This window comes from Artemia sp. Qi Xiang Cuo, chromosome 19, assembly GCF_049724085.1.
Source record: "Artemia sp. Qi Xiang Cuo chromosome 19, ASM4972408v1, whole genome shotgun sequence".
Classification (NCBI taxonomy): Eukaryota; Metazoa; Arthropoda; class Branchiopoda; order Anostraca; family Artemiidae; genus Artemia; species Artemia sp. Qi Xiang Cuo.
The window spans coordinates 19,073,174-19,361,531 of NC_142812.1; the positions used below are offsets into that span (position 1 = coordinate 19,073,174).

At 35.4% G+C, this 288,358-nt stretch overlaps 2 protein-coding genes and 1 pseudogene across 2 annotated transcripts; all 3 read left to right on the forward strand.

Annotated features, from left to right (window-relative positions):
• The first annotated feature begins 5,008 nt into the window (after positions 1–5,008).
• l(3)76BDm (trafficking protein particle complex subunit 8 homolog l(3)76BDm) lies at positions 5,009–188,903 on the forward strand. The gene is made up of 22 exons (XM_089104758.1): positions 5,009–5,180; positions 19,452–19,616; positions 38,446–38,559; positions 41,418–41,646; positions 44,350–44,497; positions 54,985–55,251; positions 56,726–56,953; positions 59,094–59,194; positions 65,916–66,179; positions 76,012–76,173; positions 78,446–78,590; positions 87,177–87,362; positions 101,640–101,809; positions 123,560–123,687; positions 130,520–130,722; positions 137,602–137,838; positions 150,442–150,764; positions 169,189–169,516; positions 174,324–174,494; positions 174,793–175,088; positions 186,680–186,763; positions 188,571–188,903. The coding sequence occupies exons 1-22, from the start codon at positions 5,033–5,035 to the stop codon at positions 188,830–188,832; spliced, it is 4,359 nt and encodes a 1,452-aa protein (XP_088960884.1). The 5' UTR covers positions 5,009–5,032; the 3' UTR covers positions 188,833–188,903.
• On the forward strand, positions 116,896–117,614 carry LOC148940579 (alpha-1,4-N-acetylglucosaminyltransferase-like; annotated as a pseudogene).
• A 12,353-nt stretch (positions 188,904–201,256) lies between the features above and the next one.
• CCT1 (chaperonin containing TCP1 subunit 1) lies at positions 201,257–257,678 on the forward strand. The gene is made up of 11 exons (XM_089105633.1): positions 201,257–201,396; positions 208,840–208,925; positions 216,136–216,264; positions 221,662–221,759; positions 230,335–230,627; positions 240,593–240,675; positions 246,795–246,935; positions 248,255–248,457; positions 250,215–250,407; positions 255,567–255,730; positions 257,405–257,678. Exons 1-11 carry the CDS (start codon positions 201,324–201,326, stop codon positions 257,589–257,591), a joined length of 1,650 nt encoding a protein of 549 aa, XP_088961759.1. The 5' UTR covers positions 201,257–201,323; the 3' UTR covers positions 257,592–257,678.
• The last annotated feature ends 30,680 nt before the right edge of the window (positions 257,679–288,358 follow it).

Here is a 288,358-nt window from a genome sequence, read left to right on the forward strand (position 1 = left end):
TATGCCCATTTTCAAGGCACTTGTAACACTTGAGAGGCAAAAAAATGAAGTTTTTCACATTTAATCGTTTTATTCCAACCAATGGTGGGTTGTCGACGGCAAGTGTGAGGTCAGCTGTGGTTTCGAAATAGAGTTTAAATGCCTCTACAGTACCGCAATGTTTGACCTCAATTACGCCCGTCAAGAGGGCCTTTAATTCCTCCTCTGTAGCATCCCGAGACACTTGCGTAACGATACCGATGTATGACGGGGCTTTTGCACAGGCATCTAAGTTTGAACCTGACTTTGCTATTTTTTCGGCGATACTTGTGGCGGTCTTTTTGTTCTTAACAAGTAGCTTAGTCTTAGTTTTAAAACGCTTCAGCTCAACAACTTCATCATAGTCATTTTCGCACAATTGGGTAATAAACTCCTTGCGGGATTTGGGAGTTTTTAATTAACGTGGAAATTTTTTATTGCTACTGCAGCGTGGGATAACTGTTGGGGAGGGGGGACGGAGGTTTTTGAAGTCTGGGTAAGTAGTTGACTGAATTTTTGCTGGCTTTGTAATTCTATAAATCCGTCTACCTTTCTGCACATCTCATTGACACGGGTAATTACGACTGCACTGATTTCGTCTGTGGATGTAGAAACTTCTTGTGGGTCTACTATCACAAACTTTGGAAGCTTATATTTCTGATCTTTCGCCGCAGAGACCATTGCACGACATAGTTCTTTAACGTTATCTTCAACTTTGACTTTCATAGAAAACTGCTCGTCAGCGCATGTGATTTCATGCAGCAAGACTCGGGGTTCATTTATCCTTTCCTTGTCATAGAACTTAACTGCAGAGTAAATTATTTGCGATAAGTTACTGCCATTATTCAGCGAACGGAAAAGAAAGTTCAACAGCGGCGAATAAACAAATTTTTCGCTCATAGTTTATCTGTAGTTCATAAGGCAAAACGCTATCAAATATCATTTAACAGATAGCAAATAAACAAAAGCCGGAGACGGTCCTTCTTCTTCTTCGGTCCAATTTCCTTATGAAATAAATATTCTTTTACTTCACTGATAATAGATTGCGAAACTTACTAATTTGATAATGTTCGTAAAACGGTCCAATTTTGTTATGAAATAAATGTTCTTTTACTTCACTGATATTAGATTGCGAAACTTACTAATTTGATTATGTTCGAAAAAATCCGTTTTTAGACAGGTGTGATCACTTTGAACGCTGAATCAATACTGTATTGACACCGCACTGACTCCGGTATTGACACCGGAGTTTTTCTGATCTGACCTTTGAACTATTTGTAACAAAATGTCTATATCAAAAATTTCATCAGCTAGGATTAGAAAAAGAACGCACGGGGAGTGGGGTGGCTGCCCTCGGATCTCTTTTGACTGTTAAAAAGGGAGCTCGAACTTTCAATTTCCAATCAAATGATCCCCCTCTGAAGTTTATATGAGCATCCCTTTCATAAGAACCATATATGCCCCAGGGCAAATCTTACAACGCCTTCCCCGGGCCCTGGGGGGTTGTGACGACACCTGAGATTTTGTTATTTGACTTATGAACAATTTTTAACTTAATGGATATCTCAAAATTTTTATTGGATGCATTTGGAGAAAGAGAGGCGTAGGGGGGGGGGGCTAGTTGCCCTAAAATCTCTTTTGACTCTTAAAAAATGGACTAGAATTTTCAATTTCCAATCAAATGAGTCCTCTTTAAAGTTAATACGAGTATCCCTTCCATAAGGCCCATATATGCCCCCAGGGTAAAACTTACAACGCCTGTCCCGGGCCCTGGGGGGTTGTGTCGACACCGGAGCTTTTGTTATATGATCTTTGAACTATTTTCAACAAAATGGCTATCTCAAAATTTTTATCGGATGCATTTGGAAAAAAAGGGTTAGGGGGGGGGGGGAAGCTGGTTACCCTCCGATATCTTTTGACACTTAAAAAGTGAACTAGAACTTTCAATTTCCAATCAAATGAGCCCTCTCTGAAGTTTATACGAGCATTCTTTCCATAAGAACCATAAATACCCCCAGGGCATAACTTATAACACTTGCCCTGAAGACTGTGGGGGGAGTGTCTTGCTCAAACATATAATTTTCAGAAATTTCAACTACGTTGAACAAAATGGCTATATTAAAATGTTGATTGGATGTGTTTAGGAAAATGCTGGGCGTGGAAGGGGCGTTAGTTGTCTTCCAATCGCTTTCGACTATTGAAAAGGGATCTAGCCATTTAAATTTGCAATCGAAAGAGCCCTTTCTGAAGTTTATACGACAACACTTTCTATGTAAACCTTATATGCCCCCAGAGCATAACTTACAACCGTTGCCCTGAGGGCTGTGTGTGGAGGGGGGGGTATCCTCAAAGACCTAATTTCCTGAATTTTCAACTACGTTGAACAAAATGGCTATCTCAAAATTTTGATTGGATGTTGATTGGGAAAAGGTGGGCGAGAGAGGGGGGTTAGTTGCCCTCCAATCACTTTCGACTATTAAAAAGGGCACTAGACCTCCGAGTTTCCAATCGAATGAGCCCTCTTTTAAGTTCCTACGACAAACCTTTCTATAACAAAAAAAAACCTTATATGCCCCCATGGCATAACTTACAACCCTTGCCCTGAAGGCTGTGGGGAGTGTCCTCCTCAAAAGCATAATTTCTATTTAGAAATCATCTTCGCTTAACAAAATGGCTATCTCAAAATTTTGATTGGATGTGTTTGGGGAACTGGTGGACGTGGAAGGGGTGTTAGTTGCCTTCCATTTACTTTTGACCCTCAAAAAGGGCACTAGAACTCTTGATTTCCAATCAAATGAGCCCCCTTTGAAGTTTTTCCTTCCATATGAAGTGCCTCTGGGGAAAAAATAATAATAAAACGTTGGAGCCGTATGGTCTTTACAATAGGCAACGCTATAACGTTGCCTCTGAAACCTATGATAAACCCAACAAACCTCTCGTGAAACATTATCCTCTCTTAATAGACGTGGTGGATAATTATTCAAAATACAAATTGCTTTCGTTTGACAAGAACTTTGAAGGAAGAAGTTAAAATATAATTTTTTTTGTGGTGTGAGATAACAAAATTTACATGGGAAGATTAAAAACGGTTTTTTTCAAGGTGCCTTTACATGGTGATATTTACAAATTTTAACTTGGCTCGTTGTTTTAACAAATGATGTCAAATTATTTGGAAACACAACTAGCCTCAACTAAACATCGTTATTTTATCTGTTTTCTGTTTGAACAGTACCTGTTTCTGTTATCTTTATACAAAAAAAAGATTATTTGTTTTTGATTTACCTGTTCTCTTCGGTTTCTGTTTTTGTACCTGCCGTTTTGTCCTGTTTCTGTGTTTTTTTCTATCTGTTTTTTTTTCTGTTCCCAGGCCTATTAGACTTAGGTCACTTGTTCACCTGTGTGTATAGGCGACTTCGGTCCCTCGTTTACATGAAAGTCCAGGGGACAATGCCCGCCATGAGTCAACCCGAAAATCTAGGCATCACAATTCTTACTTCATAATATGCTGAAAAATTGTAGTTAACACACTTTGAACGCACTTCCTCTATAATTTTCCCCCGGCACCTTTCCCCCTAATGTACAAGTATATAGTACAAATAATATATTTCCCAGTGTCTTTTCCCCAGCAAATCGGCATTTTCGATCGCCAGTTATTTCATGCGAAAGCAGTGTGCCTGGACAATTTCGAAGACGCTGGAAAAGCGCATATTTCTAAATGATAAGTTTTAAGACTCGAACAAATAACTCTATTATTAAATTTATGATAGTAAAACAAAAATTATCACTTATTCTTTTTTTATTTGAGCTTTAAGTGTTAAAAAACCACAACAGAAACCCAACAGAAATCACAACAGAAATAACAACAGCAACGGGTCTCTATTTTTTTTTTACCTCTTCTGTTTCATTCAAACCTTGTTTATTTTTTGTTTCTTCAATAAAAACAGAACGGAACCAATGCTTTTTGGACTGGATTATTTAAAAGAACTTTGAATTTTATTTTGCCGCTTGGCTGCCAACAATTACCCTTAAACTGTAAATCTTAACAGTTATAATTAAAAAACTACAGACAAAGCAATACGTTTAATAGATTTTTCAGCTAGTTTCCTAAGCCGGAATCATTCTAGTTCCATTGTAAAGAAATTATGCCATTTCTGCTCCTGTAACGACGAAAATATCGAATGTTAATGAGCTTTAAATACGTTAATCCTAAAGAATTTAAAACAGCACCAGAGTCTCAGCAACGGAGAGCCATTACTAGCCAAAATGTTAAAGGGGAAGGGTCAATGGATTTTGCTGACTGGATGGTCATTTTTAACGACTAATTTAAGTGATACCACTATTGATATTCCATCATTTTTGCGTTCTCTACTTAGCCTGATCTTTTTCCATTGGTTTTATGTCATTTATTGTCATTACCCAGTTTACACTAATATTAATTTTGAGAAAAATAGTGGCACTTCATCCAGCTATTTTACTGAGTACCATTTTATTTACTGACTGACAGAAAACATTGGGGGGAGGGATGTTCACCCATATCCTAATGATATCATTTTTGACAATGAATATCACACAAAAAAGATCTAAAATGGAATTGATCCCCACCAATTTTTTGGTTGTGTAAATACACTATACTATGGACACATAGGGATGATTTCAAACAAAAAGACTGAATTAGCTTAGGTTTTCAGCGCAAATATCCTCACGGAACAATTTTACAACGCCGAGGAAATTTGCTTATATGGGTTTTCGCAAGTTGAGGTAGGAAATTTTGCATGTTGATAAATAATTCACTTAGAGATAATGCGCACATTCTAATTTCATTTTATAAAGTGAAGGTGGTCAAATAAAATTGAAACCAGTAGCCAGCTAATGCCTGTGTATGTATGGGATTGGGAAGAATTTTTTCGGCTTGGAGAGGGAATGTATTTTTTATTATGTGTAAACACTGTATAGAGAATCTTACGCCAGCTACAGAACAAATGACGATTTTTTGAAAAGGAATATTTAACTAATAATGGACTCAGACTTGAAATATTTTGTGCATAGGTCTTTTCCGGCACACATTGCAACCTTAGTGTCTCCAGATGCTGACAATCTGGTTAAAAAGAACAATTTAACTTTTAATGAAGCATTACTTCCATTTTCAGAAGTGACAATTGAGGGTAGGAAAACTTTATCTGTTCAGCTTATTTTGGTAGAAGGCCTGGTAAAATTCCACTTTAGCTACTTTTGGCTATCTTAGAAAGGGGTTAGGTTAGGAAAATGAAACTTTCAAGGATGGGTCTACGGCTAAAGTAGGCTATGTCCTGGGAAAGTATTTTGAAGTACCTACCTCTACCCTCTAGAGGGTCCTGAAATATGCCTAGAAGACAGTTCTAGGTAAATATATAGCAAATCATATTATTGAGTTAGGAATAAAGTGAATACACCATTCAATGCCTTTTTTATGCTGATTACGAATATAATAATCATTTCTAGGCTATTGGAAATGAATTTTAGGCCCCCCCCCTATATATGCCAATTCAGGGTATATATTTCTACATTAGGGGGAGGGGTAGGGGTAAATTTTAAACTTACCTCCCATTTACATCAGAAACAAAATTTGCCCCCCCCCCTAATTTATAAATATATACTCTGAATTGGTAGGGTAAGACACCCAGTAGTCGGCCACCTGCCTATTCTCGGACAGAATCGTTTATACTATTTTAATAACCAATTTACAATGAGCCATTTGTATGTCGGAGTTTAGGCAGAATTGTCACTTGTTAGTAAATTCAAAAATAGGAGGCACTGTACAAGTGAAACTATTTGAATTAGTAACCTACTTGTTCAGAAATTCTTCAGAAATTTTTTGATATAAAAATTAAGTTTCTAGGTGGTATAATACAGTAATTAGAGTAGTTTAAATGTCAAAAAGTTTTCAAAGTGATTAAAGTGTCCAACTACTGGGTGTCTTACCCTATAGGCTAGGGTAAAAAACCAGTATCCAATTGAGCAAAATTATGTAAAACTAAAACCCTCACATCTTGTTACCAAAGAGGAATTGAGAAGGATTGGGTATAGTAATGGATAGGCTAGCTAAAAGTCTAAGCAATGCATCAATATGGTTGTTATTTAAATTATTTAATATCAACCACTTGAAACTATTAGTTTATTGACTTACCTGCAGGGACCTCTTTTTGGAAATACCAATTGTCCTATTTTGATGTATATATCCTTTTAGTGTTTCAGTTTTATTCATATATTAACATAAAGCTGATTTTCTTCTGATTCTAGAAATTAACTTTTATTGCTTGATATTCATTCTATAAATCACAAATATTTAAATATAATTTCTCTTTCCAGTTGGTTTTCAAAACAGAGACCATGTTTTCAATTTATGCTGACAAATCTTTGGTGAAAATTTGATCATGAAGACGAGCCTCTTGTTGCTACCCTCACATTGCTTCATATTGTAATAAAAAGGGGTGGTCCAAAAACCCAGTACTATCTTTCCTAAATGCCAAAAAAAAGTGGTCTTTCCCAAAAAGAGGTCTTTTACCCTATATAGGGGGTGCTGAAATCCATTTCCAATAGAAATGATTATTATATTCATAATCAGCATAAAAAAGGCATCAAATGGTGTATTCACTTTATTCCTAACTCAATAATATGATTTGGTATATATTTACCCATGTCTACACCTGTTGAAATCTTGACAAAACAACATTTTACCTAAATTTTCAGTAATCAGTTTTTTCCTCTGGTTTTAGTTCTGAAGATGCAATTCCTGTTATTAGAGTAGAATTTTAAGCCACATTAATGGTTTATTTTTAAAAATGTAGGAAATGTATTTGTAAATCTTTAAAGCCTTATAAATTAGGATTGAGCAAAGTTGTGTAGCTGAAAACAATTGTAGGCCTACTGTACTTCATATAAGCAGAATATCTATTTTGCAAAGTTTCACTTTTATAACACACAGATTTTTAGCTCTGAATTTTACCCCCACCCCTAGCCTATATACTGATTCAGGGTAGGCTATATATTTGCAGACTAGGGGGAAGTAGGGGTTATAGTTTATACTTAGCCTACCTCTCATTTGCATCAGAAATGAACTTTGCCCCCCCCCCACCTCCCTAATGTGCAAAATTATACTTTGAATAGGTATAGCCTGTATAGGCCATATAGGTGTGAGGTAAAATTCATTTGTAACAAAAATGATTATTGTATTTGGAAAGAGCAATAAAAAAAGACTTTAAATTTCTATGTAGCACTATAATTTAGCTAGGATGAAAGTGAAAACATCATTTGATGCCTTTTTCATGCTCTTTCATAATACAATAATTGCTTGTGTCACAAAATGCATCTTGAGCCCTTAAAGGAGCCCCAAAGGTATTTTATTTTTGTAACCACACAAAGAAGTTATAACTTAACCTACAAAATACTTGATTTTCAATTCAAACTGTTTTCCTCCCAATTCAAGTTTTCCTATCAATTCATGCTGTCAACAAAATTAGCACTGAATTTTGCAGTTCAAAACTTAGCTGTTGACAATTCAGGGTATATATTTGTACATTAGGGGGGGGGGTAAAGTTCAAGTTAAATTTGTATTAGGCCATATAATTTAGCTAGGATGAAAGTAAAAACATCATTTGATGCTTTTTTATGCTCTTTCATAATTCATATAAAATATCTTTGGGCCCCTTTTAAGGGCTCAAGATGTAATTTGCAACAGAAGCAATTATTGTATTATGAGAGTGTGTAAAAAAAGGGCACCAAATGAAGTTTTCATTTTCATCCTAGCTATATTATAGTGCCACCTAGAAATTTACCAAAAAGATGTTGAATGGTATGTTTACTTTTTTCATAAGTCAATAATACAAACTGTGAAATATATACCATAGTATGTCCCAGGAAGGTATTTTGAAGTACCTACATCCACTCCTCCCTCTAGAGAGTCCTGAAATTTGTCTACATAATAGCTCCTATACTTATTGAAACTTTGACAAAACAATATTTTACCTTAATTTTCCGCTATAAGTTTCTTTTCCCCTGGCTTTAGTTCTGAAAATGCAATTCCTGTCATTTGAGTACAGTTTTAAGCCATACCAATGTGTTTTTTTTTCTTCAAAATTTAGGAAATGTGTGCATATATTTAAAACCTTATAAATTGGGATTGAGCAAAGTTGTGACTCTGAAAGCAATTTTGTTGTTGGCTAGTTCATTTACCTTAAATCACATTGTCCAGCAAAATAAGGATTAAATCCTGTAAAATTGCTGTTTAGTGATGACAATGATTGGATGTCTCAATGGCACCCCACTCAGTTTGCCACAGCTTCAATGACCATTCTACATCAATGGCTCTTTTAAAGGCAGCAAAGATCTATTTTGCAAGGTTTCACTTTTATAACGCACAGATTTTTAAAGGCCATCAAAGGTCAGGACCCTCTAGAGGGAGAAGGAGTTGAGGTATGTACTTCAAAATACCTTCTTCTGACATACTTTAGCATGTAGACCCATCCCTGACAGTTTCATTTTCCTAGCCTAACCCCTTTCCAATATAGCCAAAAGCAGCTGTAGTAGAATTTTACCCTTTATTTTTAATTGTTATAAAATAATCACTTCCATCAGCCCTAAAAGTAGATTGGTCAAAATTCTAGTTTGTGAGCTTTGTGCTTTCTTGGAAAGTGGGTAGGCTGAGGAAAATGAAACTTTCAGCAATGGATATAGGCCTACAGCCTATATAGTGTCACTGAAAGATCTTTTAATGTCCTGAACTTTACCCCTTCCCCTGTATATATTTATCATTGCAGCTTGTTTTCCTCTCAAATTTGATCTTACATTAATGTTAAAGGTATTGTTCTGTGCTCATCTTTAAAAATTTCTGATTTTTTATGTTCCAAACTTGTTTAAAATACAATGTTTGTCAATTAACTTCTTTAATTGGCATCCACCTCTTGTTGCAGTCTGCTACATAGGCAAGCCTATACTAAAACCCAATTTATGACATTTCAACAACATTTCAAGGAAAGCTAGCAAAATTCTAGATGAGGGGTTTTTGTCTATCTTGAAAATCAGTGGTGTAATTTTGCCAAAATCCTGTGGGGGGGCAATGTTGAAGCGAATTTTTCCAAATCAAATGAAAACAAAAGTAAAAAATGAAAAATGAGCCATATAGCAGCCTACCATAAAGGCAAGATATATTAAAGAAAACTGACCTGTTTCTCTTGATGCTTGAATTATGTATCTTAGTTTTGGCATTTTTTTTGAAGAAACTATATTTCTGATGGGAGTGGGGGGGGCAACTGGGGTTTAGAGGAGGCAGTTGCTCCCCCCTGCCCCTTAGCAAATTATGCCCCTGTTAGAAAGTAGTTGAAGAAGGTTAATGAAACTCTTAAGCATAAGAATTAATCTAGAACTTGATTGATCCTTTGAGAAGGTATTTTGAAGTATTCATCTCAGCTCTCTCCTCCCCCCAAGGGCACTGACCTTTTACAACACTTTTGTTATAAAAGTAATACCTTGTAAAATAGATAGATGCTTATCTGTTATAGCAACCCCACTCAAGAATTTTGCTGTGTAAAACTTGAGAACTAACTGGTTGCATCTGTCTGTATTAAGAAACAATTAGCTTATGCTCAGGGGAAAGCAAGTGGCAGGTGACAGAATACATTAGACTTGTATAATTTGGGCTATATTTTTGCGCATTAGGGAGAGGGGTGGGGGTAAAGTATTTGCACAGCATGAAGTTAGAAAATAATTCTTACTTCATAATATGCAGAATAATATTAGCTAACACATTTTGCATGCAGCCCTGCTATACTTTACCCCCCCCCCCTAATGTGCAAATATATAGCCCAAATTCGTTCTAAAGTATTATATTTTTTATCATGTTCTGGTCTATTTCATTGGGATTAACCCAACTTCACTTCTGGAGTGGGGTTGCTATAACAGATAAGTACCAAATAGACTCTTGAACAATGGAAATTTTTCAATGACCTTTTGGTTGTTGAAACTTTCCTCAAAAAATCTAATGATCATAACCATTGGCATTGCACAAGATTCCTTGGAATTGGACATGAGAGTAAAACCTTCTAAATCCATGATAATGCCAGTCTTTTTCCTTAAATCCCCACTCCAGTTTTGTAATCCTACTCCTCCTGAAATTTCTTCATCTTCCTTTACATCATTTTGCATTGCAGTATTTTCTAATTTAAATTGGGTATCCATGTTAAAAACATCAACCTTATTGCTATGGTAATGCATCTGTCCCTCTCTGTAACCTCTGCATCTGTAACCTCTCAAATACATTTAGCATCCCCCTCCCCATTCCTTTAAAATTCATACTTTCTTTGTCTGTCCTCATCTTGAATTTGCTTGTCCAGTTTGGCAGCATGACATTTCCAAGGAAGAGTAAGATAAAATTGAATCCATCCAAAAATACCCCATGCAAATGATTTTCAAAAGAAATAAAGTCCATATCCCCTCCTAAAAAAGAAGCTAGGCTATAAATGCTTACATGCGAGAGGTGTTTTATGCCTTGTTTTTCAAAATGCAACAATAATTTTTGCACAGAAATTTTTTTTCCAAAAGGACTTCCCCAGCCAGATTCCATCCTCCTTGGGCTGTTTCCCAGCCTTCTCTCCCATTATCTGCTGTATCTCCAGTTCTGAAAAAAAAAAAACTTTTTGTCCCTTGTATTATGGAAAAATACAACAAAACATCCTGCTACTTTCCCTCTTCTTATTACTTGTACAGATGTTACCATTTTCTTGTGTCTGTTCACTGATTTTTTTTTCTTTTCTGTTTTCAATGCCCTGTTGGTTTTCAGCTTTTTGGTTTGTCATGTTTTTAATTATTGACCCCAAAATTGAAATTTGGGGTACATAATTACAATTTACAAAATAAATATGTTATCTACATGGAAAAATTTTGATGAGAGTTTTTTCATATCTCGGGAAAGTAGTTGAGATCATTGGGTCATTTGGACGAAGCCCTAAGCATTCTAGAAAACAACTTTGAAAAATAAATACTTGCTCATTTCTTTTCTAAAGGTGAAACGCTTCATTGACCCCCCCTCCTAATTGGTGAATATGCAGCCCACTTTCAACATTCCAAAGGGAAAATTACTCTTTTCTTTCTTGCTAGATTAGTATTTGGCATTGTAATATGTTAGCATTTGCTCTTTGCTATTATAGTGGCAATATGTATCCCACCCATCCATTGGAGGTGGGGGAGAGGGTAAAGTAGTGCAATATGTCTTATGTGTGAGGTAAGTAAGCATTTAAGATGGTTTTCCTGCAGTTTCCAGATTTTTTAGGGTTTTCTTTAAATGGTCTCATGATCTTCATTATTGCTGTATTACTAACTAACTGTATGCATAACTTTTAACCCTTGCACTGAGGGCTGTAGGGGTTTGTCATCCTCAAAGACATAATTTTTAGAACTTTTAACAACATTGAACAAAATGGCTGTCTCAAAATTTGGATTGGATGTGTTTGGGGTAAAGGTGGGTGTGAGAGGGGGGGTTAGTTTTCTTCCAATAACTTTTGACTTTCAAAAGAGCACTAGCCCTTTGAATTTCCAATGGAATGAGCTCTTTTTGAAGTTTCATAGGCAGCACGCTAGCGCTGCCTAAGCAAAGAACAATGTTGGCACAATGTGTTTTTTTTTTTTTTTTTTTTTTTCTCCATACCCAGGCACTTCATATCAAAGGAGTTGTCATAGAAACTTTGAAAAGGGCTCGTTCGATTGGAAATTGGAGTGGCTAGTGCTCTTCTTAATAGTCGAAAGTGATTGGAGGGCAACTAGCCCCCCCACGCCCATCATTCCCCCAAACATATCCAATTAAAATTTTGCGATAGTCATTTTGTTCAGCATAAGTGATTTCCATATAGAAAATATCTTTTTGAGGAGGACACTACCCCACAACCCTCAGGGCAAGGGTTTTAAGTTATGCCCTGAGGGCATATAAGAACAATGTTGGCACAATTTACCCTTTATTATTTTTTCCTTTAGAGCAGGGCACTTCATATGGAAGGGGCCGTCGTAGGGACTTCAAAAGGGGCTCATTTGATTGGAAATTGAGAGTTCTAGGGCCCTTTTTAATAGTTGACAGTGATTGGAAGGCAACTAGCCCTCCCCCACGTCCATCATTCCCCCAAACATATCCAATCAAAATTTTGAGATAGCCATTTTGTTCAGCATAAGTGATTTCCATATAGAAAATATCTTTTTGAGGAGGACACTACCCCACAACCCTCAGGGCAAGGGTTTTAAGTTATGCCCTGAGGGCATATAAGAACAATGTTGGCACAATTTACCCTTTATTAATTTTTTCCTTTAGTGCAGGGCACTTCATATGGAAGGGGTTGTTGTAGGGACTTCAAAAGGGGCTCATTCAATTGGAAATTGAGAGTTCTAGGGCCCTTTTTAATAGTTGAAAGTGATTGGAGGGCAACTAGCCCTCCCCCACGCCCATCATTCCCCCAAACACATCCAATCAAAATTTTGAGGCAGCCATTTTGTTCAGCGTAGTTGATTTTCAAATAGAAAATGTGTTTTTGAGGACACTCCCTCACAACCCTCAGGGCAAGGGTTTTAAGTTACGCCCTGGGGGCATATAAGGTTTATTATAGAAGGCGTTGTCGTAGAAACTTTAAAACAGGCCCATTTGATTGGAAATTCGAACGGCTAGTACCCTTTTTAATAGTCAAAAGTGATTGGAGGGCAACTAGCCCCCCCATGCCCATCATTCCCCCAAACACATTCAATCAAAATTTTGAGATAGCCATTTTGTTCAGCATAGTTGATTTCCATATTTAAAATATGTTTTTCAGAAGGTGACTCCCCCACAACCCTTGGGGTAAGGGTTTTAAGTTATGCCCTGGATGCATATAAGGTTTTTATAGAAGGCATTGTCATAGAAACTTCAAAAAAGGCTCATTCGATTGGAAATTCAAAGGGCTAGTACCCTTTTTATAGTCGAAAGTGATTGGAGGGCAACTAGCCCCCCCATGCCCATCATTCCCTCGAATACATCCAATCAAAGTTTTGAGATAGCCATTTTGTTCAGCATAGTTGATTTCCAGATAGTAAATATGTTTTCGAGGAAGACACTCCCCCACAACCCTCAGGACAAGGGTTTTAAGTTATGCCCTGGGGGCATATAAGGTTTATTATAGAAGGCGTTGTCGTAGAAACTTTAAAACATGCCCATTCGATTGGAAATTCGAAGGGCTAGTACGCTTTTTAATAGTCAAAAGTGATTGGAGGGCAACTAGCCACCCCCATGCCCATAATTCCCACAAACACATCCAATCAAAATTTTGAGATAGCCATTTTGTTCAGCGTAGTTGATTTCCAGATAGAAAATATGTTTTTGAGGAGGAAACTCCCCCACTATCCTCGGGGCAAGGGTATTAAGTTATGCCCTGGGGGCATATAAGGTTTTTAAAGAAGGTATTGTCGTAGAAACTTCTGAAAAAGCTCATTCGATTGGAAATTCAAAGGGCTAGTGCCCTTTTTAATAGTCGAAAGTGATTTGAGGGCAAATAGCCCCCCCACGTCCATCATTCCCCCAAACACATCCAATCAAAATTTTGAGATAGTCGTTTGTTCAGCGTAGTTGATTTCAAGAAAGAAATTATATTTTTGAGGAAGACACTCCCCCACCACCCTCAGGGCAAGGTTTGTAAGTTATGCCCTGGGGGCATATAAGGTTTTAATTTAAATCTTTGTCGTAGAAACTTGAAAAGGGGCTCATTCGATTTGAAGTTCAAAGGGTTAGTACTGTTTTTAATAGTCGAAAGTGATTTGAGGGAACTAACCCCCCTCTCACGCCCACCTTTTCCCCAAACACATCCAATCCAAATTTTTAGATAGCCATTTTACTCATTGTAGTTGAAAGTTTTGGAAATTAGGTCTTTAAGGATGACAACCCCTCCCCCCATAGCCCTCAGGGCAAGTTATGTAACTTGCCCTGGGGCAATGTTGTAAGTTATGCCCTGACTTTACTAAAAAAATACAAATGAATGTGTATTGTCAGTTTAATATACATATACTGATATTTAGTAATCAAAATGTTTATATTATTTGATTTATTAAAGTTATAAAAGTAAAAACATTTATATTTTTTCAGTAAAGTGCAAATTTTTTTCTGGCCTTGGGAAGGCATAGGGGTTTTGCGCCCAACTTATGTTAATTTCTGCTTGTTCTTAGTTTGACTTGGTTATTTATTGTAATTTCTGTTCCTTTTGGGGTTCATTTACTTATCGATGCTGATTTGCGGTAGTTTCACGCTTGGTAGATTATTTGATTTTAGTTTTGCTAATTTTTGTTTAATGGAGTTCTTTACTTTTCTTTGATAAGCTTTTATTGTGGAAAAAGTTTCTTAATTTAATATATGACAACGCTTTCTATATAATTATTATATGCCCCCACTTCATAACTTACAACCTTTGCCCTGAGGGTTGTGGGGGAGTGTCCTCCTCAAAACATAATTTCTATCTGGAAATCAATTATGCTGAACAAAATGGCTATCTCAAAATTTTGATTGGGTGTGTTTGGGGAAATGGTGGGCGTGAAAGAGGTGTTAGTTGCCTTCCAATCACTTTCGACTATTAAAAAGGGCACAAGCCACTCCAATTTCCAATCAAATGAGCCCTTTTCAAAATTTCTGTGACAACTCCTTCAATACAAAGTGCCCTGGTCTGAAGAAGAAAAAAAAATAATACATTGTGCCAACATTGTCCTTAACGTAGGCAGCGCTATTGCGCTGCCTATAATAAAATATCGCCTGCCACTAAGTTCCCCTGAGGTAAAATGAAAGCTAACCAAACAACTTCTAGTGAATGTTGGCAAAATGTAACCCAAGTAGCCTTTGCTAATGAGACGGGAGGTAATTTTCTACCTGTATTGTTCTGTTTCAGCTGAAAATGATTAATAGTGCTCCTTCAGGTTCTACTTGACTAGCTTGTTGTAATGGGTTGATGGACGTGCTTCTCTAGACTGTATTAACAGGTCCATAAACATGGACATGCTTCTCCAGACCATAAAATATTTTAACATAATAAAATTTTAATTTCAATTCAACAACACTAAGTTTAATAAGTGGCACAATGCAAGTTCTGGACTAAGGATTTCTATTTATGACATAGTCAGCCTAAAGCTTTCTTTTGGCTCTTTGTAGACAAACCTAGCCTTTCTAATATATTAGAAGGTTTCCAGTCCACAGGCAGTTCCTTTTTTAATTTTAATACTCTATGTGTAGTATTTTTTGCATCGTGATTGACTGGCAGGTAGCTGCTCATCAACAGTGCTTTTCCTGTCATACCCATCAGCTCCTCCTGTCAGTTATCACCAACAGTCCTCCAGTAGATGACACAGAAAATTCTTCCCTGAGACTGATTTATGGTTGCCACATAATGTTAAACACCTCCCTTGTATTGGTTTAGTTGGAAATCCAAGATGGGGAAACTGCTCAAGAGGAATCCTGACTAATCCTTGTGAAAAGGCAGAAATCAAGAGGACAGTCGCAGAGAAAAGAACCAAAACAATGAAAGGAAACATCCATAAGAAGTCAGATACATAAAGACCTTAACCTGATCTGGCCAAGAAATAGAAACCACTAAGATAGACCTAAATTGAGATGATTCTGATGTGTTTGTGATTTTCACCATGTACCACCAGGCTGTATGTCAGCTGTATGTCATGGCACTATAGTGAAGGTCATGAATTTCAGGCTTTTGTTTTTGGAATGATCAAAGGGGGTAATTTTTCTCCTGTTAGAGGACAAAGAAAATAATTTCTATGCACCATAAGCAGTGGTAACTATCAAAAGGATGCACAAGTGTCATTTATGAGAAAAAACTAATTTGTATTTTCTGACATTTCTGATGTGTTGGGGCTATTCAAAGTTGCCTAGGGATGAAGCTGTTGGTGCCATCAGCTACAGGTGAAATTTAAAGGGCTAAGCAAGGGTTTACCTTTGAAGGCAATCTTTCCCTTTATGCTCATTACTGATTTATATTTCTTCTTCTATTTGATTTTGTGCAACTTTTTTTTAGCATCCAGTTTTGAAACTGACTTCACAAAAAATACGTTTGTTTATCATGCCCAATAGCTCCAACATGGTCTGTGCTTAGTCTTTCCAGATTATTTTTTCCGGCTGCTTGATAGTATCAATCGGCTTAAAGTCTTTTATATCTCTCTTCTTTAGAGAGCAAATCTGGTCACTCTCAAAGAAGGGAGAACAAAAATTTCCTTGTATTTTGCCAACAATGCCTTCCATAACCTCCAGACAAAATCCCTTTTCCCTAGTCAAATTTTTCCCTTCAACCTCACAACCCTCATTTGTTTAACAAAATTCCCGTTCTTACTCCAATCAAATTTTCCACTGAAAGATATAGAAGAAGTTTTTTTGGTGTACATAATTGATACATTAAATAAGTAATTCCCCCCTTTTTTACCTTACAATTGTATAATGTTTGTTTTGCAAATTTTTAGCTTTGTCTATAGTAAAAAAAAAACAACTTAATTGTTCTTTCTAGTTTCTACTCACAAGACTAAACTATCATTGTGTTTTTATTTTGTTTATTCCATTGTAATGGTGTGAGTTTAATTGTCTTTGACATTTTTTACAACAATTTTTGACATTTGGATTAATTTTTTTCCTGGCCAGCCCTTTTATAATTGCTTGTTTTTTTTTGTTTATTGATCGTAAGGTGTAAATTTGGCCCATTATGGCTAGTGATGGCCATTTTTGAGAAATAAATCTTACCTTATCACAACATTCACCCCCAATCAAACTTTGCAGCTACTCATCATCATATTTCCCACTCCCAAATTGTCCTTATTTTGCCCTTCAATGAACTTTGTTTGTGTGCATAGTCATGACATAGGAAAATAAAGTAGGAGATTATTTCGTGTCAGAAATACCAGTAGTATTTTATGAATCTGAATGTTGATAGTACTCTCTATGCCCCTCAATGTCTTTTTGCCCTTTAATGAACTTCATAATGTGTGCATAGTCATGATTTAAGAAAATAAACTAGGAGATTATGATGAAGAAAATACTGCTAGAGGTCTCAGCGAAAAATACTACAGTAAGATGGGCTTGAAAACCTAAAATACTGCTATTTATGACCAAAGAAATAAGAAGAGCAAGAAATAAAAGAAAACGTTTTGGAGACTATATAAGCACAATATACATAATAAGAATAACTACACAAAATATACCAAGGCATGAAATCAAGTCAGAAACCTATCAGGAAGCAGTTTGAACAGCATCAGGAGGCTATAGCAGCAGCAAGCAAGTCAAATCCAAAACACTTTTGGAATTATGCCTCTGCCCATAAACCTGGCAAACACACGGTTACACAACTAAAAGTAAATGACTGAGTAGTAGACAACCCAGAAGAAATTGCTAAGTTTGTAAATAGGCAGTTTACATCTGTATTTACTCTACCTGATAATGACCCTCTTCCAACCCCCCTACCTACCATCATAACCCTTACGCCCTCAATAGCTGTCAACATTGTTGATCTAGAGACACACCTAAAAAATTGAACCCAAATGAATCAGTGGGACCTGATGGCGTACACCCAGGGCTTCTAAAAGAATTGCATGTTGAACTGTTGGACCCACTAGCTCTACTTTTTTTTTAGAAATCTCTTGGTGAAAAGCGTATCCCACAAGATTGGGACACAGCACATATAAAGCAAAGAAGACGCAAGCAATTATAGGCCAATAATCATCACCTCTGCAGTTGGGAAGCTTCCAGAAGGAATTGTTAACACTGCAATCTTGAAACACTTAAAAACGAATAAACTATCCTCATCATGTCAACATGGCTTTTAGCCTAGTCAATCAGTTGAAACAAACCTGATTGATACTTACAATTATGTCACCAATCTTCTGGACTAGTGGTTCCCTGTTGACATTATATTACTGGATTTGGAAAAGGCATTTGACAAAGTCTGCCATAAAAGACTTCAAATCAAGCTTCTAGCTACTGGGGTGAATGATGATGTGGTAGAGTGGGTGAAGCAGTTCCTAACAGATACGAAAGAGATGGTTAAAATATTTGGAAGGGATGAAAGGATGTTCTTCTCTAAAGTGGCTGCTGTAGGAAGTGGTAACCCCCAGGGCACAGTATTGGGTCCAACTCTATTCAATATATATATATATAAAATTTGTCAAAAATCCTTATTAGCAAGGTAAGCCTCTATCCTGATGACTCAAAAACTTATTAGTTGTGCAGACACAATAGAAAATATTGAGTCAACACAACTGGCCCTTGATGCATTCACTGACTGGATTAATATTTGGAAGCTTTAATTCAGTGGAGGAAAATGCAAGACTCCACCTGGGAAAGAAAAACCCACATACTCAGTACCATATGAATTGTATTGTGGGTCTCGCAAGGCTATTTCCAGCTGTCATGCAGAGAGAGATCTTTGTGTCCTGGTAGATGACGAGTTGAATTTCTATATTCATGCACAAGCAACTATTGCAAAGGCTAATCAGACACTTGGCTTAATCAAAAGAACTTTCACCAAATGCAGACCTCCAAATCTTATTACTAAGCTGTATAAGAGTCTAGTTTGACCAAGGCTAGAATTTGAATTGTATGTTGCATACCCAAGCGACAAGACTGACCAAGCAGCAATGGAATCAGTCCAGAGAAGGGCAACAAAATGTATTAAAGGTCTCTGTGATGTCCCATATCTATCCTGTCTCTGCAAGCTCAGAATGTCATCTCTAATGTATAGACGCAAACGAGGCGATGTGATAACAGCATACAAGCTTCTAAATGCTATGAAGATAACATTCCTAACCTTTTCCAACTGGACAATTCAAAGAGAACTCGTGCTCACCCTCATAAGCTTTTCTGGAAACAAGCAAATACCAGACTAAGGAACAAATTCTTTACATATAGAGTTGTCAGCTTGTAGAATTCCCTCAGTGGAAAAACAGTGACACCTACCAGCATGGAGGCGTTCAAGTCATCAGTGGATAGGTAGTGGCCCAATAAACCATGGACCATTGCTTGGTACCCCACAGGGGACTAACTATCATCACTGAAGCTGGCGGACACAGGATTCGTCCCATCGCTAGCAAGTGCTATTTAAGGTAATTTAAAGTAATTATTTGGTGTCAGAAATACCAGTAGTATTTCATGGATCTGAATATTGATAGTACTGACTATGTCCCTCATTGTCTTTTTGCCCTTTAATGAACTTCTTATGTGTGCATAGTCATGACTTAGGAAAATAAAGTGGGAGATTATTTGGTGTCACAAATATCAATAGTACTTTACGGATCTGAATATTGATAGTACGGTACTGTCTATTCTTCTTTTGATTGTGAATATTTGAAATTTGTAAGTTAAATCTGTTAAAAAAAACATGTTTCTTTTTTTAAACTAATATTTGAGTATTCTTTGATTCCAGGTATCTTAAGGGATCAGTCTGGTCATGAATTGAAAGTCAATAGCCTGAATCTATCTTTTCAAGAATTAAATCCCAAGCTTCAACCACCAGTGATAGTAAAGAAAATATTAAGCAATGTTGTGGCTTCTCAGCAGCAGTCAGCACATGTGGTCAGAATAAGTATAGGTAAGTTATGGAATACTGAGTAGCCTACTCAAATTATCAACCATTAATGGATATGCTTTTGAGACATTAAATATATATTGACAGTCAAAGGGTTTAAAAAAGGTAAGGGTTTATGAGACTCACTTATCTGACATTAAAGGATTTCAGTGATCAATATTTATTGCGATTTATTACTCTTGTATTCTCGATTATATAAATACATTTATGTCTTGAAAGATAAAATCAATTCTCAAAGCTTACCTATAAAAAGAACTAGCATATATATGTCTATTTAAAAAGAACTAAGAACTATATGTCTATTTATTATCTCTGTGAACATTGACAAATCTAAATTTGAGCCTTGGAAGAGGGGGGGGGGAGGGGGTGCGTGGTTAGGACATTTTCCCTGAAAGAGGAGGGTTTTCTCCAGAGCTATTTCATGGGAGAAAATAGAATCTATCCTGAAAGACCACTAATAAGAAAAGTGAGCATTAGTCTATCTCCATGTAGGATCTCTATGGACATTTACAATATAGGCTTGACCCTCGCAGGGTTGGGGCTGGGAAGGGTTTGGTTATTTTTGCAGGGAATGGGGGGAGTCATCCAGAACAATCGCTGAGAGAATGTATGATGTGACACAAAAACCAAAAAATAAAAACCATGGTGTTTGGCTAAAAACAAAAAAGTAAAAGATTTTCATCAACTTTTAATTCCTGGTTGCAAATCAGCAATGATAAAATATCCTCAATGATAAACTGAACAAATCTGAATTGAAGTTAATAAAACTGACGACTGAACTCGAAAACAAAATGACAAAATATCCTCAAGGTTTTGTTCATAATTCACCAATTCTACAAACAGGGCAATCTTGCAAAAAAGAAGACACAACTCTAACAAAGATTAATTTATTTGATTCCACAAAAACAAATATATACCAAATATTTCAGCCATATGATCGTTATATCTCTTCAGTAAAATAGACACAAACTAAACTAAAGAAATGAATAAAGAATCTAACAATTGAAAAAATAAACAAAAATCAAAAATTAAATCTAAATTTTTGAATTGGTGATGCTAAAGCTTGGTTATTATGACTTTTTTTTTCGTATTTTATAAATCCAAAGTTGCCATAACATAAATAAATCCTATGTTGCCAAGACTTTCAGGAATGAATACCAGTAAATATTAAAGTTTAATTTATATTTATTGGTTAGTAGGAGGATTTTCTTTCATTTTTATAAGTCCGAGCCCAGTCTTGATGCAACCTATGCAACCTATTGCGCAAAATACTTGATAACTTCAATTCAAAATCAACGGATTGTTTATTATTTAAGATTTTTGCATGTTTCTGAACAAATATAAAACTATATATTTTCATGTGTATATGTAAATTGTTACCTAATAAATGAATCATCAAAAAATATTTATTTATCTTTCTTTTATATTTATATGGGGTCGCCAGGAAACTTGCAATCATAAATGGGGTCGCGAATGAAAAAAATTTAGGAAGCCCTGCCCTAGAGCAATCTGTTCCTGGCTTGATATATTGGTTGTCTCGTCCGCCAGGGTTTTGAAAAACGAGCCGATTTCACTTAATCATCAATCTTTGCAGTAATGAAGTACTAAAATAAACATGTCAAATGAAAATAAAAAAGTGCATATTGATGAACATGAAACGGGTTTTCTAGTAGACATTCCATCAGGCTAATTTGATTTTTGGGCTCAGCTCATTATTTTTTTTTATTTCACTAGAATTCTTAGCTGCAGTTCTTATATTTAGTTTGTCTTTATTTTAATTGAAGATTTTGTTTGTGGGTTTTGATTTATTGGTTATTTTTAAAACACTTACTTTTTTTTTAATTTTTTTAAATTCTTTTTTTTTATCAACTTTTGACATTGGTGTATGCTTCTGAACCTTGTTGTAGAGGCCAAACCATGGCATACAAAGGGGTTTTCAAGCCTTGCTCATCAGCAAAGGTGAAGAAGGGGCTCGCCCAAAATCGAAGTTTGAGGTTTCTTGCTCAACTGAAACAATAATTTTAGATTTCAGTTGCATCAAAGAAAACATAGTCTATAGAAATAAATGTACAAATATGGGGCAAATCTGAGATCTACAACCCTTGTTTACAGGTTATGATAAATCTAAGGCTTTTCAAAGTTTTTTATTTTTTAATATTTTTTTTTGGTTCTTTGCGTTTTGTTTCTTGGGGATTGCATCCATTCTGTAATAATTGAAATTTTTTGGTTAGCCTCTTAGTGGATTAATTCCACTTTATGTCAGATTAAATAAAAGAAAAACAACTTTTTTTTAACTGAAGGTAAGGAGCGACATTAAAACTTAAAACGAACAGAAATTATTTTGTATATAAAAGGGGCTGTACCCTCCTCAACGCCTCGCTCTTTACGCTAAAATTTTTTTATATTGTTTAAAAAAAATATAGTTGAAAGAAAGAGTCTAACTTTAGCGTAAAGAGCAAGGCGTTGAAAGCTTTTTTTGGCTAAATGCCTTTCTCGAAAGTTGCTTAATTTTATTTACGAACGTTTTTATTATGAATAAATATACGTAACTTAAGAATATACTTAAGTAAAGAACTTCTATATTCGTATATTTTTATTACGTATTTTAGGGGGTTCGTCCCCTAGTCAATACCTCGCTCTTTACGCTAAAGTTCGAATTTTTTTTCCAATTCTTTAAGAATGACCCCTTAATCACAAAGACCGTTAATTAGAATATATAGCTCTTATGAGAGTGCTAAAAAAACTTTAGCGTAAAGAAAGAGGTATTGACTAGGGGGGCGAACCCAACCATATACGTAATAGCTTCTGTTCGTTTTAAGTTTTGATGTTTAAAAGTTTTCCAGTTGAAAACTTGTTTTTTTGTTTAATTTCTGATTGTTTTTTAAATAATGCTAGGAAATCTGGCGCCCCTTCATAGCAATGTACCTTACCCCATGTAAACTTCATCCATGGAAATATCCTCCCACGTAACCCCCCCCCCCCCCACTACCAGAATACATTATACATTGGGGAAAGTTCATAACTTGCAGCCCTTCCCACGGGGACTATGGGGGATAAAGTTATTTTCAAAGACATAGTTATTATGTTTTTCGACCATGCTGAACAAAATGGCTATCTCAAAATTTTGATCGGGTGACTTTGGGAAAAAAATGAGCGTGGGAGGGGCCCCTTTTTTCGAAAAAAGGCAACTTTTCTCAGGCGCGTAACTTTTGATGGGTAAGATTAAATCTAATAAAACTTATATATTTGAAATGAGCATAAAATATGATTCTTTTGATGTATCTATTGGTATCAAAAATTCTGTTTTTTAGAGTTTCGGTTACTATTGCACCAGGTTGCTCCTTATTTATAGTTCGTTACCACGAACTGTTTGATATCTGATCTTTGCACGAACTTAGGCTCCATTTACAACAGATGTTCCACAAATTCTAGCGGAGAACTCAGGGTGCTTAAAAGGTAAGAAATGCATCATACACAGTGCTTGCATTTCAGTATTAAAATGATGACAAACTGTCAAACAGAGATCTTTTTTATTATCCCTCTTAGCCTCTTAGAGCATTTTCGATTTATAGCCTATTAATTATGGCTTTCAAATGTGGAATAGTTTAACCTAATAGCGGAATTATTTTAACCTCGCCGAAGATCTGGGAGATGCAGCTAGACGGCATAATAGTAAAATATTGTACTGGCATGTTAAGAAATTGAGAGGGAGCAGTCAATCCGGACTTGGCCCAGTTAAAGATAAGAATGGGGCCACAATTAGCGATAAGGAAAGAATAGGTTTGCTATGTTAATGTTAAGAAGACTAAGTTACTAAGGCTAGGATGAAGATGAATAACGTTGGGTAATGAAAATATTGATCAGGTGGGCAGCTTCACTTACCTTGATTGTATTATTAGTAAATAAGGTGGGAGCAGTGAAGATGTTAAAAGTAGAATAGCCAAGGATCAGGGTGTTATTTCATAGATGAAAAATGTTTGCAAGAATAGGAAGATAAGTCTGCGAACTAAGATTAGAATATTAGAAGGTACAGTGATGACAGTGGTCAAATATGTCTCTGAAGCAAGGACGCTCCGAAAAGCGGATGAAGATTTGCTAGATGTTTTCCAGAGAGATTGCTTAAGGATTGTTCTGGGTACCTGACTGACTGACCGTATTTCAAACAATAGGCTGTACGAAAAATGTGGTTCAATACCGCTCTCTAGGGCTATAATGAAAGAAAGGTTCAGGGGACTTGGGCACATTGTGTGGATGAAGGATGACAGATTGCCGAAAATTGTTCTTTTCGGCCAACCGTCTAGGGCTAAACGGAAAGCGGTTCGTCCTCGTCTTGGATGGGAGGACGTCATAAAGAAAGGTTTAAAGGAAACGGTAACTTCGTGGGAGTGTGTAAAAAGGGAAGCCTTGAATAAATTGGGATGGAGGAGGAGCGTGCCTAGCTGTGTTGGCCTCAGGTGGCTTGGTGCTGCGGTGAGTTGTTAGTAGTAGTAGTAGTAGTAGTAACTAAATTCACTAAGTTCAACACAGATGTTTATTGCTCCCAAGCCCTCCCATACCCTTTTTAGCTGCAGTCTCTTCAAAGACATCTGATCAAAACTCGTTATCTATATTTACAAATTTCACGGATTTTCAACACAGATGTTTATTCATCTGAAAAAGGAGTAAAATAAAATCTGCTTTAATAGTTTGCTGATGTATTGCTTTGACGGTCTGTCAACTTGGCTATTTACGCGCTGTGAAATGCATGTCATGTTCGGAGAAACATTTCACTACTGTATATTACTTATACTGTGGCCACTACTGGTTGATTCAAATTCGTAAAGAATCCGAGCCGGAGTGTCGGTAGGCAGACGTAAAAGATGTCTGAACCAGCGAAGTGTCCGCTTGGCAACCAAAAAAGCTCCTCATCATAGGCAGCGCGTTAGCGCTGCCTAAGTAAAGAACAAAGTGGGCACAATGTGTTTTTTTTTCTCCCTACCGGGGCACTTCGTACCGAACGAGTCGTCGTAGAAACTTCGAAAAGGGCTCATTCGATTGCAAATTGAAGTGGCTAGTGCCCTTTTTAATAGTCGAAAGTGATTGGAGGGCAACTAGCCCCCCCCCCACGCTCATCATTCCCCCAAACACATCCAATCATAATTTTGAGATAGCCATTTTGTTCAGCGTAGTTGATTTCCTGATAGAAAATATCTTTTTGAGGAGGACACGCCCCCACAACCCTTGGGGCAAGGGTTTTAAGTTATGCCCTAGGGGCATATGAGGTTTTTATAGAAGGCGTTGTCGTAGAAACTTCAAAAAAGGCTCATTCGATTGGAAATTAAAACAGCTAGTGCCCGTTTTAATAGTCGAAAGTTATTGGAGGGCAACTAGCCCCCCCCCCCTCCCGCTCCCATCATTCCCCCAAACACATCCAATCAAAATTTTGATATAGCCATTTTGTTCAGCGTAGTTGATTTCTAGATTGAAAATATGTTTTTGAGGAGGACACTCCCCTACAACCCTCGGGGCAAGGGTTTTAAGTTATGCCCTGGGGGCATATAAGGTTTTCATAGAAGGCCTTGTCGTAGAAACTTCCAGAAAGGCTCATCCGATTGGAAATTCAAAGGGCTAGTGCTCTTTTTAATAGTCGAAAGTGATTGCAGGGCAACTAGCCCCCCCCCCTACACGCCCATCATTTCCCCAAACACATCCAATCAAAATTTTGAGATAGCCATTTTGTTCAGCGTAGTTGTTTTCCAGATACAAAAATATGTTTTTGAGGAGGACACTCCCCTACAACCCTCGGGGCAACGGTTTTAAGTTATGCCCTGGGGGTATATAAAGTTTTTATAGAAAGCGCTATCATAGATACTTCAAAATAGATTCCCTTGATTGGAAATTCATAGGGCTAGTGCCCTTTTTATTAGTTTAAAGTGATTGAACGGTAACTCAACCTCGTTTTCCGCTAACCTTTACATAGTCAGGGTGCTAGCGCTGACTAAGAAAAGGTGCAAGGGTCCTCACGGCAAGGGTTTTAAGTTATGCCCTGGGGGCATATAACGTCTTTATAGAAGGAGTTGTCGTAGAAACTTCAAAAATGGCTCATTCATTTGGTATTTCTAAGGGATTTGACGCTTTTTTTGTTGTGTAATTGATTGGTGGGCACATAGCCCCCCCCCCACGCCCATCATTCCCCCCAACACATCCAATCAAAATTTTGAGATTGCTATTTTCTTCAGCGTAGTTGATTTCTACATAGAAAACATCTTTTTGAGGAGGAAACTCCCCCACAACCCTTAGGGCACCGGTTTTACGTTTCGCCTTGGTGGCATATAAGGTTTTTATAGAAGGTGTTGTCGTAGAAACTTCAAAAAGGGCTCATTCGTTTGGAAATTCAAAGGGATTGTGCCCTTTTTAATAGTCGAAAGTGATTGGAGGGCAACTAGCCCCCCCCCGGCCCATCAGTCCCCCAAACACATCCAATCAACATTTTGAGATAGCCATTTTGTTGAACGTAGTTGATTTCCAGATAGAAAATATGTTTTTGAGGAGGACACACCCCACCCACACAACCCCCAGGGCGAGGGTTTTAAATTATGGCCTGGGGGCATATAATGTTTTTATAGAAGGCGTTGTCGTAGAAACTTCTAAAAGAGCTCATTCGATTGGAAATTGGAGTGGCTCGTACCCTTTTTAACAGTTGAAAGTGATAGGAGGGCAACTAGTCCCCCCACGCCCATCATTCCCCCAAACACATCCAATCAAAGGGCATTTAATTGGAAATCAAAGGGCAAATTCAAAGGGCTAGTGCCCTTTTTAATAGTCAAAAGTGATTGAAAGGCAACTAGCCCTCGTCCCCCACGTCCATCATTCCCCTAAACACATCAAATGAAAATTTTGAGATAGGCATTTTGTCAGCGTAGCTGATTTCCAGATAGAAGATATATTTTTGAGAAGGACACTCCCCCACAACCTTCGGGGGAAGGGTATTAAATTACGCCCTGGGGCCATATAAGGTTTTTATAGAAGGCGTTGTCGTATAAACTTCAAAACAGGCTCATTCGATTGGAAATTCAAAGGGCGTTTGCCCTTTTTAATAGTCGAAAGTGATTGGAGGGCAACTGGTCCCCCCACGTCCATCGTTCCCCCGAACACATCCAATCAAAGGGCATTTAATTGGAAATCAAAGGGCAAATTCAAAGGGCTAGTGCCCTTTTTAATAGTCGAAAGTGATTGGAGGGCAACTAGCCCCCCTCCCCCCCCCCCCCCTTACGCCCATCATTCCCCTAAACACATCCAATCAAAATTTTAAAATAGGCATTTTGTCAGCGTATCTGATTTCGAGATAGAAAATATCTTATTGAGAAGGACACTCCCCACAACCCTCGGGGCAAGGGTTTTAAGTTCTACCCTGGGGGAATATCAGGTTTTTATAGAAGGCGTAGTCGTAGAAACTTCAAAACAGGCTCATTCGATTGGAAATTCAAAGGGCGTTTGCCCTTTTTAATAGTCGAAAGTGATTGGAGGGCAACTAGCCCCCCACGTCCATCATCCCCCCAAACACATCCAATCAGAATTTTGAGATAGCCATTTCGTTCAGCGTACGATAGTTTATTTCCAGATAGAAAAAATGTTTTTAGCAGGACACTTCCCAAGAGGACACTTCCCCAAAGCCCTAAGGGCCAGGGTTTTAAATTATGCCTTGGGGCGTATAAGGATTTACAAGAAGGCGTTATCGTAGAAAATTCAGAACATGCTCATTTGATTGGAAATTCAAAGGGCTAGATTCCTTCTTAATAGTCGAAAGTGATTGGAGGGGAACTACCACTCCCCCACGCCCATCATTCCCCCAAACACATCCAATCAAAATTTTAATAGCTTGGTAGATTATCGAGACCCACGCCCATCATTCCCCCAAACACATCCAATCAAAATTTTCGAGCTTGGTAGATTATTACTTAGTTCGTCTTTTTAATCATTAGATTTTTTATTGGTTTCTTTCGTTTAGTTTTTATCTATTTTATTGAAGACAGATAACAATCATACAGCTGAATCATTTGAAAACTATTTGAAATAAACTCCTTTAATCAAACTCATCATTTTTATTTTGAGTTTTATTTATTGAAAGCTTGTCCTCGGGTTTTCTTTCTCCCAGCTCTGGGTTCTATTTATTCAAAACTCCCCACAAGAACACGGACTCTTTAAACGTCACTACCACATGAAGAGTCAGTTTCACGTTTCCCAGAATTGAAAAAATGCTCGAACTTTTGTTCATTTTTCAAAGAAACATAAATATTGTGCTTCTTTAAATTTTTTTGGAAAGTGTTTCTCCGGTTTTTTATTGCTCACTTTAAAAGGTTGCTTCTTTTTTGTTGGCGGAGGTGCTTGCCGGAACATCTGCTTTTGCCCTATCCTTTCCTTTTTTCCACTGGCTTTAAATCTCCCTCGTTTCCTTGGCTATTTTTTCATTGTTTCCCATGTCATTGTTTCCCATGCGAAAAAACGATTTTCCTTATTTTTCAAGACTGGCAACTGTAATTCTCCTGTACAGCGTCTCCAAGTGTACAGTTTTGATTTTGGTCAGATTTTCGAGAAAACCAGTTTTTCCGGAAATTTCCACGCATTTATTTATACAATAAACCAAACAGTATGGGTAACATATAAGAGTGGAAACTGGCGCTAGTGTCGATAAAAAACTATAAACACCATCTAGCGTTTGGCGAAACTTGCAATTTTTTCAGTAATAACAAGAATAATTAACTTAATTAGTGTAATTGGTAAAATTAGGGTAGTAATAAGTGTCTGATCCCAGTTCCTGAAAGAAAAATGATTACTAAATGAGCTTTATCATCAATGATCAAGCTCATTGAAAAACAATGAGCTTGATAAAATGCAAAGTGTCGCTGAATCAGCTTCAAACGGCGATTCTTTCCCGCTTAACCATTATTTTCAGAACAAACTTTCAAACTCCCAATTGTTTGGACCCTGGTTTGCTCATTACTGGGTTGCAGCCGAAGTTGCAAAAATGATTAGTATCATTATTAGTATTTCCAAGTCGATTTTATTATTTAAACATGTAGAGTTATTCATTAATTTTCAAATTAGTCCTGAAGTTGACAGTTTTTTGAAAAAGAGAATATATAATTTAGAGAAAATATATTTTTTTTGCCTTTTTATGAGTAAGCCAAAATAATTTTCAAGTTAGTTTTGTGCATTAGCATTGCTCTGGCCCAAAAGTTGACGGATATCCTCCGAATACCATTTTCGGGGAAGCTAATATTTTTAGATATTTACACGTATTCGGGTAAGAAAAACTTTATTGGTCAGCTTTTGTCTCCATTCTTTGGCGAAAAATTGTTTTCTATATTTTATATACAACAAAAAACAAACGTGGAAAGTCAATGTGAAATAACGCGGAAGGTTTATGGTTGTTAGGTATTTGGTTTTAATTCTTATATTTTTTGGCTTTCATTGAATTTTATTCATCTTTCAATTTTTTGGGTTTTTCATTGGTTTTTTGGTTCTTTTCACATTGACTTTCCGCGTTTATTATTTTTTTTTTTATTCGGCACTTTCCTTGAATAAATTATTTCGTTTCGCGCTGAAGAAGAGAGGCGGTTGTCCTTTCGAAATATATGCTTCGTTTGTTTATTCATTATCTCGTTTGGCCTTAAACCCCCCATCTTTGATCGTTTCCTTTTCCCAACAACAAATACTATATGTGAACAATGGGGCAAAGTTCACAACTTGGAGCCCTTCCCCTGGGGACTGTGGTGGGTCATTTTACACCTAAAGACATAGCTATTAGTTTTTTCAACTATTCTGAACAAAATGGCTATCTCAAAATTTCGATCCGGTAACTTTGGGAAACAAATGAGCGTGGGAGAGAGCCTAGTTGCCCTCCATTTTTTTGGTCACTTAAAAAGGGTACTAGATCTTTTGATTTTCGTTAATGAGCCCTCTCGCGATATTTTAGGACCACTGGGTCGATACGATCACCCCTGGCTAAAAAAACAGCAACAAATAAACACGCATCCGTGATCTTTCTTCTGGCAGAAAAAAAAAAAAAAATTCCACAGTTTTGCATATAGGAGCTTTAAATCTCTACAACAAGGTTTTCTGACACGCTGAATCTGATGGTGTGATTTTCATTAAGATTCTATGACTTAGTGGGTGTCTCCCCCCTTTTTCGAAAATAAGGCAAATATTTTCAGGCTCGTAACATTTGATGGGTAACACTAAACTTTATGAAATTTATATATTTGAAGTAAGCATAAAAATCCAATTCAAAAATGGTTTATAAAGTCATGCTTAAAGATAAGAGGAGAAGTCCATCAGACGAAGTTTCATCAGAAGTCCAGTTCTTTTGCTGGTTGCCTACTTGAATTTAGTAGCCTAGAAATGTTTCTATGGAACTAAAAATGTTTTGTTTACAGCCATGTATCCTTACTAAATGGCACATAATTTTCCAAAAGATGACTCAAACCAAAATAAGATATCTTATTTGATCACACTATCCTAGTATGCAAAAGGTGACTTAAATCTCATTGTGAAAATTTTTGTTTATAAAGAAAACCAAATTCCACAATCGTAGAAAACGGACCAAGATGACGTCATTGAAATCTAAAGCTAAATAGCAGGACGCCATTTATCCATCCTTTTGGAATGAAGCCAATGAAAATGACGTCATCAAGCACTGCAGAAGTTCTTGAGTGGGCGGGGCCTAACAAAAAGCATTTATTGCAGGAAACAGACCAGCAGACTTTTAGTTCATTTTCAGAAGCGTTTGATTAAGCAATAAGAGTGAAAAGACAAATATGGATATAAGTTGTGTAGATCAGATATTTGAGAGTGGAGATATTAGAGAGTGGATATTAGAAAGTGGAACAACAGTAGCTGCAAGCAAAGAAGATATTTTAGAATTAGATAAGGCATACAGTCAGTCTCATTCATGTCCAAATTCTGAAGAGATATCATCAATAGCTTGGTTACCAGAATACAATTTCCAATTTCCTTTGGAAGCTTGCCAAGACTCGAACATGGTTGATATTTTTTCCAGTTCATCCCAAACGCTGGCTAATACCGAAGATGCTTTGATTGTGGGCTCAGTCCCAATTTATGACATAAACATTTCTTTAAAAGCTTACCAGGATGCACCGAAGGGTAATGAATATGAATGTAAGATAGACACTGCAGACAAAGGATCAAGGGTCTTTGCACAAACATTGAAAGGACAAGATAAGACCTCTGTCAAGAGAAAAAATGCCAAAAGAGAGCCTTCATATTGTCCCCAGGAATGTGTAAAAATTAAAAAAGAAAGTAATAAGGAAGCCGCCCGAGCTTACAGGAAAAGAAGAAGAATCGAGGGTCAAGAACTTGTAGCAAAGTTAGAATTTCTGAAAAAGAAGAAAGCAATGCTTAAAGAAGAGTTGAGAAAAGCTAAAGATCTCTTTGATCTCTTTAATTGATATTGCTTAAAGGTTTCTTTTGAAAATTTTAAAGACTCCTTTTAGAGACCCAGAGAAATTATTTCCTTAAATAGAGTACAAGTCAATGATTTAATGTTTTCAGTTTCGATGTTTTCAATTCAAAATTATGAATTTTATGGAAAATTTTTGTCTGAATCTCAGGACTTTTGGTTATTTAGCCTAAAATAAAGTATTTTCCTTTTTTATGTCTCAGCTTACTTTTTTGAATCTTGCTCAGAATACATTATTGCTAGAAACGACTGGATTTAGATTAGTCCTCTCTTTGTTACCATGGAAGCACGGCGACTATGGAAAGGGTTTCGGCTCCTTTAGGGGACGTATGCAATTTTTTATTCGGCAACCTCCTGGGTGCAGCATTTTTATTCTCGAACAAAATTGAAAAGGAAAAAAAAAATCCCCCTAAGACACTCATGGCGCAAAGGACGTCGATGATTGTCACCATTTCATTTCATGTGTCTTTTTTTACAGGGGAAGATAGTCCAGACCCGGGAGAGGGAGGCTGGATGCGTAGGTCTTCAATACCCAAAGCGCTCAAAATCTTTGGCTTTACGGCAGAAATGGTACAAAGTAGATTTTTTCATAAAGAAGGTAGATTTTTAAGGCTTAGATATAAAATTTTATAGGGGGAGCAGCACTTTGGCATTTTTTTCCTGTGCATCGGTTTCACTTTATTACAAGTGTGGTGAGGATCTAACGTCTGTAGTTTGGAAAATAATGAACCTCGGTCTGGATTAGAGAGCATGACGTTAATACGGAGATAGAAAAATTAATAATAAAGGTGTGATCCTGCAAAAGTCCTGATTCGGCGCAAAAAGGAATCAAAATGACTCAAGCATTTTCAACTATATTTTGGAGGTACTAAATAGGTTACTGGTACCTCCAATAGACCTTCCCCTGGGTCTTCCACTGCCAGCTTTTTAGTAGAAAGAAGGCAGGTTATATATTGTTGGCATCAAAACCAGGCAAGGACTTCCAATGTGTATGATTAAAGACCCAAACGTGAACCCGGAGTTTCTGTCCCACCATTGCCCCCCGGTTATTTTTTTCGGTGGGGGGGGGGGAGAAAGGCGGACATGTTACACATAGTTTGAAGTAGAATTGATGACATTGCTGCAACAACTATTCTTAAATGCGTTTCTTATCATTTTAATATATCAAACAATTTGTGGTAATGCACTGTTAATAAGGAGCAATACAGAAACTCTAAAAAGTGAAATTTTGATGCCAGTATACATATTAAAAGAATCGGCTTTATATGGTGATTCCAAATATATATGTTTCCTTAAGTTTAGTTTTACCTATAAAAGGCTACTACTAGTACTAACAACTCACCGCTGCACCAAGCCGCCTTAGGCCAACACAGCTACGCATACTCCTCCCTTATCCCCTCCCAGGAATTTCCCCATTTTCTTTAAATATTTCTTTATGACATCCTCCCATCCCAATCGCGGGCGACCTGCCTTCCGTTTAGCCCAAGACGGTTGGCCGAATAGTACAATCTTCGGCAATCTGCCATCTTTCATCCGCAGAACGTTCCCAACCCATTTCAGCCTGTCTCTCATTATAGCCTAGAAAGCAGGATGTAACCCCACTTTTCGTACATTCTTCAAGCCTGAGAAATTCTGCCCAATTTTCGAAAAAAGGCGGAAACACCCCTTTAAAGTAGTAAAATCTTAATGAAAATCGAATAATGAAATTCGGCGTATCAGAGAACCATTCTATATAAGTTTCAAGCTCCTATCTGCAAAAATGTGGAATTTTGTATTTTTTTGCCAGAAGAAAGATCACAGATGCATGTTTATTTATTTTTTTTTTCCCAGGGGTGATCGTATTGACCCAGTGGTGTTAGAATATCGAGAGAAGGCTCATTCAAGCGGCAATTAAACATTCTAGTGCCCTTTTTAAGTGACCCAAAAGATTGGAGGGAAACTAGGCCTCCTCACACACCCATTTTTTTCTCAAGATCGTCTGATCAGAATTTTTAAATAGCCATTTTGTTCAGCATAGTGGAGAGGTAAAAAACTATGCCTTTGGAGATAAAATGTCCCACCCCTCTCCCCAGCCCCTGCAGAAAAGTCTTTAAGTCATAAAATTTGCCCGTTGTCAACATATAGTATTTGTTATTCGGAAGTATGCATACATTTTTCGGGCGGGGGGGGGGAGGGGAGAATTTTCTGCTGAAGGGATTTTCCATAAAAGTGTTTGTAAACTTTTTAAGATTAAATTAAACTTAAATAAAATCAACAAATTCAATGAAATTTAAAAATATAAAATACCTGTATTCAATACATTTGGTCTTGTAATGTTCTGGAATGAATTTATTCTTCATAACTTTACCCTCAAGCTCCTTCTTTTGCAGTTTATGAAGATCCAACTCTTTTTCCATTTTATTCATAGATCACTCAAGTAGAATGACTTAATTTTTTCTAAAAACAAAATTATAAATAAATAATACAAGACAAATTCAAAAATTACTCTACTACGATCTTAGACTTAAAGTCCATTTTAGCTGCTTTTTTTTTAAGATTTCAAAAATTCAAAATTACTCTACTGCGATCTTAGACTTAAAGTCCATTTTAGCTGTTTTTTTTAAAGATTTTTCAGCTAAGTAACTTCAATACCAACTTCAGTAGCCTCACTACTAACAGTAACTTTCCTGAAGAAACTTCAGTCAAGTAAGTTTTCAGGCAACTTCATTGAAGTCACCAAATTAACATTTTCAGTGAAGTTCAGTTCCATTTGTGACACACGCAAAACAATCCCTTCCTGATCTATGTTTTAGCCAGAACATAATTTGCACTTTACTGAAATCATATAAATGTTTTTACTTTTATAACTTTAATGAATCAAATAATATTAACATTTTGATTACTAAATATCAGTATAAGTATATTAATCTGACATTGCGAATTCATTTGTGTTTTTTTCAGTAAAGTGCAAATTATATTCTGGGCTTGGGAAGACATAGGGGTTTTGATCCCTGCTCATGTTAATTTCTGCTCGTTTTGAGTTTGACTCGGTTATTTATTGTTATTTCTGTTCGTTTTGGGTTTCATTTATTTATCAATGCTGGTTTGTTGTAGTTTCACGCTTGGTAGATTATTTGATTTTATTTTTGCTGATTTTTGGTTAAATGGAGTTCTTAACTTTTCTTTGAAAAACTTATTTTGTGGAAAAAGTTTTTTTAAATTAATTTCTGTTCGTTTTATATTGGCGTATGACATATGACATTTTATATATGGCATTCTTTAAACACTTTCGTTTTTTTTTTTAACTTTATAGTTTGGCCTGCTATTTGTATGCTGGATAAAAATTGTCAGCAATTTTTAAAAAAATACACCCTTTTGAAAATCTGGACACAAATAATAGTGTTTAATTTAGTTTCATACCTCCTCTAGTTGACCTGAAATAGAAAAATTGATACCATTCGCAAAAAAAGTTTGTTTACGTTCTTTGATAGCTTGGATACACTTACGCTATTTTGATTTGGTTAAATTTTAGGAGCAGAAGTCGCCCCGAAAGTTTGAACAGTCGTTCTTGGGATACTGGTGAGATGCCTTATTGGGAATTAGCATTAACACAGAGCATTTTGATTTAATCTTAAGGCAACATTTAGTTTTTAAACATAATGGGCAAATGGAAGGGGGACTAGTTGCCGTCCAATCACTTTCGACTATTAAAAAGGGCATTAGCCCTTTCTATTTTCAATCAAATGAGCCCTTTTCCAAGTTCCTAAGGTAACTCCTTCGATACGAAGTCTCCTGGTCTAAACAAAAAAGAGAATAAAATAATAATACATTTTACCCACATCGATCTTCACTATAAAAAATGTTCCAATCACTTTCGACTATTAAAAAGGGCACTAGCCCTTACAATTTCCAATCGAATGAGCTCATTTTGAGTTTCTACGACAACGCTTTCTATAAACACCTTATATGCCCCCCCCAGGGCATAAGTTACAACCCTTGCCCTGAGGGCTGTGAGGGGGTTGTCATCCTGAAAGACCTTATTTCCAGAACTTTTAACTACGTTAAACAAAATGGCTCTCTCAAAATTTAATTGGACGTGTTTGGGGAAATGGTGGGCGTAAGAGGGGCGTTAGTTGCTCTTCAATCACTTTCGAATATTAAAAAAGGCCCTAGCCCTTTCAACTTCCAATCGAATGAGACCTTTTGAAGTTTCTACGACAAAGCTTTCAATAAAAACCTTATATGCCCCCAGGGCACAACTTACAACCCTTGCTCTGAGGGCTGGAGGGGGGGGGGGGGGAATTCATCCTCAAAAACCAAATTTCCAGAACTTTCAATTACGATGAAGAAAATTGCTATCTCAAAATTTTGATTGGATGTGTTTGGGGAAATGGTGGGTGTCTGAAGGCGGTTAGTTGCCCTTCAATCACTCCCTACTATTAAAAAAGGGCACTAGCCCTTTCAATTTCCAATCGGCTGAGCTCTTTTTCAAGTTTCTACGACAAAGCTATCTATAACAACCTTATGTGCCCCAAGGCATAACTTACAACCCTTGACCTGACGGCTGTGAGGGGGTTGTCATCCTCAAATACATAATTTCTGGACCTTGCAACTACGTTGAACCAAATGGCTATCTCAAAATTTTGATACCATGCAATCACTTTCGACTATTAAAAAGGGCACTAGCCGTTTCAATTTCCAATAGAGTGATTCCTTTTTGAAGTTTCTGCGACAACGCTTCTATAAAAAAACCTTATAGACCCTCAGGGCATAACTTACAACCCTTGCGCTGAGGGCTGTGGGGGAGTGTCATCCTCAAAAACATAATTACCAGACTTTTTAATTACGTCGAACAAAATGGCTATCTAAAACTTTTTACTGGACGTGTTTGGGGAAATGGTGGGTTTGAGAGGGGTGTTAGTTATCATCCAATCACTTTCGACTATTAAAAAGGGCACAAGCGGTTCTAATTTCCAATCGAATGAGCTCTTTTTGAAGTTTCTAAAGCATCACTTTCTATAAAAAACCTTATTTCCCCCCAGGGCATAACATGGCTCTGAGGGGGTTATCATTCTCAGACTTAATTTCTAAAACTTTTAACTACGTTGAACAAAATGACTATCTAAAATTTTGGGTTGGATGGGTTTGGGGAAATCGTGTACGTGAGAAGGGGATTAGTTGCCCTCAAATCCCTTTTGGCTATTAAAAATGGAACTAGCTCTTTCAATTTCCAATCAAATTAGACCTTTTTAAAGTTTCTACGACAAAGCTTTCAATAAAAACCTTATATGCCCCCAAGGCATAACACAACCCTTACCCTGAGGGCTGTGGGGGGAGTGTCATCCTCTTAAACATAATTTCCGGACCTTTCAACTACTTTGAACAAAATGGCTATCTCAAAATTTTGATGTGTTTGGGAAAAAGGTGGGCGTGAGAGGGGGGTTAGTTGCTCTCCAATCACTTTTGACTGTTAAAAAGGGCACTAGCAAATTATGTTTTTTTTCGGGGGGGGGGGGGGGTCAAAAAACGCACCAAAAATTTGTTTCTATTCATTTTCGAGTTGACAAACATTTCAGTGGGAGGGGTTCAAGCCCCCATACCCCCTGGATATGGTATTTTTGTCGACTTGCATAATAATAAAAAATTCAGCATTATATATGTTTTTTCAAAATGCAATACCAAATTGATAATTTTTGTTAGGATGTAAGACTTGTCATTTTTCGACATTTAGATTGTTTTTTTTGTGTGTGTGTATGGTAGCGCTTTTTGTATAGTTCGAAACTTGCAATCTTTTGGACTACTAATGAAAGTAAAACTTAATGCTATTTGGAAAATAAAATACATAACTTAACTCAAGAAAAATTCCTGCAATACTTAACTTTATCTGTGTATTTAAGTAATTTTTGTTAGACGCTAATATCTAACCTTTTTTAAGGTCGCTTCGGTCATGCAGTGTGTTGCTACAGCTGGATTAGAACCCTGGGTCCCGCATTACCAAGTGGAGATAAAACCCTCTGCAATACTACAGGACTTTCCTGAGTTGTTACGCCCGGCAAGGCCGTACCCAGAGGGAGGGGGGGGGTTTAGGGGGGTTTGAACCTCCCCCGAAATGTCTGTCTGACTCGTTAAATTTTGTATGCGTTTTTTTAGGGTGTACCCCCCCCCCCCCCGAATTTTTTTTGAGTAAACCCCCCTCCAAAAAAAATCCTGGGTGCGGCCTTGACGCCCGGGGAGCAATATTTGAAAATTTAGATCTCATTGTGTTCAAGTCTGCACAGAATGAAGATTTATTCCATTCTTGATCTCAAACAACTAAAAGAATCGCAAGTAACAATGTGATATTATGATATTCAATCTCCAATAAGCTATTTCCATGATTGGGCTATTGCTGGGCTCCCTGGTTTTTCTGTCCATGTTCGCTCTAATCTTCCTATGCTTAATTCAGAAAACACTACATTTTCATTAAGTGCCAGATGTTGTCAATAAATTTAATCTGACTGAAATAATTCCGGTGAAAAATTCGCTTTGAAGATTGTTCTAGATCAAGTCTGGGGACTTCAGTGATAGATTCAGATTAAAATTTGGTTTGATTTATAGTCACGCTTATACTCTTTTTTCTCTGCTCTTCTTTCTTTTTGCCTTTTGCTGCTTGTTTCTTTATTTATCTTATTTTTGTCTGTTTTTTGATGTTTTACTTTATGTGAAACATATTATTTTGTCTTATTGATGTTTTACTTTAAAGTGTTAATGAAGTGTAAACTTTTGAAGTGTTAATGTCTATGTCCAACTATGGCACATATTTGGCACAAGTGTCTGTATTAATAAAGATTTACTTTTCCCTTCGAATAATGAGAGGAACTAACTCTCATAAAGTGGCTCGAAAAATCAACTTTTTACGTCGCTTTAACCACCTCTGCCTTAAAGATCCTCTGATCCCCCTCCGCTTGGTTTTGGATTTGTACGTGTCTTTCAGTTTGACTCACTTATTTACGAATCATTTATGTATTGAATTAACGACTTATAAGTTCCTTGCTTCTTGATTACTAAAGTCTTTGCGTTGGCCCTGCTATGTCTTGCTACATCTGAGTTTGAACCCTGGGTCCAGTATAACCAAGCTGAAAGAAACCAACTGCGCCACCACAGGACGCAGTCAAATCATTTTTGTTCTTTGTGAGAAATACAAATTCCTGGCAGCATTTCCCTTCTGATTAATGATACTTTATCATTGATGCTTTTTGTTAGTAAAGCTTTATTAATATAAAGCTTTTTATAATGTATTCAGTATTGTATATTCATAATTTTTTGGGTTCCTTTGAAAAGCTTACCTTTCCTCTTATCTGTGTGTTAAAACACACTGCACATGTTTGAAATTGAATAAGTTGATTTCTTTTTTAGGTAAAAAACAGATTGAAGTACCAAAAGCTCAACCTTGGTATACCCAATGGAAAGAAATGTTCTTGAATTTACAAGAAGTTTATGACCATGAATTTATTAGACATTTTCTGGCCTGTAAGTTGTCCATATTAAAAATAATGAGTTTGTTCTTTTATATTTATATTTATTTCCAAGAGTTGTATCAAAATTAACCAGCTGAGTTTTATAGACGGAAGGGAGGAAGGAAAAGAGGGATACGAGAGGTTGAGGCAGGGGTGATGTAACGGGATAGAGAGAGAGGGAGGGTGCAAAGTAGAGAGGGAGAAAGAAGCTTTTGCCAGTTTTTTTTTAAATGGCGTAATTTCGTCAAATCCTGAGGGGATGGGGGGTAAATTTGGATCCGATTTCCCCAAGCCAAGTGAAAATGACAGTGAAAAACGAGCCATATAGTACCATAAGGACAAATCTATATTAAAGAAAACTGAACTATTTCTGTAGATGCTTGAATTATATAAGCCTGTCTTAGTCTTGACATGATTTTTGAACACTAAATTTCAGCTGGGGGGGGACTGTGGTGTATGGGGGGGCAGTTGTCCCCCTGCCCTATCGAAAATTACGACCTTATTTTTAGTTTTCAAATGTTCAAAATTAGTTCTTTTTGCGATACTCCTTATTTCAAGATGAACAAAATACTGACCTAGCTTCCTACCTGAATTGCTGCATTGTTATCATACATTGCAATTGCCAATTTAACTTACTGAAAATCCATGTGTGCTATATCATCTTGCATGTGTCTGTGCTGCAAGAAAATACAGGTTATGCTTTTAATCCTATCACTTTCGACTCTTAAAAAGGGCACTAGAACTTCTTATTTTAAATTCAGTGAGCCATTTCCTAAGTTTTTGCGACCACCCTTTCTATATGAAGTTGCCAAGGACGAAAATACACGGAAGATCCATCATTCTTTACCAAGAGTCCCGGTTTCATGGACGCGGTTTAATCACTACAGGACTCGCTTTATTATCATCTGACGAATTCTGAATGAGTACAGAACTCACATCGGCAACCACCTCATACTGTAGAGTTTGGTCAGTATATTGTAGAGCTGTTTTTCAATATTAAGGGGGGGGGGCTCTAAACCTCCTTATTAAGGTCTCGGGCCATCAAAAGTCTATTGGCTGAAAAATCGACCTTAAAAATAAAAAATGAGAGTTCGATTTTTTCCTAGAATTTCCTATAATTTTCCTAGAAGGTCCTAGAATTTCCATTCTCCAGCATATTGATCGTCTTTAAAGTAGGTTACTATCAGATATACAGTTTTTGTAAAAAATTGCATCTTATGAGTACTTTAATCCCATCAGTTTTGAATCTTACAAGGGCTCGAGAACTTTTAATTTCAAATTAACTGAGTGCTCCAAAGTTTCTACGACCACTTCTTCTATACGAAGTGGTCAGAAAAAAAGCAAAACAAACAAAAACAATGCACGGGGTGTCATCCTTCTTTTCTAAAGCGTGCCCAAATGAATGCGCTTTGGTTTCCCATCTTTGTGGTATGAACGCTTCACCATTTTTAAATGACTGTTCTTACTATATGGCAAACCGTTTAACCAATGAGTCCTAACCTACTTCCAATATAGGCTATACTGTGCAATATTTACTGTTACATTTTTTCACTTCAGGGCTAATGTCAAATGGCACACTATGCGATTTTATAAATTCCGAGTAAACAAAAAGTATGAGGTTAGTTTGTTTGTCAGGTCTTTTTTAGGTATAACTTAATTACTGCTAAAGTGAAACTTGCGTTTTCGGTTTCGAAGACTTAATGGCCTTTTTTTTAATGCTGCTTAAATTCAAGAGAAAAAACAGAAAACGGATAAAATATCTTACATTCGTTTATCGAGTGTGAAACAAATTAAATGTGATGTAAATAAATAATTCAATCTCGTCTGACCAAGTGAGCGGCTCGCCAAAGGAGAGTCCAAGCTCGTTAAAAGTGGATGGATATATTTAAAAAAAAAAAAAGGCGAGTTATAAATTGATGCTTACGGTTTGTTGTCAATATACAACGCGTATGACACGACCTAACAAATACGCATGGAACTAATGGCCAAAGCTATGGGACGAGTGAACACGCTCATCAGAAGATAAAGGAAGAGACGCAAGGACTGTGGCTTCTCTTGCCCAGTGGGGTAAATGAGGATCAACATGCAGTCTAAACCTACTGGGGATGCGTCATATGCAATACCGGCAACGCTGGGTGAGAATGCACTCACATTGGGGTTTAAAATTTTTGTTAAGTAATGACGCCATAGTCTTTTGACTATATTATACGCGCATTTTTGTGCAAAATCTCATTCAGTTCATGACACATTTGAGATACACTTGGCAAGAAGCATTTTTCAACTAAAAACTTATGAATGAGAAATGACAGAAAAAACCTGCCTAAATAAGTGGTAAAATAAGCATAGCGTTAGTAAAGAGGAAACACTTACTTTGATTACTTAAAGAGTTACTTTTGAGCATTTTGGGGAGTTGTAAATTTTTTATGAAGTTAGGGAAGTTTTTTTTTTTTTTTTTTTTGGTGGGGGGACAAAATAATACCGAGTTTCAGCTTTCTAAGTTACCTTATTTTCAATTCCACGTTAAAACTGAATTTAGTTGCTTTTAAGTATTATAACGCTAGTTGACTAGTCCAAGAACCGAGGCTAGAAGCTCTGAGGTTTGAGGGAGTTGACGTCTACCTCACTGCTTGTAACTTGCATGGTCCATTACTATTATTATTGAGGGCGCACTTACAACGCTTAGTCAACGAAATTTTAGTAAGCCGTCACTTTAAATCCTGGATCCCTGACTTTAGAATCTGCAATATCCAAGGAATAAAAAGTTTGGGGGATACAAAGAAAGGGATACAAAAGGGGGTAAAATGATAGTCAGTTGTAAATAAACTTAAAAGTTAAAATGAAGGATATCAATAAACAAAAATTTTTCTCCAGGTATATTTGTTGTTTCAACTTCGAATTCGAACCCATTAAGCCAGTTTGAAAGTTTGAACAAAGTGTTAAGTCAGCAAACTGTTGAAGCCTCTCAGCCAGTTGGCCTGGTTTATCAGTCATCCTCACAGAGCATTAAATTAGATGGCCACAAGACCCCGAAGATATTTTCATCCTCGATTCCTCGTTATTATCTGCTACTTCATGACGCTATGGAAGGAGATATTACGAAGTAAGTTAAGTTTCTCTTTGTTAATCTCTCTAAAAATAATATTTTTTCTGAATATTTCTGAAAAATTCAATTCCGAAAAATTTCAAAAAAAGAAAAAAATATTTCTGAGAAATGTTTAAAAAATTTAACCGGTCTTTTTATTTATTTTTTTGTTTGTTCTGATTTTCTGCTTTTCTTTTTCTGCTTCTTTTTAATTTTTTTTTTGAAGTGAATCAGCCCGGCTTCAGACCCGAAGATAGTAGGGCACAGAATCTTGTGTCGATGTTAGGTGGTATCTTAAGGCATTTAAAGACTAAGGGATCTTTACCACAGCTTTTTTTGCCGATATTTCGATAGCCTTTGATAATCTGGACAATAATCCTTGAGGAAGTTAGAAAACTCAGTGCACCGTTACACTCAAACACTTAAGATCCTGACATTTAAAAAGATATTTCACAGATAGATAGATTGATACTTTTTTTTACAAAAAAAAAAAACAAACAAAAAGACGCAACTACATTTTACACAAATTAAACAACCACATAAAAGACACAAGTCCTGTGGGTGGCTGTATCTTCTAACCACCCTTTAACTTAAAATTATACAAAGAATGAAAACAAAAAAACTAAATTATTATTTATTTAAAAACAGAAAAAGGTTATAATATTCAAAAATAAAACATACAAAAGAAAATAAATATCAGAAGAATAGAAAAAAAATATATTCTTTGAAACAAAATTATTTTTTCCTTGAAACAAGATTCGCCCACCTTTCTTCCCCTCTTCACTACCCACCCACCTCCCCCAGGGGGCATCCAGGATTTCAGTTCAGAGGGGAGGGGGCTATATTTGGAGGAGGGTACAATTTATAAAAAAAAACATTAAAAATTGGTTTATATACATTTTTGTTACGTTTTTACGAGTAGAACAATTTCTTGGAGGGGGGGGGGGGTAGTTTCAAGCTTAACCGATTAAGCTCGGTAAGCTTTCAAGTTTAATTCTCATGTATCTACAATGATTAATTCATAGTAATGACGTAAGTTTTCTGCATTTTTTTTTTTTAACTTAAAAGATTAAGTAGGCCAGTGAATATTATTTTAGTAACTAGTAATTTAGTAAATCTAGTAATTTACTAAATTTAGTAAACTTAGTAAATTAGTAATTCAAAACTGACTAAATTACTAATTTAGTAACTAGTAAAATAATTATTGTTATTTTAGTAATTTAGTAATAGTCTAAGCATTATTTGTTGTTCTCATCTTTGACCCTCGCTTGAATGCGCTTGGTCCATTTGGCATTCTTATATCTAGAATCAGATATCTAGAATTGGGACATTGAAAAAAGAGGTTTACAAGTTATCCTTGGTTCTTCCTTTATTTCGTATGGAGATGGTACAAGTCAGGTTCCTTACCTTTTGTGATCTTCTCATCTTACCTCTATTCATCTTATCTTCTCGGAAATAAGACGCCATAAACTAATCAAAAGACTTAACGTAACTAACCAAAAACAGTTATTTGTTTTCATGGAAAACCAGAAGAAATTTAAAATAAAAGATTAATGCAAAGTATAACGTAAAATATTAGATAAATAAATACAAAGGTTTTAATGTTCTTGAATAGCACCTCTCCAGATGGGGACTTGCTAGAACAAAAAGAGAGACATGTCCAGATTGATAACTTTATGATTATTTTTCTTCGTCCCTCCCCTAATGATCTGTATACCCCGAGGCTATGTAAAAAACTAAACAAAAAATGATGGAATTCTAACTTCATAATATTCAGCAAGTATCAATAAATAATAATTTTCAGGTCCCCCCCCCCTATTTTATCTTTTTTTTAATCAGTTTTCAACAATTATTATTTTAGTCTTTTCATATAGTCCATGGCTATATTTGACCAGTACGGGGGTTGGGGGGGGGGGTGGGGGCTGGGTTAAATTTCCAAAACCACCAACAATACCAAAAAACTGAGCATAAAATTAACAATCTTTTTGTTCTATGACCCTTTTTGTCCTATGATGTCTCCTTCAGAAGAGGTGCTATTCTAGGCCTTTACCAAAAAGGTCCTTTCTTACTAAGGCTCTCCTTACTTACAGTTCGTTACCATTAACTGTTTGAAAAATTATTTAGTTCACAATTTCGGGTTTTTGTTGATATTCCGTTTTTCAGAATAGCTTTTCTTTCTTCTTGAAGCAGTTGACAGCCTTTGAAAAACACATTATCTTACCTTATAGTGCCCAGTGCGTCTTATAATCGCATGGCCTATCATTATTGGCCGCCGCTTCACACAATCTTGTTAAAGCAACAGCAAAATCAGGCTTTGGTGAATTTTTGGTTGGGAAGTTGGTGGTTTGTTTTTGTGCTATGTTGACAACCCTGAATAGCCCAAGTGCTTTTATGCCATTCCATGTCTTGTTTTTTTTTTCTTGGTGCCTGAACAAAACTTTTAGAATTAAGATAGCCTAATTGGTCCTTCTAAATGTCCATGGTACTTCATTCTTTAAGATTTTATTCAATCTCTGTCTCGTATGTGAATTCTGGAAATATCTTAAACCCTTCAAACCATTACGCTAAAACATAAATTGGTCAAAACGAAATTATGTAAGCAATAATTGTATCTAAAACAAGAATTGCCACTTCTTGCGGAAATAAATGGAATCGATGATTTCATTTTAATTTTTTTAAATTTCATTTTTTAAAATTTAATTAACACTAAATTTATTTTAGGGCCGAAGATGTATACAAAAAGATGGTCTCTACATATGGAGCTTCCAACTGCCATTTATTGGTGATAAATTCAAAACAAACCTCTTATCAAGATGATGCCTTACACGATTTGTGGATGACGCATTTCCCCAAAAAGTTTAATATTGTTGTAAGTGGCCTAACGTTTTATATATAAAGTTGCATCTTTTTTTTACCCTTTTCCATTTTTCTCATGTTTCACCTTTATCCATATCCTCTTCTCTCTTGGTATTCCTCTCCATATGAAAATCTTTTCAACTATTTTTCCTAGGAAATTTTCTTGCTAGATTTTTATTTTTTGTTTTACAATCTTTTTTCTTTGATTATCACCTCATCTTTCTTCTTTTTTTATTTAAAGTAGTGTAGAGACTTTTTCACATAATCTCATCACCGGAATCCAATTCTGGGCCCTCCAGTGGGGGGCCTGCAGCTAAGTTTAAACTCGGGTCTCGTATTACCTAGCACACTCAGCCACTACAGGATATTAGACTATCACTCGGTCCAAATAACATATTTTCTACACACTCTTGTTGATAAATTATTTTGTTTTGTATTTTCTCATGCTTTATGCTTTACTAAAAACTTTAATTTTGTCTCTTTTTTATTTCACTAATTAATCGTATTATCAGCAGCTGAATATAAAATTCTTTGGTTTGGCAGAGCGGTTTATTTTCTCTTACTCAGATAAGCGACAATGCTAGATTAATTTATAAGGCTTCGATTTGATTGGGCCTTCTTTATCAAGAGGTATCAAGTTATCAAGTAAAAAAGAAGCCAAATGAAAGAAACATTGTTTGCTACTTAAAAACTCACACGTAATTTTATGTTGTGTAATTCATGTTGAGACATTTATCATATCAGTGCACTAGCGTATTTGGGCCCTTTTTTGGCCCTTTGGCCCTTTAGGCCATATTTGGGCCCTTTGCCACATATGACTTCAATCCCTTGCTTTAACTTCAAGATGAGATGAATGGGGTAGCATCATCTTTTTTATTCAAATATTCTGCTACTCAGGACGTTTTAGTTTGTGGTATCCAGTTGATCGTTCTCTTCCTCACTGTATAAAAAAATGATCGTTCTCTTTCTCGAGGCACTTCATATCGAAGGGGTGGTCGTATAAACTTCGGAGGGGGCTCTTTCGACTGGAAATTGGAAGTTCTAGTGCCCTTTTTAAGAGTTATAAGTCATCGCAGAGCAACTCCCCATCCCCCTCAGCCCCTCATAGGAATTTTGAGATAGCTATTTTGTTAAAAATACTTCAAAGATCAGATAACAGAAACTCTCGGGGTCGACACAGGCCCTCATATCCGGAAGACAAGTGTTGTGATTTTTACCCAAGGGCATTTAAGGCTTTTATAACGGAGTGGTCGTATAAACTGTTGGAGAGACATTTGATTGGAAATTGAAAGCTCTAGTTTCCTTTTTAAGAGTCGAAAGTGATCGAAGGACAACTAGCTCTCCCCCACCCCACCCCCTCTTTTCCCCAAATGCATCTGATGGAAATTTTGAGATAACCTTTTTGTTCTAAATAGCCAAAGATCACATAACAATACCTTCAAGCTTGACAAGTACTCCCTCCCACCTTGGACGGGGGGGGGGGTAACGAATGTAAGTTATGCCCCGGTAGCATATAAAGCTCGTTATATGCCCCCATTTGATTTAAAATTGAAAGTTCGTGTGCCCTTTCTAAGAGTCAAAAGTGACCGGAGGGCCACTAGACCCCCCCCCCCCATGCCCTCTTTTCCCCAAATTCATCCAATCAAAATTTTGAGGCAGCTATTTTGTCCAAATGGTCCAAATATCAAATAACTATGGTTCCAGGTTTGATACCCCCCAGCCCTCGGGGCAACGGCTATAATTTATGCTAGTTGCTTATTGTTAACATATCAGGTTTTTATGGTAGGGATGGTCTTATAAAATTTTTTTGGGGGAATTCAATTCAATTGGAAGTCGAAAGCTCTAGTGCCCATTTAAGAGTCGGAAGTGATTAGAGGGTAACCACCCCTCCTCACGCCCTTTTTTGCCCAAACGGATCTGATCAAAATTTTGCAATAACCATTTTGTTCAAAATAGTCCAAAAGTCTGATAACTATATCTCAAGAGGTTGACGAATCGTCCACTGCCCCCGAGGCAAGGACTGTAGGCTAACTTATGGAAGTTGTCCATTGCTACTTACTTTGAAGGGGTTCTTTCGATTAGAAATTGAAAGTTTTAGTTCCTTTTTTAATAGTCAAAAGTGATCAAAGGGCAACCAGCCCTTTGGGCAAGGGCTGTTATTATGTAAGTTGTTTATTGTAACTATGATTCATTGTTTACTTTGAGACTTTGATTAAATAAAAAAACAAAACAAGTTTTTTTAACTGAAAGTAAGGAGCAACATTATAACTTAAAACAAACAGAAATTATTGCGTATGTGAAGGGGGTTGCTCCTCCTCAACACCTTGCTCTTTACGCTAAAGTTTTTTTAGTACTTTCAAAAAAGCTTCTATTGTTCTAATTAAACGAACCTTGTGTTTCAGGAGTCGTTCTAAAGTAATTGGGACAAAATTCAAACTTTAACGTAAAGAGAGAGGTGTTGAGGAGGAGCAATCCCCCTCATTTGCGTAATAATTTCTTTTCGTTTTAATTTTTAATGTTGCTCCTTACTTTCAGTTGAAAAAACTTGTTTTTACTGTTTAATTTCTGATCGTTTTTTAAATAATGCCAGGAAATCTGGCTCCACCTTCACAAAAAATCCCTCCTTACCACGGATATATTCTCTAGACAACTCAATCCTTGTGAAAAATATACCCCGGGCAATTACCCTTTTACATCTCCACGCGTAAAATTGAGTCGGCAGAGAGAAAGCAAGACATAAGAAGAATTTCATATAGGAATTCCGGCAAATTCCCCGAGTATAAAATTTCCCCTGAATAATTCACCCCCTGGAACCTTCCCTCCCCATGGAAAATCATCTCCATCGAAAATACCCCCAGCAGAAAATTCGTCCTCCCCCGCCATAAAAATGTATGCATACCTAAAAAATGGGCATATTTTATTACTTAAAAATCTTTCCCTAGGGGATGTTGGGTTCATGATATTTCGAAATGCATAGTTATTTGGCCTTTCAACTATGCTCAACAAAATGGTTATCTCAGAATTTTGATCAGACGACTTTTGAGAAAAAAGGGGGGGGGGAAGGAGCCTAGTTGCCGTCCAATGTTTTGGTAACTCAAAAAGGGCAATAGAACTTTTAATTCCGTTCGAATGAGCCTTCTCCCGATATTCTAGGATTACAGGGTCGATACGATCATCCCCGAGAAAAAAAAAACAACAAACAAAACAAATAAACACACATCCATAATCTCTCTTCTGGCAAAAATAAAAAAAAAGTCCTTGGTTTTCTAGATAGGAACTTGAAACCTCTGCAGTAGTGTACTCTGATACGCTGAATCCGATGGTATAATTTTCAATAAGATTCCAAGACTTTTGGAGGGTGTCCCACCCTTTTTTCGAAAATAAGGCAAGTTTTCTCAGGCTCGTAGCCCTTTTATGAGTAAGACAAAATTTAATGAAACTTATATATTTGAAATCAGAATAATAAGCCGATTCTTTTGATATATCTATTGGTATCAAATTCTGTTTTTTAGGATTTCGGTTACTATGGAGCCAGGTCACTCCTTACAGTTCGTTACCACGAACTGTTTGATAGATTATTGCTTTACTGGTATACCTACGTAGATTATTGACCGTAGTTATGCAAATTGCTCATTGATACTTGGATACTTTTTTTTTACTTTGATACTTCCTTTACTTTGATACTTTATTACTTTGATTTTAGTTTTGGTCCTCTGATGACACTTTGATGTTGAAAAAAAAAATTATTTTGAAATGAGGAATATTGAAAAACTTGTAACTTAGGCAAAAAAAAGAACAGAAATTATTTAAAAAACGTTTTCCGAAAAAGAAGTTTTTAAAAAAATTGTAATGGCTATATTAATCTTTTGATCGGCAGAAATAAATTCCTATAACGATTCAAACTCAAAACGACCAGAAATTACTATTAAAGAGTAAATGAAACCCAAAACGAACAGAAATTAACAAACATACAACAGGTACTAATATAAATGAACAAATAAATCTCAAAACGAGTATACTTAGATTGAATATGCAAATCAAGCTTAAAATGATAAAGAATTACTGTGCACAAGAGCTTGTCTACTGCCCCCTTTCTAACTGTAAAAGTCTAAAGCCTACTGCGTCATTGGCGCTTTACTGAAAACTACATGTGTCTTGAATGGTCTTCGAAAGAATTAATAAAATTAAACTGAATATTTGATACATAATGATGAATTCCTGAAAGCTCATCAGTTGAAAAATTTATTTCAGTGTAATTTTTTTTTCAATGTTGTAAAAAGTGCAAGAGAAAATATTTGTAAAATGATTCGTTTTCAGTAAAGCGGCAATAGGCTTTAGACTTTTGTAGATAGGGAAGGGGGCAGTAGTCAATGTTATTTTATTTATACAGGGGGGAGTATTCAAGAGGGGGGGGGTTTAATGTTATATTCTTGCACTGTCATCGAAAGTGCATATACTGATCAAATTTGGAAGCATTTGAATATTCGGAAGTGGTCGAAAAATGGCTCACGATTATAACAAGTTTATTTAACAAAAAAAAAAGTGAGTTGAAACATGATTGGTAAGCTGAGGAAAATGAGTTAAGAATCTATAAACTTACGAACCTAAACAGATCCTGGGTCTTTACCTCTGCTTGCGTCATTTTTTCTTCCCTATTAGTATAATTAATATATTAATATGGTTAATATAATATAATTAATATAATTTATTATGTGTTTGGAGATTCATCCTTGCACTCCTAATGAGTATTTGTGAATGTTTTTTTAGCGTCCAAGGAAGCTCAAGGTATGCATCTTTATTTTCTCTTCTATACCTTTTTCTTTATTTTTGTCTCTCAGTTTTTCTTTTCTTTCTTTCTGGCTATCTTGTGTAGAGAATCCATAAAAAGAAAAGAATTACGAAAAGATCAAATATTAGTGACTAAAAGCTTAATAGTGCTCTTTACAGAGGCGCCATTTCAGCCAAACCTTAGGGTGGGCAAGCAATCGACATGGGCCCCGAAGCAGGCTTGTATAAAAAAAAACGCCTCTAGCTTTATCCGAAAAAAAAAAAACTGCCTTCCGTGGGAGTTACCGTAAAAATTAAGGAAATTGTCTCAATTGCTTTGCTTTTCCTTCTTTCGCTCTTAAGCCATAGGTTCAGAATAGGCCAGATATCTGAAGAAACCGGAAACGGTATGTGCGATGTTAAAAAAACAGCTGTTTGGGAATCTTCCACTTTTCCGAACCTGTAACTTGACGAAAGCCGAACCTGTAGAACCTCACGCTTTGACTAAAGTGTATTCTGTAGCCGAATTCTTCAGCTCGCTGCTTACAGTAAATACTTTAGTCCAAGTCGGAGTCACGCTCCGGCTATGACGATGCAAAACTTTGCTTGATCAAGTATATTTACAAAATCAAAAAATACAACAAAATTTTGAAACAGATCAGTGAACACTCAAGGCAACAAGGGGAACCGCCGTGGTTTCATCTTCGCAAAGTCGTCAACAAGCTGGTTATATATAGCCGGTTCATATTATTGACATACGAATAACATAAACATATCACTCGATTCTTTTTTTTTATGCTCTTTCCAAATAATGAATTTTACCCCACCCCTATTCTAATTCAGGGTATATATTTGCTAATTAAGGGGGGGGGGGTGGAAATTACATTTCTGATGTAAAAGGGAAAAAAGATTAGACTTAATCCCCACCCCACCACCGATTGTCCAAATATACGCCCTGAATTAGTATATATAGGGGTGAGGGTAAAATTCATTCCCGACAAAAATGATTATTATATTTGGAAAGAACATAAAAAAAGGCACAGAGCGGTATGTTGTTTAATTTATTCGTAAGTCAATAATATGATTTGCGAAAAATTTACCTATACATAAATATATATAAATATATAGATATATATAAATATATATAACTATATATAAATATATATAAATATATATAAATATATATAAATATATATAAATATATATAAATATATATAAATATAGATAGATAGATCGTGTATTTCAAAAAGCCCAAGAGCCATATACACTCAAAAAATATGAAAATAGAAAAATTACAACAGAGCAAATTACAAACACACATTAACATGAATACATAGCGAAAAATACCTTCTGGTAAAATACCAAAAAAAAAAAACTTTAATTCCATATAATTAATAATACTTAATTGTAAAAACATTTCCTTCTTTTTAATCCCTTCTCTATGTACGCACCAATACGAAATATTGTGGTTGGATTACTACTTTGTAAGATATTTGGAAGCAGCAAAACAATCCCATGTAAGTAATTTTCCCTTAATTCAGAGAGCATCGGGCACTTTCAGAGAAAATGGTCCAAATCTTTGTCCTTATCCCTACAAAGAGGACACACATACCGACCATTAGGATGTGCTATCCCCCTGTCGAACACCATTTGCCTGCTCTGGATTGGAAGGCGATTCGCCCTAAGCTGAATCCATCGACATACAATCATAGCCGGTAAATTGAATTTAAAATAAATTTCCTCTCCAAAACTAGGTTTAACCTGATTATAATGATTCAATGTAGCAGAATTTAAAACCAGCCCTTGCCAATACTGAATTTCTTGACCCTCTAAGATAAATCGTACCTGAGCTTACTAAATTTGTTGGTAGATCAGGGGAACCAAGACCGTCATTCCATAAGTAAGCCATTCCCACACTTTCTATATATAAATATATATATAAATATATATAAAAATATATATAAATATATATAAATATATATAAATATATATAAATATATATAAATATATATAAATATATATAAATGTATATAAATATATATAAATATATATAAATATATATAAATATATATAAATATATATAAATATATATAAATATATATAAATATATATAAATATATATAAATATATATATATATATATATATATATATATATATATATATATATATATATATATATATATATATATATATAAATATATATAAATATATATAAATATATATATATATATATATATTTATATATATATATATATATATATATATATTTATATATATATATATATATATATATATATATATATATATATATTATATATATATATATATATATATATATATATATTATATATATATATATTATATATATATATATATATATATATATATATATATATATATATATATATATATATATATATATATATATATATATATATATATATATATATATATATATATATATATATATATATATATATATATATATATATATATATATATATATATATATATATATATATATATATATATATATATATATATATATATATATATATATATATATATATATATATATATATATATATATATATATATATATATATATAATTGAGCTATATCACCTAACATTAAATTTTTACTTACTTAAGTTTCTCTCAGCTCCTTTCCCGTGATGAAAATTTTCTAACTGAAGGAGTTTACCACGGGTGTTTGACAACTTGGCATTTTTTTTTAGTTTTGATTTCAGACCACCAACAATCGAAAGGTTGCATTTTGTTAACTTTTCATTGAAATATTTGTGTGACGTTCGGAAGCCGGAAGTAAGATTATATGGAAAAGGCGATAGATTGTCCTTTATCTTGACCATGCCAATAAAAAATCAGGGCAAAAATACTATTTACAGGTGAAATAATTCTGAAGGCATTTTCAGAAAGTTCGCTTCAAAGAAGAGCAATCAACCCTGGAAAATAAATACAGAGCTTAAAAAATTAGTTGATATAAGTCTTAGCACTCATTTGGTGATGAATGACAGTTTTTTATGAAAGTAATTTGATTTATGTAATAATTTTGGAAAATGTGCCCACTTTATGTCCCAGATGTCTAAAATGTGTCCATTTTTTGCCCAATTATGTCATTATGTCTAGGCACATAGAGATATGTCCTTTGGACATAAAATATGTCCAGTCGGCAACCCTGTCCATGACTCAGTTGTACTTTTAATCTCAGTATTATCTAAGTTAATCTACATATAAATGTAGCAGTTTCAAAATTTTGACTAATTGCTAATTGTAATTTTGTTCCTGTATATTTTGTAAAAGAAAAAAAAAAGGCCTTTTTGGGAGGAAGCTAGGGCCCCCCAGAAAAATTAGCGTGGGCAATGGCCCACCCCTGCCCCCCCCCCCAAATGGCGCCCCTGGCTCTTTACCCCATCCCCCCAAGATTTCCACCCCCACACAGGTTTTGAAAAATACCTTTTTTTTTTAGTATTTTTCTTGAAAATGGTTGTTTTGTGCAAGGCTGTATCCGGGGGGGGGGGGTCTAGGGGTTTTGCCTCCCTCCCCCGAAATGTTTGTCTGGCTCGTAAAAACATATCAGAATGCATATAAACAAATTTTTGATACGTTATTAAAAGTTTTTTTGCGTCCCCCTAAAAAAATAAACTCTTGGATTCGGCCTTTATTATGTCTTTGTTAAAAAAAAGAAGCAAATTCTCACTTCCCCTCAGATTTTGACAAATGAATCCCCTCCCCCCTAATTTTCGGGAATTTACGCCACTGGTTATTATTTATTATGCTTCTTAATTAGTTTTATGTGATGATTATTCTAACAGCCCATGTGCTGATTGGCTGATTAAAGCATGTGCTAAGAAATAAGATTATTGTTAAAATTGGGTAAAATACTCGAATAAAGGAAAGAAACGAAAAACAGGTCGCCGGAAATATGTCCACCCTTGGCATTTGTTTTTAGAAGTCCAATTTTGACTCACAATTTTTGAACCCAACTTTCACTCCATTTCTTGTAAAAAAAAGAAACAATAGTTAAAACAAAAAATATATTATACGGAGGGTGGAGGGTAAGAGAGAAAGAGAACCCAAACTTGCAGTGGGTTCTCTCATCAAAGAAGTCTTCTTTCATCAAAGAAGTTTGCTAAATTCTGTGGTCTTCAAATATGTCAAGAATGAAAACGCAAAGTTCCGCCCGCCAAAAATTTTATGAGTTTCAGAAATAAAAATTATGGAGCATTACTGACTAAATTATGAAACTGTCTTTACTTACTAAAAATTAGATTGATGTTCAGATAGTTTTTTTTTCATAGCTTACGCTAACTTTTAAAAGTTAATTCACCATTATGTCTTTTGAATAATTAATAATGTCCCAATTTGTGCAAGTGTTGCGCTTTTTTTATATTTTTTTTTTACCGCCATTTCATTGATTTTTACCGATTTTTTTTACCATCAAATTTTTAGCCAGTAAATTGATCTGTTTACTGTTATTGTTACTGTTTACTGTGTCTGTTTACTGTTACTGTTAAATATATAATTTCTGATAATTACATGCCGCAATTGTTAAGTTATTCAGATTAAATTGTAAAATTAAAAAAAAAAACGTATCTTATGTGTTTTATTATATTCTTGGGATCTCTATTGGTTTTTTAAGTCAACTTACGTAATTAATTTATATTATTTTTCAAACCATTCATTACAATAACAGCAACTAAGAAAGTACCTCTAATAGAAACCAACACTCTTGAATCTAGGGCCAAGACGGTGCCAAATAAAAATTCCAAGATAGTTTATTCGTTTAGGGCTATCGAAAAGCTGTGCAGATCGCTTCCCATTTTAAAGGTCCCACTTTTTCATGGTAGCAACAAATCTCTCCCTAAAAATATATGCTGCTCACGCAAAAATAACTGTTATAATGGCTGTTACCTGTAATACTAATTTTAAATCAGTTTTGCACCGCTTCACACAAAATGTCCAAGAAAGGTTTGTGAAATCTCTTTATGGAGATGATTCTTGAAGCCGTAAAAGTCCCATTTTAGACTCAAGAATACCAACTTCCCATGAAGGATCACTCAGATTAGTATCTAGAGTAGGTAGGGGTGGCTATCCCCTAACCTTCCTTCATTGAGAGGAGTATAATTGGACTTTGTGTACAATATGAATGATCAGAGAGTGACAGCTCCTCCATATTGCAGGAACATGGTGAATATAACATAAAAGATTACATCAATTGGCTTACCGGCACAGAGGTGGAAGAGTCGGGGGAGGGCCTCTCATAGGAATAATATTTGTCTGTAGAACTGAAGCCTCTTCTAAAAATTTAAAAATGTTGACTTGTAATATTGTTTTGGCATTGAGACACCCCCCCCCCCAAAAAAAAAACAACTTAGGGATGATTATTAATCTGAAGCATTGTTGTACAATTTTCCTTTTGTTTAAAATAACGCTTTATGATTTTAAACCGGTCAAGTAAAAAACAAGTTTTTTTTTAAAATGAAGGTTGAACTTTAAGAGCGACAATCAAACTTATAACGAACGACATCGTTAACTGATTTGACGAAATTCAGTTAAATTCCAAAGCTATGCACATTGAGAATTTCAAACAGCCATGGGGAGGGGATAGACTAAAAACACTCATTGCTTTGTAGAATCCTGATAAGATTAGGTCGAGTAGGCTTAGACCTGGCTTATAAAGATTCACTACCTTATATATAATTTTGGTTATAGACGGAGCCTGAAGCATCGGAGGGCGTTGTGGATACAAGTATCCCTATCTCTATCGAAGAAGGAGAACAAGTTATTGGAGAATCTCAAGAAGCTGAACTCTTGGATGCTATGAGAGAGCCATCTCCCGGTGGTAAACTAAGACCCTCCCAATCTGAACTCAGTTTGACGTCATTGTCTGGTATGTCTGCTGTCACTAGTCCCCAAGGTACCAATAGTATCTTATATGGGCAGGTATCGAGCCCTAATATGGGAAGATCCATGATTTTTGTAAGTGTTTTAGTATATCTAAAAAAGAAATAAAAAAATAGTATAAATTAGAGTAATAAGAGTACCGTATTTAAGAATATATTCATATTATATATGTTATTATATATTATATACGCAATATATATATATATATATATATATATATATATATATATATATATATATATATATATATATATATATATATATATATATATATATATATATATATATATATATATATATATATATATATATATATATATATATATATATATATATATATATATATATATATGTATATATACATGCAGCTTTGGAACCTTATCGAATTTAAATAAAAAAAAACAATTTTTTTTAACTGAAAGTATGGAGCGACATTAAAGCTTAAAACGAACAGAAATTATTCCGTATATTAAAGGGGCTGTCCTCTCCTCAACGCCTTGCTCTTTACGCTAGATCAGCACTGCCGGTAGGGACTGTAAAGTCCAATGCCGTATTTTTTTTCCTTATCAAAGCTACACAAGCTATGGCGAAACCACCATAGCAACCATAGACAAGCTATGGTGAAACCACCCGATCAATTCTGAATAGTTTTGCCACAAACTAAGAAGGTTTATACTGGACGAGATAGGGTGATCCTTTATGGTATCAAATGGCCTTAAGAAGTAAAGGACGAACGGAAACACAGTTAGGTAAATTTAAGGAGTGAAGGATGAACAAAAATGAATATATTCTGTATTTGTGCTGTTCCATATTATATGTTGTACTATTATCTTGAAGAGGTAAGTGGAAATGAAAATTGTAAATGGAAAAAAAGAAAAAGAAAAAACGAACCCACTGTAGACTTTTAAAAGAAGTAAAAACAAAAAGTAAAACAAATAAAACAGTAAAGTAAAAAAAGCCAAAAACAAAGAATTATAAAAGGAAATGAGATAAATTTAAGGAGTAAAGGATGAACAAAAACTCAGTTAGTTCATTATTCTGTATATTTACTGTTCCATATTCTATACTACTCTATGTTCTTGAAAAGGTAATAGGAAGTGGAAATGAAAAATTGTAAAGGGAAAAGAAAAATATTAAAAAATAGAGAACAAACCTACTTCTGTGGATTTGTAAAAGAATTAAAAACAAACGGAACAACAAAGTAAAAAACTTTTTCTATGTTTTTACTGTTCCATTTTCTATGTTGTTCCATATTCTTTATGTCTATAATGCATGTTAAGAAGTAGCGATCAGGGCCGTATCCAAGTTTTTTTTCGGAAGGGGGAGGGGGTTACAAAAGGATTTTTTCGGGGGAAGGGGTTACAAAAATAAATTTAAAATGCATAAAAAATTAGTTTATGTTCATTTTTGTTACGTTTTTACAAGTCGGACAAAAATTTTTTGGATACGCCCTTGGTTGTGAGGGTAATTGAAGGGCTGTGGGAGGTTCATTAAGATCCCCTGTGTAAGTGGCTAGAATTTAAAATACTGTTATTTCTTTGTTTTTTAGGGTACTAAGAATGATCCTCAGTACGGTAGTTCTGGTTCTCTTACTTCAGTGCAAGGACTAGGACCATTGGCAGCCAGCGAAGATTCGGAGAAAGATCATTCGATTTTAATCCATGGATCTTGTTTAAACGCTGAAGATAAACAGAGGATTCAAACGTTTGTTAATGAGTTTTATCTAAAATGTTTATTGCCCTTTATTGAAGGACAGATGAAAAGTCTTTACCAGACGGTAATTTTTTTATGTTCTTTCTCGATTTTGTAAATTTTTTTTAATCTGTAACTTTTTTTAGTTTATAGTTTATTTTACCTTTATTTTAGACGGAACTAATAGAAATTTATTCCTGAAATTATGATTTATCTTCTAAAATAAATAATTGTGTCTATCATTTCAGATTTTTCTTTCTTTTTTTTGCTTATAGGTTAAGTGACGAGTATTGCGAGTTGTTTTATATCATGGTTTAATTCTGGCCATACTTCAGTCAATCCTTAAAGAGGAAATTAAACCCATGTACACCCTATACATGGGAGAGGCTATTGCTTGGCATTCTTTATAAGAATGCTGATTTTGCGCAACACTTGTAAGAACTTTTTTGCCGAACTTTGCTGAACCCTTGTTGTAAATTAGTTATTTTTTTTGGTAAAAGTGCATGATCATTACTTATTAGTGATAGTTTGTTTATTATCTTTAATTTATTATGCATATAGCTCATATATCTTTTTATTTTTTTATTTATATCTCATGTATATGTATATATATATGTATATATATATATATATATATATATATATATATATATATATATATATATATATATATATATATATATATATATATATATATATATATATATATATATATATATATATATATATATATATATATATATATATATATATATATATATATGTATATATATGTATATATATATATTATATATATAATTGAATTACCGGAAGATATAATTTCCAGTGGCAATTGAATTGAGTAAGTATTTGGAGAATGTTTGTCTAAACAAAGTTTCCATTTCATGAAGGATCGAGCAATTTTAGCTACAATCAACAAAGAAGTTAGTAAAATAAATGCGAAAATCGTCGATCGCCTTTCAGGAGAATACAAGTCGCTACGATTTGTATAAAAGCTATAAAAGTACGATTAATAAATAAGTACGATCGTGTAAAAGCTACGATTCTGTAAGAGATAAATAAAAAGGAGGAATTGAATTTACTCCAGAATTCCTCAATTCAATTGAAACTGCAGATTTACCACCACATGACTTAAAAATAAAGAAAAATACAATACTTATTCTTTTGCGTTATTAGATATTTCAGATGGGATGTGTAATGGAACCCGTCTTATTGTTAATGAAAATGTGACAACATAATTAAGGCGAATGTAATTACTGGGGGAAAATCAGGAAAAGAAGTCCACATATCCCGAGTTACAGTGAACTCTAGTGAAGGTCAACTTGGATGTACTGTTCAACGACATCAATTTACACTTCGACCTGCATTTGCCATGACTATACATAAGTCGGAAGCGCAAAGTTTTGAATTTTTTGGCGCCGACCTCAGTACTCCAGTTTTTAATCATGGAAAGTTTTTTAATCAATGGAACGAAAGAAAAGCCGAGGTAAAACGAACCAAACAAATTGAAAAGGATAGCGATGATTACTGGGTATGGGATTTTGACATGAATAAGGTCATCAATGCCTATCATACCTTTGAAAATCAAAACCGGGACTAGATAAATCGTTGGAAGAAAAAGAAGTTTTTGTCCCTCCACCTGAGCAATTAAAAGAAAAAAGGGTTCGGTTGTATGTGTTTTATAATGACAAAAGACAAGCCGAGGCAAAGGTTAAAGTTTCAATACAAAAAAGACGTAATTTTACAAAGTCACTACTTCTAATTTAAGGTCCATTTGGACGTCATGACATAAGAAAAGGCTCAAATTTTCTGCGTTTAGAAGACAAGCGACAGTGAAAATCCAAATATAGAATTCTGCCGCGTAGTTAAAAAAAAAATATAATTCTATAAAGGCATCACTTCTAACTTAAGGTCCATTTAGACGTCATGACATCAAGAATAGGCTCAAATTGATTGCGTTTAGAAGACAAGCGACAGTGGGAATCTATATATAGAAGCCTGTCGTGTGCCGGGGTATATATATATATATATATATATATATATATATATATATATATATATATATATATATATTGAATGAATCATGTAATAATATAGTTATTTTATAATAATATTTTTTATTGAATTTTATGACGAAGTATTTAAAAACTTTCCCTCGAATTATTCGGGTCAGATTTTTTTTATTTTAGAAATGTTTTATATCAAATTATATTTTTTATTTCTAGGCAATGAATAGAAAAAACGCTCAAACGTCGATTTTCAGTGCTACAAGGCGATTTTTTGGTTCCACAAAAACAAAACAAGGAATCCTTCCAGGAACCGGTGTGTAAGTTAGTCTTTCATCATTTTATATTTGTCGATGTGCCAAAAAGGAGTAAAATTCTAGTTGAGGGGCTTCTTGCTATCTTGGAAACCCGTTGATTTAGGCCCATGAAACTTTCAGAAATGAATTCAGGGCCTGAAATATATCCTGCGAAGGTATTGTCAAGCTACTACCTCAATTCTTTACCTATTTCTAGGGCTTAGAACTTTGCATTGATAAGAGGTCTATATCCATCAGAACTTTGACAAGAAATGTTCATCTTAATTTAGGGTTTTCAGTCACGTTTTTATTGACTATTGTTTTTGAAAATGTTTTTGTTTTCAGTAGGATTTTTACCTTCATTAAAGCTCTGCTATATTTAAAGAAATAAATTATACCTTCGCAATTATATATATTACGCAATTATAAACTCAACTACTCGTTCTTTCCAAGATAGCAAAAAGCCCCTAAACTCAATTTCATCTTTACTTTTTATTATTTTAATTATTATTATTTTTTTATTAATTTTTATTAATTTTTATTGCTTTTACCCATTTGACTCTAAAGCAACCATTAAAAAAAAAAAAAAAAAAAAAAAAAAAAAAAAAAAAAAAAAAAAAAAAAAAATCAAAAGTTCAAGGCAGAGCAGGCTGAATCTTCAGTCTTCCAAGAAAGGAAGATTGGATAGGAAAGAAGGGGGAAGGGAAGATGCTTCATACACCACCTTCTTATTACACTTAATCTAGATTGCACACAAATTATGAGGCTTAAGGCACGTTCATTGTGCTTTATTTCAGTAGTAAATCTATTTATCAAGGTGTCGCATTATAACACAAAGGGTGTCAAACGTCACCAATAGTCACTACCCTTTAGAGGGGGAAAGGGTGGAGGCAGGTACTTCAAAATACCTCTCGAAGGGATTATTGAGGCTCTGGGTCATTCCTGAAAGTTTCATTCCCTTGACTCAGCCACTTTTAGAATGGATTAGAATTATTTAATAGAAAGAGCTTTCATAGTTTTAGCCTAGGCCGCGACTAAAATAATGCTATTTTTTAAAACATTGGTCACTAAAGTGAAAAAAAAAACAAAAAAAAAAGATTAAATGCACTAACAAAAAAAGGGACGAAAGAGTTCACGAAGCGATTTGTACGGCACCTTGGGGGTTCAAGCTTGATTTTGCTTCGGGTATTCACACGTTTTGTACAAGCAGGTCGTAGTAACGAACGGTGCTTATCACATGCGAGTAACGAATGTCCATATTTGATCATTTGTTCGTATGGCACTCAAGGAGAGACAGAACTTTCAGCGACTCGAGAGCGGGCTCATGAGACACGTGATTTGGACAGAGTATGATTTTTGTAGCACTTTTTTGTACAGTTTACATGTCACTACTAAGGTATTCAGTATTGTGCCCTCGTAGGCCCCAGACAGGGCATGCGTACTCGAGTAATGGCTGCACATAACACAAATAAGCCAGTCTGAGTTGTGTTATAGAAAAACCTAGGCGCCGCAAAGTCATGAACGGTCTTAAGGCGTAATTTCCCTTTTTCGCTAGATTTGCAACATGCGGGCTAAAGGAGCAGTGAGCTAAAAGTGACACCGAGTATAATTGCGGTTGACGTGGTTGGGTTCCATGGTTCAGGACAGGATAGATCACGTTTTTGAGGGTTGAACCTCATCACTTTTGTTTTACTCTCGTTGATCTGCAACCCATACATGTCACACTGGCTGACGAAAGTTGAGTTGAGGTCACTACTGAACTGTGGAACGACTTGGAGCTTGTCAACCAGGTACTTCAGCAGGTTAGATTAGTCTTCAACGTATTTAAACCGATCATCAACTCCCGAAAGCACGAAATTTATCACTGCTAGAAATAGAAGGACCGCAAGTTTGGTGCCCTGAGGTGCACCACAGGTAATTTTGCCCCATTCTGAATCGAGATCTCCCGGGAAGGGCTCGTATACACACTGATGACGGCCACGAAGAAAATCGATAAAAAGTAGTAGAATATACTTCTTTGCACCCATCGCCTTCAAGTTCTCGGCAGCGGTAATATGGCGGATTAGGTCAAACGCTTTTCAATAATCAGCTAAGAGCAAGTCCACAATTTTGTTCCTTTGATCTAGCCATTCAGTTATGAGGTGGAAAAGTCTCACCAAATAGTGAGTAGTGCTACTTCCATTTAGACAACCGTACTGAAAGGGGTCTAAGGAATGGCTGATGTGAGAAAGAAGTTCGCGGTAAGTGAAAGATTCAGTCACTTTAGCTAGGTTGGGAGCAATTGAGATCGGCCTTAGTTGGTCACACGATTTGAAACCTTTTACTTTCGGTATAACTCGTACGTATGCCTTCTTCCATGCCCGAGGAAATCTTTGTTCCTTAAAACACTGGTTAGTCACTGAAGTTAGGGGTTTGGCAAGGAAAACTGCTTATTCAATCAGTAACTTTACTGGCATTTCTCCGGGATACGAAGAACAGTTCTTTTTCAGCTTTTCGATCTCCTTGAAAACCGAATATTCGGTCACTTCAACGATCAATTCTTCTGAAGAATCTCTTATCAGTGTCTCAATTTCACTGTCACTGACGGAAGGGTAAGTTGTGCAGATTGTTGAGAAAAACGTGTTTACTACAGTAGATGTCACCGGTGTTCCGTTTTCTTTATGTATTTAATGTCGCCGGTTATTTTCTTTCCGGTCAAGCGTTTGACCTCAGAATGCCATTTCCGAGGATCGGTATTCAACAGTGGGGACACTTTCTCGCGAACGTAGTGTTTCCTAGCATCTCTGTTTACCTTCACTATATGATTCCTCAGTTTGTTCGCTGCAGGTAACTGACCGCTGGAGTGAAGCTGGCAGCGGGTCTTGATTATGGCTTTAATTTCCTGCATCACCCGTGGTTTGTCGCTTTCACTGACAACCACGGTTTTTGTGGGAAAATGTTCGTGATACATGTTTAAAAGCAGAGAATAAAGTAGTTCCACTTTCAGGCCCAGGTCTGTCACTGAACAGATCTCCTCAAAGCTGAAAGTCCCAATCTTGCTTCCAAAGGAGCAGTTAGATTCCTTGGACAGGAGTCGGTCGGTAATTCGTGTCTTTTTTGGCTTTGGAAAATGAGCTATAGCTTCCCACAGAAGAACGAAGTGATTTGAGTTTTGGAGCGGACCAAGAGAGCGCGGGGGTTTGTAGTCATCGGATAGATTCGTGAAAATAAGGTCGATTATACTACCACTCTGATGGGTGGGAACATTAACGGTTTGCTTTAAGTCAAGCATAGACGACACCCATTGCTTATTGCTTTGGTTAAGGTCGCCAGCTATTATGAACGCAGGTGCTGCGTATTGTCGGCGAAAATTGTCAATGCTTGTTTGAAGGTACTGTATAAGCTCCTTCCTGTTCTTTGCACTTTCTGGGTAGTAAACAACTGCTATTATAATGCACGAGATTTGTCTGGAAAGAAAGCTCGGTCTACACTCAGCCCAGATCACTTCATGGCAGGAATCTGTTGGCTCACTTTGTAATTTGCAGGGTAAATCCTGCCGGATGTATGCTCCGACACCCCCGCCACGGCGCTCCAAGCCCCGGTCTCGTCTTGGGTTAAAAAAAGGTCGTGTAACCTTTGATAAACCTAGTTTCGTCTGTAGTGTCCCAACACTCGGTTATTGCTGCGAAAGGGCAGGAATTCTGTTTAATAAGGACATCCAGTTCGTCCATTGTATTGTTTAATGACCGAGCATTACACAGTAAAAAGTTTGGTAGCTTCTTCTTTGTGGAGACACTGACTGGTTCAAGAGAAGGAGGGCTCATGTCAGCTGGTAACACTGGGTCAGAATAGCAGGTTCTCAGTACGGGTGGGATTTCGTAAGGAGGTTCACAATGGATCACATTTATTGTCTTTTGTCTTGCACTTCTCAGGGGTCTCGATTTCCGCTCGGATACGAGAACAGGGATACTACTTTGCTGGCATCGTCGTCCGCCTCTCTTTCCTCGCCATCTACGTTTAGTCTTGCGTACCGTACACACATCCCGCGTGGCTTCCGAAGAAGTCCGAACAACCACAGACTGACGAAGGTAGATGGTGTTGCTACCAAATGGATGAATTGGCTTCGTATAAGGTGGCTTTTTCATACCGAATCGCCATGACAAGTGCACAAAATGAAGCCAGGAGGACTAATTCTTCGGTTGTTTGCACTATCACGCAGGAAACTCATCAAAGGTAGTAGCAAAACTAGTTAGACCAGTTCTTTGAACAGATTGACAAATGTAGATGGCACTGTTGTCAGTTAAAGTGAATTAAATCTTCTTAAAAAGTCTTCTTAATAGGTAAAAGTCATTATGATTGCACTTACAAAGCTAGGTGGCCTCTCTAAACATTTCTTTTTATAGGTAAAGGTAAATTTCACTTAAAAAGCTAGGTAGGCCAATTTATTGAGCAGACTCACGAATGTAGATGGCGCTGAAGTCAGTTGAAGTGAATTAAATCTTCTTAAAAAGTCTTTTTAATAGGTAAAAGTCATTATGTTTACACTTACAAAGCTAGCTAGGCCAATTTATTGAACAGACTGACAAATGTAGATGGCGCTGTAGTCAGTTGAAGTGAATTAAGTCTTCTTAGAAAGACTTTTTGATAGTTAAAAGTCAAAATGATTGCACTTACAAAGCCAAAGAATTGTTACACTTACACTTACAAAGCCAAAGTCAAAGAATTGGTAGGCCAATTCTTTGAAAGAAAGCACCATCACAACGAAAATATGTCGAAAACTCCACACGAACAAGCTAAACTAGAGTGGCGAAAAGCAGCTTTAGTAGCGCTAGCAGTGCCCTCCAATGACTCAAAGGTCCTTATTTAGAATTATACCTCAGAAAGGTTTCAGCATTTGCATTTGCGTCCTGTCAAATCTGGATGAGCTTGAAACATCTTTATTTTCAACATCTTCAGCATCTTGATCTTGAAACGTGATCTTGGAAAAAAAAAACTGTAAAAAAAACATGATGTGCATAGTTTTTATTAAGTATAAAAAGTAGATAGAGTAATTGAAAAGCTAAGAAAACTAATGACCCCCGAATGTGGAGTCAAAATATTCGGAATTTTTTTTATTGATTAATGTCTTATTGTTCCTTTTGTTTTTTGTACGTTTTAGTACTCCCGTCGCTGCTTTATTTAAATTAAATCCGTCTTTTCTCTCTTAAACCCTATATTATAATAATTATTTACTATGTTGGAAAATCAGTATGCCCGCTGTCACACTCCCCCCTCCTTTCTGGAGACGATCCTGCTGAGAAGTGTCGTTTCCCCCCCAGAATTTGTCATTCCTCGTTTTGTGGCTTTCAGTGTTTATTGGTAAATGGAACGTTTTTTCTTTCTTTTTTTTTTACTTTTTTTGGTATTCTAAAGCCTAGAAAAGAACAAAAAAAAACACACACACACACAAAAAAAAACTTAGTTCAAACAGTTGGTTTTTAAAAGCAGTAGAAGAGGTCAAGTCCTTTTCCACCCTCTCCCAATAGATACGCTACTGCTTGAAGGTGTCATTTCTCCCCTAGAAATATATTATTCCTCGTTTGTTGGCTTTTGGCACTTACTGGAAAAGGGATATGTTTATTCCATTTTTTTTCTCTTTTACGGTATTCTGAAGCCTTGAGAAAGGAGAAAAAAAAAATATTCAAATATTTGGTTGTTAATAGCAATGGAATAACCATGGCGATTTTTCACATTTTTCTTCTGTTTTGCTCTCCCTTAAAATTTATATCTTGTAACTTAACCCCTTTTTAAGATGATTTAACTGTAAAAATTTATATCTTGTAACTAAACCCCTTTTTAAAATGATTTAACTGTAAATTTTATATCTTGTAACTTAACCCCTTTTTAAAATGATTTAACTGATTATTATAGAAACATTTTAAGGCAATTGGTGATTAGTTTCAGTTAAATTCTGTAAGTTTAATTTGATTTAGTTTCCATGTTTTCTTACAAAACGTTCTTGAAAATGTTGTAAAACATTTTACCAGGTACTTCGGGGTAAAAACATGATTTTAATCAGAGATAAAAATAGTTTGCCTGCTTAAAGTAGAAATAAGAAACACTAGGATCTAGAAATTGAAACAGATAGAGAAATAAATTGAACGAGAAATAAAGAGCGTATTCAAACTCAAGAGGTATTAACCATGGTAAAATTTCACTTGCTTATAGAAACAAATAGATATATTTCAAATATAGAACTAGAAATAGAAATAAAAATTGGAAACTAATACCTAGAAAAAGAAATTAAAAGAACTAGAAATAAAGAGTCTACTGAACTTAAAAGGTATTAACCCTGGTAAAGTTTAATTCGCTTTGCACATTTTGTGCAAAGCGAGCTTTGCTGTTTTTGAAAATGACATGATGTAATGTGCTAGCTATTTATGGGTTAAAACATGATTTTAACTTTAAATATAGTCTATTAAAAAAACATATAGGGCTAATACTGTGTCTAATATGTCTCTAAAACAGCATTTTCTATCAGTGACAAGTTTTGCTCTCTGATATTCGTCCCCGGTTATTTAAAAAAAAAAAAAATTTCTAATGTGTGAGATAAAAATATGTCAAAAGTATATATGGCTAAAACTGTGTCTAATATTTCAGTAAAATAGCGTCTAAAATACGTATAAAATATTCTAAAATATACTAAAATAGACTAAAATAGACTAAAAAGTAAAAAAAAAAAAAAAAAAAAAAAAATCTGAGTTGAATCAAATGATATTATTTTTAGGTACCAGTTTGACTCACCACCTTTACAAGTCCGAAGGTTAGCAGACTTGGCGTTTATGCTAGGTCATTACGATCTTGCTTATGAATGCTATCATACTGCCAAAAGGGACTTCGAAAGTGACCAAGCCTGGATATACTTTGCTGGTGCTCTCGAGATGGCAGCTCTGTCAGTGGCTCTTCACAATATTGCAAATCCAAGTGCGACTAAGCCAATTCCATTCCGATACTTTGATACTGCGTTTAATACATACAGCAACATTGCAAAGTTAGTAAATACAGCTCATTTTCACATTCCTACTTTTTCAATGTTTTTCTTTCTCCACTACTAGCAACTCACTGGAGCACCAAGCCACCTGAGACCAACATAGCTATGGACGCTCCTCCTCCACCCCAATCTATTCAAAGCTTCACTCTTTACCTCCCCCTGAAGCTATAATTGCCCTTTAAATCCTTCTTTATGACCTTTTCCCACCCATTCGGGGAAACACCTGCTTTTTGTTTGACTTCGGATTGATGGCCAAAAACAACATTTTTTGGCAATCTGTCATCCTTCATACCTAAATTGTGTCCTAGCCTGGGTGGACCTTTACTGAGTTTACCTAACCAGAACCGTAATTGCAAACAGCGCGGCAGGGTGACCTTGAGTAGCAGCCCAAGCCGAGTAAATCACACCTTAGTAAATGAAACAGAATTGCACAGGATTTGATTGATTCACTCTCTATCAAAGGCAACGTATAAACGCGAAAGATAAACTTCTGAGTGGGCTCATTTGATTGAAGATTGAAGGTTTTAGTGCCTTTTTTAAAAGTCAAAAGGGATCAGAAGGTAATCATCCTCCCCTCTACGCCCTCACCCTCCCCCAGATGCATCTGATCACAGTTCTAACACAGTCATTTTCTTCAAAATAGACAAAAAGTCAAATAACAATGCATCCGCGGGTGAAATAACACCCATAGCACCCAGAACAAAAGCTACAAGTCATGCAAGCTGCCCATTGGCAGCTTGGCTGTAGGTTTTTATTGAGATGGCGCATTTTTGCATGCAAAGTTGGCATGCAAGGCTTTTTATTGAGAAAAGGGCGCTTGATCTTTGGTCTCCAAAGAGGCTTAGGGTATTAAGATGATACTTTTAGGAAACGTTGAGAAGGAATGTTGAATAAAATGACAGCACATTCTGCGCATGCTGGTTGTGAAAAGTGCATATCTGCAACATGTAAACAAAGGCTGAGGGTATTAATTTGAAAATTCCAGAATGAGCTGAGGGGGATGTTGAAGAGTGATCGGAGGGAAATCAACCACATTTGGCCTTATTTAAATGCCCCTTCCATTAACACTGATCGAAAATATTGAAAAAACTATGTTGTTCAAAATAGCAAAAATGTCTAAAATAGTGCCTCCAGGGATGCTATGCCCTCGCAGCCCCCAGGGCAAGGATTGCAAAATATGCAATTTGACTATTGTTCACATGCAGGATTTACCATTGGGAAAAGGGGAATGTTTAATTATGGGTGTGTCAAAAATGCTAAAGTTATTAAGGTGATACTTCGGGGAATGCCGAGGGATATGTTGAACTAAATCAGAAGGCGTTATGCGAAGACAGGAACGGCTAAGGGCACTTAGTTAAAACTTAGAGGGAATGTTGAAAAGTGGCCAAAGGGCCTCCCTCATATGCCCTTTTTAGCTACCTTCCCCCCAAAGACATCTGGTAAAAAAAAAATTAATAGCCATGTTGTTCAAAACAGTTTTAAGGTCAAATAACTTTGCCCTCGGGGATGACATACCCCCCCTCCCCTCCATGGTCCCTGGGCTAAGGGCTGTAAGTTATGCATGTTGCCCATTGTTTACATATAAGGTTTTTATTGGAAAAAGGTGAATGTTTGATCCCGGGTCTACAGAAAGACAGGCTATTAAGGTGAAATTTTTTTTAAAATGTTGGGAGGTTACCGAACAAAATAAAAACATACTATATGCAAAATGCGTCCCCTCAAAACTCGCCTCAAAACTCTACTCAAAATTTTGCTCCCCTCAAAACTGCTAGAAATTTTGAAAAACCATTTTTGTTTGAAATAGTCAAAAGTTCTCACAACTAAGCCTTCGGGGATGTCATGCACCCACAATCCCCAGGGTAAAGAATGGAAATTATGCAGTTTGCCCATTTTTTTATTTATCATTCGGAAAGGGGGGAATGTATGATACTGGGTGTCTGAAAAGGCTAAGGGTAATAAGGAGGAAATTTATCACACACCATTTTCTTCAAAATATCCAAAAGGTCTAATGACTATGCTTCCCGGGATGACAAACCCCTCATAGCCCCATGAACAAGGGCTGTAAATTATGCAATTTACCCATTGTTTATGTACAGGCTTTATTATTGGGAAAGGGGGAATGTTTTATCATGAGTGTGTCGTGTAAAGCTAAGCTTATTAAGGCGAAACTTCAGGGAATGTTGATGGGGATGCTGAACTAGATAAAAATACACTGTGTGCATCCAGACTATCAAAAAGGACGTATCTTTAATATCTTAAAGGCGTTAACATAGGGTCACTATTGCTACAATACTGTTATGGCTATAAATACGACTAGTTCTGACAGCGATTGTGACTACCTCTACTTGCGACTACGTTCTGGAAATATTGAGGGGGTGTTGAAAAAAAAAAAAAAATATCAAAACTTACTATGTGCATACTGGTTGTCAAAAAGGTGCATCAGCAATATCTCTGGAACGGTTGAGGTTATTAATTTGAAACTTTCAGGGCATGTTGAAAAGTACTTGGAGGCAAAGGGTTCCCTTTGTCCTGTCTAGGTGCCCTCCTCCTCAACACTGATCAGCCAATTATGAAATAGCCAATTTTTTCAAAATAGTCAAAAGATGTAGTAACCATGTCTCTGGGGGGCGCTGCCCCATGCAGCCCCCGAGAAAAGGGTTGTAAATTACGTAGTTTGTTCATATTTCCCATACAGTATTCATCATTTGGAGGGGCGGTATTTGATCCTGGGTGTGTAAAAAAAGGCTAAGGGCATGAAGGTGAAACTTCACGGAAAGTTGGGATGGATGTAAAACTAAATCAAAAGACATTACACACAGCAGGTTATCAAAAAGGCTGATATGCAAAATTTTAGGAACGGCTAAGGGTGTTAGCTTGAAACTTTCAGGACCACTATTGCTGCTGCTACCACAACTTCAACTGTGACTACTTGTGACTGCAACTATGTGTGGCTGCAACTGTGACTACCTGCGACTTAGACTACAACTGCTTGTGACTGGCGACTTTGATTGCGACTACTTGCGATTGTGGCCGTGACTAACTTCATTGCGACTACTTTGTCTGCGACTGTACCCACGGCTACTTGCGTTCGTGACTTTGACTACTTGCGACAACGAATACTTGCGACTGCGACAGCTTACAACCGTGACTACTTGCGACTATGACTACTTGTGACTGCGACAACTTATGACTGTAACTGCAAATACTTGCAAATATGAATGAAACTCGTCTACTACTGCCACTATTTGCGACTGTGACTACTCGCGACAGCGAGTGCGGCAACTTGCCACTGCGAATGCACCAAGTCGTGGCTGCAACTGCAACTACTTGCAACTGTGACTACTACTATTAGTACTAATACTACTACTGTCATTGCGACTGAAAATACTACTTCAACTTCTACTACTGAAACTCGAGCGATTGAAGTAAATAAAAAGAGTTTAACTGCACCCTGTCTTATAAAATTGTATAGTTTATGTAGTTTGTCAAAGGGGCTTATCTGCAACAAGTCACGAATGGCTAAGGTTATTAATTTGAAAATTTCAGGGAATTTTAAAAAGGACGTTACGCTAAATCAAAAGACACAAGGTGTATCCGAGTTGCCGAAAGAGCATACCTGGACGTATCTATATTGATCCCAGGATTACCTACGGGTATCAAGTTGAAACTTTTAAGGAATGTTAAGTAGGGTGTTATACGAGATCTTAAGACACTATATGTATCTAAGTTTTGAAACGCCATATCTTAAATATTTCAATTTTGAATATTCTTGCAGTAGGATTATTTCGAGTATATTATCTCTTATTTCTTTTGAATCAAAACCTTAATTCAGGAACAGTTCCAAACCTTGATTTCAAATTGAACAGAATTTATACAATAATTATGTTGATCATAGGCAGCGCGCTAGTGCTGCCTAAGTAAAGAATGATGTGGGCACAATGTGTTTTTTTTTTGTTTTTTTTTCTCCATACCCGGGCACTTCGTATCGAAGGAGTTGTCTTAGAAACTTCGAAAAGGGCTAATTTGATTGTAAATTGGAGTGGCTAGTACCCTTTTTAAGATTCGAAATGGACTGGAGGGTAACTAGCCCCCCACGCCCAGCAGTTCCCCAAACACATCCAATCAAAATTGTGAGATAACCATTTTGTTCAGCGTAGTTGATTTCCCGATAGAAAATATGTTTTTGGGGAGGACACGCTCCCACAACCCTCAGGGCAAGGGTTTTAAGTTATGCCCGGGGGGCATCTAAGGTTTTTTATAGAAGGCGTTGTCGTAGAAACTTCAAAGAAGGCTCATTTGACTGGAAATTCAAAGAGCTAGTGCCCTTTTTAATAGTCGAAAGTGATCGGAGGGAAACTCGCCCCCCCCCCCCTCCCACCCGTTCCGCAAACACCTCCCAAACAAATTTTGAGATAGCCATTTTGTTCAGCGTAGTTGATTTCCAGATAGAAAATATATTTTTGAGGAGGACACTCCCCCACAGCCCTCAGTGCAAGGGTTTTAAATTTTGCCCTGGGGTAATATAAGGTTTTTAAAGAAGGCGTTGTCGTAGAAACTTTAAAAAAAGCTCATTCGATTGGATATTCAAAGGGCTAGAGCCCTTTTTAATATTCGAAATTGATTGGAGGGCAAATAGCCCCCCCCCACACACACACACCCATCCTTCCCCCAAACACATCCAATAAAAATTTTGAGATAGCCATTTTGTTCAGCGTAGTTGGTTTCCAGATAGAAAACATATTTTTGAGGAGGACACTCCCCAACAACCCTCAGGGTAAGGATTATAAGTTATGCCCTGGGGGCATATAAGGTTTTATTGAAATAGTTGTCGTAGAAACTTGAAAGAGGGCTCATTCGATTTGAAATTCAAAGGACTAGTACCCTTTTTAATAGTCGAAAGTGATTTGAGGGCAACTAACCCCCCCTAACATATCACAACATAGACCCGAGACGAAAAAAATAAAGAGACAACACACGCACAGAGCCGACAAACACACAGAGAGAAAACAAAAGCATAAACATCAAACACACACAGAGAGACGAAACACGCACAGAGACGAAACACAGATAGACAACACACACACAAAGACGACAAACACATAGAGACTACACACACACACAGATACGACACATACAGAGAGACGACAAACACACAGAGACGACATACAAATAGAGACGACACACATAGAGGCAATACACATAGATACACATAGAGATAAGGTTTTTGCAGAAATCTTTCTCCTAGAAACTTGAAAAAGGGGTCATTAGCTTTCAAACTCAAAGGCCTGGTGCCATTTTGGATTGTGGAAGGTGTCCTTAGTGCAACTACCCCCCCCCCCTCTTCACGCCCACCTTTCCCCAAACATACCCAATCAAAATGTTTTGATAGCCATTTTGTTCAACGTAGTTGAAAGTTTTGGAAATTATTTCTTTAAGGATGACCACCCCTTCCCCCACCGCCCTTAGGGCACGGGTCGTAAGTTATGCCCTGGGGGCATATAAAGTTTTAATTGAAAGTGTTGTCGTAGAAACTTCAAAGCTCATTCAAGTGGAAATTGAAAGGGGTAGTGCCTTTTTTAATAGTTGAAAGTGATTGGATAGCGACTAATGCCCCTCTCACGCTTACCATTTTCCCAAACACAACCAATCAAAATTTTGAGATATCCATGTTGTTCAACGTATTTGAAAGTTCTGAAAATTAGGTCTTTTAGGATGATAACCCCCTCAGAGCCGTCAGTGCAAGGGTTGTAAGTTATGCCCTGGGGGCATTAAAGTTTATATCGAAAGTTGTTATAGAAATTTCAAAAAGGGCTCATTTGATGGTCACAAATGAATGTGACCATCAAATGTGACCATCAAAATGTGACCTGTGATGGTCACAGGGCACAAATGAATGTGCATTGCCAGTTTAATATACATATACTGATATTTAGTAATCAAAATGTTAATATTAGTTGATTTATTAAAGTTATAAAAGCAAAAACATTATATTTTTTCAGTAAAGTGCAAATTATGTTCTGGCCTTGGGAAGGCATGGGGGTTTTGCGCCCAACTTATGTTAATTTCTGCTCGTTTTGAGTTTGACTCGGTTATTTATTGTAATTTCTGTTCGTTTTGGGTTTCATTTATTTATCGATGCTGATCTGTGGTAGTTCCACGCTTGGTAGATTATTTGATTTTATTTTTGCTCTTTTCTTGTTTAATGGAGTTCTTTACTTTTCTTTGAAAAACTTATTTTGTAGAAAAAGTTTTTTTTTAATTAATTCTAATCAAAGCCAACGCTCAGATCACTTTATGCAGCTTAAAAATTTAAATTAGGCTCGGATATTTTAATTTTTAAGCCGAAGACCTGAAAAAAGGGGGAAATAATCATTATATTAAACAATAATAAACTTCGGTAATAAAAATAGAACAGAAATTAATTTAAAAAAAGTGTCTGAAAAAAAAAATTTTGAAGGGAAAGTAAAGAGCCATTTTAAATTTAAGATCAGTAGAAATTAAGTCTTTTAACAATTCAAACTCAAAATGACTATAAATGTTTATCAAAGAATAAATTAAACCCAAAAGGAACAGAAATTAAAATAAACCATCGTAGAAAACATAGATAGCTTGTGCTAATATGGATGAATAAATGAATTTTAAGACAAGTAAAAATTAAATCGTTATATTCAAGTCAAATTAAAAACGAACAAAAATTGCTTCAAACAAAAGTTTGACTACTGCCCCCTTTCACCTCCCCTAGCCGTTAGAGTTCTAAAACCTTTTTTTTAGTATTTATAGCAGTGAAAAATTAAAAAACGAATATAGTTAAATAAAATTACGAATTGTTGAGATTTCCAGGAAGTAGTACCATGTCATTATATATAAAATATTTAGTTTTTTTTTCATTAGTTCTTTCCAGTCATTTTGATTAAATAGTGATTTATTTCTCTGGTTTAAATTTTTCCAGATTTATCCAGATGGTTTTTTCCAGATGGTTTTTCCAGATTATTTTTCCAGATGGTTTTCCAGATTTATCTGGAAAAATTTAAGCAAACTGTTCAAAATACATATAGTTTTCAATAAAAACGGAAATGACGCAATTGAATCTAGAACTTTTATGGTTGGGGAGGGGGGTGGGCAGTAGCCAGGCTTTTGTTTTTAGTATTTTTTTTCGTTTTTAGTTTAACTTGAATATTACAATTTAATTTTCACTCGTTCTAAGATTTATTTACTAATCTATATCAGTATCTATTACCTTTTTTTGGTGTTATTATTCATTTTAGTTTCTGTTTGTTTTGGGTTTCACTTATTCTGTTAGTAATTTATGGTTGTTTTGAGCTTGAATTATTGCAAGACTTTATTTCTGCTGGTCTTAAGTTTATTATGCTTCTTTACTTTTCTTTGAAAAACTTCTTTTTTAGGAAGTTTTGTTTTAGTTAACAAGGTAAAATATCGGATTTGTGCCGGTAAAAGCGTAGTTTTGACGTTGAATAAGATAGTTTCATTTAGAGCCTACTAAAATTAAATAAACCTCTTTACATCATTGCAAAGAATAAGCAGTGGAGATTTGAAAATTCAAATGTTTATATAAACAATGTTGCAATGTAATTTTTATTGCTTAAAGTGGAGGTTATCAGTGTGCTACTCAGCAGGCCTTTTAAAGAAAACATCTAGAAACATCTGCCGAAAACTGCTACAAATCGATAGAAAACATTGAGCATTTCTTGTTGCCCTCCCCTAGGTGTCCCCCTCCTAGATTCGTAAAATAACTTATTGGTATCTTCATTAAAGAAACAAAAAAAAAATAATCACCACCCCCCCCTAATTTTTTGTGGATGGGCACCTTTACTCTTTATAGTTTATTCTTTTCTCGTTGAAGCGATTGGCCTTTCGGTTTTTTTTTTTTTTTTTCCATTTAGTTTCCAACATAGCCGATATCTGGAAACGCTTTTCAAGGCAATTACTGAAACGGTATTTTAGAGATACCGTTTAGAGGGAGGCTACCATTTGTTAGATTCATATATGACAATATAAAACGCTTTAACACACTCCATTGCGTTGAACTTATAGCCTTTTGAAATATGACGATTATAAGGTTTGACTCATATTAAAATCGTTTTTATAATGATTTAATTTTAATGATCTGTAATAAGATTCTAATAATCGTAAATCATTATTATATTAATATACGAAAGCTATTTTAAGTCGTTTTTCTTTAATTTTAAAGAAAAGTAAGTCAAGATAAGTCTATTTAGTCAATTTATCTTTTTGAATTTAAAAAACTTTGATTCTTTTTTTGCAGTAATTTGCTTTTTAGTATAACAAGAATAAACCCAATAGTAAAAATATAAATAATGTTAAAAGTATATATTTACATACTTTTTACATAATATATTATAGGAATATAATAATGATAAAAAAGTGGTCATTCCTAAAATTATTTGGTTTATTTCTTGTTTTATTTGTTTAGTTATGGACACCTTCCCAAGGTCGTATCCAGGGTTAGGGGTTTGAACCCCCCCCCCCACAAATGTTTATCTGACTCGTGAAAACGTAACAAAAATGAATATAAACAAATTTTTTATGTTTTTTTTTAATTTTTTTTTTTGTACCCCCCCCCCCCCCCGAAAAAAAATCCTGGATTCAACCTTGTTCCTGCCTCGCGCTATTGATCCAGTTTATTTGCCCTGCTGCAACTCTAATGTGGCCTATTTGGTATTGGTATTTTACTCATTTAATTACCGTTTTTTATATTCTTGGGCGTGGATTTAATTTTCGTCTGGCGATTAATTTCAATTATTTTAGAGTGCCATTTAAGGGTAATAATAAAAACGATCTATAAGCCACACACGAATTGTCCTTTGACAATTAGTTTTTACAATAAATTTGCGCTGTTTTCATTTAATAAAAGAAATAAAAAAGAAAAGAAAACGCATTTTTCTTGCCACCTAATGATTATTAACACTACTTACTCATGGGAAGAAGAAAGGTAGTAGACACTGCGTTCAATAAGCTTATTGCACTTAGTTTTTTTCTAATTGTCGGCGTTAAACAAGTATTATATGTGGGACCCCCGCTGGTACCACTAGTATTATATGTGGGACCCCCGCTGGTACCACTATTATGTCTAGGGCCACCGCTGGTACCACTGTTCATACTGGTTGCATTGCGCCTACCAGCTACTTGATCTCTCTAACGTCGCTGGCGGTTTCGTCAGGTATGGTAACTTGATCGAACGATCAAAAGGTCCAAACTCTGGGGCAAGGGTGCCACAACCTGGTAACCACTAATATCTCTAGCTGTATCTTTGGAGGGTAAACGGACCGCCCTGTCAATATACTAATGGCGATATTTCTCGCGAAATCTTTTCCTACCCTGCCTGGGTTCGATGAAAATAATCTTAAACGGTTGTCGAAAATAAATCACTTGTATTCTCCCAAAGTTCACTCCAACAAAACATATATCTTTAAACTCTGAAAACAGACTCTGTAAACAGAGTGTCAAAAACAGAATAAAACTAAATCACCACTTCTGTACAAAGAACTTTGTGTAGGGGTGGACCTTAGATTGACCCTGGCCAATCCTATAAATGAGAGCTTCAAAATCAAACACTTTGATTACCATTAACTATCAATGGCTAAGTCCAGGAAGACAGAAATAGATTTTAGGCCGAAAGTTTACATATTGCAACACCACGGACTTAGCAACGGGACTTTGACTTGTACTTGAAAATTATATTTTAGGCAAATCTACACAAATTTCACTAAATAGCTCCAAATGGCTAAAAATTTAGGCAAATTTAGTTTTTGTTACAGCCATATAAGCAACTGATAGTTGGTAAATATTTTAGACATCGAGTCCTCGGAATTCGAAGTGGAATACTCTGGTATGAAACATTGTCACAAGCTAAAGAATTTGAAGAAGCCGCCAAGACTTGTATAAGGCTTACTGGAGAAGACTCGGATTTAATGTGTGCGCTTATACTTGAGCAGGCAGCCTACTGCTTCTTAAGGTATATTTATCTTTATTTTGGTCTATATTAACGCTAAAAGATTGTTCTAAGCGTTTTTTTTTTTTTTTTTTTTTTTTTTTTTTTTTTTTTCAGCTTTAAACATGAATGTATGTATGGTCAGTTTTCCTATAGAAGTTTAACATAAAAAGTCCTATCACGAACTTGAGGGGAGATTGCCATTTTTTGGTCCAGTGCTTAGTTTTTCAGGCATAGACCTTTCGCACCATAGCGGACCCCCGGAAGCTTCATGGCTCCTGAAACGAAATGAACGATCCTTTAAAATTTCAAGACGATCAGATAGCCACGATCAACGACGCCCGCCTTTTTTTCTACTATAAAATCTATTGGAGAACAATGGGTAGTTTTTAAAATTTGGGGTCCTTGTCTCTGTGACTGTGTCATTGATGTCATAGTATTTAGTGTCCCGTCCACCCATTTTGATGGCTATCTTGAAATTTGATCGGATGCCATGGGCTAGGGGATGCCCGGAGTGAAAAATCGTGTGGAAGGGAGCCTGTTGCCCTCTAAATCATTTTTTCCTCTGAAAATGGCACTGGAACTTTTAGCTTCCAATTGAATTAGCCCCCTCCCAAGTTACTATGACAACTACTTCTACACAAAGTAGCCTGGGAAAATTAATGAAAAAAATAATACGTAAAAGACTTCATTCCTTACTAATTCGACGCTTGGGTGCCGTTAAAACTAAGTTAAACATGTTAAAAACTTTCTAATTAACAAACTTTCTAATTAACTAATTAAAAATGTTAAAAACTTTCACAATCAAAAAAGGGAGAGAGACAAAAAAAATCCTGATATCAAGGAACTGAAGAACTTCGGAGCCAAGAAAACGGAAATAACACTAGGGGTCATCAGACTTTTAAGTTTTGTGGCCCTTTGTGAATCATCTTCTCAAAGTGGTATGGTGAAGCCAATGGTGCACTAATAATAGAATAAGCATTAATAAAATGCCCTATTTGTAATATTTGGTAAATAAACTTGCTCAAAAGGTATATTGAACAAGGTATTTTGCTATTTTGTAATTTACCTTTTACAAAAAGTATAAATTTTCTACAAGACAAGTATAGTACAAGTGCGCTAGTACGAGGATTTGCCACGCTTCTGAAGAAACTGGAGACCTGCCAAGAATTAGTCCGTAACCATATACTGGGTAAAACACATTTAAATATTTTTTTTTACAATGTATCTGGCTTACCCGTCGCATGATCCTGTGATTTTAAAAGAAAAGAAATTCAAGGAAAATTATCCCGGAAAACTCCCCCTCCAAGGGAAATTCCCTTGCAAAAAAGATCGCTTTCTTTATTCAGACGTCATGCTTTCCATATTCCATGCCGAATTAAGTTGTCCTTTACCCTAAATTCATATAAATTACCTAATTAACTTATTTTGATTACTTATGGAAAGAGTCGTAAAAATATATGCAAATAAAGTTCATTTTAATATCAGAATCCCCTCCCCTTTCCGACAATTCGCCTTCCCGGAAAATTTTCCTACGTGAAAAAAATTGGTAGTATTTTTAAATTTGAAAAGTTGTTGAATGCCAATTCCCGACATTTTACTGAAAAAGGAATTTTAAACACACCGGAAGTGTGTCGAATGACATATTCCCTGATTGACTAGTCCATGAATTGAATATCAAGAAAATGCGAATAATTTGAGGAGAAGGGACTGTCAAGTATTTGTGCTGAGGGGTATCTAATTTCAGTCAGCGCGAAAAGTATTGAGAGGGCCTTGAAGGAGGGGTGAAAAAATGTAAATATAAAACCCTCGCAAGATTGTACTCAATAACACCGTAAAGCTGCTTGATGATCAGATGAACTGTTTAGCAATGTATATAAGACACACAGACAGACAGGGATACATTCAATTTTATATATATAAATTTCGTATTTTCTAAACTGACTGACCAACCCAATTTCTGGCGCATTATTTTATCATGTAAAATAGAACTAGTTTGCCTTCAGTACTCTATACTACTCGACAGTACTATCTGTTTCAATGACTCAGTATATTTTGAATTGGTCTATGACCTATATTTTTGCTGGGGTTTTGTATCTAACTGAGTGTGTTTGTTGGGTAGCGATAGATGGTTCTTTTTTATTTATGTCTTTATATCTAACTGAATGTGTTTAGTGGGCAACGATAGATGGTGCTGTTTTTTTCCTTTTTCTTCTTTTTGTTTTTTTATATAAACATGACTTTTTCCATATTAATTTCCATAATCTATTACAACTTGAATAACGTGCTTTTTCAGAACTATTTCTCCATCTGCACTTGAAAAAGCTGTTCTACCTAGCTACCCTTGCCGATATGCGTTTCACTTAATACTCTCTGGCCACAGGTTTACCAAGGCTGGACAAAGAAGACATGCTGCCCGGGTTTATCTCGATGCTTTAAGGGTCTGTACCTCCATTACTTTTTAGTCTTTAAATCTTATTTAATTTACTATCTATTTTTGTAATGAGCCAAATTACTTATTTTAAGGATGGCCGTGAACATTTTCAGAAGAGGGATTTTTTAAATTCTCCTATTTAATTTTTTCCATCCCGTTGCGGTTGAGTTCAAGATTTATCTTTTTCCTTTTTATTTTTAGGCCAATGTTTTCGCACAAAAGCAATTTATTGTTTGGCTTATTTCCTCAATTTTGATATCTTGTTTTCTTGTTGTGTTTTTTAAGGATAATTTCCTTATTGACCCTGGACGATACCATTACCAATAGTGGATCACCAGGGGTGGCAATTGGGGGGGGGGGGACAAATGCCCGTCTATGTTCTGAAAATTACCTTTTTTTGGCGTTTTCGCGGGAGGAATTAAAAAATAATCTCCCCTGTAGGTTATGAAAAAAAAAAAAACACTTTTTATGTATCTCAATTAATAAAAACTCCCCCCCCATAAATTTTATGAATTAGTGCCCCTGTTGATCACCTTCGATTTGACCGTCTAACCCTCTATTGAGTATTTAATATTGCTATTTTTTTATAGTAAATTAAAGTTGATTAATAATATACCTAATAAATTAAAATGCATAATAGGTTGAATGAAGTTCCTTTTCATCTTTATACGAATTTTTGTGTCGGTAGGACAATATTCAGAGAATTTTAAATTCGCCTGTGGTACGATTTTTTTTTTTTTCATCTCTGTTGTTTTCATCTCTGTGAACCAGACCCGAAAGTGATATTCAAATTATAAAATCGTCATAGCAAATTAGGGAAATGTGTAAAAGTCTTTAGTTTTGGGGCGGGGTGGGGGATCTGGATGAAAGACCCGGCTAAAGGTCCTTTCAACGGCAGCAACAACACAAGTAAGGAAACTAGACTGGAAACAATAATAAAGGTCTTGCTTTAAATGCCCCAGAAGTTAGGAGTCACACACTCCTGGCAGGGTCCAGGTTTTTTCAGGGGGGGGGGGTACAAAAGGAGTTTTTTTTTGGGGGGGAATACCATAAAACTTTAAAAACGCATCAAACATTTGTTTATATTCATCTTTTTTACGTTTTTACGAGTCGGACAAACATTTCGGTGGGGGGGGGGGGTTGGTTCAAACGCCCTACCCCCCCCTGGATATGGCCTTGGCACATGGGTTTGCTTAATTAACAAACAACATCTGAAGTAAGTGGAGTTGGACCCACAAAACCGGAGGCTCAGGCCTCAAAGCCAATTGCCTCCAAACCCGAAAAACCATATGCCGCACCGAGTTTGTATACACAATAATATATGTGTAGTTTGTACGAGTGATTTAAAAAGTATGAATTTCCTTAACTCTGGTAAAGATAGGACCCCAGTTACTCGTCAATGAGGGGTTTATCAAACACCATGTGACTGTGGCAATTGTTATCTGAGTAGAACCCATCAAAATTTGGAAAAACACATGTAACAGCATAAGGTAATATAAACAAGGTTTTGAAATTTAACTGTTTTTTATATTTTTTTAATTCTGCCCTAAGCAGCCATATTTTTGGAAATCAAAGCCATTGTGATACTTTTCGAAAACACCCCTCATTAGTAATGATTTGGGTATTAAACAAATTTGTTCGAGATGCAATAGAAATTTAATTTAAGTAATAATACTTCATTAAATAGAGCTTTGGGAGAATATTCATTGAACGTATTATACGGAAATTTGATTAAAAATTATTTAATAAATTATATTTTAAAACCAATTGTTAACACCGATGAACTTGTATTAAAAGATCTTTTTTCAGTCCTGGTTGAACTTCCTCTAATTTCTGACGCCAGGATTATTTTAATTTTAGTTTTAAATGCCAGGAATTTCGTTGTAAGTCTTTGTATTTACCTGTACTTTGGTGATGACGCCTTTTAGATATAGAGCCAAAATATTTATTTAGGACAAAAATTTTCACTGTCTTAAAATAATTCGTCTTAAAATGACTGTCTTAAAATAATTTCACTGTCTTAAAAATCGTTGTTTTACCTTTTCTATTTGTTTTATGGAAAGGCAGTGTGGTCTTCGTCGTCATTTTTGTTTTTTTTTATTCATATATAAGTATCATAGGCAGCGCGCTAGCGCTGCCTAAGTAAAGAACGATGTGGGCACAATGTGTTATTGTTTTTTTTTTTCTCCATACCCGGGCACTTCGTATCGAAGGAGTTGTCGTAGAAAGTTCGAAAAATCTCATTCGATTGGAAATTGGAGTGGCTAGTACCCTTTTTCATAGTTAAAAGTGATTGGAGGGGAAATAGCCCCCCCCCCCACGCCCATTATTTCCCCAAACACGTCCAATCAAAATTTTGATATAGCCATCTTGTTCACTGCAGTTGATTTCCAGATATAAAATATGTTTTTGAGGAAGAAACTCCCCCACAACCCTCGGGGCATGGGTTTTAAGTTATGCCTTGGGGGCATGTAAGCTTTTTATAGAAGGCGTTGTCGTAGAAACTTCAAAAAAGGCTCATTCGATTGGAAATTCAAAGGGCTAGTGCCCTTTTTAATAGTCGAAAGTGATTGGAGGGCAACTAGCCCCCCCCCTCGCGCCCATCATCCGCCCAACACATCCAATCAAAATTTTTATATAGCCATTTTGTTCAGCGTAGTTGATTTCTAGATAAAAAATATGTTTTTGAGGAGGACACTCCCCAACAACCCTCGGGACAAGGGTTTTAAATTATGCCCTGGGGGTATGTAAGGTTTTTATAGAAGGCGTTATCGTAAAACTTCACAAAAGTCTCATTCGATTATAAATTCAAAGGGCTTGTGCCCTTTTTAATAGTTGAAAGAGATTGGACGGTAACTAACCCCCCTCTCACGCCCACCTTTTCCCCAAACACATCCAATCAAAATTTTGAGATAGCCATTTTGTTCAAGGTAGTTTAAAGTTCTGGAAATTATGTCTTTCAGGATGACAACCCCCTCACAGCCCTCAGTACAAGGATTGTAAGCTATGTCTTGGGGGCATATAATGTTTTTATAGAAAGCGTTGTCGTAGAAACTTATAAAAGGGCTCATTCGATTGGAAATTGAAATGGCATGTGCCCTTTTTAATAGTCGAAAGTAATTGGAAGGCAACTAACATCTCCTCCACGCCCAATATTTCCCCAAACACATCCAATCAAAATTTTGAAATAGCTATTTTGTTCCACGCAGTTAAAGTTCAGGAAATTATACTTTTGAGCAGGACACTCCCCTCACAGTCTTCAGAGCAAGGGTTATAAGTTATGCCGTGAAGACATTTAATATTTTATTAAAATTTTTGTCGTAGAAACTTGAAAAAAGGCTGATACGATCTGCTATTGAAATGGCCAGTCACCCTTTTTAGAGTCAAAACTGATTTGAGGGCAACTAGCCCCCCTCTCTCGCCCACCTTTTCCTCAAACACAACCAATCAAAATTTTTAGATAGCCATTTTGTTCAGTAATGTGCATTTCCAGACAGAAATTATGTTTTGAAGAGGACATTCTCCCACAGCCCTCGGGGCAAGGGTTGTAAGTTATGCCCTGGGGGCATATAAGGTTTTTACTGAACGCGTCGTCGTAGAAACTTCAAAAAGGGCTCATTCGATTGGAAATTGAAATGGCTAGTGCCCTTTTTAATAGTCGAAAGTGATTGGAAGGCAACTAACATACCTTCTTCGCCCACCATTTCCCCAAACAAATCCAATCAAAATTTTTAGATAGCCATTTTTTTCCACGCAGTTTAAAGTTCAGGAAATTATATTTTTGAGCAGGACACTCGCCCCACAGTCTTCAGGGCAAGGGTTATAAGTTATGCCCTGGGGGCGTATTAGGTTTTTATTGAAATGTTTGTTGTAGAAACTTGAAAAAGGGCTCATTCGATTGGAAATTCAAAGGGCTAGTGCCCTTTTTAATAGTCGAAAGGGATTTAAGGGCAACCAACCCCCCTCTCACGCCCACCTATTCCCAAACACATCCAATCAAAATTTTTAGATAGCCATTTTATTCAACGTAGTTGAAAGTTTTGAAAATTAGGTCTTTCAGGACGACAACCCCCCCCCCCCCCACAACCCTCGGGGCAAGGGTTTTAAGTTATACCCTGGGAGCATGCAAGGTTTTTATTGAAAGCGATGTTATAAAAACATCCAAAAGGGCTCATTCAATTGAAAATTGAAAGGCTTATTGCCCTTTTAATAGTCGAAAGTGATTGAAGGGAAACTAACCACCCTCTCACACCCACCATTTCCCCAAACACATCCAATCAAAATTTTGATATATCCATTTTGTTCAACGTATTCTAAAGTTCTGGAAATTAGGTTTTTTAGGATGCTAACCCCTTCAGAGCTTTCAGTGCAAGGGTTGTAAGTTATGCCCTTGGGGCATATAAGGTTTATATAGAAAGTTTTTGTAGAAATTTTAAAAGGGGCTCATTTGATTGGAAATTGAAATTGCCCTTTTTAATAGTCGAAAGCGAGTGGAGAGTAATTAACCCCCCTCTTATGCCCTCCATTTCTCCAAACACATTCAATCAAAGTTTAGAGATATCCATTTTTTAAACGCAATTGAAAGTTCTGGAAATTATGTATTTAAGGATGATAAACCCCCCAGAATCCCCAGGGCGAAGGTTGTAAGTTATGCCCTGGGGGCATATAAGGTTTTTATGACGTAGATAATTGATTGCTAACGTAGAAAAGATTGCTAAAAAAGTTTTCGAAATTATCAACAAATAATGCTGTAATACCTTCGTCAATTCTTGGACCAGGTGTGGTTAATTTTTCATCAAGAACTTTAACGATACAAGAACAATCAGTGCTTGAAAACTGGTCCGAAATTTTGTTTTAAACCGGATGAAGTCCCCGTGGAAGACATTATCTCTTCAATAGAAACATCTTTGCATAAAAACGCAAATCTAATAAAAGATGTTAGCTTAGTAAGAGCTTCTACCGTGAAAACCCTGTCTAATTTTGTATTGAAACCAGAATTTCCTAGTACGACCATCAAAGACTTAAAAATTATTAAAAACTTGAAAAAGGATGGTTCATTTACAATTACAAATGCAGATAAGAGTAACACTTTAGTTGTCATCAATACTGAGGACTACGAATCAAAATTAAAAAGTTTACTAAATGATGAAAAAACATACAAGAAGCTATCGTATAATCCAACAGACTCTTTTACAAATAAGTTTAAGAACGAATTGAAGTGCTTAAAAGATGAAGGAAAAATTACACCTCAACTTTATTACAAATGCCTGCCACGCAGTTCCTTGTGCCCTAAATTATATGGACTTCCCAAAATTCATGAGCCTAACCTACCATTACGACCAATTGTGTCAAATACAAGGTCACCAACAAGTGTTTTGAGCAAATGGTTAGTGTCAATCTGTAAACCACTTTTGTCTACACAAATTTCGTATATTAAGAATTCTTCCAATTTTGGTTGAAAAACTGAAAAAAGTAGAAATTTCTTCGAATTCTTTGCTTTCAAGCTTCGACATTGTATCAATGTACACAAATATTGATGTACAAGCAGCCGAAACTCTTCTAGAACAAAAGCTGTTAAGAAATTTCTATTTGATTAGTGTCAAAACCTATTTGGAAGTTTCTATAAATATGTATTTAGTAAGTCTTTGTAATAAGTTCTCTTATTTTTTTCTACTCAGATGGGAGTATTTTTAAAAAATAAATTGCTTACCTATGGTGGTCTCTTTACCACCTTTATTAGCTAATATTTTTGCGGAGGATATTGAAACAATTGCGTTAGATTCATATTTTTTAAACAATTTTTCTGGGGCCGGTATATGGATGACATTATTTCAGTATGGAATTATGGGGAGGAGGAATTAAAGGGATTTTTGGAACATCTAAATTGTTTGGGAGGGGATTTAAAGTTTACCGTTGAATTGGAAGAGAATGGGAAACTTCCTTTCCTTGATGTTCTTCTTTTGAAAATCAAAATAGTGTGGATTTTAAAATTTACAGAAAACCGACAAATAACAATAGATTTTTGTCTTATAGTTCCGGTCACGCTCGCCAAGTAAAAATTGGTTTGATAATTTCTTTAACTGACCGGATCTTTAGTATTTGCTCTCCAAAATTTTTTGAGGAGGAATTGTCTTTTCTAAGGAAAATACTAATAAGCCATATGTATCCAGAATCGTTAATTAACCAGACTTTTTCAAAAAGAAGAAAAAGGTTTCTAGAGATTTCTAAGAAAGTCTTGGAGACAACTCGGGAGAAGGATGGTTTTTGTTCCTTACCATATGTACCCGGGCTAAGTGAAAAACTTAAAAGAATTTTACAGAGTAATGGTCTAAGGGGTAGCTTTAAAGAGTAATAATACTTTGGGTAGTTTTCCAAATTCTGGGAAAGATCTAACTTCATTGGGGCAACAAAGTGGGGTTTATCAGATCCCATGTACTTGCGGAAGCTCACATGTGGGACGTACTAACCAGAGTTTGGAAATGAGATTATTACAACACAAAAATTCTATTTTTTTCGGCTTTAAAGCAAGGTTCTAAGTCTGAAGATTTCACTTCTGTCCTTTCAGAACATATTTTTAATTTTCCAGACCATTTTATTTTGTTCGAGAATGTCTCTTTGATTTCTAGGGATCGGGATTTAAAGCAAAATTTTCGTAACACTCTTGAAACAAAGAAAATCTTATTCAAGAATAATGCTTTGAATCGGGATACAGGTGAATATGGGCAGGACTCTATCTATGATAATTTATTAAAATCTGACAGAGTAAAGTTCAATTCACCCAATGTAGTTGACCTTTGTCCAAATGTTATATCATTGAACGCTAACGAACTGAATCCGAGAAGGTCAAAGGGAATAGCTTGCGCCTTTGCTTTGAAAAGAATTATAGATTTAAACAATATGTAGTGTTATTTGATTTAGTATATAAACTTTTGTTTTAAATTGTTTTATTTTAGTTTTACTACTGATGACGGTTACTGTATATGTGACTTAAATATCTGGTATTTTTTGTGAATTTCTATCACTGTTATCATCATCACTGTCTATTAAAAGGATTTTATCCCTATTTGAACTTTTATTTATAAGGTTTTTAATGATAGAGTTGTCGTAAAAACTTCAAAAGGGGCTTTTCAATTGGAAATTGAGAGGGCTAGTGCCCTTTTTAATAGTTGAAAGTGATTGGACGGTAACTAACCCCTCTCTCACGCCCATCATTCCCCCAAACACATCCAATCAAAATTTTCAGATAGCCATTTTGTTTAACGTAGTAGAAATTTCTGGAAATTAGGTCTGTGAGGATGATAACCCCCCCAGCCCTCAGGGCAAGGATTGTAGGTTATCCCCTTGGGGCATATAAGGTTTTATTGAAAGCGTTGTCGTAGAAACTTTAAAAAGGGCTCATTTGATTGGAAATTGAAAGGGCTAGTGCCTTTTTTAATAGTTGAAAGTGATTGGAGAAAGACTAACGCCCCTCTCACGCCCACCATTTTCCCAGACACATCCAGACACATACTATAAAAATGTCAAGCCTTCCAATCACTTTCGACTATTAAAAAGGGCAGTAAGCCTTTCGATTTCCAATCGAATGAGCCTTTTTTGAGTTTCTACGACAACACTTCCTATAAACGCCTTATATGCCCACAAAATGGTTATGTCAAAATTTTGATTGGATATGTTTGGGAAAATAGTGGGCGTGGAAGGAGTGCTAGTTGCCTTCCAGTCACTTTCGGTTATTAAAAGGACACAAGCCCTTCCTATTTCCAACCGAATGAGCCCTTTTCGAAGTTTTTACGACAATAAAAATAAAATAACACATTGTTTCAACATCGTCCTGTCTATGATTAATTAAAAAACTTTTTCCACAAAATAAGTTTTTCAAAGAAAAGTAAAGAACTCCATTACACAAAATGAGCAAAAATAAAATCAAATAATCTACCAAGCGTGAAATTACCACAAATCAGTATCGATAAATAAATGAAACCCAAAACGAACAGAAATTACAATAAATAACCGAGTCAAACTCAAAACGAGCAGAAATTAACATAAGTTGGGGTCAAAACCCCTATGCCTTCCCAAGGCCAGAACATAATTTGCACTTTACTGACAAAAATACAAATGAATGTGCATTGTCAGTTTAATATACATATGCTGATATTTAGTAATCAAAATCTTAATATTATTTGATTTATTAAAGTTATAAAAGTAAAAACATATATATTTTTTTTCAGTAAAGTGCAAATTATGTTCTGGCCTTTGGAAGGCATAGGGGTTTTGAGCCAAACTTATGTTAATTTCTGCTCGTTTTGAGTTTGATTTTAATTAATATATGAAGAGAGAATAAGTGTGTTTGTAGTTTGAATGTACAAACTTTACTTGCTGATCGTATTATTGAAGTAAAAAATGAAATAAAACCAGCTGTATGTCTTATAATTAGTTTGAAACAAAGAAAAAGCAAAGAGAAGCCGAAGTTTTGTCCGAACAAAGATGTTTAGCTGATACTAAAAGGGATTTAAAAGGGATGTTTTTCTCGTTGAGCAAGGTGAGCCTCGTTTTTTTTTTTATTTACAGCGAAATCTAACGTATTTCTCAAAAGTAGGTTTACGAAGAGAATGGATGGATCCATGGTGAAAATCATATTTATGTAGCTTTGGGCAAACATATGCAATACTTGAAGCAACTTGACAAAACCGTTGCTTATTTGAGCAAGGTCTTTGGATTAAATTGTCAGCGGAGTGTTGCGTGTCAAATGTCAGTGTTGCGAGATTTTGTATCTGCTGGGGAGGTAAGTTTTAAGTATTTATTTCTTTTTTCAGAAAAAAAAAGAAAATTCAAATTTGTAAAGAAAGCTTTGATTTTTCGACTGATTATGGACCTCAAATATGGACTAAGAAGATAGAATGAATTGTAGTGGGTCAATATAATGATTTGAGTTGAATTTTTATGACGACGAGCCCACAACAAACTCAAAAAGCTCACCCCTTTTTGAGAATCTATAACTGGGATTATTATTCCGTACAAAGATAAAAAAAGAACACAAAGAAAGGAAAAAGAATAAAAATAAAAAAACAAAATGGTCCAATAAATGATGCTTTTAATCACAAACAAAACAACGCTATATTAAAATATCCCCTAGAGCCATTGATGGCGCACTGGGCGTTGAATCGACGTTTTCAGTTACTTGGTCTGTTACAGGGACAGGAAGCAAGCCTGTCGCCTAACCCTGCGGTAGTAACTTGCCTAACGACTATAAAATTAATTTTGTTGAATTACTTTTATATAAAGTTGATACTCACTATACGATAAGATACATCCACTATACTCACTTTCTATTCATTATTCCGATGAATAAATTTTAAGAATATGCTTAAGGCTTCATAATTATTTTTGATTCATTATTTTCAAAATTATAAAATCATCCGATTTGGTTTGCCTTTTTTGACTCATTTGGACGAATTGGGGAATTTATCAGACTAAATTTTTGGATATTACACCAAATAAAGACTTTTTTGACTTGAAGATACACAAAAATATTATATTTTTAGACAAAAGCAGAAACTTCCTTTATGCTGGAGAGAAAGTTAAGCTAGGTTTAGACTGAAATCAGCAAGGTTTGTCAAGTCGAAACGGTAAACCGACGTTACTGTGAGAATTCTGGCTGGTATCTTTGATTTAAAGCGAGTTTTTCCTTTGAATTTCTGTTTAAAAGAATACCAATAAAATTTTGTCTTTGCATAAAAAAAGGATCTTATACTGCCGTGTTTGTTGTATTTTGAAGACCAAAGAAAATAGTTGTATTTTGAAGACCAAACAGAAATTATTAGCCAATCCGACCCAGCAGTTCTTTATTCATCTACTTATAAAAACAAGTAGAACAATAGGGAAATTTTTCAAAACTAAAAGTTAAAACTTGAGTCCTGGTTGAACTTCCTTGAAGTAATTATGCTAGGGCTGTTTTGAAAATATTTTAGTTTTAACGATTGAATTTTAATGTGAGTTCTTTTATATTCGTTTTTCTTCATTTCTTTCGCTGAAGACGGCCCTTGGATATAGGGTCGAGATATTTATTTAAAGTTGCATTCCACTGTCTGATATAAAAAATTTCCCTATTTCCCTATTAAAATTGGGTAGCAGTGTATACTCTGTTATATATATTTCTAATGAAATATAGTACAAAAAAAAATCCTTCATAAATGAAAGAGGGTGAAGGAAAGCCTCAAAATTGGGTTTCTGTAACCCTAATTTCAGGCCTGAAGAAAAAAAGAAACAAAGTTCCGGAGGCACCTAAAAGACTTTCGAAGAGAAGGTTACAAAAGTTTTAGAGGGATCTAAAAGTTTTAGAGGGAGCTTTTTTGTTTTAAAACTAAAAAAGATGAGCTCAATTTGCGCTACTTATTCAAAACAAGAATAAAAAATGTTGCTGTACTAACTCTTTGTTCGTCTCTTAAAATCCTAAATGGAAGAGTGTATATGTTTGATAATGATATATTCAGCGAATTTCAAGAGATCAGGAAGAGGGAGACATGGATCTAAAGCTCATTATTCTGCGTGCACGCCTGAAGTGATTACATCAACTGCAGTCATTTTGGCACTTGCAACCAAAGCATTTGTGTTTCGAGTTTTGACATCGAGCATAACCAATATCGACAATGGTGATTCCAATGGAGGAATCACCATACACAGAAGTTTTTGTATTGAGCATAACCTATATTGGCTATTCTATTTTCAACAGTGGAATCAACATGCACGGACATTCGTGTTTCAAGTTTTTGACATCGAGCATAACTTATATCGATTATGGTGATTCCAGCGGAGGAATCATCATAAGCAGGTGTTTGTGTTTCGAGCTTTTACATCAAGCATAAACCTTATTGGCTATGGTGATTCCAATGGAAGAATCACCGTAAATGACATTTATGCCCCCAGGGCATAACTTATAACCCTTTCCCAGAAGACTATGGGGGGATTGTCCTGCTCAAAGGTATAATTTCCTGAAATTTAACTGCGTGGAACAAAATGGCTATCTCAAAATTTTTATTGGATGTGTTTGGTGAAATGGTGGGCGTGGAAGGCGTGTTAGTTGCCTTCCTATTCCTTTCGACTATTAAAAAGGGCACTAGCCATTTCAATTTCTAATCGAATGAGCCCTTTTTGAAGTTTTACGACAGAGCGTTCTATAAAAACTGTATATGCCCCCAGGGCATAACTTACAACCCTTGTCCTGAGGGCTGTGAGGGATTTTTAGCCTCAAAGACCTAATTTACAGAACTTAAAACTACGTTGAACAAAACAGCTATCTCAAAATTTTGATTGGATGTGTTTGGTGAAATGGTGGGCGTGGAAGGGGTGTTAGTTGCCTTCCAATTACTTTTGATTATTAAAAAGGCCACTACCCATTTCAATTTTTAATCGAATGAGCCTTTTTGAAGTGTCTACGACGACGCCATCTATGAAAACCTTACATGCCCCCAGGGCATAACTCACAGCCCTTGCCCTGAAGGCTGTGGGGGAGTGTCCTCCTCAAAAAACTAATTTCTATCTGGAAATCAACTACGCTGAACAAAATGACTATCTCAAAATTTTGATTGGATTTGGGGAATGTTTGGGGGAATGGTGGGTTTGGGGGGGGGGGGCAGTTGCCCTCCAATCACTTTAGACTATTAAAAGGGCACTAGCCCTTTGAATTTCCAATCGAATGAACCTTTTTTGAAGTTTCTACGACAACGCCTTCTATAAAAACCTTATATGCCCCCAGGGCATAACTTACAACCCTTGGGCTGAAGGCTGTGGGGGAGTGTTCTCCTCATAAACATGATTTCTATCTGGAAATCAACTACGCTGAACGAAATGGCTATCTCAAAATTTTGATTGGATGTGTTTGGGGAATTGGTGGGCGTCGAAGGCGTGTTATTTGCCTTCCAATCATTTTCGACTATTAAAAAGGGCACAAGCCACTCCAATTTTCAATTGAATGACTCCTTTTCAAATTTCCTACGACAACTTCTATGATACGAAGCGCCCTGCTCTAAAGGAAGCAAGTAATAAATAATACATTGTGCCGACATCGTTCTTATATCCTCACAAGACATAACTTAAGACCCTTGCCCTGATGGTTGTGGGGGAGTGTCCTCCTCAAAAACATATTTTCTATGTGGAATTCAACTACGCTGAACAAAATGGCTATCTCAAAATTTTGATTGGATGTGTCTGGGGAAATGATGGGCGTTGGGGAGGGGGGGGGGAGCTAGTTGCCCTCCAATCACTTCGACTATTAAAAAGGGCACTAGCCCTTTGAATTTCCAATTGAATGAGCCTTTTTTTTAGTTTCTACGACAAGTCCTTCTATAAAAACCTTATATGCCCCCAAGGCATAACTTAAAACCCTTGCCCTGAGGGTTGTGGGGGAGTGTCCTCCTCAAAAACATATTTTCGATGTGGCAATCAAATACGCTGAACAGATTGGCTATCTCAAAATTTTGATTGGATGTGTTTGGGGGAATGATGCGCGTGGGGGGGGGGGCTAGTTGCCCTCCTTTCACTTTCGACTATCAAAAAGGGCACTAGCCCTTTGAATTTCCATTCGAATGAGACTTTTTTGAAGTTTCTACGAAAACGCCTTCTATAAAAACCTTATATGGGGGGGGGGGGGAGCTGGTTACCCTCCAATATATTTTGACGCTTAAAAAGTGAACTAGAACTTTCAATTTCCAATCAAATGAGCCCTCTCTGAAGTTTATACGAGCATTCCTGTTATAAGAATCATATATATCCCAGGGCATAACTTGTAACCCTTGCCCCTGAAGACTGTGGGGAGAGTGTCCTGCTCAAACATATAATTGCCAGAACTTTCAACTACGTTGAAAAAAATGGCTATACCAAAATTTTGATTGGATGTGTTTAGGGAAATGGTGGGCTTGGAAAAGGTGTCAGTTGCCTTAGAATCACTTTCGATAATTAAAAAGGGACTACCCATTTAAGTTTCCAATTGAATGAGCCCTTTCTGAAATTTCTACGACAACGATGTCTATACAAAACCTTATATGCCCCCAGGGTATAACTTACAACCCTTGGCCTGAGGGCTGTGGGGGAGTTGTCATCCTCAAAGACCTAATTTCCAGAACTTAAAACTACTTTTAATGGAATGGCTATCTCAAAATTTTGATTGGATGTGTTTGGGGAAAAGGTGGACGTGAGAGGGGGGAAGATATTTTCTATCTGGAAATCAACTACGTTGAACAAAATGGCTATCTCATTATTTTGTTTGGATGTGTTTGGGGGAATGATGGGCGTGGGGGGGGGGGGGGGCTAGTTGCCCTCTAATCATTTTTGACTATTAAAAAGGGCACTAGCCACTCCAATTTCCAATCGAATGAGCCCTTTTCGAACTTTCTACGACAACTCCTTCGATACGAAATGCCCGGGTACGGAGAAAAAACAAAACAAAAAACAACCCAGTGTACCCACATCGTTCTTTACTTAGGCAGCGCTAGAGCGCTGCCTATGATGATGACACAAACAAAAATGATCTCTTACCTTTAAATATCAAGTCAATGGGAATGGAGGATATTCGAAGTGAAACATTTTTAGCTTATTAGGTGGCAGATAAATCGAATTTTTGTATCTATGGGTGGCACTTGTGCCGAATCCTAACCCATTATGGGGTACCACCTCCATGTTGAAGATGCGGTAATGAGGTGCGTGGCAGGTGGAACCGTTCCCCGTCTAATGATGCATGGCAATGGATTTATGGGCTTTGTTGGGCTAACCACCCGGTAAAGCTTCTTTTACCTGGTTATGATTAACAACAAAAAGCCTCGGACCAAACAGCCATTTCGAAGACGACCTGTAGCACGTCCACCGACCATCCAAACGGACCTGTTTACGGTAGCCCACTGCAATGTACGAGGTCTCAGATCTAAGTTTGACCAGTTCCTACATTTAGTGAACTCGGTCAAGCCATCTATCATGTGCATCACTGAGACCAATCTAAACCAAGAAATTCAGAGCAGTGAGGCTGCCATACAGGGATACACGCTCCTCAGGCGGGATCGAGAGCGTACTGACGGCGCTAAATACGGAGGAGGAGGTGTCGCTGTTTATATACAGAGCCATATACCTTATTCATGCCTGAACATACCAGATTCAGCAGGCGAAGAATCTCTGTGGGTCTGGGTGACCCTCCAAAATAAATCCGTGATTGTCGGTACCGTGTATAACCCTCCAACTTACCAGATTACCAGCTACCTTGAAACCTCCCTTGAATATATTCGGGGCAAGTACGCTAAGTCTGCCATTATCCTTCATGGAGACTTCAACGTCCATCATAGCGTACGGCCTTGCAGCAAAAATAATGATTTGGAATGGTCACACTTTTACGATCTATCTCTCTCTTACGGGCTGAAACAGCTTGTCAATTTCGACACGTATCATGGCCTAAACGGGACATCTCGACTTGACATATTCCGTACAGATCACCCTGACTCCAGTAAAGTGGACGCTCATGATTTCACCAGTGACCTTGTTTCCGTCGTTGCACGTGGAAACCTACGTATTCCGCCTCCAGTAAAGCATGAACGAACAATCTAGCTATACAAAAGAGGTGATTGGGACGGTTTGAGAAACACTCTTTTTTCTCAGCAGTGAAGAGCCTTCGTCCTGGAAGGCGCAGAGAAAGCTAACTTAAAACGAACAGAAATTAAATAAACAATCAATACGAACAAACATACAATATATATTAATGTAAATGAATAAATAAATCTTAAAAAAAGTGAAATTTGAACTGAATATGCAAATCAGATTTGAATCGAATAAAAATAACTAATCACAATAGTTTGGGTATTGCCTCACTGCATAAGCTTAAAACCTGCTGCGTCATTTGCGCCTTACTGAAAACTATATGAGTCTTGAAGAGTTTTGGAAAGTATAAACAAAATGAAATTAAATATTAGATACATAATGATATTAATTGTTGAAAGATCCATTAGTTCAAGATCAGTTCAAGATCAGATCAGTTCGAGAATTAGCCTACCCTCCGCCCCCTAAATTGACCATGCGGATTCAAAAATCCCAATGGCACTTGCTTGCGAGTAGTGGAACACTCCGAAACTAGACATTTTATTATATTTTGGTGTTTCATGCAAGAAAATGCATGTTCCACAAAGTTTGAGGTGCAGTTTTCCGCTCAGATAGAAATGCCTAGAAGCCATAGAATGTTATCATAACAAACCAACACGATTAGTTAGAAAAAATGGAAGAGTTAAAAAAATGGCAAAACTATATGAGTCTTGAACAGTCTTGGAAAGTATAAACAAAATCAAATTGAATATTAGATATATAATGATATTAATTGTTGAAAGAACCATCAGTTCAAGATTTTTTTTTCACAGTAATTTTATTTTCATTTTCAATGCTGTAAGAACTTGAAAATAATAAATTTGTAATATACGAGTAATTCGTTTTCAGTGAAGCACCAATGACGAAGAAGGCTTTAGGTTTTACAGTTAAAGAAGGGGGCAGTATCCAAATTTTGTTTGTAGTGAAGCTATATTCGTCTTGACCGATCTTGGAAAGAACTAATAAATTAAACTGAATGTTTTATGTATAATGATATTAATTGCTGAAAACTAATCAATTCAAAATTTTACTGTAATTTCAATGTTTATTTTCGATATTAAGTACAAAAGAAAACATTTGTAATATAATTCGTTTTCAGTAAAGCGCCAATGACGCATTAGGTTTTAGGCTTCTGCAGTGAGGCGATACCCCAACTCTTGTTTGTAGTTATTTTTATTCGATTCAAACTTGATTTATATTCAATTTAAGTTTCACTCGTTTTAAGATTTATTTATTCATTTACATTAATATATATTGTATGTTTGTTCGCATTGATTGTTTATTTAATTTCTGTTCGTTTTAAGTTTCATTTATGCTTAAATAGAAAACTATTTTTTTCGTTTTAAGCTTTATTTTCATATTCAATTTAAGCATTACTCGCTTTAAAATCTATTTATTCATTTATATTATTACTTGTTGTATGTTTTTTGCTATGATTGTTTATTTAATTTCTGTTCGTTTTGGGTTTCATTTATTCTTTAATAGTGATTTCTGGTCGCTTTGAGTTTTAATTTTAAAATGTATTCAAAATATATTTTATGTTTGTTAGCATTGATTGTTTATTTAATTTATGTTAGTTTTAAGTTTCATTTATGCTTTAATAGCAAACTATTTTTTTCGTTTTAAGCTTGATTTTCATATTCAATCTAAGCATTACTCACTTTAAGATCTATTTATTCATTTATATTATTACTTGTTGTATGTTTTTTGCTATGATTGTTTATTTCATTTATGTTCGTTTTGGGTTTCATTTATTCTTTAATAGTAATTTCTGGTCGCTTTGAGTTTGAATTTTAAAAGGTCTTCATATCTCCTGAGCTTAAGTTTAAAATGGCATTTAGTTTTCTTTGAAAAACGTATTTTTCAGAAAGTTTTTTTTAAATTAAATTTTGTTCGTTTTTGATTTCAAAAAGTTTCAAGTTTTTATTGCATGGGGGGGATTATTCTTGACTTTAAAAAACGGATCTAGAACTTATCAATTTAAATCGAATGAGGCTTTTTTCAAAGTCTATACGATTACCTCTTTGATAAAAACCTTATATATGAACAATAGACAGCTTGCATAACTTGTGGACAGCGATTGGCAACAATGAATGGATTGAAAAAATAGCTCCAATAAGGGTGTTTTGACAATTTTACTTGCTGACACAAAGGGATCACGATTGTTTGGAATTGACCTTAATAGGATTTTGTGTGCCAAAGCAATTTTGTATCTATCACAGAGTATGTATTTTAACCTTATAATTGGATAATTATAATACATTTACTATGTATTCTTCCCATAAAAAACTTTACCTTATTAAAGTCTTTGGGGTGGGGGCGGCGTAGTTGGCAGAAGGAAGAAAACTTTAGCGTAGACAGTAGGAGAGGGGGAGGGTGAGGTTGAAGACTCATCCAATACGGGGCGGAACTTCACTTATCTCATCCGTTCCCAATTTAAGAGATTAGACAGACTCATTGGGCTGTAGAATGTTGGACCGTTTGAGTTGTGGAAGGCGTTAAAATACTCAAAAATACTTTATAATCTCAATTATTGCAGGATTGATTTCATATATGGTGGAATGGTGAGCCCCCTGGCCCATCATTTGGGTGAGCCTCAACTCATAATATGCCATTTTGATTAATTGTACCGTGTTATGTGCATATATTATTCTATATATGTTATTTTGAGTTACACTTTAATCGCATTACGTTCATTTTTAAGCCTTGAGAACAAACTGAAATACTAGTGGAGGAAGTGGTTGGGGGAAGTCACCCCTTACCATTGCATAATTAACGAGCCACGGAGAACGTAAAACAAATGAAACAAACAGGTCTTTTGAAAATGTCTTTTTTCAAGATAAACATACAACACTGTGTACAGGAACCAGGAATGCTGTCTATGACATTTCCGTTGATTCTTTATTCCTGTTACTTTCAGATGTAAAATTTAGAATATCATCGAATAGGGTTTAGTCGTCCCCTTCCTGAATAATTCACATTTGGAAAACACACCCCTGGGAAATTCCTCCCCCCTCAAAAAACATTTTCTTTTCCTGCTGATAATTCCTCCGCGTTAAATTCCACCCAGCAGAAATTTCCCAGCCGTGGAATATCTCCCCAAACACATTCCCCTCAGATAATTTCGGATATTCATAAAAATGGAAGCTGAAATTTCTACTTAACTTTTTAGGTCAGAAGCAATGCTATAGCGTTAACTAAGGAAAGAGCCATAAGGTTTCAATGAATTTATACTTATTTATTTTTCCAGGGGCCCTTTATGTCGAAGAGGTGGTCGCATAAACTTTGGAACGGGGTTCATTGAATTACAAATTAAAATTTATAGTGCTCTTACACCAGGGGCAGATCCAGGATTATTTTTTGGGGGGAGGCGAAATAGGTTGATCCAATAAACTTGCGTTTGGAGCAAGTTTAATTAACGCAATCTTGCATTAATTAAGTAAATTACATTACTTTAGACTACGTTAGGGGGGGGCCCTCACCCCTCCCCCGGATCCGCCACTGCCTTACACTCTCTGTTTCTTTCCTTGTTAGGGAGGAGAGGAGATGCCTAATAGGTGTGTGTCAATACCAAAACATTCTAACTCTCATTGGGCCTTCATGTATAAACAGAATTAGTTCAAAGGGAGGGGTGGGGAAAAAGGGCGTAGGGGCGGTATAGGCGTAGGGGGGGAAAAAGGGCGTAGGCGTAGGGGCGGTAAGGGCGTCGATCGATTTTGACTCGTAAGAGCTGGACTAGAACTTCCAATTTCCTGATAGACAGCCAATCGGTGTCCACAAGTTATGCAAGCTGTCTATTGTTCATATATAAGGTTTTTATCAAAGAGGTAATCGTATAGACTTTGAAAAAAGCCTCATTCGATTTAAATTGATAAGTTCTAGATCCGTTTTTTAAAGTCAAGAATAATCCCCCCCATGCAATAAAAACTTGAAACTTTTTGCAATCCAAAACGAACAAAAATTAATTTAAAAAAAACTTTCCGAAACATAAGTTTTTCAAAGAAAAGTAAAGGCCATCTTAAACTTAAGCTCAGGAGATATGAAGACCTTTTAAAATTCAAACTCAAAGTGACCAGAAATTACTATTAAAGAATAAATGAAACCCAAAACGAACAGAAATGAAATAAAGAATCATAGCAAAAAACATACAACAAGTAATAATATAAATGAATAAATAGATATTAGAGCAAGTAATGCTTAGATTGAATATGAAAATCAAGCTTAAAAAGAAAAAAATAGTTTGATATTAAAGCATAAATGAAACTTAAAACTAAAATAAATTAAATAAACAATCAATGCTAACAAACATACAATATATATTGAATACATTTTAAAATTCAAACTAAAAGCGACCAGAAATCACTATTAAAGAATAAATGAAACCCAAAACGAACAGAAATTAAATAAACAATCATAGCAAAAAACATACAACAAGTAATAATATAAATGAATAAATATATTTTAAAGCGAGTAATGCTTAGATTGAATATGAAAATCAAGCTTAAAATGAAAAAAATAGTTTGCTATTTAAGTATAAATGAAACTTAAAACGAACAGAAATTAAATAAACAATCAATGCGAACAAACATACAATATATATTAATGTAAATGAATAAATAAATCTTAAAACGAGTGAAACTTAAATTGAATATAAATCAAGTTTGAATCGAATAAAAATAACTACAAACAAGAGTTGGGGTATCGCCTCACTGCAGAAGCCTAAAACCTACTGCGTCATTGGCGCTTTACTGAAAACGAATTATATTACAAATGTTTTCTTTTGTACTTAATATCGAAAATAAACATTGAAATTACAGTAAAATTTTGAATTGATTAGTTTTCAGCAATTAATATCATTATACATAAAACATTCAGTTTAATTTATTAGTTCTTTCCAAGATCGGTCAAGACGAATATAGTTCCACTACAAAAAAAATTTGGATACTGTCCCCTTCTTTAACTGTAAAAACCTAAAGCCTTCTGCGTCATTGGTGCTTCATTGAAAACGAATTACTCGTATATTACAAATTCATTCTTTTCCAGTTCTTACAGCATTGAAAATGAAAATAAAATTACAGTGAAAAAAAAATATTGAACTGATGGATCTTTCAACAATTAATATCATTCTTTATATAATATTCAATTTGATTTTGTTTATACTTTCCAAGACTGTTCAAGACTCATATAGTTTTGCCATTTTTTTAACTCTGCCATTTTTTCTAACTAATCGTGTTAGTTTGTTATGAAAACATTCTATGGCTTCTAGGCATTTCTATCTGAGCGGAAAACTGCACCTCAAACTTTGTGGAACATGCATTTTCTTGCATGAAACACCAAAATATAATAAAATGTCTAGTTTCGGAGTGTTCCACTACTCGCAAGCAAGTGCCATTGGGATTTTTGAATCCGCATGGTCAATTTAGGGGGCGGAGGGTAGGCTAATTCTCGAACTGATCTGATCTTGAACTGATCTTGAACTGATGGATCTTTCAACAATTAATATCATTATGTATCTAATATTTAATTTCATTTTGTTTATACTTTCCAAGACTGTTCAAGACTCATATAGTTTTCAGTAAGACGCCAATGACGCAGTAGGTTTTAGGTTTCTGCAGTGAGGCGATACCCAAACTCTTGTTTGTAGTTATTTTTATTCGATTCAAACTTGATTTGTACATTCAATTTAAGTTTCACTCGTTTTAAGATTTATTTATTCATTTACAATAATGTATATTGTATATTTGTTCGCATTGATTGTCTACCTTATTTCTGTTCGTTTTAAGTTTCAACTATACTTCAATAGCAAAATAGTTTTTTTTTTTGTCTTAAGCTTCATCTTCATATTCAATCTAAACATTGCTCGCTTTAAAATCTATTTATTCACTTGTATCATTACTTGTTCTTTGTTTTTTGCTATGGTCGTTTATTTAATTTCTGTTCGTTTTGGGTTTCATTTATTCTTTAATAGTAATTTCTGATAGTTTTGAGTTTGAATTTTAACAGGTATTCATATCTCCTGAGCTTAAGTTTAAAATGGTCTTTACTTTTCTTTGAAAAACCTATTTTTCGGAAAGTTTTTTTTAATTAATAATAATAAAACATTGGAGCCGTATGGCCTTTACTATAGGCAACGCTACAGCGTTGCCTCTGATTTTTTTTCATTTTGGGTTCAATTCATTGATTTATGGCGATTTTTGGTAGTTTTACTCTGGAAAATTATTTGAATTTATTTCTACTCATTTTTGGCTTAACAAGGCTGTTTACTATTCTTTGACAAACTTTTTTTGTGGAAAAAGTTGTTTATATTAATTTCCGTTCATTTTTATTGACCTAGTCTTTTTCATATAAAAAATATTTCATATCTTTTTAACAATTTTTTCTATTATGCTCCATAGTTTTTACTTTGAAGGTTATTTGACTTTATTTCTGCTCATGCTTGGTTTAATGAGGCTCTTTACTTTTCTTAAAAAACTTATGTTTCCCATTAACAAATACTATCTGTAAGTAATTAAATAAAAAAAAACAAGTTTTTCAACTGAAAACAAGGAGCAGCACCAAACATTAATACGAACTGAAATTATAACATATTTTAAAGAGAATGCCTCTTCTTCAAGACCTCACTCTTTACGTTAAAGTTTTCTCTCCATGAAAAAATCTGATACTTGTGTGTTATACGCCACTGACTCAAGATTATGATGTGTAAAACTAGAGAACAAACTGGTTTCTTCGTTACTTTAGAAAAAAATCTGGGCTCTATATTTGCAAATTAGGGGGGGGGTTAAAGTAGGTACAATTATTCTGCACATTATGAAGTAAGAATTGTTTTCTGACTTGAAACTATCCAAATACTTTACCCCGCTCCCCCCTTATGTGCAAATATATAGCCCAACTTATATATTTGCGATATTCTGTCACTTGTCTTTGTCTTGTCTTGCGCTAAGCTGAAAAAAAACTAACGAAGAAACCGGTTTTGTTCTCGAGTTTTACATAGCGTAAACTTGAGTGAGTTGCCCATAAAACACAATTACCAAGATTCCTTCCCCCTAGGGAAATTAAAAAAATAAAATAAAACTTAGGAAAATAAAATAAAAAATTAAAACTCAAATAAAATTCTGAAATTTGGAAAGCTTTCTTTTCCACTGGGGGGGGGGGTATTTTCCGGGGGGATTAACACCGGCCACCCCTTTTTATAAAGGGTTTTAACTAAAGTGTCTCTAAGATCGCTACAAACTTCTCCTTTTTCAAAAGTTATACTCATGATCAGTGTATCTATTTATCTGTATATAGTTGGATGTTTCTGTGCATGTTCAATTTTATTTCCATAATAATTCAGAAAGCCACATAATTGATGGAATAGAAAAGAAAAAAATAGAAAAACACAACAAATACATATCAATAGTTGAATAACATGACTGGCCTACTGAAGGGCATTTAGAAAAGTACTTTCAAGGTTTAGCCGCTTTGGGTACGTTTGTTTCTTCTGCAGAAAACATCTTCTGCGGGGGGCTACTATGCAATACAAGTGATGTGTGTTGTCTTTTCCGACTTTCTCTGTTCTTTGTTCGATTTCAATTGATATAGCTACTGAGCAGCTCAGGTATAACTCTTGTTTACTCTAAACTGATTCAATAGTTAATACGATGAGATTAGTCATTTAATCAAGATCCTTAGACTGATCAGATCATTAAGAATCATCCGAAGTGATTTGATCAAATCGTTTAGAAAATCCTAGAGATTTGACTAAGTCATTGATTTTTTATTAAGCTATTTCAGATTCTATGCTATTTTATATTCTTTGTCATTAAGCTGTCTCATATTCTTGGTCATTACGCTGTCTCATATTCTTTGCGATTTCATATTCTTTGTCATTACGCTGTCTCATATTCTATGCTAACTAATTATGTGATTTTGTCCTAAAAACTTGAATATTCTGAAACAACCAATAGAAAAATCTAAGAAAATCACGGTTTCAGGTAGGAATAATCCTAAAGTGGGTGCAAGGGGCAAGGCCATATACAGATTTTTTTCGGGGGTGGGGGGGAGGTATAAAAACACTTTAATAAACGCAACAACATTTTTTTATATGTATTTTTGTTACCTTTTTATGTATCGGACAAGTTTTTTTTCTTTTTTTCGGTGAGGGGGGGGGGGGTCAATAGGCATAACTCTACCCCCTGGATACGGTCCTGCAAAGAAGCCAAAAAAATTGCATCTCTATGGTACTTTTTTGAACTTGTACAATATTATTATATGAGTTATTAATAATAATTTAGGTATTTTGTACTAACGTCATGGTAATACATGGAATGTTTATTTGATATAAATTTATATTAAATATAATGTACAAATTTATATAAATATATAAATTTATATTAAATATAAATATAATATACTAATAAGTATAATGTTTATTAAATATAAATTTATTCATTTTTTCTTTTACTGGAAGGCAAGTCAAAGAGAGGGATTAGTGTCAAAAGCTGTTGAACTTCCAATTCCTATTGTTAATCAGAAGAAAATTCGCGTGTCTATTGGTTTGAACCAAGAAATTTCTGAAAACGCTGATGTTTTTCTGGCCACTGGAATTGATATTAATAGTGATGACGCCCTTCATCAGAGGTTTGTTTTGTCAATATTTGAAAGAAAAGAAGAATTGAATTCAAGTAATTTTAATATTGTTAAGATTCAAGGGGTATTCCCTTAAATTAGATTCAAGTCTCTTTTGTTCTAAATCGAGAAATTTCTGAAAACACTTATGCTTATTAGCCACTGGAATCGCTATTAATAATTATTGTGCCCTTCATCAGAGGCTTATCTCTTGACAATATCTGAAAGAGGAAAAAATAATTGAATTTAATTATATTTAATAGTATCAAGATTCAAGGGAATTTTAAAATGGAATTCAAGAGTCTATTACTCTAAATTGGTAATTTTCCGAAATCATCTATCTAAAATCGATATTTATCTATATATAATCGATACTGTAGTGCCAATTAGTCTTGTCAATATTTGAAAGAGAAGAAATAACTAAATTCAATTAACTTTAATCAAGCAGGGTGTCGAACTGTAAGTAAGAAGCGCTTCTGCTCAATAGTAACCGAAACTCTAAGAAATAGAGTGTTGATAACAATAGATACATCAAAACAATATAATCTTATGCTTATTCAAAATACGTAAAATTCATCAAATTTAATTATACCCATCAAAGCTTACGAGCCTGAAAAAAATTACCTAATTTTTGAAAAAGGGGGGAAACACCCCCAAAACATCAAGTGATCTTAATGAAAATCACTCTGTTAGATTCAGCATACCGGAGAACCCCACCGTGGAGGTTTCAAGCTCCTATGTACGAAAATGTTAAATTTGGCATTTTTTGCCAGAAGAAAGATCGGAAGACGGATGCGTTTTTTTGTGTTTTTTTTTTTCAGGGGTGATCGTATCGACCCAGACCCAGTGACCGTAAAAGATCGGAAGATGTCTAATTTTATCTGAAATCAAACGTGCTAGTGCCCTTTTTAAGTGGCCAAAAATACGGGAGGGCAGCTGGCCCTCTCCCACGCTAATTTTTTCCCTAAAGTCACCCGATGAAATTTTGAGATAGCCATTTTGTTCAGCGTAGTCGAAAAATCCAATAACCATCTCTTTAAGGATGACTTAACCCCTCACATTCCCCGGGGGAAGGGCTGCAAGTTATTAACTTTGTCCATTGTTTCCGTATAGTATTGTTTATTGGGAAGTATACAGACGTTTTCAAGGGGAATTTTTCTGGTGGGGATTCGGGGAGGTTATGTGAGAAAATCTTTCCATAGAAGAATTTTTCATGGGGGAATGGAATTTTACATGGAGAAGGAGTCGGATTTCCCAGCATTATTTAAAAAACGATCGGAAATTATGCAAACAAAAAAGTTATTTTACTGAAAGTAAGGAGCAACATTAAAAGTAAAAACGAACAGACATTATTACGTGTATGAGGGGGGTCGCTCCCTCGTCAATACCTTGGTCTTTACGCTGAAGCTTTTTTTTAGTACTTTTAAAAGACCTATTTATTCTAATTAAACGGCCTTTGTGATTCAGGAATCATTCTTAAACAATTGGGACAAAATTCGAACTTTAATGTAAAGAGCGAGGTATTGAGAAGGGGATGACATCCCTCTTATGCGCTCTTTACGCTAGAGGCTTTTTATTGTAAATTCTGTTTGTTTTTGGGTTTCATTTATTTATCGATGCTGATTTGTGGTAGTTTTACGCTTGGTAAATTATTTGATTTTTTTTTTGCTAATTTTTGGTGTAATGGAATTCTTTACTTTTCTTTGAAAAACTTATTTTGTGGGAAATTTTTTTTTTATTAATTAAATAAAAAACCAACTCTTTACGCTAAAATTAAATCTTTTGAAACACTTGAAACACCTTTCTTGTTTGTGCTGTTATATTTGTGCTTTCTAGAACAAATAACCTTATTTGTGGTGACGAAACATGGATTTTGCATATGACGCCCAAATCGGGGCAACAGAAGATGGAGTTGAAAAACACACATTCCCCTGAAAATTTGAAGGTCGAATGGACTCTCTCCCAGCACAAAATCATGGCGTCGGTGTTTTGGAATAGGCATGTTGCTTTTTTTGGTCGACTTCAGGCTCCAAGGAACCAATATCAATGCAGAAGCTTATATTATATTTACACACACACACACACATATATATATATATATATATATATATATATATATATATATATATATATATATATATATATATATATATATATATATATATATATATATATATATATATATATATATATATATATATATATATATATATATATATATACATTATATAGACATAGACATAGGTTTATTAAGATCGAACAGCGTAGCCATGGATAATTTATGTCGTCTTTACAACAATATGAAAAAAAAAAAAATAAAAAATACAAATAACACTATAAAAACACTAACACGTGAATTCAAATAACACTAAGTCTTGTTGTATGCTTTTACGAAAAAGGGGACAAACGTGTTTTTGTAGCGGTTGGTCCTGCAGACAGGGGGTTGTAGCTTCTACTGGGATCTGGTTCTTTGGTTAACAGGAGCATCAGGTGGGAGGATCAGTCTGTGATGGGGCGAAGATAGCAGTGACTTGCCGAGGGACATGATCAGTGATAATCGTCTGTCGCTGAGAGATTCAAGGTTCAGTTCTTGCAAGAGTTTGTTGTAGTCGTCACTTCCGTTACCAACGATTATGTTAACAGCTCGTTTCTGCAAAGATTCAAGGTCATCGCAAAGGTAGTGGGTGCTCTGGACAAAAGGTCCCCAGACAGCGACGGCATATTCAAGTAGAGGTCTCACATACGTAATATAGGCATTTTTTAGGCTTTGAGTGTCACAGCCAAACCTGCGCATCAGGACTAGGGTCTGAAGGGATGCATTGCCAGCCTTAATAACCTTCTCCACGTGTTCGGTGAATGTGCAGTCCATCGATAATGTGACTCCGAGGATTTTTTCAGATGGAACAACAGGGAAAGGGACTTGCGGGAATTCCAGATAACGTTTTAAGGGGCAAAACCTGAGGATCATTGATTTATCTGCATTCAGTGTCAACTTGTAACGTTCACAGTCCTCAGAGAAGGATGCCAGAAGGGTCTCGCTGGACTGACGTTCGATTACACCTTCTCTGACGAGGTATTTGAGGACAAATGATAAATCGTCGACGAATTTGAGTCGCTCTTCGAAATTCTGAAGGAGGAAGTTGAGGAGGGAGATAAATATGAAACCAGCAAGTCTTGTACCCTGAGGGGCTCCACAGGTAAGTTTAGACCAGTATGAGATCAAGTCACCTTCAAACAATGGAAATACACACTGCATTCTGTCCTGAAGGAAGCTCATCACTAATGCAAGAGACCGCTTCTGTGCGCCCATTGCTCACATATTTTTTGCTGCCGTAAGATGACAAATCAGGTCAAATGCCTTCCTGAAATCGGCGAGAGCTAGGTCAATGAAGGTACTGCCCTTGTCAAGCCACTTAAAGATAATGTCAACTAGGCGCACGAGGTATATCAAGGTATTGCAACCTTTGAGGCCGCCATACTGGTAACGGTCTATGTTTTCCCGCGTTTGCTTGAGCAATTCACGCAGGATGAATGACTCGGTGACTTTTGCAAAGGTAGATGTGATTGATATCGGTCGTAACTCGTCGCAAGATTTGGGTGTTTCATTCTTCGCTATAATACGCACAAATGCGCGTTTCCAGCACGACGGGAAAGTTGACTGGGTGAAACATTCTCTGATGATGTGTCCAAGTGGCTTGGTCAGGAAAAGAGAGAACTCTCGTATTAACCTTATAGGCAGCTCTTCAGGAAAAGAGCTACTGGATGGACACAACTTGTTCAGCTCTTTGAAAACTTGATGCTCAACTATTTTGATTTCACCTTCGTCAGGGCATATTGACAGTAGATTCTCTATTTCAGTGTTAGTTGGGGCAGGAAAGGATGTACAAATGTCAGTAAAGTAATTGTTGACGTCATTTGCACTCACGAGTGACCCATCATCGTTCAGAATACGGATACTGGATGATACTGTTTTTCCAGCAATCTGCCTCACTAGACGGTGCCATTTACGGGGATCCTTTTTTATTTCAGGGTCCGAAAGGGATTTTCCGAAGGACTTTCTTGCCTCGCGACAAAGGCTAACGATTTTGTTTCTTAATAATCGTAACGACGTTGCGTCACCACTTGACTGCCTTACAGTGGTTTTTTCGCGAATCAGCTGTTTTATTTTTTGAGTGATCCAGGGCTTGTCAGATTCGCTCACGACAAAATGCTTTTCCGGGAAAACTTCTAAGTATTTGTCATAGAGTAGGGACTGAAATATTTCTGCTTTCCTGTTGACATCGCTTTCGTTGTATACTTCGCTGAAGCAGTGAGTACCGACCCACATTCCGTACGTATTAATAGCAGACTTCGTCATAGGTCTCCGGAGTACTTTTATTTTCTTAAGCTTCCTGATTTCACTTTTTGCCTTCATCAGCAGAGTGTGATGGTCCGATTTGCCCAATGGCCCGTTCGAAGACACGTCTTTGTAATATGGAGCAAGGTTTGTAAGAATAATGTCAAGGGTGCTCCCGGTCACATGGGTGGGTATCTTGACCACTTGTGACATACCCAGCGTATTGGCAAGCCATTGTTTCTTTGTTTGGTTGAAGTCACCAGCTATTATGAAGCCCGGGCGGCTATACCGCTGACGTAATGTGTCTAACGTAGACTGAAGGTAAGATACCAACAGCCGTCTGTTCTTGGCGCTTTCAGGATAGTAGATACTTGCGATAATGATGCAAGAGACATCTCGTGGTAAATGTTTTGGCTTGCATAATGCCCAGATCGTTTCATGGTTAGGGTCATTGAAATTATCTAAATATTTGCAGGGGATATCATCGCGTACATACAGGGCAACACCTCCGCCAATCCTGTCTGTTCTAGTGTTCAAGAAAACCTTGTAACCAGCCATCCTTCCACTTGTTTCGTTGAGCTGCCATGTTTCGGTAATTGCGGCGATATGGATGTTATTCTGACATAGAATGACATCTAACTCATCTATTTTATTCGTTAGTGAGCGGACGTTGCTCAGAAGGAAGTTTGGAAGTTGGTGTTTACAAGAGAGAACCTGCGGCGATAATACTGGAGGACAATTAGACCCGAAATCATAGGTAGAAGCATTGTTGTCAGGGATCAGCCGGGGCGGTAGGCTCACGGGCGGGATTGAGACTAAACACCTCTCACGCTTAGGCTTTTGGCTGGCCAATCGTCCGTAGGTGACTAACACGTCAATCTTAAATTTCTTTCTGCCACCTCTGTGTCCTCTTCTTGTTCGCTTGCGAACGAAGGGAACGTCATCTATATTTTTATAAATTCTCAGTGTGACGAGTGTGGCTATGACAGATGGCGCCAAAACAGCAAAAGAAATGAAAGTACCTTTTTTGCATTGATCAATCCAGTTTTCAGCAGCAGCCTCAGTCACAAAGAATAGCACTATTAATACAGTTTTGATTAATATCACTTTCATCGCAAAGGGAGGAGTATTTCAAGGCACTGAACAAGTTAAACTAGGATAGAATGACTTGCAGCCTCAACGGCGCGAGAGCCATCTATCAAAATAGATATATAGATATATATATATATAGATATATATATATAAATAGAGAGATATATATATATATATATATATATATATATATATATATATATATATATATATATATATATATATATATATATATATATATATATATATATATATATATATATATATATATGTGTGTGTGTGTGTGTGTGTGTGTGTGTGTGTGTGTGTGTGTGTGTGTGTGTGTGTGTGTGTGTGTGTGTGTGTGTGTGTGTGTGTGTGTGTATATATATATATATATATGTATATATATATATATATATATATATATATATATATATATATATATATATATATATATATATATATATATATATATATATATATATATATATATATATATATATATATATATATATATATATATATATATATGTGTGTGTGTGTGTGTGTGTTATTTTTTTTGTTTGTATATATATATATATATATATATATATATATATATATATATACATGTATATATATACCTGGAAAGATCCTATCCCATATTATCCTACAGAGGATCCCAACACAACTTGATCATCACCTCCGAGACGAACAGTATGGCTTCGTGCCAAATCGCTCATGCGCGGACCTTATATTCACGCTTAGACTTCTTATTGAAGAAAGCAGGGAGTGGCATTCGAAGATTTGTATGATCTTTATGGACTTCGAGATGGTCTTTGACTCCGTAGATTGTGAAAGCCTATGGAAGACTCATCTATTATGGAATCCCTGAAAAAATAGGGACGATTATCACTGCCGTGTTTGAAGATGGCGAATGTTGCGTCAAGCCACCAGAGGGCCAAACTCGTTTCTTCCAGATTTTGTCAGGAATAAAACATGGGCGCGTTCTATCACCGTTACTTTTTGTAATAATGGTTGATTAGATCCTAAAGCAGACAGAGATAGGAGTCAAGCAAAAGATTCATTGGGTCAGGTTGAGTCAAGATTTATTTTCTATTAGACTACTACGAACATTTAGGTGCTAATGTTTGGTTTTTATTACTATTTAGACATAGAAGGAAACAAAAGAGTCGAAAATTTGATTCCACTCAAGAAATCAAGCTTAAGAGACAAGAGAACCAATAGATTTCCATTTAGGAATCAGACCTAAATAGGTACTAGAGATAGATTTAGATTTTCTTTCTTTTATACACATTTAAATAATGCATTATCTAATAGCCTACTGATATCTTAATATTAAATATTAATTAAATATTATTAATATAAGTAATATTATTTGATAAATTCAATATTAATCTTAAATAACTACAACAATAGCAAAAGAGTAATAGGCTACTATTTGATTCCCAATGTCGTTTAGATGACCAAATGTCCAGGGCCAAAGGAAAAGAAGGTCGTTCCCGAATGGAGTGGGAAGAGGTCGCAAGAAAGGATTTAAAGAAAATTGGTGCTCCTTAGCAGTGTGTGAGGAGGGATGCGTTGAGCATGTTGGGATGGAGGAGGACCGTGCGCAGCTGTGTCGGCCTCAAGTGGCTTGGTGCTGTAGTGTGTTGTTAGCAATAGCAGCAGTAGTTTTTTATTCCCCCTTCAATTATTTTTCCTAATATATTTTTGATGCCGTGACGTTTGCACCCCAGCCCCCTCCCCCTCTCGTCCAAAATTGTCAAAATAGTGAATAAACGAAAATAAACTGACTCATCATATTTTTCTGTATATATAGAGTTAATAAAAAAACAGTAATTGACTGAAAAGTAATTTATAAGCCTCTCAATAGCCTGTCTCCGGCCATCATATCTAAAACCTTTAGTGAACAGTTCAAATTCCATAAAAAAGTCGAGCAATCCCATTTTCCAGCCAAGCATTGTTTTTTTCAAAATACTACAATAATAAGAATATCATGACTCAGTTTATGACCTAGTTCTCTAGATATATGTTGCATCGACTGTGAAGTAACAAAAGTAGTGTACGACATTTGGCAACACCGTAGCTACAGTTTTCCAGAAGGAAACACTGTAAATCAAAAAGAGTAGGCTTCTACAAATACTAAATTTATTCTATTTTCATGTTTGAAGTCGCGTCTGTGAACATTCACCCCAACCCTCTATAATATTCCCTGTCCTTTAGGGCATAATATACCCTAAAGATAGACCCTAAACTATGCAAAAAACAAAAATTAAGATTGATGAAATTCTTTATAATATCTATATTTTATAATATACAGCAGGTCATATTAATCCCACAAACATCCTTTTTATTTATTCATGTTTCTAATTTCTTTTTATTTAATATAATTTATTTTCATCATAGGCAGCGCAATCGCGCTCCCTAAGTAAAGAACGATGTGGGCACAATGTATTATTTTTTTATCCATACCAGGGCACTTTGTATCGAAGTAGTTGTCGTAGAAACTTGGGAAAGGGCTCATTCGATTGGAAATTGGAACGGCTAGCGCCCTTTTTAATAATCGAAAGTAATCGGAAGGCAACTAACACCCCTTCCACGCCAACTATTTCCCCAAACACATCCAATCAAAATTTTGAGATAGCCATTTTGTTTAGCGTAGTTGAATTCCTGATAGAAATTATGTTTATAAGGAGGACCCTCCCCCATAGCTCTCAGGGCAAGGGTTTTAGGTTATGCCCTGAGGGTATATAAGAACGATGTTGACACAATGTATTATTTATCAATTTTTTCCTTTTCACCAGGGCACTTTGTATCGAAAAAGTTGTCGTAGGAACTTCGAAAAGGGCTCAATCAATTGGAAATTGGAGTGGCTTGTGCCCTTTTTAATTGTCAAAAATGATCAGAAAGCAACTAACACCCCTTCCACGCCACCATTTCCAGAAACACATCCAATTAAAATTTTGAGATAGCCATTTTGTTCAGTTTATGACCTAGTTCTCTAGATATATGTTGCATCGACTGTGAAGTAACAAAAGTAGTGTACGACATTTGGCAACACCGTAGCTACAGTTTTCCAGAAGGAAACACTGTAAATCAAAAAGAGTAGGCTTCTACAAATACTAAATTTATTCTATTTTCATGTTTGAAGTCGCGTCTGTGAACATTCACCCCAACCCTCTATAATATTCCCTGTCCTTTAGGGCATAATATACCCTAAAGATAGACCCTAAACTATGCAAAAAACAAAAATTAAGATTGATGAAATTCTTTATAATATCTATATATTATAATATACAGCAGGTCATATTAATCCCACAAACATCCTTTTTATTTATTCATGTTTCTAATTTCTTTTTATTTAATATAATTTATTTTCATCATAGGCAGCGCAATCGCGCTCCCTAAGTAAAGAACGATGTGGGCACAATGTATTATTTTTTTATCCATACCAGGGCACTTTGTATCGAAGTAGTTGTCGTAGAAACTTGGGAAAGGGCTCATTCGATTGGAAATTGGAACGGCTAGCGCCCTTTTTAATAATCGAAAGTAATCGGAAGGCAACTAACACCCCTTCCACGCCAACTATTTCCCCAAACACATCCAATCAAAATTTTGAGATAGCCATTTTGTTTAGCGTAGTTGAATTCCTGATAGAAATTATGTTTATAAGGAGGACCCTCCCCCATAGCTCTCAGGGCAAGGGTTTTAGGTTATGCCCTGAGGGTATATAAGAACGATGTTGACACAATGTATTATTTATCAATTTTTTCCTTTTCACCAGGGCACTTTGTATCGAAAAAGTTGTCGTAGGAACTTCGAAAAGGGCTCATTCAATTGGAAATTGGAGTGGCTTGTGCCCTTTTTAATTGTCAAAAATGATCGGAAAGCAACTAACACCCCTTCCACGCCACCATTTCCAGAAACACATCCAATCAAAATTTTGAGATAGCCATTTTGTTCAGTGTAGTTGATTCCAGATAGAAGTTATGTTTTTGAGGGGAACCCCCCCCCCCTCAGCCCTCAGGGCAAGGGTTGTAAGTTATGCTCTGGGGGCATATAAGGTTTTTGTAGAAAGTGTTGTCTTGGAAAATTCAAAAACGGCTCATTTGATTGGAAGTTCAAATGGCTAGTGCCCTTTTTAATAGTCGAAAGTGATTGGAGGGCAACTAACCCCCCCCCCCCCTCTCACGCCCACCTTTTCCCCAAACACATCCAATCAAAATTTTGAGATAACCATTTTGTTGAACATAGTTCAAAGGTCTGGAAATTAGGTCTTCGAGGATAACCACCACCCCCCCCCATATTCCTCAAGGCAAGGGTTGTAAGTTATGTCCTGGGGGCATATAAGGTTTTTAATGAAAGTGTTGTCGTAGAAACATCAAAAAGGGCTCATTTGATTGGAAATTGAAATGGCTAGTGCCCTTTTTAATAGTCGATAGTGATTGGAAGGCAACTAACACTCCTTCCACGCCCGCCATTACCCCAAACACATCCAATCAAAATTTTGAGATAGCCATTTTGTTCAAAGTAGTTGAAAGTTATAGAAATTATACCTTTGGGCAGGACATTCCCACCACAGTCTTCTGGGCAAGGGTAATAAGTTATGCCCTGGGGGCATATAAGGTTTTCATTGAAAGCTTTGTCGTAGAAACTTGAAAAAGGGCTTATTCGATTGGAAATTCAAAGCGCTAGTGCCATTTTTAATAGTCGAAAGTGATTGGAGGGGAACTAACCCCCTTTCACACCAACCGCTTATTCAAAAGGATCCAATCGAAATTTTGGGTCGGCAAGTGCGTTCAACCTAGTTGTGAGTTTTGGTCATAGGGTGTTCGAGAATGACAACCCCTCCCCCTCAGAGCCCTCAGGGTAAGGGATACAAGTTATGCCCTGGGGGCATGTAAGGTTTTTATTGAAAGCTTTGTCGTAGAAGCTTGAAGAAGGGTGCTTTCGATTGGAAATTCAAAGTGCTAGTGCCCTTTTTAATAGTAAAAAGTGATTGAAGGACAACTAACCCCCCTTTCACGCCCACCTTTTCCCCAAACACATTCAGTTAAAATTTTTAGATAGCCATTTTGTTCAACGTAGTTGAAAGTTTTGGAAATTAGGTCTTTAAGGATCACAACCTCCACAGCCCTCAGGGCAAGGGTTGTAAGTTATGCCCTGGTGGCATATAAGGTTTTAATAGAAAGCGTTGTCGTAGAAACTTCAAAAAGGGCTTATTCGATTAGAAATTGAAATGGATTGTGCCCTTTTTAATAGTCGGAAGTAATTGGAGGGCAACTAATCCCCCTCTCCCGCCCACCATTTCCCCAAACACATACAATCAAAATTTTTAGATATCCATTTTTTGTCTACGTAGTTGAAATTTCTGGAAATTATGTCTATGTGGATGACCACCCCCCCCCCCCCCCACAGCCCTCAGGGCAAGGGTGGTAAGTTATGCTCTGGGGGCTTATGAGTTGTTTAATAGAAAGGGTTTTCGTAGAAACTTCAAAAAGGGCTCATTCGATTTGAAATTGAAACGGGTAAAGCCCTTTTAATAATCGGAAGTGATTGAAGAGCAACTCACGCACCATTTTCCCAAACACATCCAATCAAAATTTTGAGATATTCATTTTGTTCAACGTAGTTGAAAGTTCTGGAAATTAGGTCTTCGAGGATGACAACCCTCTCCCCCCCCCACAACCCTCAGGACAAAGGTTGTAAGTTATGCCCTGGGATCATACAAGGCTTTTATATAAAGTTTTGTCGTAGAAGCTTCAAAAGGGCTCATTTGATTGGAAATCGAAAGGAATAGTGTCCATTTTAATAGTCGAAAGTAATTGAAGGGCAACTAAACCCCCTCTCACACCCACCATTTTCCCAAACACATCCAATCAAAATTTTGAGATCGCCGTTTTGTTTAACGTATTTGAAAGTTCTTGAAATTAGGTCTTTGAGGATGACAACCCCCTCATAGCCCTCAGGGCTAGGGTTGTAAGTTATGCCCTGCGGGCTTATAAGGTCTTTATAGAGAACGTTGTCGTAGAAACTCAAAAACGGCTCATTCGATTGGAAATTGAAAGGCCTAGTGCCCTTTTTAATTGTCGAAAGTGATTGGAAGACTTAACATTTTAATAGTAAAGATCGATCTGGGTACAATTTATTATTATTTTTGTTTTGTTTTGACCAAGGCACTTCGTATCGGAGGAGTTGCCGTAGGAACTTCGAAAAGGGCTAATTCGATTGAAAATGGAAAGGACTAATGCCCTTTTCAATGGTCGAAAGGGATTTGAGGATGACTAGTCCCCCTTCCACGCCCACCCTCCCATTTGCCCATTATTTTTAAAAACTGAATTCTGCCTTAAGATTAAATCAAAATGCACTGTTTTAATGCTAATTCCCAATAAGGCATCTCAGCAGTATCCCAAGAACGACTGAGGTTATTATATTCAAACTTTCAGGGCTACTTCTGCTCTTAAAATTTAACCTAATCAAAATAGCGTAAGTGTATCCAAGCTATCAAAGAAAATAAACAAATTTTTTTTGCGAATTGTATCAAGTTTTCCATTTCAGGTCAACTAGAGGAGGTATGAAACTAAATTAAACACTAATATTTATGTCGGGGTTTTTAAAAGGGTGTATGCGGTTAAAAATTGCTGAAAATTTTTCTCCAACATACAAATAGCAGGCCAAACTATAAAGTCTTAAAAAAAAATAAAAGATTTAAAGTATTATTTTCTTTTTCCCTGAAAAGACTGTGTCAATATAAAACGAACAGAAATTAATTTAAAAAAAAAAAATCCTCAAAATAAGTTTTACAAAGAAAAGTAAAGAACTCCATTAAACCAAAAATGAGCAAAAAATAAAATCAAATTATCTACCGAGGATGAAACTATCACAAATCAGCATCAATAAATAAATGAAACCCAAAAAGAACAGAAATTACAATAAATAACCGAGTCAAACTCAAAACGAGCAGAAATTAACATGATTAGGGCTCACAACCCCTTTGCCTTCTCAAGGCCAGAATATAATTTGCACTTTACCGAAAAAAATACACATGAATGTGAATTGTCAGTTTAATATATGTATATATATATATATATATATATATATATATATATATATATATATATATATATATATATATATATATATATATATATATATATATATATATATATATATATATATATATATATTAGATATTTAGTAATCAAAATGTTAATATTATTTGATTTATTAAAGTTATGAAAGTAAAAACATTTATTTGTCTATGACCTAGTATAGGGCACTATGCTAGGGTAGGAGTCTATTAGCCTTCCTTTGGGGATATTGAGAAGGAAATATGTTACGAAAGTAATTCTTACTTCACAATATGCAGAAAAATTGTAGTTAACGCATTTTGAAGGTGTTTCCACTACAATTTACCCTCCCCCCCCCTAAAGTGGTAATAATATAGCCCAAATTATGTATTTCTCGTGTATTCCGTTTCTTGATTTCGTCAGCGTTGATTCAATTTACGGGTACACGGGTTGAACTAAAAGTGACACATGACAAAATACATGGATAATATGTAATTTGGGCGATATATCGGTACATTAGGGGGGGGGGGAATAAGTTATAGTGGAAGTGCCATCAAAATGTGATAACTACAAATTGTTTGCACATTATGAAGTAGGAATTGTTTTTGTAACATGTTTCTTCACTGCCCCAATTGTAGGCTAATACCTTTTTTCATATGACAGGTTTTTAAATAAGTAATAGCAATAAGAAGAATAATGTGTAAGGGAGGCTAGGCTCATCTGTTGCTACAAGAATGTTATAAATTCTAAAAAGAAATAATAAGTAATTAAGAAAGTAAATAAAAGAAAAGTTAAATAACATACTAGTCAGGATTAACTAACCATAAGAATGCAAATCTATCTATACTAGGGCACGACCGATATGGATTTTTGGGGTCCGATACCAATACCGATATATCTGTAACGTACCGATACGATACCGATATAATTTGCCGATAAATACCCCTCCAGAAAAACCTAACTTAAAGTTTAAACCCCCATTCTCTGCCCATATTCATACGCACATGTTTCTTCCTCATCTATTACACACTAAAGAGCAGCCTCAATAATTCACTGTGGATTCCAAAAATTAGGCCAATTACCAGAATTGTTTAATTTTTATCAGATCTGATCAGCAGCTTCTGAGCACACGAACAAAATGGCGGATATTTACGGAATGGACAAATAAGAAAAAAAATGAAATTAAAGAAGTCTACACATGTACTACACTACACATGAAGCCTAGTTACATGAACACAAATACGTGAAATTCTGATTGAAAGAAGCATAAGATTTTTATTGAAATTGATTATTTAAAACCGAAATTTCAAATAGCGGGACTTTGAATTTTAATCATTCACACATTAATCTAAAAACACCACTTTATGCTCATTCAATATGGTTTCTTAGTAAAGAACCCACGGCAGACACGCCTGACGCAGGGGTGCAGCTAGAGAGTTAAGCCTGGAGGAGGGATTTAAAGAATGTGTCGACAAAATCGTCCAGTATGCCGACAAATACAGCAAACAAGCTAAATTTCCAAAATAAATTTTCCAAGGTGTTGATATGTGGCGGTGACACCTTGGAACTCCCCATCCCCACCCTAAAAATTCTCTCCTCCTTAGCTGCGCCCCTGACAGGATATCATGGTTTTAACCGATTGATTCTTTGATCTTTCACCCACGCAAGTGGACATTCATTAAACAAAAATGTGTGGTTTATTGCAAGGCCGTACCCGGGGGGTGAGGGGGTTTGAACCCCTCCCTCCGAAATGTTTGTCTGACTCTTAAAAACGTAACAAAAATGGATATAAACAAACTTTTTATGCGTTTTTAAGTTTTGTGTGTGTACCCCCCCCCCTCCCACGGAAAAAATCTTTGAGTAACCCCCCCCCTCCGAAAAAAATGCTGGGTATGGCCTGTGTTTATTGTATTCTTTTTAGTTGTTTTGGTACTGCACCAGGTTTGTACTGACAACAAATATACTTTGACTTCATTTGAATCACCTGTGCTGCTCTCTTCACCAGGGTCAGACTTAAGAAGGGGATACCATGGATGAAAACTGATTTTGCAAGTGCGTTTTGATACGTTTTGATAGAGCTTTTGCTGGGTTGGCTATTTTATAATTGCAGAATAATGCTGAATTTCGGATCCATGGGAGTAAAGAAGTAAAATTTTGCAAATTTGAAATACACGGAACGGAATTTACGTTTATCTGTTTGTGAGAAAATCTTCCAAGATGATGCTTTGTATAGAAAATGTGGTAGTGATTTTTAATTATATAGTTTAGCGAGGATTATTTGGTTGAAACGTTATTTTTTATTTATGGACAACTGAAGCGAAAGACGCACCACATTTTCTTTTCAAGGTGGGAAATCAGCAGTAAACGGGTTTGCTTTTGGGGTGGGCCGATTGGTAGACCAAGATATACAAGTTTTTCAACTAGATTTCCTAAAGAACGTCCCAGTTGGACTGACGTTGTGGGACCCGAACTGGAAATGCGACGTAATAGATAAATGGTATTTGCACCATAAATAACATTCCATAAAAGTTTTGTCAATATTACAAACAAAAAATTGAAAACAATTAAGATTGAACTTGTTATTTCTCAAGATTTCTTTCTTCCAGTAGACTAAGATGACAGTCCAAAGGAAGTATTTCGTTCTAATTAGCCTCTTGTTTATTACTACAGTCACTGTAGTAAAATACAAAAACTGCGAAGCAGAGTGGAATAAATTCAACTATATCCAAATGCATCAGATTATGGAACCTCACATCCGAATTCGTGCGCTTAACGAAATCTCGGATCACCACGTTTTCAACATGACCTTGTTTGTTGAGAGCAGCAATGCGGGATATTAAAATCCGAGACAGTCGTTTTGTGTTGAAGCTGCCGCTCGAGCACAATATCCACATCTTGTTGCGATTTACATGACTGGAGTTAAAGTGGAAAAAATAGGACAGAAGAATTACTGTATAAAGAATGTTACTAATGTCAAGCTTGTCCATTTAGACGCAAAGGAATTCTTTACAGATGATAACTTAAGACAAATCTATGAAGAAGTAAAGAATACATCATCCCACGAGGTGTCCACATGTGTTCGATTTGGCAAGAATTGCGCTAGTAAAAAAAATTCAGTGGGTTTTCTATTGACTTGGATGCAGTTTTAATGAAGCCCACGGCAGATCTCAATTCTTTTCTTTTAAAAACTTTGCAAACGGAATACTTAAATTCCAAAAAGGACAATCAATAACAGAGGCTTGGTATCACCGATAGGAATGAAACAAAGTTCAACCCCATGTCGTGGACTGGTTTGGGTGAAGAGCTTATAAGGAAGGTTGTAGTGGATACTTGATTTTCTTGTCTCTCTATGTCAAAATAATCAGCCAAATCGGCCTACATTATTTTATTGCTATGGCTGGATTGAGAAACCCTCGGATCCTTGCCTAATAATAAAGGTTTTTGGCTCCTACTGTTTGTAATTTATAAAAAACAAAGTTTTTTAGTGAGTGAAGTTGGAAACGAGCAAGATGTATTACTTTACGGTCTATTTAATATATATCAGTAAAACTAGTACAAATAAACCAACTGATGATATTTTCCTGTTTGTAGGATTTTAGAAACTTAGCGTTTTGCTGAAAACACAAAGCAATATAGGATTTTGGGCACAGTAAAAGTAAACCATTTAAGGACACTTTTTACAGTATAAAAATAAAATAGTTTAGGGATATTTCATGATTATTTTGTAGACAAGATCAAAGTGGAGCCATCTGGATAGTATTGGGACTATAGACTAGCTTTAGAATTTGTATACTCGATTAAATCAAAACACATTATGTGTATACGGATTGTCAAAAGGGCATAGCTAAGGAATGACTGAGTATATTAATTTAGAACTTACAGGAAATGATAAGGGAGATGATCAAAAAGGTAATATTTTCTTGCTACCACTACTACTGCAACTACCGCTGCTACTGCTACCATTACTACTACTACAACCACGGTGCTACATTTGAAATATTGAGGGAAATTTGAAAATAAAATATATTTTAAATGTTTCCACTTTTTTTACACTAATAAATGAAAAATTATAAGGAATAAATGTCTGTATATGTACGTTAAACGGACAATCTACGGTCATTTGTTTTTTTCTGTTTTTTTTCTGGTGCAATAATTTGATTTTATTTTTTGCTCATTTTTTGTTTAATGAAGTTCTTTACTTTTCTTTGAAAAACTTATTTTGTGGAATTTTTTTTTTTTAAATTAATTTCTGTTCGTTTTATACTGACATAATCTTTTCAGAGAAAAAGAAAAAAATACTTTAAATCTTTTCGTTTTTTTTAAGAATTTATAGTTTTTTAAAGTGCAAATTATGTTCTCGTCTTGAGACGGCATGGGGTTTGTCAGCCATACTCAGGTTAATTTTTTCTCGTTTTGAGTTTGACTCAGTTATTTATTGTAATTTCTGCTCGTTTTGAGTTTTATTTATTTACTAATAAGTAATTGGTGGTAGTTTTACGCTTGGAAGATTATTTGACTTCATTTCTGCTCATTTTGGCTTAATGCAGCTCTTTACTTTTCCTTGAAAAAATATTTTTGTGGAATTTTTTTTTTTAATTAATTAAGTAAAAATGGTAATAATGGCTCTTGCTATTCATCTGCTCAGTTATTTTTTTTTTGTCGGTTTGAGGGGGAAATTTGTAAGTATTTATCTTAATAATTTGTTTTTACTCAGCATTAGAATAAGTAAAAAACGAGGCATTTCATTTTTGATTAGGTTGCCAAATATGTTTTTGTTTCAAATGTGAAAAGAGACAATCCAAAAACATTTCATGAATTAAGCTGAAAATGTTATTTTGTGCATGATATAATTTCTATTTCTTATTTAAATTGTGTGTATATTTGAAAATTACTGACCTATCAAAATAATACAAAGAAGACAGAAAATTTACTGGAAAATTTCAAAAAATATAAATGAATTCGAAATAAACTATAAATTTCAGGGGGAGGTATTTATTCAGACAAATTACTTTTATCTGTTCAAAAATCTAAGAGAGAACGCCATCTTAATAACTTTATTCAAGTAGCAAATTAATTAGCTCAAAATTAAGACGAGCAGGATTTAAAATAAATCTCAGAATTAACCGGCTGAAATTTCAAAGCATGTTCATCTTACGAGATCCAAGTGCAGTTGAAACGCAATTTCCAAAATTAGAACTTACAAAAATGGCATTGTTGAATGCTGGTTCTGGAAAAGTTTCCAGAAAAGTTTTGGAAAAGTTTCTCTGTTGAAAACTCGAACACTGGTGCTTTAAATGACTACCTGCGAATACCCTTGTCCCTTCCTGCGTTGAGCCTGGGGAGGCCTCAATACGGGGCAAGATTCAGATACTGACCAATGTCTTCAATGATCTTTCTAGAGTAATGCAAATCTGTAAGTCCTACATCCCAAAATCTCCAAAATGTAGCCAAAAGTTTGAAAAAAGAATGCCTAAAAAAGGGACAAAACGAATATGTTGACTAATTTTCCATTACAAGATGTTTTCAGATTCTCGTTACTTTTAATAGTTGTTAATAATATTTTTAATTAAAGAGATAGGAGTACAACCGAAAGATTGAGAAGTTTAATAAAATAAACTTTGAAGAACTTACACAAAACAATGGTAGGTAGCAAGGCCGTATCCAGGAGGGGGGGGTTTGAACCCCCCGCCGCGAAATGTTTGTCTGACTCGTAAAAACGTAACAAAAATGGACATAAACAAATTTTGTGTGCGTTTTTTGAGTTTTTTTGTGGAACCCCCCCCCCAAAAAAAAAAATTAAGTAAAACCCCCTCCGAAAAAAAATCCCGGCTACGGCCTTGTTAGGTAGGGACCAAATAACAAGTTTGTTCATAGGCAGATCAAACAGCACTGAAAAACTCAGCACAACCAAGCCCACTATTACAAGGAGCGTTTCTTTATATATGCTGAAATTTCCAACGGAGGTTATTTTAATCACACAGAGTAGCTAATTATGAAACAAGAAATGACATCATGCCTTAAAAATATTTTTGTATTCATCTTACCTAATGACTGAAAGTTATTATCTAAGTCTCAGATTTCAAGAATGCTTAACGGCTTTTTATGTATTTTCTGAGGCATTTCTTTGCAAAAAAAGAATAACTTCAAAACATTAGATAAATCATAGATTTCTGAATATATTTTCATTATATCACTTTGATTAATTAAGAAAATTAATTAATTTTTAATAAACATTTATGAAGAACGACAGTCAATTAGAAAATCGACTGTAACTATGATTATGGGCACGAAAAATGTTGAATGACATAGTCGACAACATTATAAAGGATTTTCATTTCTAACTTCTAATGCGAGTTCATTTATATAAATAAAAACGCAATACATATGAAATGTAAACATTTCAGATTTGATGACTAAATACACAACAGTCAAAAATAAGCTCTTTGGGAGATGAAGTTTGGTTATAGCAATTTTGAAGTTTTTTACTATTTTTTTTAAGAAAAATTTGGTCATACACAAAGGAAAAGCCTGAAACTTAACCTCGTCCTCATTTAACCAGGTTTATCTGTGGCCTAGACAAGTGCTTAAGAATTTATCTTTGGGGGGTGGGGGTCATATTTCAGGTAGCCCAAAGTTTGTCAAAGCAATATCCCCCTCGGAAAAGACAATTCGTTTTGTAAAGAAATATGTGTGTAGAGAGAATTGTAAAAATGTTGTTTTAAGTTATGCCCTGGGGGCATATAAGGTTTTTATAGAAGGTGTTGTCGTAGAAACTTCAAAAAAAGCTCATTCGATTGGAAATTCAAAGGGCTAGTGCTGTTTTTAATAGTCGAAAGGGATTGGAGGGCAACAAGCCCCCCCCCCCCACGCCCATCATTCCCCCAAACACATCCAATCAAAATTTTGAGATAGCCATTTTGTTCAGTGTAGTTGATTTTCAGGTAGAAAATGTGTTTTTGAGGAGGATACTCCCTAACAACCCTCGGGGCAAGGGTTTTAAGTTATGCCCTGGGGGCATATAAGGTTTTTATAGAAGGCGTTGTCGTAGAAACTTCAAAAAAGGCTCATTCGATTGGAAATTCAAAGGGCTCGTGCCCTTTTTAATAGTCGAAAGTTATTGAAGGGCAGCTATCCCCCCCCACGCCCATCATTCCCACAACCATATCCACTCAAAATTTTGAGATAGCCATTTTGTTCAGCGTAGTTGATTTCCAGATAGAAAATATGTTTTTGAGGAGGATACTCCCCCACAGCCCTCACAGCCCTGAAAACAAAATTTGCACTTTACTGAAAAAATACGAATGAATGTGCATTGTCAGTTTAATATACATATACTGATATTTAGTAATCAAAATGTTTGTCAAAGCAATATCCCCCACGGAAAAGACAATTCGTTTTGTAAAGAAATATGTGTGTAGAGAGAATTGTAAAAATGTTGTTTTAAGTTATGCCCTGGGGGCATATAAGGTTTTTATAGAAGGTGTTGTCGTAGAAACTTCAAAAAAGCTCATTTGATTGTAAATTCAAAGGCCTAGTGCCGTTTTTAATAGTCGAAAGTGATTGGAGGGCAACACGCCCCCCCCCCACGCCCATCATTCCCCCAAACACATCCGATCACAATTTTGAGATAGCCATGTTGTTCAGCGTAGTTGATTTTCAGATAGAAAATATGTTTTTGAGCAGGATAATCCCCCACAACCTTCAGGGCAAGGGTTTAAAGTTATGCCCTGGGGGAATATAAGGTTTTTGTAGATGGCGTTGTCGTAGAAACTTCAAAAAAGGCTCATTCGATTGGAAATTCAAAGGGCTAGTGCCCTTTTTAATAGTCAAAAGTTACTGAAGAGCAGCTTCCCCCCCCCCACGCCCATCATTCCCACAAACACATCCAATCAAAATTTTGAGATAGCCATTTTGTTCAGCGTAGTTGATTTCCAGATAGAAAATATATTTTTGAGGAGGATACTCCCCCACAGCCCTCACAGCCCTGCTAACAAAATTTGCACTTTACTGAAAAAATAAGAATGAATGTGCATTGTCAGTTTAATATACATATACTGATATTTAGTAATCAAAATGTTAATATCATTTGATTTATTTAGGTTATAAAAGTAAAAACATTTATATTTTTTTCAGTAAAGTGCAAATTTTGTTCTGGCCTTGGGAAGACATATGGGTTTTGCGCCCAAATTAGGTTAATTTCTGCTCGTTTTGAGTTTGACTCGGTTATTTATTGTAATTTCTGTTCGTGTTGGGTTAAATTTATTTATCGATGCTGATTTGTGGGAGTTTCACGCTTGGTAGATTATTTGATAATATTTTTGCTCATTTTTTGTTTAATGGAGCTCTTTACTTTTCTTTGAAAAACCTATTATTTGGAAAAAGTTTTTTAATTAATTACAATTATAAGACGACGTTCAGTTAGAAGCTCAGAGAGTTACAAGGGGCTTGAAATATTCTGAATGTATTTCATCTAGAATGAATCAGAGTTACAAATTGTGAATCTTCTCTCTCTCTCTCTATTTCTCCCTCCCTCCCTCTCTTTCTCTTTCCCTCTCTCGTCTCCCCTTTTCTCTCCCCCCCTCTATCTCACAGTGGCGTAACTAGGGAGATAATGGGCGTAGCCTCTGAGGGGGTGCCAAACTGAGGCTTTATTTTGTTCATTTATGTTGTGGTAGTAAGGGACAGACATTATTCCCGGCTGCTGAAAATTCTAGCTATGCCTCTGCCCTCTCATTTTTTTTCTGTTCACTCGACTCTCACTTCATCCATCCCTGCCTTTAATATTTGTCTTTATTGACGAATATAATTTTCTTATAATAACCCAGATAATTTCGGAGACCACACTGCCTTTCCATGACGATAAATAAAAGTTCAAATAGGGATAAAATCCTTTTAATAGACAGTTTTTTTTATAACAGTGATAGAAATTACCGAAAAATACTAGATATTTCGGTCACATATGCAGTGACCGTTATCAGTAGAAAAACAGGTTTACTTCTGATGACGGTCGCTGTATATGTGACCGAAATATCTGGTAATTTTGTGAATTTCTATCACTGTTATCATCATCACTGTCTATTAAAAGGATTTTATCCCTATTGGAACTTTTATTTATCGTTATAATAACCCAATATGATTTTTTTCTTCTTCATACTTTATTCTGCAGCTGGTATGACTTTTTTTTTAGACAATTCACTTAAATTTTGCAAGGCTATTTTCTTATAGCAAATTATAGAATTTGCACAAACTAATGACTTATTTCTTTACTTTTTGTTCTAGATGGTTGAAACTAGAAGAAACAGTTATTTGCCAAGCTAGAGGGAAGAATGTATCTCTTTTTAAGCCAAAGGCAAGACTACTTACTGAGAAAACAAATAATTCAAATAAACCTGTTTGTACTTGCCAAGGTAATGACCATTGCACCTCTTTAACACAGTTGGTTCTACTCATCAGAGTACATGTTTGTTCTACATGTTTTATGGTTCAATAGCACTCGTGAGGCAATGGAAAAAACCGAGGACGATGCACCTCTCCATTCTACCCCCTCCTTAACTGGGAAATCTTATCTTATACCTTAGATCCTCCTGTCGTTCTAGCTAAGTGGTTGGCGTTCTGGATTGGGAATCCTTTATCTGAGTGGCACGGGTTTGATTCCTGGCGTGGCCGGCTATTTGGTTTGGGACAGGAGTTAGTGGCGTGACTCTGTAAGGACGGCCAGAGTTGTTCCAGCTCTAAATGGAAACCTGGATAAATATGGGGAAGGTAAGCAGGAAGGATGTGTAAAAGCACAGGGTGGCTGGCCCTCAACCTTTCCCTGCACTTCCTGGTTGAAGGATCTCAAAACGGAGATCAGCATCGCCTGCGCCGAATCGACATCGGAGTCTTCAGTTTTGCGATATCCCGCCGCCGCCAGCACATGGATGGCAGGAACGTATAAAAAGAGCGTTTCCCTGGGAACCAAGAAAACATTTTAAAAAGGTATCAGAAGGGGCAAATGATAAATACTGCCATCAATATCCTGTAAAATAAAATTATTAAAGATACTTGTCCCCCACTGGGGAAATTTTTTCTGGGGGTGGCCATTGCTACTTTCAAGTATATGAGACCTACTAAAAATTTTTGATAGGAATTGGGAGAAACGACAAGCCAACTCCAAATTCTTTTCAAATTTTCTTTTTGCAATTACTAAAAATTAACAGGAGAAAAAAAGTAAAAGGCAGGTTAAGGAACTGAAAACGTTAGTCAGAATATTTCTTTCAGCTACAAAACTGTAAAGACAATTTTCCTTATTGGAGGCAAAGCTTGTGTTTGTGTAAGCACATTTTCCTTAAAAAAAGCAAGTGATGTCGGTAAAGGCTATAATAAAAATACAAAAAAGGGCCGAGTTTTTACAAGAGATAGATTATCTCCAAGCTTTTCCAGATATAGAAACAACAAGAGTTGCGAATTCAGAAGTATATGACTTCGAGAGTGTAATAGCACTTAAAAATTGCAAATGCTACTAAAAGTGCAGGGCTACGTAAAAACTCTAATTCTATTTCTATTTCTCTAGAATTTTCTATTTCTACGTTGCGGAAATAGAAAACAAAAATATTGGAGACAAAAATATCTTTCTTCTTTTATCAGCTTATCATATTCCTGTCTCTAGGAAACTCAACCATCATATTGCTTCCCAGTTAACAACTCTAAGGTAAAGGGAGACACTAAAAATAAAGAAGCTGTTAAATTCACCCCCCTTCCGAAATGTTTGTCCAAGTCCTAAAGGCGTAACAAAAATTGCAAATAAAAAAATTTGATGTGTCTTATGGTTTTTTAGCCCCTCCCCCTCCTCAAACAAAAATCCTGGATGCGCACTTGGGTGCCTTTCACCTTGGTAGCTGGTGCACAACTATATACTTCTGTAACTTTTGATTTTATTGGATAAGAATTTTACTGCTGAAGGAAGACAGGGATTTAGGCTGAGGAGAGCTGGGGGGGGGGGGTATATCTTAGTCATAACATTGAAAGGGTGCTGTGATACATAACGGTGCTACGGGTTGCATTTAGTGTTTCATGAAGTATATGTTGAGGTCATAGTAGAAGCCAGTTATTTTGGATATCTGTCATGACTGTGTGAAAAAACTAAAACAAGCCTAATATACTTTACAAAAAGGGCGTAGGTAACAGAGCACAAGGAAGAATAGATAGATATTGCAACAAAAACCGCTTTGAACCATGGCAAGAAAATGGCACATAATAATAACACACATAACAAAACGTGGTACATAACAATAACAATGAAAAAACATAACAAATTGAAAACAAAAACAAACATAACAAAGCGCATAGTACCGTAAAACTAACTCACATAATTACGCAAAAATGTCGCTCACATGATTGATATATACTAAATACTTTAAGCTCACATGGGCCATGCCTACAAAAAGTAAAAATAAAATACTTGAAGCGCACACCCCCACCCTCACAAAAAGCTAAAAAAAAATTAGAAGATTTCAATTAGGGTTTCAGTTGTAGCTAGGATTTCAGTTCAGTTGTAGAAATTAGGATTTCAGTTGTAAAAAGTAGGATTTCAGTTCAGTTGTAGAAATTAGGATTTCAGTTGTAGAAAGTAGGATTTCAGTTCAGTTGTAGAAATTAGGATTTCAGTTGTAGCCTACATGTTTGTTGTAGGACCTGGTATAAGACCTGCCTGTTTCAATGTATTTGCCATTTTTCTGCTTCTGTCACTGGTCCTGAGGGAATATAGAAAAAAAGATAGCTCAGGCAGGGTTTAAAAAAGTCGAACATTTTCATGTTTATTTCATAGAAAACCATATGGATTTATTTAAGTCATTTTTACAGATGTAAGGATTTTAATATTGATGTATAGTTATTTTTGTGGTTTATATTTTTTTTTTGCCTTTATCTTGATTCCAAAATAAATGAATGAAAATATTAAAACTTTCTCGTGGAAAACTTGGGACGTTATATTGAGATCTGGGGGGTAAACTGAGGTCTGGAGGGGGCAGTCCCCTTCTCTGCCCCATAGTAAAAATTACGCCCCCTTTTTTCGTGTATTTTTGGAGGCTATTTAGGAAAAAGCTAAGCAAAAATATATTTTTAACAAGTATACGGAGTTTTTTGGGGGGGAATTCCAATTTGGGCTTTTAATCAAATGATTACCCATGTATATGTGATAGCTGACCCATGTCTCGTCGCATCAGAACGGTCGGTACTTTTCGTTATTGGCTTGATCTGAATCACAGTTTTTCTATGCAGTTGTGTGAATTATTGTGTATGCCTAGCCTAGTGTGACGGTTTTATTGTTTGTTTTCTTTGCACTCCAAAGTGTAACATTTAGGACAGTTTGGAATGAATGTAAATATTTACTTTCTGACTTTCCCGACACGAATTAGTGTGCCCCTAAGGCTCTTAAGGGTCAATGGTCAAAGGCAACGCTAGCGTTGCCTATAGTAAAGGCCATACGGCTCCAATGTTTTATTATTTATTATTATTTGTTTTTATTTTTTTTTGCCAGAGGCACTTCATATGGAAGGGGTCGTCGTAGACCCCGTCGTACAACTCTCAGGGCAAGGGTTTTAAGTTATGCCCTGGGGGAATATAAGGTTTTTATAGAAGGCGTTGTCTTAGACAATTCAAAAAAGGCTCATTCGATTGGAAATTTAAAGGGATAGTGCCCTTTTTAATAGTCAAAATTGATTGGTGTGCAACTAGCCTCCCCTCTACGTCCATCTTTCCCCTAAAAACATCCAATCAAAATTTTGAGATAGCCATTTTTGTTCCGCATAGTTGATTTCCAGATTGAAAATATGTTTTTGAGGAGAACATTCCCCCACAACCCTCAGGGCAAGGGTTTTAAGTTATGCTCTGGGGGCTTATAAGGTTTTTATAGAAGGCGTTGTCGTAGAAACTTCAAAAAAGGCTCATTCGATTGGAAATTCCGAGGGCTAGTGCTCTTTTTAATAGTTGTAAGTGATTTGAGGGCAACTAATCCCCCTCTCACGCCCACCTTTTCCCCAAACACATCCAATCAAAATTTTAAGACTGCCATTTTATTAAACAGTTTTAAGTTCTGGAAATTAGTTCTTTGAGGATGACAACTCCCCGAAAGCCATTAGGGCAAGGGATGGAATTTAAGGATTCTTCCAACCCTTCATAGTATTTCATATGGAAGGGATGCTCGTATAAACTTTAGAGAGGGCTCATTTGATTGTAAATTGAAAGTTCTTGTTCACTTTTTAAGAGTCAAAAGAGATTGAAGGGCAACTAGCCCCCCCCCCTCCTTTACGCCCTTTATATATTAGATAAAAATTTTGAGGGAGACATTTCGTTAAAAATAGTACACAGATTAGATAACAAAAAACTCCAGTATCAACACAGCCCAGCAGGACCCGGAGGCCGGTTGTGTAATTTCTGCCCTGGGGGCATAACTTATTAAGGGGGGTTTATAACTTATGGGAAGGGGGTTTTGTATGGGAAGAACACATAGGAAATCTATTATAATTATCCAATTATAAGGTTAAAATACATACTTTGTGATAGATGCAAAATTGTTTTGACACACAAATTCCTATTAAGGTCAATTCCAAACAGTCGTGATCCCTTTGTGTCAGCAAGTGAAATCGTCTAAACCCCCTTATTGGAGCTATTTTTTCAATCCATTCATTGTTGTCAATCACTGTCCACAAGTTATGCAAGCTGTCTATTGTTCATATATAAAGTTTTTATCAAAGAGGTAATCGTACATACTTTGAAAAAAGCCTCATTCCATTTAAATTGAAAGTTTTTAGATCCGTTTTTCAAATTCAATCCTAATCGTATAGTAAGAACCCCCCCCCAGGCCATAAAAACTTGATTTGTATCTCCTGAGCTTAAGTTTAAAATGGCCTTTACTCTTCTTTGAAAAACTTATTTTTTGGAAAGTTTTTTTTAACTAATTACTTCAAAGGGCAGTTTGGAATGAACGTAAATATTTACTTTCTGACTTTCCCGACACGAATTAGTGTCCTCCTAAGGGTCTTAAGGGCTTTTAATGGTTACTTTAAAGGGCAGTTTGGAATGAATATAAATATTTAATTCTTTCTAAAGCATCTTAATGACTTCTGTGCTCCCATTAAAAACTCCGCTGGTTTTCTGCTGTTTCCTATTGCCATGTTGCACCAAGAGTACAAGAACTCTTGACCTATCTTTGTCAGGTTTGTAATCGAAGTTGCCAATTACGGGTTAATTGAGCCAATACCGGTGTTATCTGAGAGTTGATTCCATAGATCATGTATTTGCTGGCTGAAAAAAAAGTCATATCTCTCTTTTGGTGAAATTTTTGGCTTCTTCGAATGTCCCCTAGGTATGTGGCACCTACAGGGAGGAAGGGGTAAGACGACCAAAATAATTTTTTTGACATGACCTTAGAGGTTAGAATCCTATCTTCTTGTTTTCTTGGGTAAGCAATTATATTGGCTATAAGCTGTAGACATGTTCTTGATAAGCCATTTCCTGTAGTCCACTGACCCCAGACCTGCAGTCCACTTGTTCTTCTTTGTTGCAACTTTTCTATATTCTTTTTAAGAAATGGGGATGCTGAGAGCTTGGTAGTGGCGCGCACCTCAAGCCTAAAGCGTTCGAGTGCTTTATGAATTTCTAGAGTTTGGATTCATACTATGCCACAAATTGAACTTTTTCTCCTTTTCTATTTTTCTTTTTGTTTTATTTCTCAGGTGAGCAGTGCTAATATTTCTACTATATTAGAAATCTCTAGCTTCCAAAAGAGTTGGGACATGTGAGTCGTCTCAAGCGAAATTGGTCAGATCGTTTTTCAAATCATTTTGTCATTTCTGCGTCAGTTCACTAGATCAACTTCTAGCTTTGCATGTTCTCGAAAAATCTTGATTATCAGTAGTACCGGTCCGAGACCTGTTCATAATTTTTATATACACAGGGCTTAGTTATACACGGGGCATGCGCATTTATATACTTAAAACCTCAAGTTTAATTATTATTTTTAGTTTAGCTATTACATTGCAATGATGTTTTACTTAAGAGTTTAGAATTTCAGCCAAATAATAAGGTATACATTAACTATGTGATAATTAACTATACTATGGCAACTAACTATACCTATAATGGGACAACTTTTACCATTCTTTCTTTTGCTATTTAAAAATGATTAAAGTATGGTCCAAATGAAAATTCATAATCTTATTTTCAATCTTGTGTAAAATTATGAAATTTCTTTCGCCCTTTTTCACTCAACTCCTGCCCGTGTCTTTATTTTTCTTACCCATTAAAGTCATTTTAGTTCATAAATTAATTTCTCAATCTAAATTTTATTTCAAAACCTCGTTTTCACTGTTGTGCAAAATTATGAAAATGTCCCGCAGCCATTTTCACTCAATTCTTGTTCATGTCTTGAGTGTCTGCCCATTCACTTGCCCATTGCGATTCACTATGTTTCAAAATTATGAAAATGTATTTTGCCCTTTTCACTCAACTCTTTCCCGTGTCTTAAGTTCTCTTGCTTATTTACTTGCTCATTTTAGTTCATAATGTAATTTCACAATGTAATTTAAGAATTCACAAGGTAATTTCACAACCTTGCTTTCGCTCTTGTGCAAAACTATGAAAATGTTTAGCGTCTATTTTCCCTCAGTTTTTTCCCGATAATTCCAGTTGTTTTGCCCATCCACTTGCCCTTTTTGATTCATAATATAGTTTCATATTGTAATTTCACAAAGTTGTGTTCACTCTTGTGAAAAATTATGAAAATGTCTTCCGCCTATTTTCATTCAACTTTTTTTTCCGTGTCTTGATTTGTCTTGCCCATCCACTTACCCATTGTGATTCATAGTGTAATTTTAGAATTCACGATGTAATTTCATATCCTTACTTTCACTCTTTTGCAAAATTATGAAAATGTCTTGTGCCCTCTTCGCTCCATTCTTGCCCGTGTCTTAAGTTGTCTTGCCCATTTACTTTCTCACAATAGTTCATAATAAAATTTCACAATATAATTTAAAAATACACAATATAATTTCATAACCTTGTTTTCACTCTTTTGCAAAATTACGAAAATGTCTTTCGCCCGTTTCGTTTAATTCTTGCCCAATGTCTTGCCCATTTTCACTCAGAAAATGTCATTAAAAACGCCCTTCAGTTTTGAGTGAGAAATTAAAACTTATTAAAAATCTTTGTTATTTGCATTTGGAATCTTTAATTAAAATATCTTTAATTAAATCTTTTCAGAACCTGTTACCTTCAGTATACCAGTAGAAAGCCATTGGAAAATACCTCTCTCCCTGCAAAATCTTTATTTACTTTGGAAGTTTAAACCCTTGTCTTGTGAGGTGCTTATGAGTAATGAGGATGAATTTGGTTTTGAAGACAGCCAGTTTGTCACCACTCAATTAATCGAAGTTATGGAAATGGCCCCGGAAGCAGAAATGAAGGTAAAAGAAAATCTGTATTTCTTGAAAAATTGAAGGTGGCAGTTTTTGTCGCACCTTTTGTATTTGCCCACTTGGTCCCCCTATATATATATATATATATATATATATATATATATATATATATATATATATATATATATATATATATATATATATATATATATATATATATATATATATATATATATATATATATATATATATATATATATATATATATATATATACATATAAGGGGGAACTGCCGGGGGAGATTTTCTGTGGAGAGGAAGTTTTTTTACTCCTGGGAGGGGGCTAATTTTTACATGTAATAATATGTAATTATAATATATAATAATATAAAAGTAATAGTATCGGTAATAATAGTAAGGTAATTCAACTGTATTTTTCCTTGATATGCTTGACTGCTGTAGAATTTTTTAAAATTGAGTTTGCTTAAGTACCGTTTCTTGTTATTATCTTGAGTTTATTAGTTTCCTGCGGTTTTTGAGTGTCATAGTAATTTAATAAACACTGGTCTGTCAAAAATAAATTAAAGTGTATGCAGCTGAAAATTGGCGTTTCGCAGGGTGGGCTTTACGATCACTGAAAATATGTCTGGTAACTCCTTTGGGTATGGGCTAATAGGTGAGTAGAGAATTAATGTTTGGGTGGGAACCAAAGAAACTTGGGCTCCTTCATTGGTATTCTTCGCCCCTCCATTCATGTAATTTATGCAGCATTTGATCTCTTGCGGATTCAAGTGCCTCTAAAACAATATCCTGGATCCACCCCAATGTGGGCTGATGAAAATACTTCAAGTCCTATCACTCCTTTTGTTCTGGACTGATAAAAAATATTCCAAGTTCACCAAAGCTGTTTCACAGAAATTGTTAATGTTTCAAATTTTTCCACACAAAACGCAAATTTTTGACAATAGAAAATTCAAAGCTTGTCGCATATTTTTTGGGATACTATATAAAATGTTTTGTTTGTTTCCTCTTTTTACCAATATGCTTGCTATTGTTATACGGCACAGCTATATGGCTATATGGCACACACACAAAAAAACGTTTTATGTTTATTTCCTTTTTTAACAATTTGCTTGCAACTGCTATATAGCATGGGCACCCGCAGGGGATGGGCATGCCCCCCCCCCCTCCCTGGAATTTAGACCAGAATAGGAAGAAAATAGAAGTGTAACAACTAATCAAAGAAAAATAATTTCTTTTTTTTTTGTCTTTACGAACTACTATGAAACTTGTTTAGAATCAATTCAGAATTTAATTCAATTCTTAGATCTTAGATTAACTCAAAATAGGCCATAATTTATCTACCCAAAGGAGAACAAAACTGGTACCCATTATAGGGTGTAGAGTAAATACTCTCAAGAATAGTCTTATGCCCTAGCAGTACTGCGACAAGCTTGTTAAACCTTACTGCATCTTGGAATTAATAAACAAAGAAATTTTTATATAATAGTCAGCACACTAGCGCTGTGTTTGTGTTTTTTTTTTTGTTTTTTTTTTAAGCCGGGCCCATTGTATCGAAGGAGTTGTCGTAGAAACTTCTAAAAGGGCTCATTCGATTGGAAAATGGAGTGGCTAGTGCCCTTTTTAATAGTCGAAAGTGATTGGAGGGCAACTAGCCCCACCCCCCACGCCCAACATTCCCCCAAACACCTCCAATCAAAATTTTGAGAGCGTTCAGCGAAAATTTCAGCGTAGTTGATTTCCAGATAGAAAATATGTTTTTGTGGAGGACACTCTTCCACAACCCTCGGGGCAAGGATTTTAAGTTATGCCCTGAGGGCATATAAGAACGATGTTGACACAATGTACTATGTATTTTTTTTTCTTTGGAGCAGGGCACTTCACGTGGAAGGGATCGTCGTAGGAACTTCAAAAGGGGCTAATTCGATTGGCAATCGTGAGTTCTAGTATCTTTTTTAATAGTCGATAGTAAATGGAGGGCAAATAGCCCTCCCCCCCCCATGCCCAACATTACCCCGAACCCATCCCATCAAAATTTTGAGAGCGTTCAGCGAAAATTTCAGCGTAGTTGATTTCCAGATAGAAAATGTGTTTTTGTGGAGGACACTCTTCCACAACCCTCGGGGCAAGGGTTTTAAGCTATGCCCTGGGGTATAATAAGAATAATGTTGGCACACTGTACCATGTATTATTTTTTTTCCGTTGGAATTAGGGACTTCATATGGTAGAGGTCGTCACAGAAACGTTAAAGTAAGCTTGTTTGTGTTTCAACCATCATCTTTAGTGCCTTTTGTCTTAGTCGACAAGAGATGGACGAAAAATAGCCCCCCCCACGCCCATCATTCTCCCAAACACATTCAATCAAAATTTTGAGACAGCCATTTTGTTAAGCGAAGTTGATTTCAACATAGAATATATGTTTTTGACGAGGACACTCCCCCACAACCCTCAGGGCAAGGGTTTTAAGTTATGACCTGGGGGTATATAAGGTTTTTTATCGAAGGCGTTGTCGTAGAAACTTCAAAAGGGGCTAATTTGATTGGAAATTCAAAGGGATAGTGCCCTTTTTAATAGTTGAGAGTGATTGGAGGGCAACTAGCCCCCCCTTACGCCCATCAATCCCTCAAACACATCCAATCAACATTTTGAGATAGCCATTTTGTTCAGCGTAGTTGATTTTAAGAGAGAAAATATGTTTTTGAGGAGGACACTCCCCCATAACCCTCAGGGCAGGGGTTTTAAGTTATGCCCTTGGGGCATATAAGGTTTTTATTCAAGGCGTTATCGTAGAAACTTCAAAACGGGCTCATTTGATTGGAAATTTCAAAAGACTAGTGCCCTTTTCAATAGTCGAAATTGATTGGAGGGCAACTAGCCCCCCCCCACGCCCATCATTCCCTCAAACACATCCTATCAAAATTCTGAGATAGCCATTTTGTTCAGTGTAGTTGATTCCCAGATAGAAAAAATTTTTTTGAGGAAGACACTCCCCCAAAACCCCCAGGGCAAGGGTTTTAAGTTATGCCCTGCTGGTATATAAGGTTTTTATAGAAGGCGTTGTCGTAGAAACTTCAAAACAGGCTCATTTGATTGGAAATTCGAAGGGCTAGTACCCTTTTTAATAGTCGAAAGTGATTGGAGGACAACTAGCCCCCCCCCTCACGCCCATAATTCCCCCAAACACATCCAATTAAAATTGTGATATAGCCATTTTTTTCAGCGTAACTGACTTCCAGATAGAAAATGTGTTTTTGAGGAGGACCCTCCCCCACAACCCTCAGGGCAAGGGTTTTAAGTTTTGCCCTGGGGCCATATAAGGTTTTTATTGAAGGTGTTGTCGTAGAAACTTCAAAAAAGGCTCATTCAATTGGAAATTTGAAGGGCCAGAGCCCTTTTTAATAGTCAAAAGTGATTGGAGGGCAACTATCCCCCCCGCCCCACGCCCCTCATTTCCCCAAACACATCCAATCAAAATTTTGAGATAGCCAATTTGTTCAGCGTAATTGTTTTCCACATAGAAAATATGTTTTTGAGGAGTACACTCCCCCAGCACCCTCAGGGCAAGGGTTTTAAGTTATGGCCTAGGGGCATATTAGGTTTTTAAAGAAGGCGTTGTCTTATAAACTTCAAAACAAGCTCATTCAATCGGAAATTCAAAGGACTAGTGCCCTTTTTAATAGTCGAAAGTTATTGGAGGGCAACTAGCCTCCCCCCCCCACACGCCCAGCATTCCCCCAAACACCTCCAATCAAAATTTTGAGATAGTCATTTTGTTTAACGTTGTTGATTTCCAGGTATAAAATATGTTTTTGAGGATGATACTCCCCCACAGCCCTCAGGGCAAGGGTTTTAAGTTATGCCCGGGGGCATATAAGGCTTTTTATTGAAATCTTTGTCGTAGAAACTTGAAAAAGGGCTCATTCGATTTGAAATTTAAAGGGCCAGTAGCCTACCCTTTTTAATTGTTGAAAGTGATTTGAGGGCAACCAACCCCCCTCTCACGGCCACCTTTTCCCCAAACACATACAATCAACATTTTTAGATAGCCATTTTATTCAACGTAGTTGAAAGTTTTGTAAATTAGGTCTTTAAGGGTGACAACCCCTCCACCCACAGCCCTCAGGGCAAGGGTTATTATTTATGCCGTGGGGGCATATAAAGTTTTTAATGAAAGGCAACTAGCCCCCCCCCCCACGCCCATCATTCCCCCAAACACATCCAAGCAAAATTTTGAGATAGCCGTTTCGTTCAGCGTAGTTTGATTTCCTGATAGAAAATATGTTTGTGAGGAGGACACTCCCCCACCACCCTCAGGGCATGGGTTTTAGGTTATTCCCGGGGGGACTATAAGGTTTTTGTAGAAGGCGTTGTCGTAGAAACTTCAAAAGAGGCTAATTTGATTGGAAATTCAAAGGGCTAGTGCCCGTTTTAACAGTCGAGAGTGATTGGAGGGCTTCTAGACCCCCCCCCCCGCTCCTATCATTCCCCCCAAACACATCCAATCAAAATTTTGAGATAGCCATTTTGTTCAGCGTAGTTGATTTCAAGATAGAAAATATGTTTTTGAGGAGGACACTCCTCCATAACCGTCAGGGCAGGTGTTTTAAGTTATGCCCTTGGGGCATATAAGGTTTTTTATTCAAGGCGTTGTCATAGAAACTTCAAAACGGGCTCATTTGATTGGAAATTTCAAAGGGCTAGTGCCCTTTTTAACAGTCGAAAGTAATTGGAGGGCAACTTGCCCCCCCCCCACGCCCATCATTCCCCCAAACACATCCAATCAGAATTTGGAGATAGCCATTTCGTTCAGCGTAGGCTAGTTGATTTCCAGATAGAAAATATGTTTTTGAGGAGGACACTCCCACACAACCCTCAGGGCAACGGTTTTAAGTTATGTCCTGGGGGTATATAAGGTTTTTATAGAAGGCGTTGTCGTAGAAACTTCAAAAGGGGCTCATTTGATTGAAAATTCAAACGGCTAGTGCCCTTTTTAATAGTCGAGAGTGATTGGAGGGCAATTAGCCCCCCCCCCCCCGCGCCTATCTTTCCCCCAGACACATCCAATAAAAGTGCATTGTCAGTTTGAAATATATATACTGATATTTAGTAATCAAATGTTAATATTATTTGATTTATTAAAGTTATAAAAGTAAAAACATTTATATTTTTTTCAGTAAAGTGCAAATTTTGTTCTGGCCTTGGGAATGCATAGGGATTTTTTGCCCAACTTATGTTAATTTCTGCTTGTTTTGAGTTTTACTCGGTTATTTATTGTAATTTCTGTTCGTTTTGGGTTACATCTATTTATCGATGCTGATTTGTGGTAGTTTCACGCTTGGTAGATTATTTGATTTTATTTTGCTCATTTTTTGTTTAATGGAGTTCTTTACTTTTCTTTTAAAAACTTATTTTGGGGGAAAAGTTTTTTTGATATATACAGCGTCGTGCCCTACCAGGAGTTAGTTTGGTCTTGGTTTTTGCTCATATTTGGTCAAGCTAAAAACGTAAGTCTAATTTTTTTTTACTATTTTCCTTAATTTGTAAGATATAATGCTAGTTAAGGGATAAGATTTTAATTTTGCTTAAGTCTATAATGATCATCCTGTGTCTATTCCATTGGTTATAACCTGTCAGGTCTTGCAAATTTGCAAAAAAGCAATTTTGCTTACTTTTCTTTCATAATAATGAAACTTAACTTTTAGCTTAAACCTGAACGGGAATTTAGTCAAGATACCAGAATTCGTGAATTAAAAATATTGATCTTTTAATAAATCAACAAATAAATCTAAATAAATTATAAATAAATGGCTTAAATTGAATAGTAAAATTAATAGTAATTAGTAAGAATATTAGTAAAATAGTATCCATTCTTTTTTTTATAGTAAAACTCTTGGTTTTTCTATACCTGTATCGAATCGTATTTTTGTACCACTCACTGTTTGAAATATGATCAGTCTAAAGGTATCATGATGAGCCTGGTGGCCGGTGTTCTCCCCTCCGGCGATTACCCCTTGGAAAATATCCCCGTGGAAAACACCCCCCCCCCCCCGTGGAAAAAAAGGCTTTCCAAATTTGAGAATTATATTTGAGTTTTATTTTTCTAATTTCCGTTGGGGGAAGGACTTGTGTATTATTTTGGTACTTGTGTATTATGCGCCACTCACTCAAGTTTACGCTGTGTAAAATTCGAAAAGACACCGTTTTTTCGTTAGCTTCTTCCTTACTTTAGAAATAAATTTGGGCTATATATTTTCACATTAGGGGGGGGGGGGGTTAACAGTATAGTAGGTCTGCATGCAAAGTTTGTTTGTTACAATTATTCTGCATATTAGATAGATAGAAAGATAAGTGTATTGTCATGAACCCAGTAAAATAACATAAATGAAAGGCACAAATAACATAACTTTGATGAGCGATCATCATAAAACGCTTAAATGAAACACTACATTGACCTAAAAATAGTACTTAATACTTAGAAAAACGGTCGTTGAAAAAAAAACATTTAACTCATGGAAAAAAACGCTTAAATGAAACATTACATTTACTTTATACTGTTTTTTTTTTAATTAACAAAATTTTCAGATATCTCGCTATTCTTCTGTAATTTTGTAGTGGCTATATACCTAGAAAGAATTGTTTTCTGACTTCAAACTATCCAAACACTTTAGCCCCTCCCACCTCTTATATATTTCCCATATAGCCCAAATTATATATTTCCCATATAATCTGTCCCGCTATACTCCCCCCCGCCTAAAGTGAAAATCTATAGCCCAAATTTATTTCTAAAGAAACGAATTTATTTCTCCTCCAATCTCCGCTATTCTGGTATCTGCCTCCCCCCCCCCCGGAAAATTTTCTGCGGGTGCCCTTGCTATATGGCAAATAAAGAATCTAAATTGTCTTCTAGGTCAGCCTTTCGCTAACACCGTTAGAACCTGGTGAACTAATAGTCACCGGTTTGGCCTATACCTTAGTATCTAAATCATTAGATGGTGCCATAGTGAATTCAATGCAAGGAAGAAAAATCTTCACCGAAATGGTTGGACCACGGCTGAATAGTACACCCATTGAGAGAAAATCCGTCATCTATGCTAAAGACTTTCGACTCAATTATATTGTAGAACCAATAATGCCTCAGTTAAGAGTAAGTATTTTTAGCGTTCCCAAAAAAGCCTATCTCGTCTTTGTTTTGAAAATAAATAAATAAAAAAAACAAGTTTTTTTTCAACTGAAAGTAAGGAGCGACATTAAAACCTAAAACGAGCAGAAATTATTCCGTATATGAAAGGGGCTGTCCCCTCCTCAAGGCCTCACTCTTTACGCTAAAGTTCTTTATTATTTTAAAAAATAAAGTTGTGAGACATAGTCAAACTTGAGTGTAAAGAGCGAGACGTTGAGGAGGGGACAGCTTCTTTCATATACGGAATAATTTCTGTTCGTTTTAAGTTTTAATGTCACTCCTTACTTTTAGTTAAAAAAAACTTGTTTTTTTTATTTAATTTCTGAACATTTTTGAATTAATGCAGCTTTGATTTTTGCTCACCGTACACGAATAATTAAAACAAAATTTGCATATTAATTTTACTTTATTTTGGCTAAATGGCTTTCTCGAAATTTCGTTCTGACGTAACTTACGTAACGAACTTCTATATTCGTATATTTTTATTCCGTATATTAGGGGTCCCCCCCCCAGTCAATACCTCGCTCTTTACGCTAAAATTCAAATTTTGTTTCAATTCTTTAAGAATGACCCCTTAATCACAAAGGCCATTAATTAGAATAAATAGTTCTGATGAAAGTACAAAAAAAAACCTTTAGCGTAAAGAGCGAGGAAGTGGATAGGGGGCGAACCCAATGATAAACGTAATAATTTAATAAGTGAGGCGTTGAGGAGGGGACAGCGCCTTTCATATACGTAATAATTTCTGTTCGTTTTAATTTTTGATGTTGCTCCTTATTTTCAGTTGAAAAAAATAGTTTTTTTATTATTTAATTTCTGATTATTGGAGTGTAAGTACCGCTGGCACCACTTATTGGAGGTTTATCGCGCGGGGTCACCACTTTTAAAGGCAAAAATGGCGCAAAGAGTTGCTATGCCACTTACTGGAGGGGGAAGATCCCTCTTTGGCCCCAAATTAGTGGGATTTCCGCGGTTACTCAAACGGTTCCGTATACTAACGTGATCGGATGGTCTATAGCCACATTTAAAGCCAAAGTTTACCGATAAGGTTTTCTAACCAACTCTTTTAGATTCGACCTAAGCTAAAAAATTAAAAGAGTACATAGAAAAATCTTACTGTATTAACAATCACGCGGTAATAAAAGAACTGACTAAAAAATGAACACTTCCTCCCGGCCCGCTAGCCGCATGCTAGCGGGCCGTCTATTAAGTACGTATTAACATTTTTCCCTTGTGGTCTATTAAGCACGTACGCAGTTAAGAGGACCCAAAATGGCGTCAAAAAATAATAGGAAAATTAATATTTATTACTTACGGAAGGAAAATAATTAAGGGGCCAAAAGAAATGAATCTGGGAGGGAAATTTATCAGACAAAACTGGGACCAAGGGTTCCAACACCTTCCTTCTAAGATAAATGGCCCACATCCCCGTTGGATTGGCTGGAAATTCAAACACAATATCAAGTTAAAATAAACACTAAATTTCCTTTTCATGTTCCTCTAGTCTTCCAGGTCTTCCAGGTTCCTTTCTTCCTGAGAGCTCCTGCCGTGCGAGGGTTTCTGCCTTGCCGAGTAGTGTTGGGTACTATGAAGTTTTTCTCATTTTTCAGTAGTTTATCTTCCTCCTCCGTTGGAAATAATTGCAGGATGTCGTCCTTGGGACTCGTAGAAATTCATTGTGCACAGCACAAATTAAAAACAAAATTTTCTTGCTCTCACGAATTTACATTTGAGAGGAGCAGAGAATCAGTTTCTGGCACATATGATGATGCCAGCCATCGTGAAACATTGGCTGCACTAGCCTCTTAATTTCCATCTGTGGAAACAACCCCAAATCTCGATAAAAAAGTAAATTGCCCCTTGGCATAATTTCAAATAGTCTAAGGCCTGTGAAAACGATAAGGGTTCAGGAAAATGAAGTAAAAATCTGAGCGAACCATGAATCGCTTTTTTTCTGGTTTCCTTCCCCTGGGATATTTAACTGAAGAATATACGTTGATACTAATTGAAAATTTAACTTGGATACATCTCCCACTGAATACAATTTGCCGGAAATACTTGTCGACTCCCATGAAGAATAACAGCTATGAATAGGGTTGCTGGACAACGGTTCGGGTGAAGTATGAAGTGACTGGGAGAGAGTATCTCCCAAGGACTTCAGATCAAAAAGGCAAAATCTTGGTAAAGGGATCACAACTTGTCCGCCAGTTGAGCATTTAGGAAAAAGGGCTATCTTTTGCGACTTCCCGCAGGGGATCTTCCCCAAGGGATTCCTCCCCCTCATAAAGGACCGATATATCTTTTGAATTGATAATACTAATCTCAAATTCATTTCCAAATTTTTCCAATCCGACTCGACATTTAATATCTCCCAACTTTCCCCCACCCCGTAGTAGGTCATTCATCTCTATTTTGTAGCCATCTTCTTTTAGTCCCTATGGGTTTTTGACCTCTTTTTCCCCTTATTATTTTTGTTTTCAAGCCAATTCAACATTTTATTTTTTTCAACGAATACTTAGATATATCTTTAGTCCAATCTTGACTTTCCGTCAGCGTTCACATTATATGCCCCTTGTCTTTATTTTATTTCGTCGTCATATTCCTGTAGGCACATGGCCTAACGTGCTAATCGTCGGTTACCTGGCTTCATTATATTTAGCCATTTCAATGGGTTGTGGTCTGTCACTATTGTAAATTTTCGTCCATATACATAATAGTCCAGTTTTTTGACCGCATAAATTATCGCTAGGCATTCTTTTTCAATAGTGCTATAATTCAATTCCGCTTTTTATAATTTTCTGGATATAAATGTGATTGGATGTTCCCCATTTTCAAAATTTTGGGATAAAACTGCCCCTAATCCGTAATCTGAACTGTCAGTTTGTAGCACAAATGGTAAGGAAAAATCTGGATTTCTCAGTATCCTTTCGCCATCTTTCAGTGTATCAAATGCATTTTGTTCAATTTGTGACCATTTGATGGGGTCTACGGCCCCCTTTCTTGTTAACTCCGTCAAAGGTGTAGCAATTGTTGCAAAATTTGGTATGAATTTTTGATAATATCCTGCCAACACCAAAAATGACCGAACTTTTTTCTTTGTGGTCGGAACTGCTGCGTTTCTAATTTGTTCTGTTTTTTCCCTTAATGGGGCTATTATACCGTTTCCAATTTTTTGTCCCAGGTATTCTGTGTGTGTCTGCACTAATTTACATTTTTCTACATTCAAAGTTAGTCCTGCTCTCCTCAGCCTGGTTAATACTTGTTCCATATGGATTAGATGTTCATTGAACGAGTTCGAAAATACTATATCATCCAAGTAGGCTCTTGTATAGGGTAAGGAATTTAAAATATAATCTACTAGCCTTTGGAATGTTGCTGGTGCCCCTTTTAGTCGGAATGGCATGTACCTAAATTGGTACAACCCAAATGGAGTAATAAAGGCAGTTTTGGCTGAATCATCTGGGTCCATTTTTACTTGCCAATATCCCCTTCTCAAGTCTAAAATTGATATAAAATTTGCGGAGCCGACTGACTCTAGAACTTCATCCTTCCTTGGTATTGGGTATGCATCTGATTCGGAAATGTTACTCAGTTTCCTGTAGTCTGTGCAAAATCTAATGGAGCCATCTTTTTTCGGGGCTAATACGACTGGTGCTGCAAATTCTGAATTTGATGGTTCGATTACCCCTCACTCGAGCCGTTGGTCAAATTTTTTTTCATTTCTTTTCTTTTAGCTTCCGGTATTCGGTAAGGGTATTGTTTTATTGGTTTCTTGTCCTTTAATAGTATTTTATGTACTACATTTTCTGTTTTTCCGATTTGGTCTGTTAATACGTCTGCAAATTCCGTGAATAACTTGTTTAATTGGAATTTCTGAGCCTGGCTCAGATATTTTTCTGCTGAAGCCCTTTCAATGGCGTTTATATGTATTTCTGCCGGGTCAATTGTATCTAACGGGGCACTTTCCTCGTCATGTTCTGAGGTCGAAATCATGAGACAGCGCTTTTGCGGATCCTTGAGGTTTTCTTTTTCATTTTCCTGGTTAAATTTCCTCAGTAAATTCACATGGTAAACTTCTTCCTTTTTTCTCGCTCCATCTAATTCTATCATATAATTTACATCATTCATTTTCTTTTTCACCTTAAACGGTCCCTTCCATCTCATTTCCAATTTATTATTTCCGTCCTGTAATAAAATGAGGACTTCCCCCCCTCCCTTGAATTCCCGCATTCGGACAGATTTATCGTACCATGTTTTCGTTTTGTCTGCATATTTCCCCTGTGCTTGTTTTGCATTTTCATGGTATTTATGCACTTTTTCTCGTAGTGATAGCAAGTGGGTTGTCACTGTTTCTTCATTTTTCTCCTCATTCTCCCAGGATTCCTTTAAAATTTCTAACACCCCCCTTGGGTTTGTCCCATATAGTAATTCAAATGGCGAGAACCCTGTAGCTTGGTGTGGAGTTTCTCTGTATGCAAAAAGGACATAAGGAAGCATTTTGTCCCATTGGTTTACATCGTCTCTTACAAAACGTCTCAACATACTAATTAGGGTTCCGTTAAATCTTTCTGTCACTCCATTTGTTTGAGGATGAAATGGAGTAGTTAATACTTGTTTAATACAGATAAGTTTTTATAGTTTTCGGATGTATGTCGATATAAAATTGGTTCCTTTATCTGCTAAAATTTTCTACAGGATTCTATGGATTGAGACATGTTTTGCTAAGTCTTTTGCAATTTTCGGTGATTTTGATGTTCGCATCGGGAGATCTTCTAGGTATCTTGTGGCCAGATCGTTAATGACTAAAATGAATCTGTTTCCTTCGCTATACTTCGGAAATGGACCCACATTGTCCATTGATATTCTCTCAAAAGGTTTGCCAAAAATGGGCATTTTTTCCATTGGAACTTTTTCGTTTGGTTTTTTGTATGCAAATAATTGACAGTCTTTGCATCTTTTACAAAAGTTGATAATATGTTTTTTTAAATCCTTTCCACCAAAAACGCTGCAAGACTCTATCTCTTGTTCTTTGGGGTCCCATGTATCCCCCCGTTGGGCTTGAGTGAGCCAACTTTATTACCGCTTTCCTTAATTCATGTGGTACCAAAAATTGTAGTTTTCTAGCGTTTTCCCCAGTTTCCATTATTTTGTAAAGTAGATTTCCATTATTGGAAAATTGTTTAGATTGTGGATTTTTTTGATTCGTTAGTGCTAGTTTTATTTTTCTGCAGTCTTTATCGTTTGTTTGTAGTTCTGCGAATTTTTCGGAAGTTATTCCGATTGTTTCGTTTAGTTCCTTTTTGGTCTTCTCTGGTTCTTTTTCTACGGTCAATAATTTCTCTTGTTTTTGGTTATATTCCTTTTTATCCGCTCTTCTTTTGCTTTTAGGTTTTCTCAGTTTTGTAGTTTTTATGAATATCTCGTTGTTAAATTGAAATGGGTTTTGTATATTCTGATCATTTTCATTAGTGGGGGGCACATCCCCCCTTTTATTTTTTTTTCTTGACTCCGTGTCACCGCATTTACTCTTTTTGTCATGGAGGTTTCTTCTAGTGCAAGAAAGGTTTCGATATTTTCGAAATCTCCACCTAATAAAACGTCTACTGCAAGAGTAGGTACAACCCCTACTTTTAATTCCTTTTTAACCGTATCTCCCTCTTTATTGGCTAATTCTATTATGACCTGAGCTGTCGGACATTTATGTTCTGCTCCATAGTAGCATAGCGATGCCACTTTATTTTTGTAATTTATGTCGGTTTTCTTTATCAAGTCTTCCCGTACATAGGTTTGGTCGCTGCAGGAATCAATAGCTATTTCTATTGATTTACCCATTAGTTCGTCACATACTTTGTGTGATTCTGCATATGCCCAAGTTTTCATATTCTCTGGGCTTTTAACCCATGCGGTTCTCTTATACGATTGAAATTTTTTACAAGTATCTCGGGATCGATCATTTCTCGGATTGTCCTGTCTTCCCTTTGCCCCATCTTATCTTTTTCTGTAATTATTGTCGTAATTTTTTTTCGCGGATCGGCAATCTGAGGCTTAATGTCCTCGTTTATTACAGCTATAACAGGTAACATCATACTGGTCCTGTTTTTGTCCGTATTTTGCTACCGTCTTTATTTGGGAAATTGGTGCTATAGTGGCCGCTCAAGTGCTAAAGAGGTAGCATGTTACTTCTCCTTGTGTTTGCCATTTTTGGCTAGCATTCTTTTTATTTTCTGTGTACGGGTATTCTTTTCTACCATTTCCTCCTAACCTTGGTTTTTGTGGGAATGCCTTCCTTCGAATTTCAATGTGCCTGCCCGCTAATTCGGACATTTCTTCAATTGTTTGTGGGTTTTTCTCTTTTAAGTACATCCTCATATTTGGATGGGTATTTTCTAAGAATTGTTCCATCGTTGTTTTATTAACTATTCCCGTTATCTTATCTTTTATTTCTTCCGGGTCTTCTAATATTGTATAGTTCTCTATCTCTAGCCATTTTAAACACATATCTTTCAATTTGTACTCGTGTTCTTTAGAAGTTTCGTTGTCTCGTTTTCTTTCGCTTCTAAACCTTCTTTGAAAGTGCTCGGGGAAGAGTTGAAATTTTTCAAAAATGACTTGTTTTAGCCTTTCAAAATCTTTTGAGTATTCTATTGGTAATGCTTTATATGCAAGTTGTGCTTTGTAGTTAAGGAGGGGCTGTATTCTTGTCACCCAATTTTCTCTCGGTAATCCGCTTAATTCTGCCGTATTTTAAAAATTATATATTTATAAATGAACAGCTTCATTTTCTTTCATTGGTTGAAGGTTTATTGTCTGCATTACCTTTATTGTAGATGATTTTTGAGGCTCTTGGGAATTTCTCCCAGCACTCATTTCAATTATGTATTTCATTTCCTCCCTGTCTGCCTGCTCCTTTTTTTCTCTGGCTATCCTATCATCCTCTTCGTTTCGTTCTCTTTCTTGTCTATCTCTCTCATTCTTTCTCCATGAAATTTAATAGTTGTTGTGTCATATCTATTTGGGTACTCTTTCGCGAGCTCCGACTGGAAGTTGAACTTCTGCTACTCCTGGTGCTTGACCTACTTTGAATCTCACGGTTATAATCGTCCCTTAATTCGTTTTCTGAGTCTACGCGTTGTATAATTTTCTCTTCTCCCTGCAACTCCCCTACTTTTTCTGAATTATTTGAAGGGTAAGTTTGTTTTTTTATATACATTCTTTAATGTAATAATTTCTCCTAATGTATTATCGCCACTGTTTCTTTTGTTCGGATTTCTCTGTCTGCGAGTAATTCTTTCTGCACTTGTTTTAGACTTTTCTCTTCTTCTCTGGTTCGTACCGGGGATCTCTCTATTACTGATTTTAGTTTGAAGATATCCTCTTCACATGTCTCAGATTTGTCTATTTCATCTGTTGAGTGATATATGGTTCTATCTGATGGTGTTTTTCTTATGGTATTTCCAGCGGGAGTCGCATATAATTGTGTGTCTGAATCTGATTTTTGTTTTACGGCGGTAGATCTTGTCTGAATTCTTCGTTTGTCCGCCATTATTTCAAGATTTATTTAACGTCTTTTATTCAAATGAAAATCCTTTTATCAATTTTTCTTTTTATCCTTTTGTGAAAAATTATTTCCTTTTAATTTGTCGATTATTTTTGGGTGGCGTAGCCTCCCTTGTCTCAGAAGTTAATTATTCGCGTGATTTGTTGATTATTAAATTTTATTATCTATTATTATCCGACTAGGCACAGCTCCGATAAAAATTTTCGCCTTACGATTTTTATATATAGCCTCTGTAACTACAATAGGCTACATTTGTAGGCTAAATTACCCTGTCTCTTCGAAAGCACGGAATTCTTTTATTATCAGATTTACTGATAGGACCTTAACTCGCTGCCACCACTTATTGGAGTGTAAGTACCGTTGGCACCACTTATTGGAGGTTTATCGCGCGGGGTCACCACTTTTAAAGGCAAAAATGGCGCAAAGAGTTGCTATGCAATTTACTGGAGGGGGAAGATCTCTCTTTGGCCCCAAATTAGTGGGATTTCCGCGGTTACTCCAACGGTTCCGTATACTAACGTGATCGGATGGTCTATAGCCACATTTAAAGCCAAAGTTTACCGATAAGGTTTTCTAACCAACTCTTTTAGATTCGACCTAAGCTGAAAAATTAAAAGAGTACATAGAAAAATCTTACTGTATTAACAATCACGCGGTAATAACATAACTAACTAAAAAATGAACACTTCCTCCCGGCCCGCTAGCCACATGCTGCGGCGGGGGGTACGACGGTGTTAATGAATCTTTCCAGCCGATCCTTGGACTTACTAATCTACTGGCTGACCTCCCTAACTGCACAATTTTCCCCTTGTGGTCTATTAAGCACGTACGCAGTTAAGAGGACCCAAAATGGTGGCAAAAGATAATAGGCAAATTAATATTTATTACTTACGGAAGGAAAATAATTAAGGGGCCAAAAGAAATGAATCTGGGAGGGACATTTTTCTGACAAAACTGGGACCAAGGGTTCCAACACTGATCTTTTTTTAAATAATGCTGGAAAATCTGGCACCCCTTCATAGCAATGTCCCTTCCCCCATGAAAATTTCCTCTAGGAAAGATCCTCCCACGCAACCCCCGACTCCCCCCCAACTACCAGAAAAATCCCCCTTGAAAACCTCTGTATACTTCCCAATTACAAATACTATATGTAAACATTGGGCAAAGTCCATAACTTGCAGACCTTCCCCCAGGGACTCTGGGGGATTAAGTCATCCTCAAAGACATAGTTATTGTATTTTTCGACCATATGGAACAAAATGGCTATCTCAAAATTTTGATCGGATGACTTAGGGAAAAAAAATGAGCGTGGGAGGCGGCCTAGTTGCCCTCCTATTTTTTTGGTCAATTAAAAAGGGCCCTGGAACTTTTCATTTCCGTTCGAATGAGCCCTCCTACGATATTCTAGGACTACTAGTTCGATACGATCACCCCTGAAAAAAAAACACGCATCCGTGATCTTTCTTTTGGCAAAAAATACAAAATTCCACATTTTTGCAGATAGTAGCTTGAAACTTCTATAGTAAGGTTCTCTGTTACGCTGAATTTGATGGTGTGGTTTTCATTAAAGTTCTATGGTGTTTAGGGGGTGTTTCCACCTTTTTTCGAAAATAAAGCAAATTTTCTCAAGTGCGTAACTGATAGGTAAAACTAAACTTGGTGAAACTTATATATTTGAAATCAGCATAAAATCTGATTCTGTTGATGTATCTATTGGTATCAAAATTGTGTTTTTTAGAGTTTTAGTTACTATGGAGCCGGGTTGCTCCTTACTTACAGTTCGTTAACACGAACTGTTAAATGAGTAAGAAAGCTAGAAAGATAGGGCCTATCTCATGCTTGTTTTGAAAATGAGTTAGAAAGCTAGATTAACAGTATTTCTAATTAAAATACTTTTTAACATGATTTTGTTTACTAAATACCAAATTGACGTCAAGTTATTTAGTTTTGCACTATTTTTGGCAGATTTTCTTGTCTAAATTATCGAATTCCCACGAAAAGTTTAAAACTGTTTTTCAAAAATTATAAGAATAGGAGGTTTGTCCATATGTTTTGAATATAACGGTGTCTGAATTTATTTTTGTTTAGTAGCTTGTATATTTAGTTCTTATTTTTCTTTTTTTTTCTTTTCATAACTAAGGAGGTTCTTATTGCAGTTAGTTTTTTTTTTGGAAAATTTTTCTATTTTGACTGACTAGGGATAAGGTTTACATTGAGGCGAGGCACCGAGGGTTCTGTATCTGTGGAATGGTACAAGCATAAAGCATAATGGCATAAAGCATAAATCAAGATAGGGACAATCTTCGGATCATGGGTCAAAAGCGGCGGACATGTACAATTTACGGTTTGATACCGTCATGAAAAATAAAAAAAATGTAGCGCATTCTCTCTGGTGGTGATAAGAGAGAATGTCCCAAAGACTCCCCCTCCCCCTCCGCATCTCCCCCAACACAAAATTCAGAAGCTACTTTGTATTAGTCATTAGCATCTCAAGCCGTCGACTTAATTAATAATTTTTCTTCTGGTTTTATTCTCTGGACAATGACCTATTTTCTGAAAAGTATAAAACTGCTTTTCTGCAAAATTATGAAAATATGAGATACGTCCATGCCCAGAAAATGGGCATGTCATCTCTCTTTAACACTTTCCTTATCACTAATTGTGGCTCCATTCCTATCTTTAACTGGGACAAGTCCAGACTGATCACTTCTTCTCAATTTATTAACAAGTCAATACAGTATTTACTATTATTTCGTCTGGCTACATCTTCCAGATCTTCAGCAATTTTATCCTTAGTTTTTTTTTCACCTCCTTATTTCGTATTTCAGTGTTTTCTCTACTTTCCTTACTTTTCTTACTTTTTCTAATTTGTCAATATTCCTAGCTGCGTTTCTAAATTCATCGCAAAAACACTTTCAGCTACTTCACATATTGTCATAAAATATTAACTGGTTGGGAAGTTTCTCTTAAAATTCTCATCCTCGACACTACCAACGTCATAATTTTCCGGAAGCTAGTTACTCTTGAAAAATTTCAGCTTTAGACTAACCCTAGACCCTACTAGATGGTGATCTTTGCTGTTAACATTAATAGTAACTCTCCTATACACCCTAGTATGTTTTATCGATCCTTTCAGTCTTGGGTTTAAAATAACATAATCAATAAGGTTAGCTGTCTTACTATCGTGTGAATACCATGTTAACTTATGGGTTATTTTATGACCAGATACTGTACTGGTTATAACTAGATTGTTATACCTGCAAAGTTGTAGCTGTCTATTATATTTGTTTTTTTTTGTTTTCTACACCAAAATATCCCACGCTAGGTTATCCCTATTCCTACCAGCCTGGACATTAATATCTACCTCGGATCCATTCTATTTGTTCCAGTAACTGTAAGTCAAATTCATCTGAGTCACTAGTATCTTCTTCAGTGGGTTTTACAGGGGAAAAACTGCTATGACTGATACCTTGCATTATTTTGCCTTAAAACGAGCAACTGGAATTCTACTATTTGATACCTTCTGTAAATACATGAAGCAAAACTTAAGAACTTCCTTAATCATCATAAACCCTACTCCCTGTCTATGCACCCTATCCTTCCTGTATGAATAAATAAATCCTATATCACCTAATTTCACGTTTCCTCCCCCTGGGGGAAGAATTTCTGAAACTCCTAGTAAGTCCAATTTATAACATTTTAGTTTGTCAGTCAAAATGTCAATACAATAGTTGTTTTTAACGTTGTAATGGTTGAAGTCCGAATTTTCACACTGTGTAAATAATTGAAATTCTTATGCTTTTTGGAAAAGTAACGTGTCCCACAAGTGCAGGTCGTGGACTAATACATTTTCCCGAGTCTACACAAAGTGCTTTCTCCGGTTAACTCTATTGATCTAAAGAAGAAATTAAAAAAAAAATTGAAATTGTTCATTTAAATTCTATTTACACATGCAGCACAAAGGAAAGAATTACCATAGAAAGTGGAGTACTTTCCCATTTTTTTGGTTAATACAGTATTACTTGTTAGATTAGAAAGTAGTAGAGTTTGTTGAATCTCGAGTAACTTAAATCTAGTAACTATTCTACGATGGACCTCTAGGCCCCAGTTCTAGAATGACCACTAAAAGTACATGAAGAGAGTGAAAAATTTTTGGGATTCCTGGCTAGTTAGCAAAACCAGAAGATTTATACATGATGGGGTTGAGGAGAAGCGTTTGTCAGTGAGGTGGCCTAGGTAGTCTGATTCTAAAACGAGCTGTTTGCTCAGTATATGAGTATATTTGTTTATACTGTGTACAAGGGAATATGTTTGAAAATTAGATCTTTAATCTAATAATTAAATTCTTCGTTGTTAATTGAAGAAATTATAATGATTAGGTTTTTCAATGGGTTAACCGAAGATTTCTAACATATGTTCCCAGTCCAGTGTTGACAATCCTAACTATTCATCACTAATTTTAGTGTGTTTGTCAAACATCTTTTTTCCCTTGTAAATATTTTCTCTGTGATTTCCTTCTCTGTTTTCCTTGCCTAGTTGGAATCTTTTGTGACTTATAGCACTGGTTTTACTTGGGGGCGGGGGGGGGGGAGGAGGGAGGAACGTGTCTTCCTTTTTTTTCACTCCTTTCTCTCGATTTAATTTTTGTCGGGATATTTTATATTTTTGACATACCAATTCTTATTTTTAAAACTTGACCTACCTATCTTTAACTTTATTCTGCTGTTGCCCAAAAATGTTTCACCAAACCACTTAACAACCCATCTCCTACTACCCACCGGTCTTTTTCTAATATTAGGTATACTAATTTTAGCAGTGCTACTTTTCATTATTACGGTTACTTTTTTATGCCGTGTATAATGATCTTTTAAAATTAGAATGAACGATTTATTTTGCTCAAAATATGGAAAGATTTTGGCTTTATTTTTTTTTCAGATTATAGAAGTTTTCTCGACTTTGAAAATAATATTTTTAAAAACAAATGATTAAACAGAAATATCTTTTTTTAGATATCATTTCACAACGTTCCTGACTTTTTGTTATGCGGTGAAGTGAAGCGGATTAGTATCAACATAGAAAATATTGGCAAGACAAGTGCCAAAAACATTTGTGTAGCTTACAGCGACCCCAAATTTATCTGGTTTGAGGGTACTCTAGTCGGTAACATGTGGGCAACAAAACTTAACATTCCAAGTAACTGTGATAGCCTTGTTCCCGGTGCATCAGCAACGTTGAACGCTTGGATTAGAGCTAGTGATGAGTCTGGATTAATGGGATTCGATCTTCTTTTTTATTTTGAAGAAGAAATTGAGGAAAACTCAAGAACCCCAAGGTGAGTGACATTATGATACGTCTTTAAAAAATTAACTTATGATTCTATTCTAATCAAATAACGTTTCAAGGATAGTTTCTCTTCCTAGTGTGGGGCTTCTAACGTGCTGATGTCTCTGGATTTCTCTTCAAGCAGTTAGTTTGTTTGGATTTGTAGCCATACTCCTATTGGTGAGACCCAGGATTTTTTTGCTTTTACTTTATTTAATTTTTTTTTTAAATAGGCGAAAACGTAAATGGAAAAGGACGAAAAGTGTCCTATCAATCCCCATTGAGTGATCTGATTCACTCTTTACATTATCTGAAGTAGATGAAACTATCATAGAAGTGGGTGTAAATATAAAAAAATATATATATATGTATAGAGAAAAGTGACTCTTTAGCCCCCCCTCTCCCCCCCCCCATACCAACCTTCTAACCTGGCCTCCCATTTGATTCAATATCAGGCATGACGGTTCAATTCTAATAGTAGGTCAAGATACTAAATCTGTAGTTAAAATGTTAAGAACGTAAAACACTGATGAATGGTCCAATTATATGCCACCACTCAATCAGAAGCGTAGCTAGGGTTTTCACCGCCCGGGAACAATATCAATCCCCCCTCCCTTTCCCATCACAACTACAATATAAGTAAACAATATATGAAAAAAACTCAGTTTTGCGCCCCCTATGAGGCAGCAACGCTGTCCAACCTTGCCCACCTAGCTATGCCACTGCTCCCAATCAGACAAAATAGTTGCATATATCAGCCCCCCAAAAGCTATTCCCGAAAATCAGCTTTTTGAACGTCTATCCTACAAAAAAAATTGGGACAATTTAACTGCACCAACAAAATGTGGTATCAAACAGTTTTACATTATATACGTTATATTACTTACGTTATATATTACGTTATATTACCAGTAAGTCTATTATTAAATGGTATCACAATCTCTTAAGCTGATTATCTTATATAGGTCTCATATAGGGCTCAAGAATCAGCTTATAGAAAATTTTTACATTAAGGAGAGTTTTTTATCAACTATTACTGAGAGGACAAGTGTCTGATTGGTAAACGGGATTAAATAGTATAAAAAAGCAGCCTATCTCGTCCATTGCAAACTTTTTTAGTTTATGTAGCCAAACTATATAGAATTGATTTGGCGGCCTTGCCGCAACTTGTAGAGCTTGAATAAGCAATCCGAAAAAACGGCGGAAAACTAAATGCCGACATCTATTTTCCCTGAAATCTTTGAAAAACCTTGTAACTCCTCTTGTTTTGTGCCGGAGATAGATATGTTTAGTCTTAGAGAAACTCATGTCATTAAGAAGTGCAAATTTTGTTTTTTTCGATCAAGTGGAACAGAATTATCTTTTTAAAATTCAGGAAAGGGCTGTCTCTAAAAACGCTCTAGTAAACCTGCTAGGAAAATGCGAAAAGTCACCTCAAAAGGAATGTCATTTGATCAATTTGACAACTCCTCGAATTTTCTTTGGGGCAAACCGCTTTGATTGAAAACTATGCCGACACAATTCTATTGTCTTTTTGACCAAATTTCATAAACAAATCACATATTCTCAATATGTTTCAGTGAAGTAGTCCCCTGGGAGAATTCGCTAATGGACTTTGCCTTTGAGACTGTCAGTCGACGTCGAGACTCACAAAATGATGTTTAAGGTATCGAATCCTCTTAAATAATCTTCAAAATTGAAGCTGATTTTTGACGCACGCTTGACGATTATCTAAGAAACTCATCTAAGTTTCCTCCATCAATTTTCAGATACCTCAATCAAGGGCCCGCTCCTTTCTGGGTCCATTCCTTCCACATACCTCCAATACACAGCGTGAATTCGGAAGCTTGATTTAATAAGAACCCATTTTTTATGGGTTCTTATATTTTTTTTTTACATCGCTCTAATACATGCAGAATAAGGTGAAAAATGGTTGAAAATGGACTTCAAATTTTGAATTGGGGGAGGGGATTAAGAATTTTTGTCTATGATTTCATCTAGGTTTCGCGCTAGGAGCACCTGGAGAACTAAAAATCTAGGCGTAGTAAAGTAACGAGGTAAATTCAAACACAATGCGAGTATCCTGATCATCGAAAACGCGTATCTCCAATATCCAAAAAGCGGCTTGGGAGGCCATTTTACTTCCGGAAGAAACTTCTGAAATTTTATTTCCGTAATTAAATTTGGATTAAATACAAATGCCCCTTGGAAACGAGCGTGGTAAGGTGGTTTTTATGGTATTTAAGTGGATGTTGTTGTAGATGCCTTTATTTCTCCCTTTATAGGGGAGATAAACTTTGGCCCTAAGGTAATTAAGCTTTGGTAGCGTGCCTTAGGCTATGAACGGACTAATAAGGCGTACCAGCTGGGTATATTCGAGAGACTACATGTACATTGCAGAGAGGTTGGCTATAATACAATATTTTTATTCAAGTTAACTTACACTAGTACAAGGTTTAATAATAGTATTCTGCTGGGACTGGTTGTCCCAGGTAGACCACAAGTATCAGAAAACTACAATAATATATAATAAGATACTTAGACACTTACAATAATCCGACATTATTCCAAGGTATTTCTAAATCAATGGACCAGAGGTCAGTCCGGCATAAGGTTAGTATCTCTCTACCCCTTCCCATAAAATATATCTTTTATACATTTTATCAACCACACCTTCCGGGAACCAACCGACGCACATAGCTAGGAAGTGGTGATTTCTCAATTTCCCGTTAAGCATAAACTTGCCAGAATATGTTCCTTATCTTAATAAAAAGTGGTATCACTAAACTTTTGTATTTGCGTCTTAATATTTTTACTAAATTTCAAATTGACGTAGTTAGGAAGCATCATCATAATACTCCCTATTTTAAGAAGAGTTGTCCCAACTCTCAATATTTTACTTTTAAAACCACTTAATTTTGCACTTAGTTATATGCTGCCATCTTTGGGTCATTCTGTGAATATACCCTCAATGGGTTTCCTTAGGATCTTGTTTAAGGTCAAATGTATGCCATGTCCTTTTTTTGTCCAAGGATATTAATTTTAAAATTTATCCTTGTTTCTCTTTTTCTCTGTCTTAAGACTGAAAAATTATCTTTTTACCCTTTTCATATGCATCTTCTGTTTTAGCTTGACCCCCAATGGCTTAAGCATTATATTAGTGGTTCTGTTAAATTATATTTAAAGTTATATTCAAAATGTTTATAAATTATTTGAGTTTAAATTTAATTCCCATTAATAAGTTAACTTATCTGGGTGATGTGGTTGATATATTATTTTGTGGTTGATATACTAAATTGATAATTTATTTAGGACATTTCAGGAGACTTTTAGGGCTAAGCGGGAAATTTAATAATCTGGTGTTAAAGGGTGATCTAGGATTGTTTTCATTGAGAATAAAAAGATTGGTTAGAATGATAGGATACTGGGAAAAGGTGATTGGTTTACAGAATAATAGGTTAGTAAATGCAGCTTATCTGGAGGTGTTGAAGGATAGAAGGAAATGTTCATGGGCTTCCCAGGTGAAATCAATCTTAAATAGTTGTGGGTTATCAGGTGTTTGGAATGAAGGGAAGGGGATGGGGCTGGACGTAGGAAATGCAGCACAACTAGTAAAGGGAGTGCTTGAAGATCAGGAGATTCAGAAATGGCAGTGTGAAGTCGCAGCCTCGGTGTCCCTCGGCATTTACCGGCAATGGAAGGAGGTCTGGGGATTTGATAATTATTTTAAAGCGGGTTTAAATAGTGAAGAAATTAAGTGGTATATATCAGGGAGGGGTAATTTTCTAGCACTTGGAGAAAGGAGGAAATATTTAGGGAGGGTAAGGGTAAAGGAGGGTCCTTACTCATGCCCTATTTGCGGAGAAAATGGGGAGGATCTGCTTCACTTCATGGCCCTTTGTCCCGAATTACAGGATATAAGGAAAGATTTATTTTTTGTTAATGTGGGGACAAGTGAGTGGTTGGTTTCAGTAATGGGATCAAAAAACTATGGGACAATAAGAATGATAGCAAAGTATATAAAATTGGGTATGACACATAGAGATAGATTTTTGTATAAAGGGGTGGGGTGAGTGTGGAAAGTATTGTTGTATGTGTGTAAGTTGTTTTCTTGTTTGTTATTTTTGTAGTCATGGCCCTTGATAGATGTAACATACATCTATATATTTATGTTAGTTTAATGGTATCGTGTGCTTTATTATGTTTTTGTAATGTTTTTTAATTTTGCGTTGTTATTGTTATGTAGGCTACCATACTTTGCTATGAGTGTTATAATCATGTTATTATTTTGTGTGATTTTCCTTTTTTTGCCATGGCCCAAAGTGGCTTTTATTGCAATAAATATCTATCTATCTATCTATCTATCTATACCGCTTATTCTTCGGGTTTAGAAATGCCTTGGATAAATTACACATAACCATTTTTGGTTTTTAAATTTTCACATATTTTTCCAGCACAAAGCATTATCACATTCTTTCAATAATATAAGCCATTTAGGCTACGTAGCACATTCTTTGATATTTTCTAGGCCTAATTTAAGTTCTGATTTTATCACACTTTATGATGAACTGGTAGAAAAGTCTGTAATACTGCATACAGTTTCCAAAATATCAGTTGACTAGTTATGGTTTGGTTTCTGATGGTATGAGCTGTTAGTATCAGGATACAATTGAACTGGCTTCTAATTTTGTTATTTTCCAAAAATGGCTCAAAAAATGATTGAGAAATGGATCCGAAAGGATGTCACAAAAAAATTGATTTCCAAAAAAAACTAAGGCTGTACCTAAAATAAATATTCACATTAGAATACACATAAAGCATAAAGTGTTACATATATAGTAAAAAAGAAACACTCAATTTTGTAAAGTTTAATTACTTTTAATTACTTTTCTCTCATTTTACTCTAAATATAATATGCCGCTTAAATAGGAACATTATGTTTCTTGCTGGATCATCCTTTTCAAACTTAACGGATTTCAAACAAAACTTAACGGATACTTAACGGATTATTTCACAATAAAAATATTTATACGTTGACTCCAAGTCCAACATTTATATATAACATTAAATCACTAGTTGAAACTTAAAGTAAATAAAAACATAGTATATGCACAAGCATTGTGTAATAACTTACACAAGTATTTTTAAGTTGCAAAACTAGATAAAATATTCAACTACTGGTTAAAATTTAGAGCTTTTGAAAAAATCAAACACGGTAAGGACTAGCGTTGGAATTAATTCAAAATAGTGTTTTGTTAATTCCTTATAAAGTATTAATGTAGAATACTTCTTGAATGATACAAAAACCAAAAAAAAAAAAATACTGAACATATTAATTCGCTATATTTACATGATATATATATATATATATATATATATATATATATATATATATATATATATATATATATATATATATATATATATATATATATATATATATATATATATATATATATATATATATATATATATATATATATATATATATATATATATATATATATACAGAAGTTATGAGAATACATAACTTAATTGTTAAAAACAACCAATAGTTATGTACCCTAATAATTTCTTTAATCACTGCAATATTTGTTCTTTGCACAACTTTAAAATAAGTCCGTCAAGACTTTTATATGATAAGTCTTAACTGCAATTAAAATATTTACAAAAAAAAAATCAACTTTAGCTAATAGATTTATACACTATAATTGAGAAATGTGATTAGCCTCCATATAAGGGCTTGGCAATACTTCATATAACATGACTTTGCTATTTACATTTCTATATTTACAATTTTTCTACGATAACAATTCCGTATTTATTAAAGGCTTTCAAAATACCTTTATAACTGTATATATTTTCTCAATAACATTTTTCACCACTATATACATTTTCCATATACGACTCTATACATTAATTTTTTGCTTCTTTTTTTATCTTTGTTTTGTGCTTGCACTCTAAGGTTTGCTTACCAGGGCTTCTTTTGGTAGCTCCTTACAATGTTTCTGTATTCTCTTGTCATCGGCTATAGCTAAGAGGACTTTTATGAACCTGCACACACAATAATTAATTATGTATAACCACACTTTTATTTGGGGCCCCAGTTATTTCTTGGGCTATTCTGTTATCAAACAAAGTGGCCCTTCGGCAGAAAACATACCTTGCATTCATGGCACACGATAAATTATTTTTTTTTTACATACAAGTGATAATGACTATTTTCACTTTAACTTCCCAACTTCTGGTGGTCTTGTCTAAAGTTTCAACTTCAACTTAGGTCCTTTAGGCTATTATTGCGCCTTTTTTTATTGTTTATGCCATGCTAGTCATTTTCCCGAAAACGACTCCCACATAAGAGAGCAAAATTTGTCCTGTCTACTTGGAGCATATCTACTTGGCTCCGTAGTATTAATGCTACTTATTTTGTACATCTTTAGTACAATTATTTCGTACTAGACTCGTTCGGTCAGTTCAATATGCACGTATAACAGAGTTTAACTGACTCCGTTGATTTTCTTTTCCTTCAATTTCGTCTGGCTATATTTTCAACTTGTACCCTTTTTTCCCTTCAAGTTTTTATGCTGATAGCCATTCTATGGTCAAATTAATTATCTCCTTATTTTTTAAGAGGTGGGGGGGGTGTCTTTTGTCGCAACCTTTATTTTTTTGAAATTATTTAAATTTCTCCGTTCGAAAGTGTTTGTGTTAGAAAAGTACTGTAGTTTTGTAGCTGATTTTAGAACACTTTTAATCAAGTTTTGCCCCGCATTTGCTAGTTCTCATTTCTTTATAAAAATGCAATTTTTACGACATACTGGTTTCAGATTTTATTTTAGTTTTAATTACGATTTTATTTTGTTTGCCAAAGAGAGACAACAATACCCTTTGCAAAGCTACATAACTTTGAATGCGATTCTCACTATCTGTGGTTTATTGATAAGCTTAAATGTTGGAAAATTATATGAATAAATTTCTTTTCTTTACTAAAAGTTTTTTTTCGTTGTGTAATGTTATATTTTATTTTCAAAGAAAAAGTGGATACGTTTAGTTTGTGTTAGGATTCAACGGATTGGGATTTGGGTGTTGGGGTTGGCACAGTTGACAACCAGTTGTTTAAACTAGGGATCTTCTGTGCCTGTTGGTTTTCTCAGATCCAATACATCGCTAGAGTTAAAATTATTACCTTGAACTACTGTGGTTTGCTTGTGACGATCAGGTTTATTTTTGGCTTATCTTTAATGGATTTTGTCGTTGGCTTTTACCTCCTGGTAAGTTTTTAGGTGATAATTTATTTCTATATTGCTTTTCGTTTCTTTTACCTATTACGTTTTTTTTTCTTTCTAAGCTTATTCTAAGTTTCGCTTAAATCTTTATAGCGCTTAATTATTGTCTTTAATTTTTTTTTCTTTTTACCATTTGTAACTAATAAAAAATTATTATATTAGACTATAACTGATTATAATGATATTACAGTTAGATTATACATGTCTGGATTCATGTAAACTCTTTCTGCCTTTCCCATTATAATTATTTTTAAATTTCTTCAAAACAATTTTTTTTTAAATTTGACTGGAGGTGCCACCTTTTTTTCTATGTTAATAATTTTTGCTGACGACTTATATTATGAAGGACATTTTGACGTTATTAACATACCGATTAAAGGAAGAAAAAAATATAGATAGTTCTTTAGAGGTTCTTTACTCGTTTTCGTTTTCCCACGTTATCGTTACTTTATTCAAATACTAATCGATTGGGAACAACCCTAGCTCTCCCTTTATCTGTTTCCTGGTCTGAATTTTGGATTCGAAATTTTTGTTTCTCTTCTTTAGAATATTGATAAATTTTTTCCTGGTCTCTATAATGTTGCTTACAAGGTTCTGAATTCGAGCGTGGTTTTGTTGCTTCGTCAAAGGTCTTTAGCCTCCGTTCCTCATGACGTTTGGCCTTTTTCATTAGTGCTTTAGCCACTTGTGCTGCTGAAGAAGGAACTTGTTGCTTAATTTCTGGGTTTCTTTACTGTTCTCCATAATTTTTCTCTTCAGGAGGTTTTTCTTAACGATGCCCCAGGTTTAGTTATATCTGTTTCTGTAGAAGGATTATCGGTTTCACATTCTGTTAGCTCGCGTCTGGTAGATGGTGTTTGTTCCAAAAGCCATTTTTGTGTTAAGACTGTAGGCAAATCTAGTGTATGAAAATCAGATCATTCTGTGGTTTCTTCCAATTTTTCTTCCTCTTTGGATTTAACCTCTGGTTTATTATCATAAAGCCGTAGGTTGTTTTATAAAAACAACCTTTATTTTCATAAAGCCGCTAGTATCCGATGAGCATTGGACTTTTCCCTTTTTCTCTTGTTTGTTTTGGAACGTTTGTAGCCAAGACTGGGCTAAATATTCCTTCTACTTCTCCCAACTGTTGTGGTCGTTAAAAAGGCCATGGAATTCATATGACCTTCTAATTTATACTGTTGAAATTGTTTCATCTATTTTTTCACCTGGAGAAATCAGCTCTAATTTCCATGGTTTTAAGAAAAATCCTTTTTTCATTCTAATTATCGTGTATTATTTCTTCCTTTTCATTATACTGATGTTTTAGAACATAGGTTAAGTTATTTGGTAGAATTTTTACAATTCTATAGGGCCCGTTCCTTTTCGGTTTTAACTTTTTCATCCCTTCTAGATTGGTTTTGTATGCATAGACCACGTTTTCTAAAAAATGATTAGTCTTGTTTTTGACTGTTCTGTCATATTTTTCTTTTTGTTTTCTTTTTACATTTTACAAATTGTCATGAGCCTTTGCCATGGCTTTTTTCATTCGCATAACCTTTTCTTTTTAGTACTGGTCTAGATTGCAAAATATTCTATCATTCTATATTTCATATAAAAAAATTCTCTGATCTCTGAGATATTGTAAAAAAAATAGCGTTTCTTTTAAAGAACGTGAAAAAGTCGTATTTACTGCAAAGACTACGAATGGTATGTGGTCGTCTCAATTCTCATTTTCCTCTCTTGCGTGCATCCCTAGCATATAAGCTAATTTTCTACATTTACGTTTAAATATTCCAATAGCGGATACCATTAGCTGATTTCATGTAAGACGAGGTAAACTGTCGCTTTACCCCCAAATATTCCGTATTTTCGTCTAATAATTTGGCTCTAAAACATGGCCCATTGTTACTAAGTAAAGTTCTAGGAAAAAATCCGTGTTCCAAAAATAGCCAGTTGAGTAAAACTTTCGCAATGTTTTTTTTCACTTCGTCTTTAATTGGAAAAGCGTATAAATATGAGTTGAAATGGTCAACTACGGTTAGTACACACCTATTTCCTTTCCTGGGAACTGGTAAATTTCCTCCTTCCCCTCAAATATCTATTGACATTAGTTCTCCTACCCCTGCAGGGGTGGGGTATTGACCTAATTTGGCCCTAGGGGTCTTTGGTGGTTACTTTTTAGGCACACTCGTGGCAGCTTTTTATGAAAGCTTATACTTTGGAGCACATTTGTGGGAAATTAAATTTCCTTTTATCCTCCCTATAGTTTTCGCTTCTCCCATATGACAGCCACTATTTGCGTTTGCCATCTGTAAAATTTCTCCTTCCAGTGATTTTGGAATTACTTAAATAATTTTTAAGTCATTTATTATATATTCTTGGGGTGCTCTGTAATATCTTACCAAAAGATTTTTACTTTCATCCAGATCAAAATTATCGAAGTCCTTCAAAAAATGTTTAAAGTGTTCTGGCAGTTCCGTTCCTTTTGATAAAAAGGATTTCATTGCTAAACAAAAATCATCTTTATCTTGATGATTCGAAATATTTCCACTAGATTGTATTTCCACCCCTTCCAGTTGGTTTTGAATGGTTGTTATCAAATTTCCTTGCGTATCAGGGTTTCGTGACAAATAGTCTGGTAAAATGTTTTTACGGCCCTTTATATATATTGGGGTATATGAATATGCTTGCAGACGTAGCATCCACTGTGTCAGTCGTGCTGAAGTATTCTGCATCGTATATAGCCAAATTAGTGATTTTTGGTCTACGCGTAAAATGATTTTTTTCCCAAGCGAAAATTGGCGAAAATATTCTGTAAAAACTACAACTGCTAGGCATTCTCTTTCAACCATCGAATATTTTCTTTCTGCCTCTGTCAGCGACTTGCTGGCGTATTGGACTATTTATTCTACTCCTTCCGAATTTGTTTTTAATAATATGGCCCCAATCCCGTACCCCGACGCATCTGTTTGTAAACAAAAGTCTTGTGACAAATCTGGTAGTTTAAGTATTGGTGCCTGTAATTGCCTCTTTATTTCATTCAGTGCCTGTATTGCGTCCGATGGACATTCGAATTTGTCTGATCTTTTCAAAAGGTTTGTCAAAGGTTGTGCTATTGTTGCATAATTTTTAATATATCGTCGGAAATAACTTAACAAACCAAAAATTTACTTGCAGCTTTTTTGATCTTTCGGTGGCTGTAAATTTTCTATGACCGTAAATATTTCTGGATTTGGTGAAATAGTACCTTGGTTTATCAGATGTCCAAGAAAAATTAGTTTTGGTACTACTATTTTTAACTTTTCTGGTTTTAATTTTAAGTCTGTTTTTCAAGTTTTTCCAGTATTTTTCTAAGTCCGACTAAATGGTCTTCCAGGTTTTCAGTAAACAAAATTACATCATCTAAGTAAGCCAAGGTATCTTTTTTCCTTCCTGGTTCGTTATCTTTTAACACCAAATTCGTTAGTCGACTAAGACAGTTTGTACCTAACGATAATCCAAAAGGAAAACGTTCAAATGTAAACGTTCTTCCATCATCTAATATTACTGTTACTTTGTGCTTTGTTTCTGGATCTAAGGCTATTTGCCAATATACTGCTATTAAGTCAAAGGCTCCAGGTAACTCCAGGTATTATCTTTTCTTCTGAATATTACTAGTGGAAAACATCAATCGCTAACACTCGCCTTAATTATACCCTGTTCTTCGATTTCCTTTATTTGGTCGTCCAGCCATGGTTTTAAATGATTAGGTGTTTTTTACGGTGACTTTTTTATTCGAGGTCCCTGTGCTGATATTTTGTGCGTGATTAAGTGAGTTAATCCGTAATCCGCTTTGTGTCTTGCGAATGTCCATCCAAAATCCCAAAGAATATTTCCCAACCGGATTTTTACGTTTTCCGGTAAGTGTTTTAAATCAAATTGTTGCAAAAAGTCAGTTTTTGTCATTTCATACTTTTCTTGTGGTTGCGGTTTCGACGATATTTGTTCGTGGCTAGTAAAACTTACGCTTAATTCTGGGCTGCTTAGAGATTTCATTTCTGAATTCATAATCTTTTCCACTGTCCCAAGCCCTATTTGGTTCAGATTTATTTTTTTATTACTTAGATTTGATAGTTTTAAGTATGTTATACCATTTTCAGTTTTAATAACTTGATCTTCCATGAAAATCCTGTGGTATTCCTCGAGGGTGTATCCTCCTATCATGGCATCCATTGTTTTAACCTTTCCTTCTTTTATATTTAATGTCACTAGCACTTGAGCTGTTGTTCCCCCTTCTATTGTGATTTTTTCGTTTATTTTTAGGTTATAATCAGAATCGTCAATTTCTTTATCTGTTGATCCGCAAATTTGCCTGTTAGTTTCATTTGCCTGGCTTATGGTTATTGTATCAGTTAGGGGTTCCCATACGATCCCATATTTCCTTATACTGTCTACTCCTAGAAAACAAGGAAATGGTAGCTGATTACATATCATCACCGTTATTGTTATTTCTGTATTCTCTGTGCTAAATGTTAATGAACATTCCGCCAAAATTCTCACTTTGTGACCTGTTACGGATGTAAGGGTATTCTGGCATCTGCTAACGAAATTTTTTACACTAGGAGGAAACCCCTTAAATACCCCCCCTCGAATTAATGATTTAGACGCATCCGTGTCCAGTAAACACGGTAAATTTTGGAAACACTCAATTTTAAAAAAACGCAAAATCGGTAGATTATTATTATTTGTATTTGTATCACAACACTCTAAACTATAAAGGGGTCTTTATAAGGATGTAGCTCTGTCGACCCTTAGAGGCTGGCTTCTCCGTTTAAATGCCCACTGTTTGACAAAAGTTACTGGGGTTATTCCAGTTTTCTTCAACGTTGCCATTTTGACACTGGGTGTTGTTAACCGTTTACCCTCTAGGCCTAAATTCAGGAATATTATTAGGTATTTGCCAAATATTATTTGTTCCCTGCGTTTCTAAATTTCTACCCCCTTGCGTTCTGAACTGATGTCTTGTCTTTTACGTCTGGTCTTCTATGTGTATTCTATGCCAGCAATCTGCTGCATAGTGGTTTGGTTTGCTACAATAATAGCAATTAAATTTTCTCTTAAATTGTTTGTTGGTTTCCTGGTTACTTCTAAATATTCTTGATCTATCCTTGTTGGTTCCCCAACTATCCGTCTTAGGTGGGGGAGGGTGCCCATATTTTCTGTAATTATTAGCTGCTAATCTCTCAAGGTCGTGGAATCTGTCAGCTACTTCCGTAGACGGCGACCCTTGGCCTCCGTCGCGCCTTTTTGCTTCACGATTTGGCTCCTCAAAGTTCACCTATATTTTCTATAATTATTAGCTGCTAATCTCTCAAGGTCGTGGAATCTGTCAGCTACTTCCGTAGACGGCTACCCTTGGCCTCCGTCGCGCCTTTTTGGTTCACGATTTGGCTCCTCAAAGTTCACCCATATTTTCTATAATTATTAGCTGCTAATCTCTCAAGGTCGTGGAATCTTTCAGCTACTTCCGTAGACGGCTACCCTTGGCCTCCGTCGCGCCTTTTTGGTTCACGATTTGGCTCCTCAAAGTTCACCCGCTTCTATCCCCTTCTATATTTTATACTTTCTTGGGCTCCTGTGTTATTTATTGACATCTAATCAAAATTTTCATGGCCTCGTCAATTTTTACCTCTGTTTTTACTAGGATTATAGCCAGCTCTAAATTTTCTGGTTTCCGCGATAATATTAGTCTTAATAGCTTTTTTGGTAACCCTTGCGTAAAAGTATGTAATTGTACTTTCTGTACTGTCTCGCCATTTCCGCCTTTCTCTAACTACAAGCCTACAGATTGGCTAATTTTGTCTGCATATTCCCTGATACTAGTTGAGATATTGAATGTCACTACCTCAGTTTTTCGCCTCTCGGAGATGCTTGTCTCTATGAACCTTGTTTTAAAAGATTCAATTAGACTACTGATGTCCTTGGGCTCTTTTTCCTTAATTGCATCAAAATGTTTAAGGTCATTTCCCTTTAATCTAGCTGCAACGTATTGCTCTTTTACCTTGTCGTCAAACGACTCAGTTAGTTCGTTGAAAGTTTCAATTTTTCAATAAACTCATCGACATCTGAAAGTCCCGCGTATTCTGGTGTAGTTTTGGCAATTTCAAGTACTATTGATAGAGAAGCCATTTTTCCTCTGGTAAAGCCATTTGATTCAATCAACTATTTTTATCTAGCCCTCTCGACTCAGTTTTGCAACTGCCACCAGTTGTGGTAAGGTGGTTTTTATGGTATTTGGTGATGTTGTTGTAGATGCCTTTATTTCTCCATTTATAGGGGAGATAAACTATGCCCCCAAGGTAATTAAACTTTGGTAGCGTGCCTTAGGCTATGACCGGACTAATAAGCCGTACCAGCTGGGTATATTCGGCAGACTAAATGTAGATTGTAGAGAGGTTGGCTATAATGCAATATTTTTATTCAAGTTAACTTACACTAGTACAAGGTTTAATAATAGATATATATGTTCTGCTGGGACTGCTTGTCCCAGGTAGACCATAAGTCTCAGAAAACTAGAATAATATATAATAAGATGCTTAGACACTTACAATAATCCGACAGTATTCTAAGGTATTTCTAAATGAACGGACCAGAGGTCAGTCCGGCATATAAGTTAGTATCTCTCTACCCCTTCCCATAAAATGTATCTTTTACACATTTTATCAACCACACCTTCCGGGACCCAACCGACGTGCATAGCTAGGAACTGGTAATTTCTCAATTTCCCGTTAAGCATAAACTTGCCAGGATATGTTCATGGGCGTAGGGAAGGGGGAGGGTGGGGGCAGCTGCCCCCCCTAGAACTTCAAATTTACAATAGATATTAGTGAGAATTTTTTGTATGTTGGAATTTTTTGTTGGATGTTACCTGGTAGATGGTTAAAAAAGCTGGAAATAAACAGAAATTTCCAAATATCGTTTGCGATATCAACATTTATGTTTCGATCTTCAATATTGATTTTCGGTCCAATATATATATAGGAGACTGGCCCACGATTGGCTGATTTTAACTTGTTTAATTCTCCATGAATTGATTCAAACGATAAGAAGTTACTGAGCATGTCAAAGCAAAAGTAACTCATTCAATACAATCCTTGAAAAAGACAATTAGAAATACTCCGCCATTTTTCCACCTGGTTGCCTCTATCCAAGTGGTCAAGAGTACCAAACCTGGGCCATCCCGGCACTGGTTCAGTCGTCTCTGCCTTACGTTTGGCCACCGGACAAAAGAAAAAGAAAAGTGACCAGGAAAACATTAAAGCTTGTTTTTCGGCTATAAAATTAAGAAAGAATATGATCAGCATAGGAAACTAAAAAATGAATTTCATTAAGGTTTAAAAAAAACTGAAGAGCATTAACTTCAAATTATAAATTGACTAATCAACAGCAAAAGAAAGCCGCTCCGCTAATCTTGGTGTTCTACCTTTCAGTGGTGGCAGTTTTATTTCAACTTCTGTCTTTAAGACACTATTCATCTCGTCAGTTAGCCCAAAGTCTACTTTTGCTACTTTTGATAATGATAAGTCAAAGTTGCTACTTTTGATAATGATAAAATTGTGAACAGAATTCCCTTTCTTGCTCTTCAGTTCAATCAGAATGTAATCACCAGCCTTGACTTTCTCAGTGTCAAATTAGAAGTTGCTGGTAGGGGGCTTGTCTTCAATGTCTATACTGGGGTCTGAAGAGTTGTTGTATACAGGATCATGTACATCAGAATCGTCACTCTAACTGTAACTCTTGTTGCCAGAGACACGCCTTTTGCTTTTTAGTCTTTTCATTTATCTGACTTTCATCCGTTCCAGGACTAAGGCTTTTTGGCAGATACTGCTTTTATCCTAGCAGTAATGCATTCTTTCATAGGGGTGTCAGTGAGCACTTCTGAGTTTTTCATACTTTTTTCCTGTTGATTTTTTGGGTTTGAGTTGATTGATAAAATGCTGCAAGTAAAGCAAAGAATGGGAGGCAGTCATCCAGCCAGAAGTATTTTCTGAGTTGATCGTGATGGTTCCTGGTAAAGCTCCCGTGAGTAAAATTTCCAGACACTGTTTTTGTGGGGAAATAAGTAGAGGAGGGAGTGTGTTCCCAACACATTAACACCAGCACAAATCGTGGTCAACTGATCTTTTTCTGCTGACGTGACCTTCCCTACTTACTTCTGGTCTCGCTGCGCAATGGTTTTACCAGGCTTGTGGATTTTTTCAGACCTGAATCGTCAAAATTTCCAATGTATTGTGGTCTGAACATGTGTTTATATAGGCCTCAATCCTGGTTGTTAAAGAAAGCTCCTACAATGTGACAGTTGAAAGCAGTTGTCCGTCATAGGCTTGTACTTATTGGCGTTCTTACTGGTAGAGTTTTAAGTCAATCCATAAAACCACGGAACCAATCTTTACCTGTAATTCCCCCACTGTTTCGACTACCTTTGCAGTTCCGTTATCCGGTACTTTTATGCTCTGAATAATGGCATAAGTGTATGCAAATTTACACGCTTCTAGGGGAATACAGTCGAAAGCATATAAGCTATCGTTTTCAAGTAAGTTTTTAGTCTTTTTGCTTGTTCCTCTGTAAACATTGATCATGGGTTGTAACAGGGTGTAAGGAAATGCAGGTCCAAACTTTTTAGAGGGATATTCAGCTTCTGAACTTTTTTTATGTAGTCTTGCAGCGTTCCTCTAGGGACACCCATGGTACTTCCAGAGAATCCAATTGACTTCTTGTAGAATAAGACAGAAAAAACTGCTATTTTGTTTTCTTCTGGATCACAGCCACCTTTCTTTCTTTTCTCTCCTGTTTTACTTTTAATCATTTTATCTTGAATGAAATTTAACAGAAAAAAAAGAACTTCAGTTCACCTACTGTTCTGACAGGATTAAACAACGCCAGAAATATCACAGTTTTGGGTATTAAGCTTGCCTTCAACCTTGAAATATGCTGTTTACACAGCTTTTACGAGCATAGCCCACTTTTGGACACCTTGGTACGGCATGCCGAATTTACCCTGGGTATTGTGGCCGAACTTGGGAGTTCACTATCCCACAAGATGAAAAAATACTAACAGCTAACTGGTGAAGATGGCACGTCTCGGAAGCTGCCAAAAACAGGCAAATAATAGGAGAATACAATGCGAGTTTACAACGCGAGTTTTCTAGTATTCGTAATTAGGCGTAGGCTTTCAGGCAAAATTGAACAAAATTCCTGAGTTAATCACCATAAAACCTGATCCAATCTGAAATTTTTGGTAAAAGTATTAATTAAGGTCAGACTTAAAAAAAAATACACTGCAATCTGTCAGAGCGTTTATAATCCACCAGAAGCCCCATAGGTTTTTGTATTGAAACTGTTGAAACTTTGTATTGCTTTGGCTAGACGTGGGCCGGTCTCCCCTATACCAATTTTAATATTTAATATTACCCAACTGTAAACTTTTGAGTTGAATTCTTAGAAGAAGCTGTAATCTAACCATAATGTGATTTGTGTCGAATCGATTTTGTGGTGTTTATGTTTTCTGGAAATTGGAAGTAGGATAGTGGGTCTCTTATGTTATACTGTTGCAGGAAAAGTAGAACATGGAAAATGTTAAAGGCCGAGTTTTAGAGAAATATAGAATGACTAGTTTCTAAATACCTATATTCAAAGGACCTCGGGAAGTATTAGTAAGATCCCTCCCCCGCCATCACAGAAGCGGCTGCCCCCCCGCCCCCGACAGGAAATGCAGCCTACGCCCATGCTATTGACATATCAGTCCTTTTCTTCTTCTGATTAAAAAAATATTCCTTTTCTTACTTAATTTTGACATATTTTACTGGCCAATATTTGTTCGATTGCAAAGGGTTGTATTGACTATTGAAATATTTGAGTATATGATGAGGTAGTAAATTGGGCGGTACAATCGTTTGGTTTGGCTTTTTGTGTAAACAGGAAAGTTTCCTTCGTTTCTTTTCATGATTCAGTGTGACAACAAAGAGAATTTAATAGCTGTATAAAAATCAAAAGAAAAATAGTAGAAAATCCCAGTTTTCAGGTATGAATACACCGAAAATGGAGCCAGGGGAGCGAAAATTGTTTTCAGTTCGATGTCAAAAGTACTTTAATTGTAAATTCGAATCTATTTATGCCAGAGCCACGTTATAGTCAGACTTGTTGATAAAATCAAAACTACACAAATTCGAGGCGTAAATTATCTCGTCCACGGAATTGAGCAATACTCAGCTCTAAATCATTATCATTGACTTATCAGACTGATGATTCAAGGCACAACTTTTTGAAATTAGAAAAGGTGGAAGCTTCAAACAGCAGTGTTCCTATCTGTATAATGAATGTGCCAAAATATAAAGAGACGAAGTGTTAACATGCAATAATCGGGAACAAATAAAGGTTGATATATGTTTTCCAAATCAGTTTTCTGCCACTTCAATTTTTACCTTTTTAGCACAAGCGCGACGTTGGATCCAAGAAACAGGACGTATCATTCACATTCCTTGGCCATTTAATCAACATTTGTTATTATGGTTTGGATCGGGCATTAGTCAAATTTGCTCCTGATGGCTATAGTCAATTTTTGATATTGGTCCTTATTCTTCGGGGTAATCATCTACTTTTGTCAGGATAATTTAAATATTTCTCTGGGTTGTAAAATTTTAACTGTTGTGGCTACATAGAAGACTGAAAGCTGGAATAAAATTGCATTTGATGCATTCTCATGGGCGTAGGAAGGGGGGGGGGTGCATCTGCCCCCCATAGACTTTCAAATTTACATTAGATATGGCTGAAAAAGCAGATGGTTGGAAAAGCGGTTGATAAAAGGCCCTCCATAACACTATCGACTGCCACCCCCTAGACAATATGCCGGCTACGCCCATGGATATGTTCCTTATCTTAATAAAAAGTGGTATTACTAAACTTTTGTATTTGCGTCTTAATATTTTTCCTAAATTCTAAATTGACTTAATTAGAAAGCATCACCACACGAGCAGAGCATAAACTGAATAAAGACATTTTCCAAAAGAATTCAAAGGAAGTTAAAGAGCGATATTAAAACTTGAAACGAGGTCTTAGTGTATTAATGAATGTTTCAGAAAGAAATGTAGTTCAAATAACTGGGATTTACATAAAGTTCTTTCATTGCAGATACTCATTAAACAACCATACTTTCCAAATACTGCTTAATGATTCCTTGATGATGTCAGGAAAAGCATGCCGTAGACCAATGGAATGGAAAGACAACAGATATACAGACTCACTTTCCATAGCTCTCCGTTTAACAAGTCGCCTTTTATCAAGCGAGGGCCTAGGAGTCATGTCAATAGATGATGTAAATGTGCTAAATGATGAATGGGACGCGATGCTTATTCGTGATTCTGAATTACTACCGGATCTTAAACCTTTTCAGGAGGCTCTGATAAACATTACATGTGCTGCAACAAGGCCTCTGGAACCTGTTAGTGATATAGAAACGGTAATTTTCTGTATGAGATAGGCTTGAAATGGTGATACATTTTGACCTAATAGAAATTTTCATAACATAGGCTATATAATATAGGCTATTAACATAGGCTAGTTAAGAACAGAAAAGCCAAATAAATCATGGTTTACAACATTTTGGTATAAACACTAAAACACATAAAATAGTGGTGTCAATTTTGCTAAAATGTGCAAGGTTTTTTTTTAGTTTAATGGGGAGGGGGTAGATTTGTGGTTTTTCAGTTTTTTCAGTGAAAATATGGAAAAGGGTATTTTTCAATAAAGATACCCCCCCCCCAGAAAAAGGGTTTTTCAAAATCTAGGATGGGGCAAAAACTTCTAGGGAGGGGTAATTTCCCCCTCCCCCAATTGAAACCACTGATAACACTAAACTGCACTAAAACACAAAAAGCTTTTATTCCAAAGAGTATGAAAACTGATAAGATAGGGAACGTAAGTTTTTCTCTATTAAAAAAAAAAAAACAACACCGCCCTGTGTTGTCCAGCAAAATCATGCTTTTTTACTTTTGCTTTACATGAGTTGAAGACACTTTCGTCAAAAGGGTTAAATTGGTGTATATGTGCATCTATTTTAATTAGTCTATTTTTGTGTACTAAAAAAATCCGAACTATTTTATTATCAACAAATAATAGTTTTCAAAACAAAAGAAAATGTCAAACTACAGATTAAGTCATTTTAAGGTGGCTTTTGTCTTGGTTTGTGTACTATTTGCGGTGGCCGGCGATTACCCCCCCCCCTCCTGGGAAATACCCCCTGCGGAAAATACATGCCGCCGAAAATACCCCCCCCCTGTGGAAGAGCCACATATCCTGGTATTATTTAAACACGATCAGAAATTAAATTTAAAAAAAAAACAAGTTTTTTCGACTGAAAGTAAGAAGCAACATCAAAACTTAAAACGAACAGAAATTATTACGTATATGGAGTTGACCCTTCCACAAAATCTTGCTTTTTACGCTAAAGTTTTGACCTTTTGTACTAATTCTTTAAGAACGATTCCTGAAACACAATGGCCGTTTAATTAGAATAATAAGCTTTGTTTTAAAATTCTATATAAAAAAAAGAATTTGTTGGTTCCCAAAGCCTACTATCCTTTCAAAGGAAAGCTAAATCTTCTTAAACTTTTGGTGCCATATGTTTTTAGCTTAATTTTGATGATTGTTCGCTTCTAAGTTATTGAGATACTTTTGGTGTTTAAATTCCTCTTTTTCCCGTTCCTTAGCACTTTTAAACGAAACTGAAAAAAAAAATCAAATACGATTCTAAAATTTGGAAACCTTATTCTCCACGGTGGGGGGGATTTTCCGGGGGTGGGGGTTGTTTTCCGCGGGGGAATTTTCCGGGGGGGGGGAGTCCGCGGGGCGTATTTTCCGGGGGTTTAAACGCCTAGAACCATTATTTCCACCGCTGAAGTCAGTCACTGTGCATGCGCACTGTCTGTCAAGCTTGTATATATATATTTGTGTTTAAATAAAAATGTTCTGGTCTGTTTTACGATAGTACAACTCGGAAAGCACCCAAACAAACTTGAACTTCTAACTGAAATTCAAATTTTAGCAAATTAAAATTGAGGTAGTTTTGAATTTTTCTAGTTCTGCTAGGTAGTGCTGAACTGTATATGGTGCTAACGCTTTTTAATTGCTAATAAACCCGTGCTGAAATGCCAGAGGTTCCACCCCCATTAATTTCCCATACCCTTTGTTTCACACAAGAAATAATTAGAAAAATCCAAAATAAACTCTAAGACCACATCGGCTAAGCTTGAAGATGAAAAAAACGTCGGTTTGTAGATTAAGCCTAAGTGGCTCTTGATGGCTTTTTTGTTTTTTTGTTTTGTTGTGTTTGTATTTTTTTTTTTGTGTGTGTATTTCATTTTGTCGTACATTTACTCCTTTTACTCCGAGGACGATTGCGCAGAAGTCTCGGCTGATACGTTTGCATTATTTCCTACTTTGTTACCTGAAATTTGTCATAATTTAATTACTTTATTTTCTTACAATAAAAAATACTACTAAAATTAAAATTTGTAGGTTATTCGAAGAAACGACGGTTCCATCTTGCCATTTACCTCTATTAAATGTCCCGCAATTAGTCATTGTAGTTTAAGTAAAGCTGAACTAGAATAGGAAGGGAATTGCTCTTATTTCTATTTGCAGAAATTTTATGGAGAATTCTTTTTATTATTTATCCTTGAAGAAGCTTTGTTAAATAAAATGTTTTCTTTTTCCGTAATTTTCCAACTTTTTATATTAAAGTTTAAGATAATGTTGTTTTATTATATTTCTTTTTGAAATTCTTGTTAAGTTTTTAATTTTGAATTTGAGTTTATGAAATTGGGCTATTCAAAATATTTCAATATCAGCTAGTCAGTGACAGCATGTCCTCTCGCCGTTGAGTATTTTATTATTCTATGGAAAGCTTCTTTGCATTTAAGAACTGTTACAAACTCAGGCGTCTATGAAATATTAGTAGGTCTTCCTTTGAGTTTTTCTCAGCTGTTAGTAGTCTATATCAAAGAGTTAGGTAACTCATAAGAGGGGAAACTGCTGCTAGTCTCGAAAAAAAAAATCGTCAACGCCATCTAATCTTTGGTGTTTCTTAGTATTTTTTGGGGGGGGGGGAAGGGGGCAATAATTAGGCTAAATTAGTATAGTAACAAGCTTCTGATCTCAGTTTGGAAAAGAAAACGTAATTGTCAATTTTAAAAAAATGCCAAACGCTAGATGGCGTCGTTGATTTTTTTTTACTTCAGCAAGTCTTCAATGAAGTGACCTATACTCTTAGGTCTATACATAAACATTTATTTTAAATGGGTATCGTCTTCCAATAGATATAAAAAAAAGAAGAGAAATCGATAAATTTGTTTTCTTGTGAGTATGGTTGCCACTCAGCTAAAAAAAAAATCAATGACGTGTGTCTAAAATTGTCCTCGTATTGATAGGAATCAATTATGATTTTGAGTCTTTGAAAATTTTTACTATCATTGTTTTGCGTCCCTGGACCTCGAAACCGTATTTCATATCTAAAAACTTGGACTTTATAGCCAATATATAGCAAGAATTATTTTATTTTCCAAATATCTCAAAAAACTGATCAAAGTTTGTGTGAAAATTGAAATAAATCCATTACACATCGAAAACTTCGATGTCCTATATATAAAAATATGTTTCCCTGCTGCTTAGCTAGGTGTGAAAAGGCTCCTTGTCTTTGTCTCGGTCGAGACAAAGACATAGGAATTATCTGATCTCAGGGGGCTCGGATATGTGATTGAATATTTCAATTGAAACTCGTTTTACCGAGTCAGTAAAAAATTACGGGGAGGGGGGTTAAATCCTGGTAAGCCCTCTTCTTCCTGGATTCAACCTTGTATATAACCCCGGAAAATTGTAGGTCCTATTAGAACTTACTTAAAGTAGTAGAAATCTTTTTCCTCAGGAGTAAGCTTGGAAATGTCCACATCAGGCATCATGGCGGCTAAGTCCTCTTGTAGGTGACTAAAACAAAGCCCCCTGAGACAAAGGGGGCTCGGACCCCTTTGTCGAGACAAAGGGGTCTTTGTCTCGGTCAAGGACAAAGCTCGGTCAAGGCTCCTCTTTCCCTACCTTGTTAAGACTTTATAACACACTCGAAAAGGGATGTACATTCGGATCTCATTAGATCGAATTATGGTGCTAATATAATGGTACTTGGAGCTGGAGTAATCGCCATGACCATGAAATTATAGGCGCAAACTTGATGGTTCTTTGGGGCTAGATTTAGCTCCTGGACCTAGTACTGCTTTTCAGTGTTTTCTTATTTTTTTTTTCTTTTTTTATAAATATATCCTGACTCAAAGTATCAAAATAGTATTCAAATCCTATCGTTTTTGGTTTTTTCATGAAGGAAAAAAAAATGTTTGGGGCTAGTTGAAAAAAAAAATTGAGGCTAGTCTAACTATTTATTATATTATTTTAGTTTTTTTAATTTTTTTTTTTAGCTCGCGATGGAATGAAGAACTATAAAAAGATTTGTAAATTAAATTCATTTGAAATAAACTGTATTCAATTTTAATTTTTGAAAAAAAAATTAATTTTTTGACATTTATAAGTATTTATTCAAAAAAAAAATTTATATAAAATAAATTTGATGATTTTTTAGCTGAATACTTTTCTTTTTCTTCTTTGTTTAGTTATGAATTAAGAGTGTATTTTGTTTTAAATTTATATTGAAGTGAGTTATTATATTAATTATTCCGTATAAAGGCTTATTGTGTTAAAAAATATCAATGTCATATTAGGTCTTCCCACGCATTTTTTTTTCTGTTCTTTTTTTTATCTTTCCTTCAAACACCACGCTGCCATTCCATCAAATAAAATAGGGGTACAAATAGGGATATTGCATTTTCCCTAGGGATGCATATGCATTTTACACTCTGGGATAAAATTAAAAGATATATTCTAGTATGATCAAGATATTATGTATCTAACGAGATAGGTGTGAAGATATGTTATCAAATGAATCATATTCAATCACATATCAAAAGATATGTAAAAAGATAAAAAAAAATTAATGTTAACAAAGTGGTTAAATGTTGTCAAAGTGTGCATTTAATTTCTTTCTCTTTCTGTTTCTTTTCCTTTTCTTTTCTTCTTTTTCGTTTCCTTCTTTTATTTTTTCTTTTTCTTCTCTTTTTCTTTCTTATCTCTCTTTTTTCCGCACCTAGGTATTAATGTCCTTTGAAAAACTACTAAATCTGGCTACTGAAGAATTTTTTTTATTTATTTATTTATTTTTTTTTTAGAAAGATGATCGTGTTGATTTTCTCAACATTATGGCACAAAGGTGCATGATTAGCTCGCAATTCTCCAGTGATCAAAATCTAGTAAATGACGAAATTACATATGGGAAGAAGTTAAAGAAACTATTAGATGAAGCTCTAGATGCTAGACTCCCCATTTGTGTCAAATGGAAGGTTAGTACCTTAATAAAAGTTTGGTACAGAATTTGCTGTTTTGTTTCAGTATTAATTCCCACTTTGTCTTTTCCTGATGTAGGCTGTATGTGATATGCTACAGACTGCTTTATTTTAAATTTTTACTTTCATATCAATAGGAATTTCTACTTTAATATTTTTCCCATTTTTGATTTGGGCAATATCTGATTCGCTTTATTCTTTCTCTTTTATTTCAATATTTTTTTTTTCTGTTTTGTGCTCTTTTTTAGGCTTTATCTTTTTAATTCTACTCCTCCTAAGCGCTTTCTTCTTATAGGCCTATGTGAACAGCGATGAAGATACTGCTGCAACACAGACAGTCTTTGGTATTCATTTTATTTACATTCAGACTTTGAACAAGATTTATAGAGTCCCTTCATCAGTTGCCATTGTGCCTAGTTCCCAGACAAAAGAGCCAAAAATATTGAATTTTATAACTTTTGATGAAAATGGTGAAGTTGTTAAAGGTGATGATCAGAAGTTGTTGGCAACATTAGAAGCCGAAATTTCGAGGTGTATTTGCTATAGATTGGATTACAAGTCTCCAGTTTGTCATGATTTTAGTAAGTCGAGGTAAGTGTTAGCAATCCTTATTAGTGTGACATGGTAGAAAACAGAAAAATAACTAGATAAAATAGACAGGATAGAAAAAGATGATTCTGAACAGATAGGAGTCATAGGACAAAATGAGAGCCCCAGTCAAAACTGGTTTTTTTTTTTTTTTCTATAATTTAAAGGTAGATTACAAGTAAAGATAGAGTATATCACTGGCGGAAAATTGGTGCAGTTATTTTTGTATACTTTGTTTCTTTTTTAAAATAGCCAACAGAAAGTACAAGTCCCTTGGCCCTAAATTATCTCCAAATAAAAAAATTACCCCAATTTTGAGGGGATGGGCTCCCATTTTTTTTTTTTTTTTTTTTTTTATCAGTTCAGCAGTAGAATGATAAAACTTGAAAGTATTGGAGGTCCTTTGGTAATCTTTACAGCGATATTGGATGCACACATTAAATTAGCGTTGAAAAAATAATATCTTTTTTTCCTGATTTTTTCATTTAGCCTATTATTACTCCGTTCGCAATTTGTTAAAAACGGGAAATAAGTTTCAATAAATCAGTATAGCCTAAATATATATATTTAATATATTTCAGTTGCAATCCTATCCTAGATAGAACTATGAGCTGTTTGAACAGAAAGTGAACAGAAAAACATGTAGATGCCTAGGATCGATTATCAGTGCCTTGATAAATTTTTGTCGCCGAAAATAGAGTTGAAAATCCAAAGACTATATATAAAAGTAATAAAGTAGCAAGAAAATGGTAAGTTTGGGTGAAGAACTGATTAATTAATAGTAAGTTTGGTAAGTTCTAAATTAATTAAACTGCCTACTTAAAAATTAGCATAAAAGAAGATTTTGAACGGAAAGATCTGTAGAGCCTAATTATGTAGTAGTAGGAGTAACTAAAAAAAAATCTTAAGAAAATATGAAAATTTGGGAATTAATTTTCCTATTTATAAAATAAATAAGAAAACAAATTTTCGATCAAAAATAATAAACAATTAAAACTGATTATCAGTGATTCATAAAATTCTATCGCTGAAAGTAGAATTGAGATTCAAAGATTATATATAAAAGTAGTAAAGTAGCAAGAAGATGGTAAGTTTGGGCGAAGAACTGATTAAGTTTGGATAAGTTTGGTAAGTTTAAACCAAAGTGTTTTGGTAGGTTTGGTAAGTATTTGTGACCCTTAAAATATTCGAACTTGTAGAAGCTCATAATTTTGAGGAGGAGACACTGAACAAATTTTTCTTAAGAAAGTAAAAAAATTTGGAAATTTAGTTTTCTGTTTATAAAATAAATAGAGAAAAAAAACTTTGGAGCAAAAACAATAAAGAATTCAAACTGGTGGGTAGGATCGATGATCAGCACCTTCATAAGCTTGGAAAGGCCAAGCCCTATTTCTCCTTAACGGAAAAAGATATTATTTTTAAATTGAAGGGCGGATGGACTAGCTGCAGTAGTTAGTCAAAATTAGATCAGCGCCTTCTTTAAATAAGTCTCTTCTTTCTATCCCTAAAGGAGTTTTTTTTTTTTTTTTTTTTTTTTTTTTTTTTTTTTTTTTTTTTTGTCTGAAAATGATGCTCTAATTTTGTTCTGGAAGTTTATCCTCAAACTTCTTTAAATGATCTTCTTTCTATCTTCTTTCTATCCTCAAACATGGCGAAAGGGCGTGAATGTCTGTCAAGCCGAATTTTGATTGCCAAATTCTTAATCTGACGGCTGTCAAAACCTAGCTTTAAGATCGTTTAATTTTTAATTTTGTTTCCTTTTTTCCTCTGTGAGAAAGGGAAAGGAAAAAGGGAAGAATCCCTTTTTCCTTTTTGCTCATCCGGGACATTACCTATGAATAACGTATTATAATTATTACTTATTAATTATTACTTATAAGTATTTTTCTAGTGTATCTTATAAGTATCAACTTATAAGTATTATATATGTTACCGTGAATGTCCGAAATCTGGTTAATGTCGCTATTCACCGGAGAATGTCCGAAATTCCTTTTTTCTCTGCTTTGATTCAATCAGCTTTGCGAGTAAGCTTTTCCGGTCAAGTGGAAGCTATGATGGTAAAAGTTAGTTTAGGTTAGATTAGGTTAGATTAGGTTTTAAATATCAGAAATGGGTTAAAAACCTAAGCTAACCAAACCAAACCTAATCTAACCTAACCTGTCATCATCAAACCTTGCATTACACTAGAAAAGTTGACTGGCAACGCTGACTCAATCCAAGGAAAAAAAAAAGGTATTTCAGACATTCGCCGGTGAACGTCCACATTCACGAATTTCTGACAGTCACGGTAACACATATATCATTGGCAGCGCTATTGCGCTGCCTATGCGTAAGTAAAGAACGATGTTGGCACAATATATTATTTATTTATTTATTTTATTTTTGTTTTTTTAGACCAGGGGAATTGTCGTAGTAGCTTCGAAAAGGGCTCATTCGATTTGAAACTGAGTGGGCTAGTGCCCTTTTTAATAGTCGAAAGTGATCGGAGGGCAAATGTCCCCCTCCCCGCGCGATTCATAGGGCAGGTTAGGACACGATCGAGTCAGGATAATGCCACTCATTTTACATAAGAAGGGGGATTGAATCAAAAATGCAAATACCCATCTTTATATGTGGGATTTCTATGAATAGAAATCTAGAGAATGAAAGACTTTAGAAAATTGAATTGTCCAGGAAAGGCAGTTGACGATTATCTTCTAGTTGTAAGGTGAACGTGAAAAATAAAATCTTTGTGACACGACAAGATAATCTTTGGTGACATTTCTCCATGGTCCCATACAGAAATAACGTCATCCGCAAACCGACCCCAGAAACGATGCTTCAGAGGAAAAGTGGTCAAAGCAGAGATTTCAATCAAATCCATATAAAAAATTATCAAAAAAGTGTAAAGCTAAAACCCATCGAAGACTAATAGTTTGGGTTAAAAATTATTCTTTTGGACCTTATACGAAAAAATGACCCCAAATGATACGTATAATGGTGTTATATTGGTCACCCACCGTTTTGTTATCAGTTTCATTGATGTTCTCATTTATTCTTCTTTTAAGGTCAAATTCGCATTTTTTTTTCCCTATTAAAGGTCTCACGCAAATTTTTAGGGGGGGCAATTGCAATGTTCCGATGTTAACGAACAGTTGTTCCTTTAACATCTCGTACTGAAAGAGTTATTACTAAGAAAAACTAGTTTCTTGTTGAACTTGTTGTAGCGTCTGTACAAATTAATGGACACTTGTGAACACAAGTGAAATAAGACATTTGGGCTGATTTGGATTTACAATGCGAGGATTCCTGATTGCCACTTCTGCCTTGGGCCTGCCCGCTTAAAGATAAGTTGATTTTATATTGTCGTCGTAGTTTAAAAATGTCAAAATTTAAGCAATTTTAGCTTGCGAGTGCCAATTTCAAGGGCTTTCCGCTATGGCCCGTGCGTATTATTCAAGTAACAAAGGATAAAAAGGCAATTTATAACTGCCTAGTATTGTTATATGGAGACCACACTGAAGCCCGAGTTACAGAGAATGCTATGGCCCGTGCGTATTATTCAAGTAACAAAGGATAAAAAGGCAATTTATAACTGCCTAGTATTGTTATATGGAGACCACACTGAAGCCCGAGTTACAGAGAAAGCTATGGCCCGCTATGGCCCGTGCGTATTATTCAAGTAACAAAGGATAAAAAGGGAATTTATAACTGCCTAGTATTGTTATATGGAGACCACACTGAAGCATGAGTTACATAGAATGCTATGGCCCGCTATGGCCCGTGCGTATTATTCAAGTAACAAAGGATAAAAAGGGAATTTATAACTGCCTAGTATTGTTATATGGAGACCACACTGAAGCATGAGTTACAGAGAATGCTATGGCCCGCTATGGCCCGTGCGTATTATTCAAGTAACAAAGGATAAAAAAGGAATTTATAGCTGCCTAGTATTGTTATATGGAGACCACACTGAAGCATGAGTTACAGAGAATGCTATGGCCCGTGCGTATTATTCAAGTAACAAAGGATAAAAAGGGAATTTATAACTGCCTAGTATTGTTATATGGAGACCACACTGAAGCATGAGTTACAGAGAACAGTCTCATTCCCTATGAGGATAATCACCGTAACGCTTTCAAGAAAAATGAAAAGAATGCTGGAAATGTATGTAAAGAGGTCATGCAAAACCCGGATACTAATAAAATAAAACTTCCGAAAGTGACGTATCGCGAAAAGAAATGTTTTCTGAGCCGTCTACCTTTAATATACTCGCAAGGATCGTCGCAACTGAGGAAGAAGTTATAAAAACAAAAGAGTCAATGATGAGGACAATTTGAAACTAGTTGAGGATAAGTGTGATAAGGACCAACTACTCAAAAATTCTGTTGAGAATATTGTGAGCGAAATATATTCGTTAGTGTTTCTTGAATTTAATCTCAAGCTTGAACAATTATTGGTATCTATAAAGAATCTTTAAGGCTAATTGAAAATTTAGAGAACCGAGTAGCAAAGCATGAGGTGAAAATTGATGATTATGAGCAAGAAAAAGAGCTTGGAACTCTATTTTTTCACGGTGTTTAGCAACAGTCAGGTGCCTGATCTGAAGTCCACCATTATAAATATAGCATCGCTAAATATGTGAATTTTCTGGAAATTTTCTAAAGATGTAAATTTTCTTCTTTTGAGAATTCCCGTAAATTGCTCCATGTGCTGATAGTGTGGTAAATGAGTTTCTTAAATATGGTGGCTCTGAGGTTAGAAATAAGTTACTGAAGCTTACGAATATGATTTTTGAAAAAGGGGAAGTACGTAACGATTTTAGGAAAACCTTACTTAAAACAACGTATAAGAAAGGTGATAAGAGTGAGTGTGATAATTATCGAGGCATTAGTCTGGTCTCTCTAGGTAGCAAATTATTTAGTAATATGATACTTTTTAGACTGAGAGATGCTGTAGACAAAGCTTTAAGGGAAGAACAGTGCGGTTGTAGAAAAGGTAGAGGATGTATCGACCAAATTTTCACTCTTGGGTTAATAATTGAGAAGTGCCTGAGTTGTAAAACATCTTTAGTCCTCAGCTCTATAGATTATAGATTATCTATAGATTATAAGCACGTATTCAATTCTGTTGATAGAAGAGCTTTAGCAAAGGTCTTATCATTCTATGATATACCAGACAAATACATTAAAGTGATTATTGCTATGTACGAGAATAACACTAGGGTAGGAAATGAGGTTAGCTGCTGGTTTTGTATTAAATCAGAAGTTAAGTAGGGTTTTGTTCTATCCCCTTATATATGAATCATTTTGATGGATTTTATCTTAAGGAGCACAGGAAATGCAATAGGAGACCACGGAATCAAATGGGGAGGAAAATCTCTCCTGGGCTTAGATTATTCTGATGATTTATGCATCCTAGATGAAAGTCTGAGCAAAATAAATGAACTTTTAGGGGTTTTGCAAGTTCAGGCTGCTAGACTAGGTTTGAAAATTAATGTTAAGAACATACTTCCTCCACGCTCAAACAAGAAAATATTTATAAACCGAAAAAAAAACCGACAAAATCGAAATAAAGCAAGAAAAAAACTTTTTTAACGAAAACAAACAAATAATAATAAAAAAAGATACAAAAAACAAGAAGTAGAGATGAAAAAATATATAAACGGGACGAGAATACCCTCGTCCACTACTACTACTACTAACAACTCACCGCAGCACCAAGACACCAGAAGCCAACACAGCTACACACGCTCCTCCTCCATCCCAATCTATTCAAAGCCTCCCTTTTTACCCCCTCCCAGGAGGTTCCTATTTCCTTTAAGTCTTTCTTTATGACGTCCTCCCTCCCCAGACGAGGATGACCTGCTTTCCGTTTAGCCCTAGATGGTTGGCCGAAAAGAATAACCTTCGGCAATCTGTCATCCTTCATCCGCAGAACGAGCCCTAGTCATCTCAACTTATCTTTCATTATAGCCCTAGAAAGCGGGATTGAACCTCATTTTTTGTAGATCCTACTGCATGATATACGGTCATTTAGTTGGGTACTCAGAACAATCCGTATACAATTTCTCTGGAAAACATCTAGTAAATCTTCATCCGCTTTTCGGAGCGCCCTAGCTTCAGAGCCATATTTGCCCACTGTCATCACTGTAGCTTCTAATATTCTAATCTGGGTTTGCAGACTTATCTTCCTATTCTTCCAAACTTTTTTTTTAACTGTGAGCCTTGGCTATTTTACTTTTAACATCTTCACTGCTCCGTCTTTACTAATAATACTACCAAGGTAAGCGAAGCTGCCCACCTGATCAATCCTTTCGTTACACAAAGTCATCTTTTCATCTTCAATTATTCCTAACCTTAGTGACTTAGTCTTCGTTTCCTGGTAGAAATTATGTCTTTGAGGAGGATACTCCCCCACATCCCTTGGGGTAAGGGTTGTAAGTTATGCCCCGGGGGCATATAAGGTTTTTATAGAAAGCTTTGTCGTATAAACTTCAGAAAGGGCTCATTCGATTGGGAATTCAAAGGGTTAGTGCCCTTTTTAATAGTCGAAAGTGATTGGTGGGCAACTAACCCCCCCTCTCCCGCCCAGCTTTTCCCAAACACGTCCAATTAAAATTTTGAGATAGCCATTTTGTTCAACGTAGTTGAAAGTTCTAGAAATAACGTATTTGAGGATTACAACCCCCCTACAGTCCTCAGGGCAAGGGTTGTAAGTTATGCTCTGGGGCATATAAGGATTCTATAGAAAGCGTTGTCGTAGAAACTTCAAAAAGGGCTTATTTGATTGTAAATTGAAATGGCTAGTGTCCTTTTTAGTAGTCGAAAGTGATTAGAAGGCAACTAACATCCCTTCCACGCCCGCCATTTATCCCAACCCATCCAATGAAAATTTTGAGATAGCCGTTTTGTTCAAAATAGTTGAAAGGTCCGGATATCTTTGAGGATGACACTCCCCCACAGCCCTCCGGGTAAAGGTTATAAGTTATGTCCTGGGGGCATAAAAGGTTTTTATTGAAAGCTTAGTCGTAGAAACTTGAAAAAGGGCTCATTCGACTGGAAATTCAAAGGGATAGTGCTCTTTTTAATAGTCGAAAGTGGTTGGAGGGCAACTAATCCCCCTCTCACTCCGAGCTTTTTTTCAAACACATTCAATGAAAATTTTGAGATAGCCATTTTGTTTAACATAGTTGAAAGTTTTGGAAATTAGGTCTTTGAGGATGACAACCCCCTTCCCACAGTCCTCAGGGAAAGGGTTATAAATTATGCCCTCGGGGCATATAAGGTGTTTATGGAAAGCGTTGTCGTAGAAACTCAAAAAGGGCTCATTCGATTGGAAATTGAAAGGGCTTGTGCCCTTTTTAATAGTCGAAAGTGATTGGAAGGCTTGACATTTTATAGTAAAGATCGATGTGGGAACAATGTATTATTATTTTTTTTTACCAGAGCGCTTCATATCGAAGGAGTTGTCGTAGGAACTTCGAAAAAGGCTCATTCTATTGAAAATAGAAAGGGTTAATGCCCTTTTTAATAGTCGAAAGTTACTGGAGGGCAACTAATCTCCCTCCCAAGCCCACCCTCCCATTGGCCCATTAAGTTCAAAAGTTAAATGTCGTCTTGAGATTGATTCAAAATGGACAGTTTGAATGTCTATTTTCAATAAGGCATCTCAGCAGTATCTCTAGAACGATTGTGGATATTACATTCAGACTTTTTAGGCTGCTTTTGCGCTTAAAATTTAAACAAGTCGAAATAGCATAAGCGTATCCAAGCTATCAAAGAAAGTAAACAGATTTTTTTGCGAATTGTATCATGTTTTCTATTTCAGGTCAACTAGAGGAGGTATGAAACTAAATTAAACACTACTATTTGTGTCTATATTTTTAAATGGGTGTAGGTTGTTAAAAATTGCAGAAAAATTTTCTCCTGTAAACAAACAATAGGCCAAATCATAACGTTTTAAAAAATAAGGAGATTTAAAGAATCATCTCCTTTTTCCCTGAAAAGACTATGTCAATATATGATAAACAGAAAATAATTTAAAAAACCTTTTCCACAAAATAAGTTTTTCAAAGAAAAGTAAAGAACTCCATTAAACCAAAATGAGCAAAAATAAAATCAAATAATCTACCAAGCTTGAAAGTACACAAATCAGCATCGATAAATAAATGAAACCCAAAAAATTACAGAAATTACAATAAATAACCGAGTCAAACTCAAAACGAGCAGAAATTAACACGAGTAGGGCTCAAAACCCCTATGCCTTCCCAAGGCAAGAATATAATTTGTACTTTACTGAAAATGTATAAATTTTTTTACTTTATAACTTTAATAAATCAAATAATATTATCATTTTGATTACTAAATATCAGTATATGTATACTGATGACAAAAAAAACTCAAGAAACGCATATAAGATTTGTTTATATCCATTTTTGTTACGTTTTTACGAGTCAGACAAACATTGGGGAGGGGGGGGGGTCATACCCCCCTAAGCCTCCCCCTTGGGCACAGTCGTGTTGCCAGTTCTTCAACAGGAAGGCCGTGAGATATTACCCAGAAGACAATTGGGAATAATTTAAGTGCCAAGAACGCTGAAAATGGAATCGGATTTTTTGAGTTGGTTATTATTAACAAATTAAGAAAAATTGAGTACTTGATCGTTTAATGTCTCAGACCTCAGTTTGCAGTTGTAGCAATAGCGAGTGTCAAATAAAAAAAAAAGAAGAAGAAAATTGGGTAAAAAATTGGAAGCAAAAATTTATTTTGTGAAAAAGTTTTTTTTATTTAATGTAGAGAAACAGTGGGTCGCCGAACCAGCATCATTCGGGGAATGATGGAAATATTTCACTAAAACACTCAGGTAATAACATGTGTGTAAATTTAAACATAAAACAGCATTATAAAAACAGAGTAGACTATAAACTGGTAATATTTTCATTTCATCATATCTATGTCGAACAGAGATTTCATGTTCATCTCCAGTTACAACACATATTGCATTTTGTAAACTTCTAAGGGAACAAAGGCTGGTTAAAAACGCACCCACGCATTACAACTATAAAGAAGAATGGGTGAACGAAAGAAAAATAAAGAAATCTCATAAAATCATTTGAGAAAAAGTGCTTCACCTCTCTCATCAAATGATAAGGACGTTACTTATGAGTATTCGAGTACGTTATGATGAGTACGTTATACCCACTATGAGTACGTCGTACCCACTGAGTACTGAGTACTATATTATGAGTATGTTATACTCACTTATAAGTCACCATAAAATAATCTGAATTTTTTAGGCTTTAGTCAATTCTGTAAGATAGATAGATAATTTTATTTGACAAAAAAAATACAGATCATTTTTGCTGCAACTGCTAAGAAAACCCCCAAGGGTTTGTTGGCAGTAGTTGGGAATCTCCTATTCTAGTTCTTATACTAAAGCCTGTATAGTATAACACTATACAGGCCATGCCACTATAGTGTTGGGAGGATATGGACTTAATGTGAGTTAAAAGGAGTATTGTCTTCCCTATAGGTCCTGTAGGTCTTTGAGCTACCTTTGATCATTTCTTTCGTGCAAAAATGCAGCAAATTCTATTCAAAACAGCCTGTCTGATAACTACGCCTTTTGATGATACATTACACTGAATTTTTAATTTTTATTTTCTTAACAAGGATACTTATTCAGCTTCCAGAAAATGTAAATTTTTTAATAATGTTGTCCTGAAATAATTTGTCCTGGTTATTAATAATAGTTATTATTATTAACTAAACTATTATTTTGTTCAATTTTATAAAGTAATCTAAATAATTAATTCAGCTAATGGGTAAAATTAATGAATGAATTAATTAATTGAACTAAATAAATGATAGTTGTTATTGATATATAGACGATCAATAATAACTTTGTCCCGAAATTTAGATCGGAAAACTTCTGAATGTATTTATATTTCAAATTTTTTATGTCTTCTTTGTCTTAAGCTTCTTAATGTGTGTTTTTTTTGTATTTATTTAGTTTTTATTTGTTAGATGAACGCTTTTTCATAGCGTTCAAATTATATTTCAATATTATTCAATATAATATATTTATATTTCAATATTATATAATATAATATAATTAATTATATTATATAATACAATATACAATATACAATAATTAATTATATTATATTATACAATATAATATAATTATATTTCAATATTATTCAATATAGCGTTCATTTATATTTCAAATTTTTTATGTCTTCTTTGTCTAAAGCTTCTTAATGTGTGTTTTTTTTTGTATTTATTTATTTTTTATTTGTTAGATGAACGCTTTTTTTCAATTAATTGAAAAAAAAAATGAAAAAATATTTTTTTTTTATGGATAGCTGCAGCTGCTGAGTTTTAATGTACTTCCCCTTGCGCAGTTCATTGTACGTTTTGCACAGAAAATCAAATTAGCTGAAAATACAACAAGTTTGAAATTCCAGCAAGGTTGACTGAATATTGCTTTACTGAGATTTATGTCTTTTAACTGGCCCACTTTGAGATTAAATGACCTTTATATAACATACTTGTATACTGAATTGCATAGTGACTTTTTCTGACTTGATATATTTGTACTGATTTATCATGAAAATGTTAAAAAATAATGTTTTTGATTATTCAATATTTATTTAATCATGCAGTTACTTGTAATTATTGCTAGAAAATCCTAAAACCCTGCTAATTCTTGAAATCAATTCTGATCCATTAAAGATGAAAAATAATCAAAAAATTGAATCACAAAAAAAAAATTTTTCACATTTTAGGATGTCATTGTAATGTCAGAATGTTTTTTTTTTCATTTTACTTTTAAGAATTTTGATTTTCTTGCAAGAGAAAATTTGTTTTGAAGGTATGGGACGGATCATGGCTTGGCTACCTTTTGCAAAGACTAATTGTTCGATTTTATAATATTGAAATAAGGTTCTTACGGATGATTGTTTTTTTTTGGGGGGGGGGGGGCGTAATAAAGAAGAATTAGTAATAAGAAGTACCCACAGATTAATTGATACTGAATTGATACTTGAATTGAATTCAAGATACTTGAATTGAGCCCATGAAAAGATCCATGATAAGATGACTTCCATTCGATTATCTACCACAGCTGGTGCTCATTTTTCTAATCATATGAAAAAAATATCAAAGACCTTTGACTGATATTTGGTTCTCATAGTATTTCTAATTGAACAGGATCATTGAAACTCGGGGAAGAGGAGGACAATTGGGAAATAGGGGGCTAAAGTACAGATAGCTATCTGTACTTTGGCTCATTAACAATACTTTGAATGAAGTCCAGGCCTCTAGCGGTAAAGGTTTCTGTCTACCGCCAAGTTTAAATTATAGCCCTTGTGGCTTTAATACAACATATGAACTTCACTTAAATTGAAATAAGGTTCTTACGGATGATTGTTTTTTTTTGGGGGGGGGGGCGTAATAAAGAAGAATTAGTAATAAGAAGTACCCACAGATTAGGATTTGGGGTGGGGTCTCAAGGTTTTTCCCTTCGTATGTCCCTGATTGGAACTGCTTTTGTAATTATTGTCCCTCTAATTCTCCACCTTGCTGATTAGTATTCTTAAATTTTTACAGGCTTTGCTTAGTGCCCGTCAAGATAGTAGTTTTCAATTCGTTTAGAAAAGAAGTAGACGTCAGAGTCGCAGCTATGGATCCTCGGTATGTTCCTTTTCCTCTTTCTCTTTATTTTCTCTCCTGCTTTTGGTTCTATTTTTTTGTGTTTCTTTCATTCTTTTTTTTCTGTTGAGCATAGTTGCCAATCATTTCCTATTGCCTCTTTAATCTAATGTTGTGGTAAAGACACAATAAATAAGTATATATTTAATCAAGCAAAGATTGATGATTAATCTGTTCGTTTTATGAAGATAAGTAGTAATTTTTGACTCAATGGAGATATTGACAAAAATTACCCTCCCTCTGTGAGAGAAGGTGGTAGTGTGTACCAGAGGGTGGTCCTACCCCCTAGCTTTGTGGAATTATTCACTTATATTTATGCCAATCTTTCAAGCAAAATAAAGGTAATCAAACTTTTAGGAAGTTTCTCTTTCCACCTCCTTTTGTAATTCAGGATCTGCCACAAAGAGGAGGGCAGGGTTGTTGGGTGATGTTCACTTTTAAGTCTGTGAACTCAGATACCAAATTGGCGTATAGACTTTGCCCTCCCCACCCGACTGGCGAGGGCACATTTATCATTTACATTAATGCCAATATTTTGATTTACTCTTTAGAATCTCCCACACCTCCCCCCCCCGCCAGATAATTGGTCAACAAACGACTGAACTAGATTATCATTTGAGTTTGACAATGGTTATTTAAATTTTATGAAACAAAAATTACGACTTGATATCATGTAGTTTGTATTATTATGCACATGTAGTAGTATGTAGTAGTAGTAGTATGTAGTATGTAGTAGTATGTAGTAATAGTATGTAGTAGTATGTAGTAATAGTATGTAGTAGTAGTATGTAGTAATAGTATGTAGTAATAGTATGTAGTAGTATGTAGTAATAGTATGTAGTAATAGTATGTAGTATTAGTAGTATGTAGTATGTAGTAATAGTATGTAGTAGTATGTAGTAATAGTATGTAGTAGTATGTAGTAATAGTATGTAGTAGTATGTAGTAATAGTATGTAGTAGTATGTAGTAGTAGTAGTATGTAGTATGTAGTAGTATGTAGTAATAGTATGTAGTAGTATGTAGTAGTAGTAGTATGTAGTATGTAGTAGTATGTAGTAGTAGTAGTATGTAATAGTATGTAGTAATAGTATGTAGTAGTAGTAGTATGTAGTAGTAAGTAGTATGTAGTATGTAGTAGTAGTATGCACATGTAGTTTCATTGCACATGATATCATGTAGTTTTATGTTGGTAAGTGAGGCTGCCATGCCTGTTCTAAGAGTTTTTGACTTTTATATTATATGACCAGTAATTTGAAAACTTGATGAGTTTAATAGTTGAGATAGTTAAACGAACAAAGCGAGCCGAATTGAGCCTTAGGTTAAAAGAATGGGTACTTTTTGGGGAGCTTTTTTTTTCAGATTAACTGACAATTGAGATAACTAAGAAATAGATATGTGTTTTGGATCAGAATGTCATCTTGAATCAAAATATAACATTCGTTTACGTCGTAAATTAACTTTACCCCTCCCCCCCTAATGGTCAAATATGTATTTCTGAATTGTATATATGCAATGAATCTTTAACGATTTTGATAGACAGTTGCATCAATCTGAAGGAAATAGTGACGCTTGGAAAATTTAGGGCATATATAGTAATTCAGGGTAATTTGATCATTAGGGTGATGGGGGTAAATATTTTAACAATATTATATATTTTTTTAAATTATTAAAAGTATGATAACTTTTAATAATAATATATAAATAGCTTACCTTTGTGTAAATTTAATCATAGAAACTTAGCTTGTGTAACGTAAATTCTTTTTTCTGTTAAGTTACATTTTTTTTAGGCTGCCTCCTCGGAATCAGCTTTACCATCCGGAAGCAATGACCCCTTTTTCTTGGGTGGGGACCTCTCAAACAAGGAGAACACTCCAACCAAGGTCTATAACCGAATTAAATTGGACGTTGTGTGCTTCGATGCCAGGAACGTATTGTTTAGATAACCGGTTAAAATTAGACTGTCGAATCACTTTTGACGGTGAAGAAAACCCACGTGTATTTGGCCAGGTTTTAAAGTTCGACTTTGAGTTGCTTGTGACTAGTCCATAGATTATTAATTTAGGTTTCTTTTTTATAATTGTTTGTTTCTGGTTGATTTGTAGTAAACGGCAATTATTTTTGTTTTATTATGCTTTTTCTGTCTGAAGTAAATTAAGAGACATTGAATTTTGGGAGAAGATGAGTACCGTGGTCGTTTATGGCGCACCTAGAGTGCAAGGACTTCGGCAAAGTCGACTTGTTGACCTCTTCTTCAAAGTCTACTTATTGACCTCTTCTGCAAAGGAATTCTGCAAAGTCTATTTATTGACCTCTTCTGCAAAGTCTACTTATTGACCTCTTCAGCAAAGTTTACTTATTGACCTCTTCTGCAAAGGACTTCTGCAAAGTCTATTTATTGACCTCTTCTGCAAAGTCTGCTTATTGACCTCTTCTGCAAAGGACTTCTGTAAAGTTTACTTATTGACCTCTTCTGCAAAGGAGTTCTTAAAAGTCTACTGATTGACCTCTTCTGCAAAGTTTACTTATTGACCTCTTCTGCAAAGGAATTCTGCAAAGTCTATTTATTGACCTCTTCTGCAAAGTCTACCTATTGACCTCTTCTGCAAAGTTTACTTATTGACCTCTTCTGCAAAGGAATTCTGCAAAGTCTATTTATTGACCTCTTCTGCAAAGTCTACTTATTGACCTCTTCCGCAAAGTTTACTTATTGACCTCTTCTGCAAAGGACTTCTGCAAAGTCTATTTATTGACCTCTTCTGCAAAGTCTGCTTATTGACCTCTTCTGCAAAGGACTTCTGTAAAGTTTACTTATTGACCTCTTCTGCAAAGGAGTTCTTAAAAGTCTACTGATTGACCTCTTCTGCAAAGTTTACTTATTGACCTCTTCTGCAAAGGAATTCTGCAAAGTCTATTTATTGACCTCTTCTGCAAAGTCTACTTATTGACCTCTTCTGCAAAGTTTACTTATTAACCTCTTCTGCAAAGGAATTCTGCAAAGTCTATTTATTGACCTCTTCTACAAAGTCTACTTATTGACCTCTTCTGCAAAGTTTACTTATTGACCTCTTCTGCAAAGGACTTCTGCAAAGTCTAATTATTGACCTCTTCTGCAAAGTCTACTTATTGACCTCTTCTGCAAAGGAATTCTGCAAAGTTTACTTATTGACCTCTTCTGCAAAGTCTACTGATTGACCTCTTCTGCAAAGTTTACTTATTGACCTCTTCTGCAAAGGAATTCTGCAAAGTCTATTTATTGACCTCTTCTGCAAAGTCTACTTATTGACCTCTTCCGCAAAGTTTACTTATTAACCTCTTCTGCAAAGGAATTCTGCAAAGTCTATTTATTGACCTCTTCTACAAAGTCTACTTATTGACCTCTTCTGCAAAGTTTACTTATTGACCTCTTCTGCAAAGGACTTCTGCAAAGTCTACTTATTGACCTCTTCTGCAAAGTCTACTTATTGACCTCTTCTGCAAAGGAATTCTGCAAAGTTTACTTATTGACCTCTTCTGCAAAGTCTACTGATTGACCTCTTCTGCAAAGTTTACTTATTGACCTCTTCTGCAAAGGAATTCTGCAAAGTCTACTTATTGACCTCTTCTGCAAAGTCTACTTATTGACCTCTTCCGCAAAGGACTTCTGCCAAGTGTACTTGTTGACCTCTTTTGCAAAGTCTACATATTGACCTCTTCTGCAAAGGACTTCTGCAAAGTTTACTTGTTGACCTCTTCTGCAAAGTATACTTATTGACCTCTTCTGCAAAGGACTTCTGCAAAATCTATTTATTGACCCCTTCGAAATTAAGTTTTCGCTGTGCTATTTAGTGCAACCTAATAATGAGCAAACCTCAACCCATAGCAGTGGCATTAATTCATGAAAATTTGGGGAGGGGAGGGGCTGGGGCAAATGTATTTTTCAAAATCTTGACGGGGGCTTTTCTTCGATTTTTTTTTTTTCACTGAGAGCACCAAAAAAGAGAATTTTCCGATGACAAAATCAAAACAAAGTTATTTTGTGAAATATAGGTGGGGAGAAAAATCTAGGGGGTGGGGGGAATATAACACCTTGTCAAATTTAGCATTGAAATTAAAGGATGAGCCCTCATTGACAAGGGTTAGTCCTCTCTTCTATCGGAGAAACAAAAAAAAGCAAAAAACTGTTACAGTAATGAAAATGAAATTAATTATTTCAAATATTCTAATGCAGACAAAAAAACAAAAAAATGGACCAGCGTATATTTAACTCGTTCTTGTAGAACAAAATCATCCGCAGGTTGGATTAGCTAGCATTTGGACCCAGTCATATGCGGATGACGGCCTCAACTGTTTCTTCTACCGAAGGGGATATAGTACTTGCGCCATTATCTTTGCTTTTGTCAGTTAGAGTACCACTGTCAGCTTTAGTTTCTTTTTTTTTTATTTTGAACATACTCCTTTGAGACTAGAGCATTAACATTCTGAGCCTCACTAACTGATTTAATCACTTTTGACCTATAAAAATTGAACTAGAACTTTCAATTTCCAATGAAATGAGCCCTCTTTGAAGTTTATACGAGTATTCCTTCCGTAAGAACCTTATATGCCCAAAGGGCATAACTTACAGCGCCTGCCCCCGGGCCCTGGGGGGTTGTGTCGACATCGGAGTTTTGTTATCTGAACTTTGAATTATTTTTCATAAAATGGTTATCTCAAAATTTTTATCTGATGCTATTGGGGAAAAGGGTGTTAGGGAGGGGGCACTAATTGACCTCCGATTTCTTTTGAATCTTAAGAAGTGAACAAGAACTATCACTTTCCAAACAAATTAGCTGTCTCTGAAGTATATACGAGCATCACTTCCACAAGAACCATATATGCCCTAAGGGCATACCTTACAACGCCTACACCCTTGCCCTGGGGGCTTGTGTCTACCCCGCAGTTTTTGTTATGTGATCTTTGAACTATCTTCAAACAAAATGGCTACTTCAAATTTTTATCGGGTATATTTGGGGAAAAGAGGTGTGGGGGGGCTAGTTGCCCTCAGATCACTTTTGACTCTTAAAAAGGGCAATAGAACTCTCGATTCCGAATTAAATGAGTCCCCTTTGAAGTTTATACGACTACCCCTTCCATATGAAGTGCCTCGGAGAAAAAAAATAATATTAAAACATTGGAGTCGCATGGCCTTTACTATAGACAACGCTATAGCGCTGCCTCTGACACTTTACCCTGTAGATTTTTGATACTGTTATGTTCAGGTGAGTTTGCTATGCTCATATCTTGGTACTATGTTTTCTTTTTATACTTAAACAGGTCAATAATATCTTCAAAAAGATCAATGTCTGTTGTTATCAAAAATAAACTTTGGCAATCAGAATCCGATATTGTGTCGTCATTTTCAAGCTGTTCGCCATTAATAATTAGAAGTAGTTCATCCTTGGGTTTTCCTAACTGAACCTGTTTTTCCGTCTTTATATTTTCAATATTTGCATTAGGTTCCGCTTCTATTTGCATTTTTTTGTTAAAACGACTTATGAACAACTTATGTTTGTTACTTTCACCATTTGCGGATGACGGTTTTGCGGATGACGGCCTCAACTGTTTCTTCTACCGAAGGGGATATAGTACTTGCGCCATTATCTTTGCTTTTGTCAGTTAGAGTACCACTGTCAGCTTTAGTTTCTTTTTTTATTTTGAACATACTCCTTTGAAACTGGAGCAATAACATTCTGAGCCTCACTAACTGATTTAGGTTCAATATTCTTCGACCTTTCATCCTTTTTGGATCCATACTTTTTAATAGCCCACGTGATTATTATTCCAGCATGGGGATTCGCACTGGCTAGAGGACATTCAATCCTTGGTTCTCGCCAATAAAAATCTTCCTGTCCAACAGATACGAAAGGAGCCAAGAGCGAGCGATTCTCCTAGAGCGAGCGATTCGACGTACTCCAATGTGAACGAGTGTTACTAGAAGAATGTCATGTATTAAGGCGTCAAACGCCTTCTTTACGTCCAAAAAAAGAGCAGCTGGGATTAAACCAGAGTCTAAGGCTGGGTGAATAAAACTAAGGAGCGAAGCACAAGCATACTCAGTCGAGTGACTGGTACGAAACCCAAATTGAAAATTATCAAGAAACTGTTTTGCATCAAGGAAGCTTTTGAGTCTAGAAAACACGGCCTTTTCAAAAATCTCGCTGAACACTGACAGGAGAGATATTGGTCTTTAGTTTAAAGGATCACTCCTTGATCCTTCTTTAAATAAGACTATTGCTCTGGCCCTGTTGAGTGAAGATAGGAAAATACCAACATCAAAAGAACCTTGAACAAGCTCAGTTAAGGGCAAGACAATTGCTGGTAAAATGAACTTGGTACTCTTAGTAGGAATATTGTCTGGGCCTGATGACAAAGTACCTTGTATGAAAGAGACAATCCTACAAATTTTGAACTCATTTACGGGCTCAATCTCCATTGACTTTAGACAAGCCGATCCTGAATAGGACTTGTAATCTGGATCAGCAGGTGCTTGAAAAGTAGTTGTTACAGTGGTTATCCCAAGAGTAGAGAAATAAGACGCTGGTTGACTTTCAACGACATTTCTGGAAAAGCTGATTTGAGATGGCCAGGCTTAAGAATTGAATTAATAAGTTTCCATCTTTTCCTAATATCTTTTCCACAATCAAAGAACTTCCTAGAATAAAAATCGGACTTAGAACTGCGAATAATTGATTTAAACACGCTCCTGTAACTCTTATATTCATTCAGGTGACGAACTAAAGAAGAAGCTTTCTACTTTTTCCAAAGATAATTCGTTCTTCTCCTGCTCTTGAATAACCTGGGAGTAATCCAAGGGTTTAAAGGCTCTGGTTTTCTTTGCTGACTGCGCAAAGATACGGGGTTACAGGTTTGAAGTATTGCCGACTTCACTAGATAATAAAACAAATCGAAACGCATATTAAAATCTGGTATACATCCAGAATCATCCCACACTTGTTGAGACAAACATTATTTTAAAATGTGCAGGTTCTTTTTGGAGGTGTGATAAGAAAAACTTGTTTGGGCTGCAGTTCTGGTAGACAGAGGCTCAGGAAGGGCTAACTTAGAAATAATAGGAAATTGATCTGAAATGTCGCTTACCAAGACAGAGCTACTAAGAATTGGTAAAGAAGAAAAAATATTAGTAATTAGAGTGGCTGTTGTTTCAGTTACTCTAGTAGGTACAAGTGTCACTGGCAGCATACCGTGAGAAAGCATTACAACGAGAAAATCTTTACACACAGAAGAATCATCCAAAAGATTTAAGTTAAAATCACCCATGACGACCCTATCATATGGCTGATTTTGGGCCGATTCCACTTTTTATTAAGAATATTCAAGAAAGCAGGAATAGAAGCGCTTGGAGCACGATAAACTTCACAAATAACAAACTTATTTCCTGAGACTGAAGTTTCAACAAACAGATATTCAAAAACTCCTTCTACATTTCGAGAAAGATCTCTACGAATGGAATATGGAAATTTATCAGACACATAAAGAGCAAGACCTCCCTTTCCTACCTGAAGCCGGTTCAGTCGTTAAAAAAAAAACAAAAAAAAACAGGCAAATCAAAAAGCTAATCATTACAACCATCCAAAAAAGTCTCACACAGACCCACAATATCTGGCTGCAAATCATCCATCAGAGTTTCAAGTTGATCGAAGGAAGAGATAAGCCCTTGAGTATTTAGCTGAAGCACCGAGAGCCCCTCAGTCCTCTTAGCACACCCAAAATCTGTTACATAATTACTATTTAAATTTAAAAAAAATGTTAAATCAATCAAGTTATCATTAGTCGTTCAACATCAAGCAGGTTTCTTTCTAGAGGTGACAGTCGGTTTAATGAAACGGTGAAGTAGCATTAACCCTTATAACTAAATATGGACAACGACAATAACCTTTAAACATACTTTCTCCAGACTCATGCAAGACAATATTTATAAACAGAAAAAAAACTTGTTTAAAGAAAACAAATAAATAATAACCACAAAAAAGGATACAAAAAAGAAGAAGTAGAGATGAACAAATATAAACGGGACGAGAACTAATAAACAAACAAACAGACATTTGAACGAACGCAAAAATTCAAAGAAGGAAAAGTACAAAATACTACACGCATTCTTCAAGACATCTAATTTTTATTGCAGACGGTTCACCCGGAAGTTTCACAAGTGTGTTTCCACGATCGGTCCATACGTATTTAACACCCAACCGATTTCTAGCTGCGTTTAGTCTTTTGATGAGGGATTCACGCGAAGTCTTATGATGAGGGATTCACACAGCAAAATACCAGTCCCAGATAGCCTTGCCTTACTCGCAAAAATCTTTCTTGCGGTTTCTTTACTGCTGAACTTTACCATCACTGGGACCACTTTATCACCAGAAACCAGAAGTTCATTCAATCGAATGAACTTCTTGAGAAAGAAACACTCGTTCTTTATCATCAGAAGTTCATTCAATCGAAAACCGATAACACTAGATATATTGTTTTCCAAAATACCACGAAGGCCCATCTTTGACGACATTAAACATTAGGCAATCTAGCATATTTTTTTAAGTAATATCTTCTAGTTTCACTTAGAGCTTTTCCACACGATTGTCAAGGCAATTTATATGTTTTCAACTCACGTTCAATCCGGTCGAGGACTGTATTAAATTCCATAAAAAAGACTTGTAAGTCTCATTGATAACAACTTCAGCCAAGTCTTTTAAACTGTTAACCTCAGCCGTATTTCCAATTTTAGCAGTAACTTGCCGAGTTATTTCCGAGACTATAGATTCCCTAGTCTTTTCAAGTTTATGCTCTGTGGCGGATATCTCGGCAAACAGTGCAGTTCCGTGGTTTACAGCGAATGGAAGCTGATGGAGGCATATTCAAAGCAACGAATGACTTTGAAACAGATTTGTAAATATGCGAAAAATTTTGCAACTCTTCCAAAGCTTCTTTACGTGCGAGAAGGTGAATAGTTAAGCCCATTACGAAGTTTCAGGATGGAGAGAGAGGTTCTACAATGTCAAAAATATAATTTAGGCAAGAGTCTCCTCCCAACTGCAAAAAGAAGGATAGTAACATCTGTGCGTTAACTTGACAAGAGATAAAGTTGGAAGGAGAGCTTTGAAGTTCGCGGTACCGTCATTAGCCTATAAACTCCTCCGTAATACTCGTTTGATTGTTATCCTCTTCCTGACTGGACTGTTTACACGGGAAATATGCAATTGTCTTATGTCGAAACAAGCAAGGACGAGGCAGCAATGATCGAAAATTTGCCAGAAGTGAGGGGAAACAGAAGGTTGGGGGGAGGGGGGGGTTAAATATACCTCCGAATGAAATTTTCCCTGCCTGTCATGAGGATAATATTGTTCCAAGATCTCTGGCTTCAAATTCAAAATTCAGATCACTTTTGGCTCCTAACTGGCTCTCTGGCTTAGATTACTCGAACAGCGAGAGTTTCTGCCATTGGATGAGAAATTGTGTATCTATTAACTCTCAAGTGCTAATTTTTAAAGTGGAATTACTTAGAAGTGTAACAAAACTGTTTTGCTACGTTTGCGGACGTTTTTGAGGACGATTTTCTAAGATTGGCAAAATGTAAGTGATGAATTCTTGTAGAAATTACTCAAATATTTTAATGTTATTCTTATTAGTGTTTTTGTGCTAGTGGATATATTCGTAGAATTTTCTCGTTAGACCTGAATTAATTATGTAAAAAAAATAATATCTGAGAAGTTAAAAAAATATGGCTAATAAGCTCCATTATGTCAATGAGGATTTTTATGAACCCCAATTTTTTATTTTTTTTTTAATATTGCAAAGGATGGTAAGTCCCCCATAAGCAACGAGTGAAAAATAAATCCCCATATGCAACATGCATAAGTAAATATAAGTTAATTGGCATTTAATCCAATTATTTTTTGCAAGAGGCCACAAATTCGAAAAAAGTAGGTTAAAAAAAGGAAGAATGACGGCACTAGACCCTTAAGGTCCAAACCGGTGGTGATGATCTTCGTTTCGTGGCTCTTCAGCCAGGAAGTGCAATGGGGGGCTGGGGGACAGCCATCCTGTGCTTTCGCACACCCTTACTGCTTACCTTGCCCAGATTTCTCCAGGTACCCATTTAGAGCTGGGTCGACTCTTGCTAAGCTTACAGAGTCACACCACTGACCCGTGTCCCAAACCCAAATAACTGACCACGCCAGGGATTTAACCCGTGCCCATGAAAAAAAGTAGGTGGATAGAAATATATAGTGTATGACATAGTTTACGTTAATTTAATAACATAAAGCAACTGTCAAGCGTCTATCGTCAGAAAAAATAAAGTCTAATATAGTGCATGACCTAGTTTACGTCAATTTAGTAACATAAAGCAACTGTCAAGCGTCTATCGTCAGAAGAAATAAAGTCTAATATTGTGTATGACCTAGTTTACGTCAATTTAATAACATAAAGCAACTGCCAAGCGTCTATCGTCAGAAGAAATAAAGTCTAATATAGTGTATGATCTAGTTTACGTCAATTTAGTAACATAAAGCAACTGTCAAGCGCCTATCGTCAGAAGAAATAAAGTCTAATATAGTGTATGACCTAGTTTACGTCAATTTAATAACATAAAGCAACTGTCAAGCGTCTATCGTCAGAAGAAATAAAGTCTAATATAGTGTATGATCTAGTTTACGTCAATTTAGTAACATAAAGCAACTGTCAAGCGCCTATCGTCAGAAGAAATAAAGTCTAATATAGTGTATGACCTAGTTTACGTCAATTTAATAACATAAAGCAACTGTCAAGCGTCTATCGTCAGAAGAAATAAAGTCTAATATAGTGTATGATCTAGTTTACGTCAATTTAGTAACATAAAGCAACTGTCAAGCGCCTATCGTCAGAAGAAATAAAGTCTAATATAGTGTATGACCTAGTTTACGTCAATTTTATAACATAAAGCAACTGTCAAGCGTCTATCGTCAGAAGAAATAAAGTCTAATATAGTGTATGATCTAGTTTTCGTCAATTTAATAACATAAAGCAACTGTCAAGCGACTATCGTCAGAAGAAATAAAGTCTAATATAGTGTATGACCTAGTTTACGTCAATTTAATAACATAAAGCAACTGTCAAGCGCCTATCGTCAGAAGAAATAAAGTCTAATATAGTGTATGACCTAGTTTACGTTAATTTAATAACATAAAGCAACGCTCGTAATAACATAAAGCAACTGTCAAGCGTCTATCGTCAGAAGAAATAAAGTCTAATATAGTGTATGATCTAGTTTACGTCAATTTAATAACATAAAGCAACTGTCAAGCGTCTATCGTCAGAAGAAATAAAGTCTAATATAGTGTATGACCTAGTTTACGTCAATTTAATAACATAAAGCAACTGTCAAGCGTCTATCGTCAGAAGAAATAAAGTCTAATATAGTGTATGATCTAGTTTACGTCAATTTAGTAACATAAAGCAACTGTCAAGCGCCTATCGTCAGAAAAAATAAAGTCTAATATAGTGTATGACCTAGTTTACGTCAATTTAATAACATAAAGCAACTGGCAAGCGTCTATCGTCAGAAGAAATAAAGTCTAATATAGTGTATGACCTAGTTTACGTCAATTTAATAACATCAAGCAACTGTCAAGCGTCTATCGTCAGAAGAAATAAAGTCTAATATAGTGTATGACCTAGTTTACGTCAATTTAATAACATAAAGCAACTGTCAAGCGTCTATCGTCAGAAGAAATAAAGTCTAATATAGTGTATGATCTAGTTTACGTCAATTTAATAACATAAAGCAACTGTCAAGCGCCTATCGTCAGAAGAAATAAAGTCTAATATAGTGTATGACCTAGTTTACGTCAATTTAATAACATAAAGCAACTGTCAAGCGTCTATCGTCAGAAGAAATAAAGTCTAATATAGTGTATGACCTAGTTTACGTCAATTTAATAAAATAAAGCAACTGTCAAGCGTCTATCGTCAGAGGGGCGATAGACGCTTGAAAAAGTGTCTATCGCCTTTGTGTTTAGCCTCCTCAAACTGTAAAAAATGGGCAGTAAATTAACATGATCCACCCAAACCGAAATAAAAGTTTCTGAAAGTTTTTTATATGAAGTCTCCCTGCGTTAAGTAATGGACACTTACTGAACAAGACATGGCGTAAGGTAACTTAACGTATTTTTTCTGTGTTTCTAAATTTAAATAAGTCATCACAATTTAATAAGTTTTAAGTTCTTATTATGACTTTGTCGTTTTGTAAAATACTCTCCTTAAAAAAGACCAATTTGAAAACTGATGAAATGAAACTCAGGTATATTAGACTTATTTCTTCTTTAGCATTCATGAGTTAACATGACGTCATTTTTTGTGTCTTAATTTTAAAAAAAAATTCCACAAAATAAGTTTTTAAAAAAAAAGTAAAGAACTCTATTAAACCAAAAATTAACAAAAATAGAATCAAATAATCCACCAAGCATACAACTACCACAAATCAGTATAAATAAATAAATAAAACCCAAAACAAACAGAAAGTAAAATAAATAACAGAGTCAAACTTAAAAAGAACATAAATTAATCTGAATAGGGTTCTAACCCATGCTTTCTAAAAGCCAGAATATAATTTGTTCTTTACTAAAAAAAATTCAAATGAATTTATTGAAAAATATGTGCATTGTCAGTTTAATACACATATGCTGATATTTATTCCTTAAAATCTTAATTAATTTTTGATTTCTTAAAGATATAAATTGAAAACATTTAAAGCAATTTTTTTTAGTAAAGCATAAATTATATTCTGGCTTTTAGAAAGCATAGGGGTTTAGAAACCTACTCATATTAATTTCTGCTTGTAGTTGTATGCTTGGTAGATTATTTGATTCTATTTTTGTTCATTTTGGGTTTAATGGAGTTCTCTACTTTTTTAAAAAAAACTTATTTTGTGGAAAAAGTTTTTTAATTAATTTCTGCTCGTTTTATATGCACATAGTCTTTTTCAGGGAAAAAGACTGAGACTCTTCTAAAGTTAAACAACCATCCCTTCCATAAAAACCTTAAATACCCCATGGGCATAACTTAAAACCCTTGCCCCTAATCTGTGGGGTTTGTTTCAACCCCAAAAGCCTTGTTATATGATATTTCGACTATTTTGAATAGGATGACTGTCTCTAGCGCGCTGCCTATGAAATGGCAGTAGAATCTTGATAATTTGCTGTTCTATTAAAGAATTCACTATATTAAATATTAAAATTAGACTATTAAAATATATATGTTTGACATTAAAATATTAGTTTATTAGTAATAGACAAAAAACGGAAATTAATATTTAAATCAAGTAATCTGGCTGAAAACCAAGTTTGGATTTTTTTTTTCCTATATTCACGGCACCAGTTACATAAAGGTATCTGATATGCCGCTACTAATCCCTCTACGGAGGGATTGGCAGGAACAATATCCCCAGGAAAGTTGTTCCAGATAGAATTACAAGCTGGGTATTTATGCTGTTTTCCCATTTTGTATAGCTATGAATTACTAGCTTGTCTGTCCTTGGCTATTTTACAGATATTGTATAGGGTTTCAATATAGCCTAACTGAAATAAGCCTAACATATATATATATATATATATATATATATATATATATATATATATATATATATATATATATATATATATATATATATATATATATATATATATATATATATATATATATATATATATATATATATATATATATATATATATATATATACATATATATATAGCAGAGCAGGACTGGAATTAAGGTTGCCTTCAAGATGTATAAAAAATAAAATATGTTTGACTAAAACTATAAAGTTTGCATATTGATATTGATTCATTTGATACAAAAAAAGGTGAAGATGAATGGAAAATCAACAGTTCAGCTACTAAAAATCCAAATACTTCTAAATAGTTTTATTTGATACACATATATATACATATATATATATATGTATATATATATATATATATATATATATATATATATATATATATATATATATATATATATATATATATATATATATATATATATATATATATATATATATATGTATATATATATATATATATATATATATATGTGTGTGTGTATCAAATAAAACTACTTAGAAGTATTTGGATTTTTAGTAGCTGCACTGTTGATTTTCCATTCATCTTCACCTTTTTTTTGTATCAAATGAATCAATATCAATATGCAAACTTTATAGTTTTAGTCAAACATATTTTATTTTTTATACATCTTGAAGGCAACCTTAATTCCAGTCCTGCTCTGCTTCCAAAACTATCCATAGTTTTTATTCATACAATCCATAGTTTATTTTAAAATACTCGCCTTTCCCCTAACCGTACGTATGAAATATTACGATTGTCCCTATTATTGATTGTACCATGCCCTCTGAATCGAGCCTTAGATTAGCATTTTTTTTACTGCCCTTTGTCGAAGAAATCAAATAACTCAAGGCGCGTGGACCCGGCCCAAAGAGCTAAATTGAAAAACCATTTGAACTCTTTCTCAAAATGTCGACCATGGCTAGTATGCTTAGTTTTGCAGGCAGTAGAACAACTGGAGAATCAGTCAGAACCCAAAATGGTAATTGGATCAAGTTCTACAGGCAATCTTAGGCTAAGTCAAGTCTTGGGCATTGCATTGGTTTCCTATTTGGGTAAAATTCTAGACAAAGAATAGGTAAAATTCCACTTTAGCTAATTTTGGCTATCTTAGAAAGCAGTCAGGTTAGGAAAATGAAACTTTCAGGAATTGGTCTACAGGCTAAAGTAGGCCTATGTCCTGGGAAGGTAGGCTATTTTGAAGTACCTACCTCCACTCATTCTCCCTCTAAAGGGTCCTGTAATTTGGCTACATGACTTTTTGAAATTCTAATAAAACAACCTTTTACCTTAATTTTCAGTCATCAGTTTCTTTGGTAAATTTTTAGGTGGCACTATAATTTAGCTATAGGATAAAAGTGAAAACATCATTTGATGCCTTTATTATACTCTTTCATAATTCAATAATTGTTTCTGTCACAAATTATGTCTTAGCCCTTAAATGGGCCCCAAAGGTATTTTATAGGCCTATGAATTATAGCCTAAAAGAGCATGAAAAAACATCAAATTATGGTGGCTGACTACTAGGTGTCTTACCCTATATGTGCCAATTCAGGGTTAGGTTAGGTATAGCCTATATAGGGGGGGGGCTGAAATTCATTTCTGATAGAAATGCTTATTATATTTGTAATCAGCATCAAAAATGCATCGAATGGTGTATTCACTTTAGTCCTAACTCAATAATATGATTTTGTATATATCGACCAAAATTTAGAATTATGGCCCCTGATAGGCTAAGGAGACATGTTAACAAAACAATTCTTACTTTAAAATATGTATAATGATCCTAGTTAACACATTATCCAAGGGGAGAATATTTATCATCAAGCCTTTCCTCTAAAAATCCTTCTTTTTCCAGCTTAAAAGAAAAAGTTTCCTAAAACTTTTTCCTAACTTTAAAAGAAAAAACTTTAAAAGAAAAAGTTTCCTAAAACATGCTGAGATTCAATGCTTAAGTCTTTTGAAATTTGCCACCAAATAAGTTGTTATATAGATAGTGTTCATGGGTAAATATTTACCAAATCATATTATTGAGTAACAACTAAAGTGAATATACCATTTGATGCCTTTTTTTATGCTGATTATGAATATAATAATCATTTTTATCAGAAATGAATTTTAGCCCCCCCTCCCCTATATATGCCAATTCAGGGTATATATTTATACCTTAGGGGGGGGGTAAAGTTTAAACTTACCTCCCATTTACATCAGAAATAAAATTTGCAGTTCATATTATTGACTTATGAATAAAGTAAACATACCACTTTTTTATGCTCTTTCCAAATTTAATAATCATTTTTGTTAGAAATGAATTTTACCCTATATATACCAATTCAGGGTAAGTATTTGCACATTAGGGGTGGGGGTAAAGTATATTTCTAATGTAAATGAGAGGTAAGTTTAAACTTTACTCCCCTCCCTCTCCTAATGTGAAAATATATACCCTGAATTGGTATATATAGGGGTGGGGGTAAAATTCATTTCTGACAAAAATGATTATTATATTTGAAAAGAGCATAAGAAGGCATTGAGTGGTATGTTTACTTTATTTGTAAGTCAATAATATGATTTGGTAAAAGTCAAAGCTCTCTAGAGGGTGAAGGAGTGGAGGTAGCTACTTCAAAATACCTTTCCAGGACATACAGTACTTTAGCCTGTAGACCCATCCCTGAAAGTTTCATTTTCCTAACCTAATGCCTTTCCAAGAGTAGCTAAAGTAGAATTTTACCAAACTATGGTTACTTTGGGTCCTTTAAGGCCTCAAAAGTTCATTTTTCTCAGAAACATTTATTGAATTACAAAAGAGCATAAAAAAAGGCATCAAGTGATGCATTCACTTTCACTCTAGCTATATTATGTTATCAGCTGCATATTTTACCATATTTTTATACAACTGTTTTCATTATTTTGTAGTGACATGATACTCTAGGCCAGGTATTGATAATCATAGGGTGTGATTGTCATGGTAGCAACCATTATATGAAAGAGTGTTGAATAGTAAATCAAATGGTGCCAGTGGTGAGTCCATGGGGTGAGGGGGTGCCCCCCCCCCGATTATAGTCTAAAGTAGTGTAATTTACTTAATTAACTCAAGTTTTGCATTAATCAAATTTGCTCCTAATGCAAGTTATTGGATCAACCTATTTTGTGCCCCCCCTCCCTAAAAAAATCCTGGATCTGCCCCTGAGTGGTACTATTCTTTTATTATTATAGTGTTTCCTTTAGGTGAGGTCATCAAAAAGAAAGCTACCTTTCTAGCAATATTAGTACACATAGAATTCCCCCTAAGAGGTAGGATTAAACATTTTCCTAGGTAAGGAGGGGAGGTACTCAGAACATGAAAAAGTTTTTTTTTAGGCTGCTATTGATCTAGAAGTTGGCACTTTAGGCCATATTTTGGTTTTGGGGATGGTGCCTCTGCCCAGTCCTAGTGAATTGTCTAGTCAACTAAGAATTGAGAGCAAGAGAAAAAAAATAAGATAGGTTAGCTATTAAGTGTAACCTTGCTTAAGTCATATTCTGAACTAAACACAGTAAGTCTTCCTGTATATTCATTCCTCTTCTAAACTAGCTATAACCAGAACAAAAATATGGCTAAGGTTTATTACAGGATAGAATTAAAAAAAAAAAAAATACTATGAGATTCATCATTCACTGCTCTACAAATACTAGTATTATGATTACTGCCATGCTATTACCTGCCAGCCTTCCCTAATAGGCCCATGTTTAACTATAGGCTATTTACAGTAATATGCTGGTTATACAGGTTTGTAATTATATCTTGTGCTTATTTCTTGTCAACTGTTGGTTCATAACACCAAATAAAACAAATTAGAAAAAATAGCATAATTCAGCAAACTTGTATAGAGCTTAGAGCTCTACCTGGGTCCATTAGGGATGGGGGAGGGTCTGAGATACAACTGCAAAGGTAGAAACTATCATATTTAGAAAGAGCATTGAATAGAGAATCTAGTTATGTATATCTAAGTTTTCCCCTTTAATTTCTGCCCTATAGTAAACTTTTACCAAGAATGCTACCATTCAATTTCAACATTCTTTCCAAATATAATAGTAGCAAATTGGTAACAAGTAAAAGGTAGGTAGCAAAGGTCAAAAGTAGCAAATCAAAGAAAAGGTTGTAAATCAAAAGTGACAAATATATTTGCTACCACGATAATTGCACCCCCAGAACTTAGAAATCACTGAATTCTAGAAACATTTTTGGGACATAATCTTTCATGAAATTTCACTAGTATTAGGGTATGGGAATCCCTCCAACTTCAACTGTGTGCGGATATGTTGTAAGTTTCATGAGCCATCTTAGAAAGGATGCTATCTCAAAAAATGGTTGAGTTAGGTGAAAGAAATTCAGAGCTGGTAAACTCAATTCCCATGATTTGGCTGGAATTCTATGCCATGGAACCTTTTAGGATCTTTTTTTTTCACTTTTATTGCAAATTTTTTTTCAAATAGTTTAAAACCTTATGTACTACAATTTAGCCAAGTGATGAAATGCATAAAACTTTCTTTTGGTCACAATTGTGATTTAGATGTAATTCTGGAGGTTTCTATATTATACAATAAATTGTATTCTAATTCATCAAAGGTTTGTCCCTTTGAAAAGGAAGACTGAAGAGGCAGGTATTTTAAAAAGCTTCCCAGTGCATAATTTTGGCTCTAGATTCATTTTTAAGAGTTTCTTTCACCTATTTCAACCACTTTGCAATTTAGCAAAAAGCCTCACATCCAAAAACTCACCCAGTAATAACAAAAAAAGATATATCATTTAACCACTATTTAGTATTATTTTGAAATATAATGATCATAAAAAATAATTTCTTAGTCCATACTTAATAAATTCCAAATATCACTGCAAATAAGCAGCACAAATGATGTGCTTAATTTATCAAGCACATATAAATATGTGCTTAATAATCAGAACTGTTTTTTTTTTTTCATTCATTTTTTCACCATTGGTAAAGGCTCCCAGATATGGAGTCAAAATATTTGGATCTTATTATTTAAAGTTTGTTTGTTTTTTTCCACTGCTTTTTTTTTAATATTATGCCTGTTTTTCTATCTAAATTTTCACTTATTAAAGTTTATTATGATCATTGCTATAACAATTGTGTGCCATTATAGCCTTAGATTGTATACACAGCTTTGCTGATTTTGTTGACATGTAATTTTTGTTGCACTTTTTTTTCAGTAGTTGGTTCATAATACAGAAAGAAATAATCAGCAAACTCTTGTCTATAACTTTGGCTTTAGCTTAACATCAGCTGGGGGACGGGGACTGGGATGCAATTTTGATAGCTGTGGCTATTGTTTCTGGAAAGAGCATTGAATGGTATATTTATATTATTTCTGTCTGATTCTTGTTGTATAACAGACACTTATTGTTGAAATGTATCCCAGCTCCCTCCCCTCTAATGATTGATTGCATTTCTGGCTATATGTAAAAGTTGGCTGGATAATTTGCATTATTTTTATCCTTATTTCTCATCAACAGATGGTTTATAATGCCAGTTTAACACAATTTGCCATGGTAACAAATATTGTATTTGGAGAGTTTTATTCAGTTGCTATCACTGAATGTTTAGCTTCTGATAAGAACTTTTTCATCAGTTCTTTGAACCTAATTTTATTGAAAAAAGGAAAATAAATAATTTGAATAATTTTCTGGTAACAAATATCCTTAGAATAACTTTAGATTTCAGTGATTGTTCCTTTATGCAAATCTAAAAGAAAGTGTGTTCTATGCCTTTTTTTCCTTCTATTTTTTTTTTGTTTTTTTTAATATGTTTTTAATTTAGACTTCCAGTGATTATAGATGAATTCAGTTTTGAAATGCTAGTGGCAAAAACTGTGGTCATACCAGAGCTCAAGGGTAAGGGTTCTCTAAGATTGGTAAAAAAGAGCCCTCACTAGAAAAATCCTCTGTACTTCTATATAGGTCCAATCTGTGTTTGTCTATTTTGATAATCAAAACTCCACATAGGATTTGTGGATCCTTTCTGTTATTGGTCCCAAGAAATCTCAAACTTAACACAATGAATTAGGGTCTCTCAAAAACAAAAATGTCTTTTCTTTGTTTTCAAACCTTTCCCTGGGATAGATTAGGGTCTTCAAGTTCATTTCACTTGTTGATAGCCTAGCATCCATCCTAGGGCAGAACTAAGGTAGATAGGCACAGAGTAAGGGGAATTCAAATAGCCTATCAGGTCTGTGAGCCATTTTAAATCAATCCCCTGGTTCTAAAGCTGATGGTTTTCATTCTTTGTTCAATTTTGATTATTTCAAATACAGCATGAGTTCAGCAGGGATCTACATTATTGTGGTGGTCTTTGTTTTTTCGAAGAAAAATTGGAAACACTGATTAAAATCCTCTTTTTCTCACTCATCCCAAGGTCTGACCTAGATTGTCAATATGATAAATTCTTTATTTGCATCACAGTAGAGAAATGTTTAATATACACCAGAATGGTTCTGTATGCTTTAAGGGAAATTTGTGGCCTCTGTGAAGAACAAATGTTACCTGTAAAGCAATCTGAATTTGTCTGAATAAGAATGATGAGATTTAGTATGAAAAATGGTTAATTGAAATGCATATTCAAGCCAAACTTGCCTAAGTGGTCATATATGAATATACATATTTGTGAGTGTAAAAATGTTGCCATTCAGAAATAGCTAAATTTCTTCTCTTCAATTTTTTTTTATTGCTGTTTGATAAATTTGAAAGTGACAGTATGTCTTGCTTGCTTTCTTGGTTCATGATGCCTTTGTAAGTTTTGGTATGTTTTTTTCTGCTCTTGTATGGTTTTAATATGTCAATGAAAGACAAAAAAAAAAAAATGCTATCATAGCTGTGATGCAGTTCTATCCATCTACTGAATTATATTTTTCAAATTTGGCATGCATGGTTTTTAAGATTGAAAATTTCTGAAAAAAATGACAGTATTCCTATTTTTAAGCATTTCTTTCATATTTAGTAATTTCATAAATCATATTTCTTGGCTGGTGAATGGACAGATCTGAGACCATCAATGAAAAATAAAGGATGCTAGCTGCTAAAACAACATTGTTAATGAAGGAGTACCAGCTCAATAGTGTAATATACCAGCCAAAGCTACCCAAATCAGCCAAAATATAACCAAGAGCCAATGAAACAAAGTAGCCTACTTTTATGTTAAAAAAAAAAGTCCCATTCATTTGGTAATTACAAATGACAATTCATGAAATGAACTTACAATTTCATGTAATTTCTTTTCCTCTTGCATTTTTCATAAACTTGTTTGTTTGAGTTGTTGACTAAACTTTAAAATGGGTCTGAAAGGAGAAATGTTTTATTATTGTAGAATAGATTACAAATAGACTTGTATCATAAATTCATGCTCAGCAAATTTTGCACCCAGGTCCCAGTATCCTAGGGTTTTTGTCCTCCAGCTTTAAATACCCTGTGTATAGGTAGTATCTGACAATCTGTTAGAAATGTCCATTTTTTAGGTAACATTCAGTTCCTTACTAATTCAGAAACAGTACTATACAGAAAAACCATACTGCAACCCAAAAAGATTGTCATAAATAGTTTATTAGCACTTTAGATGGCAACCCTGGCCTGACTTAGGAGCATCATGGCAAAAACCTGTTCCATGAGCATTTTTTTTGCAGAAACTTTGGCTTGCTATTCCTCACTTTGATGGACATGACAAACCCATAACAAAAAAAAACAAACACAAATTTAGACTGATTTTTAGATTCAGAAGACAACAATTAAAACTTCAGGAGTATGACAAGAAAGGATATAATTTGGGCTGACAACTCTGGTTTAATGTGATAAAGTTTTTTTCTTTAAATTGCTTTCATGAGCAAATATTGCTGAACTTTCTTTTGTGATATAATTTCTTTCTTTTTTTTTTTTTTACAAAAATACTATAACCACAATTAGAATGTAAAAAATAATTAAAGACAAAATTGCAAAATAGATAAGGTCAATAAAAACAGTAAAAAAAAGGTTAATATGTCAATTATAAATGTATTAAAAACATTAATAACTATTTCACTGAGGCTTGACAGGCCTAGTTGAAGCATCCTAAGCCTGATTCAGTAACCTATTTTGAACCATGTATAGGTCATCTTGTTTAAATTCCCCAGAGACATTATCAGTAGGCTACTTATATAAAAGAACATTTTACCATAAAATGCCCCATTTATGTACACTCATGTATTCTTTGTATATGAAAGAGACTCATTTTAATTCATTTGCTTACATGGATTGATGTAACAACCTTCTAGGAGGCAAACATTATTGGCAGAGTTTTCCAGGATTTATTGGCACAATTTTTCAGTAAATCCAGTCTTAGATTAAGCTTGTCAGCTTTATTGCATTTGTTTAGAAAAATATTCAAGTCCAATTATCTTTTAGTTCTGGCAGCAGGTGCAATTTCAAATATTGTAAAGTCATCCCTTGGGCCTTTGGGACTTGACAAGATGTTGGTTGATGAAGTTGGAGTAAGTAAATTTTTATGTTTCACAACCTTATTTCTCATCCAAAAGTCGCATTAGATATTTCTTTTTGATATAGCAAAAAGTATTTTTAGTAACTTCTGTGTTTTGCATTAAGTAAAATTATGTGGTTAAATACCTCACATTTATCATAAAAGGTTTCATTTCAATGTATGCTGTATACATTGGGCAAATGGAATTACTAGGGCTATTTTTCTTTAACATGATAGTGTTGTGAATGGTGAGTAATACTTCTCAGGAGCCAAAAGTGCACCAAGGGCTACTAAGGACAGCTAGGAGTCCTCCATTCCTTTTTGTTTCACTTTAAAAGCACTAAAAGTAAGAATTTGTGGTCAGGCAAACTTTTGCCAATATTATCTGATCATCTGTTGTATGTAATGTGGCAAAAAAAAATTATAAGCTTACATGTCACTGTTTACCAAGCCTCTGCAATGTCATAGAGTATGATAATAATTTTGTAATTAATGAAAAAAATAGTAATCATGATCCTCCTTCACCCTTTGAGTTATTAATTCAAAATTGTGCAACATGGCCCCCTGAGTTATGATTTGTGTTGTAAAATTGCTGTAAAATGAAAAGTCAGTTAGTGAAATCACTAAAGAAACAGGGTAAAATGAAGATTTATCTGAAAACACAGGATAAAATTGGTGTTTAGAATTGCTTGATAGGTCTAAGACCAGTTAAACACTTTTCCTTCAGCAAATTATGTGTTTTTAGTTCTTAATCGTATTCTGTATCTTTTTACTTTTTCTCTAGACTAGTAACAACCATACTAAATATTTAGTCATGGCAAGTTAATTGATTCAAACAATTTTCCAGCTATTTATGTAAGTACCAAATAGAAATTAGAAAATGATTTTAAATATTTGATTATTTAGGTACTGACAAGGTGATATTTTATCATTTTTATCAAGTAAGCACGGAATTATAACAGCAAAAAAGTCAATTATTATCATAGGCGTCAGGAACACCAGCAGTTCACCTACTGGCAAAATCAGCTCTTCTCCTTCTGATTCTGCTGACTAAGATTGGGTCAAACTGCTGGTTCCTGGAACCAATTTTGTTTTGATTTTGTTTTCAGAGCCTTGAGGGCGTGGGAAGTTTTTCAGCCCTCCCAGTTTCAAGGCAGTTCAGTTTTTTGTGTGAATATTGCCACAGGAGCTTGAAATCTTCTCAGTTACTGCTATTGTTCTTGGAAGTGAAAGAACTATCATAGCAACTTCACCAAGTTGCAGAATGGTACACAAACCTAATCATCAAATGGTAGTCTGCCTGAGACTCTAAGCAGGCAAGGCTATTAGACCTGGGTCACTTGTTTGCCTGTGAGTCCAAGCAAGTTCATTTCCTCCCCCCCCCCTTTGCATTCAAGTCCAGTCGACCTTGTCCGTCATGAGTCAACCCAAAAATCTCAATCATCCCTAAAGTTCTATGACTATCTAACTTAGTAGTCTGCCCTAAGATGGATAGATGGATGATAGACTATGTATCAACAAGTGATAATGACATAATTTTTATACATTCCTGGAAAACGGCTTGTGCCAGCTGTGCCTCTCACTCAGACTATCTGTCTTGGCTTTTTCTCCAATTAGCCATGGATTGATGGCAACTTTACTTTAATTCAATGATAACTTTCCATGGCTTTCTAAGGAAAATGCTTTATAAAGAAACACTGCTCTGACCAATACGATACTAATTTCACTAGCATACTAAGTATCTCCTAGCACCTCAAACATGCTCCAATAGCTTGTCAATAAGCCTTGTTGTTGGTGAAATTCTTCCATATGTTTTGAATCAAGAATAACTACAGCATGACAAACGAAACATAGTGCTAATTTTTTTGCAATGCTGTTTGTTTCAGAATCGTTTCAAGCACTTGTATGCTTCAAGAACTTGTATTACTTAGAGAGGTGAACTGACAATTGCATGGCTCAAGGATATTTGATACCTGAAAAGAACACCCTATCTTATCCATTAAAAACTTTTTTAGTTTGTGTGGCCAAACTATTTAGAATTGATTTGGTGGGTTGGTCAAAACTCGTAGAACTTGGATAAGAGATCCAAATAAATTACAGAAGACTAAAAGCTGACGTATTCTTTTCCATTAATCTTAGAAAAACCATTTAACTTCTTTCGTTTTGTGCTGGAAATGGAGCTATTCAGATTTAACGAAACTTATATTATTATAGAAAGTGTTGGTTGTTTCTTCTTTTTTTTTATTGAGCAGAGCACTTTTTGTTTTAAAGTTCAATCTCTAAAAATATTCTAGAATACCTGTTAAAAAAAAACAATGAAAATCAGTTCAAAAAAAGTATCATTTGAGTAATTTGACAGCTTTGGGAATCCCCTGCCACATTGATTGAAAACCTTGCTTGCACAGGATGCGGTGTAAAGGATGCATATTCTGCATCCTGTAAAAGCATATTATTTATGCTGTTTGCAAATTGAATAGACAGCACTTTGTTTAACAATCAGTAAGAGATTATAGGTTTCCTCTATTTTAAACTAGCTTGTCATTAGCTTTTTAGACTGTTGACGCATCTAAGATCCCTTATCAATTTTTAGCAAATTTGCTTTGAGAGTTCTCTGTAGTTCTGGAAAAATTCGCTAATTGGCCCTTTGTCTTTCAGAGGGTCAACCAACGTTGAGACTCGCAAAATGATTTTTAAGATATCAAATCCGCTTAAGGAAAATTATAACTTTTTCTTGTTCTTGTTTTAATAAAAATCTTTATTTGACCACACGCGTTGCTCACAGGCGTATGTGATGCTTTGCAATGTTTTAATGAGCAAAAGTACAAGATGTTGCAAAAGACGCAAAATATATAAACCATATAAAATTGATAAAATATCAGTTTTAAGTGACTTGATAATGCAATAGTAAATACGTAAAAGTTTCACCATTTGCAATAGTATCTGTATTTGTAATTTTGCAAATAAAACTCTAGATTCTCATGGGAATCTGGTCAGGAAAACTTGGTTGCCAAATATTTTTCCTGCGTTGTCCCTCCCTCTTTTGATTCTACCCATTCCTCTGTTTCTTAAAAGATTACCTGTGGACTACAGATACCTCACCATTGAAGTTGAGTGAACCATCTGAGCTATGTTGCCTTTGCTAGAACAAAGCTTCTTTTTACACAGGCTGAATCATTGAAGTTATGTTTCTATGTTTGCAAGAACTTAAAGAAATATTTTATGATTTGCCTTGGTGCTGGGCCTTTTTGAACTCTCGGTGGTTTGGCTAGATTGATGGAATTGCCTCAAGTCATCTGGTATAACCTTATATCTGGCAATGGACATATGAAAAGTAATATTGATTACAATCCAATCAAGTTCTTCTTTTTCGATTAGGTGTTAGGCAAGTTTCGAGTCTTCTTTATAGCCATCTTTTTCTTCTTTATACACGTGTGTCAAAATATGTGTATCGTGGTTATTTTTACTATTGTGACTATGTCTTATAACTACACTGCTTGGAACAGTAAAGACCATCTTAAAAGGCATGGAGAAATTAACAGACATTATTGACATTGACATTGTTGTTATTGACATTGACATTGTTGTTTTTGACATTGTTGTTAAACGTTATGATCTGCTCTCACTCAAAACATAATATTCTCTAGTTAATATTGGAATGAATATCCGCCCTACTTTATAACCTCAGCTTTTTTTTCAATGGTGAAATTAAACTGCTTCTGAAAGTTTGCGACTTAAATATGTTTTTATGTATGTGTATGTATATGTCCTTAACTCTGTTCAGCTTTTTTTTTCATTCTGCTATGATATAACAGTTCCATTTCCATAATGTGATGACTTACTAGCAATATGAAATCCTTCTTGAATCAGGCTTATACAAGAATGGACATGATTTCCAGCAAAGTATGCCAATGCCATGCAAATGTCTCCCAAGGGTTAGTCCCTATACAAGGGCATACTTTTTTTTATGTAGGGTACACATGGCATCATTATTCATTACTTTTGATTAATAGGATACTAACTTTAGACCTATTAGGAGTGAAACAATGATAATAAAGAACCATTCAAAACCACTCGAACCTCTCTTTTGGTTTTTGAAAATCCACCTTCTGAGAGGATTTGATTTTTTTTTTTCTAATAGAAACAGTACCAGCTCCTTTTTTTGTGGCAAGAACTTTGTGTTATTTTATGCAAAGTTACATTTGTACTTCTGTGGAGTTAAACTTTTTGACCTGCCTTATTAAAACTCTTAAAAACTGCATGAACATGAGATAAATGATTGGTCCAAGAGGAACTGTAAATAGCAATACCAACCAAGTAGGCTCGTGAAAATTACTAGCATAATCATAATATAGATGAAATACCAACTAGAATATTTCAGCAGCACCTTGCAGGCTAAAAGGTATAATGGAAAATACATACGGCCAAAGTGAATTCTAAAAGGCGGTTTTCTTTAGAATGGCTCTGTCACCCGGATTTAGCAATAGCTTTAATGCTATTAATTTCAACAGTTAGTAGTAGGGGATGACGGGGCTGAACTGGACAAAATTAGGGAATCACAAATATCTATTTTTTTATGAAAGAAAAACAGAAATTCCGTGTTCCCCAGATACCTCTCAGAATAAGGTATATTTGAGATTTTTTTTACATTTTTTCTTCTTCAAATTTCCACAAAGTTTGTATTTATATTTTTGGTCGAAGTGTCCGAACCAGCACCCACCCGGTGGGGTCAGTTCGGACATGGTTGGGCTTGAAACCGACAAGCTGAAATATGCCCAAAATCTACTTGTGATCCTATAGAAACAATAAAGTCTTCTTTAAAATAGTTTTTCTACTTTGAATACAGCTGTACAAAATTGTTAAAACGAGGATTTAAAAGAAAACAGAACATCTTTAGCTTGTTTGATTAAGACACATTGTGTGATGAGAGATCCAATACAAAGCGAAAGCTCTGAAGTACTCTGCTAGATCCTCCACAGGATAAAGTTTTCTTACTAGGGGAAGACTAATTTTTCGCATTTCTTTTGCATGAAATTGATTCAGTTACTACAATATCCTGGACTGATCCAACCTAGCAGCAGGTTGACTTCTTTAGCTGGAACTTGACTAAGACGTAATCTCCCACTGACAAGGAAGAAGGGTTGTACAGGTGGTATGGTTGTCTTCTGCACTTAGGTTTAAGGATGCACCAGATAACTTATTCAGCTTGAGATCCACCACGGGCGTTTCCTTATGGTGTTTTACTCTCCCTTTCCCACCCTATTTTGCCTCAATTTCTTCCTTTTCTTGGTTGTCTGTGAGGATCCTAGTTCTTCAATTTTGCGGTGCTTACGAGACCTTGTTTGGACACTTTCTATACGGGAAAGGTCTAACCATTTATTGGGTTACTCTGGCGAACTGACCTTGCGTGTTGGTGGCCTGGAAGAAGAACTAGAGCCAGTTGATCACCCAGTTGTAGAACTATCATCCCTGGCCCGGATTGGCAGATTTATTCATATTCCAAGGCTGTTACATTTTCCTAATTTAAACTTGCTTGATCTTGAATAAGTCAGTCCTTCACTTTGGACAGGATAAAATCCACTTCACCGAAAATATTTCTTTCGAAAGGCCAGATTCCAGCTTCTCTGAAAGAAGAAATAATATTGGCCAGAGGAACCTTTTTAGGTAGGGCGCAAGACAAAGCTCAGCCACTTGGTGAATCGACACCCTTTTTTCAGAGTTTAACTCGAGCCATTTATTAAACCTTGCCTCGAAACCACTCTGGAAAGGATCAAGAACACCAATATCTAAGGGTTTGAGTCGGTGGGAGCAGTGTGGGGGAAAGGTTAGAAGAACATTTTTTTTCATTTTGAAGTGAGGCGCAGCTGCTTGGATTGACATCCTTCTTTCTAATTGTGCTTGGTCCGCCTATCTCAGATTTTCCTTCTGTGGACCACGGTCCCCAAGCATCTTTCATATTTACTTTCTGGGCATTAAGAAAAGGCGTAAGCAAAGAAATAAAACATTTCAACTACTCTTAACCCTGCAAGAGTCGAGAGAGAGAGAGAGAAAAAAAAAGATTGAACATGGAGCTGAATACACAAGCAAGCATTTTGTCTTATGTTATATGGATAAACACTGTTTTGGTGAAATTTGAATTGACCATGTACGCGTTTGTTTACATAAAAGTCCGTGATTTTTTTTATTTATGAGGATATTTATTGTCTACTTTTAAGATAAAAGTAATCATCTTCTCTTACTCATGTAGGGTTGAACTGGACACCTTCAGGTTCAACCCGAAAAAGAATGTCCGACTCAACCCTCCATTACGACCCAAAAGAGAGAGCCGTCTCGATCAAGAGCATTAAAAATAAGATTGACAGCACTACTTTTTCTCGATTCTAGAACGACAAGAGAAAGAAGCGAAAAACATTCTGGTTTTATGCTTAATTATTCCGATATATTTTAATTAATAATTTTATTATTATTATTAATTTATATTGTTTTTTTAATATTATTGATTTACTTGATGTTGAATATTTAATGTAATATTTCATATGATTAAATAATTTACGTATTATATTATTATTAATAATTATCATTTAATTAATAATTTCTTTAATTGAAAACTTTATTAATTAAATATTGATAATTAATTAGTTATTTCTATTAAAATAATTATTTGTTATTTTCTATATACAACTAGAATCAAATATTTCTTGGCCTTCTTAGCACCCACCTAAGTAAATTGATATGCAAACCGACGGTGAAATAAATTGCTACCTCCTTGTATTTCAAAACATTATTTTATTATAGGTATAAAGCATAATGAACAGGTAGGCGTGTCCAATATTTCACAGCATGCCTAGGAAATCCAGTTATATTTAGAATATTGAAAAACCATGAATTTCTTTCCTATGCTGTGACAGCGGGAGTACCGCAAGGCTCTTGAATGAATACGTGTTTTTGTATAGTCCTTGTATGAAAATGTATTCATTATACAACTACTCTATAATTATTTATTGTTAGTTGTGCCTGCCTCTGAACTTGATCATTTTTATGGTTCTTTTAATAAGTAAGTAAATGAGCATGTATTTTCTTTAGTTCATGATCCTTATTTTATTTTTTTTTCTAGTTTTTATTTTTAAAAAAAATAATTATTAAATTAAATGAAAATAAATAAAATAAAAAATAAAAAATTAGTAAAATGATCCTTATTTTATCCTACTGTTCTCCTTTCTTTTCAGGAAATAACAATAACTAATGATGGAGCTACAATACTCAAGTTACTAGACGTGGAGCATCCTGCCGCAAAAGTATTAGTGGAATTATCGCAGCTTCAGGATCAAGAAGTTGGTGATGGAACTACTTCTGTTGTAAGTCCTGACAGACCAATAATGGTGTATAATATGTGGGGGGGGGGTATCACAAATTCTAAAAGGGCCGTGTTTGCCTTTTTAGTCATATGTGAAATAAGTAACGTAAAAAAATTTTGGTTGAATAAATTAAAAGAACTTGCTTAGATTGTTTAATTATGTAAATAATTAAGTTAAATAAGTAGCAAAAAAATAGAAAAATGATTTGGCCAATTGACTAATTATTAAAAAGAGCAGATAATTAGGCATGAATGGAGAGTACAGTCAACATCTGTCACTCTTGTAATGATTGACATAAGGTAAACATGTAGAACAATTGAGTAGTTATTAGAAAGATCATAGTAAGATAAATATGTGAATTAATAAATGAAATGACAACAAGTAGGAAAGAAAATAAACCAGTTGAACAAGCAAATATTTTATTATAAAGTAATAAAGAGGGAACTGCAGGGGGCCAGTTATGAGGCCAAGAAAAAGAATATTTCCCCTATATAAGGATATGTATTAATGATAGGGCAATGAAGAGAGGACAACAGGGGAATTTCTTTTGAGGTTAGCCAGGGAGCTCAAAGTCCTAAATGAGAAATTATTTTGGAGAGAATTTGAAAAATCGGTAATTTTATTTTGGATAATCTGAATATAATGGGGAAATCCGGTATGATAGTTCAAAAGCTATTAAGCCACCAGCCATAAATTTTTAATTTAGAGTGAAAATTCAAACAAATTGCTTTAGCACTATTTTTTCGTTTGCTTTGGCTTGGTTCTGAAACAAGGTTGGTTCTATAGGTTGTTAAGAAATGAAAGACAATGCTAGTTCCAGGAGCTTTATTTTGCAACCGTTTCCACAAGTAATTAGGGATAAATATTACATTTTGGGGAATAAGTCCCAACATTCTCAGAAGACCTGCAGCATCAGCAACAGCACACATTTATTCCTGGAGCGGCGCTGTTTTAATTAACAAAAACTGTATTGTAAACACTAGTGGCCTAACTGGGGGGAGGGTGATGGTTTAAATATTTCCATAGATCGGCCAAAACTGAGTGAGAAAAAAGACATTGCCCTTGGTTGCTGATCACCAAGCTTAGTCTCTGGTAAATACTGTGGCAAACGTATAGTATCTGAAGCAGCTGGTCTATGGTCACTGGAGAATACTGTATTGCAAATACTGTACAGGTCTGGTGTATCTACTGCAACCCGCCTTCATTTTTATGTAATCTGCAATTCTGTTCTCACAAAAAAACACATTGTTGTTATATGTTATACTAAAAGCTAAATAAGTTCAGAAAAGAGCTTTTTTTTTGTTAAATATATATTTGAGCTTTTCAGAAGACAAATTAATTACTTACAACAAACAATAGACTCAACTTAGTGGAACCCTTAACTGGTAGGGTGTTTTTTATAACACTCATGGTAGGGTGGGGTCAAAATGACCCCAATCTTCTGAAGGGTACCAGTCAATAAAATATTTAGATGGAAACATGAGCTTTTATTTTCAAATATATTGACATAACTACCATTGAAACCAATAAAAAGTTTGTTTCTAGATGCAGCTTGAGCAAACAGTCACTGCATGTTCCTTACAGACATATTTTTACAGATGGCACAGCATAGGGTAGTCTTGCGGTCCTTTTCCCTGGGACAGATACCAAATGGAGCTCGTTTGGCTGCAGAATGTTGTTCCCCTGTGTTCTGGCTTTCTGCAAAGGGAATCCCAGCAATCTGGCATGTAAGTCGACGAAGTTCTCGTTGTAGAACTTTGTTTGAAGATCTGATGGTGCAAAATGGTCGGACCAAAGCCATACCTAACCTTATGAGGACCTCACGGCGGGAAATGCTCTTCTCTTGATTGCTAGCTTGATTTACAAGCACAGAAACGTTCACACCAGCAACGTCTAATAGAGCAAAAAACACTGTCATTGGCCAACGGCGTGTTCTATGGCTTGTGGTATAGTTTACACATTTCTGGTCCAAACTGTCAACTCCACTCTTTGTTGAGTTGTAAAATTCAATAATTTCTGGTTTTCCCGTGTATTCGTCGACTTTAGGAGTGTGATGCAGCGATGATATCAACACGACGGCCTTGCTTTTCTTTGGCACATATGAAACCACTGTTTTATCACTTTTAAAGCCAAAGAGTGAACTTCCTGGCGAGTTTTGTTTGGCAGGAAACTGTCAGGTATTTCACGCTTGTTTTTATTTACAGTCCCTACATAGGTCAGCTTCTGTTTTAGAAGCTCATCCACGAGCTGAACGGAACCGTACCAATTGTCGGCCGTGATATTTCTGCCTGTGCCAGAGATGGTCCTCGTCAAAGTAAGGGCTGTCCTAGTTGGTACCGAAAGATACTCGGATCCAAGCAACTTTGTCTCCTTTACACAGTAAATGAACGCATCGCAGAGATAGAAAGTACGGGCGTCTGCTAGGCACTGCATTTTGATGCCGTATTTGTTGGGTTTTGTAGGAATGTACATAGGAAAATGACATCTGCGTCTAAACCCGATAAATACTTCGTCGATAGTGACGATGTCTGAAGGAGAGTAAAGTTTGCTGCAGTTTCCAACAAACTGCTCGTAAATATCGAATATCGGTGCAAGCGGCGTTCCTCTTGCTAGACGGGTCTATGGATCGTCAAAGTGAAAGCAGGCCTCAATATAGAGGAACCCTTTTAGGCTCATGGTCGCTCGAAAAATATCTCTCCCAGTTCCATCGCTGGCAAACAGGCCATTTGCATCTTCGTTTCCTGACTTGAAAACTCCAGCAAAGTATATGAGACCAAATAATGCCCGAAGTTCTACCTTATCAATTTGCTTCGTAAATCTCTACTTATCCAGTAGATCGGCTTCAAAATTCGCACGATAGAGATCATAAAAAGACTAAAATGACGGCTATAAAAATTAAAAACAAGAAAAATTTAACATACCGGTTTTTATGTTTCACATTTGGAAAAAACCCTTATTGGGATATTTGTGACTGCTTGGTACAACACAGCAATTCAAAGTTAGGCTCAATATCTGACTATTTCAGTCTTAGATCAGTTTCTGCATTTAGCCTGTTTCTGTATTTATCTGTCAGATAAGTATGTGTTCAAAATCCTCTCTCGCATAGATATGTTTTGCAAAATGGTAATAGAACTTCAGTGGCTTTTTTTTCTACAAAACAGGATATTCATTTTGTATACTCAGCCAGAAGTCAATTAAAGATTGAGGTTTTCTTTTTTCAGTATATTTATAAAGGTTTCTGAACTTACATTTCCTTGAAATGGATTACGTATCCAGTTGTTTGAGATGAATGTATTAAATCTGGGGGAAAATAGTCATGGAAAGTTAATCAAAGATATTTCAGATGTTCACATATACTCCTTTTAATGTTTTCGTCAAGTTCAATTGAATTTTTTGATAAAAATAAGTGCTGACAGAATCGAAATATCCACACTTATTCATTTGCAGGCGTTGAATATAAAAATAGATCTTTTTCAACATAGCCTCAAATCTATGAGGTACACTCAAAATGGTGACACCCTCGCCTTGTAAAGACACATTTAATTCGTTCAGTTTACAAAAAATGTCGGCTGAATATGCAAGCTTTTGTAACCAAAGAACACGAGATACGAGAAAGGATATACGAGAAGACAAATGAAACGGATGGTCAATAAACATTTCTTGAACTCAGACTTAAATTCAAATAAACACGAGAAAATTTTACCACGGGAAAGCCATCTAACTTCTGTGTGAAGTAGAAAAAAGCGTGGAAACTTCCAAAATCCTCACAAAGCGTATGGAATAGACGACAATTTGTACCGTGCGATTTTATAAAGTCAATAATTTTCACAGCATCACTTAAAGTAGTCACAGCATCACTCTGCGTGAATACGCTCACATACTAAAGCCTATCTATGATTAGAACAATGTATCCATTTTTCGTTGATCTTCTTCCCCCGTGCCACAAAACCTGAAAATGTTCCTGTAATTGATTTTGCACCATCTGTATACACACCCACACAATAAGACGACCTTATTCCATTCTTTTCAAAATACCTATTGATCATATCAAAAATCGTTGCTCCAGTTGTGTAGGTTTTCAAAGGTTTTGCAAATAGCACATCTTCTGGAACAATAGTCATAAAAATATATCTTACGTAGACAAGCAAGATCGTGGCATTTGTTACATCCATTGATTCGTCAAGTTGAATTGCAAAATAATTAAATTGTATTCTTTTTAAAAGTTCTTACTCCGCATAATTAGCCAAATCCTTAATCCTACGCGACACCGTAATGTTTGATAAGAGAATTAGCTCAAATTTCTTTGCTGCCTTTTCCCCCAAGCTTGCATTTGTCAATATATTTCGCACATGGTCCAATTAAATTTTCTGCTACTATATGTGCTTGTTCAGATCTTGCAATTCTATAACTTACTCGACATGATGCTTCAGGGGCCATTTTACTCTCTTCGTTAGAAGTCAAGAAAGAAGAAAGGCTACAGTTTTTGATATCTGCTAATTTTCTTTTGAAATATTCAAGGGGTTTATCTTTGTGTGTCGGATGTTTTGTTTCAATATGTCTATCAAGAATTCATGATTTTAAACTGTTGTTGGCAAGAATTTCATTATATATAACCCAAAGTAGTTTAGGTTCTGACACATCCCCAGTAAAATGAAAACCAAATTGTAGATAGTCTGTGTCATATTTTCGCTTTTTCCCCTTTTCTATCATCATTTCCTTTGTTTTACTTCTTTCAATAATTCCATATTGATCATATTGTCTCGTTTCTGAACGACCCGTTTTTAACTATTAATCAATAATAAAAATAAGCTATAATAAAATAAAAAATTTATTAAATCATTTACACGAGAACTTGACAGTCACAATATCACTATCACTCAAGCTTTACAAGTTCAAAGCCTATATACGAACGTCGGTTAAAACAACACTACAGATATTGCCACTTCCTGGTTTATGAGGTGCTGATGAAGAACCGGTTTTATCATTCACGCGTAACGTGATAAATATTAAGAACGCCCATATCCGCAGTGGTGAGGGTACGTTTGGGCTTTTTTTTTTTTGCCGTTACAATATTATTTTTGCGAACCCCCTCCGCATACACTGCGAAACCTCCAGGGCTTTCGCGAACCACCGGTTGGGAATCACTGCTCTAGAAGATTCATCACCAGTTGTCTATTGTGTAATCTGACCATCAGTACAGCTGTTGAGGACTATAGTAATTGAGTATTCCGTCCAAGCTTTAACTTTACAAAAAAAAAAAAAATAATTGTTGTGACTTGCAGACTGAAAACTAGTCAAAAATGCATGAAGTTGCTCACAAAATAAACTTTTTAATGCGTCTAAATTATAATTATATAATATATCTATTTGTATATGTATTAAATGAAAATCTTTTAGGTTATTATTGCCGCTGAATTACTGAAAAATGGCGATGAATTAGTAAATCAGAAGATTCACCCAACTTCTGTTTATACTGGGTACCGTTTAGCTTGCAAGTAAGTTTCATTTTCTTTTTAAAATTTTTGTTTTTCATATATATAATATTTAGGAATAATACACTCCGTACCTATATGTGGATGCAAGACTTGAAGTATTTCAAAGAATGCAGAGAAGCAACTACTCTGCTTCGAAAAGAATTGCTGACGAATAATCCATGTGACTCACTGGACCGATAGAGGAATCCCAGATAAGGATAGATACTGAACAGTCACTGGTGACCAATGAGATCAGAATGAGGAGATGAGGTACTGGGGGAGGGGCATGATCTGCATGAATGAAGGACGCCTCCCACACGATGTATGGTGTTAGAACTCATTCGGTCTTAGAAGGAGGGGAAGACAGCGCGACGGACTTGGTTGGTCCCTGAAGAAAGAGGCAACAAGTCTTTAAAATACCCTGAATAAGCTCTGGTCCCTGGCACAATATCGGCTGAATTGGAGGTCTATCGTCGCTGCTTTATGCGCCTCTAGGTTTGGAAAGCCTAAGTCTGAGTAAGTATTATAAATTTTATATATACATTTTAATCGACTAGATTGACACTTAGACGAATATTTGCGTAATCCTTGAATGTCAGACATCTCAAAAATGGTGGATGATAGACAGGGGCGTAATTTGCTATGAGGCAGGGGGAAACTGCCCCTCTCAGACCCCAGTTTGCCCTCCCCCTCCCCAGCTGAAATTTAGTTTTTTTTTCAAAAATTCTGTCAAAACTAAGATAAGCCTGCAAAGTTAAAAACATTAAGTATTTCAAACAAAATAGCAGCAACATCGAATATTATTAAATTGTATAACTACGAAGAAATGCTGCTGCTTAGGAAGCAAGACTGTACTAGGGGCTAGGGGAGGGGGCAGGGTTTGAACCCCCTCCCCTCTAAATCGTTGTCCGGCTCTTAAAAGGTAACAAAGATGCATATATACAATTTTTTATGTGTTTTTAAAGTTTTTTGTACACCCCCCCCCTCGAGCAAAAATACCTCCCTTCACGAACAAAAAATCTGGATACGGCCTTGATCGGAAGTAAAAATAAATAAAAGCGTGTTGTGGATCCTTGATTTTTTATTTCTTTTTCTTGAATATTATAAACAGAACTTGTAATAGTTATTTGGCTTATAGACTGCAAGTTCACTGAAAAACACATGTTTAAAAGTAATAAAAGTCTGATATTGGGTAACATCGGATTGACCTATCACATTGTTGCTTAGAAGTTTCGTAACGGACCATAATTATTTAAAAGGGCTTATGATTGGTCAAAATAATCTATTATTCAGAAACAAGTATATCTTCTGACAAACTTTGTTTGTTATTGAGAATTCCGTCAAAACAGAAAACATTCCATACAGAGAAACCCACAAAGGGATACAAAAATAGATTAATGAATTTACTTTTTGATCAAATGGGACCATTCATTTCGATTACATTTAGTTATTCATACGGATATGTATCCTGCTAGCAGCAACATGTTGGTCAGTGACATTACAACTTGTAATAAATTAGAATTTTCAGCACATAGAATTCGTCAAAACCGCCAAAGTAGAGGATTTTTATGAAAATTACGTGTTTTTTAGCGAAATCATTAATTTTGTAGAACTGGGGTTGGGAGGGGGCTCCCCGTACTTCCTGGACACGCCCCTTATCTAAGTACACATTATGTACCGTGTGAAATCAATTTAATTTGAAAAAAAAAAAAAAAAAACATTGATCGGATGTTATTTTTGTCAGGTTTAGTGAGGAATCTACAGGATAGTGTAGCGTACAGTCATGTTTTGATGAGTGATAGCAATATATAAGCTTATAATGTGAAATCTGGAATTGGTTCTGCTATTATACTCTAGGGATATTATTAGTTGCGAGCCAGGAAGAGCATTAATTTTTTGAAAACAAACAGTCGCAATTTTGAAATCAAGCATGGATGAATGCTTAAAAATTATGTAAGCCTACAAGCGATAAAACAGCCCAGTCCGAGAAAATGGCGCTTCACAGATGCCATACTTTATAGTGTACAGTCTTTGCTTTACAAGTCTACAGATAGCTCTGAAATTATACATACAAATCTGGCTATCAGACCGTGATGGGGCTGAATCTATTTTATAAACACTGAGACAGTGTTTATCAATATCAAAAGATATGACATCGCGGAAAACCTTGAATCCTACAAATTTGTTTCAATTAAAATATTTTACATTTAGGTTTTTTTCTTGCGAAACATGCAATTTTGCAATACGCATACAGCTGTAATTTGGGTCAAAAAGACAAGAAACCTATATCATTGGGCTTGCTACTTTCATATATTTATCTATTTGCCAAGAGCTTATGATGTTGCTTATACTATTTCTTAGATAATTATCAAAACTTGCGTTAAAAATAGAAACAACTTCCCATTTTCTCATATTTATGACGTATATTTTAATCTGAAATAATTGAATAAATAATTACTATGAATAAATGGATTAAGCTAAATTTTAGCTATGGAATGTTAGCAGAATTGTCGTACGCTGAAACATTAAAACCTTAGGGTTGCAGAAAAATAACATACTTCGAAATTTCAGGGGGAGCGGAGATCCTAATGTTTCTGTTACCCTTGCCTCTTTAGTGTAAAGTTACTTTGTTGTTGCTGTCGTTGATTAGTTTTTTAGAGTAGAAAGATGTCATTTCCAGGGCTTCTACATGGTCACTATTTGTCACTATTTTCGAGAAATGGTCATTAAAGTCACTTTTTTATGGAAGTTGCGAAGTTCTTTTTTTTCCAAGAATTCGTTCTTCCTGGCGAATGCAGAATCCTTTATAGTGGAATGATTTGAGAAAAAAAAGTCATTTTTTTCGCAGGTGCTTTTTTTTGTGGACAGATGTAACATTGGCAGCTGACAAGGTAATTTCCAATTTTGATTTTCAACCAAAACGGTAAGGCTACAGTGCAGCTCATCATCTCTACTTGGTATAATTTAACAACGGAAGACTTTGTCACCATCGTAGCATAAATGGATGTGGGCTGTCTTCTTCTTCTTGTATTCCTTGGAATTGCTTTTTTTTTTTTTTACGTAAAGCTGTTGCATGTAAGCGAGAGCAGCAAAAGGGATTGATGACCCTTGCCACTGGAGACCGAGATTAGGCTATTAGCTGATGTCCTTTTAGAAGGAGGTAGATAGAGATCAGTTTGTGTAGAATAATTGAAGTAATTCAAAGGTTGATCCCATTTGCCTTCCCCTTAGTAGTTTTTCATGTTTAACCTGTTCTGTTCCTTATTCAAGAGTTTCGATCTGGTGGCAAATCTGATCCCTCATCAAGTATAAAACTTCCTAAATAATCTTATATCTGTAACCTTGATGCATGTAAAGATGGCAATTTTCATGGAAATAGGGTTTTTCTGGATCAAACCTTAGATAAAGTAAAGATAGTTTTTGTTTTTGATTTTCACATAAAATTGAACTTATATTTTAATTTCCTTTTCTTTTTTCAGTGGCTTCATACTGGAGTGAGACATGCACTATGGGAAAGTGCAAATATTTGAAGGAACGGCTGTCAAAAGACGATCCCACTAGTTGACCCTATAAAGATTGGTGTACTGAAGTGCTCAGGGATTCTGCTGCATTTTCCTGCTTCTTGTGTATCTGTATATTGAGCTGCTCAAAAGGCACACAAGCTCTGGAGCAGCATGTTAGAACAGAAGGTCATTAGTGAAACGTGTGCAATAAATTAAATCCTTTGCAACTACGGATGGGAGTACCTTCTCACGCTAACGCTAGTGGAGACTCTTTGCCTTCTAACTCTCACTTACCATTCGTTTGTTTGAAGGACAACACTTTGAAAGCTGAACTTATCTGGGCGCTGAAAATGGTCTTGTCGAATCTTCCGGCTGTATCTTTTGATGGTTTCGCAACTACCTTCAAAAAATATTTGGGGATGGGATGCCCAAGGACTTCGCTCTTGGAGCTGGTAAGCTTGCATACATCATAACCGACGCTTTGTCACCTCTCTTCAACAGGATGATCTAAATGGAGCCTACTACGTTATCGTTTTTGATGAGACGACAAACGAAGCTAGTAAGAAAGAGCTTCAGGTTCGAGTCAGATTCTTGTTTGAGAAAATCGACAGGGTTGTCAGTCGTCACTTAGCTACCTATTTCATTGGTCACGCAAAAGTGGAAGATTTAAAACGTGAGCTTGTGAAGGCAATTGATGAAGCCAGTTTAAGCCTCTAAAACCTTGATAGGGAGTGACAGACCTATCGTTAATAAAAATGTTTGGCGCTTGATGAACAGTGAAAAAGTTCAAATAACGAGATCACAGCAAAGGATTGTTAGATATTGGGACATGCAGGATCCATGTTGTCCATAATGCTTTCTAAAAGGGAGTAGAAGCTTTTGTGGACGATGTTACACAGTTGATGATTGCAGTGTACTATTAATTTCGGGGCTGGCCGGCTAGATTAGATGACTTTCAGAAGAAACAGCAAGAAATGAATAGAACAACTGTAGGGTTTCTAAAGCACGTGCCGATCAGATGGCTTACACTTGACCCAGCTTTGTGAAGGGTTCTCTAGGAATGGGAACCATTGATTGAGAACTTTCTGAAGTTTATCCCTAAGAAAAGCTAAAGAATTATGAATTAGAACTCGTATCTGTTGATTGCAAACCTGCTTAAGAATCTAAGCTTGAAGACAGAGTTGCAGTTTGTTGTGGACAGTGCTGACTACTTCACAGAGTTCACTAAAAAATTTCAGCGCGACGAACCACTGACCCATCTCTTGTTTGCAGAGCTAAATGATGTCATACTATTGCTGTTTGGACGGATTTTGAACGAAAAAGGTGTTGAAGCAATGGCTAAGAGGCTAGATGCTAAACTAATCGAATATTTGTCAAATATGAAGGGCCTAATGGACATCGTGTTGTCTTATGATTACCTGAAAAATGTTTAAGAACGTCATAAGAAATCTTTCTTGATGAGAGTACGTTAACACTTCAGAACCTTAGCTTCCTACTTGCTAAAAGACATCTCCTCGAACAGCGACTCTGCCAGACTCCTGAAGAGCTTCAGATGCTTTCATCCTACAGAGAGAAAAACAGCGAGAAGTTCGAAAGATATTGGCATCATTGATTCGAAATTGCAACTTGGTGTCTCAAGATTAGATGTTTTGGATCACGAGTGGAAGCTCATTCACCTTGAGAAGGATCTAAACTTGGCTGCTACGATTAGAGTTGACGAATCTTAGGTGAATTTGGTGTGTCGTGAAGATTCGTTTAGGAAATGTAAGTACCAAAATCTTGCACGCGTTGTCAAAGTAGCACTTTGTTTATCTCATGGAAGTGCGAAAATTGAGCGGGGTTTTTCACTATCGGGAAAGATTATATCTGAACAGAGAACAGGATTGGGAGAAAAAATGCTGAATGCGAAGCTGACAGTTGCTAATGGGTTGAAAATGTCCGGAGGCTAACTCGAGAACGTTCTTATCACAAATTACCTGATCAAGCTTGTACAGGGACCTTGAGCTAGTTACTATAACCATCTTGTAGCTCAGCGTTGACATGAGAAAGCTCAAGAGGGGGCTATAAGAAAGAAGCGAGAATCTGAACTGCTATAACAGCTAGAAATATGAAAGGAAAAACTATCGAATCTGCAGGCAGACCTACAAACGCACCGAGAAAGATGTGTGTTAGAATAAAAGGTTGCCGACAGTTTGTTAAAAGAGGGAGTTGATATACTGAAAAAAGGGATCGACCGAAATAATCTGGAAGAAATCAGTATCCCCCAGCCTAACCTGGAAAGTTCTCAGACAGTAAGAGATTAACTGAACTGTCATACCAACGACGTTTCAGCTACAGAAAAAAATTGATAACATTTATAAACAAAAGCAAACGCATCACCTTGCTGCTGAAAAAGAAGTCTAAGAAGAACTGATCTCATGCTCGGTGACGCTGTTTAGTTTGATACTTTTTTTTTTTTTATCGTTCCTATCAAAGGTTTCTTTTTTTCTATAATTCATTGTACCTTTATATGCGAAGTAAATAGAAATAAACGATGAAGATGTACTTCTGAGCCTGTAAACTGATATTATTTTGGTCACTATTTTCGTGCCATAAGTCACTTTCAACTATTTTAGAGTGGAAAAGTGCGCAGAAGCCCTGCATTTCTAATTCATAATTTTGTATGCTAATTAGTTAGGTTATCTCACATGAAGTGTAACATTTCACACTTTTACAAGTGCTTTCACATTAGCCTAACATAAAAAAAACATGAATAGCTAAATTAAGACATTCAGCTAAGGGTACTCCATAGTATCCCCTGGAGATATCAAATATCGACTGCACCTAAAACGGAGGTTCCAAAGTTCCGAAGTGGGGTTTTACAGCCTTTATATGATCCCTTTTTTATGTAAATATTCTTTATTATGGTGGTAAATTGTTGGCAGTCAGATAAGTAAAAGAACATCATGAATGTATGAGGCTAATCTAATAGACTCTACTCAGTCTCAGTTCTATTTGAGGAGAAAGTACATTCGTTTGGATTTTACCTATTCGACCTGTAATGGTAGTATTTGCATCAGCTAGATCAAAATTCGCAATAAATTGAGAATTTCTGTACCATGGTTGTAGATGAAGCAAGCACTTCAAGAACTAAAAATGTTCATCAGATGTTATTCTAGTGAGGAGTTTCAGAAGGAGGCGTTGAGCAGTGGGTGAGGAGGAGAAGCAGCAACACATAGGCTTAAAATGTGAAACTGCTTAGACACTAAGTGCAGGAGCGTTTCATTGTAACTTCCCAAGTACTGTCGATTACTGCTACTACTACTAACAACTCAATGCAGCACCAAGCCGCCTAAGGGCTAACACAGCTGCGCACAATCCTCCTCCATCTCAAGTATTGCCGATTGAGTAATTGTGTATCAGTAGCGCTGAAACTAAAGTCATTATAGGACATTTGTAACTTTAACTAAATTCCTTTATTACTTTAGGAGGGATGCAAGAAAAACGATACTGTGGAAAATTGGAGCTGGAAAATTAAGAGCTAGAGGAGATAGAAAAGTAAAAGAATTGTCAGGATTTATGAGGCTGATCAAATAGAATATGAACAAAATTTGCAATGTAAAATACTAAATTACCCAATTTCTATATTGGTGTATCTATAACTGTATATACTTTTCTAACATCTTCAGTTAAGCCAACACTTACTGTATTGTTTGTGAGGCTTTAAAAAATCCTGGTAGATAAAGTTTGGTGCCAGGTCAGTATCGATGGGAGTAGCTGGTTTGACTCCCCCTCCCCATTTTCCACAAAACAACCTTGCTTGATACTATAAGAATGATTCAAGCAAAATAAATTTCCCAACCTAGGTATAATCGTTTCGAGCACCAGATGTCAAATTGGCATAATTTAATGGATGAATGTTCGATCGCAAAGAAATTTTTTTTGCTAGAAATTTAATGTGTTTCTAGATTCTTTGTAAAGGAGTTTGCTCGACACTGCACCATTAGAACTGTCAATAACCTGCTTGTAATTTACATAAACGGGTGATAGGGCTAAGTAAAAAGTATAAAACCAGCACTACTATATAAGACTAGAACTTGGGTTCGAATCTTAAATAGGACAAAGTTTTTCCTTTCAGATAATTAGAAACTAAAGTTAGAGTCCTAGAAAAATATCTATGGAAATAAGGCTTTAAACCTGTTTTCAAGATTGACTAAAAAGTAAAAAAAATTTCTCGTGAATCTATGAATATAAGTGAAAACGAAGGGCGCAAAAAGGATTGGGCTTTACATAACTTGATCTTTTAATCTCGTATCCCTCCACTCACTCACATGCACTTCTAACTTAGATCAAGTTGATATCTATGCTATGTAAAGCCCAATCTTTTTTGCGCCCCTCATTTTCATTAATATTCAGGGATTCTGGAGGGGAAAAATATTGTTTTCTGCTTTTTAGTCAATTCCAAAAACGATAAAAAAAGAGGATTTATTATTCTTTAGTTTATTTAATCAGTTTGGATTGAAAGGTGTTCCTTTTTTAAGCTTTACGTCGTTGTGAATTTTCTTATTAACCATGGCCCATAAAGGTTTTTATTGTCAATGAATATATCATACACTTGATTTGACACTAAAGCTAAAGGTAATACAAATGTCACGCCAATTAACAAGCTTCAAAAGGCTTCAGGTTCTCATTAAGGTTGAATAGATATGCATATATCTGACCCTTAAAGGGATGGGTATGTAATACATGTTTTCTGGGATAGGGTCAAAAACATGAACTGCATTTTAGACCACACTTATTTGCTGATAGTCTGAATAATCTGTTGTCTGGAAGTTTAATCATTACGAATGGGAATTTGGATGGGAAAAAATATATTAATATGTATAATACGTATTTGTATGACCAACGACGTTGAAAAACCGAAATGCAAAGTTGTTCGCGGAGTATCGTTATTGCTTGACAATACTTTTTTTTTTCAATGGCATTGTGTAACGGTGTGCCTTAAGATTAATCTTAATAAAAGTTACATTTAATATGAGTGAAGTTGAATTTCAGGGTTAAGGTAGTTAAATGCCCTAGACGAAGCTTTGATCTCAGTTATATACACTTTTTAGGGAAGCTGTCAAGTTTATCAATGAACACCTAACCATTCCCATTGAAGAGATAGGAAGAGAAGCCCTTGTCAACGCTGCGAAAACGTCAATGTCCTCAAAGCTGATTGGTCAAGATGCCGACTTCTTTTCCAACATGGTAGTTGATGCAGCTAATTCTATTCGTGTTAGTGACGGAAGGGGTGGATTTAACTATCCAATCAAGGCAGTCAATGTTCTGAAGGCTCATGGAAGAAGTACTAGGGAATCATTATTGGTTAATGGCTACGCCTTGAACTGCACTATTGCTGCACAGGGTAGGTTTAATCTAAGTTGGTTTGTGTCGGATAAAGTGCACAGCATAAAGATCGCTAGTATAAAAGAAAAAGGGAAGGGGGTCTAAAAAACCGTGGAGATTGGTCTTCGAAATATGTCTTCTCACCCCTCCACCAGAGTTAAACGTTTGACCACACATATACTTCTAAAGTATGCACTGTTGACCCTTCCTCCATATATGGAGTTTTTTATTTTTGTGTCAAAATTCTCTGTCATAAAACTACTTAAACGGTAATCGCTATTGATTGACGACTAAAGCTTGGGCCGCACCATTGCTGCAGAAGGTTGGTTTAGTCTAAGATCAAGTTGTGTAGATCAAAGAAGTGCATTGATTACTGTGTATTAATTAAAAAAAAATTCTGAAAAATAAGTTTTTTCAAAGAAAAGTAAAGGCTATTTTAAACTTAAGCTCAGCAGATACAGATACCTGTTAAAATTCAAACTCAAAACGACCGGAAATTACTATTAAAGAATAAATGAAATCCAAAACGAACAGAAATTAAATAAACAATCGTAGCAAGAACATACAACAAGTAACAATATAAATGAATAAATTGATCTTAAAGCGAGTAATGCTCACATTTAATATGAAAATCAAGCTTAAAACGAAAAAAAAATATTTTGCTATTGAAGTATAAATGAAACTTACAACGAACAGAAATTAAATAAACAGTCAATGCAAACAAATATACAATAGATACTAATATAAATGAATCTTAAAAAGAGTGAAACTTAAATTGAAAATGCAAATCAAGCTTGAAACAAACAAAAATCACCACGAACGAGAGTTTGGATATGACCTCCTTCTCTCACTGTAAAAGTCTAAAACCTACTGCGTCATTGGCGCTTTACTGAAAACCAATTGTAGATCAAATATTTTCTTTTTTACTTATTGTTTAAAATGATGATTAAAATTATAATAAAAGTTTAAGCTGATGAGCCTTCAGCAATTAATATCATTATACATCAAATATTCAGTTTAATTTATTAGTTCTTTCTAGAGTTGTTCAAGACGAATATAATTTCACTTCAAACAAGAGTTTGGATACTACCCCCTTCCTTAACTGTAAATAAAACTAAAAGTCTACTGCATCATTGGCGCTTCACTGAAAACTAATTACATTACAAATATTTTCTTTTCCAGCTCTTACAGCATTGAAAATAAAAATAAAATTAGAGTGAAATAAATTCTTGAACTGATGGATCTTTCAACAACAATATCATTATATATTAAATATTCGATTTGATATTGTATATGCTTTCCAATACTGTTCAAGACGCATATAGTTTTCAGTAAAGTGCCAATGACGCAGTAGGTTTTAGACTTTTACAATGAGAGAAGGAGGTGATACCCAAACTCTTGTTCGTAGTGGTTTTGTTTAGTTTCAATCTTGATGTGTATGTTCAATTTAAGTTGCACTCGTTTTAAGATTTATTTATATATTTACATTAATGTCTATCTCAAGTTTGTTCACATTGATTTGTTAATTAATTTATTTTTGCTTCAGGTTTCATTTATTATTCAAGAGCAGAATTTATTTTTTCGTTTTAAGCTTGATTTTCATATTCCATCTAAGCGTTACTCGCTTTAAGATCTATTTATTCATTTATATTATTACTTGTTATATGTTTTTTCCTATGACTGTTAATTTAATTTCTGTTCGTTTTGGGTTTCATTTATTCTTTAATGGTAATTTCTGGTCGTTTTGAGTTTGAATTTTAACAGGTATTTGTATCTGCTGAGTTTAAAATGGCCTTTACTTTTCTTTGGAAAACTTCTTTTCAGAAAGTTTTTGTTTTAAATTAATTCTTGTTCGTTTTTTATTGCAAAAAGTTTCAATTTTTTAAAAATTCCTTATTTTAAAATCAAACTTTTGAAAAAAAAATCAAATGTTCATCAAAGTATCAAAACTGGTATCAAAGTAAGAATATCAAATTTAAAAAAGTTTGCCCCCTTGGAAATGAGCCCCCTTTGATCTTTATACAACGACTCCTTCTATATGAAGTGTATCTGGGAAAAAAAATAAATGGAGTGTGGGGGGAGGATAGCTGCCCTCCGATCACTTTTTTACTCTTAAAAAGTGAATTACAACTTGCAGTTTCCTCTATTAAGTTTAGACGAGCATCCCTTCCATAACAACCATATGTGCCCCCAGGGCATAATTTACAATGCCTACCCTCGAGCCCTTGGGGGTGTGTCGACACCGGAGTTTTTGTCATCTGAACTATGAACTATTTTTAACAAAATATATATCTCAATTTTTTTTCTGATGCATTTAGGACGTGGAAGGGGGGAGGGGCAGTTGCCCTCCAATCTCTTTTGACTCTTAATAAGTAAACTAAAAGTTCAAAATAAGGATAAAATCCTTTTTAATGGACAGTGTATAGAAAACTCACAAAAAATATAAGATATTTCGGTCACATATACAGTGACCGTCATCAGTAGTAAAACAGTTTTACTACTGATGACGGTCACTGTATATGTGACCGAAATATCTAGTATTTTTTGTGAATTTTCTATACACTGTCTATTAAAAAGGATTTTATCCCTATTTTGAACTTTTATTTTATCGTCATGGAAAGGCAGTGTCAGGAAAGTCCTAATCAAATGAACCCTACCGAAATTTATACAAGCTTCCCTTCTATAAAAACGATATATACCCCCAGAGCATTACTTACAACGCCTGCCTGCGGGCCATGGGGGGTGGTGCGTCGACACAGGAGTTTTACTTGTCTGACCTTTGAATTATTTTTAATGAAATATTTATTTTAAAAATTTTATCGGATAGGATTGGGGAAAAAAGGGTGTGGGGGGGGGGCTAGTTGCCCTCGGATATCTTTTGACTCTTAAAAAGTCAACTAGAACTTTCAATTTCCAATCAAAGGAGCCCCTTGAAGTTTATACGAGCATCCCTTTCATGAGAACCGTACACGCCCCCAGGACAAAACTTACAACGCCTACCCTCTGGGCCCTGGGGGGGTTGTGTTGACACCGAAGTTTTTGTTATCTAATTTTTGAACAATTTATAAAAAAGTGGTTATCTCTAAATTTGTAGCGGATGGTTTTGGGGGAAAAAGGGCATGGGAGGGGGGCTAGTGGCCCTTAAATCTCTCGAATCTTAAAAAGTGAACTAGAACTTTCAATTTCCAATCAAATGAGCCTTCTATGAACATTATACGACCATCCTTTTGATAAGAACCATACATGCACTCAGCGCATGACTTACAATGTCTTCTGCCGGGCCCTTGGGGGTTGGATGGACACTGAAGTTTTTTTTTTATCCGACCTTTGAACTATTTTTTTTTAACAAAATGTCTACCTCAAAATTTTCATCAGATTGGTTTGGAAAATGAAGGCGTGGGGGGGGGGCTAATTGCCCACGGATTGCTTTTGACTATTAAACAGTGAACTCGAACTTTCAATTTCAAATCAAATGAGCCCTCTCTGAAGTTTATACGAGTATCCCTTTCGTAAGCACCAAATACGCCCCAGGGCATAACTTACAGTGACTGCCCTCGAGCCCTGGGGGGTTGTGTCGACTCCTGAGTTTTTGTTATTTAACTTTTGAACAATTTTTAACTTAATGGCTATCTCAAACTTTTTATCGGAGGCATTCGGGAAAAAATGGGCGTGGGGGGGGGCTAGTTGCCCTCCAATCTCTTTTGACTCTCAAAAACTGAGCTTTCAATTTCCAATCAAATTAGCCCTCTCTGAAGTTTTTACGAGCATCCTTTCCATATGAACCATATATTCCCCCAGAGCATAACTTACAACGCCTGCCTTCGGGCCCCTGTGGGGGCTGTGTCGAACCCGGAGTTTTCGTTATATGGTCTTTGAACTATTTTTTAAAAAATTGTTATTTCAAAGTTCTTATCAGATGGGTTTGAGAAAAAGAGGGTGTGGAGGGGAAATGGGGGGTTAGGTGCCATCTAATCTCTTTTGACTCTTAAAAAGTGAACTAGAACTTTCAATTTCCAAGTAAAAGAGCTCTCTCTGAAGTTTAAATGAGCATCCTTTCATAACAACCATCTATGCCCCAAAGTATAACTTAAAACTCCGACCCTCAGGCCTTTGGGGGATTTGTAGGCACCGATATTTTTATCATATTATCCTTGAACTATTGTTAACAAAATAGCTATCTCAAAACTTTTATCGGATGCATTTCGGAAAAAAGGGCGTGGGGGGGGCTGGTTACCCTCCGATATCTTTGGACGCTTATAAAGTGAACTAGAACTTTCAATTTCGAATCAAATGAGCCCTTTCTGAAGCTTATACGAGCATTCCTTTTAATGAACCATATATACCCCCAGGGCATAACGTATAACCCTTGCCCTGAAGACCTTGGGGGGAGTGTCATGCTCAAAGATATATTTTCCAGAACTTTCAACAACTTTGAACAAAATGGCTATCTCAAAAATTTGATTGAATGTTTTTGGGGAAATGGTGGGCCTGTAAGGGGTGTTACTTGCCTTCCAATCACTTGCGACTATTAAAAAGGGCACTAGCCATTTAAATATCCATTCGAGTGAGCCCCCTTTAAATTTTCTACGACAATGCTATCTAAGCAAATTTTGATTGCCCCCAGGGCATAACTTAGAACCCTTGCCCTGAGGGCTGGGGGGGAGGTAGTTGTCATACTCAAAGACCTTATTTCCAGAATTTTCAACCACGTTGAACAAAATGGCTATCTCAACATTTTGATTGGATATGTTTGCGGAAAAGGTGGCTGTGAGAGAGGGGTTAATTGCCCCCCAATTATTTCCCACTATTAAAAAAGGCATTAACCCTTTGAATTTCCAATCGAATGAGCTCTTTTTGAAATTTCTATAAGAAGCTTATATGCCCCCAGGGAATAACTTACAACCCTTGCCCTGAGGGCTATGTGGGAGTGTCCTCCTCAAAAACACAATTTCTATCTGGAAATCAACTACGTAAAACAAAATGGCTATCTTAAAATTTTGATTTGATGTGTTTGGGGAAATGGTGGGCGTGGAAGGGGTGTTCGTTGCATTCCAATTACTTTTGACCCTTAAAAACGGCTCTAGAATTCTCGATTTCAAATCGAATGAGCCCCCTTCGAAGTTTTTACGACGACTCCTTCCATATGAAGTGCCTCTGGGAAGAAAAAATAAATAAATAATAAAACATTGGAGCCGTATGACCTTTACTATAGGCAGCGCTATAGCGTTACCTCTGATATGATCAATATTTCGCCCACTTCACATGGTCGGATGGAGCTGAAGTTTCGCTTACCCATTGATTCCTCTTTAAAACACATGCTTGTGGGTCTAATAACCCTTCCCCCTTATAACGCAGCTAACTTTTGGCCCTTATGGTCCCCTTACAACACAGCTAACCACATATTAACAAAGCAAATCATTACTCATTTCGTACGATTACTATGCCCGTTGGGTGTTTTCAGGACAAAGTAAGTGGGGTCCGTTGTTGAAATGCTACAAACTTTATGATTTTGCAAATTGCGCATTCTTGCTTCAGATGCAACAATTACCAAAGAATCAAGTTACCGATTTTACCAAAGCTACCAGTTACCAACTGAAAAGTCTATGTCAGTATTTTACAAATAATGCATTCTTGCTTCAAATGTGCAAAGATCGATATATAAAGGCTACTGAGAAATCATTGCAAGAATTACCAAAGAACCAAGTTACCAATTACCAAGAATTACAAACTGAAAAATCTATATAGGAATTTTGTAAATAGTGCGTTCTTGCTACAAATACTCTAAGATTGCTCTGTAAAAAGCTACTGAGAAACTATTAGAATTACTAAAGAATCAAGTTGCCAATTACCAAGAATTACCAACTGAAAAATCTATATAGGTATTTTGCAAATAGTGCGTTCTTGTTACAAATGCTCTAAGATCGCCCCATAAAAGACTGTTGATAAATTGTTGCCAGAATTACAAAAGACTAAAAAGAGTAAACGAGAAAAAAGGTTCTTTTTTCTCAAAATGTTGTAAAAACAGAAAAGGAAGTTTGTTGTTCCTGCCAATAAAAATTGATTTTTTTTTTTTTTAGACTAGGAATGAAAGTATGAGGTGGCGTAAAAGTTGACATGCAGTAAAAGTGTTTCGTATTTACATTAATGTTTATGTTGTTTTTTTTTTGTTTTTTTTTATACATAAGCTTTTATGTTGACATATATCTTGTTCTTGAATAGTTTTGCAAATAGTGCGTTCTTGTTACAAATGCTCTAAGATCGCCCTATAAAAGACTGTTGATAAATTGTTGCCAGAATTACAAAAGACTAAAAAGAGTAAACGAGAAAAAAGTTTTTTTTTCTCCAAATATTGTAAAAACAGAAAAAGAAGTTTGTTGTTCCTGCCAATAAAATTCATTTTTTTTTTTTTTTTTTAAGACTAGAAATGAAAGTATGAGGTGGCGTAAAAGTTGACATGCAGTAAAAGTGTTTCGTATTTACATTAATGTTTATGTTTTTTTTTGTTGTTTTTTTATTATACGTAAGCTTTTATGTTGACATATATATTGTTCTTGAATATTTTTGAAATGTTCGAGTGCCAAACACTTTAGTATTCAAAAATTTTTAGTATTAAACAATTTCAACTTTTTCAGGCAGCTAAATACCAAGGTTATCTCTTAGTTTGTGCTTCATGTCAAGACTAAAACATTTTTTTTTATTCAATTATTTCTTTTTGTTCACTTCATTTGGCTTTGTAGCTTCTTTAAGATTTAATTTTTCTAAAAGACATCAAAATCTTCTTGCGGTAAAAATTATAGAATTAAAGCTTTTTGAAGGAGTATCAAAATATAGTTACTCCTTATTAGTTACTGCTTCAGTTACTTGATAATAATGTTGAAAATTTAGTTGAAATTGATAATTATCAATGGTCAGTTTTACTGTTATATCTGTGGCATCAAGTTTATAAGCTATTCTACTATTACTATGCCAAGAGAAGGCTCCCTCACTCTTTCACTCGTATTTGCTAGTGAATTGATTATTATGTTTGGAAAGAGCATAAAAAAGGAATCGACTAGAGTTTTTACCTTTTCAACTGGGCACTGAATGGACAGTTAAAATTCATGGGCCCAGGCAATGAATTCTATGTAAGGATGCATGATCCTGACGAGTCATGTAGTAAGGGTAGCGTACTATTTATTGAGAAGTGAAATAGGGGATAGGAATTGGAAACGGATGCGAATCTTGGGCTAAGCAGCTGGAAGAACAAATCTAGGGGCTTAAGAAACCTTGGAGCTTAAGAAGAATTGTCTCAGATTTAATCTTGAAATTCATTGGACTGACAAGAATGCAAATGCTTTCATCTGTCAAAAAACAATTCCCGTTGGTGACCTTTCCAATCAAAAAAACAATCTTAAGAAGAATCAAGAAGCGCTTAAGAAGAATTGTCTCAGATTTATTCTTGAAATTCATTGGACTAACAAGATTGCAAATTCTTTCATCTGTCATAAAACAATTGCCGTTTGTGACCTTTAAAATCGCAAGTAGCTGGGGCCGATAGTAGGGTCACAATGCGCAGGGGCAAAGCTGGCATCCTTCACGATGTGTGGTACTGTTTCCCTCCCAGTATCAGAAGGCGTAGATGGTAAAAAGCTATAGTTGGACGATGTTTGGGGAAGGATGCTACGCTATTCAGCTCATCAGATCTTTGATCTGCAGCACTCGAGAGGTCATCTTGGAGAGGAACCGTTGTCGCCTTATGTGCCAGCCAGCGCGGGAAGACCTATGTCTTAACTAATTAAGTAAAATAGGAGTTGGAGTAACTCAATATTGTCTCTTTTATATCCTGACAAATCATATATTAACGTATATTTGACGTGCGGTTCTTTTTTAATATAATAATAATTTTTTGTAACCCACTGTACAATATGTGCAAATAGTGAAGTAACACATACACAAATGATTTTTGCTCCTACCCTCCTGTCACTGATCCACATTCGCAGAGAAAGGTGAGCCTCCCTGTCCTTGAAATGTTAAGGTTGCATCCTCAACATTCATGAGGTTTTATTTTGCAAAATGACAAAAAATTTTATTCTGATAAAAATTGTTTTAACAATTTATTTGTTTGAAACGATGCTTCTGATTTTCTAACTAGTGCGACAAGTATAAGGAGGAGCTAGAGATAGTTTACAAGAAAAGTAGTATATTATTTCCGACTCTAAGTATTACTATGGGATTCGTGTTACTCTGTATTACATGCTCAGTAGGATGTAAGAAATATTTGAAGTACCAAGGACATCAAAAATACCCCCCTCAGATCAATCTTTGGTCTATTTATCTCTGAAAACCGCGATTTTCTAAGATTTCTCTTTTATTTGCTTCAAAATTATAAAGTGTTTAGGATGGTATCACATTCTGTCAGTTTTGCCACGTTGAACCGTAAACACACAGAAGTGAAACTAATTTGTCGAATTTTGATAACGTTTTCCATCTGTAAAAGCTCAAAACTTGACAGTCCGTTGATTCCCATAGACAACCTTGCCCTCATAGGAAAGCCACACTTTCTTAAGTTGTATGGCGTTTTCTTAAGTCTTCTTAAGCTGTCTTCTTAATTGGATATGTTTTGGTTAAGCTTATATATTTCAGCTAATTTTTGCTGACTTTTAACCTACGATTCTGTTATCTTAATTTAGCGACCGCTTCTACCAAAAATTTTTATTCCTGTGTATGGAGTTATTGTTCAAACTATATATATATATATATATATATATATATATATATATATATATATATATATATATATATATATATATATATATATATATATATATATATATATATATATATATATATATATATATATATATATATATATATATATATATATATATATATTTTTTTTTTTTCTATATATATATATAATTTCCGTTTAACCAATTCAAACAATTAGATTTCATTTTCATTGTCCTTAGTATTTTAAGTACGGTAAATGATTTGGTTGGCTTTTTAATAATGAGTTATGTTGTTTTCCTAGAACCTCTAGTATCTTCTTCGCTCCGGGTATTAGAAATTATATTACATGCCTTAATTGTGTCTTAACTGACGCACGGATTTACCTCTTAGGCCCATCTTAAAAATCTTAGGTCCCATGTGGACCCAATTGAGATTGGTAAATCTCGAAGGACTTACCAAAAATCTAGTCTGTGAGGCAAATAACATTTATGAAATTTAAGAAGAGTTTATATTAAGAGTTCCTTCTTAATAACATTTGATAAGACTTCTCTTCATTAAAACATAAGAATTTCATTTATTAAAAAAGAAAAGAATGAAAGAAGACATGATCTGCCCTAGGTAAAAGTCTTCAACCAATTGAAAAAGAGCTAATAAAGAAAGTAAAGTGGCTCTTTAATCTGTAAATACTTAGAGGGTATAAATGTGCCCTGGTCCCAGGGCTTGACATTCTCTTTAAAAGCCTTCTGTATGACCATGGCAAGTTATTTTGGAGATAGAAAAAAGCAGTAATCAGCAGTTATTTTGGAGAATCAATAAGCAGTTATTATTGTAGATGCTGATCTGTATGATGGGAATGTCTACTTGTCTTCAGCTTCATTTTCAGAGACGAACCATTAAGGAATGTTGGAAATATTTTTGCGTAGAGGGAAGACATTTTAAGTAGTAGGTTAAATATGTGACAAATTAGGAACATAATTGCAAAAACCAAAAAATCTTTAGATTTTTCAAAAGAGCTATGCAGAGGAGGAAGACCCCTCTGGGATGTTTGCTGAGAAGGGGGGGGGGGGGTAACTCTTCGAGATAGGTCTTTTTTCTTACTCTTTTTTTAACGTCTGAGAAAGAGGGAGTTCTTGCCTTGTGCTCTGGCTCATAGAAAGGAATACTTTATTGTTTTTTTTTCTTCTTAGTATGAAGTGGCATTTTGTTGACTGTTTTGTCATTTCCGTTTATTAATCTTTCTTTATGTTATACTTGATATTTCCGTCATACTTTTAGGGATGCCCAGGAGACTTGTCAACCCTAAAATAGCTTGTTTGGATTTTAGCCTGCAAAAGTCAAAAATGAAGCTTGGTGTTGAGGTAAAATAAAACTTTAATCACTGTTTGTTTTGCCCCCATTCTTACATCAAGTCTTAGTGATTTATACTTTTTAACAAACTGTCATTGACAATTATTAAACTGTCAATCCACATTCATTTTTTTAGGTTTTTTTTTTAGCAATCTTGGTTATAATAATGGTTCTTTTCAATACTATCAGAAATAGAAACATTCATCTTAGAATAGAAACAATAACGAATGTTCTCAGTAAAGTGCAAATTAAGATCTGGTCTATAGAGAGCATTCGGGGAGTCAGCCCTCCTTATCTTAGTTTCTGCTTCTTTTGAGTTTGACTCTATTATTTGTTGTAATTTTCTGTTCTTTTTGGTTTTAGTTTTTCATTGCGTTTTGTCAGATCAAGTCCTTTAATGATTTCTATTGTTGTTGCTGCTTTTTTTAAGTAAGTAAATCACAAAATGATGTGCTTAACCTTAACTTGGTATCTTTCAATTTCACTTATGTTGACAATTACTAAACATGGTTTGGTCTTTAGAAGCCAAGTGGGTCGTCGGCCCTACTCTTATTAGGTTCGGCTCGTTTTGAGTTTGAATCGGTTTGAATGTTCGCTTTGGGTTTCTTTTATTTCTTGATGGTTATCTATGGTAGTTTTACGCTTTAAAAATTATTTCACTTTATTTTTGCTCATCTTTGGTTTCGTGTAGCTCTTTACTTTTCTTTGAAAAACTTTTTCTGTGGAAAAAGTTTTTAAAATTAATTTTTATTCTTGCTAAATTGACATAGTCTTTTTTATTGGTTAAGAAAAAATATTTTAAATATTTTCGCTTTCCTCTATAAGAATCCAGATTTTGGCTTATGTGTTGGACAAAATAACGATTTTTAACAACATACACCTTTTTGAAAATCTGGATACACAAAGTATATTTTAATTTAGTTTACATCTCACTTTCCCTGGAAAATATAGCTTAATACCCTATTCTGTTGCTTAGAGATTGTATCTATGCTATTTTGTCAATTTGCATGCACTTACATCCTTTTGGTTTAGTTCAACAGCAATAGCAGAAGTAGTGAGAAATAGCCCTGAAAGTTTCAACTTGATAGCCTCGGTCGTTCTTGAGACATTGTTGAGATGTTTTATTGACAGCGAGCATGCTCTTAGTGCCTTTTGATTTATTTTTAAAAAGCAACATATACTTTCCCAGAAAGTTTCTACTTTATGCCTTATTCGAGTCCTAGGATATCTAGTCTGGATATCTTGACAACCAGGTCTATTTTGACGACCTGGATGTACTTAAACTATTTTTGTTTAGTATAATAGTAACAGTAGTAGTAGTAAAACAGGTAGTGATATTGGTAGCCCAGGAAGTTTTAACTAAATACCCCAAGGTGTTTTGGCTGTACAAAAAGTGTGGTTCAATCCCATTTTCTAGGGCTATAATGGAAGAAAGGTCGAGATGGCTTGCGCACGTTCTGCAGATGAAGGATGACAGATTGCTAAATATTATCCTTTTCCGCCGACTGGCTAAACGAAAAGCATGTCCTCGGTTGGGGTGGGAGGATGTCGTAAGGAAAGATTTAGTAAAATGGGAACTTTCTGGGAGGGTGTAAAGAGGGAGGCTTTGAATGAATTGGGATACAGGAAGAGCATGCGTAGCTATGTTGGTTTATGGCGGCCTGCACTACGGTAAGTTTTTAGTAGTAGTGTAGAAGTAGTAGTAACATTAGTAGCAGTAATAATATGCGCATATTGTCTTTTTTCAGTTGACCAACCCTCTCATCATACCCTGCAAATTTCATCATAATATTTTAAGGTGTTCTTAAGATATTACTGATGCGCCCTTTGGAAAACATGTATGCACTTAGTGTGTTTTAATTTAGTTCAGTTTCCTCCTCAACATTTCCTGAAATTTTCACCTTAATACTCATAGCCTTAGTAGAAGTCAAAATAGAAATAGCAGTTGTAGTAGTTGTGCGCACATGTTTCCCCAAAAGTTCCAACTTAATACCCTAAACCATTCCTGAGATACACCCTTTTGACAACCTACATGCACAGATTGTGATTTGATTTAGTTCAACTTTCTCATCAGTATTCCCTAAATTTTCACGTTCATATCATTAGCCCTAGTAGTAGAAGAAGTCATGATAGTTGTAAAGAAAGTAGTACTAGTGGTAGTTGTATTAGTAGTAGTACTAAAAGTAGTAGCAGTACGAGTAGCAAAGAAGTAGTTTGAACATATTACCTATTCAATCAGTTGAACATCCCCCTCATCATCCCTTTGAAATTACAACTTAGTACGCTAAGCCGTTCCTAAGATTTTGCTGGTGTGCCCTTTTAGTAACCGGTATGCACATAGTCTGTTTTGATTGGTTCAACTTCCCCCTCAACATTTCCTGAAATAGTAGTTGTAATAGCGATAGCAGCATTGATTGTGGTAGTAGTAGTAATAGTAGCGTGCACATATTGCCTTTTAGTATATTGATCATCCCCTTCATCATTCCCTGAAAGTTCCAACTCAATACCCTACTAAGTCATTACCGAGATACACCCTTTTGACAACTCGCAAGCACATAGTGTGTTTTGACTTAATTCAGCACTCTCCTCATCCCGTGAAAGCCTCACCTGAATGGCCTCGGCCTGTTTGGACACAAAGGGTTAAACATGCCCCTTTTTCTTTATAATAAATACTATATGTAAAACAATGGACGAATTGTCTTACAGCCCTTGCCCCGAGGACTGTGGTGAAGTTGTCATCCCCGGAAACACAGTTTTTGGACCTTTCAACTATGTTGAACAAGATGACTGTCTCAAAATTTTGATTGGATGTCGTTGGGGAAAAAAGGTGCGTGGGAGGGGATCTGGTTGCCCTTCTATTACTTTGCCTCTTGAAAAGGCACCAGAACGTTCAAATTTCTATTGAATCAGCCACTTCCAAAGTTTCTACGACAACTCCTTCTATACGAATGGCCTTGTTTGACAGTTTCTTAATTACTATTGACAGTTAGTTTGTTTGCTATTGCGCTGCCTATGATTTTCAGATAATAACAAGACAATAGGAGAATCGCACGTGTTCTCTGAATATTTTGTATTTCCTAAAAAAAATTCATAAAGCTAATAAGATCTAAAAATAAAGCTAAATAGCAAAACTAAAAAACCCTGAAATGTAACGTGATAGCCTTTTTATGATAACAAGTGCATAAGGGACAGAAATTGAGCATCGGCCATGACGTCTTGTTTAAAACTAGATTTTGCGAAATACCTTTGGCAACTGCTATTACTAGTAACTGCATATTTGCATACATTGCTTTATAACTTTAAAACTTCTTCCATCAAAAGCGTGTGAACAGGCTCTTGGAAAAATACGTTGTGACGGTGCAGTAGGCACTTGGCCGTGGCACTTGATCAAAGTTTCTCTGGATCAATCCCGCCCCTGGCAAGGAAATGGATTTGCACCTGTCTGTAACAATTATTTTCCTATATTTTAGGAAACGGTTTGATATTAAATGATAATATTCGCTTATCTCGTAATCCAGCTCTTTGTTCGACTTTTGACTGAAATTTAAGATAATAACAAGAAAAATGTTGAATCGCCTTGTTCTTCAAAATGTACTTCAAATAATTTTTTTTTCATAGTTCATAAAAAAAAATCATTAAACTGTTGATATCCAAAAATAAAGCTAAATTGGAAAACCAAACCATAAAACCTTGAATGTGCCGATACATAGTATACTTATGTTTAAACACTTTAAAAGATTGTGCATAAGCTATGAGAAAAATTACCACTTAAAACCGCTTAAAACAAAGATCCTGGTAGAACTTGACCCTCTCCCCCTTCCTGGAGGAAGGGGAGTAGCTCCAGCATTTTTATTGGGGGGGGGGGCAAGAGAGTTCCATATCTGGATAGTCAAGGGACATGGGCTATATACTAGTTGTTTCTCCAAATTATTGGGGGGGCAATCCCCCCCTCCCGAAACGACACCCTTGCCTGGGTGGAGAAAGAAATATCCTGGTGAGGCTAATGAGCCCTTGTCTTGCATTTTTCATCTCTATACAGGTAGACCTGCGAAACCATGTGCTATTTTATGCTACTTGAAAAAGATTGTAGCATTAGGTGAGCCATATTGCCCCTCCCTCCACCTGTTGGTAATAGTGAAGGTGTAGACCAGACGTAATCAGGGAAATCAATTTTTAACCCTCTCCCTCATCCCTAGCACTTATTGTATATTTGAAGGTTCGGTGAGACCTAGTATGTTTTGGCCATGAAATGAATTCTTTGAGATATCTTTCCCCGCTCCCTGCCTACAAAATGATGCGTCATCCTTCCTTCATAATAGCTAATGCGCACTTACACATCGTTGCATATAATTTTATGAAATTTGAAGCAAATTAGTTTAGTTAAATGAAGCTTTAAATAAATGTTAATGTTAATAAACATTTTTCTGTAATAAGGAGTTAGGTACCGCCCCGCAGCACCCGTATTCGGGCTTAGTCTACATGAAGGGAGATTAGAGATTAATTCCGACCCCTCCCCCCATTTTGCTTCATATGTTTATCAGAAGGCTCGGGGAGATTCAGACGATTTGGGCATTGAAATTCGCTCTTTTAGGCATCTGCCCCGCCCCCCGTTCTCCCCGCCTACAAAATAAACCCCCGTCCCATCCTTCATGATAGCTGCTGTACAATTATACGCTTTTCTTCGTTCTTTTTATGCGTCTCAACTTCTCTTTGGTGGCTCATTTTATATTTGAGGAGAATTTTCAGGGGGTAGTACACCGGATCCAATATAAATCATTCCTTCTTTTTTCAGGATTGATGCCAGGGTCACCCATGAGGGAGGATTGCCTGACCTATGTTTTTACTCCCTTCCTCTTCCTTAAGATTTTGCCTTAAATTTATTGGTATTTTCTTTGACAAATATTTTTGTGTAGTTTCGAAAAAAAACACTAGAAAACAAAAAAATTGCCCCCCCCCCCTTGATTTTAAAGAATATGTTCCCCTCCTCCCTCTACATTTTTGTGAATTTTCGCGCCTGACTTATAGAATCAGCACTCTTAATTTGGTGCTCTATTTCATACTTGGCTTTATTTAATGCCGTTTTTTAGACCTGAATACTTTCTTTGGGTATGAATGCTCTACCTAAGATAGACATTAGCAAGGCTAATTTTGTAAGTGATGCCCTCCGTAATTTAGTTATATTTTTATTCTGTATAAGTATTTTGATATTTTGCCAGGGACAAAAAGGATAAAGACCCTCCTAGGCCATTAATGGTTCATAGGGCGACAAATTGACGTTTCAGTTGTTGGGGATTTTTTCTACAGACAGGTTCGATCCTGCTCGGGGCATAAATACTGACTGAGACACAAATGAGAAAAGCTAGAAGGCTCGCAGATGATACTGATTTTTTTTAGGATTCGATTTAAAGAGGATTTGAGAGGAGTCCCGTACTCGAATAAAAAAAAAGAATGTGCGTTTTATTATCGTAATCGAATAAAAAAAGTGAATTTCTAAGAAGAATAAGATGCTTTAATAGTAGCATAATTTTATATGAAATAAAAGAAACAAATGTAAAAATTTCGTAATTCCGAAGGTGATAAATTTCTGCTTGTTTTTCAAACCAAAATAGCGTAAATTCCCTTGAAGTCGACAAAAATTTAGGCCATCATGGCATAGGCTCTCCAAAACAATGCACAGGCCGCAGATTCAACTTCAAACAGGGGATCTAAAGCGGTTGGATTTCTTCCACAATCCTTTCATTCTCTTCTTCAAGTGCAGCAATTCCATTTCCGTGCATTCCAACGTAGTTCTTTTTTCTCTAGTTCTCTTTTGGCCATCTCTTGCAACAGTTCTGCTCTTCCCTTTTTCAAAGTATGATGCTTATGGGTCAATGTTTTTTCCAGATGGTCAAAAATTCAGATGCATTAGGGGTCAAAATTTGCTTTTTTCCAAATACCGTTTTACTGCTCTTTCAGTCTTTTAGACATGCTACATAAAATTTAGGTTAAGAAATATCTGCTAGAATTTTCAGGTATTTAGCTAAAAATTAATAAGTTTAGAAAAATGCATATAATTTTACTTATAGCAACCCTGCTATTTATGGCTATACTGTTACGTTACAACCTATTATTTTATTGAATCTATTTACAGATTAAAATTCATGATCCAGAGCAGCTAGCTGCAATCCGAGACCGAGAATCAGACATGGTTAAAGAAAAGATCCAAAAAATTATAGCATCTGGAGCTAACGTCATTCTCACCACAGGTGGTATTGATGACCTCTGTTTGAAGGTAAACATCTTTTTGCCGTAAAATTTGCAAGGTCGTTAAAGAATAAATATCACGGGAATCTCTTCTTCTTCTTCTTTTTTCTTTTTTTTTTGAAAGCGATATCGGGGGGAGAGGGTAGGTGTCTTCGGATTTCCTTCTTGGGGGGGGGGGGGCAAAGCTTTTTGGTTTTGCAAGCATTTTAGGAGAGCTGGGAAATCACAGAAAAAAATTGCAAAGAAAAAATGGACAAAGGGGGAAGCTTGCCTACTGAGTTGCTAAGGAAAAAACGAATTAAAGCTGTATCGATAGCTTTTTCTCTTGGTGGAAATGAGTGTAGATAAATAGAGAAAATTATGCGGTGAGTTAAGGGCTAGGCTAATTGTAGACTTTGGGCAGTAATTAAAATTTACTATTAATTATTTAAAAGTTGATTTATAATTAAATTCATTAATTTGATATTAAAAATTCGTTGATTAATTCATCAAAAGTTACTAAAAGTTAATATTACAAATTAAATGTTCCCAATTTTATTCAGTAGTTATCTTTTTATTCTTTTGATATGTAGAATTTGCCCTTTTTAATAATCAGGGATAACCGCCATATTGTTATATAAATAGCCTCAAATTCAGATTTGTCTACTCAATTACATTTGCCTCTCAATTACTTGGACTGTCGGTCTTGGCTTTTCTCTGTCTGCAATTAGCCATGTCTTGATGCAACCTATGCAACCTACTGCAAAATACCTGATAACTTCAATTCAACAGGATTATCTTTTTCTTTCTTTTTTGCGTGTGTGTGTGTTTTCTTTTGTTCTTAGTGAACGGATAGAGGTTCTTAAAAAGTGAAAATTAACCACTAATTAAGTACCCCAAATGCCAAATTGAACAACTTCCAGAAAAGGCATGGAGAAAATTGACGAAGAAAATATACCATGTTTGGTTATAGAGTACTAATCATTTAGTAGGAAAAAGCTGTGGGAATTTTAATATATGTGTAATATATTGTGATATATTTGTGATATATTTGTGATATGTTGTGATATATTTGTGATATATTGTGATATATTTATGATATATTTGTGATATATTTGTGATATATTTGTGATATATTGTGATATATTTGTAATATATTTGTGATAAGAATGACTGTAAAATACAATGCATTGATTTGATGCCTGAATGGCTCAATTAAAATAATCGGTGAGATCAAACTTTGTGTTGTGTTTGGGAAGATTCTTGGTTTAATATGCTTTATAACTATTTGAACGAATACTTTTCTTATATTAAGTAAAACCGAGCATATTTTCTGTGTGATAAAAAATAATATATTTTATTTTTTAGTATTTTGTTGAATCCGGGGCAATGGCAGTTAGAAGATGTAAAAAGGCAGATTTGAAGAGAATAGCAAAAGCCACTGGGGCTACGCTCCTGTCCTCAATGGTTAATCTTGAGGGCGAAGAAGCTTTTGAGGCAGCTCATTTGGGTGAAGCAACTGAAGTCGTGCAGGAGAGAGTTGGCGATGATGAACTTATTTTAGTAAAAGTGTAGGTTGTTCACTTCTTTTTTTGACTTTGCACGACATTCCAATCTTGGTTGTCATATCTAAATATAGCCAAGTTACATCAGGTTTGGTTTAAATTAGATTGACGCGTCAACTTAATCTAAATTAACCTAATTTGAACCAAACCTTAAAGGTAGACTTGAAGAGAATAGCTAAAGCCAGTGGTGCCACCCTCCTCTCCTCAATGGTTAAATTCAAGGATGACGTAGCTTTTGAGGCCGCTCATTCGGGTGAAGCAACTGAAGTCGTATGGAGAGAATTGGTGATGATGAACTTATTTCAGTAAATGCGTAGGATCTGCACTTCTTCCTTTTTTGAAATTTGCATGAAATACCTTAGTCTTAGCTATTATATCACAATATATAAAAGGCAAATAAGATACGAGAAGAGTGGCAAGAAAGTAATGCGGATGATGCTGTAAAATATTGTCTTATTGAGGTAGGGCAAATTTTGTCAAAAAACATATATTAAGTGTATTTTATTCGATATGAAATAAATGTGTAATGAAAGGAAGGCCAAGACGGTTGGTTTAGCTTTATGAATTGAATCTCATAGGCTGTTAAAAAAAGGGGTCTTAGAGGTTCATCAGGGGCAAACATCAGGGTCCATCAGGGGCAAACAACAACCAGAACATCACCGAATGAGGTAGGAAGAGGTCACGAAAATGGATTTAAATAAAATCGAAGATCGTGGGTGGAATTAATGAGTATTCTGAAAGTTTGAAGATATTGGGGGGGGGGGGGGTTATGCTACTGTGTGGACTTGACGCTGGGATGAGTCTTAGAGTAGCAGCAGTAAGTTACTCTTGTGTGTTTTGAAGTAGGGTCTTCGAACAGTTGATGGAGAATAAAAACAAGAAGAAGAAAGGTTGTTGAATGAGCTGAATAGTCTTTTTTTGGTACATATAGGGAACGGCCCCATTTAAAATTTTATTTGTCTGGTCGATAAAATCATGTTTAAAATTTATTCGTTATGCACTTGTAAAAATATACACCTGGAACCTTTTTTAGGTAATATCTAAAAAAAAGGTTCTAGGCGAATACTCCCTCGGAAAATACCCCCTTCCAAATTTGAGAATTTTATTTGAGTTTTAGTTTTTTAATTTCCGTAGGGGGATTGAATTTTGGTACTTGTGTATTATGCGTATCTCACTCAAGTTTACGCTGTGTAAAATTCGAGAACACACCGTTTTTTTTTTGTTAGTTTCTTCGTTACTTTAGAAATAAATTTGCGCTATAGATTTCCACATTAGTGGGGGGAGGGGCGGGTAAGCATAACGGGTCTGTATGCAAAATGTGTTTGGCACAATTATTCTGCATATTAGATAGATAGACAAATAAGTGTATTTTAAAGTCAAATATACGGCCATGAACACAGTAATATAAAATAAATGAATATAGTGAATGGGGGAGGGGGGGTGTTTAACCCCTGAACAATGCCCTCCCCCATGAGTTATTTTATAGTTTTGTTGAAAAGTGCTAAGGAAAGGGATTTACACACCAGAAGTGTCTTAAAAACTTAGAAAAAAAAAACACAAACCGATTTGTGTTGAAAAAGCGTCCTTATGATTTTCTGCAATTTTTGGCTGTAGCGGGTGCCAAATTAAAAACAAAATGAAGAAGAAAACAATTTAATTGTTGAACTTCTGGGTGGATTTTCTCTATATAGAGCCAATCATTTGGATAATTGAATCTCGCTATAATTTAATTGCATTAACAATTGCCTACCCTTATATTTTAGACCAAAAGCCAGAACCGCCAGCTCAATTATCCTCCGTGGCCCCAATGATGCATATTGTGATGAGATGGAGCGTTCAATCCATGACGCCTTGTGCGCTCTGAAGAGGGTACTTGAGTCCAAGGCCGTTGTTGTTGGGGGTGGAGCAGTAGAAGCTGCACTTAGCATTCATCTTGAAAATTTTGCCACATCTCTGGTAAGATCTAGTCGAGACTGATAAAAAAAAACAAAAAACTAAGGAGCAACATGTTGCTCCTTACAAAAGTAAGGAGCGACGTTAAAACTTAAAACGAACAGAAATTATTCCGTATATGAAAGGGGCTGCCCCCTCCTCAACGCCTCGCTTTTTACGCTAAAGTTTTTCATTGTTTTAAAAAATAAAGTTGTGAGACATAGTCAAACTTTAGCGTAAAGAGCGAGGCATTGAGGAGGGGACAGCCCCTTTCATATAGGGAATAATTTCTGTTCGTTTTAAGTTTTAATGTCGCTCCTTACTTTCAGTTAATAAAAACTTCTTTTTTTTATTTATTTAATCCAATTATAGAACTAACTAATGTAATAAAACTAACAAATTATATAGATATAGCATGTAGCAAATATAAATGTAAATAACACATGGAGTTTTAATTTGCCTTTACCAGGATTTTATAGGTGGAATAAGAACAGAATATGTGTATTTGTTGTTAGCCCGTTCCAGTTTTAGGCTATGTTCTTGAGGAAAGTTTTGGGATTCAGCTAGTTTGTTGCAAATTAAAATTCGAAACCTGCATTAGCTATCTATAAGGTAGTAAGAAAAGAAATACTTCTTCATTTGTCAAAATATCAAAATGTCAAGGTAGAACACCAGTATGAATATTACCGTCCTCACCTCTGCAACGAAAAACTAAATACATTTTCTTTTCTCATTTCGTGGTTGTCACATCTTGCCGCTTGTTGGAGAATGTCAACTTTTTTGGAGTTAGAAAAGATTTATCGCAATTTCTCTTGCGGATAGAAATATGATGTCATCGTATTTTGCCATTCAAGTGCATGTCTGTAGTGGCATCATTAAGATAATTTTTTCCCTTTTGTATCCTCTTTCACTGAAAGGAAATTTTTGTCTATAATTGAAAAAAATACCGTTTTTTTATTATATTATTGTGAATAGTTTTTTATTAACTCATTTTCCTTAACTCACTGACTAATATTTTTGTTCCATAAATTTGTTAAATTTATGGAACATTTTTTACCAATTCCGAATGTTTAGTTTTATTGTGAATGGTTTACCTTTAGGCAATCTAAACGAAGTTGCAACATTTTTCCTAAAGCGAGTCAGTAATGGAGATAGTTTAAAATCTATTTTGACTCTTTTTCTTTAATACTAACTCGGGATTATCATGTGGTCACGATCGTATTAGTAACACTAAATAGAAAAGTAGCTAAGAATGTATGTCACCCTCTTTTGCCGTTTGCACATTCATTGTACCTTCAGAAACCCTAACTTTGGGTAATGAATATTTTAGCGAAGTCTCTAGCAAACTTAGTTCCTTTTTTCGTCTTTTTTTGCGTGTCTGTGTTCCAAATTAAATGCTTCCAATTTTTTCAATTTTTTATCCAGTACTCCAAATGTTCCATAAACGGGTGATTGAGCATAACAAAAATATAAAACAGACGCTATTATACTTAAAGGGGTAAGAACCCGTGGCTGTGGTAACTTCGAATCTTAGAAAACACAAATTTTGGTCTTGGAGAAGAGTAAAGACTTGTTATTCTTAGTCTTAGAGAAGACTAAAAAGTCATAAATAATAACTATAGATTTTTTGAAAACTCGCTTTCAAAATGGTTAAGAGTAGAATTTTTTTCTCTCTCGAGATTCTATATAAGCGAAAACGAGAGCACAAAATGGATTGGGTTTGGCAAAACTCGTTTTTCTCAAATTGTATCCTAATAAAATTTTTCCCCAGTATATTCCATTTCTAATTTAGTCCTTTTCGAAAATGGGTTTTATTTTAATTTTTTTTTTTTTCGTTTTTTTTTTTTTTTTTTTTTTTTTAATTATCTCTTGAAAAATATTTTCTAACCATATTAAAGGGGAAATGCTCATGAATATTGCAACATGAATGTTAAAATAGGGAATAAAACAAAACAAACTTGTACAAATTTTCTTAGATTTACAAGAATATGGAATAACCTATTTGTTGTCAGTTAGAGTGAAAATATTTGATGTCTTTTCTGTTGTTCTTTTTTGTCACGGCTAAAGAACCTGTATGCAATATTTATTAATTTTGCTCAGACTGTGATGTAAGATGTATACGCAGTGGGTGAGGTGGGACTATGGCCTTATTAGTTTATATGGTTAGACAAAAACGCTTTCAGATCGATTCAGAGATGATGTGCAAAGCTGTGTTTTTATCCTGGATAGAGAATCTTTTATCCTGGAAACACTCAATCTTCCAGAATTAATATACATCAATATCTCTTGGTTACTAAAGAAACCCTCCTATGAGGGTTTAAGTAAATTTAATACTGTATAAACGATATAAATAACGAACATTCGCCTCTCTTTTATTGTTCTAATAAAAGAGAGGTGAATTTACTATACAGAACGGTATATATAAATAATATACAACAACAAAGGGCTGCCTTTTGAAAGGCATCTCGGACGCGTGAGAGGCCTTTCTCGGCACATGTCCTCTCGGACACGTGCCCACGTTCCGAGAAGAGGGATGGCCTTACTCATGTTGTTATATCAAGCTATTACATACAGCTAGAACATATCAAACGTAATTCTAGTCAAATACACCGGGCATTTATTGGGGTTAGATGGTTATATTCTGAAAGTTGATGTCCTCTTGGGGGGGGGGGGGTAGTTTCCGATTTCAATAATTCCAATAATGCAAGTACTCATCCAAATTCTAATACCCTGCATTTGGGCACCTGCCCTAGATTCAGTGAGCCTTATTCGGAGAGATATAGGCAAAGTTTTGCTTTTCAATTCTGCTTTCAAGGTAAGGATCAATAGGGAAATGTAGATAAGGAGGATCAAAGTGGAATTGAACATGTATTACGGGAGGATACCTTGGAGATCCTACCTTGGAGGATAGCTTAACAACTAGTTTTTGGCAATTATTTCAGAAGTTCGAAAATGTTAGATACGACCTTCAGGCGTAATCAAAGAGTATGGGTAATTTATAAGGGTGGGAACCGGTGCTAGTGTTGACAAAGAAACTATCAACACCATCTTGTGTTTGGCGAAACTTAACATTTTTTCACTGTAACAATAAGAACAATTAATTTAATTAGTGTAATTGGTAAAATTAGGGTAATAATAACGTCTGATCTCAGTTCCTAGCGAGAAAAATTATTACAGAGTTTGAAAAAACGCCAAGCGTCGCCAAATGCTAGATAGCGTTTGTAGTTTTTTTTTAAGACACTACGTCGCCTGAAAGCGGTTTTGCCGAAAATAACCTTTTTTGGCGAAACTGAGTTACAAACTCTATTTTGTGTAAAAAAAAAAAAATATTCTCTCTCGAATGGTCTAATTGACATTGCTGTAAGACGTCTCTAACTGCCTGTATTTTGCAGTTCTCCTTTACCGAATCGCATTTTCTTTAAAGCGGTTTTGCCGAATCGCATACGGGATTATAGCATGGTCCGTTTTGCCGAAAGTTGCTGATTTGCTGAACGCGACCATGGATAAGAAGAAGACGATCTTTCTTATTTTAGTGAACATGATATAATTATCAGGCCTAAGATTCATGTGTGTCTCAAAATCATAATCACAATAATGAGCTACATGATGCAAGACATCCTGATGAAGTATTCTGAGCCTGGTCACTCCACGATTTAGGAGGTTATTTGAAGCACAAGGAAGTCTTTTCGCTACTAGACTTCACAAATAAGCTTTTAATTGTTTGGCCCCGTGGCCCGTTTGTCATTATTCAAATGACCGAGCAGAAGTTTTTTATTACGCTAAAACGTTCAAATACTATAAATATAGATTAGTGCCATTTTCAAAGGCGAAATTATTACAGTTTAGGCAAGGACTGTCCAAATGGGTGTTCTACAAAACTTCGTTTGCAGCTACTACTCGTTCTGTAGCGCTGATTGCACCATAGGCTAGCCCAAGGAAGCCATTGCCCAATGTGTCAGCAGTGAATGTTGTGGAAAGGTTGCTGCCTCCTGTACCTTCAAGTACAGTAGTTGAGTTGCCAACAGAAAAAATAAAAGACGTAGAATCGCTTTACTGTTTCATGCCAACAGTAGAAGTGACATATATGAAAAGTCTTATTAGAAATTGTAACAGAGCTGAGGTACCTAGCACTTCGGCTGAAAACACAAGCGTGTCCCGAAGCAGCCTCTGCCGTTAATGCTCCGAAGGTTTAAACCAGAAATTGTTAATTGTCCAGTTAATTATTAAAATTTGTCTATCAGATGAAATACGTTTTGCCGAAAGTCGCATTTCCAATTCATGTTGAGCCAATTCCCTTTTGCCATATCTTACCTATGTTCCAGAATTTCCGAGCGGTTTTGCCGAAACTGGTATTCATTCCATTTTATCTCAGGAAAGGCTCACCTTAGGCCAATAAAAACAAACACAACAATATAAGTGATTTTTCTTCTTAATTGTGAAAAAAAAATTGACACTCTAGCTGTAGCCGATTCTGAGATTCAAATGTCAAAATTTTCAAACTCGTTTTCCTCCCGCATTTGGAAAAACAGATTCGGCAAAACCGCTTTCAGGTGACGACTAGTGCAAGTTTTCACTCTTATAAGCTACCTTTACTCTTTGGGCGTAATAGCGACAATTTTTAACTACGACAAATTGGATAATTAATATTTGGAGCTTTGGTTCAATAATTTTTGTATTTTTTAATGATATTTTTTTTTTAGTTTACAACGTTGGTTTAATCTATAACGTTGTTGTTATTGGTGGCTTTCGGTCAAGGTGTCTCTTACATTTTTAAAAAGATTTTGTAACGTATCTATATAAAGCTAAGTCTCAATAAAGAAAAAAAAACTGTCATCATTAGAAGGATAGGCGGATTGTAATTGAGCCGAAGCAAGGGTATTCTAAAGTAGAGAGATCCACCTCTGAGACGAAGTTCGAATAGCTTCGAATGCCTCTTCCATTTGTAAGTTTTCTTTTCTTATGGAGGGAGGAGTCAAGCTAAGGGATGAAAAAACAATTCGTTTAATTATTGTCAAGATAAAAAAAAAAAAACAGAAGTCGAACCTGCAAGTCCGGCTTTTTAACAAGTATCTATAGTTCTAGTATACTTGTAGTCAGTACACGTGATATATGTAAATAACAGTGTAGATGAAAATGCAGATGTATATAACGAATATAGAAAACAAAGTGTTATTGTATTTTAGAGTTCTCGTGAGCAGCTTGGTATTGCTGAATTCGCTCGGTCTCTCCTAGTTATTCCGAAAATATTAGCTGTAAATGCTGGTCAAGATGCCACGGATCTGGTGGCGAAACTGAGAGCATTCCACAACTCAGCCCAAACGAAGCCCGAACATGCTGCACTTAAGTGGTAAGTGTGCGATTTTATTCCCTCTACGGTTCTGATAATAATGAATTGCTAATGCAACGGCGAGGAGTATTAGTGCTGAATATTTTGGAGAATCCCTGCGTGCTTAGTATATGTGGTATTCGTGTAATAGAAGCTGTAGATATAAGCTTTTAGTGAAGAACAGTGTTATTGTAGGAAGTGTATTGACCAAGTTTTCATGTTATAAACAAAAAGTGTCATTATTAAGCCATGTAAACCTAACTTTTACAAATATACGAGTAGACATAAAGGCTTCAGTGAAGGTAAGTCGTTATCATAATTAGCATTATGTAAGTGATAAATATTACTTATAAATACTCAGTTAGGTCTTCCCACGCCGGCTGACGAAGAAGGTGACAACAGTGCCTCTCCACGATGGCCGCTTCAATGCTTCAGATTAAAGATCTTCCATTGACTATCTGAACACGGTATCCTCTCTCTACAGACATTGACCTAGCGATGTCTTGTTGTACGCACATTCTGATACCGGGAGGGACACTGTACTAAACATCGTAAGGGAGTCCACCTTCGTCTATTTACACTCTGGGACCCTAGTTGCATGATCAACTACTTGCAAGTTTATTAGTCACAAACGCTTTTTCTTTTTTTTTTTTTTTGATAGTGAAAGTGTTCGTTGTCTTGTCCGTCGTATGCATTCGAAAACTGCGTATAAGACAGTTATTCTCAAAGTGCGTTGTACAGGGTGGCCACACTCCAAACACAAGTACTCCCCTTTTGCACTACTGCTAAAATTGATTCTATACTGGAATTTGTAAATGACGCAACCACATTTTGGACGTTGGCGGAAACGAGTTTCAGACAAAGGATAATGCTTCTGTACCAAATGACGGAAAAGGTTAATTATGGCTTTAGAACATGGGTGATTCGGAAGGTTGAGGTTTTCCTAAGAAATTGTCTTAAGGAAAGCTTCAAGTGCTCCTTTGAATGACAGTATACCAAGCAACAAGCTGATGCCACTTTTTCCTTTATGATGGAAGAAAGACTAAAATGGTTTAGGTCGTATTTTACGGATGAGGGGTAATAGGTTAAAATCATGTCTACTACCAGTCCAGTGGCAGCCAAGTAAAAAAGCAGGGCGTCCTCCAGTAGAGTGAGAAGAGGTCATAAGAAAAAATTTAAAGGCAGCAAGAACTACGTGGTAGAGAATGAAGGTCTAAAAAGAGTGAGCTGGAGGAGGAGCGTGTCCATCTGTGTTGACCTCAATTGCCTTTGTGCTTCGATGAGTTGTCAGAAATAGCAGTAGTATTTGGAAGATTGTAACTTTGAGAAATTAAGATTAAAATGTACCTTAACTGATGTGTGGGATTTTTCTTGCGTTTTAAGGAAACAGATGCAAATTTGCTTGTAGTTTTTTATGTTGCTTTTTCTCTCTTTTACTCTTTTTTTTGTCTTGGGGAAACGCTTAGTGATTTTTTAAACAACCTTTGATGTTAGGTCAGGACCTGAGCATCTCTAGGAAGGCTAAGTTGAAGATTTGGTTTATTCAAGTTACAGTAGTTTCTCTCTCTCTCTCTCTCTCTCTCTCTCTCTCTCTCTCTCTCTCTCTCTCTCTCTCTCTCTCTCTCTCTCTCTCTCTCTCTCTCTCTCTCTCTCTAATGTTGTTCCTTTTATTTCGTCTTTTTTTCTCTATTTCAGGTATGGTCTTGATCTTGTAAATGGTGTGATTCGAGATAATAAAAAAGCTGGAGTTCTTGAGCCGGCAGTTTCTAAGATTAAATCTCTCAAATTTGCCACTGAAGCTGCTAACACTATACTTCGTGTTGATGACTTGATTAAATTAGAACCAGAACCTGAAGGACAGCGTCAAGATATGTGCGGTTAAATTTTTACATTTCTTACCTTTTTCCATGTAATTAATGCTTAATTACATCTGCTTAATTAATGAAAATTAAATGCTCCTTTTCATCTGTTTTCCTCTTTTATATCTTGTTTTCTATAAATCGATAGATCAGTAAATACATAGACAAATGCTAATTTAGGGGGGGGGGGGGGAGAAGCTAAACAGCAATTTATACATAGTTCCCTACACACCAAATTAAATTATTTATTGTAAGCAAGGCACGCACTCATGGGTACAGCCCAAATATGGTACAGTCAGGTCTCAGGTCATAAATATGGTCCATCCGATGGTTATTAAATGACTATAACTAGAGTGATTAAAATACGGTAAGATACGGTCACAAGATAGGTTACGGTCACACAAAGCTTAAAGAATAATGTTGTGACCTGGAGTAAACTGATGTCAATTTGGGAACTTGCTCGTCAGCTTCTGTGGGGAGTGGGGGAAGTGTGGAGCTTCTGTGGGGAGTGGGGGTTTAAGAGGGACAAAAGGAGCCAAGTTTCAGGCTCCTTTTCTGGTTTCAAGTTTCAGGTTTCTTACGATGGACGAAAAATGGGGTCTAGTTCTAATGCTTTTAGTCAACAGAGAATTTCTGTAGGTGATTTCTTGTGATCCCTTCTGAACCTTCATTTTATCACTTACTTTTTTTGTCAGGGCGAAATGCCATACAGGACGTGTATATTCTAATAGTTAGGGGATAATTATGCAGAAAATTCACTTTAGTTTATATGAATTGCAGCATATGTAGCAATCCCAGTACGCCGAGGTTTTTATGTTTCAACATAACGCAACAGTTTAGCTATCATTTGGTAGCTGAAATTCAGCTTTATCCATCTACGGGATTATATTTTGAAATTCTTCATTTTTAATACCTTGAAAAGGTATTTTCAATTTTTTTTTTTTTTTTTTTTTTTTTTTTTTTTTTTTTTTTTTTGACAAGGTAGAAGGGATTCAGATTTGAAACTAGAGTCTTAAAATGAAGACCCGAAAAGTCACATTTGAAATCACATTCGTTCCACGTTTCTTTTGAAAGTCACGTTCCTAAATAGGGAAACCACGTCGGGTTCAGTAGTTGTTTTCTGAACAGAATAATCACTCTACCGCTAATTCCGAACAATAAAGTTTAAATAGTTCTCGCTAGTGCAAAGTCAGGTATTAAGAGCGCCTATCAAGATAAATCAAGCTATCAAGACAAATTTGTAAAAGTCCGTAGACTTAAGCATCAGCATTCGAATGAGACCTTAACAGCGTTTTCTTTGAGACCTTAACAGTTTGGACCTTAAGGGTCTAGTATCGTCTTACTTACTTAACAGCTTTGCGATGTTCCAGTAAAGCGCTCCACACAAACCTCTGGTCAAGGATTATCGACAATGGGTGATTACAATGGTGTACTTTAAGTTATGATCTGCCACCATTTTGAAGGTTTGAATCTTTTTTACGACAATCCACTTATTTGTTTTTGTCTTTACTTTTCACTTTCAAGTTTAGCTAGAATAATGGTTACCTTTCAAATGGCGATTTTTTTGCATTTGATAATTTATGTAAAAGAGTGTTTTAGCTTTCGTTTACTGTCGGCTGTGTTTTGTTTATTACTAGGTTGTAGCTATTGCTATAATTGTGAAAGTGATCGAAAAACACAAGTTTTGCTATAACAGAATCTACAAGAGAAAATGGTAATAATAAGATTTAAAAAAAAACCCATAAATATCCGCAAATCTCTCAGCAAATATAATCCCCTTTTTATCAAATTGTTCATTTTCATAGGGAAACAGTATTTTCATAAAATTGCTTAAAAATAAATGCTTAAAATAGCCTATATAGGGCTACTTAGCGCAACCTTGTTAGTTACTACTATACTAAGAAATCCTGTCCCGTTACAACTAAAATTGTATTAAATTTGTTCGCAGATTAAAATTGACGATCCCGAGCAGCTAGCTGCTATTGTTAACCAAGAATAAGACATGGTCAGCTAGAATTGCTAAAAAAAATGAACGAATTAAATAAAAGATAAAAAAAAATGTAGTTAAAAAATTGTGTGCTAAAAATAACGCATATAGTCTTATCCTGTTATTATAGCGTCTTATGATTACGATTACGTCTTATGATATTTGTGATTACGTTTATCTTCCAGAAATACCCATTCTTATTCTCGGACAAAATAAATGAGCAACTTTTCAATAACAAATATATTCTCAAATCTTGTTAAAAAAAATCAAAAAGTGGCTTTATTTTAAATATTGTGTTTTGTAAGTATATAAGCGAGTATATGTAGCAATTCCCTTTAAAATAAGCGCTTTAATAGCTCTATGGTGTGCCAGTGCCCCACTAGTAGTAGTCGAAAAAAAAACACATTAGCGTTTCCCATGCCAAAAAAAGTGACTTTCCTTGTTGTTCAAGTCAGGGAATATGATTTTCATTTGTTTTTCGGCTATGACCATTCTAATGGTGCACTTTTATTTTGATCCGATTTGGTTTCAAAGTAATTAATTTTGGGCTACAATTTGTTGAGGCTCGTCCTTTACTAGGTTGCAGTTACTGCTGCAAGGACGACTGGATTTTGACAAATAAATTTAGCAAACGGTATTATTAAAGCCACATATTTTCATGCATTTCTACGTAACTCAAATGTAGTGCATATAAGCTATTACATTTGTTTTTTCAAAAGTATGTGAACAGTTTCATATTAAAATCAGTTTAGGTAATACCTTGTGACGTTACTGTCAATGAGTTCATGGCACTTGATCAAAGCTTGGCTGATTAAATCCTGCCTGTGGCAAGGAAAGTAAGCATATTTTCCCAAATTTGTCTTCAATAATTTTTTCCAATATTTTAGGCTAAAAACCTTCAATAGTATATAATTATGGTTGCTTATCTCGTAACCTTTCCCTTTGTTGGAGTTTGGTTGAAGTTTAAGATAATAACAAGAAAAATTTAGAATCACCTTTGTTCTCCAAATATTTTTTGTGTTAAAAAAAAAATTTATAAAGCCACAAACGTCCAAAAATAAGATAACTAACAACAACTCACCGCAGCACCATGCCACGTGAGGCCAACACGGCTACGCACGCTCCTCTTCCATCCCAATCTATTCAAAGCCTCCCTCTTTACACCCTCCCAGGATTTTCCTTAAATCTTCCTTTACGTTATCCTCTCACCCCAAGTGAGAGGATATCGCTCAGCCATAGAAAGTTGGCCCAAAAGGACAATCATTGATAATCCGACATGCTTTATCCATAGAACGTGCCCTAGGAAACGTATAGCCTTAGAAATAGAGATTGAACCAAACTTTTCGTACAGCCTACTATTTGAAATACAATCAGTCATCCGGGTACCCAAAACAGTCCGTAGGCAATTTCTTTCGAAAACATCTAGTAAATCTTCCTCCCTTTTTGGAAGGCTCATGTCTCAGAACCCTATTTGACCACTGTCATCACTGTAGCTTCTAATAATCTGATCTTGGTTCGCAGACATATCTTCCTATTCTTCCAACCTTTTTTCAGCTGTGAAAAAACACCCTGAGCCTTGGCTATTCTACTCTTAACATCTTCACTGCTCCAACCATCTTTACTAATAATACTAATAAGGTAAGTGAAGTTGTCCACTTGATTGATCTTTTCGTTACCCAACGTCGCCTTCTCATCTTCACTTATTATTCCTAGCCATAGTGACTTAGTCTTCCTAACATTAAGCGTAATTCTTTTTCCAGAACACTTCAGACCAAATAATGAGAGAAGATAGCGAAATTCCACCGGAACAAACTTCCGAAAAGCAAAGCCCTGAAAAACTCCGCACATGTGTCGGTGTGGGAGGATCTTACTCCAACTTAACCCCCGAATCTTACTAAGAAGTGGTACTAGAAAGTTTATATTAAATTAAAATCATCTAAAAAGCGAAAAAAAGCATGACAAAAATCAAAGTATGTTTACAGAAAATTTACGCTTGAACAATTATTCGTATCGAGAGAGAGAACATGATGAATTATTTTATGAAACTGATTCAAAAGATGAAACGTATTTGACGTCTGAGACGATGAGACGATGAGACGAATATAATCATAATTCCGTAATCTGATACTTTTTTCAAATTAATTTGAGATTTGGTTCAAGAAAATAAAAATAAGAAATTGTAAGAGAGTAAATTCAGTTAATGTTTGCGTGGGTAGAAATATGAGCCAGGTTTCGTCACTAGTCATATTGTTTTGCTGACTTGTGGGGAAAAGTTTAAGAACCATAGTCTCGTGTGATTCTATTAAAGAGATTATTTCTTAGTAGAGAAAATGAGGATTTTATTGTTTTTCATACTCGGAAATATGTCCCCCAGGCTTTGAATATGGATACCACACGCGTGCCTACCCATGAAAAAATCTAATGTCGCTTATTTACCATATGTACGAGTTGTAAGTGAAGTTGTCCACTTGATTGATCTTTTCGTTACCCAACGTCGCCTTCTCATCTTCACTTATTCCTAGCCGCAGTAAAGATATCTAGACAGTGTGATCATCTTCTTCTTCAACCATTAGACAAAGCCGGCCCGTGATGCAGCTCCTCCGGAGAACCTTTAAATCAAGAGAAAAATAAGCGACATTAGATTTTTTCATGGGTAGGCACGCGTGTGGTATCCATATTCAAAGCCTGGGGAACAGGAAAAGAAATAAGACGAATCGAGCGTCTAGGGGATAAGGAAGAATGCAATACGTTGAAGAGATAAAAAAAGAAAAAGGAAAATAATTAGTATGGCTGTAATAATGCAAAAGGTAAAGATAAAATTGGTTTGAGAATGGAAAGGAAAACAAAGAATGGATTTATAAGGATAATCAAGGTAAAAATCAGTTTTATTTGAACAATGCCATAACGTGATGACATTTGATTAGGAAGTTTGGCGCTTCGCATTGATATTTCAGTTACGTAGTTTTATCAATTTTTTCTCGTAGGGAAATTATGTGGTCGGCAGTAATACAGACTCGCAGCTAAATTAAGTTTAATCAAATCTTTTTTTCACATATGTTTATTGATATTCGTTTGATTTTTATTGTTTGTAGTACTGAGCATTAAGGATATAATCAATTACTAATTTTTTAAAATTTTGCCTCTGCTCATAAAAGGAGATAATAAAATATTTTTGCTAGCAACCAAACTTTATTATTTTTGTGCACCTTGTGAGGATTCCAATACCCAAAACTAAGAAATGATGCAAGTCTTTGATATGCCAAATAACGGTGCTCTACAGGTGGATAAGACAAAGATATTCAAAAGCTGAAAGGGGCATTATAAATTCTATTAACTACCGCTCAAAGCCTGAGCGAGGACAATTTTCTTAGACAACGAAGCTAATTATGCCCAGACAGCTAAAACAAAGAGCTGAATGCAAAGAATCAAAAGAAAAGAAAACTTAACCCCCTCCCCTTCTCCAAAAAAGAAAATCCTAGAAAAGCGCATGACTAAAATCATTTGTTTTGGCATCTGCAAAAGTCTTTTGCTATGTCATATTAAAGCTTAATAATTAAGCTACAACAAATTTTGCAACCAGGGCCGTTGGTGGATCTAGTGGGGGGGCATACTCTTCCCCCTTCATCTGGCTCCAAACATGCCCTGGACAAAAAAAATATCCTAGAAAAGCGTATGACTAAAATCATTTGTTTTGGCATCTGCAAAAGTATTTTGCTATGTCATATTAAAGCTTAATAATTAAGCTACAACAAATTTTGCAACCAGGGCCGTTGTTGGATCTAGTGGGGGGGGGGCATACTCCTCCCCCTCCATCTGGATCCAAACATACGCTGGACAAAAGAAAATCCTAGAAAAGCATATGACTAAAATCATTTGTTTTGGCATCTGAAAAAATCTTTTGCTATGTCATATTAAAGCTTAATAATTAAGCTACAATAAATTTTGCAACGAGGGCCGCTAGTGAATCTAGCGGGGGGCAAACTCCTCCCCCTCCATCTGGCTCCAAACATGCCATGGACAAAAGAAAATGCTAGAAAAGCATATGACTAAAATCATTTGTTTTGGCATCTGAAAAAATCTTTGCTATGTCATATTAAAGCTTAATAATTAAGCTACAACAAATTTTGCAACCAGGGCGGTTGGTGGATCTAGTGGGGGGCATACTCTTCCCCCTTCATCTGGCTCCAAACATGCCCTGGACAAAAAAAAACATCCTAGAAAAGCGCATGACTAAAATCATTTGTTTTGGCATCTGCAAAAGTCTTTTGCTATGTCATATTAAAGCTTAATAATTAAGCTACAACAAATTTTGCAACCAGGGCCGTTGGTGGATCTAGTGGGGGGGCATACTCCTCCCCCTTCAACTGGATCCAAACATACTCTGGACAAAAGAAAATCCTAGAAAAGCATATGACTAAAATCATTTGTTTTGGCATCTGAAAAAATCTTTTGCTATGTCATATTAAAGATTAATAATTAAGCTACAATAAATTTTGCAACGAGGGCCGCTAGTGAATCTAGCGGGGGGCAAACTCCTCCCCCTCCATCTGGTTCCAAACATGCCATGGACAAAAGAAAATCCTAGAAAAGCATATGACTAAAATCATTTGTTTTGGCACCTGAAAAAATCTTTGCTATGTCATATTAAAGCTTAATAATTAAGCTACAACAAATTTTGCAACGAGGGCCGCTAGTGAATCTAGTGGGGGACATACTCCTCCCCCTCCATCTGGCTCCAAACATGCCCTGGACAAAACAAAGTTTGATTAGCAACTGGCTATAAACTTAGTAACTAGAATGATTAAATAATTTTAAATAATCTTAACACAATACTGAAACATTCTAAGTTTTATACAAAACTTGTACGTAACCCAAAACTGGAAAAATAATGAAAAGAATCCTGAGGGTTAACCTAATGAATCATAAAAAAATGCTTTCAAATGAGAAGTTTTACGTAGTTTACAAGTTCGTGACAGAATAATTCCAACAATAGTAACAATAAGCACTACTTTATTTTCTTATTATGATACAAATACAATTCTTTTGACGTCCTTCAATTTTCTAAAAACTCACTAAGAATTTCATGACACAGTTCTTAACATACGTTTGGTATTTTCTTGGATAGGGCTATTCCTCCAGTTAAAAGAAAAACAAAGGTCCAGCATCAAATCTCAAAGGACGTTTCTATGGCCCAAAAAAAAAAAGAGTATAAAGGAGGAAATAATCAAGGGAATATTTTTCCTTACCAAGAAGAAAAAACTTCTTGACGCTCCATGGCGCAATATTACTATCTAAAACCCCCGATTATTGTAAAATTTAATAGATAATCTGTGATAAAACTATTAGGTTGCCCCTTTGTGGTAAAATATTCTGTGGCAAATTTCAAATTCCAATTTTGCAAATTTGGTAAATTTCCTATTCATGAAATTCCGGCTATTTCCCTGCTGTAGCGTTGATAAGAAGTTAGCTCTGGAAATTTCCGTATTTGACAAAATTGAATCCTACCCCCCCCCCCTTTAGTAATCCTGGATCTGCCTATCAGTCAAGTCATAAGCCATACCTGTGAGATGGGACAGTAGCGAACCACTTCGCTGGCTCCCCTCATTTCTTTCTGCTTTCGCAATCATAGACAATACAGATTCGCACCACTTTCAAAGTTGATCGAGCTACTGAGAAATAAAAAATGAATCGCTAAAACAAAGAAAATAGAAGGAGCTTTTATGTGCAACGAGACTCTTGGTGACAGATATTTTTTATCATGATTGTACTGTCTAGATATTTTTACTGTGTTCCTAGCCTTAGTGAGTTAGTCCTCTTAACATTGATTTTCAAACCAATTCTAGGACCCTTAGCTCGCAAAACATCTAAAAGCTCATTCATTTTGTACACACTTTCATCTAGGATGCTCAAATCAGCAGCATAATCTAAATCCAGGAAAACTGTTCTTCCTCACTTGATTCCTTCTTCTCCCATTGCCTTTTCTGTGCTGCTTAAGACGAAATCCATCAAAAAAGTCTATATGAAGGGGGATATAATGATAACAAGTAGCTTTGAGTTTTGTACTGTTTTGAGCATGCTGCATTATTGAACAGCAGCTACGACGTCATACTGTCTACTGTCATGTCTGCTGTCATACTGTCTGCTAGCCTCAATTCTCGACGATAAGATTTCACTGTCCTTGATACTCCAAGTACAATCAATGGCTTTTTAACAGTCAGTTATGTTTTCCTTGGAAGCCTTAGTATCCTCATCCCTCCAGATGTTAATAATTATGCAGATTAGACCCACTTAAAATATAAAACAATTTTATTTATTAGAACATTGGAACTTCACTTATTTAACGAAAAGAAAATAAGAAAACACATTCCCACATATTAGCTGGGAGGGTCCAAACCTTCGTAAAAAGTGTTTTTCTGACCTTTTTTTTGCTGTTGTATAAAAGAGTTCTTGGCTAATGCTGTAGCTGCTAGAAAAAAGTGCACAACTTTAAAAGTATCTTAGCCGGGGGAGGGGCGAATGAACAAAATTATGTCCTTGACGTTAATTTGGTACCTTTTCCTTTTTGTTTTTTTTTATTGTTTTTAATTTAGTTAAAGTAAGGTTACTTTTCAATATTTTAACTGACTCTAGATAGTATTAGAAAGTGATCTTTGCTACAATCAATGACAACACTCTTATATTGATTCTGCCAATCTTTGATTTACAATTAATTAATAAAACTTTTTCCACAAAATAAGTTTTTCAAAGAAGTCAAAACTCAAACTCAAAACGAGCAGAAATTAACATGAGTAGGGCTCAAAACCCCTATGTCTTCCCAAGGCCAGAACATAATTTGCACTTTACTGAAAAAATAAAAATGTTTTTACTTTTATAACTTTAATAAATCAAATAATATTAACATTTTGGTTACTAAACATCAGTATATGCATATTAAACTGACAATGCACATTCATTTGTATTTTTTCAGTAGAGTACAAATTGTGTTCTGGCCTTGGGAAGGCATAGGGGTTTTGAGCCCTAGTTATGTTAATTTCTGCTCGTTTTGAGTTTGACTCGGTTATTTATTGTAATTTCTGTTTTTGTTGGGTTCCATTTATTTATCGATGCTTATTTGTGGTAGTTTCTTGCTTGGTAGATTATTTAATTTTATTTTTGCTTATTTTTGGTTTAATAAAGTTCTTTACTTTTCTTTGAAAAACTTATTTTGTGGAAAAAACTTTTTTTAATTAATTTCTGTTCGTTTTATATTGACATAGTCTTTTCGGAGAAAAAGAAAATAATACTTTAAATCTTTTCGTTTTTTTAAGACTTTATAGTTTGGACTGCTATTTGGCAATCTTAAGGCAACATTTAGTTTTTAAACATAATGGGCAAATTGGAGGGTGGGCGTGGGAGGGGGATTAGTTGCCCTCCGATAACTTTCGACTATTAAAAGGGGCATTAGCCCTTTCTATTTTCAATCGAATGAGCCTTCTTCGAAGTTCCTACGACAACTTTTCGATACGAAGTGCCCTGGTCTAAAAAAAAAAAAAAAAAAAAAAAAAATAAATTGCACCCAAAATAAAATGTAAAGCCTTCCAATCACTTTCGAATATTAAAATGGGCATTAGCCCTTTCAATTTCCAATTGAATGAGCCCTTTTTGAGTCTCTACGACAACGCTTTCTATAAATACCTTATATGCCCCCAGGGTATAAATTACAACCCTTGCCCTGAGGGCTGTGAGGGGGTTATCCTCCTCAAAGACCTAAATTCTAAAACTTTTAACTACTTTGAACGAAATGGCAACCTAAAAATTTTGATTGGATGGGTTTGGGGAAAAGGCCGGCGTAAGAGGGGGGTTAGTTGCCCTCCAATCACTTTCGACTGTTAAAAAGGGCACTAGCCCTTTGAATGTCCAATCGAATGAGTCCTTTTTCAAGTTTCTACGACAAAGCTTTCAATAAAAACCTTATATGCCCCCAGGGCATATCTTATAACCCCTACCCTGAGGGCTGTGGGGGGAGTGTCATCCTCAAAATATAATTTCCGGACCTTTCAACTACTTTGAGCAAAATGGCTGTCTCAAAATGTTGATTGGATGTATTTGGGGAAATGGTGGGCGTGGAAGGGATGTTAGTTGCCTTCCAATCACTTTCGACTATTAAAAAGGACACTAGCCATTCCAATTTCCAATGGAATGAGCCCTTTTCTAAGTTTCTACGACAACTTTTTCGATACGAAGTGCCCTGGTCTAAAGAAAAAAAAAATAATAAATAATACATTGTGCCAACATCGTTCTTTACTTAGGCAGCGTAACATTGCGCTGCCTATGATAAGGTTAGCCATCTTAAAATCACGTGACTACCATGTGACCTTGCTAGTTACGGCCATACTGTTACAGCTAGTTTCATTGAATTTATCTGCTAATTAAAATTGATAATCCAGAACATCTAGCTGCAATCCTTCACCATCACCATGAATCAAACATGGTTATAGAAAACACTAAAAAGACCAGCTAAAGAACGTCGTGTTAAAAAAAATCTCTTGAATTAAGGGTCTCTGGTTCAATCCCACCTGTCACGAGGAAATAAGTTGCAAGTAAAGGTGAGTATAATTTTTTCCTATATTTTAGGAAATGATTTGACATTAAATAATAATAGTTGCTTATCTCGTAACATTTCTCTTTGTTTGACTTTTGACTGAGATTTAAGACAATAACAAAAAATGTAGAATACCCTGTTTTCTTTGAATGCTTTTCTTTTTTTTTCATAAGAAAAAGTCAAAGCTATCAAAATCCAAAAACGAAGCTAAATGACAAAAACACAATAAAAACTCTGAAATATGATACAATGATAACAAGTGTATAAGGGCCAAAAATAGAGTAGCAGCTATGACGTCACACTATCTACTGTCATGACTAACCTTAATTCTTAAGGATAAATTTTTTTGGTCGTCTTCTAGGCATAATTCAAATTTTAAAATTTATTTCAGAGCGTCCTATATACATTTTGTTTGTTATTCAATAGTTCCTCTGTTTCAGCAGTCGCTCTTATCTATGACAAAATTTAAACATTTAGTCAAGATTTTTGACTTTTCTTGAATAAGTTTTAATAGTGTTTTGGCAGCAGAATTTTGGGCAACAGGGGGGTGGGGTGGTGGCATTATTGTTCAAATGAATTGAAGTTCTGCGTGACTTGATCTTCTACGCTGCTGAAGCCTCCCTCCTCCAAGAAATTTCCTTTTAAATTTAATGATGCCCCATCTCGCTCTTTTCCATCTTTGTGCTGGTAGACCTGTGAATGTATTATTTTATGTTAGATAGAAAAAAATTGTAACACGGGAGCTCTATCGCCCCCCCTTCTCCGATCGCCGATTATAAAGGTGTAGACCAGAGGTATTCTCGGAAAATTAAGAGGGATTAGATATAAATTTTACCTCCCCCCTTCCCTAGAACTCATTCTTTATTTATCTGAAGGCTCAATAAGAGTTAGGATGTTTTGACATTAAAATATTCTATTTCAGGCATCTGTCTCCTCTCTCCCTGTCCACAGGCTTGAAAATAAATGTTAAAAATGTTTTCTGGAATAAAAAGTTAGGTATCACGTTGCAACACCCTTATTCAGGCTTCGTCCAAATGAAAGCAGACGATAGATCAAGTACAACCTCTCCCCCTAAGTCTTCTTCTGTATTGGTCTGAAGGCTCAGAAAGATTTAGCCAATTTGGGTATTGAATTGCGCTCTTTTGACACCCTCCTGCCTACACATTAGCCTATCGCTCATGCTTCATAATATCTTATTTACAATCAGCCTCGGAGCAAGGGTTGTAAGCTATACACCGGGGATAATTATTGTTTTTATGGAAGGGAATTAAATTTTATTATTGTTGTATATAATTTAAAGGAGGCTCATTTGCTTGAAAATTGGAAGTTCTAGTTCCCTTTTAAGAGTCAAAAGTGATGGAGGACATTTAGCCTCCCCCCCCTTCCTCCCTGACAACCCTTCTTTTCACCAAACACATCTGATTGAAATTATGAGATATAAACTTTTTATGGGATGGCCGGTCGTATAAACTTACAATGGGGCTCATTTGATTTGAAATTGGAAGTATAGTGTCCTTTTTAAGAGTCAAAGTGATTTGAGTAGCCAGCTCCCCCCCCTTCACGCTCATTATTTCCCTTAACACCTTCAACCAAAATTTGGAGAAACAGTTTTGTTCATCGTAGTTGAAGGGACTGGAAATTATGTATGTAAGGAAGACCACCCCCCCCCCTTAATTTCTCATGGTCAGGGTTGTAAGTTATTCCCTGGGGGTATAAAAGGTTCTTATAGAAAGGGTGGTCGTATATCCTTTGGAGTGACTCTTTGGATTGATACTCAGAATTTCTAGTGCCCTTTTAAGAGCCAAAGTGATCAGACGGCAGCTATTCTGCCCCCCCCCCACACACACACACAAACATAAACACGTCGTGTTTTCCCGAGATGCATCCAATAGATATTTTGAGACACGCTTTTTATTCAAAATAGTCCAAAGATCATATAAAAATACATTTAAGGCTGATACAAACCACCAGAGCTTAAAGGCTAGGGTTGTAAGTTATTCCCCTGGGGCAATTAAGGTTCTTATGGACGGGATGGTTGTATACTTTAGAGGTGGCTCATTTGGTCGAAATTGGAAGTTCTGGTTATCTTTTAAGAGTCAATAATGTTTGAGATCAACTAGCCCCCCCCCCCCCAACTACCCCTCTTTTCACAAAATGTATCAAGATAGATTATATAAGATAGATTTTATAAGGTAAATTGTCTGCGAACGGTATCAAATTTTCTATTTCAGGTCAACTAGAAGTGGTATAAAACTAAAGTAAACAATACTATTTGTGTCCAGACTTTTAAAAGGTTGTATGTTGTTATAAATTGTTGAAAAAATTTCTCCAGCATACAAATAGCAGGGCAAACTATAAATTCTTAAAGAAAAACCGAAAATATTTTAACTATTATTTTCTTTTTCCCTGAAAATACTCTCAACATAAAACGAACAGAAATTAATCAAAAATCTTTTTCCACAAAATAAGTTTTTCAAAGAAAAGTAAAGAATTCCATTAAACCAAAATTGAGCAACAATAAAATCAAATAATCTACCAAGTGTAAAACTACCACAAGTCAACATCGATAAATAAATGAAACCCATAACGAACAGGAATTACAATAAATAACCGAGTCAAACTCAAAACGAGCAGAAATTAACATGAATAGGGCTCAAAACGCCTATGTCTTCCCTAGGCCAGAACATAATTTTCACTTTACTAAAAAAATTTTTTCAATTGTTTTCAGTTTTATAAATTTAATAAATCAAATAGTATTAACACTTAATTAATAAATATTAGTAAATGCATATTAAACTGACAATGCACATTCCTTTGTACTTTTTCATTAAAATACAAATTATGTTCTGGCCTTGGGAAGGCATAGGAGTTTTCAATTTTATAGCTTTAATAAATCAAATATTATTGGAGCCGTTTTTGAGAAAAAATATATAAATAAATATACAATTACTGCTCGTTTATAAAGATAGTATATATATATATATATATATATATATATATATATATATATATATATATATATATATATATATATATATATATATATATATATATATATATATATATATATATATATATATATATATATATATATATATTTAACGGTTCCGGAAAACGGTTCCAAATTTTTTCGGGAAAGTTTGTATCCTGGAATATTCTGGCCTATAAAAACTATATAGATAGGTCAGAAATTAGAGATAGGTCACACATCGGACATGCTTTATATATATATATATATATATATATATATATATATATATATATATATATATATATATATATATATATATATATATATATATATATATATATATATATATATATATATATATATATATATATATATATATATATATATATATATATATATGTATGTATATATATATATATGTATATATGTATGTATATATATATATATATATATATATATATATATATATATATATATATATATATATATATATATATATATATATATATATATATATATATATATATATATATATATATATATATATATATATATATATATATATATATATATATATATATATATATATATATATATATATATATATATATATATATATATATATATTTAACGGTTCTGGAAAACGGTTAACGGTTTTCAATTTTATAGCTTTAATAAATCAAATATTATTGGAGCCGTTTTCGAGAAAAAATATATAAATAAATATATTTATTTATGTATTTTTTCTCGAAAACGGTTCCATATTTTTTCGGGAAAGTTTGTATCCTGGAGTATTCTGGCCTATAAAAACTATATAGATAGGTCAGAAATGTTCGTTTTAAGTTTTAATGTCGCTCCTTACTTTCAGTTAAAAAATCTTTTTTTTTTTATTTAATCAACATCCAAAAACAAAGCTAAATGACAAATCACAGGAAAAACCATGAAATGTGATTTAAGGATGACAAGTGAATATGGGCCAAAAATTGAGCAGCCACCAGGACGTCACTCTGTCTACTATCATAACTAACCTTAATTCTTAAAGATAAGTTTTTTGGTCGCCCTCTATGCATAACTCAAATTTTGGCTATTGATTTCAGAGCGTCCTATTACCTATATACATTTTGTATGTTATTCAAAAGTTTTCCTGTTTCAGCAGTCGCTCTTATTTAGGACAAAATCGAAATTTGATGAATAGTAGTTTTTTGATTAAGTTTTTAATAATATTTTTACTGCAGAATCTTTGGTGCCGGAGGGGGGCATTATTGTTCAAATGAATTGAAGTTCTGTGTGACTTTTGATCTTCTATGCTGTTGAAGCCTCCCTCCTCCAAGAAACTTCCTTTTAAAGCTAATGGTGCCCCATCTCGCTCTTTTCCATTTTTGTGTAGGTAGACCTGTGAATGTATTACTTTATGTTACATTGAAAAAAATTGTCGTAACATGGGAGCAGTATCCCCCCCTCCCCGAACTCCAATTATAAAGGTCTAGACCAGAGGTATTCTCGGAAAATTAAGAGGGATTAGATATCAATTTTACCTCCCCCTTCCCTAGAACTAATTCTATATTTATCTGAAGGCTCAATAAGAGTTAGGATGTTTTGACATTAAAATATTCTATTTCAGGCATCTGTCTCCCCTCTCCCTGCCCACAACCTTAGAAATAAATGTTAAAAACATTTTCTGGAATAAGAAGTTAGGTATCACGTCGCAACGCCCTTATTCAGGCTTCGTCCAAATGAAAGCAGACGATAGATCAAGTACAGCCCTTCCTCCTAAGCCTCTTTCTGTAGACCTGTGAGTGTAATATTTTATGCTACATATAAATAAATCGACGTAACAGCGGAGTACTATTGCCCCCCTTCCACCAATCACCAATAATATTGATGTAAACCAGAGATATTCCACGAAAATTAAGAGGGATTAGATATCAGTTTTACCTCCCTCCCCCTTCCCTAGAACTCGTTTTATATTTATCTGACTGCTCAATAAGAGTTAGGATGTTTTGACATTAAAATATTCTATTTCAGGCATCTGTCTCCCCTCTCACTGCCCACAAGCTTGAAAATAAATGTCAGAAACATTTTTCTGCAATAAGAAGTTATGTATCACGTCGCAACAACCTTATTCAAGTTTCGTCCAAGTGATGGTAGATGATAGATCAGGTACAACCGCTCCCTCTAAGCCTCTTTCTGCATTTATCTGAAGGTTCGGAAAGAATTTAACAATTTGGGCATTGAATTGTGCCCTTTTTAAGCAACCTCCTGCCTACACATTAGCCCACTGCCTATCCTTCATAATAGTTGATATACAATTCTACACTTTCCTTCGTTTTTTTTTTATTTGTCCTAATCTCTATTTGGTTGCCAAATTTTACGTTTGGGAATGATTTTCTATAAGGGAATTTTCCGAGGAAATGCGTTGGTTATTCCCTTCTTTTTTAGTGATGCAAGGGTCACCAATTAGAGGGGGGATTGATCTCCCTAGGTCTTTACCCCCCCCTCCTCCCCCTTTGGTTTTGAGATATCTCTTTTGTATTTTCTTTGAAAATACTTTTTGTATTTTTGCAAAAAAGACGAAAAAACCTCCTAGATTTGAAAAATAAATGTTGCCCCACCCCCCTATACTTTCCTGAATTGGCTCTCTTGATTTATGCATTTCATGATTTAGCATTTTTAACGCTGTTTTAGGATCTGAATATCTGCTTTAACATGAATACTTTACCTGAGACAAACGCTAGCAAGGTCATTTTTTTAGTTATAGCCTACCCTCCGTAATTTAGTTGTATTTTATACTCTGTTTAATGGTTTTTATATTTTGTCAGCGATGAGCATTAACATCCTTAAGGGCTATTTTTGGAACATCAAGAGCTGAATCGACGGCTCAGTTGCTTTTTTTTTTTTTTTTTTTTTTTTTTTTTTTTTTTTTTTTTACAGGGACAGGATCAGCCCTGCCGTACAGCCTCACGGTGGCTGGAATGGAGCTCTGAGTCCCACATTGTCAAGTAAAGCATCAATTCACTGTACTATTACATGGTTATTGGCTCGGGACAAAAATACATAATCTAATACACTAACGAGAAAAGCAATAAAGCTCACAGATGATAAAGATTTTTGAGAGGATATACTAGTTAATTAAAGAAAAAAAGAACCTGGTGAATTTCTAAAAATAATAAGATTTTGTATTTGCGACGTGTTTTTATTCAAAAAAAAAAAATTTCGATAATTTTTCAAGCCCAAATAGGCAACTAAAATTTGTTTTTATGAAAGAACTGTCGCCAAGTAAATTAAAAAAAATTATATGGGTCCTAAAATCATATGTTAAAACTAAAGGGTAAATTATATGGGTTCAAACTAGTTGCAAGTTTATCTTCCCTCGCCCCAATTAAGCCGCTTGGGGCTTAAGGGCTTCGCTTAGAATAAGAACATGGGCCCTTCAACAAATTTTTAAAGAAATCTGTAAGTCTCGACCACTCAAAAAGAGAGTATAAAGATGAAAATGACAAACCTTAATGATTAGCTGCGAACGTTTGCCTCTTTGCGGCATAATAAAATGTTCATTTTGTTTTGAAGAATATTTGCTTTTCTGAAATATGCATCAAAGAAGGGAGTAAAGTGAAAAATACACTTCATGATATAAAACAAACAAAAGAAGGTTTTTAACCCTTTATTGATCCCAAAATTCTTCAGTCGTAAAATGAACGAAAAGTACACTACCTTGTCAAAATTTATTAATTTTTCGCCATTCCACTCCCCCCCGTCGTAATTTTGCCCTCCAAATCCGTCAGTGTACATTTTTCCAATGCCCTTTGCCTTAGATGATCGGATTGGTCTTGTCACTTTTGATAATCTAGGTTTCACAATTTCACCCGTGCATTTAAATTTATCAGGTCATTCTCTTTATCTTGTCTCATTTGATGGTCCAGTTGTTTCATTTTAAAATAATGTTTTTGTTCTTTTTTGTTTATTTTAGTTCTCATTTTGAGCTTAAGTTAATTTATGTTTCTGTCCTCTAGATTTTATGAAACCACTGAAATTCCATTTGAAATTTATATCACCGAATATAAACACATGAATTTAACTAATTCTAAGTTTTTGTTCTATAAATTCTTCTAAAATCTAATTTCCTTGCGTCTTCGCTTTCAATCGACATAATTGCTAAACTATTTAATCTTTCCTGATCCGTTGGTGGTATCAGATAGTTTTTTATTGCTTTAGCCTGAAAAATGTCTATCTCTAGAAGCAACATTTACTGGAATTTTTACGAATATTTCAAAATTTCAAAAATGTTTTTTTTTGTTTTGATGTCAGCGCGGGCCCTATCAAACGCAGGGTCCAATTGGGCCCCATCGTTCCAATAGCCCTTTATCCAGCCTTGCTGCTACATAATCCTGCTGTTATTCCGTCATGTTTTTTTTTGGTTATTCATATGTTCCAGAAATACACAGGTCCGATTTTATTCTCAGATAAAATAAATAAACAACTTTTCAAGGACAAAAATCGTCTCGAATCTTACTGAAAACTAGATTTTGAAAAATACATTTGGCAACGGCTATTACCAAAACCTACAGATTTGCAAACATTGCTACGCAACTCAAATGTAATGCACATCATCGTTTACATTTGTTCTATGGAAAGATGGTGAACCAAGTCTTGTAAAAATCAGTTGAGATAATACCCTGTGACAGCGCAGAGGATGTGGTCGTAGCTCTTGAATGAAGGGTCCCTCCTGTCACAAGGAAATGTCAAAACAAAAAAGGACATTGTATAACTTTTTCCTATATTTTAGGAAATTATTTGGAATTAAATTATAATAGATGTTCATCTCGTAACCTTTCTGTTTGTTCGATTTTTGACTGAGATTAAATAAAAAAAACAAATTTTTTTAACTGAAAGTAAGGAGCGACATTAAAACTTAAAACGAACAGAAATTATTCCGTATATGAAAGGGGCTGTCCCCTCCTCAACGCCCTGCTCTTTACGCTGAAGTTTTCCATTGTTAAAAAAAAAATAGAGTTGTGAGACAGTCAAACTAGCGTAAAGAGCGATGCGTTGAGGAGGGGACAGCCCCTTTCATATACGGAATGATTTCTGTTCATTTTAAGTTTTAATGTCGCTCCTTACTTTCAGTTAAAAAAACTGTTTTTTTTATTTAATTTTTGAACGTTTTTGAATAAATGCAGGTTTTGATCTTGGCTCACCGTACATGAATAATTAAAACAAAATTTTCATATAAATTTACTTTTATTTGGTTAAATGTCTTTCTCGAAACTTGTTTAATTTTATTTACGAACGTTTTTTATTAGTAATAAATATTTATAACTTACGAATTTAATTACGTAACGAACTTCCATACTCTTATATTTTTAATACGTATATTAGGGGGTTCGCCCCCTAGTCAATACCTTGCTCTTTAAGCGAAAGTTCGAATTTTGTTCCAATTCTTTAAAAATGACCGCTTAATCACAAAGGCCGTTAATTAGAATAAATAGCTCTTATGAAAGTGCTAAAAAATCTTTGGCTTAAAGAGCGAGGTATTGACTAGGGGATGAACCCAATCATATATGTAATATTTTCTGTTCGTTTAAAGTTTTGATGTTGCTGCTGTTGCAGTTGAAAAACTTGTTTTTTTTATATTTAATTTCTGATCTTTTTTTAAATAATGCTGGGAAGCCCGGCGCCCCCTTCATAACCATGTCCCTTCCCCCATGAAAACCTCTTCCATGGAAGATCCTACCACGTAACTCCCGACCCCCCCGCCCTACAAGAAAAAATCCCCCCTGAAAACTTTTGTATATTTCCCAGTAACCAATACTACATGTAACATTGGGTAAACTTCATAACTTTCAGCCCTCCCCCCGGGAACTTCGGGGGATTAAGTCATCATAAAGGCAATCTTATAATATTTTCGAACATGCTGAACAAAATGACTATCTCAAAATTTTGATCAGGTGACTTTGGGAAAAAAATGAGCGTGGGAGGGGGCCTAGTTGCCCTCCATTTTTTTTGGTCACTTAAAAAGGGCACTAGAACTTTTAAGTTCCATTCAAATGAACCCTCCCACGATATTTTAGGACTACTGGGTCGATACGATCACCCCTGGGAAAAAAAAAACAAACAAATAAACACGCACCCGTGATCTTTCTTCTGGCAAAAAATGCAAAATTCAACATTTTTGTAGATAAGAACTTGAAACCTCTACATTGGGGTTCTCTATTACGCGGAATATGATGGTGTGATCTTCATTAAGTTTCTATAACTTTTAAGGGGTCTTTCCCCCTTTTTTCGAAAATCAGCCAAATTTTCTCAGGCGCGTAACTTTTGATGGGTAGGATTAAACTTCATGAAACTTATATATTTGAAATCAGCATTAAAATATGATGCTTTTGATGTACCTATTTGTATCAAAATACTGTTTTCTAGAGTTTCGGTTACCATTGAGCCGGGTCGCTCCTTATTTACAGTTCGTTGCCACGAACTTTGTGACCAGGCTCAATAGTAACCGAAACTCTATAAAACGGAGTTTTGATACCAATAGATACATTAAAAGAATCAAATTGTGTTAGAACACAATTCTTACTATATAATATGCAAAATAATTGTATTTAACACATTAGACATACAAACCCACTATACTTTACCCCCTCCCCCTAATTTTCAAATATATCGCCCAAATCTGTTTCTAAAGTATTTTATTTTTATCGTACTTCGGTATATTTCATTAAGATTGAGATTCAGAGAAACATATTAGCAGAACATTAGGTAAGGGGTATATCATACAAGTACCCTAAAAATAATAAGATTTTGTATTTGCGACGTATTTTTATTTGACAAAAGAAAGAGATTTAAAAATTTCTCAAATTTGAAGAATATGAATTTTTGAAAAATTTTCAAATCCAAATACTGTAAATTTCCTTGATGCAGACAAAAATTTGGGCCACATGGCTTAAGATTTCCAAAACAATACACAGGACGCATATTCAATTTCGAACAAGGGATTCAAACAAGCGGTTCTCATAGATTTAAAGACATTGTTGTATATATACATTTTATTAATAAACAAATTCATATACATTTTCTAAGCACTTTATTCTTAGGGTACTGAAATTTATATTATATAGGTCAGACAGTATATTATCTACTATAAAGTCATTAAGACTTGGATTGTCTACATAAATGTTGAGAAACTGCTTGTAAGTATAGTCGCGACATCGGAACCCAAAACATAGTAGTGTATGGAAGCCAAAGCTTTTATTCGTGCGATCCTGCACTCTCTTCCGATTTTGAATAATAGTTTTACCACTGCTCTCATTATAGTTCCTGATGTGTGGAGTATAGAATGTATAGGGTAGACCAAGAGGATCAAAAAATTCAATCGTTTTCATAGTTTGAAGGATACACAACCAATGACCCGTCTGCACAGTCGATGGACTGTTATTAACAATGATCAAGGTATTGTTGGCTCTCTGAATTTTTCCAAGGAAGTCCGAGGGCAGACAATAGGATCTGTATTTGGACATGTAGGGGTCCATATAAAATACATTGATTATTTGACTGATTTTCATGGTGCCAAGTCTTGTAGAACACTTCCTTCGGGAGTGATTTCCCAATGGGTTTCATATTGATTTAGTAAGATTAGTGCAATACTCTCCGGTGTTGGGTCGGCAAATGTACACTCTAAACGCACACTCCCCGTACGTACTATACTCATATCCTGGATGCCAGACAAATCCAATACAATGATACCATGTGTTTTAGCAAATATTTCTTCGGTTATACCATTTTTAAATAGTTGTGACTCATGATCTAGGGTTTGCATGGTCAACTCATACAATGTCCTGTAAGATTTATCTAAAGATAGATTGTAGACTGGGATTCCATTTATTTTGCAGACAAAAGATGAAAGCCCAAACATTTCAAATTTATGTGGGCATCCTGTCCACGATCCTATTGCACTAGCACTTTTTACAAATGCCAAGGCCAGTTTTGACCGAATTTCGCCATTGATACAGGATGAGTCGGTGAAGGTGCGTGAGCCAGTGGCAATATGACGCTGATTGGTGATTGTATGAGGAACAAGTAGTTTAATATTATTTCCACTAGCTCTCAGTTTTTCCTGCTGCCCAAGCAACAGAACTCATAACCTGTTGTTTGCGTACATATAGTATTGCAAAAGTGAAGGAGAGAGTCCCATCAGGATTGGCAGCAAGTTCTTTTCGTAAACTGAAATTAGATAGAGCAAGCGTCAATTTTATATCCACTTTAATATTGGGTGGTAGCCATTGGGTATATTAAATATTTCATGATATATTTTTCCAACTAGATGTAATTCACTAGTTGTAGCATTAAGTGTGTCTGTACTATCAGTATAAATAATATATTCATATCCATTGGGGGTACCTCTCAATTCCTTGTATGATTTGGATGTCATCAACATGAATTGAATATACCTTGTATAATTTGAGATATTGTTGCTTGTGCTCACCAGTGTGCCATTTATATAGACACTGATTTGACGAAATAAATTATGTAATATAAAATTTTTATAGGATATTCCATCGGCACGAATTGGCAATGTATCATCTGATTTTCGGACTTTCATTCCTAAATCTATAAATGTCGAAGACATATCCGTAAAGTAGTCTTCATTGGAATAAATTTGAAAGTGGATATTATCGGAGAGGGGTTGTTGTGGATAGAATTGTTCATTGTATCCATGTTTTACACTCAAATCAACATTTTCTGCATTGAATAGATTCAATAAGGAGGTGATTGAAGGTTGAGAATCCTTATGCGGTAGATGACATCTTAGGAAAAGATATCTAGTTTCGATCTAACAATTCTCTTCCTGGGGCTTCTTCTTCTGTTTACAGTGCGTGTCGGCTTTTTCCTTTTTTTCTCTGACAGGGGTGATCTCTATCGTTTCTTTCCTGAATAGAGACTGATGAGTGATGCACTGTTTCTCAACCTTTTTAAACCTTTTCCATTTTGTTTTAATCTCACGCACTGGACCTAAGATTTTCCGAAGCACTTTTTGTAAAATCCTTGCCAGAGCCCCAATCGTATAGTGTAGAGGACGCAAAATCTGTCGCAGCCGGTACAATATATTTTCTAGCCAGAGGTAGTGCAGAGCGAAACAGCTTAGCAAACCAACTGCCAAGACCATAGCCAGACATCGACGAGCGACCTTTGTAATAGTGCATTCCATTGCCCTGTTGTTTTGGGCCAAGAGTATTAACATATCCGTTAATATCAGGACAAATGAATACCACTTTTTTATTAGACATCTTGTTGTTGAATGGGTCAAAAATGGCATGTAATCACAGCCAAACCTTTTGATATTGCCAGGGGATCACCTAATTCAGTTCATAGTGTTGACTGACAGAGTTCCAAATAGGAAGTGTTTACTGGGATATACTGAAGATGCCTTATATTGTAGTGGTGAATATGTTCTTGATTGGTTTTTCGTTCAAGAACTAGTAGGAGGGGATGATTGCTATTTCCAACCCGGGACGTTTCCACAAACGTGGCGTAGAGAAATATACAAGTGTCCATGGAGAAGGCAGGCGGGTAGTCAGCAAAAATAAAATTAGTGTTTTCGGCACTTTTACCATTGATTTAATTGAGCTTAAAGCCAAGAACATCTTTTAGATTATCATTGAGAATAACCTTTTCATTGGCAATGGGTGAACTACTGTAGATCTTGTCCTCCTCGTTTGAATAGTTGAAATGAAAAGCTCCTTTTTTAAGAGCGGAAATTCTTTTATTGATAGAACGACGTAAATCATTCATGAGGAGTTCATCTAGGAATTCAATAGACGAATAGTTCTTATCAATCGATCTCTAGCCAATGTAGCTCTTGATCGCCTGACGGTGGTGACTATCAATCAGAGTGTTGTATTATATTGCATATTTACGAACCTTCTCTCAGCATGTCGTAGGTATTAATGAGAATTCAGTCGACCGCGATCCGACTTGAATACTTTCTATAGCAATCCTGATGGTCAAGAATACTTTCTAAAGCATGAGCAACTTCAACACCTCTCTTTGATTGCAATGGAATGGCATAGGCATAACGACTAAAGACACTGATTGCCACTAGAATATATTTGTAGGGTGTATTGTGACGCCGTTGAATCGTGTCTAAAGTTATAAGATCAGTTTGCATTATATGCAGAGGGAAAAAAGCCTTAGATTGTGGATATTGTTTACCACGAAGCCTGCGATTCCGATGCAATGTGTGACTCAGTTCATTTTCTAGATACTCTTTTGCTTTTTTTAATGTGCTGCCATCTATGTCAGAAGCAACTTTAGAAAGCGTTTTGGGGGAACTTAGACTTCCCGCGTCACCAATATTTTCATAGACATGTTTCAGAACTTCAACCATTTTGAACGCAAACACGTAGCGTAATGTCCACTCCCCTTTTGCACACTGGAGGGTGAATCAATCTGTCTTCGCTTTTGTCTAGCAGTCATTCGTGTTATAAAATCATTGCTGCTGCTTCTAGTATTTTCCAAGATTGAATCTTCTTCTTTTTCAAATGGTGGTGGTGTTGGTGTTGTTGGAAGACTATATTCTTTTAGTTTATTTATAATTTGCTTATTTCCAATAAGACTTTTGGGGAGGTTTGATGTATTTAGAAAGGTGTATAGATTATTTCCAAATGATAAAAGTCTTTTACGATTCGTCACCATATCACAAATTAAATCAACTAGATTACAACTTTTTCCCTGAATTATAATTCGTTTCCCTGCGCTATCGACTTGAACTTGATGATGATCACCACCACTTTCCAACATGAGATATGTTAATACTCGGTTACTCTGTGTCGCAATAGGCTTCTATCTGGTCAATAGGACTCCAATTGCCGAATCACTATAGCAATATTAATATCTTCTCCTTTGATTGTGCAAAGAACATCTTGAGTAGAATTTTGAACTATTTTAGTTAAAAGTGTCGATTTCCGTGGCATTGGTGGGTCGCTCACGAAACAGGTCTGAATGCTGTGTCAAGTTGCAATACATGCTGCTGAAGTTGACAACTAGCTCGGTATCATCAGCAATATCTGTAAACCATACATGTCCAATGAATAAGTAATAGTAATTTTCCCATAGATCTATCTAGTACGTTAACAAGAACAAAAATAAACAACATTTCATTCATTTATTCGACATAAACGATACTTTTCTGTTCAGCAAGAACAAAAACAATATTTGTACAACATTTTTTAACACTTTTATTCAACAAGAACATCAATATTTATCATCAGAAACACCTTATTGACATAAGACAAAATCGACACTATTTGTACAACAACATTTATTATGAAAACACTTATCTTCATCAAGAACAACAACAATAACACTTTATGTACAACACTTATTGTAATAAAAAAAAACACTTTTTGTTCAGCAAGAACACTTTTTGTCCAACAAGAACACACATTTTTGTTCAGCATCACTATTTGTCCAACAAGAACACACATTTTTGTACAACAACACTTTTTTTGTACAACACGAACACTTGGAACATGAACTTTTAAAAATAGCACAGTTGAATATTATGAATTTAAAGAGACCCGTCCACCCTCCTGGGAGCCACGGGGCCGAAAGCAGGCCAAGGACGGGACCCCCAACCCCCCCTCCCCCGGGAGCCGCAGGCCGAAAGCCGGCCGAGGGTGGGACCCTCCACCCCCGAGTCGTGGTTTAAAAAAGCTTTATACAATATTAGCCGTCGCTGCTGCTGCAGGTTAGGTTAGGCTGGAGCATTTAAGTTAAGTCATGAAAGGTTGGGTTAGGCTGGAGCACTTAATTTATCAGGTGAGGTTAAGTTTGGGTTAGGTTAATTTAATTTATCCAGACCAAGTTGGTTGCGATAGTCCATGCATTCAACTCGATCTGAGATTTGATAGTGGTCGTAGTACATTATTATGTACATAAGAATACATTCATACCATTCTCGAGCAAAAAGACTTTGCCAGATATACACGACATTGCATTCTTTTTCACTCTAACAGTATAATTTTTATACTTCAGAGAGCGAATTGCAAGCACTTGTGCTCTCGGCACTAAGCTACTCTCTACACAGTTTCTGTAGACACATGTTGAAATTGTTCTTTACAAAATGTGTAGGCCCCCCTTTACACACCTGCTTTATATTCCTGTTTTGAGTTTCTACGCAATAAGCTTTAGGACCCGGGAACACCCACCTGGATATCAAATCACTCCCTGTCTCTGATTTTAACATTAGTTGTTGATTTGGGGCTTGACGTTTCACCAACTCGGGGCAGAGGGACGGATTCCAGTTGGTGAAATCCATCCGCGAGCTGATGTGTTCACCATTTTCTAAATCCCCCAATAAATCCTCGATTTTTACCTTTAACAGCAGAGAATCTGTATCCCCATAGTACACTTGAACCCCCCCCCCCCGTGCATTGTACCTTTAAAACACTGTAAAAAAACGACAACATGAGCTTTTTGGAAATTTCAAGTGATGAACTACCTCCAGCTATATTCTTGTTCAGTACTAAATTTTTCCTGTGTAGAAGAACCAAGCTTGTCTCTATGCTTGTGAACAATGTAAAATTGGGGTCTGCAAATATTCGTGCACATTCTTGGGGGTCAGTCACAAAGTCACAACGAGATCTGTACCGTACGCTTTCACACATTTTTCCAAAGGCTGAATTTATAATGAGCTTGTACATTTCCTTTTCTACTTCACTGTTTGTCCGAGAGCGTTTACAAACAAAGGTGTCGATAAACGTCTTCAAATAAGGTTTTTTGATTGAATTGCAGGATCCTATGTATTTTTGTGATCTTGAAACCTTTGTTCACCATCCAGCGCAAAAGCACATGGTGAACAACGATATTCTCTTTAGGGTCCAGATCCGCAATCAGTTTCTGCTTAGAGGAGCTCAAGTGCATCCCCATATCATCAACCAATGATCGATTGAAGGGGCTCAGCGAGTCCCAGGTCACTGGTCGATTGATACAGGGAAAAACAAAATCTCTGACTGAATCATGAAGCGCCAATGGAATGTGTCCGTCAATTTCAAAGAACTATCCTTGTGGCCCATTGTCCTCGACGATGTTAATGTCAGGGAACTCACAAGGATTCTCAAGCCATTTATAGTTCCCACACGGTAAAGATTAGTGAGATATTGCCTAGGGGTACAACGAGTTCATGTCCAGGAAAACTACCTTTGACTTTACACCGGTGTCTTGTCCGCTTGGATCTGTTGTCATGATACGGTCCCCATGAAAAACATACCCACCCCTCATTGATCGTTCTACAAGAAGGTGTTGATCTACATTAGTGATCAACCCTATTTCCTCCCTACTAATTTTAAAATCAAGTCCATCACCAAATGTGGTGTGGGAAAATAATAGCCTATATCTAGTCCAAACTGTGAATAGATTTGGTCTGTGTTCTTGCAGACTATGTCTAACAGATTTAAAACGTCACTGTCCAAGTACAGTCTGCAATAATCCCACCCATTTTTACAATTACCCTTAGACCACACCTTCTTGGCAAATTCATATTCCTCGGCTGTGCATTCACTGTTGGTGAGTGAATTATAGAAAGCTTCAATTGGAGGTAGTTTCACCTCGCTTAAGCGAGCGCCAGAACAGTGATAGTCATATGCATATACACCTTTACAGGTCAATAGGTCATACATTTCACTGTCTGGAAAGTGCTGTTTAAGCAAAGGAAAACTATCAAAATTGTCGCTTTTCTGCACTTGAATCACTTGACTCAATGCCTTGGGAAAAAAACTAAAAGAATCTAAAACCTGATTTTATTCCAAGCACGTATGCCCATTATTTACTACCTGCCATTTCAGCTCGAGAAGAACCAACTTCTCGGCCGATTTGGGAATAATGTCATAGGTAAATGAATTATTTACCCATGGACGGTCTACTCCCCCTCCCTCCCTGTGCATACGTTCCAGTGCTGGTAAAATAAATTTTAAATCATAATTTGCATTATGAATAAAAACTGGGATAAAAAACTGCTGGCTAACGTTTAAGTTACATGATTTATGCGCTACCCCTCTAAAATTACTACCCCCAGAGGATATTCCCTGCCACAAGTGATTGTGGTCTCTGACTTTCCCCTTCCCCCCTCTAGTCCCTTTAGTCCCCTTATCTCCCTCTTCAAACTCCCCCTTACAAACCCAGCATATTTTTTGATTTTTAATCTTGAGACGATCCTCTGCAGACAACACCATAGGGTAATGCTTGTTTCTCAAACGAGAAATAGCGCCATTAGCTGTGCCAAATAATTTAGTCAGTGCCTTGACCATACACTCTTCCTCATCCAATGTTTCAACTATTTCTAACAACTGCATAGTGTTAGAACTGTCTCTTTGCGTGTGGGTGTAGGAGACTGCAATAGCTTGATGTTCTTTGATTAGGTTTGGAAATCGAGGATCGTTCACTTCTACTAGCTTCGCTCCACAATCTAACGAGATTTTATTGCTCTGGAGGAGGGTGTTTTGGAAAATTTTGAATCTTAAAATGGCCCTATCGCCCGAAACCGCTTCCACTGACTGGTAGCCATGCCGTCTACAATGCTTCATATGATTCCGTAGTTTTACATCACTACGGAATCGTCACAGGCATGTTGAACAGTAGAAACATACCCCCTTATTCTTACCCTCCCCCAGAACTCTACTGATGTCTGTAATTCGTTTAAAATGGCCAATTGAATTGGGGTCTCTAGGTGGTGTGTACAACAGCCATACCCAGTGTTCAACCAATTCATTTGACGGGCCTCTTACTGGGAACACCACCCCCTTCTTTTTAGGGCGAACCCCATCCTCAAATGCAGTTTCATATTGAACCACAGTAACGCCGATATTTAAATGGGCATTGGCCCTTTCAAAAATATCAATAGACCTGAGCGTTACTGGGTATTTTCCCTCTAAACAAGAAAAATCTACAATGGGAAAATCGGACCCCTCCTTCCCATGTACAGCCCAGTGATCTAAATTCGTCTTGGCAGCGTCATTTCGTAGAGGCTCGAATGCTGATATGAGGAAAGCGTACTTGAAACATTTTTGACCTGTTTCAAAACAGATTCGCTGGACACCTTGACAACCTTCTAAATTGGGATTATATTTTAATTCAATTGCCCTCCCTCCTCCATGCCCACCTTTAAAAATAAAATCCTTTTTAAATATACAAATATTAACACTTAAATTTTTGACATAAAGAAATACAGACCCGCTCCCGTTTTCGTTATAATTCTCGAGATGTGTAATAATGTGACCTATCTACTCGGAAAAGACACTCTCAAAGTTCTTTAAATTGGGATAAACCACTCACATCTCGGTGTGTACATAATGATGATAAACCTCACTTTTTCCCTCATTTAAATAAAACACCTTTAAAACAATAGAAACCTTAATTGAATCCCTACCTCCCCCCCAAAAAAACTGAATTTGGGTTTCTAACAGTGCACGAATTCTATCTACATATTCATGAACAATTTCTACAGGGTCAAACACAAAATTACCACCCAGAAGTGAATTAAAAGGGTCTCCAAAGGTTGCAGTGTAGACAACTATCGTATTTAAAATTGTGTCTCAGAGTTGAAACTCGGGAAATTTCGTAAATTGGATATTCCAACCCCCCCCCTTCTCCTCCCCCTCTTCTTGTATATTATCAGCACCCCTCCCACACATTGTTCAGTTATAGGGCTATGTGTAGTCACTTCAGTTGTTTGAAGTGGAAGTATGTTATCAGTGGGGGGAGGGATCCCTGTTAATTCATTGGAAAAATGCTCTAAAATTTGTTAGGTGTTTGGCACCAAGTCTCCCTGCTCAACTTTGCTATAATCAACATTAAAATTATCAGCTAAAAAATCATTAGTATTAAACGGTATTTCAAGTTAATTACCATTTGATATGTGAATTGTTGCAGAGCTCCACAGGCGCGTCTTCTTCTTCTCCAACTGACGAACAGGGGGAAGATTGTGAATAAGGAGCCAAAACAAACTATAAAATAAAAATAGCTGATTTTCAAAGTGGCTAAATCACCCATATTTTTAAAAATTTGATTATTATTTAAAAACACGCTTAGCAGTAGCATTTAGTTCCCTACTCTATATATATTCCGAAAGTTCCAACTTAATACAATCTAAAAGATGACATAGAAGGTTTTGATTTTGTTTAAACAACTCCTCAAAAAATTTCATATTAATGCTCTTTATCTGCTTTGAAAAAAACCGTGGTCTTTACTTGATAGCCTATCCCTTTCTGGCCATACAGTTTATAACACAAAGATTTTGCTATGATGAAATTATGTCCGGGACATAGTGCCTTTTTTGGCTTCACTATGTGAATTCAGCAGACTGAATGTATACGATAATTGACCTGATTTAAAAGGGGTAACAATGTCCTTTAATATCTCTGACATACTTTTACTGTGATGAAGTGAATCGATTGTTGGAAGGCCCCTTAAAACTATAATATTCTAGCGAAAAATAGCATTTTGAGTTTCAAATGGTGAGATAACAGTAAACTAGAAATTAACGAAAAATATTATTATGAGGTTGAAAAAAAGCGAAGATGCCTACAGTGGGCAGAGAAAATAGGAAAGATTAAAAAAGAGCGGTTTTTTGACAGGTAAAAAAAATTACATTATATTTAGATATCTCTGTGGGGAGGGAGCAGAGAAATTTAAAACAAGGGGTGTGGGATAATAGCGAAAATAGCATTGTAATATCTCTGACACACTTTTACTGAGATATTAGCTAAAAATATTATTATAAGGTTGAAAAGAAAGCGAAGATGTCTACAGTAGGCAGAGAAAACAAGGTGATAGAAAAAAGAGTGGTTTATTTGACAGGTAAAAAAAAATTACATTATATTTAGATATCTCTGAGAGAGGGGGGAGCAGAGGAATTTAAAAAAAGGGGTGTGGAGGGGTATTATAGCGAAAAAACATTTTTAATATCTCTTACACACTTTTACAGTGATGAAAAATGGGTTTGTTTAGATATTTCTATAACCAGGTAAAAAATGCTCACATTTTTATATCCTGGCTGCAGTTGAGTGCTTGAAGGCCCTGGCATAGCATGCTGGAGGGCAACCTCCTGACCTTGTGTAGGTGGGGCAGCTCTTGAAGGCCCGGGCAACGCATGATGGAGGGCGTATGGGCCGGCGACGTTATATTCTTGCACAGATTGGGCTGCGGCTTGTGCAGTAGGGCCAATGACGGTACGGACTTGTGCAGTCTAGCCAGCGAAGTC

Excerpts from the sequence above, each read along its gene's own strand:
- CCT1 (XM_089105633.1), top strand. The coding sequence starts at position 201,324 with ATGTCGACCATGGCTAGTATGCTTAGTTTTGCAGGCAGTAGAACAACT. Across the intron at positions 208,926-216,135 it reads TGTTGGTTGATGAAGTTGGA|GAAATAACAATAACTAATGA; the intron begins GTAAGTAAATTT and ends CTTTCTTTTCAG. Across the intron at positions 246,936-248,254 it reads TTGATGACCTCTGTTTGAAG|TATTTTGTTGAATCCGGGGC; the intron begins GTAAACATCTTT and ends TTTATTTTTTAG.